Source organism: Pinus tabuliformis, chromosome Q (genome assembly GCF_031772625.1).
Source record: "Pinus tabuliformis cultivar Carrire ecotype Pingquan chromosome Q, CPIR1, whole genome shotgun sequence".
NCBI lineage: Eukaryota > Viridiplantae > Streptophyta > Pinopsida > Pinales > Pinaceae > Pinus > Pinus tabuliformis.
Genome location: NC_142296.1, coordinates 469,608,796 through 469,897,153, shown reverse-complemented (window position 1 = coordinate 469,897,153; position 288,358 = coordinate 469,608,796).

Sequence of the window (288,358 nt, the reverse complement as noted above, 5' to 3'; positions counted from 1 at the left end):
GGTACTCGCACATCAGAGGCTGGCATGGTGTCCACCAGCATTGCTATTGGTACTTCAGAAGCTACTGAGATGCTGCGTGCGAAGGTCTCCCGAGCGATAGTGCTGTAGGATGGAGCATTGACAACAGAAAATGAAGCTGATAGGCCCACTGGCAACGCCCTCAAGGGAGTGGGGTTGAACTTCGCAGCGCTCTCTGGCGAGGCGCTCCACCTACTGCAGATGGAGTGATCGCAGAGCTGAGGGCCCGCGAACAGCGCGCTGTGCAGGTAATCAGTGAATTGCAGATCAATAATGTGAGTTGGCCCTACCATGAGACTCTGCCATCGCCGCCGTGACCGAGGTAACCGAGCGAAACAAACACATAGTTTAGGTCACGGAGGAGGCATGCTAAATGGTCCCAGAGTTGGCCATTCCCGAGGGAGAACCGGTCGAGGTGTGCGTTCGCAAGCTTGCTACAGGGGTGCACGAAGTTTGCACAGAGTTGGCTAAGGTTCAGTTGGAGTTGAGCCTATAGATTGCAGATTTACAGTTGAAGGCCCAACCTTCAACTCCGCCAGAAGTAAAGGAGCAGCGTACAACTGCTGTCACAAAAGCGATAGTAGAAGTAGACAGTGCAGTGGTAGACTGGACACAACTGTTTGAACAGTTGTTCAATGTCCTAATGAGCCTACTGGAGGATCCTAATATACAACAGTTGGTGACAGAGGCACGGGAACTGCAACGATGCTATGTTGAAGTAAAAGGTACAACGCGCATCGTCGATCTCACACAGAGACTGGCGAAGCTGCAGGAGGCCAAAAATTTGAAAGAACATGTATATGCAACACAACACAAAGAGGTGGTGCTGAAGGCGCGCTTGAAGCCCTGGTTGGATGAGGCTTATTTGGTCACGGTCGCTATTGAAGGCAAGCTTGCTAATCTGCAAGCCACTTAGCAGAAGCTTCAGGCTTGATAGTTCAGGACCAACGACAAAGCAGTTGGTTGAAGAAGCGAAGCGGGGGGCCGCACGTGCAATGTCGAGGTTGGCCTCATACAGGTCGAGTTGGGAGGTCTTCGGGCCATGATCTCCATGCCTGAAGAGTGACTCGAGGGCGAGTCACTATGTTTGTGTTGGGGGCCTGTTGGGAACGGGTTCCCCTAAGGACAGTTTTGGGGCTAAAAGCCCATGTTTTGGGACAATTTTGTAATAAAGTTGTAAAGTCTTTGCATTTTGTGGTCGTGGAGTGCGAAGGTGTCAAGAGTCATAAAGGGTTGTCTGCACTTATTTTGTAAAGTGTAAAGTCGGCTGTAAATATCCACCCATGGTCTACGGACCATGGGATTGTATAAAAAGGAGCTAAGTAAGTAAGTTGTAAGTAGTTAAGATAGCAAAGAATGAAGTGAGGAGTTAAGCATTAGAGTCTAAGTGTTCTCGGGTCTTAGCGTAGGTAGAGGCTCTACAGCTAAGTGCGCAGAGGCCTAGGGTGGAAGTTTGCAGTTGAGTGCGCGGACCTATGCAGCCGAGTGTGCAGGGCAAATAGAGTCTGTATTAACTTAAAGATATCAATAAAGAGAAGTATTCCGCAATTACTGTGTATTTAGTTTTTGTTAATGCATCTGCTTATATTGCATTTTGGGTTTAATTTACAATGTTTATGTGATGCACGAATATATGTGATTGCATTGGTTAATTGAATGAAAGTAATGATATCAGTTTATGCAGCGCTAACTGTGATTCATTAGTAAGATAAGTAAAACACTTAAGATAACTTGGGAACCTATACAATACACTGTCATAGCTGCGCGGAAGTACCTGGATCATGGTTTAGTGCTGCGCAAAGGTCAATCGTACACCTTCGCGAAGGTACTGAATGGCGGAATAAAGGGTAGACTGACAGGGCCCTAAGGCTTAACAACCTACCTGAAAGTAGGCACTGAGGGTATAAAACTGACATCACGACCATCTCAGGGTGCGGACACTTGGTTCCAACATCCCCCCTTACTGCTTCGGGTGAGACTTTGGTCCGCGCTCCGCGGGCTGATGCCGAAAGGACCGGTAGTGTAGGGATTTGTTTGGCTAACTAACGCTGAATCTGGGCCAAGCCCCACAAAGCCAACAAATGGTTCAAAAAAATCAGACATACCCTCATTTTTTATGATTTATGGAAATACATTTGTGAAGGAGACGATGCCAATGGTGAAAAAGATAACCATTCGGGAGAACAAGGGTAGTAAAGTGTATGCCTTGATTGCCACTTTTATAAATAAAGTGGTGAGTCATCATATAGTTTCAATTATAATTTTTATGGTGCATTAAAAAAGTTGAGAGATCTATATTACTTACACTCAAAATTGGAGGTTGTTCAATAGATGGTCAAACTCTTCAAACCTTGATTTAAGAGATGACCCCCTAACCCTAGTTGCTGAAATTAGAGCCATCATGAATGATGTGGATGCCACTAGAGTTGAGATGGACATTCCTCTCATAAACATCATCACAGACCTCTACCCTAGATACTTTCACTATCTTGAATCCTTGCAAATTATTGCACATATCAAGGCAATTAATTTTGAAACCTTGGTGGAGAATTTTGGAAAATGATAAAAATATTTAGGGAAGAGGAAGGCAAAAAATCAATCCTATAAAGAAGTAATGTGGCTTGCAAATAAAGGGAAGAATTAGTCACATGATTCTCCCAAAAGAAGTGGCAACATAAAAGGATGTGGAAGAAATAATTTTAGAGGTAGGGTAAACACCATCAAGGAGAAAGACCAAAGACCTAATCTTCACTACATTAATTTGGAGAAAGATGTATATGATGCAACAACATGTAGAATCCCCAGGGAGATAATCAAAGACAATAAAAAATAGAAATAAGACGAAAGTAAAATGATAGATCTAGTTAAAGGTAAAGCACATGAATATACTCATTGTATTGTTGCTCATTGCAATGTTTGAGTAATTGAAGATATGTTTCACACTTCATTTGCTTCTCGGAGAGATGCATGATTTCTTGATATAGGTGCAACTTGCTAGATGACCTTTCCATTTTTGTTTGTTTGAAGATTTCAATAATGTAGATGGCACAATGTATTTTGCAGAGAAATCAAGTCTCAAGCTTTCAAGACTTGGCACCATTAGGCTTAAACTACCTGGATTTCCTGATTTTATTCTACATGATGTACTCTAACTTCTAGAGATGCAAAGAAATATGCCATCCCTTGTTCACATTGGCTAATAAAACCACTTTATTCATATGTTTGATGACAAATTAGAAATAAGGAAAGCATATGATAACATGTTTTTCATCAATGGACTAGAGGATGAAATATTGTTGAAGTTGGAAGGAACATATTCTCATGCACATAAATCTACATACTTCTATCAACACAATGAAGGTACATTTCCATCCAGTCTTCTATGGCATGAAAGATTTGGACATATTAATTATGGCAATATTTTTTTACTGAAAAATAATGGTGTTTATTTTTTTCCTACTATTCCCAAGAAATTGAAGCAATGTGATACTTTTATCCTAGTAAAACATAAAAAGCATCCATTCCATGATTCTTCTATAGCACTTAGAAAACTTGCACCGATTCAATATGATTTATGTGGCCCTATACCTATTACTTCTGCAAATGGAAACAAATATATGATGACTTTTATTGATGGTTGCAAGAAGATGTGTTGGGTGTATTTGTTGAAAAATAAATCACAAGCTTTTGAAACTTTCAAAGATTTTCATCTATTGATTTAAAATGATGCACAATCACATATAGTCTCTCTTCATATTGGTAGTGGAAAACAATACATTCCTAACAAATTTGGAAACTATATTTTCCAACATGGGATTCAATATCAAATTATTATTCCATACAATCCTCAACAAAATGGTGTAGCTAAAATAATGAGCATGACTATATTGAATATGGTTTACTCAATAATGTTTTTAAGAAATGTAAACTTAATGCTTTGGGTTGGTGCAATTCTGTATGAAGTATATGTGAAAATATGTATACCTCATGCTCTCGAAAACAAGGCTCCTTATGAAATGTGGTATGGCCACATTCCTTCGGTTGGGAACCATAGGGTCCTTGGTTTGGTTCAAGCAGTCGCAAGTGAGTCTTCTTAGGGTATTCAGATACCACCAAGGCATATCATCTTTACGATGAGGTAAACGAGAAGTGTTATCATGTCTAGAGATGTGATTTTTGTTGAATCTTCCAAGATTGACAACATTGTTGAGTGACATTTTGATTGTTTATATAGATTCAAACACGCAGAAACATATCATGGATTCGATAATGATATTCCACATCTTAAAGGGGCATACCTATCTTGGATCAATCTATGGAATCTCCTTTTGAAGCACTAACTCCCCCTTGTGAATTCGTAACCACTTTTTTTGATTAGGAAGACCTCGAGTCATATCATTGAGAGGATTGAAAGGATACATATTGATGTAGCCCCATCTCAATGAATGGATAAATCTTGAACACCTCAGAAACGTCCCCCAAAATGGCTAACCAAACAAGATGAAGGTGATTTAGATGATTTTGATTCAATTAATGTGATGATATGGATGTTTCATGTGATTGTTACCTGAACTTATTTACTAACTTTGAACCAATTTCCTTTAGATAAGTTGCTTCTAATGATGAATGGAAAGAAGTAATGCAAAGGAAGTATGATGTTGATTTTCCATGGAACATGAAAATCTGGCTTTGGTCTTGGAATCTTTGACAAAAAAGTACTCAATTGCCTCAACCATCCTACTTTTCACAGTGGAAAAATACACATTAGTGAATCAATTAGCAGGCATGACAATTTTAAAAAAATTTCAACCCTTCCTCGTTATATTAATAAGCTATAATACAACAATCTAGGGCTCCCGTACCAAGGATCATGGCCCTCATTCAATCACTAATACAAAAATACATATTAGGGTTTGGTGTCAAGAACTATGTTAACTAATTGATGAGCCCTGGTAATGTACCAAGAATGTTGCAACTCCCAAGGGCTTCTCAACTCAAATTATCAACCTGGGGTTCGTACAAACTTAGAGGTGACAGTGCTATATGCACAATAGGTTAGGTTCTACTCATGTCACCCTCAATCATGAAATTAGATCAAGGTGTTCAGAGACCACTCCTCCAACTAATTACAGTGAAAACTTCTCATGAAATCATAAATGAACATGATTCTAACTAAAAAAGTGAAAATGCCATTCATTTAAATGTAAATGCTAATTGACATTGCATGAAAGGTAAGGGCTCGTCTATTTGTAGAAGTAAATCACGCTACTCTACCAGAACATTTAATCAGATCAATAACCTATTTGTATGCATCATTTATCTACTCACACTTGCTTGAAAATAAGGAATCCAATTTTTAACATGCCTATGAATAAAAATACTAATTCTAACTCTGTTTTGCTATCTGATGGTTGTAGTGAGGAAAGGAGGAGGTTGGAGTGGTCTTAGTGTCTCCATTAATAATAAAATCACAAAGTTGGGGGCCATTATTCAACTTAGCCATGCTAGGATCAACGTAAGGAGTGAAACTGGTTGAAGAGAACAAAGGAGACTATATAGAGAATCCAGGTTTGTAAAAACCGTGACACCAACAAAAGACTGAAAAAACTCCCTAGTGTATGGAAAAGAAAGTTACCTCTCCTGCGATTTCTAGAAGAAGATGAGGCTATCACAGAAGAAACATCAGTGCACCTAACATGGCAGTTAGAACATCAACATGCAAGTGAAAGAAAAGTATGGAAATTATATTTTGATGGATCTAATTCAAAAGAGGGAAATGGGGCAGGAGTGTTGTTGGTATATCCTGAAGGTCGCCTGATACCCCTCTCATTCAAAATGGATTTGGAAGAAACCAACAATGTGGCAGAGTATGAATCGCTGCTCCTTGGGCTACAGATTGCAAAAAATTTGAATATTGAATGTATAACAGTTTATGGAGACTCTGAGCTGGTTGTAAAGAAAATTAGGAATCAATGTGAGGCCAAACACCCTAGGCTAAGGATGTACTGTAATGAAGTATGGGACTTTATTGATAATTTCTTCCTCACTTTTAACTTCCAGTTTCTGCCCAGGGAAGAAAACAAGATGTCAGACTCTCTTTCACTACCCCATGGGGAACATTTATGTATGCTCGCATGCCCTTTGGGCTGATAAATGCAGGGGTCACACTTCAGAGAGCCATGGACATAACTTTCGTGGGAGAGCGGGACAAATTCGTGGTGGTCTACTTGGATGACATTACAATATATTGCAACACTGAGGAGGAACACATCCTCCACCTAGAACTCACCTTTGAGAAGTGCAGGAGATATGGTCTCTCCTTGAATCCTAAGAAATCCCAATTCGACCTATGTGAGGGGAAGCTACTAGGACACGTAGTATCACATGAGGTTGTGAAGATTGATCCCATATGGGTTGAAGCCATCAACCACATTCCTCTACCCAGGAATAAGAAAGAAGTCCAAGCCTTCTTGGGGAGCACAAATTTTTTGAGGCGATTTATACCCAATTATGCAAAGATAATCAAAGGTATTACAAAAATGCTCAAGAAGGGAAATGAAGTCAAGTGGAGCCTTGTCCCCCGTGATTCTTTTAGTAGGATCAAAGAAGCTTTGGCTGAAGCCCCAGTGTTAGCCAGTCCTGACTATTCAATGCCTTTTTGCATATTTTCTTTCGCCTCTCCACATACCATTGCTATAGTACTGTTATAGAAAAATAAAGTGGGCTATGAGAAGCCCATCTCCTTCTTTAACCAAGTACTAAGGGATGCTGAACTAAGATATAATATATTGGAGAAACAAGCTTATGCACTGGTTAAGGCTCTGAAGGCATTTCGTGCGTATGTGTTGTAGTAAAAAATCACAGCATTTGTCCCAAAAACAACAGTCATGGACATCTTGGTGCAAGGAGACATCGAGGGAAAGAGGGGTAGGTGGATAGCGAAAATACAGGAATACGAGCTGGAAATAAAGCCCACCAATCTCATTAATGGCTAGGGGCTGGCCAAGGTTATATTTGAATCCAACTGCCAAGCACTAGGGATAAACTTGACCACAGAGGGAGACAAACCAGAGGATCCCCAAAGCAGTATTTAAACATCTGAGCAGAGAATCTATGCCAAATACAAGGGATCACCATGGTGCAAGAATATTGTCCATTACCTCTTATTCTTGAGGTTCCGTTGGGGCTGGATGCCTCCAAATATTGAAGCCTGAGGTTGCAAGCCCAAAAATATATCATATACAATGGCCTACTCTACTGGAAGGACCCTGTGGGGGTACTATTGCTATGTTTGGTGGAAGGAGAGACCCATAAGGTGATTGGAGAGTTTCATGAAGGAGTCTATGGAGGGCATTACAACTGGAAAACCACAGCACACAAAATCCTTAAGGCTGGATTTTACTGGCCTACGATGTTCCAGGATGTCCATAACAAAGTCAAGAGGTGCCAGAAATGCCAAGTGTTTGCTGAAAGACATAAGTTTTCTCCTCCCCCCCGATTCCTATGCATGTGGAGGAGCCTTTTAGATAGTGGGGGACTAGACTTCATAGGAGAGATCAACCCACCATCCAGTGGCCAACACAAATGGATATTGACAGCCAATGACTACTTGACCAAGTGGGTAGAGGCAATCCCAACTAGAAATGTTATAGATTTAGTGGTGATAAAGTTCATGGACGAGAACATACTGTCCCGCTTTGGTTGCCCTTTCAAAATCATCACTGATAACGCCCAAGTATCTAAATATTCCAAATTCATTAGTGTCTGCCACAAATATAATATCACTATTGGGCACTCGACTACATACTACCCTCAAGGCAATGGTTTGGTTGAGTCCTCAAACAAAGCTGTGGTGAGGGTGCTAAAGAAGACTATCTCTGAAAAACAAAGGAACTGGGATTCCCAACTGAAATTTCTCTATGGGCCAACCGAGTAATGCCTGAACGATCCACTGGGAAATCAATTTTTGAGTTAGTGTATGGAAAAGTTGCTCTCTTCCCAATTCAACTAGCAATGCTATTAGCGAGGTTGTTACAAGAAGCTGAAGAGGAGCCAATTACCCTGATAAGGAGGATTTATGAGTTGGTTGAGCTTTAGGAGAACAAAGAATAGGTGGAGGCCAAACTGTCCAATTATAAAAAAAAAATGAAATCTATGTTTGATAAGAAGGCCAAGGATAGACCTCTTCAGCTAGGAGTTTTAGTTTTCAGGTGGGATTTCTGATGGGAGGAAGGAAAACATGGCAAATTTGATCCATTATGGTTTGGCCCCTTCAGGATTGTAGAAGAGAGAGGGAACAACACATTACTTCTTGAAAACATGGATGGTGAACTATTGGAACTACCAGTGAATGGTCAGTTCCCCAAGTTCTATTTTCAAAATTAAGAATTAATTGTCTTACACTCATTGTAAATATCTGTGTGTTTATTGCAATTATCATTTGAATTTTATTTTATTGTAAAAAATTATGCTTTTGTGAAATTTATCTTTTGATTGAGAATTAACTCCATGTCCAAAGGAGTAGTTCGCAGTGTGTAGGTTATAAGCACCTTGTTGGCAAGGCACTGTCCCCAGATGGAGCCAATGTTGTCATTTACTGCTCACTCACTTCTTTGCAAATGATCAGTGGTCCAGGATGTATGAGAACAGGGGGGTTGAAGCCATTTCCTGAATCAAAGAAGTTATTAGAGTTTGAAGATATCCTCTCCATTGCTTAGTGCTTGGAAAAATATTTCTGGTGGTATATAGAAGTCCAAAAAGGGGTTCCTGGATCAAAAGTTAGAGCCTATAGAAGATTGCCCCTAATAAATCTAGTTGATTGAGGAAAATGGCTAAGTGTTGAAGAAAAATTGCAATTGGGACTTGGAACAGTTCATTGCAATCACACATTGGTATTAGTGGGATTGAAGTCCTGAAGACTGCGCCGGGGGTGGGCGGGGGGGGGGGGGGATTGCGATACGATGAAATATCGTTGGGGCACTGAGAAATTCCTTAACAAAGAAAATGGTTAACAAAACAGGAGCGGGCTGCCCCCTTCTCTCTTCTCCACATGGCAGCATCTTGCATCTCGTATCCCACATCGTTGTAGTCCCAAACACCGATACTGAATATCACATCCCGCAATCCAACAACCCATCGGTTATGACACTCCAAAACTTTGCGGGGGCCAATCTTGCGATGTAGTATTAAAGTTCTGGGCTCAAGTACAACTTTTATCGGCTATCGGCAGCATCCCAGGGCACAAACAAATTGTTATCGACGGTTCTCAGTGTTGAATCATGATATCACAGTGCCGTAGTTCCATGATAGTGGCTATTAGAAGATCAACACGATTCACAGTTCAAAAGACTCGCAAACTGTTGACCATGCGATAAAGTGGTGTGTTGCTGGAAGCCGAGAAAACCAAATACAAAGGAAATGGCTGACAAAACAAGGGCCGTGCCTCTCCTTTCTCTCTCCTCCATGTGGTGGGTTCACACATCCTGTGACCCTGCATCCTGCAAGATAGTCATGTCGGAGGAGTTCCAAACTTGATAGATCGTGTGCGGGGGCCAATATTGTGATTTAGTGCAAAAGTCTCGGGAAAGGCTGAAATTCACTAACAGAGAAATGCTTGCAAAACCAAGACCCAACTGGCCTCTTTCTCTCTCCTCCAGGGGGCTATGTGGATGCTTCTGAGTGGTCCTTTGAGCTGATAGGGAAGCTAACGTGAACAGTAATGTGGCAAGTATGGAAGATGACATGGAAAAGGACACGTTTCGCTTGTTTTGGGTGTTTTTAGGGGTCCTATGGGCCCATTTCTAGGTGCCACATGTCACCACTCATAGGATTACATGTGGCAGTAATGATGTCACCCCACACATTGACAATCAAAACAGTTAAGGGGAAAGGCTAAAGCTGATGGAGCCAAATGACTGTGATATATGGGAAAACCCTGGACGCAATAAAGTATTACGTTGTGATTTAGTGCGAAAATCTCAGGAAAGGCTAAAAGTCGCTAACAAAGACATGCTTGCAAAACCAAGATCCGACTGACCTCTTTCTCTCTCCTCCAGGGGGGCTACGCAAGTGCTTCTGAGTGGTCCTCTGAGCTAACAGGGAAGCTGACGTCAACAATGATGTGGCAAGTACAGAAGATGACGTGGAAAAGGACACGTTTCGCTCGTTTTGGGTGTTTTTAGGGGTCATATGGGCCCATTTCTAGGTGCCACATGTCACCACTCACAGGGTTACATGTGGAAGTAATGACGTAACCTCGCACATCGACAATCGCAACAGTTAAGTGGAAAGGCCAAAGCTGATGGAGCCAACGACTGTGATATGCGGGAAACAATGAAACATAATTGATTACAGGGATGGGGCGCTGGGGATTTCGCATTAATGTCCCACTTGTTTCGCAATTTTGTGATGTGCCTTCCTCTGTGAGGCCATTATTATTGTTCTTAATGTTTTTTGGATACAGAACCTGCTTTGGCCAAGAGAGCAACCTAACTTGACAGCTGAAAACTCGACCCAGGATTTTATGTATGAAACCATGATTGAAAGCACCCCTTTTTCTCATAAATAGGGGGTCACGACACTAAAAAATGGTTTCGAAATCTGAAAAGAAAGTCTGTGATTTTTGTAAATTGTATCACTGAGTAACATAGATCTTGCAGAATATTATAGGATTGGTGGTGATTCCTACTCCAAATGTTTACAATGTGTTATTTCCCTGTTTCACCCACCTTGTATGTTTTCCTCTTTTGAATTCATGCAATAATATACACCTTGATATTTTGGACTTGTCTACAAATTCATCTGCGTTAAAGTGTTAAATGCATATGCCTGTGTGAAGGGTTGAAATCATATTTTCAAGCTGTATTGCATGAAGCATATCTCTCCACTTCTTTTCTGTCCATTACATCTTCCTCTAACTCAATAGTTATAGTAAATCTCATGGTTTTGGGCTCCATGTTTTATATATAAAATTCTTGGTGCTTTGAGATCTATATCCTGAGTTGTCCTTTTGCTTTGAATTCTATCATTTATATTATAAAACTGATTAAAACTGTAAATCTTTGAAGTGCTCGGCCTCCACTATTTCTGTTATATTTCTGGGAACTATGTGTGTGTAGAAAAGCTGAAAAATATGGCTTGTATTTGTAGGTTTTAACCCCGTATAGAAATTACCTGCATACGAATTTTAAAACACAAAAAATAAATAATGCGATAGCAGAACACATAAAACACATATACACATATATTTTCCCCTGGATGCCAAAACCGAGACTACCAGCTTGATTTTTCATTATGTTCCTTTCAATGTTATAATACATATTTATACATTCCGAAGCATCCAATACCATGGACCAAAAACCATCGCGTCCAATACCATGGACCGAAAACCATCGCGTCTAAAAAAACATGTGCGAAAATCATGCACAAAACCATAGGTGGGTCCGCCCAACTTAACATAGGTTCCAAAACCAAAATTTTCCGGGGCGCTGCCCCAGACCCCATAAAGTGGGGTTATGAGTGGCCCTCAAACCCCCTGTTAACTACGTGGAAAGAATATAACACAACCCAACATTCTCCCACTTGTTGTTTTCTTTCCACAGGGGGCCACAAGAGAGCTTAGTCATTTTTCTAGCCCTGAAATGCCCATTGTCTCTCTACACCAAGAGAACTTCTCAGAGCTCACAAATTTTGTCAATGCATCTGCAAAATTCTTCAAAGTGTCCACCTTTACCAGCAAGACCTTTTTGTCTTCTATCATATCCCTCCCAAAGTGATAGTGAACATCAAGGTGCTTTGTTTTTGAATGATATGTGGGGCTCTTTGCCAAGAAAATTGCACTTTGACTGTCATAGTCTATCCTTATAGCTTCCTATACTAACCCCATACTTGAACACAATCTCTACAACCAAACTGCTTCCTTGTTTGCATGAGTGGCTGCCATGTATTCTGCCTCTGTAGTTGATAGTGCCACTACAGATTGTTTCTTACTCATCCAATTGACTGCACCTCCAAATAGGTTAAACACATACCCACTTGTAGATCTTCTCTGATCTAGATCTCCAGCCCAGTCTGCATCAACAAAGCCATGAATATCCAACAATCTGTCCAATCTTGGTCTTCCTTGGTAGCACAAACCATAATCACTAGTGCTATGCAAATACCTGAAAACCTGCTTCACTTCTGTCCAGAGCTCCTTCCCTGGTTTTAACATAAACCTGCTTAATACTCCCACTGCATGTGCAATTTCTGGTCTAGTACAGACCATTGCATACATTAGGCTACCGACTGCACTTGCATATGGAACACAGGACATGTCCTCTTCCTCTTCTTGTTTCTTGGGACACTGTTCAACAGATAACCTCACACCTACAGGAATAGGAACCTTCACCAGTTTACTATCCTGCATATTAAACCTTTGCAATATTGTTTCGACATACTTCCTCTGGTTTAACCAGAGCTTCCTCTTTGCCCAATCTCTTTTAATTTCCATGCCCAAGATATAGTTTGCAGCACCAAGATCTTTCATGTCGAATTTGGAGGACAATTGGGTCTTCAAATCCTGGATAACTTCTTTGTCATTTCCAACCAACATATCATCCACATACAAGACCAGATAAATAACACGGTCATCAATTAATTTAAAATACACACAGTGATCTGCTTTGCTTCTGGTGAAGCCAAGTCCCCATATAAATGTATCAAATTTCTGATACCACATCCTTGGTCACTGTTTTAATCCATATAGAGACTTATTTAACTTACATACCAGTTCTTTCTTACCCTTCACCGCAAAGTCTTTAGGTTGCTTCATGTAGATCTCCTCTTTCAGATCCCTGTGAAGAAAAGTTGTCTTCACATCCATCTGTTCTACCTCAAAATCAAAAGCAGTAGCAACAGATAAAAATAATCCAATAGAAGTTACCTTGGCAACAGGAGAAAAAATATCACCAAAATCAATTCCTGGCACCTGGGAATAACCTTTTGCTACCAACCAAGCTTTGTATGTCTCCACTTTTATTTCTGCATTTGTCTTCTTTTTGAACACCCATTTGCTGCCAATGGGTTTCCTTCTAGCCGGCAACTCCACCAGATCCCAAGCCTCATTTTTGTGCAAAAATGCCATTTCATCAACCATGGCCTTTTTCTAGAGTTTTCCATCCTCTGAATCCACTGCTTCTTTCACAGTTCTGGAATCATCATCAGTAACAAACAAAGAAAAATTTGAACAGAAAGTAGATGGACTATACCTTTCTTGCTGCCTTCTTTCTCGAACTGATCTTCTCACAGCTGGAGTTTGTGGCTCTTCATCTTCTGATTCCTCCTCTGCTGTAGAGTCTGATTCTTCCTCCTTTAGCTCAAACTCTATCTTCTCAGGTTCCTTTGGTTGGACTTCATGTTTAATAACATCTCTCACCTCTCTAAACACCACATCTCGGCTATACATAACCTTCCTTATTACTGGGTTCCAAAGCTTGTAACCCTTTAAACCATCCTTATACCCAATAAAGATGCACTTTTCAGATTTACTATCCAACTTTGTTCTTTTCTCCTTTGGAACATGTACATATGCATCACATCCAAATACCCTCAGATGTGAAAGAGAGGGTTTCTTACCAGTCCATACTTCTTGTGGAGTCTTATCCTCCAACGCTGATGAAGGTGACCTGTTGACGAGGTAACATGCAGTATCCACCGCCTCTGCCCAGAATTTCTGCCCTAACCCGACACTACTAAGCATGCTTCTTGCCCTTTCCATCAACGTCTCGTTCATTCTTTCTGCAACTCCATTTTGCTGAGGTGTATATGGAGTAGTCTTCTGCCATGCTATACCACACTTCTTGCAGAATTCTTCAAATTCCTTACTGCAAAACTCTCCACCATTATCTGTCCTCAGCACCTTTATCTTCTTTTCTATATGGTTTTCCACTAGAGCCTTAAATTCTTTAAACCTATCAAAGACTTCAGATTTCTTCTTAAGGAAATATATCTATGTATTCCTTGAGAAGTCATCTACATAGTACACAGACTTACCCAGTGATGTAACCTTCACAGGTCCAAACACATCACTATGCACAAGCTCTAATATATGTTTAGCCCTCTTACCACCAAAGGGGAAACTCACCCGATTTTGCTTCCTGTATATACAATTTTCATAGAAATCAAAATCCAGAGAGCTATTACTCAAACTTTCTACCATACCTTTACCATGAAGTATTCGAAGGCCTTTCTCTCCATTGTGTCAAAGCCTTTGATGCCACAACATGATCTTTCCTCCAAAGACCACTAGATTTTTTGCTCCACTTTCAGGAACCACGGAACTGTTGCACCCATCAACAACAGTGCTACCTTGCAGCTTGTACAGAGTTCTAATCCAAACTCCCGCATCAATACCAGTGCTCCTCGAACCATCTTGCAGGTATCGTTCTCAAACACTGTTGTTACACCTGCATCATCTAGCTTACTAACAGAAATTAGATTTCTGGCTAATGTAGGAATATGCAGAACACTCGGAAGTGTTCTAACCTTCCACCTTGCAGCTTCAACTTTACTTTTCCATGACCAATGATTCTAGCCTTCCTGTCATCCCCCAAGAAGACATCACCACCATCATATTTCTCATACTCACAAAACCACTCTCTATGGGGAGTGAAGTGAAAGGATGCACCTGAGTCAATCAACCATGCCTCATGATCTACATGTGTACTTGAAGAAGCCAAGTACATATCCCCACCTTCATCTGAGGTGGTTTTCGCCTCTGCAGAAGGAGCCTTATCAGATCCCTTTCCTTTGTCAGGAGCTTTAGATTTACAATCCCTTTTGAAGTGGCCTTCCTTTCCGCATTTCCAGCACACCACCTTTACAGGTTTTCCTGGAGATTTAGATCTCCCACTCGATGTCTTATTTTTGTTTCTGTTCTGGGACCGTCCTCATACAGATAAGGCATCACCATTTTGGCTCTCCATATTTTTCCGTCTCATCTTCTTCGTCAGCAAGGTTGAGACTATTTCATCAAACTGCAAGGCAGTTGCATTGCTACCTATTGCAATAACCAGACTATCCCACAAATTTGGTAGAGAACACAACAAACTAATGCACTTATCTTTATCTGAAATTTTAATATCAACAGATGCTAACTGACTTACCACAGTATTAAATGCGTTCAGATTCTCTGTCTCTGAGTCTCCATTTTTCATCCTCAGGTTATACAGATTTTTCCGCAGGAACAGTTTATTCACCAGAGACTTAGATTGGTACAAAGTCCCTAACTTTTCCCACAAAGCCTTTGCCGTAGCTTCCCCTGATACATTCAACAATACTGAATCTGAGACACACAATCGTATTATGCTCTTTTCCTTCCGATCCAACTTCTTCCATTCTTCATCGGACACTCCCATTGGTTTAGTACGCGGATCTACTACGATCCACTGATCTTTATCCACCAACAGATCCTCCATCTTGAGTTTCCACAACTCAAAACTTTGACCATTAAATTTCTCGATCTCTATCTTTCCACTGCTCGCCATCTTCTTTCACCACCAGAATCAATCTCGTAGATCTCCCATTGAACAAGGTTTACCACAAGCCCGAGCAAAACCCCTCAGCAACAAAGGCATCCCCTTGAAGCCAAAACTGCTCTGATACCAAATGTAGGTTTTAACCCCGTACATAAATTACCTGCATATGAATTTTAAAACACAAAAAATAAATAATGCTAGAGCAGAACACATAAAACACATATACGCAGATATTTTCCCCTGGATCCCAAAACCGGGTCTACCAGCTTGATTTTTCATTATGTTCCTTTCAATGTTATAATACATATTTATACATGCCAAAGCATCCAATACCATGGACCGAAAACAATCGCGTCCAAAAAAACATGTGCGAAAATCATGCACAAAACCATAGGTGGGTCCGCCCAACCTAACATAGGGTCCAAAACCAAAATTTTCCAGGGCGCTGCCCCGGACTCCATAAAGTGGGGTTACGGGTGCCCCTCAAACCCCCTGTTAACTACGTGAAAAGAATATAACACAACCCAATAGTATTTTTGGATGAAAGGAGCAACTCTCTTATATATATGTGTCAGGCCAGGCAGTAACTCTCCAAAGGCAGAAAAACTGACTGGTGTATTATTCCATAGGTAACCCATTGTTATATACAATAGGGAGTGATTGTTCAGTTCATCTCCAGATGACTGTTCACCTTCCCAATTTATTTATTTACATAAAATTCCCAATCATGAAGATTAGGTGTCAACATTCCCCCCCTTAATCTGAAGGGATGTTGGTGAGTCCAAGCATCATTCTGAATCGTTCAAGCTTTTCCTTTCCAAGTGCTTTGGTGAAGATGTCTGCAATTTGCTCATTTGTGGAACAATGATGGAGATGGATTGTTTTGGCCTCAACATGATGTCGAATCAGATGATATTTAGTATTGATATGCTTTGTTCGATCATGGAACTTTGGGTTCTTGGCCAGTTTTATTGCAGAGGTGTTATCAATCATGAGTGGAGTTGATTGTACTTGTTTTACCTGCAAATCTTCAAGAATTTTCCTGAGCCACACAATTTCTTTCGTTGCTTCAGCTGCTGCCACGTATTCTGCTTCTGTTGTGGAATCTGCTGGAACTGATTGTTTGCATGATCTCTAGGAGATTGCTCCTGATCCAAGACTCATAGCATATCCTGAGGTAGATACCCCAGTTTCTTTGTCTCCATCGAAGTCTGAATCCAATCAAGCTGAAGTCGTCCACCTGTGTATACTTGATTCCAAGGTCTTGAGTTCCCTTCAAATACCTTAGAACTCTTTTTGCAGCAGACCAATGTCCCTCACAAGGGTTTTGCATGAACCTGGAGAGGATTCCAACAGTAAATGAAATGTCTGGTCTGGTAGTAGTGAGGTAGATGAGACTTCCTACAAGCTGTCTTACTTTATTGCATCCTCAAATTCCTTTCCTTCAATAGATGTGAGCTTTAAGTTTTGTTCCATTGGAGTAGAAAGAGGATTGCACTCTGTCATGCCAGATCTGTTTAAAAAATCTCCAATGTATTTCTTTTGAGAAAGAAATATGGATTTTGGATGTTGGGTTACTTCAATGCCAAGATAGTAATGAACATAGCCCAAATCAGTCATTTCAAAACTTTTCCCCAATTCCTTCTTTATGGATGCAAGGTAGCTTTCATTGTTCCCTGTCATTAAAAAATCATCTACATATACCACAAGATACACAACTGTTTTGCCAACTTTCTTGACAAATAAAGTTGCATCATCAAGATCAAAATGATTGAAGTTGAGTTTCAGAAGATGCTCAGTTAGTTTTTCATACCAGGCTCGCGGTGCTTGTTTGAGGCCATACAAGGATTTCACAAGTTTTCATACTTTATGTTCATGTCCTTTCACAACAAATCCTTCAGGCTGGGACATAAAAACATTCTCTTTTAGATCTCCATTCAAGAAGGCAGTTTTTACATCCATTTGATGGACTTTCCAACCGTTCTGAGCTGCTAGCGCAAAGAGTGTCCGGATGGTGGCCCATTTTGCTGTGGGGGCAAAAGTTTCCTCATAATCGACCCCTTCCTTTTGTGCAAAACCTTTTGCCACAAGCCTAGCTTTGTGCTTGTCAAGTGAGCCATCAGCTTTGTACTTGTTCTTGTAGACCCACTTGCAACCAATTGGTTTGGTTCCAAATGGAGGATCAACCAGCTTCCAAGTGCCATTCTTTATGAGAGCATCATACTCCTTTTGCATCGCTTCTTTCCATTCATCATGAGAAGCAGCTTCTTTGAAGGAAGTTGGTTCAAAATCTGTAGACAAGTTCAATTCACAATCATAAGTAACATCCATATCAACAGGTGAATTAGAGTCATCTACATCACCTCCATTTTGTCGGTTTGAATTTCTGGTTCCTGTTTTTCCAATTTCATCAGGATGAACACTTTCAAGTGTCTTTGTCAGCCACTTTGGGGGACCTTTCTGAAATGGTCCAGGCTGCTCTGTTGATTGAGTTGGGACTGAATCAAGATTGAGTCTCCCAATTCTATCAATTACATCACTTAAAGCATCATCCGTTGTTGGAGTTTCATGCAGGGGAGATTGTTCTTCAGAAGAAGATTCCACATGTTGATCTAGTATAGGAATCCCCCCTTCAAGATGTGGAATCTGATTATCAAATTCGTGAAATGATTTCGTTTTTGCGAATCTATCCAAGTGATCAAGTTGCCGCTCAACAACATTGTCAGATTTGGATGATTCAAGAAAAATTACATCTCTAGATACAACAAACTTTTTATTTACTTCATCATAGAGACGGTATGCTTTGGAGGTGTTTGAATACCCTAGGAAGATACACTTACGACTTCTAGCACCAAGTTTGTTTCTATGTACCTTTGGTATCAAAGCATAACAGGTGGAACCAAAGATCCTGAGATGTTTTACTGAAGGAACATGTCCATACCACAATTCATAAGGAGTCTTGTTTCTTATAGCATTAGATGGACATCTATTCTTTATATATGCAGCACATAGAACAACATCAGCCCAAAACATTATCTTTACATTTTTGAAGAAAAGCATGGATCGTACCATATTCAAGATTGTTCTATTCATTCTTTCAGCAACACCATTTTGTTGGGGATTATAAGGCACAATTGTTTGATGTTTGATCCCATGTTGGCGAAGATAGTTTTCAAATTCATTTGATGTGTATTCTTTTCCATTATCAGTGGGAATAGACCCAATATGAGATTGTGAATCATTTTCAATCCATTTATGAAAATTCTTGAATGTTTGAAAAACATCAGATTTGTTCTTCAATAAATAAACCCAACACATTCTGGTGTAATCATCAATAAATGTCATGATATATTTATTTCCATTTGCAGAAGGAACAGGCATTGGACCACATAAATCTAAATGAATGAGTTCAAGCTTCCTATGTGCTCTTGAATGTGAATCATGAAATCACTGTTTGCTATGCTTTCCTAGAATGCAAGCATCACATTGCTTATGTTTCCTAGGAATTGTAGGCAAACCAGCAACACCATTTTTCTTCAATAAGCGGAGACTGTCATAGTTTAAATGTCCAAATCTAGCATGCCATAATAAACTTGATGGAAGTGTACCTTCTTCATGATGAGAAATATATGAGAAATGTTGTGCATGAGTAGAGGTTCCTTGCAGTTTGAGAAGTCTTTCTTCTTCTATTACCCTCATGACAAGTGAGTGGTCAGATGCTTTTCTTACCTCAAGCTTGCCATCAAACATATGAATGGAGTGACCTTGCTGGCGGATGTGAACCAAGGACAACAAGTTTCTCTTGAGCTGTGGGAGATATAGAACATGATCCAGAAGAAAGTCTGGAAGGCCAAGCAGTTTAAGCCTGATTGTGCCAAGCCTTGATGGCTTGATTTTTGACTGATCTGCAAAATATACTGCTCCATCAACATTGTTAGTGAAATCTTCAAAAAATCTTTTCTATGAGTCATATGACAGGTTGCTCCTGAATCAAGCAACCAATCATTTTTCGAAGAAGCAAGTGAAGCATTAAACAAATCTTCATTTACTCCAATGTTACATTGTGCCTCAATATAGTGAGTGGATTCAGGTGCTTTACCTTTGTCTGTATCATTAGTTTTACCTTTCTGTTGGTTTCTTTTCTGCTCAATTTTGTCCCATGGTAGCTTGCATGTAGAAGCATCATGTGATCCATTTCGTTTGCAGCGAATGCAATGCAGATCTGCCTTTTCTCCTTGAGAATGTCTGCCCCCCTTGCCTCTGAAATATCTTCCTCTTCCTCTTCGTCCACCTCTTCCTCTTGTAGAGTCTTGAGCAGGATGCTTTTCTTTATGAGCAAGGCACACAGTCTCTTCAGAAGATTTAGGGACTGTCTTCTTTCCAAAGGCTTTCTCTCTTTCAGCAAACTTTTTCACAAGAGAGTCAAAGGTTATATCTTTAAGATTTCCATTTGCTTGTAAAGACTCAAGATAATTGGAGTAAGTAGGATAGAGTGCCTTGAGAAAAGCAATAAGAGGGATATCCAGCTCAACCTTAGTGGATTTGATATCATGCATTATGGATTTTACTTCAGATGCAAGAGCAAGAGGATCATTATTTTTCAGTTCAAGAGTGAAGAGTTTAATCATGAGCTGAACAACTTCAAGCCAGGCAGTAACTCTCCAAAGGCAGAATGTGAGTCATAGAGTTCTTTCAGCTTTTGTAAAGCTTCAAAGGCAGTTGAATATGATGAAATATGGCGACTTACTTCTTCATTTACAGATACTGCGATTAATGCATAGGCTTTGCTGTTCTTGTTTTCCCAAATGACGAGCTCTTTGTCTGATGTAGGCTGCACTGGGTCATTGTCTCCTTCTCCGACACACACTCCCTTCCACAACTCATTGAAGATGAGGGTGTGTTTTATCATCCGGGACCATTCAGGGTAGTTCTCCTTGCCAGTGAGAACTATTCCTACCATAGAGATGATTGAATGCATTCTGTAAAAAAAAAACTTCTGCTGATAGAAAAAAAATACTTCTGCTGATATACAGTGAAATTGTACTCAAAAGGGCAAAAAAATTTCAAATACTTTTATGTACTGTTTCTTCAAATCCCTCCAAGGATCCTCATATAATATATCCACCATATTCCATATGTACAGGCTATTTTAATGCCGTCATGATCCATTCATGAGACAACCTCCCTTTCTGCTTACAATATAATATGATGTGTTTAAATCCTTAACAGTACCACATTTGTAATATACAAAACCCAATCATAAACAAAAGCTAAAAAAGGGCACCACGGGATCATATCAAAGCCTCAATGCTACTTACATCAGATAAATTCATGATCCACCAAGAAGGTCAATGTTATTAGCTATATTATAAACAGCCAGACGTTTCCAACTAGAACCAAAGAGCTGTTCACCACCTATGGAAAATGTCAATGCCCATGATAGAATCACCGTTGAGAAGTAAGCTGGTTCAATTCATAAAAATTATACACAGAAAAACAAATTCTGGAGTTTCGTTCCACTGTCAGCACGAATGAGTTTCTCTTCATGGCGGCTATTCTATTCTATTCTAGACGTTTATGCTGCTACTTACATTTTCTTCAAATTTTTCCATGGCGACGGGTGGCAGACACACAGGAGCTTATACAAACACCGTTGTATACACTATAAATCCAATGGCTGAACCGACTTATTCAAACAGCGTTCAAGGCAAACAACGTTCAAGGCATATACTATGTCAGGCTTATTCAAACAGCGTCCAAGGCAAACAGCGTTCAAGGCATATACATCATTCCAAATCTCCCTTCACTGTTTTCACTTCAAGGCATACATACGCCCATCACAATGCGTACTGGTCAAACACCTTCACGTAGAATGCAACACGGTGGACGTTCAACGTAGCTCTCAATTGATAGCTGGAGGCAGAGCAGCGCTCAGCTCAGGATAGAGTAATCATGTGAATACAATGCAATGGAGGCAGAGCATTTCAGGACAGAGGCAGTGGCAGAGATAAGGGAGTTACAACTATTTTTAGAACTGGCTCCGATACCATGTCAGGGCAGGCAGTAACTCTCCAAAGACAGAAAAACTGATTGGTGTATTATTCCATAGGTAACCCATTTTTATATACAATAGGGAGTGATTGTTCAGTTCATCTCCTGATGACTGTTCACCTTCCCAATTTATTTATTTACATAAAATTCCCAATCATGAAGATTAGGTGTCAACAATATGTCTAAAATACATGTGATGTCTCCTCCTATTTGAGAATCATTTGAGGAACACCGATTTAGATGTACCCAGGCACTAGTCTTGTAAGCAATCCAAGGTTGTCTCTGGGAGCTTTCTTTGCCTCCTGCTACACTTGTGTTGCAGGTGCAAGATTTAGCGACAACACCCTCCTAAGGGGGAGGTGTGCAATTCCAAAAGAATATTTTGCTTGAGTTGGGAATTCTTACAAATATATAAGTGATCTTTGTAACATAATGAATCATTTTTCAAACTAAATGTATCAAATGTATTGGGATTTTGCTGCAACTTTTGAATGAGTGTCCACACCTCTTTGTGACTCTTGCATTTATCCCTTGCTTTGATTATCCAATCAGGTTGAATAATAGAAATGGCACAAAGTAACGATTCCACATGCTCATCCTTTCTTGAGAGTGCATCTGCAACAACATTTTGTTTCCCTTTTTGGTAGATGATTTCAAAGTCATAACCCAACATATTTTTGACCCATTTTTTCTACTCTTCTAAAGATAATATTTGTTCCAAAAAGTATTTAATACTATCATGATTTGTTTTTATCTTAAGTGTATTCCCATTAGATAAGGTCGCGATTTATTTAGTGCATGTAGTATTACCAGTGTTTCCTTCTCATAAATAGGTTTGTGTAAATACTTTCCTTTGATTGGATGACTTTCGAAAGCAATAGGTCTTCCTTCTTGTATTAAAACAACACCAATTCCATTTCCTGAGGCATGACATTCCACAATAAAGGTTTTTGTGAAGTCTGGTTTAGCTAAGACCTGTGCTTGGCACATTGCTTCTTTAATATATTCAACGGCCTCGGTTTCTTAGGGAGTCCAAGAAAATGCATATTTCTTCATTTATTTTGCTATAAGTGCTTCTATTCTCCCCTAATTCTTAACAAACTTGCGATAATACCCTGTCAACCCTAGAAATCGTTGAAGATGCTTTATGGTTGTGGGGATTTTCCATTCCTTAATGGGTTTAGTTTTGTTAGGGTCTACCTTAACACCTCATGAGATACAATCTGACCCAAATATTAAACCTCATGTACTCCAAAGAAATATTTGGAGGTTTTTGCATATAATTGTTTCTCCTCCAATAGTTTGAGCACTATGTCAACATGTCGAACATGATCCTTCCAAGACTTGTTTTATATTGGTATATCATCAAAATTTTGGGTGTGGAGCTTGATTATCTCATTTATTTATAGGTATCACTGCATTGGACCCTATTCATAATGGAGCGACAATGTCGCTAGGGGGAGCGACGACAATTTTTATGAGGCCCCTTGTAGCGGGGGTTTGAGGGCAGTGCCCTTGAAGCAAAAAAAAGTTGTAAAATTTTCTTTTAAAATATTGTAATTTCGTAGTCAATCTGAGTCGTTCATTAGGCGGATGATCTGACAGTAGAAGTTATGTTTAATTTAGGGTTTTTTTTTTTCTTGGAAGGAAACCCCTCACTATATATGAGGGAATTGTATTGCGGCTACGTAGGTGTGTATTCTGAGCGAGAAAGAGAGATGAGATTGTGTGAGAGGGAAGAGGAAATCAAAATGGATTTGTTGTAGTTTGTATCTCTTCATTTTGCTGGATAATATAAAGGAATGACTGGCCATTTCTCTGTGGACGTAGCCCAAATTGGGTGAATCACGTATATATGTGTCTCTCTTCTTTTATGTGTTTTCTGTGTTTATGTTTCTACAATATTTTGTGTGTTCCATTGCTTTCTAATATACAATTTTCTAACACAAAAAATACTAACACAAATTTTCTAAGGGTGGGTTTGAAAATGGAATTCATTGAACCTTGAAATGTGGAAGGTGCATTAGTAAGTCCAAAAGGCATGACCAAAAATTCATAATGACCCTCATGAGTTTTCAATGCTGTTTTCAAAATGTCTTCAGTGTTCATTTTAATTTGATGATATCCTGAATGAAGATCCAACTCGGAGAAGTAAATTTCTCCATGCAATTCACCCAACAATTCATCAATGACAGGAATGGGAAATTTATCTTTAATAGTGAACTTGTTGAGCTCTCTATAATCTAGAAACATACGCCATGATCCATCCTTATTATGCATCAATACTACTGGAGCAGATAAAAAACTTTTACTAGGTTGAATTATATCGACCTCTAGCATTTCTGCAACCATACGTTCAAGTTCACTCTTTTGGGCATAGGGATATCTATAAGGTTTGGTTTTTGGAGAAACACTTCTTAGAATCAAATGAATAGTATGATCATGATCACAAATAGGTGGGAGGCCTTTAGGAGTCTCAAATACTTTGGAATGATTTTCTAAGTCTTTTTGGAGATCTGGAGAAATATATGATTTCGATGTTTGAACCTCTAGTGAGCATAATTGTGCAATTATGCCTTGCTATTCTTTCTTCAAAAGATCTGTCATGCCATTAGAGTTGATTATCTTTCTTGTTTTCCCTATGATACCCCTTAATTCAACTTCCTTTCCTTCCCCAAAAAAATTCAAGAAAAGCTCTTGAAAATTAAAAGCTACTGACCCCAAAGATTGTAACCATTAGACTCCTAGTACAACATTAGCACCACCCATTGGAATGTAAAGCATTGGACTATTCAATACATATTCCCCCATTGTTAGCTTGATATTATGATACTTTCTGGAGAAATTTATAGTTCTTCGATTTGCAACCATCACTTAACAGTTTGGTGCTGGATATAGAAAGCAATTATATTCCTTGGATATCTTACAATGAATAAAATTATGGGTACTAGCCGAATTAATCAACACTATTACCTTTTTATTCTTAATATATCCTTCTATCTTGAGAGTTTAAGGAGTGGTAATTCCTGCCAATGCTTTACAAGATATAGTCATATTCATTTCTTCTTTATCTAGGGTCAGTTCCTGGTGTATATCGTCCTCTTTTGATGTTTCTTGTTCCTTTTCTTCCTCTTCTTCACAATCTATGTAGAATAATTTGTTCTTAGCACACTTATGACCTTTAGTGTATTTTCTATCACAACTGTAACAAATCCCTTTTTCTATTTTTTCCTCCAATTGTTGTGGTTTCAACCTTTTAGGTTATGGAAGTCTAGGAAAAACAACACTTCCATTTTTATAGTTGTGCATGGTAAACTTCCTTGTTGCCATAATTTTGCTTTCAACTTTTCTTGCCACCCTGAATGCCTTCTCCAATGAATCAGGTTCCCAAAGGCGAACCTCATGTTGTATGTTATCCTTTATAGTCCCTATGAGGACATCAATCCTATGCTCCTCTAGAATATCAGTTACCCTGATATTCAATTTTTGAAAGTCCTCAATGTGCTTCTCCAATGAACCCTTTTGTTTGAGATTTATCAATTGGCTAATTTAAAGAAGTTTTGGGTGTGGAGCCTGATTATCTTCTTTATTTAGAGGTATCGCCACATTGGACCCCAGTTCGTTGCCGCCCATAAAATGTGCATTGCAAGGGGGTTCCAGGGGGGATGCGATCTTTGGGAGTCCCCCCTGGTGGGGGATCGGGGGTAGTGCCCCTGAAGCTAAAAATAGATGTAAAATTGCCTTGTAAAATGTTGTAATTTCGTAGTCAATCTGGGCTGTTCATTATGCAGAGATCTGACGGTAGAAGTTATGTTTAATTTAGGGTTTTTTTCCCTAAAAGGTAACCCCTCGTTATATATGAGGGAATTGTATTACGTCTATGTAGATATTTATTCTGAGTGAGAAAGAGAGAGGAGACTGCGTGAGAGCGAAGAGGGAATTACAACAGATGTGCTGTAGGTTGTATCTCTTCAGTTTGCTGGATAATATAAAAAGAAGGACTGGCTGTTTCTCCGTGGACGTAGCCCAAATTAGGTGAACCATGTATATCTATGTCTCTCTTGTTTTATGTGTTTTCTGTGTTTATGTTTATGCAATATACTTTATGTTTTTCATTGCTTTGTAATATATGATTCTCTAACTGGTATTAGAGCTGAAGGTCTATTTCGCTAATAAACTCTCAGGAGAGAAGGGTTCTCGGTTCGAGTGGGAGCAATGGTGGAAAATGGTAGGCTTAGGGTCGAAAAATTTAACGCCCAAAATTACCAGTTGTGGAAGATGTAGATGGGGGATTATATTTATCAGAAAGATCTGTACCTACCATTGAGCAGAAAGACAAAGAAGCTGACGAGTATGACAAACACAGAATGGGATATTCTCGACAGAAAGACACTTGAAACAATAAGGCTGTGCCTAGTGACATCGGTAGCCTTTAATATTTCAAAGGAAATGACAATAGAGGGTTTAATGGCAGCATTGGCCAAACTATATGAAAAATCCTTAGCCTCAAATAAGGTATTTCTTATGAAGCGTTTATTTAATATGAATATGTCAGAAGGTGGATCTGTTGCTGATCATTTAAATGAATTTAATACAGTTACCAGTCAGTTAAGTTCTGTAGAGGTAACTTTTGATGATGAAGTTAGGGCTTTGTTATTTCTGTGCTCATTTCCAGAAAGTTGGAATGGTTAGTTATGGCCATTAGTAACTCTATCTCTGGATTTAGTACTTTAAAGTTTGATGATGTTGTCGGTGCAATCCTTAGCGAGGAAATGTGACGGAAAAGCTCCGGTGAGACATCAGGGAATTCTTTGACTACAAAGACTAGGGGAAGAAAAATGGAAAGAGGAAAGAGCCCAGGATATCACAATAAGTCAAGGAAAGACAAATCCAAGTCCAGATCGGGTATAGTGTGCTAGAAATGCAGGAAGAAAGGACACCTGAAGAAAGACTACAAGTTTCAAAAGGGAAAAGAAGGAGACGCGCAACAAGAAAACAATCATGAAGTGAATGTGACAGGTGATGTGTTGCAATATGCTTTGATTCTTTCATTAGAAAATATTATTGATGTCTGGGTGGCAGATTCAGGGGCCTCATTCCATGCCACCCCTGATAAGAAACATTTTCATGATTATGTTCAAGGAATTTTGGACAGGTTCGATTGGGTGATGATAAACCTTGTAAAATCATTGTAATGGGTACAATTTTAATAAAACAATAGAATGGAAATCAATGGTTGTTGAAAGAGGTAAGGCATATTCAAGATCTAAAGAAAAATTTGATTTCAATAGGGTAGTTGGGAGGTGAAGGCTGTGTAACTACTTTTACAGATAAAACTTAGAAGGTCAGTAAAGGAGCCATGGTAATAGCAAAAGGAGAAAAAGTTGGTACATTGTATTTATGCAATGGTATTTCTAATTTTGTTAATGCTTTAACCTCTATAGGAGAATATATGGCATTGTGGCATCATAGGCTCGGGCACATGAGTGAGAAAGAGATGCATATTCTTCACTCAAGAAATTTGTTGGTAGGTTTGAAGCATGTTGATTTAAAATTTTGTGAGAATTGTGTTTATGGAAAATAGAAGAGAGTCAGATTCCTCAGAGTTGGGAAACAAAAGAAGAGCGAAAAATTAGAGCTTGTGCATACAGATGTATGGGGACCTTTTCAGGTATCATCTCTTGGTGGCTCTCATTATTACGTTACTTTATTGATGATGCAACCAAAAAACCTGTATTTATTGTATTCGAAATAAATATGATGTATTTGATACTTTCAAGAAATGGAAAGCTTTGGTTGAAAATGAGACAGGAAAAAGGTTGAAGTGTCTCAGATCAGACAATGGAGGTGAATATTGCAGCAAAGAGTTTGATAGGTATTGTTTAGAGAATGGAATTTGCAGAGAGAAGACAGTTCCAGGAACACCACAAGAAAATGGTGTGTCAAAAAAGATGAACAGGACAATCATGGAGCGTGCAAGGTGCATGAGATTGCATGCAAGATTGCCTTTACAATTTTGTGTAGATGTTGTAGATATTGCTATTTATCTAATAAACAAAGGGCCTTCAAGTTCTTTGGATGGTAGTATTTCAGAGGAGGAATGGATAGGTAAAAAGGTAAACTACTCATTTTTAAAGACTTTTGGTTATGAAGCCTTTTTCCACATTAATAAAGAAAATAGAACAAAGTTTGAGGCAAAATCAAAGAAATGTATCTTTATTGGATATGGTGTTAATGATTTTGGTTATCGCTTTTATGATTATGAAAAACACAAAATCATTAGGAGCAGAGATGTCATATTCAATGAAAAGGTTTTGTATATGGATCAGATGTAAGAAAAGAAACAAGAAAAAGAAAACATAGAATACACGGTGCTTGATGAGATCACAAAAAAAGTGAAAGTGCCTGAAAATCATAATGATTAACAACTAGAACAACAACAACAACCACAACAGCAACAAGCACCTGAAACACCTGAAAGTGGTGTTAAAAGATCTACCAGGATAAGTAGACCCCCTGAATGATACTCTCCTTCATTATATTATGTATTATTGACTGATTCTAGTGAACCAGAATGTTATGAAGAAGCAGTGCAGGTAGAAACCAGGAAGAAGTGGGAGCAAGCCATGAAAGAAGAGATGGATTCTTTAGCACATAACTAGACTTGGGACTTAGTTAGGTTGCATGCAGGTAAAACAAAATTGCAGAATAGGTTGAAGGAAGAAGATGGAGGTAGAAAAATGTATAAAGCTAGACTTGTGGTGAAGGGGTTTGCATAAAAAAATGGTATAGACTTTGATGGGACGTTTTCTCTTGTTGTTAAAATGACTTCAATTAGAAATATTTTAAGTCTAGTAGCAGCTGAAGATTTGCATTTTGAGCAGTTAGATGTAAAGACAACATTTCTTCGTGGGGATTTGGAGGAAGAGATGTATATGCAACAGTCACAAGGATATGAGGTAAAAGGGAAGGAGAAACTAATGTGCAGGTTAAAAAACTTGTATGGCTTAAAACAGGCTCCAAGGCAGTGGTATCTAAAATTTGACAGGTTTATGTCTGAACAAGGTTATACTAGATGTCACTCTGATCATTGTGTTTATATCAAAAGGGAAAATGATGGCAGCTATATTATATTGTTATTGTATGTAGATGACATGCTTGTTGTAGGTTCTAACATGTAGGAAATAAATGTGCTCAAAAGAAAATTGACAAACTCATTTGCAATGAAGGATTTGGGTGCTGCAAGACAAATCCTTGGGATGAGAATAACTAGAGACATGAAGAATCGCAAATTAACATTGTCTGAGAGTGAGTACATACAAAAGGTGTTGAAAAGGTTTAATATGCAGAATGCAAAACCAGTTAGTATACCTTTGGTTAGCCATTTCAAACTAAGTAAGGAAATGTGTCCCAACACTCAGGAAGAAATGGATTATATGTCTAAAGTTCCATATGCATCAGTGGTTGGAAGCTTAATGTATGCAATGGTCTACACTAGGCCTGATATTGCACATGCAGTGGGAGTTGTAAGCAGGTACATCACCAATCTAAGAAAAGAACATTGGATGACATTGAAGTGGATTCTTAGGTATTTGAGAGGTACAACAAATCAATCATTATGCTTTGGTGGTTAAAACATTGCTTTACAAGAATATGTTGATGCAGATATGGCAGGGGATAGAGATAACAGGAGGAGCACCACATGGTATGTGTTTACTCTAGGTGGAACAACTGTTAATTGGGTCTCAAAACTACAAAGTGTTGTTGCACTCTCAACAATGGAAGCAAAGTATGTTGCTGCTACAGAGGCTAGTAAAGAAATGATTTGGTTACAAAGGTTTTTGGATGAATTAGGTAAGAAGCAGGAGTTGGGCAGGTTATATAGTGACAACCAGAGTGCCATACATCTTGCAAAGAATTCTGCATTTCATTCCAAGACTAAACATATACAGCTCAAGTACCATTTCATATGGTCAGCATTGGAAGATGGACGATTGAAGCTGGAAAAGATACACAGTAGCCAGAATCTTCCAGATATGTTAACAAAAGTTGTAACCAGGGAGAAACTGAGAGTCTGCTCAATTTCAATTGGTCTTCAAGTATGATAAAGAAGATGAGAAACAACCAGGTCCAAAGTGGAGTCATTGTCCAGCAAATGAAGTAGCGATGGAGTTGCTATAACCAGTCTCCAAGTGGGAGATTGTTGGGTGTGGAGCCTGATTATCTTCTTTATTTAGAGGTATCACCACATTGGACCCCAGTTCGTAATGTGGCAGAAATGCCACCCGTAAAACGTACGCTACAAAGGGGGTCCAGGGGGGGCGGCTGCGATCTTTGGGAGCCCCCCCTCCCCCTGGCGGGGGATCGAGGGTGCTGAAGCTAAAAATAGATGTAAAATTGCCTTGTAAAATGTTGTAATTTCGTATTCAATTTGGGCCATTCATTAGGTGGAGATCTGACGATAGAATTTATGTTTAATTTAGAGTTTTTTTTCCTAGAAGGAAACCCCTCGCTATATATGAGGAAATTGTATTCCGTCTATGTAGATCTGTATTCTGAGTGAGAAAGAGAGAGGAGATTGTGTGAGAGTGAATAGGGATTACAACGGATCTATTGTAGGTTGTATTTCTTCAGTTTGTAGGATAATATAAAAGGAAGGACTAGATGTTTCTACGTGGATGTAGCCCAAATTGGGTGAACCACGTATATCTGTCTCTCTTGTTTTATGTGTTTTTTGTGTTTATGTTTCTGCAATATAATTTATGTGTTTCATTTCTTTGTAATATATAATTCTCTAACAAGAAAGTGTTGCTCTTTGTATCCTCATAATGTGCTATCATTTCAAACCATCTGTCCATGTTACTTTTTATTTTCTCTTCTAAACCATCCATCTTAGCTTCTAGTTCATTTTTTATTACTCTTTGCGAGAGCGAAATTTGTTGCAATTGGTCTCATAATTTTGATATATCAAGTTACGTTTCTTCCTCTTCTTCATACGTCATAGTATAAATTTCTGGATTCTTATTATGTGTGTCTATTTTTTGTTTTGAGGCAATTTGGAATTAAACAATAATATATATGCTTCACTATGCCCTTTGAATCACTTCAAAATGATTTTTCAAACAAAAATTATGCAAAATTTCAAAACATACACACCATTTTCTTGCCTTTTAGGACCTCGATATTGAAACTGTTGTATCTCTGTAATTTCATATCATCAAGGTTTGAAATTCCGTTCTGTGGTAGCTGTCCGAGTCTTCTTTCTAGCCTTACAATTCATACCAAGATTGCATTATTTAAGAAATACTTATTCCCGATCTCCCACGATGACCTTATTATAGACTAGTTCAGTAGAGAGAAATTGTATTGAATGCCATGTGTCACTGTTTTTGACCTTTGGCCTTGAAAATGATCAAGGAAACACTAAAACCCGTGCACTTTTAGTATCTTTTTACAAAATTCAAATCTAATGTTTGGAGAGAAAGTTATGATGAATTTTCCTACGTTGCCTGTTTGATATTGAATTATGGATCTTGTAAGAACCCTAATTTCTTCGTACCATATGCCAGAAAACATAGCGAATCAATATTTGTAATTTTTACAAAAATTTCATCAAGATTTCTACTCCATGTGGTCAAAATTTCATCTTTTGAATCTATTAGGCCCCTATACTACTAGTGTAACCCTTTATTGTTATTATTACAACCCACTTATTATATTGATGTACCCATGTAGTGCCCATATTATTACTATTGTGCCACATAGAAGCCCACTATTGTTATTATTGTGCCCTTACATTATTATTGTTATGTCGGCTCTGATTATGTTGTGACCCCTTAGACTCCTATATATAGAAAGGAGGTCTTTTCATTTGTATCATATAAGAATTGTTCATTTATGTAATGTAAAGGAGGTTGCCCCCTCGAAGAGGCTAAATTCTAAGGCGTTGATCTATCTTTTCTATCTTTTCTTGAGCTGGTTTCATAACATTTGGTATCAAAGCTTTGGATTCTAGGGTTTCGCGGCTCCAAACAGGTCATCATGGCATTTTCGCTATAACTTTTTCTGCGATGTTTCAGAAGCTAAAAAAAACCCATTTGAGAAGAAATCGCGCTGAATTTTGGGTCTAAATTTCAGAGATTTTCGCGCTATATTTGCGGAGATATGATCTGAGGAAGTTGGTCTTTTTGCAAACCCCTGAATTACATTCCAAATAGGTGACCTAGGGAAAATCGTCATAACTTTTTCTCTGAGCATCGGATTGAAATTTCGCAAGAAGGTACAGAAAGAGGACGGACTATAGTTTCTCGTATATCTTTTTCAGATCCAAAGGTCAAAACAGTGATCGTGGCATGTCGTACAAGTTTGCTCTACTGAACTAGTCTATAATCAGGTCATCTTGGGAGATTGTGCATAAGTCTTCCTTGGAGAATCCAACTTGGATCAGACTGGTGGCATTGGAAAGAGGACACAGAGGGCTACTATAGGTCGCAATTTCAAAACTGGATGATCTGAAATTGCAATGATACATCAGATTCAATATCAAGATTCTACAAAGTGAAAAAAGGTGTGTAGTTTTTTTTTAAATTTTTGCATAAGCTTGGTTTGAAAAATTAGTTTGAATTGGTAATTGATGACCCCAAGAAAGAAAATGCAAACACCTAGTAAGCAACTTGAAAGCTCTAGCATGACTTGTGAAGAAGAGGAAGAAATGCAACATGATATATCAAAATTACGAGACCAAGTGCAACAAGTGTCACTTGCACAAAAAACAATAGAATCTAAGATGGATGGTTTAAGGAAAGATGTAGAAGCTAAGATGGATGGTTTAAAGAAAGGTGTAGAAGCTAAGATGGATGGCATGGAAGCTAAGATGAATGGCATGGACGCTAAAATTGATGGCATGGATGATAAGATGGAATAATTGAAGATAAATATGAATAAGTTGCTACAAGAAATGGTCACTAATGGTGAAAGGGTATTAAAGGAAACTCATGATGAGAACAAAAGAAATGTTAATCATGATTCCATAGACTCTAATGTTGGATCGAAGACCCACCGTATTCCAAAAATCGATATGAGGAAGTTTGATGGCAAGGATCCCACAACATGGATATTACAGATGGAGCAATTTTTTGATTTCAATAATGTGCAAAACACACAAAAGGTACGTATTTCAACTTTATATTTGGAACCAAATCAGTTTGTATGGTATCAATGGCTTTTCTCTCGTAAACAAATTATCACTTGGGCAATTTTTACGAAAGAATTGACAGCACATTATGAGGATACAAAAAGCAACACTTTTTTTAGCCAATTGATAAGTCTCAAACAAAAGGGTTCAATAATGGAGCACATTGAGGAGTTTCAAAAATTGAACATAAGGGTAAAAAATATTCCGGAGGAGCATAATATTGATGTGTTCATAGGGACTTCAAAGGATAATATCCAACATGATGTTCTCCTTTGGGAACCTGATTCATTAGAGAAGGCATTTAGGTTAGCAAGAAAAATGGAAAGCAAAATTATGGCAACCAGGAAGCATACCACTCACAACTATAAAGATGGAAGTGTTGTTGCCCCTAGTCTTCCACAACCTATAAGGTTGACACCACAATAATTGGAAGAAAAAAGAGCAAAAGGGCTTTGTTACAGTTGTGATAGCAAATACACTGAAGGTCATAAGTGTGCTGAGAAGAAATTATTCTACATAGATTGTGAAGAGGAAGAAGAAAAGGAGCAAGAAAGGTCAAAAGAAGAGGATATACTCCAAGAACAAAGCCTAGATAAAGAAGAAATGAATCCGACCATATCTTGTAATGCATTGGCGGGAATTACCACTCCTCAAACCATCAAGATAGAAGGACAAATCAAGAAGAAAAAGGTAATAGTGGTTATTGATTCAGGAAGTACCCACAATTTTATTCATTGTAAGGTAGCAAAAGAATTGAATTGCTTCTTATATCCAGCACCAGAGTGTCAAGTGATGGTTGCAAATGGAGGAACAATAAATTGCCCTGGAAAGTGCCATAATATCAAGCTATCCATGGGAGAATATGTATTGACTAGCCCAATGTTTTCCATTCCAATGGGAGGTGCTGATGTTGTACTAGGAGTCCAATGGCTACAATCCTTGGGTACAATAGCTTTTAATTTTCAAGAACTTTTCATGAAATTTTCTGTGGAAGGAAAGGAAGTTGAATTAAGGGGTATTGCAGGGAAACTGGGAAAGATAATCAGCTCTAACGGTATGACAAAGCTTCTAAAAAAGGAACAAAGAGGTGTAATTGGACAATTATGTTCGCTAGATGTTTCCACATTGGAATCATCTATTTCTCCAGATCTCCAAAAAGTCTTGGACAATCATTCCAAGGTCTTTGAGACTCCCAAAGGTCTTCCACCTATTCGTGATCATGATCATGCTATTCATCTGATTCCAGGAAGTGTTCCTCCAAACATTAGGCCGTACAGATATCCCTATGCCCAAAAGAGTGAAATTGAACGTATGGTTACAGAAATGCTAGAGGCTGGAATAATTCAATCGAGTCAAAGTCCTTTCTCTGCTCCAGTAGTATTGGTGCACAAGAAGGATGGATCATGGCGCATGTGTCCGGATTATAGGGAGCTCAACAAGCTCACTATTAAAGATAAGTTTCCCATTCCTGTCATTGATGAATTACTGGATGAATTGCATGGATCAATTTACTTCACCAAGTTGAATCTTCATTCAGGATATCATCAAATCAGAATGAAGACTGAAGACATTCCGAAAACAACATTTAGAACTCATGAGGGTCATTATGAATTTTTGGTCATGCCTTTTGGCCTTACCAATGCACCTTCAACATTTCAAGGTTTGATGAATTCCATTTTCAAACCATTTCTTAGAAAATTTGTGTTAGTATTTTTTGATGATATACTAATCTACAATAAGTCTTGGAAGGATCATGTTGAACATGTTGACAGGGTGCTACAACTATTGGAGGAGAAACAATTATATGCAAAAAGATCCAAATGTTTCTTTGGAGTACAAGAGGTGGAATATTTGGGTCATATTGTATCTCATGAAGGAGTTAAGGTAGACCCTAGCAAAATTAAAGCCATTAAGGAATGGAAAATCCCCACATCCATAAAGAATCTGCGAGGATTTCTTGGGTTGACAGGGTATTATCACAAGTTTGTTAAGAATTATGGGAGAATAGCAGCACCTCTAACAACATTATTGAAGAAAGATGCATTTTCATGGACTCCAGAAGCAACAAAGGCCTTCAAGCATCTTAAAGGGCAATGTGCCAAGCACCGGTCTTAGCTACACCTGACTTCACAAAAACCTTTATTGTGGAATGTGATGCTTCAGGAAATGGAATTGGTGCTGTTTTAATGCAAGATGAAAGACCCATTGCTTTCGAAAGTCTTCGAATCAAGGGAAAGTTTTTACACAAAGCTATTTATGAGAAGGAAATGTTGGCAATACTCCATGCACTTAAGAAATGGCGATTCTACCTAATGGGAAGACACTTCAAGGTAACAACGGATCATGATAGCCTTAAATACTTTTTAGAACAAAGATTATACTCTGAAGAGCAACAAAAGTGGGTCACAAAGATGTTGGGTTATGACTTTGAAATCATCTACAAAAAAGGGATATAGCGAACATTCCAAGATGGCCTGTTTGAAGCAATAAAACCCTATAATCCAAAGTTCTCATACCAAATTTTATGCAACTAGCTCACAAAACAAAAGAAAAGATAGATCAACGACTTAAAAATTATCTTATTCAAGGGGGAAGCCTCCATTATATTAAATAAATGAACATTTATTGGATGATACAAATGATAATACCTCCTTGGTATATATAGGAATCTAAGGGGTCACAATATAATGAGAGCCTAGATACCAATAATAATATAAGGGCAAAACAATAACAATTAGGGGCTAGACTAACAATAACAAAAGGGAGGATACACTAGTATTATAGAGACTTGATAAGTATCCTATATAACTTACTACCCAAAGTCATAATAATAGTGTGAGCCTATACTCATACACAACATTACACTTCCATAAGTATGGTTGGCCTAATAATACATCACAAACTTCAAGGGGAGAAACATCACACAATACCTCATTCATGGAGTGCTTGATGTCAGTAGGCCCAACCACTTTATGACCTTAGTTGAGATGAGGTTCTTCTGGCTCCAACTGTCAATAATGAACTCCAACGAAGAACCCTTCATCCACATCTATAAGTGGAAGAAATGACCCCCCTCCTGTAACTCTTCGAGTTCAATATTCTGGAACTTGTTGGTGGAAACAGTGACGTCGGGTTCGACATCAATAATCTACTTGTGTCCTTCCCCTTGTTGGGTTCTGACTCAGAGTCAAAACATGCATCTGACTCTGAATCTTTCATCTTGTCCACTAGTGACTCCTTGGCACAACACTCATTTGTGGTGTGAGTGGTACTCTTGTGGAACTCACACTATTTTCCTGTGTCCTTCTTCATCTTCTTGGTGCTATGCTTTTATTGTGGCTTTAATGGGTTTTCATAGGTCACTCCACCTTGGCTCTGTCCTTTGTTTTATGGTTTGGGAGTGCCTTTTCCCTGCTTTGGATTTGCATATCCAAAGTCTCACTTCTTTTGTTTAAATATTTGTTCAATCTTGACAATATATCGATATGCAAAACCAAGCAAGGAGATGTCCAAGAATTCCATATTTTCCTTGATGTATTTTTGCAATGTCGTGATACCTGAGTACCAGATGCTGCTAAGAATCCTTAACACCCAAATTTGTGCGAAGAGTATGAAATATGTTTGTGAACTCTGACACGTCTTGGTCCCTTTCCTACTGCTGTGTGGTCCATTTTATGTACTTATCTCTATAGCTTATGATAGGGTAATTTTGTTCCTTGATGATGTCTTAGAAAAAATTCCAAGTGGGTGTGGCTAAAAATAATGAGGGTTCCTTCTCGTCCCTTTTCTCATAGTAGGTTTTCCACCAATCATTGACATGGAGGGTGACTTTGAGGAGTGAAACAGTAATCTTTTCCTTATTGGAAAAATTATGGACTAAAAAATATCCTTCCAACAAATTTAACCATTTATCTATGACATTTGTATTTATTTGGCCTTCAAATACAGGAATTTCAAAGTTAACTTGTACCTTAAATGGGGCGGCACCACCGAAGTGATTGCTGGATGAAGATGCTTTTCTCACTAATACCCGCTGAAGGATTTGGGAAAATTTATCCAACATCTCCTTCCTTTGTCACTCGAGGGCCTCTTCAAGCAACATTTTGAAAGGCTCTCTTGCTCCCTCGTTTTTCTTTTCTTCCACCATGGGAGGTCGTCGAGACAGGTCTTGTAAGGGTTCAACTAGTTCAAATCTTAACTCCTTATACCCCGATCTCATTGGAGACATGCGCAAAAAATTAGAGAAAGAGCATGTTAGATCTAAGACTTTTGTGATCCATAATGTAGAAATATGTCTTTCAGATTATTCACATTATTAGGATTTGGTCGACGTTTTGAACCAACTAATGTGGTTCATCCTCAAGACAAGGTATGATACCGCTGATCGGAATTTATGCAAGAATGAAATGAAACACAAATTTAAATAGAAAAATAGAGCTACAACAAAAACTGAACTTCCATGATTTAATAACAAATATTGAAATTTTTTTACATGAAGAATGGAAAAAAACTAGCCTAGGCGATGGTACCTTATCTCTGAGAAGAGATGTTACAACTACATGCCTTCTAAACTACATTACAATGACGCTTGGAGGCGCTTTTATTATTGAGAAACAATGAAAAACCCTAAACATCCAAAAACCTAATCCTATGAGATGAAGCGCCAAAAGTCTATGGGGCGTATGATATATGTTTGGTGCACAAGATACCTTGTTAGAAAGATCTATTCGAGGACAAAAAAATTTCCCACTAGGTCCTTGCCTTATGGGTTATGCCCATGACCTATGGGCTTGGCACATTTAAAAAAAACATTGTTTAGGGCCTCAAAATAATGTTGGAAGTTCAACATCTTAAAAAATTCAAAAAATAGAAAGTTGTGCTAGAATTAAGGAAACTAAAAAGAAACAATGTTGGGAGTCCAAGTGGAATAGGTTGCTGGCCACCAATAGCCACCTGGATCAAAGACATCCCCACATGTTTCTCCCACACACAAAGCTATGTTATGTACTTCATTATACTATTAAAGATAGAGAATGCAAATACTAATGAGGAACCAAATGTGGAAACAGGTGAATTGACTCCATGCAAGCTTCTAGAATGCTTAATAGTATTAAGGGAATTTATCTCAAGGTTTTCAACAATATTTTGAATGGGGTTTGGGCTCAAAGCATATGCGAATACCTCATAAACTTCCTTTTGTTGTAAACATTATTTTGTCACATCATAAAACGAAAAATTACTAAAAGTCATTAGGAATTAGAAAGTCATGAGAAAGTCCAAGAGTCATGAGGGTAGGTGAAAGGTCATCTCATTTCCTTAAATATACCCTCATGACTGATTTGAAATAGAATTTTAACACTTAAGCTAGGTTAGGAATTAGATAGTTGTTTGGTGTTTAAGGATCTAGAAGCACTTCGCTCTTGGTAAGTAGTAAGGTGAGCTATGGTGAGGCTAGGGTTTGGTCTTGGGGATGAAATGAACAAATTCCATCCCACTATTAGGTTTTGATGGGATTTTGGCACATGCATTTGAATTAACAGTGTGGTCAATGAGATTTTCTGCAATGTTGGCACCAATTCCTATGCATTCCTTTACTGGTTGTACTAGCTAACTAATACTCCAATCAAGTCTATATGCATGATTTCATGTTGGCTTTATGCCAATGAACTCATTCATGAATATGGATTATATGTTTGTTTTTAGTCTTCTTTCCTGATTCCATGTATGTTTGGAACTAATTGTGAACTAATTTACAACTACTCTCTACTATCTTCTTGCTTGTATATTTTAAGATTTATGTTAGCTAACTAGAATCTCTTAAAGGCATATTGTTCTCATCGTTTCACTGCAAGGTTCTTATACATCATTTTACTGGCTTTTCAATTGAGAGCCAATTTCATCCCTATTATTTAGGCATCTCACACTTGGTCTCACACTCATTTCTTTGTATTTATAGCCAGGGGAAAAACATTCATTGTGGCAGCCGGGGCCACAAACTCGATGAGGCTCCTATCCCAAATGATGTGAGGTCTTATTGAGACTTCACACTGGGGATCCCCCCTAAGTGTTAGAGGGATAATTTTACTCGTCAACAGGTAGTAAAACGTTATTATTTTATACCATTACTATTAATAATAATATTTTTTATTTGTTGAATTGAGGCTTCTATTATTAGGATTGATTTGTAATACATTTTTTGGATATATTACATTGAGATATTTCATGTAGAGTTTTTGAACCCTCAGGTGTGGTTTATCTTTAGGACAAAAATATCATGATGAAATATTTCGATATGATGGATCAAGAAAAAGTATCGTAAAATAATATTATAGTTATTGTTAATATTAGTGCCATTACTTATATGTTATTAACAACATTAATAATAATAATATTTTACTATTTTTATATTCATAATATTGATGCTAATATTATTACTCCAATAATATTAATTTATTAATGTTATTAATAACTTAATTATATTATAATAACATTATTACATGTAATAATATTATTATACCTGTCGTAGGCATGGTATAATAAGGCATTATTAGTTTATCTTTGACCAAAAATTTATGATGCTTACCAATAGTTTAACATTAGGAACTTATTTTTGTTAATTTTTATTATTATTTAAATTTATTTATTTGTAAGGTGGTTGGTTGAGGTCTTATTATGGGTTGTTTAGTAACTTCCATCTCTATTATTTATTAATTTTTGTTTTTTGTTTTATTTCATTTTTATTTAACTTTTTTATTTTTCACTTTTTATTTTTTCCATTATTTCTATTTTCATGTATTATAAAATTTTCACAATATTTTCAATTTAAAATGACTTATTATCATATTAAAAACACATTTTAATAAATTTATTATAAACTATTATATCTATTAATAAAAATAAAACACACACATAGATATAAATGTTAATATAAACAATATTAGTCAATCATATTTCTTAATGTTAGATTTTAGACTTTTGTGATCCATATTGATAATAATATTGTCTTCCGGATTAATCACATCATTGAGATTTGGTCGATGTTTCGAACCAACTAATGTGGTTCATCCTCGGGACAAAGGCAAAAAAATCAATTAAATAGCAGAGAAGCATTCATGCCCAGAATTAGCCGTTATGAAATAGCCCTTGTAAAGTAGCCATTATGAGTTAGCCATTGGGAAAGGTTGTTAAGAAATTTGTTAATGGAATATAGGCTTTTTTTTTTTAATATTAAGACATATTAACATGTGAAAAGATTATAATATAATATAATAATACATTAAAGGTATCATATTTATTTATTAAATATTTTATGGTTATAACCTAAATAGAAAAAGTATTAATGATTTACTAATTAAATATTTAATAAATTTTATTTACGAAGAGAGAATACTTAATTCCACATAGAATAAGGATGAAAATAAAAATAAAAATAAAGAAAATAGTCTAGAGGAAAGGGCAGGGATCCAACTTCTTCTCAGTTTCCAACCATCATCTTTGTTGAGATTGATCACATGTTTCTCAATCTCAATGGCTTCTCTTAGCTTCCTGTGATGGAAATGATTAACCCTGGCGATGACATGGGTATCCTCAATGCAAACGTGGTGTTTAGATTTCACTACATGTTCGACTAAAGCTGAGGAATGAGAGCGAAAATGTCTAATGTATGTTGCATGTTCTTGGATTCTTTGGTTGATGGATCTACCATTTTCACCAATGTAAGGAATCCCACATGAGCACAGAATTGTGTAAACCCCTTAAATGTCTTTAGGGTTAACCGAGCCTTTAATAGATCTAAGAGAGTTTCTAATGGTGGTAAGTGGCTTGAAAATCATTGCAACTTTATTCTTTTTAAGAATATGAGAAATCTTATATGTGGTCCCTTGGATGAAGGGAAGCAACACATTGGAATTACGATCATCATGAGCTGGCTTGACTCAAGATTCTTTACAGGTTCTTTGAAAGGCTCTGAGGCCTTGCTCCTTGCTATAGCCATTATTTTCAAAAACTCTCAAAAGATGAGACTTATCTTCCTCAAGGTGATTCTCATCAGAAATCATAATAGCCTGGGTGGAAAGCGTGCTATGAATCCCCATCTATTGGGCTGGAAAATGATGAGAAGTTGCATGAAGATACTATAGATACGATTTCTCATATTCTTAAAAAGAATAAAGTTGTTGCGATTTTCAAGCCCCTTACCACCATTAGAAACTCCCTTAGATTTGTTAAAGACCTAGTTATCCCTAAAGACATGAAAGGCGCTCACTCAATTCCATGCTCATGTCAGATTCCTTACATTGGTGAAATTGGTAGATCCATCAACCAAAGAATCCAAGAACATGCAATAGACATTAGGCACTGTTTTTCTTGTTCCTCAGCTTTAGCCGAACATGCGGTGAAATCTAAACACCACGTTTGCATTGAGGATACCCATGCTCAACTGCTAGTTTATAACGGCTAGTTTACAACGTCTATTTCATAACGGCTAATCCTCAGCATGACTGTTTCCCTTCTATTTAAACAATTGCGAAAATTGATTTTTTCACCTTTGTCCTTAGGATGAACCACATTAGCTGGTTTGAAATGTCGACCAAATAACACTGATGTGATTAATCCGAAAGACATGCTTACTTCATTATGGATTATTTAAACAATTGCGAAGACTGATTTTTTCGCCTTTGTTCTCGGGATGAATCACATTCACTGATTCGAAATGTCAACCAAATAACACTAATGTGATTAATCCGAAAAACATGCTTACTTCATTATGGATCACGAAAATCTAAGATCTAACATTTTATTAGTTGTTTTATATTTGTGATAAAATCTTTATCTTTGTTATTTTTTTGTTTAATTAAATTATATTTAAATTAAACATCATATACTGACTACTATGTAACCCTTGTTAATATGAGATTATTAATCCTGTTTTATAATTTAGCATATTAATAACATTAGCCTAACACTATTCATATCATTATAATTATAATTTAAACCGCCTAGGAAGCTGAATGTTAACGTTTGAACATTTCACCAAACAAACCAATCACATTTGAATTTTTTTATTTTTATTTTTTTGTTTATCCCACTCCCGTAGTTAACCACGTACACGTGGGATGTTTCATATCCCTGGGCACATTTTAAGGCTGGTTAATAAGTTAATTTTAAAATTTATTTTTCATCATCATGAACCAAGTGCTATAGTAAATTTATAATTATATCAGTAAATATGAAACAATAAATATGGATTTAGAGATATGAAGAAATTATTATTTAAAACTTTATTCATTGATTTTACAAACAGTAGCTAATTTTCACTGACAATACGGGCAATTTAAAATTGCTTTGAATTTACAACTCACCATAGTTACAATTGACCTATTAAAACATGTGGAGTTGGAAAAAAAACCAACACTAACTGATAACAACCACAGGTGTATTGATTGATAAATGAGAATTACTTTTGAAATCAATATAATATTAGTACACGAGTGTAGAGAAAGGATAGACAAACATAAATTAAAATTAAATTCAGTGGTGGCCCTTTCATGCCAATATATTTAAATGAACTTTATATATTCTCCTTTTTAATGCAAATATCGATAACTTGCATCTATCCTAATGACTACCTAACGACATCATCTTGACTACCTAACGACATCATCTTTCTTTTTTGATTTTTGATTATTAAATAATAATGGATGTAATATATGAAATATATATTTTTTTTAATATTTAAAAATATTTTTTTAATTTTTTTATAATAATTTTATTTAAAATATGGTAGAGATTTTTAAAAATCATAAGTTTAAATTGTTTAATTTGAAAAGTTTGAGTGTAAGAGAGGTTTTTAGAGTGGTGAATTATACATTTAAAACATGTATTTTAAACTATAATGAATCATAATCTTGCTTAGAATTGTATTTTAAACCGTATTCAAAATTGTATTGATAGATTCACACAAAAAGATAATTTTGTTAATTACTTTGACTAAGTTATATATTAATTGTTCTTATTATTGTATTTTAAACCATAACGAATCATAATCTTACTCAAAATTGTATTGATAGATTCACACAAAAATATAATTTTGTTAATTAGTTTGACTAATCTATATATTAACTGTTCTTATTTTTGAGTTGAGGTGGTTGTATATTTGTATAGTAGCGTTTTATGTTTTAGAGTTTTTAGTTGGAACTCTGTAAAATAATTTTTGGCCAAGTTGTTATTTTTTGTTATTTAAAACGTATTTTTAAATACAAACATGAATTCAACATCATAAAAAATTAACTTGTGATTCTAATAGGTTCCTACCATATTTATAACAAATTTAAGAGGAAAATATGCGCAAAAGAACTCCAAAACCTACAAAAATTAGACCACAACTAATCTTATATACAAACAAAAAAAATATTATTTAAAGCAATATAATCTTTCATTATTATTATTTCTAATAGGTTCCTACCATATTTATAACAAATTTAAGAGGAAAATATGCGCAAAAGAACTCCAAAACCTACAAAAATTAGAGCACAACTAATCTTATATACAAACAAAAAAATATTATTTTAAGCAATATAATCTTTCATTATTATTATTGTTTAATTGGGATTCTTTAAAGCAGTTGGGTGAGATGATTATTATCCTCCTTACTTAAAAAATATGTGAAAAACATTATAAAATAAAAAATTAACGACTTTTCTTTTACCTTTATACTCCTTCACATTAGAAAAAAACATATTTCTTTATTTAAAATAAAAACTCAAAAATAATAAATTCAACCTTTATTTTAAATTTCTGAATAAAAAATATATTAATTATATTACATAAAATAACAATAAAAATAACTAACCTCTAATATATATATATATATATATATATATATATAAAATTTATATTACTAGTTTCCTATAATATATTAGTTTCTTATACTTCTTAATTTTATAAAGTTAATAGTATACATAATTCAATAATATCTGTCTATTTGATTAAAAATGAGAAATTCAACCCAACAATAGAATCATAGAAAACCATTAAAAATACCAATAGTGTAAATACCACTACATTTTATTATAAATGAGAACATCAACCCTATTTTTTTTAAAATAGGAATCATAGAAAACCATTAAAAACACAATAGTGTAAAGGGTAATGATATTTTTTTTTACGAGGAATGAAGATGTTTATTTGAAACATACAATTAAGAATAAAATACAATTAAAATAACAAAACTCAATATAAAACAATTAAAATATAACATAGTTATAATAAGAAAATATAAATTAAAAACAACTATAACAATAACATAATTAATACAAAATTAAAAGAAAATATAATCACAATAATAAAATATAATTAAAAAACAAACTATAATTCAATAAAATTTTAGATATTTAATTAATATATTAATAACATTTTAAACATTCAAACTAATTGAAACATACAATTAAAACAAATTGAAAAACTAGTTTCAAATTAAGTAAAACATATAATTAAAATAAAATAAACAATAAAATAGACAACAAAAAACATAATAAAACACTTAGTATGTAATATAATAAGAGAATATAAATTAACAAATGACTTTAATACAATAATAGTTTAAATATAAAATAAAACAATTAAAATAGAACAACCAATAACACCATTAATATGCAAATTAATTGAAACATATAATTAAAAAACACATGTTTCAAATTAATTAAAATATGCAATTAAAATAAAATATAACTAAAAACAACAAAATACAAAATAAATAATTAAAATAAAATATAAAATTAAAAATAATAATAATTTTATAAATCAATAAAATTTCAAGATTGAAACAACATTAAAAAAGCCACATTTATAATTACAATCGAAACATACAATTAGAATAAAAACATAATTAAGATAATAGTTAAACAATTAAAATAAAATATAATTAAAACAACTAAAACTCTAACATCCGTGGGCAATGCATCTCATATATCTATTTATTGAAATAATAAAAACATTCTTCTACTTATCTTTCATATCATGAAGATGAACCAACGTCGCTGGTTCGAAACGTCGATCAAAAAAACCTAATGTGATGAATCCAGAAGAAGATCTGCACAATTTTGACAATCGCAGTCGCAGAAACCTAAAAAATAACATAACAATAATCATAACATATAATTTTCTAAAAATCCTCATCAACAACAATGTTAAATATATTATAATACAAGTATTTTAATAACTATTTACATTTACTATTTATTTAATTTATATAATTATATTAATTAATAACATCTCCCTCTAGTAAACTAATGTTTTACCCAACCGCATCACATCACAGACCTCCGGTTCAAAAGGGTTTTCACAATGCTCCCGATATGGTTATATACATACCTTCTCCCAAGGCACTGCGGAGATGCTTTACGTTCGAAACCTTTGGAACCACTAACTGAGTCCGACACTATGCTCCAAGCTCGCTATCCACTAGCTCATGATTCACCTCTGCATTCCATACTCTCTACTATAAACAATATTACTGATCACGCTTACAACTGGTAATCCCTCAATCTCGCCATGCACTCTCACGCTCACGCCCTGTACGTTAGTTTTGGTGTTATTAATGCGTATATAGGAAAGGCGGAGAAAAAGAGTTATGTGGCTGTGAGTCGATGAAGAACCATGGCTGGATCGCAGTAATTACTCAACTTCAACATCAATATGGATGAATGCAGTTAGCGGTTCAATCTCTTAAATCTTTGCGTATGCTGACGTCGTTTCGTAAGAGACCAATAAACCAACCAATGATAGTAGAGTTTAATTTTGAATGACGCTTTACACCCTCACGAATTCCCATCATGGTCATAACCCATAATAACATGACAGATTATCACTACTATTTCCAAATCTAATCTCCTTTTACAAATCTCCACCTCTCCCATCCTCCTCCCCACCTCCATTTCTATACTCCCCTCCACCCTATTCTTACAAATCACAACCGCCTACTTTACCATCACCCACTTCATACTACAATTGACCTCCTCCACCATCCCATCACCTTCACCACCATAATGTTACAATTCACCTCCATACTATTATAAATTTCCAATATCTTTCATCTCCATATCCCCATCACCTCCTCTTCCCTAAATTTCAATCTACTTCACTACTCTAGTGTATATTTCATTATTTTGGTTTTTCTCCACCATCATACTATTACACATAACTAACACTCTTCACCATGTAATTAATTTACATTATCTTAAATCACCCCATCATTTTCACCACCATATTTTATAAAATATGTGTAATGTTAATACTAAAAATAAATAAATAAATAAAGTTCATCATACCATTACACATAACTAACCCTCTTCACCATGTAATTAATTTACATTATCTTAAATCACCCCATCACTTTCACCAGCATATTTTATAAAATATATGTAATGTTAATACTAAAAATAAATAAATAAAGTTTATATATGCTTTATATGGATTGAAATAAAGAAAAAACCATCATACCATTACACATAACTAACACTTTTCACCATATAATTAATTAACATTATCTTAAATCACTCCATCACTTTCACCACCATACTTTATAAAATATATCTAATTTTAATATTAAAAGTAAATATATGCTTTATATAGATTGAAATAAAGAAAGAAATGTGTACTTAAATAAAAAGAAGGATAACAATAAGAAAATGTGAACGACAAAAGAGGTTTCTTCTTAGTAATTGAAAATCTTCACGAAAAGCTAGAAATTTAAGAACCAGAGTAGCATGGTATAATAGATTGGAATCACAAATCCAAAGCCATCTATGTTTCTTGCAAGAGCCCTTCACGACACTTATCATAATTAAAAATATATACGAAAAGATGAAATAACAAAGTAAACAACCATCAAAATTAAACCTTGAGTTTAACTCATCCATCTATATATAAAGGAAAAGATGAAATAACAAAGTAAACAACCATCCAGATTAAATCTTGAGTTTAACTCTTCCATCTATCTAAGACGACGATGAAGAATATTTAATGAAATCTTGCCTATTTATCCCATAATTGTTATTGAAAAAATTTATATTGTAGAATTTTAATTCTAAATAAATTATTAGAATAAATGAGAAATTTCAACTTTATAGACATTTAGTCACAATTAGAAATATTTAAAATGGTAAAAAAAAATAAATCACATTAAAAATAAAAAAAATCAAATTAAGAATTTAATTTCATCTTTAAAAACAAATATTCAAAATTTATTAATTTTTTCTTATAAATCTATATTTTAGAACCCAAATTACAAGATAAAAATACTTCGCAATATAACAAGTAACCACCTCCTCTCTTTTCTTTTTCTAACCACCATAATATTAACAAGAACCTCATTAATAATATTAACGTGTTCGTATACGTGTTCGTATACGCAGATAGATAGGTACATATTTGACAAATTAACAATGCTTTTCGTAATATATATGTTTTACGTAAAGAGATCTTAAAATATTTGATAAATATATAAACGAAGGTATTCATAAGTGATTAATTAATAATGAAAATTAATATATAATTTTATTAATTTTAATTATTCCTTTATAATGACAATGACATTTAGTTTGGGTTAATGACATAAAAATAAATCTATATTAATATTATTTCTAATATAATATAATATATTATTATTATTATTATTATTTAATAAAAATAAAATTATTATTTTTTAATCAAAATAGAATTATTAATATAAAACAACAATATAATAAAATGTAGCTGCTCATAGTTTATTTAGAATTTTAAAAGATAGTTTAGGGAGTACATAATTATTATAATAAATATTTCAAAATGTACTATATGAAATTTTTTCCGAATGTCTTTATAAGAAGAAAATTCTGGAGATTCAAATAACTTTAATAAAAATTGTGATAAACTTGGTTGTTATTTGCTTCCTCTTGATCCATCTCAAAGTGGGGAATTATGTTGCTTTAGGCCCATTAACTCCTTATTGATGGATTATTTCTATATTTGATATTTTGTTTATGTTAGATTTTTAGTTAACTAATTATTGGAAGATGAATATAAAGTATTTTTATGAAGATTCAAAACCAAGTTGTATTCTTAATATGATGATTCAAAACCAAGTTTTTTTTTTTTAAAACTACCTTCACTCATATTTATTTTTGCTTTTGCTAAAAAAACATGTTCATAATGTTCATGTATTATGATATATGGTGTTCAATTTCATTTATTATTTAAGAATTGAAAGCAAGATTCTTTTTTTTTTGATGTGCATGCCTTCCTTATTGTTAGATAAGCTTGACCCTATGATGGAGTTGAGGTTGTGTCAATAGTTATAGTTAATAGTTGTGGTTTTGGGCACCTTGTATTGGTGGCTCATGGTATTGAGCCCATGGTATTACATGTAGTTGAAGCTGTCAAAAGACTTGTGTATTCTCCATTGCATTGAGCCATGGTTGAGTGGTGAAAGCTCATGTTGTTGGCTAGCTTGGCTATGATTTAGCCAAGGAAAATAATAGATCTATTGTTGGCTGGTTTTTCCCCAATCGAGGTTTTCCAAATAAATCTTGGTGTACATGGTTTGAATTTTTGTTACTTTTTTCCATACTTATTTCTCTTGAAACCTCACAAGTGGTATCAGAGCTCTGGTTGAGAGGGGCCTGGGAAAACCCATCACATGTAGAGAGGGGATATGTAAATGATCTCATGAAAGTGTTGGCTGTTCATTCTCATGGAATCCTTCCTATCAAAGGAGTGTCCCAAGAATGAACTTTGTTGCACAAAATAGCAGTGATGGTTGAAGCAATGCCTCATTGCATAAACCAACACAGCCAGTTGAGCAATGGTTCGATGAAAAGTAAGGAAATGAAGCTTGTTGTTGTAGGTTCCCAATGTGCACCGTGTCTCGAAGTTTTAAAGTAGGAACTAGTGTTGCATGATCTTGACATATATTCATGTCTTCCATGTGCACTGTGCAGATGAATGGATCTTAAAGTACTATGCATGTCCCATGTGCAGGAGGAGTGCCACTTGAAAGAGCGAGGGAAAGAAGGATGTCTGATATTTGTAAAAGAGTGACATGACTATAAACAAGTGAAGAGCCTAACACATGTCATATGCATTCAAGATAAACTAGAAAGCTATGAAACTAAAGCCTCCACAACAAAATGAAAACCGCCTGATCGACACACACTCCTAATAAAAATCCAACAATGTTTACTCAAGCTTTCAATTCAAGCAACTTCTCGCCTCCATGCCACGAGGAGAAAAAATAAAATGAAGAAATAAATGCAGAGGTATTTCCCATGGAGGAGGAGGAAAAAGCGCCAACAAAGCATCACAGAGTTAAAAGAAACCACGATGGAGAAAAGAAAGAGAGAAATTTTAGAGGAATAACACAGAGACATTAAGAGAAAATTCTTATAAATATTTTGATATTTATTTTAATAAAATAAAGAACACTATGAGGGTTCTGTAGTTGGGAACAACAAAACTGGTGACATCCTCAAATAAATCCATTTTCACTATAGGTATATTTGCACGGCTAATGGGGTTGAATGGGTTAGAGTAATAACAATTAGACTTTTTGGAGAGGTAGTATGTATCATTTGCATTATAAGTAGTCACTGAATGGCCGCGATATGAGGCGCTGGAATTTGTGTTGAAAATGAAGCTACGAGGTTGGGTAAAAAGATTAGAATGTGGAGCAATGGAAACGAAAGGACAATAGCAATATATATATATATACCCCAGTAAATTACTGGTAAAGTCTGAATGTCCACTTAGGTGATATGGGGGCACATGTGAGGGTATAATAAATATTTTGAGTTAGGACAACATGTGAAATTCTCAAATACCCTGACGATGACTAAAAGTGAGTTGCGGATAGCTCACTTGGGTGGTTTGGCTAGATTTGGCCAAGGAAAACCCAAAGTCATGTTTAAATGGGGGATTGTTAGATAAACTTGACCCTATGATGTAGTTGAGGTTGAGTGAACAATTATGGTTAATAGTTGTGGATTTGGGCACCCCGTATTGGTGGGTCGTGGTATTGAGCTCATGGTATTACATGTAGTTGAAGGCATTAAAAGGCTTGTGTAGTCTCCATTGTATTGAGCCATGGTTGAGTGGTGAGAGCTCAAGTTGTTGGCCAACTTGGATGTACTTTTGCCAAGGACAATAATAGATCTATAATTGGCTGGTTTTTCCCCAATTGGGGTTTTCGAGATAAATCATGGTGTATATGGTTTGAATGTTTGTTGCTTGTTTGTATATTTATTTCTCTTGAACCCTAACACTCATATCGTCACATGATTCTTTGAAACTCCAAGATATTTGTAATGTCCATGTTGTGGACATGAGTAATCAAAATAGTTGGAGGATGGTTATACGAGGGAGGATTTTATGAACCAAATGAAAATAGGAGTGTGTCTCTTGAACATAGGTTACTAAAAATTCAATTTATAAATAGAGCTAATCTTTAGAACCAAAACAAAACTTCTTTACACTAAATAATAATGAACTTGTGTCTATCGGGTTTTGGATTGATGATTAAAAGGTGCACTATTAAAGCACTCTATACCAAAAGATCACTAGTTCAAATCATCTATGGGGTGTTCATGTGAAAAATAAAATACCAAATATGCTCAAAAACATTTGAATTTAAAACTTGCCACAAAAATCTCCTTAAAACCTTACTAGCAATTGTACAATCAAGAATGTTATCACCAAGTGAAATCACTCTCTAAGAACTAAAATTTCCCAAATAGAGAGAAGAGATCTAGCGTAGTGAAAGATAGTAATAAAACTTCAACAAGTTTATGAGGAACATAGGTAATAGATGGGTAAAACCAGAGACATTTGTATATTCTGACCACCCCCTATTCCGAGTCTTCCTAAATCCTTTCTTCATGCAAATTTAAACGCATAATTTCATATGTATTGAGGCCACTAGGGTGCTCAATTCAATTCATTTCTCTCACCATAACCGCATAACAAAATTGCACTATTACTGCATTCCATTCAGAGCTTGGAGCATGGATTGGGGTGCTCAATTCAATTCTTTGCTCTCATGATCGCTGCATAAAAGAAATGCACTATTATCACATTCCCTTTAAAGCTTGGAGCATGGATAAATGATTTCATGTCATTAGAATTGTAATGCATCCTTTGAGTTCCCAAATCTAGGCAAGGAAAATGATATTCTTACTGCGTGATGTAATAATTAATGTTCATGAATCATAATTAATTATCAGGAATCTAACGGGGACACATTAGGGAATAAAATATACATTGCTACCCTATTTTTATGATAACTCCAAGCTCTAAATCCATTACTATCCCTAATAAATAGTTGAATTGAACTGAGAGGGATTTTGATACGGACAAAAGAAATTTCAATGAAAAAAAGTTTCTCACTAGCTATGACGATTGGCAACTTATTGTCTAAAGGGATTACTTTGTAAATCCTTTATTTGATATTTACCAAAGCTAGGATGATTGCCAACTTATTGTCTAAAGGGATTGCTTTGTAAATCCTTTATTTGATATTTACCAGAGATTCCTCACTTTCATTGGAGATCCAATTCTTTCTTCCTTCTCTATGTGGTTGCCTTGCAAGAAGGTTTATACCTACGTCTAGTTGTTTGTGGATTATCTCATGCCCCAGACATATGAAGTTACATTATTTCAATTAGGATCTAAGAGAATCCTTGTCACACTTATCACTCTTCTATATAATGAAACTTAAATTATAATAATAAGATTATCATAAAATTTTATCAAGGTAACTAATAAATAAATTAGCATTAAATTATTTATAAAATTATATTACTAGTATAGATCTATCTTAATTAGAGATCTAGCAAGGGTCAAGAGAGATCAAATTTATTGAGGTGCAAACTTTTTTTAAAGTGGAAAAATTAAATAAAAAGTTTACACACTACAAATTTGATCCATCTAAAAGTTGACTATATATATATATATATATATATATATATATATATATATATATATATATATATATATATATTGTATTTTTGAATTTATAAAATGGATTCAATGTCTTCAATACTTATTTGAGAACTTGGATTGTGTAAACTACACAACTTAAACTTTCAATTAGAACACATCTTTTCTGTATTTAAAACAAAACTAATAAAACAAAATATACCAAAAACGAAGCCTTAATATAAAATAGCGAGATTACTTAAAATGTTATAACCAATTTTTTTTTCCTATAGAGTATATAAAGTTTTCTTTAATCATAAATAATATATCATATATATTTTTTGAATGCTATATATTAATTTAATACTAAAAATTAAATGAATTACATATTTATCCCTAGTTAATTTTTTTTAATTATAGTTACTCTTTTGGCATTGAAATATTTTATTATGATCAACATTAAGATATTTTTTCATTTACATTCTCTTTGTATACATATGCATGAATTTGAGATTAGAATAAATTAATCGACATACATATTTAAAAACTTTAATGAATTCATGTACTGAAATATTTTTAAAAAGCTTATTGAAATCATGTACTAGCAATTGCACATGTTGCAAAGGAAACGTCGTAAGGCAATAGCATAGGGATATTACTACCAAATAAACAAACCCAACCAAACTTAAAACTAAGCTATGTTGCAACCAAACATTTAGAAACATCACATGCATTCAATTCCTCTTGGCTACCTAAGAGTTTTAAGAACCGTTTATAGCTTTCAACCTACATAACTCCAGTGAGTACTTAAATAATTAAAAACAATTTATACAAGAAAGATAAAGATACAATTTCCTAGCTATATTTACCCTGTATATTGCTCTTCGACTTTGCTGACTTGAAATTCAGGCATATCCAAATAAAAATAAAAATTTCAAAAGGGTCATCTTCCAAAATTGAAAAATTCTCTAGAAATGGAGAAAATTTCATTTATAAAATAAAACCAATTTCATTCGCTAATAGGATTGTCCAAATTATATTTTATAGGCAAGGACAAACAACTTACATTACATTGATTACCAAATCCAAAATCGAAAACCAGAGATCATGCAACCTCTGGAGTATACTACAATACTCAAGATAAACATGAGAGAGAACAATAATCTTCTCCACTACAACCTCATCACATAAAAATTGAAACACTAAAGAATTCAGCCAAGGAAGAAAACGTTCCTTGTTGTTTTCTTTCAATAATCACATGACCATTTTCGGCTTGGTGATGAGTCTCATCCACTATCACGTTTCTAATGATGCGAGCACCAAATGAAAATTTATTCTCAAATAACCATAGTAAATTATTAATCCTCAAATATAATCCTTGGGTTTCCTTATATCCATACAAAATCCGAGCAATATCATGACATAAAGTTGCTTCTCACTCGCTATTTTTGGGAAGACCTCTTTTTCAATTGAAGTGGGTCTTAGCTCAATCATATTCAAAACACTGTCATTCAGAAGGTAAATCCATACATTGATCTTATTTCCAAGAAAGATATTAGGCTTCTCCACAAATATATCAACTCGCCCAGTTTCCTCATCATCTTGGGACAAAAAAGATAATTTATCATTGTTCATAGACATAATAAATACATCGTAAATACAAGTTTCATTAGATTTTTAAAGACAATTAACATGACTATACAAAAATACAACTACAATACAAGTTATATGGATTAGATATGAATCTCAAGATTTGCTTCAAACACCTTTAGAAAGCTCAACATCACATCACTTGTATTCAACAATTGTATAAAAATAATTATATCAAATATTTCCCTTGGAAAACCCAATCCAACTAATTAAAGATGACAAAACATAAATTTGTAATAAAGTACCAAAAACGCACAAGTATTTATTACACGAGAATTATTCCGTTGCAATGCTATATTATGAAAAATTCTAAAAGAAGAAAACCAACATAATGCAAATTAGTAGAGAAAACAATGTTGTGCAAGCCCATCTTTGCACCTCTATGCACACTCATCTCTGCACCTCAAGCTCGTAATTTATTTCCAAAACAACTTCATCAACTCCAATCGCTTTAAGAGCTTCGATTTGCACAGAAAGCATTCTTCAATTGCTTTTTCTTATAAATTTTAATATGATCCAGGCAATCAAAATTCAAGGATAAAAACCCAGTAACTCCATACCTAATGCATAGTGATAGGCTTATGAGGCCCACTCCTCTTTTAGAGGGCTCATTCACTTAGTCATTTTTGATAAGATTGGCCTTCATTTCAATCCCTTCACATTAAATAAAAGTTGGAACATTAAGTAAGCACATATCTTCCACTCAAGCAAGAAACTTGATCACCCAAACATTCTTCCTAATTGATCTTTATGTAAGCGCATATCTTCCATTCAAACAAGAAACTTGATCACCCAAACATTCTTCCCCTATTTTCCATTCAAGCAAGAAACTTGATCACCGAAACATTCTTCCTAATTGATCTTTATGTTAGCACATATCTTCCATTCAAACAAGAAAATTTTGATCACCCAAACATTCTTCCCCAGTTTCAAAATAAGAACTTTCATTCTGAATGGGATGAACTGTTTCAATTAGGTTTTCTGTACTATTTTTGTAATTCAATAAGCTTACTATAACATGAAATATTTTATTATTTTCACTAAACAATTATTTATAATTTTACAAGTAGGAATTTAGTTAGTAAATTTAATTAAGATCTCATCGACAACTTACGAACCTTATGATTGGGTGCGAGAGATTTTATTTTTATTTTTATTTATTTTTCTTGTTATTCATTTCCTTATTAAATGTACACTATTTTCTTTGTATTGAATTTCCCTCATTTTGTTCTTAATCCTTGAAACAATTGATTACATATTAGCTTTTCTTCAAACAATTGATTTATACTTTAGCTTTTCTTCAAATAATTGATTATACATTACCACCTCCAATGGCTCAACTTTTCTTGACTTTTGTCCTTATTGTCAATTATATGAAGGACTCGATAGACATACCTCTCTTGTAAGACTTGTTTCTTTGCCCAATTTGATGCCCCATATTGGTATCTTTGGCTCAACCTATCTCGAGGCCCATCATGATGGTGTCACCTATCCCTATGCTACTTATGACGTTTTCTTGGCAACATGTGGTGCAATTTCTAGTTAATTCTCCCTCTCACACACATATATGAAAAACATTGATACATAGAAAATGTGTTTCCTCCTAGAGGTCACAGGTTAGAGAGGGTAGAGTATGTATGCCTATAGGTAGAGTGCCCCTTGTCCCACAAACAAGGGGGTCTCATACACCAATTAATTTGGTGGGTCCCTTGTCCCACAAACAAGGGGGTAAGGGGGTCTCATACACCAATTAATTTGGTGGGTCCCTTGTCCCACAAACAAGGGGGTAAGGGGGTCTCATACACCAATTAATTTGGTGTCTCACTTGCCTTAACCTTAAAATAAGATAATAATAATAATTATTAGTTTTTAACAAAATTTATATGTTATTTTCACACCAATTAATTTGGTTTCTCACTTGCCTTAACCTTAAAATAAGATAATAATAATAATTATTAGTTGTTAACAAAATTTGTATGTTAGTTTCATATTGCAAAATTAAAACAGTTACCAATCTTTTTTATATTGATTTTTCAAAATATTTAATATTTTATTTAAGATAAAAATAAAAATGTTTATTTGCAATAATTATTAGTTTTTAACAAAATTTATATGTTATTTTCATATTGCAAAACTAAAACACTTATAATTTTTTTTTTATATTGATTTTTCAAAATATTTAATATTTTATTTAAGATAAAAATAAAAATGTTTATTTGCAAACATGGCAACCTATATATTAAAAAGGAATTCCACCTAACATCTAAAAAATGACATGTAAAAATATTTTATTTAAAATAGACATTGAAATATTTTATTTAGGAATAATATAAAATATTTTCTTATTATCAATATTATTTTTTGACAAAAATTATATGTTATTTTCATATTGCAAAATTAAAACAGTTACAAATCTTTATATTAATTTCTTTAAAAATTTAATATTTCATTTAAGATAAAGGTTAAAATGTTTATTTATAACTTAAATTAAAATGAATTATAATTATTAATATTTTAATAAATATTATATATTAAATCATATATTATATATAAAATATCATATAAATCTTTAATTGTTATAGCATATTAAAAAATAAAAAATTTATTAATTGATTTTCTTATTACATTTTCCAATCAAATTACTTTAAAATATTTATTTAATTAAATTATCACATTATTAATATTTATATAATTATATAATTGGAAAAAACACTTTTTAATTTCAAAATAAAAATTATACATAATAATTTTTAGTCAATACTATCTCACATTTATTTATAAATGTATTTATCTAATTATAAATCATCTCAAATTTACTTAAAATATTCCATACTTTATAATGTATAATTAATTTGTTCAGAACATTTATAAAGTATACTAGAGATAAATTATAATAGAGATAAATTCAAAATAAATTCAAATTTATAAAGTATACTCCGTTATATAAATTTCTAATTCAAAAATCCCTACTAACAAAAATTCAACAAAAATCATTGATATAACTACACTTTATGATGTACACTACATATAAAGATAATTTCCCGTCCTAACCTAATTATGCACGAATATATGGCAACCGTGGCAACCTATATATTGAGAAAGAATTCCACCAACATTTTTGGTCATTTATGCATCATTTATTCCACAGTGTCTTTTAAAACGTGGCCCTGGGCCAAGATATGGAAGAGACATCAGAGGCCCTGGGCCAAGATATGGAAGAGACATCAGAGACATCAGGGCACTTAGTATTTTGCTCATTTCACAGATCTAGTTTATTTGCTTCCATGGTTTCTAAGACCAATTAAAGTGGATTAGCATTTTGCGTTTTGTATATATATATATAAGATTATTGCTAAACTAGTTTGAGTTCTTGAAAATTTTTCCCTCATTTTAGAGACCCTAGTTTATTTGCTTCTATGGTTTCTGAGACCAATTATATATAATTTGTAAATGGAATATATATTTAAGGTTATTGCTAAACCAATGTTTGGGTTCTTGAAATTTTTTCCTCATTTCAGATCTCTAGTTTATATGGTTTGTGTGACCAATTAAAGTGGATTGGTTTTTTGAGTTTTGCAAATATTTTGTTTTGTTTTTATTATATATATATATAATTTGTATATAAAATTTATATCTAAAGTTATTGCTAAACCAATGTTTTTCCTTCATTTCACAGATACTTGGTTTGCACAATATATATATATTTTCTTTCTAAATATATATATATATATATAGTTTGTATATAAAATTTATATCTAAAGTTATTGCTAAACCAACGTTTGGGCTCTTGAACTTTTTTCCTTAATTTCACAGATCCCTAGTTTATTTGCTTCCATGGTTTCTCAGACCAATCAAAGTGGACTGGCGTTTGGCGTTTTGCAAATATTTTGTTTTTTTTGTTTTTGTTTTTTTTTTTTTTTTCTATATATATATATATATTAATTTGTATATAGAATTTATATCTAAAGTTATTGCTAAACCAACGTTTGGGCTCTTGAATTTTTTTCCTTCATTTCACAGATCCCTAGTTTATTTGCTTCCATGGTTTCTGAGACCAAGTAAAGTGGATTGGAAGTTCTTTGGTGTTTTGCGTTTTGCAAATATTTTTTTTGTTTTGTTTTGTTTTGTTGTTGTTTTTTTTTTTTTCTAAATTTGTATGTTTTGTTTTTTTGTTTGTTTGTTTTTTTTTTTTTCCTTTCTAAATTTGTATCTTTTGTTTTGTTGTTATATATATATATATATATTTTAATTTGTATATAGAATTTATATCTAAAGTTATTGCTAAACCAACGTTTGGGCTCTTGAATTTTTTTCCTTCATTTCACAGATCCCTAGTTTATTTGCTTCCATGGTTTCTGAGACCAATTAAAGTGGATTGGAAGTTCTTTGGCGTTTTGCGTTTTGCAAATATTTTGTTTTTATTTTGTTTTTGTTTTTGTTTTTGTTTTTTTTTTTTGTTTTTTCTTTCTAAATTTGTATATTTTGTTTTTGTTTTTTTTCTTTTTCTTTCTAAATTTGTATATTTTGTTTTGTTTGGTCTTAGTGCACGTTAACCACCACCACCACCACCATCATCATCATATCTAAAGTTATTGCTAAGCCAACGTTTTGGCTCTTGAACTTTTTTTCTTCACTTCATAGATCCCTAGTTTATTTTCTTCTATGGTTTCTGAGACCAATTAAATTAAAGGGATTTGCATTTTGCAAATATTTTGTTTTGTTTTGTTTTCTTAAGATTTGTATATGGAATTTATATCTAGGGTTATTGTTAAACACTTTGTTTTTGTTTTTATTTGTTTTGTTTTGTTTTGTTTTTTTTTAAATTTATATATGGAATATATATCAAAAGTTATTGCTAAACCAGCGTTTCAGCTCTTGAAATTTTTTCCTTCATTTCACAGATCCCTAGTTTGTTTGATTCCATGGTTTCTGAGACCAATTAAAGTGGATTGGGGTTTTGCAAATATTTTGTTTTTTTGTTTTGTTTTGTTTTTTTTTAAATTTGTATATAGAATTTATATCTAAGATATTGCTAAACCAACGTTTGGGCTCTTGAAATTTAAAGCTACTGTGAGAATATATACCACATAGACATGTTTTTCTTGAATGGATGACCAGCAAGCTGCTGCAGACTTTATCAATATTAATTTTTGACAAAAGTTATATGTTATTTTCATATTACAAATCTTTATATATATATATATATATATATATATATATATTTAAATATTTAATATTTTATTTAAAATAAAGATTAAAATGTTTATTTATAACTTAAATTAAAATAATTTTTAGTTATTAAAGTCCACAATAGATCACCTCGTTACGCTTAGGATCATTGCGGAGGAATGTCGTAATGATAAATCCAATTTATTATGTTGCTTTGTGGACTTTAGAAAAGGCTTTCGATACGGTTCCTAGATACAACCTTTGGAATAGATTAGAAGAGCTGAAGGTTCCTCTCGAGTTGAGAGCTGCCGCTATAAGGTTATACGAGAATGTAGTTTCCAAGCTAAAGAGCAATGAGGGGTGGTCGAAAGATATTAAGTGTAACATCGGAGTTAAACAAGGTTTCCCCCTCTCCCCTACCCTATTTGGCATTTACATCGATAAGCTCGAAGGCTATTTAGAGGAAGCAAGATGTGATGACACGATCTTAGTTGGGATAGTCGTCATCCTTCTTCACTATGCTGACGATATTGTTCTTTTGGCAAGGTGCCCATCTAATCTTGATAAACAAGTTAGGCTTCTTAAGGATTTTGCTCTACCATGGGTTTGACTGTTAACACTGACAAAACAAAAGTTATGATTATCAAATCCAAGAAGGACACTTTTGCTAATTTTATGTATGACAATAATAACTTGGAGGAAGTGTATTATTACAAGTACCTAGGAATTGATATTCATCACAAGCTCAATTGGAACCATAGCATTGAGAAAGGGATTAATGGGGGGTGGAAAGCTTATTTTGGTCTTGAAAATAATTGTAAAACAACAAACCTTGTAATGTGGGATAAAAAGAAGTTCCTCTTTGAAACTTTAGTCACTCTTGTTATCCTATATGGTTGTGAGGTTTGGGGTTGTAGCATCTCCAGAGAATCATGGAGAAAGATTGAGCAAATCTAGAAGCGTTTTATAACTTATAACCTGAAAATTAAAAGTAATACACCCTATCCTATTATCCTTATAGAAGCAGGTATTTCCCCTATTGAGAGCCTAGCTATGATTAGGTTTCTTCTGTACAAGCACAAACTCAGTAACATAGACGATCATAGACTTCCTAAGCTAGCTTTAAATTCCAGCCAAAACCACCTAAGGCTCAATCGGGGGTGGCATAAAGACACGAGGGCCTGGTTAAACTATTGGGAGATCAACGAGAATGATGCATTTCAAAACATAAATGACATTAAAAATATTGTTACTTCTAAGTTCAAAGAAAAAATGTGGTGTGAGAAAGATTTAGCGGCTAAAAGAAAATTAAGTTATTATAAGAAGTTCATCAACCCCACCCTAGAAGATCAAAAGTATCTCTCTATTTTAACTAGCTCAAAGAAGAAAATTAATATAGCAAAGATTATAACGAATTCTCATGAGCTCCATAGTGAAACAAGTCATTGGGTAGTTCCTAAATCGCCATGGATGGAAAGGATCTGCCATATATGTGAGAATAGGAACATCGAGGATGAAAACCACTTCCTCTTAGAGTGCCCCGAGTACAACCACATTAGATCTCAGTTTCACAATCTTTGTTACAATACTGACCTTCCTAGCCTTTTACAATGTCAAAATTATAGTGAGTTCGGGAGGCTTCTCTCTAAGCTTTTTGAGCATAGGAATAAAATCTTAAATCAAAATAAATAATTTGTTTCTTTAGGTCCGATAGACCAATGTTTGGTCTTAGCGGACGTTAACCATCATCATCATCATCATCATCATCATCATAATTAAATATTTAATATTTTATTTAAAATAAATATTCAAATGTTTATTTATAACTTAAATTAAAATATTTTTTAGTTATTAATATTTTAATAAATATTATATATTAAATCATATATTATAGATAAAAATATCATGTAAATCTTTAGTTTTTATAACATATTAATAAACTAAAAATTTATTAATTTATTTTCGACTTAGTTACCGCAGAATCCACAGTAAGAACCATTTTCTGCCAACGTTTCAAATCCCAACCGGGATCCATCATCAGGACAACTTGAATGCTTGATAGAAGAAGAGCTTATTTGAGGGCGGCTCTTCTTGCTATCTTCGCTCTAGTTTTTTCGAGTAAAATGATTTCACTCCAGGTATCCCCTCCGTATAGGGAAATGATTCTGGATTTAAGACCTCTGTGGTTTATTACTTTCGACTTAGTTACCGGAGAATCCACAGTAAGAACCATTTTCTACCAACGTTTCAAATCCCAACCGGGATCCATCATTAGGACAACTTGAATGCTTGATAGAAGAAGAGCTTATTTGAGGGCGGCTCTTCTTGCTATCTTCGCTCTAGTTTTTTCGAGTAAAATGATTTCACTCCAGGTATCCCCTCCGTATAGGGAAATGATTTTGGATTTAAGACCTCCGTGGTTTATTACTTTCGACTTAGTTACCGGAGAATCCACAGTAAGAACCATTTTCTGCCAACGTTTCAAATCCCAACGGGGCTCCATCATTAGGACAACTTGAATGCTTGATAGAAGAAGAGCTTATTTGAGGGCGGCTCTTCTTGCTATCTTCGCTCTAGTTTTTTCGAGTAAAATGATTTCACTCCAGGTATCCCCTCCGTATAGGGAAATGATTCTGGATTTAAGACCTCTATGGTTTATTACTTTCGACTTAGTTACCGGAGAATCCACAGTAAGAACCATTTTCTGCCAACGTTTCAAATCCCAATCGGGATCCATCATCAGGACAACTTGAATGCTTGATAGAAGAAGAGCTTATTTGAGGGCGGCTCTTCTTGCTATCTTCGCTCTAGTTTTTTCAAGTAAAATGATTTCACTCCAGGTATCCCCTCCGTATAGGGAAATGATTATGGATTTAAGACCTCTGTGGTTTATTACTTTCGACTTAGTTACCGGAGAATCCACAGTAAGAACCATTTTCTGCCAATGTTTCAAATCCCAACCGGGATCCATCATCAGGACAACTTGAATGCTTGATAGAAGAAGAGCTTATTTGAGGGCGGCTCTTCTTGCTATCTTCGCTCTAGTTTTTTCGAGTGAAATGATTTCACTCCAGGTATCCCCTCCGTATAGGGAAATGATTCTAGATTTAAGACCTCTGTGGTTTATTACTTTCGACTTAGTTACCGGAGAATCCACAGTAAGAACCATTTTCTGCCAATGTTTCAAATCCCAACCGGGATCCATCATCAGGACAACTTGAATGCTTGATAGAAGAAGAGCTTATTTGAGGGCGGCTCTTCTTGCTATCTTCACTCTAGTTTTTTTGAGTAAAATGATTTCACTCCAGGTATCCCCTCCGTATAGGGAAATGATTATGGATTTAAGACCTCTGTGGTTTATTACTTTCGACTTAGTTACTGGAGAATCCACAGTAAGAACCATTTTCTGCCAACGTTTCAAATCCCAACCAGGATCCATCATCAGGACAACTTGAATGCTTGATAGAAGAAGAGCTTATTTGAGGGCGGCTCTTCTTGCTATCTTCGCTCTAGTTTTTTCGAGTAAAATGATTTCACTCCAGGTATCCCCTCCGTATAGGGAAATGATTCTGGATTTAAGACCTCTGTGGTTTATTACTTTCGACTTAGTTACCGGAGAATCCACAGTAAGAACCATTTTCTACCAACGTTTCAAATCCCAACCGGGATCCATCATTAGGACAACTTGAATGCTTGATAGAAGAAGAACTTATTTGAGGGCGGCTCTTCTTGCTATCTTCGCTCTAGTTTTTTCGAGTAAAATGATTTCACTCCAGGTATCCCCTCCGTATAGGGAAATGATTTTGGATTTAAGACCTCCGTGGTTTATTACTTTCGACTTAGTTACCGGAGAATCCACAGTAAGAACCATTTTCTGCCAACGTTTCAAATCCCAACGGGGCTCCATCATTAGGACAACTTGAATGCTTGATAGAAGAAGAGCTTATTTGAGGGCGGCTCTTCTTGCTATCTTCGCTCTAGTTTTTTCGAGTAAAATGATTTCACTCCAGGTATCCCCTCCGTATAGGGAAATGATTCTGGATTTAAGACCTCTATGGTTTATTACTTTCGACTTAGTTACCGGAGAATCCACAGTAATAACCATTTTCTGCCAACGTTTCAAATCCCAATCGGGATCCATCATCAGGACAACTTGAATGCTTGATAGAAGAAGAGCTTATTTGAGGGCGGCTCTTCTTGCTATTTTCGCTCTAGTTTTTTCAAGTAAAATGATTTCACTCCAGGTATCCCCTCCGTATAGGGAAATGATTATGGATTTAAGACCTCTGTGGTTTATTACTTTCGACTTAGTTACCGGAGAATCCACAGTAAGAACCATTTTCTGCCAATGTTTCAAATCCCAACCGGGATCCATCATCAGGACAACTTGAATGCTTGATAGAAGAAGAGCTTATTTGAGGGCGGCTCTTCTTGCTATCTTCGCTCTAGTTTTTTCGAGTGAAATGATTTCACTCCAGGTATCCCCTCCGTATAGGGAAATGATTCTAGATTTAAGACCTCTGTGGTTTATTACTTTCGACTTAGTTACCGGAGAATCCACAGTAAGAACCATTTTCTGCCAATGTTTCAAATCCCAACCGGGATCCATCATCAGGACAACTTGAATGCTTGATAGAAGAAGAGCTTATTTGAGGGCGGCTCTTCTTGCTATCTTCACTCTAGTTTTTTTGAGTAAAATGATTTCACTCCAGGTATCCCCTCCGTATAGGGAAATGATTATGGATTTAAGACCTCTGTGGTTTATTACTTTCGACTTAGTTACTGGAGAATCCACAGTAAGAACCATTTTCTGCCAACGTTTCAAATCCCAACCAGGATCCATCATCAGGACAACTTGAATGCTTGATAGAAGAAGAGCTTATTTGAGGGCGGCTCTTCTTGCTATCTTCGCTCTAGTTTTTTCGAGTAAAATGATTTCACTCCAGGTATCCCCTCCGTATAGGGAAATGATTCTGGATTTAAGACCTCTGTGGTTTATTACTTTCGACTTAGTTACCGGAGAATCCACAGTAAGAACCATTTTCTACCAACGTTTCAAATCCCAACCGGGATCCATCATTAGGACAACTTGAATGCTTGATAGAAGAAGAGCTTATTTGAGGGCGGCTCTTCTTGCTATCTTCGCTCTAGTTTTTTCGAGTAAAATGATTTCACTCCAGGTATCCCCTCCGTATAGGGAAATGATTTTGGATTTAAGACCTCCGTGGTTTATTACTTTCGACTTAGTTACCGGAGAATCCACAGTAAGAACCATTTTCTGCCAACGTTTCAAATCCCAACGGGGCTCCATCATTAGGACAACTTGAATGCTTGATAGAAGAAGAGCTTATTTGAGGGCGGCTCTTCTTGCTATCTTCGCTCTAGTTTTTTCGAGTAAAATGATTTCACTCCAGGTATCCCCTCCGTATAGGGAAATGATTCTGGATTTAAGACCTCTATGGTTTATTACTTTCGACTTAGTTACCGGAGAATCCACAGTAAGAACCATTTTCTGCCAACGTTTCAAATCCCAATCGGGATCCATCATCAGGACAACTTGAATGCTTGATAGAAGAAGAGCTTATTTGAGGGCGGCTCTTCTTGCTATCTTCGCTCTAGTTTTTTCAAGTAAAATGATTTCACTCCAGGTATCCCCTCCGTATAGGGAAATGATTATGGATTTAAGACCTCTGTGGTTTATTACTTTCGACTTAGTTACCGGAGAATCCACAGTAAGAACCATTTTCTGCCAATGTTTCAAATCCCAACCGGGATCCATCATCAGGACAACTTGAATGCTTGATAGAAGAAGAGCTTATTTGAGGGCGGCTCTTCTTGCTATCTTCGCTCTAGTTTTTTCGAGTAAAATGATTTCACTCCAGGCATCCCCTCCGTCTAGGGAAATGATTCTGGATTTAAGACCTCTGTGGTTTATTACTTTCGACTTAGTTACCGGAGAATCCACAGTAAGAACCATTTTCTGCCAACGTTTCAAATACCAACCGTATTTTAAAATATTTTTCCTTATTAAATTATCACATTATTAATATTTATATAATTGGAAAAAACACTTTTTAATCTTAAAATAAAAATTAAATATATAATTTTTAGTCTATACTATCTCACTTTTATTTATAAATATTTTTATCTAATTACAAATCGTCTCAAATTTACTTTAAAACTAATAATAAAAAAAATATTCATATATATTTTTTTAAAGATGCACATTTATTAATTACACCCCTATGAAATTCAACAAATTTCTAATTCAAAAATCTCTACTAATAAATTCAATAAAAATCATTGATATAACTCCATGTTCTGGGGCACACTACATATAAATATAATTTTCCGTCCTAACCGAATTATGCATGAATATATGGCAATCGTGGCAACCGATATATTGAGAAGGAATTCCACCAACATTTATGCATCATATATTCCACACTGTACTTTAAACCGTGGCCCTTGGCCAAGATATGGAAGAGACATTAAGGCACTCAGTCCTTTCCTTCATATCACAGATCCCTAGTTTATTTGCTTCCATGGTTTTGAGACCAATTAAAGTGGATTGGCGTTTTGCAATTATTTTGCTTTTTTTTTTTTCTTAAATTTGTATATGGAATTTATATCTGAGGCTATTGCTAAACAAACGTTTGGGCTCTTGAAGTTTAACACTACCGTGAGAATATATACTCCAACACGGATAGAAATCTAATAGTAGCTGGGTACAGGTTAATCAAATCCACATATACATGTTTTTCTTGAATGGATGACCAGCAAGTTGTGCTGCAAACGTGGGAAGTGAAGATTGGCTTTTTGAATGAATTCTCAATCTCAATAAAATTCAATATATATCCCAAGAGAGCTTGAAAGGGCATTATTTGAAGCAAACCAAGTTTTGTTTAGACATAGACAAAAAAAATTCAAAGTGGGTTTTGGCTATCGAAATGATTATTATTCAATAAATATTGCAGTACCTCTACCTGTGTTTTCAGGGCAATGATATAATCTGCCGATTTTGTCAGAAAGTAACAAGTGTCCATCGATTTTTATCCAAGGATGAGTCTTTGCAAGTGCTTCATGCACATCTCTACTAGATTGCTAGCAACCACAGAGGCCGAAACTCTTCATATGGCTGCTATGCAAAAGTCGCTGTAGGTATATCCAACGGAAACTTCATATGGCTGCTATGCCTCTTGAGCGGATCGAAGGCTGGAGAAGTCGCTGTAGGTATACTCTAGACTGCTCATGATCTCTGATCCCAGCAGACAATCCTAGATTCTTCCAAAACAATACAATAAATCCTGAAACCAATTCAGATTAAATTGGAATCTAATGATGGCCTGAATCACTTTTATAAATCTGTAACACGGATTCAAGAAACAATTAAATGTTAAATCAGATTCAAGAAAGTGTGATTAAAATGATAGTTATTGAATTAAATGTATAGCGTATGATGTAGAACCATTTCGTAACTGATTTATACGGGTCAAATTAATCCATTTCGTAACTGATTTATACGAGTCGAATTAATCCAATGGTTTGAGTTATTTCAATCCATCCAATCGTTTGAGTTATTTCAATCCTCTAACACTCAAATGAATGGTATATGAAGTTACACGTGGTATGAGAGGGGAGTTTTTTTCAGAGAGAACGCCTTAGGACGTAACTAGAATAGTTTTTATACAACTTTTTCGTGCTCCCATATATATATAATATATATATATATATATACAATTTCTCTATAAATTTGATATAAGATTATGATATTTCATATTGACATGTAAATATTTGATATATGGTTGAGAGTGAGAGTAAAACATGTATCTTCATTTTTCTTATTACTTTTTTAATTTCGTTGTAGCCAATTTTTATTTATTTAAATATTTTCTTAAAGGACACTGTCAACTCAAGGTTGAGGACGGACATACCTACACATCTCCCTCATATTGGGCTAGAGAATGAGCCTCAGCGTAATAATACTATAATTTTTATATAATTACTACATGAAATATAAAAAGTAATAAATATTATTAAATAGTAACAATAATGGAATATTATAAATGTAAATACTAATTTAGATCTATTTTAATCTTAGATCTATCAAGTATTGATGAGATCAAATCTGTATAGGTGCAAACCTTTCTTCAAATAAACTTTATTATGATTTTTTTAGGATTAAAAATGAATTAGAGTTGAAATTAAACTTTATATTTTACACATTTTGGAAGAGTTATTGAATAAAATTTCAATATATTTTCTTTTAATACAATTCATTCAATTTAATTATTTTAGAAACATATTGTGAATGACTATTTTATTAACTAATAATTTAATTTTGTTTTTTCAATTAATATTAATATTATAATTAAGTGTGTATTTTTTGTATCATATGGAGTCAATTTCAACCTCTACCACTATAATCTCTAGATGAACCCAAAGATCGTGGTACCACTTTAATACGGGGTTAATGGTGAGCACTGCAATGTACATAACCACTGCCCCCCACACGCTCGAGGTGACGGGTGTGGTGACCCCTTGCATGATGGCAATCAATGCATATGGGAAAGGTGGCAGCAGGAGGAAGGGACATGTTGGGTTTTGTATTTTATCTTGAGAGAAGGCTGGTGATTATCAGAGCGACTGTGGGCAAGGACATTGGTGCGGCAGGCTAGTTCTGTGGCGCTACGAGCAGTAGCACTTCCATCGACTGCACGCGAAGGATTACGGGTATGTTATCAGTTATCTCTCCACTCTCATAATGTTGACCTGCTTCGGGTTTCATTTGAGGGAGAGGGAAGGAATTATGGGGGAGGACTGTAAAATTAAGGGGCGCTCGGGGCGTAGGCTGGTGGCGTATGTCTGCTTCTGCTTTTGTCTTTGGCACCCGATAGGCACCCTCTCCATCTTGCTCTGCTTTGAGATTCTCCTTTCCTGTATGGGAATTTTGATGGCTCTAGGCAGAGGGATTAGTGTTGAAGCATGTAGGTGTATCGTTGGAAAAGCTAGGGGGTTGGGCCTTGGCATTAGCGTTGACCATTTCACTTGCAATTTTTGAGGTAACCTATGCATTATGTCCATCCGCAGTCGAAGGGGGGTTTGTATAAACCCGAGAATGAGGGAGAAGGATGAGAACTACTGTGTCGGGAAATCTGATAGGGAATTGGAATTAGCTATGGAAGGTGGGCCGACGATGGAGGCGTCAAGGGGCTCAAGGATGGGTGGATGCCCAAGTTGGGTCCTCCTTTCATGAACTAGGCAGATAACAAAGAGTATGCTAGCCAAGGTAGGGCGATATCCTATAGGCAGCTGCACCTCTTAACCTGGGACTGGGGAGACAAATCATGTTGGACTGCTGCCAAGAGGGGGTGTCTATGGCGAAGTGCAACCTCTGGTGTAGGTCTTGGGTCGGTCCTCTCTGGGGAACCCGCTTGTGACCTTGAAGGGCAGGGCATTGCAATTGATAGGGGGGTATGATGCTGACGGGTTAGAGCAATGTAATCCTACCACTTGTGTGCATGTGCCTTGCTATAATACGTTGAAATGTAACCGAACTATAGTTTGTCACATTGTACAGGATTGGGCCAGAGAGATAATAACACATCTTGCAAAAACCCAAGGCCGCAACAAGAAGCCTTACATGACCAGGAAAGACACGAAATCAGGACCTTCAGATGACCGAAGAGGTAGGAAGTTTGTCGAAAGGTTAATTAGTGAAGTGGTAACCAGCTACCGAGAGGGAACCAATGAAGAAATATGCAAGTTGTTAGAAGGCTGAGAAGAAGAAGAAGTGAAGCAGGAGAGTGAGAAGATATGAAACTAGAGGATTGGAGAGTCCTCATCCTGTATATTGGAAATATAAGAGGAAGAATCACCCAATTCAAGCAAACCCTCTACCTTTACTGGTTGATGAAAAGCCTGTTGGGAAAGGCGATGTAACAGATCTCGGTTGGCATGAATATTAGTATTCAAGGCATGTCAAATTACAAGAAGGAATTCCAAAAGGTGTAGTTTCAATTACACAAACATGACGTTGGACTTGGCCGAATTGAGAGGCACTTGCCTTGTATCTTGGTCTAGACAGAGTTGCCGGGTACGAACGCTAAGGATCCAGCATTGGTGAAATCAACATCTGCTAAACAACATGACTAGTAGGCCTACCTTTTGATGTTTTTGTTTATATATACATATAACTTTTATATTTATTTATGCAATTATATATGTATGTAGATCTCTAGAATGTGGAAGTCGACAAGAATTTGAGACTTATATAGATTGGATAGAGAGACTTAAGATTTTTTGCTACTGGATGACATACATTGCAGATAGGCGGCCAATAGACTTGGTTTCCCATTGGGCAAGTTGAGGCCACCTTGCCAATTCTATGTGGTCTAAATTTGCTCTATAATTAATGAAAAAGGAGGATCTACCAAGCTTAACAAAAAATTATATCTAATTATTATTATTAATTATCAATTAAATTAAGATTCGATAATAATATATTGTGCATAGTTTTTCTTATTAAATATTAATGAATATTAAACTAAATCAGTTGCTCAAATTCCATTTTAAACTGTAGACATAAATAATTGCGTTAGATTGTCCACCTAAGTTAAATTCCCAAGTGTAATGTTGTTATCATAATTAATATATTGTTGTAATGGTTTCAAGAATTATTGTGAATTGATTTTTTGAGTAAAATTTGTATCATAAAAAATTTAGGGTTTAGTTTAGGTTTTATCCCAAAAATGCAGTGAAGTCTTATGACAATAAAAAAAGTAAATAAAGAATATATATATATATATATATATATGAAAATGTTTAAAGAAATAGTCTAGATCTATTTTAAACTTTCTTAACATGTAATTTTTAATCATTTAATATAAACAAATTGATACATAACATGAAAATAAATGATACAAATTTACGTTTTAAAAATTTAATCTATATTAATACTTGATAAATCCTAATTTAAGATAAATTTATATTGATATAAAAATAAAATTTATTTAATATAAAATAAAATTTATCGTATATTAATTTTCATATATATATATAATTATCAATGCAATATAATAATAATAATAAAAATAAGAGGTCAGGGTTTCTGAGCAACTGTTACAGACACAGAGCTGGAAGCGAATAGATTGAGGCTAGCGGTTTTACTCAGAAGGGGACAAGAACTGACACTCCAGATGGACAACGAGGGGTCCATTGGGACCCCTACCTTTAAACAAATAGTCATGCAGAAGCAGAAGTAGACAGCGCAGGAAGGAGTCAGAATTTCAGGATATGACAGGCTCAAGCAGAACAGCGGGAAAAATAAGGAGAAAAAACAAGGAGAGGTCAGAGAGCCCAACAACAACCCAAAAGTCAAAGGAAAAGGAAATGAGGGTTTGGAGAACAGTGGAAAAAATGACACTACAGGACAAAAACTTATAGTTAATAATGAAAAACAGTCAAAGGAAAAGGGGGAACAAAAGGTAGGCTCCCAGGGGAAAGAAGAAACGGAAGGTGAAACCAGCTCGAACCCCAGCAGCAACCCAACAACAAGCGGAACCTGCAAACCTAAAAAAGCAGATACCCTTAGAGTTGTCATAACAGATCCGGAGATTCAAGCATATCGAGAGCACATGGCAGAACATGCAGTCATTTGCAAGTTTATGGGCTTGTGGCCAACTGAAAGAGCATTATGTCAATGGATACGACAGCAATGGAAACCCAAGGGCGATGTGAAACTACACTTAGGAGCAAAAGGCTTCTTCACTGTAGTTTTCACCAACCTAGAAGACAAGGACAGAATTTTTGATGGAGGCCCGTACTTCTTAGCTTCAGCCGGTCTCTACATGTGACCATGGAAACCAAATTTTGTTCCAGAAAAAGAAACCTTCACTCAGGTACCAGTATGGATCCGCCTGTTTTCTCTTCCCATAGACTATTGGGGTCTATCAGCTCTGAAACAAATTGGGGATCAACTGGGCACTTTTATCAAAGCCTCAGAAGCGACCATACAAAGAAAATACACCTCGTGTGCAAGAATCTGCGTGGAAATGGATGTATCAGGTGCTCTACATGAGGGTTTATGGCTAGAGTACAGGGATGAGGATTACTTCCAAGCAATAGACTATGAACAGATTCCTTTTCGCTGTCGAAGATGTCATGAGCATGGACATCTAATGAGGGAATGCCCTCTGAATAAACAAGAAGAAGTTACTAAAACAGAGCAAGCAAACAGAGGCAGAGATAACTTTGTAAAACCAAAGATAAGACAAAGAGCCAACCGAAGAAGAACAAACAGAATAGAAACAGAACGAGGTCACCACAGTAACACTTTTGAAATCTTAGAGTTAGATACAGACTCAAAGGATTTGAATAAAGTTCTAACTTCAAATGAAGGGCTAACAGGAAAAGCCGGGCAAACTATAAAAGAAGCAGAAGAAGCCATTATTAGCACAAAAGTCCAAATGAAGGGACAAATAGAAGAGCCAGAGGAGGATACAGACATGCTTACCAGCGATGGAGGAAGCGATGACTTAGAGTTGGAGGAGGTTCTAGCACAGGAAGGGATGAACCTACCAGTCATGGCCGAGAACTGGAAAGCACGAGGCATAGAAAATGTACTGGAAGAAGAGATCAGGAAGGTCAATGATCTATTTATAGCAAGGCAGAAAGCGGAGTTAGAAAGGCAAAGTAGAAAGCTAGGTATAGCAAAAGGAGCTGGGAACCACCCAAAGAGTCTTCTCTGCAACTCAACAAGCTCAAAGCAAAGGAAGAAGAGAGGACGAAGAACAAGTGGTGAAGCTCTGCAGGAGCTAGGGATAATAATGATAAACTTAGGGAAGATGAAGGCTCTAAATGCCTTCCCATCCTACCAATAATTCTTCTAGTTAATCATGAAAATCATTTCATGGAATGCAAGAGGGCTAAACAGCCAAGCAAAGCAGAGAATTCTGAAAAGAAAATTTCAGAAAGAAAAACCGGACATCATATTCATTCAGGAAACTAAATGCAGCAATACTAGCATGGCTAACATCAGTAAGAAGCTCGACAATCACATAGATTAAATGGAAGTAGAGAGTCAGGGACGAGAAGGAGGTTTAGTCACTATGTGGGACTCGAGGATGATTCAAGTCCTCTCAGCAGAAGCAACCAAAGCATTCATAGCCGTGGAAGCCCAACCCACAGGTAACTCTGAATCCTTCTTATGCACAAATGTTTATGGACCGCAGAAGATAGAGGGTAAAATAACCTTTTTGAGTTCTCTGTTAAGTTTGATTTCTAGGCATCCATATTCCAAATGCATTATGGGGGGTGACTTTAACATGATAACTACCCTTCTGGAGAAGAAAGGGGGAATAAGAAAACTCAGTAAGGATGCAGAATTATTTACAAATTTCATTGACAATGCTAAACTGGTGGATATCCCACCAAAGAGTGGCACTTTTACATGGAATAACAGATGAGGTGGCAACAGGCTGATTGCCTCTCGTCTGGATAGATTCCTCATCTCTGAGAGCATCATTATGGATGGTATTCTAGTTGATTCAGACATCCTTCCAAGTGGAGGATCTGACCACTGGCCAATATCTTTAATAGCAGCTATCCACGACACTCCAAGGAATAAACCTTTCAGATTCGAAAAATTTTGGTTGGAACACCCCAACTTCCTCAACCTAGTGGAGAAATGGTGGTCTGAACCTATGATTGGAAGGGGATCCAAAATGTTTATTCTTCAGAAGAAATTAAAGTACACTAAAGCCAAAATAAAAGAATGGAATATTACGGAGTTTGGAGATATTTTTAAGGAGAAAACCTTAATAGAAGATAAACTGGAACAAATACACAAAGCTTGGGCTTCAGGGCACAATAGCGAGGAGTCTGTAGAGCAGGAAAAAGCTCTGACTCATCAGTGGCATACACACTGTCAGCAGGAAGAAACTCTTTGGAAGCAGAAATCTAGAATAAGGTGGCTAAAAGAGGGTGAGCAGAACACCAAATTTTTTCACAGATCTACTCTAGATTACAGGAGTGCGAATAAAATACTAGAACTCAAGGATGAGAATGGGGAAACTTTAAAAAATCACCAAGACATAGCGGCTTTACTCACTAGGCATTTCAGCATTATTGCCCAGGAACCGCAAGCAAACAGAGAGGATGCCATAAAGGAGCTCATTACGGCCATTCCCAAAACTATTACCAACGATCAGAACTCAGCCCTCAGTAGAGAAATCACCCTAGAGGAAGTGGAAGAAGCAGTCAGAAGCATGCCAAGTGATAAGGCCCCTGGACCGGATGGTTTCACCATTAATTTTTACAAAGCTTGCTGGAACCTAGTGAAACATGAAGTTTGGGAAGTTGTAGAGGACTCTAGGCAATCTGGATCCATCCTCAAATCTCTTAATTCCACCTTCATAGCGCTTATCCCAAAGATGGAAGAAGCAAACACTCCTGAGAAGTTTAGACCAATTGCTCTGTGTAATGTCATTTATAAAATCATATCGAAAGTTATAGCTAATAGACTGAAGCCAATTCTTCCTGGCCTCATATCAGAAGAGCAATCGGGGTATGTCGAAGGGAGACAGATCTTAGATAATATTCTTCTAGCTCAAGAAATGATCCACACTCTTCAAACTAGAAAATTAACAGGGATGTTAATGCAGCTTGATCTATCGAAAGCCTATGATAAAGTTAGTTGGCAATATCTAGAAGCCATTCTAAAAGCCTTCGGTTTTTGCAAGCAATGGATCAATTGGATTCTAGCCCTCATTAAATCCTCTAGGTTCTCGATCCTTGTCAATGGATCCCCCTCTGTACCCTTTTCACCCACTCGTGGAATCAGACAAGGAGACCCTCTCTCCCCCTTCTTGTTTGTAATCCTCATGGAAGGACTCAGCAGACTCATAGCCAAAGCGAAAAGAGAAGGGAAGATCAAGGGACTTCAGCCTCTCCAATCCATTCCAGCTACCACACACCAACAATTTGTGGATGATACTATGTTACATGGAACCCCCACGGTGAAAGAGGCTCTGGCGTTTAAGAAAATCCTTGATCTATTCAGCAAGGCGTCGGGAATGGAAATTAATTTTTCCAAGTCCACGATTTTTTTCTTTCACACCCATCCAGCTATTCAGAAGCATCTCTCTAATTTACTTGGTTTCAGAAAAGGATGTCTACCATCAAGATATTTAGGAGCACCTCTAACACTCAAACCCTGGCAAAAAGTGCACTGGGAGAAAATCTTGGCTAACCTGGAGAAAAGGTGTAAGCACTGGACGCACAGGGCACTTAATTTTGCTGGGAGATTAGTCCTCACCAAGGCAGTTCTGCAGGCTATCCCGCAGTACTTACTCTCCATGCTGCCGTCCCCCAAGGGCATCCTTCAACAAATTAGAACAATCCAAAGATCCTTTTTATGGAACGGGAATGGGGAAAAGAAAAAATGGGCGCTGGTGGCATGGCACAAACTCTGCAAACCGAAAATTTTGGGAGGCCTAAATCTGGTGGATCCTTCAATCATCAACATGACTTGTGGAGCAAAACTCTGGTGGAGATGGATAAAAGAGCCCCATCTTCCCTAGGCAAGACATTGGAAAGAGAAATATACCCCAGAGTGCAACAATCAGGATCTTATCAGACTTCAGGAGGTTCCTGAGGGTTCCCCCATATGGAATCTTGCTAGGAAAAATCGCAACTTGGTGCAGGAAAACAATTTTTGGGAAATTCGAAATGGGCATTCAGCTCTTTTTTGGGAAGATGCTTGGTAGCAACTCCCAAAACTGGAAAAGCCAGAGCTCGCTCTTCTCAAGCAGAAATGCCAACAAGAAGGACGATACAAAGTCCAACATTACTGGAACCAGAATAGCAGGGATCCTAACTAGAGAGAATGGATAAACTTCAACTTCGACAACAACAATGGGGAAAACGACAGCACAAAGCATCTAATTGATCAACTACTCAAAAGGAAGATCAGGAATATGGAAGAAAAGGACCAGCTTCGATGGGGAATGAAAGGCAACGGAAACTTCTCACTCAAGGAAGCCAGGGAACTGATAGAAAATGCAGAGCAGAGGGAGGTAACTCCTTGGAGTCATAAAGTGTGGGACAACCTGTTTTGGCCAAAAATCAAAACTTTCCTCTGGCTTTTAATGAGGAAAAAAACCTTGACGTGGGAAAATCTACGCAATAAAGGTTTTCATGGGCCTTCCAGATGCCCAATGTGCCTGGCAGAGGAAGAAACAATAAACCATTTATTTAATTCCTGTGACTGGGCATGTCATTTATGGAATTGGGCGGAGGGTATTTTGCTAAATTCTAACAGAAATAGGGAGTCCATCCAAGATACCATACAAAATTGGCAAAAAAATTACTCAAAGAATCCCAGAGTCAACAACATTTGGAAAGTTATGCCAGGTTTCTTAACATGGACCATATGGAAGGAGCGTAACAGGAGAATTTTCCAAGATGAATACAGAAACACAGAGCATTCCATAGATACTATTATGATAAATATCAGACAGTTAATTCAAGTGAAAGTCAAAGCGGAAACTAATGAGAAGCCTTCGTCTAGTGACTTACGCATTTTAAAACTCTTCCAGCTGGACATCAACCAGAGCATGCCCACGTCGAGAAGCCAACAGAACCCAAATTCTGAGTCCAACAGTTGGAAATATTCGCCGGTTGGTTGGCTGAAGTTGAATTTTGATGGCACGTCTAGAGGTAACCCTGGGATGGCGGGTATAGGAGGCATCATAAGAAACCATGAAGGAGACATTCTTCATATATACTGCAAAGCTCTGGGAGAAGGGACGAACAATGAAATGGAGTTTGCAGCCTTAGAACAGGGACTACGGATTCTAAAAGACATGCATAATTGTACAACGGTGGTGGAAGGCGACTCAGCCCTGGTAATTTCTGTGGCAAAGAAAATCTATGGCGGAACCAAAGCGAGCAAAGCAACGAAACATTGGAGATTAGCAAAGGTGACGGAAAACATAGCCGAGTTAATTAGCGGTATGAGAGGGTTAGTCTTCCAGGCGGTGAGACGCAAGGCGAATGCGATAGCGGACCACCTAGAAAATCATGGCATCGACAACCAAAATAGGGAATGGGACAGCTGTTGGCAGCATGTGAACTGTCCAGACCTGAAGGAGAAATGCATCCAGCTGGCCAAACAAGACATGGATAATGCCAACCGAGCTTAACCGGAAGGCGCTCGGCTTCCACGCTTTTCTATGATGGGGCACGCTGGAGTGGCTACGGATATTAAAAGTTGGCAGAGGGCAGAAGGACAGGTAATTCCGGTGCGTTTATGGCAACAGAAGGGGAATAAAGGAAACAAATCTAAAATGATGTGCCGCAACGATCACCGCCGCCACCACAGCAAGTTGGCGAACACTTGGCACTTTCTGATTAGAGAGAGAAGAGACAACATTTATGTCAAGGTTTTGATACATCACACGGAAAACACAGCTCTATGCAGTAACAATTATGTTAGTACATCCACGTCGTTTCGGGAGGATCGGATAGTCATGGGCAATATCCTCCAGAACAATTATTTAACAGCGAGTAGAGGCAAAGGCACCATCAGCATTTTTCAGTGCATCGTTCCGGTTCATTTACTTTCGGCTCTCTGTGCCTGTTCTCACGTCGCAAGCGTTAAGCTAAGTATGGAAGGTGACGGCTGCCGCAACATCACTGCAAACATGGAGCTCAAGACAGCGAGGGAAATGTACGAGACCAGAACCGCGTCGAAGAACAAACGCAAATTGTCTGACCTGGAGGCTTCTGTGAAGGAAGAAGAGCGAAAGCGGTCTGAGGAAGATATAGCGCAGGAGGTTGATTGGCTTCAGGATCCTGGTACAGTAACCAAACGGGCCACACAGTTTGTGCGTACTTAGGCAGAAAGCTGGCGAGTAAAAACCCTGCTGGCGCATGCTCTGGATTCTAGGGAAGATAGTAAGAAGCTGCCTCAAAGTGACCAGGTCATCCCTGAGGCCCAGATGAAAAGTTTATATGGCATTTATGAAGCTCTGGATTTCAAAATCACGGCGGTGCATGAGGTAGTAGATTCTCTGTCCAAGAAGATGACGGTGCTTATTAAGCTCCTCAGGCAGACGCTCAGTCCAGAAGCTCGGCAGACTGGCGGACCGCAGCAAGAGAATCAGGCGGAATGTCGCAGCTATCAATCCCTGCAAGCGAGAGCGGACAGCCATGTTCTGGAACAGGCCTTGGACACAGCGAGCAGGTTCGGGAAGCCCCCTCAGTAATTCTGTGTTGATGTTAATTCTCATCCGTCGTGACCGGTTGTTCATATGTCTTGACCGGTTTTTTGGTCTCCCTAAGATCTGGGGTTTTGTCATTTCTATAGTTTCTGCTTATGGAAGGGCTGCGGTCTTCAGCTCAACCTCTCTTATTCTCAGACGAAGTTAGATAGAAGGATTAGCTACCCTGCGTGGTGTGCAGTTAATAGTTTTTGGTTAGTTTGTATGGAAATTATGGCTTCTGGCTTGTTATCTTCAGGCCTCGATCTGCTATGGCAGATTTTTTGTACTATATTTTTACCCTTTTAATATAATCTTCTGACTTACAAAAATATAATAAAAATAAAATATATAATAATAATAAAAAAATAAAATGTATAAACATTATGCGATAATGGATGGCACTTTTTTTATTATGATTAATTATAATTAAATCTAACTAAACATATTTGATAATAATTAAGAATAATGAATGATAATTAAATCATCATTAGTCATATGATTAGTCAAACATATTGAAATATAATTCTTTATAATACATAGTTAAGAATATAACAACCTTGGTTAAACATGATATTAATATTTATATGTATTACGCCAAGTTTTAAACTTACATCATAGTTATATTAGATGGAGATATTCATGAATGATTATATGACACACTGTAATTCATATTTGCTTATTGATGTTGAAATATTACATTGAATAATGATTATGTTGTATTTGGTCCTTCATAAGAAAATAAGTTGTAATATGGTTAATATATTTGCTGTGGTGTTCATAATACTTTTATTATGTCAAATTCATATGCTTCTAAACAATTACATTACATAATTATCTCGATAATCCATGACATAAATGAAATGTTCTTCAAAAGTTATGTGACGTTACAAATTTTATCAATAAGTTATGTTGGATTGTGGTTGTCATGTAATAATTAGGTTAGATTGTGACACTTATTTTATCTAATTTAGGTCATATTTATATTCTTTAAACATTATGTTGCATTACAATATTAATCATGTGTTGTGTTACGTTGTAACATTAATAGGTCAATTTTATTGTTAATGTTGCTAATGTATGCCGAATAATATTTATTAATGGTTTTGTATTATTATCACTTTTCTTATGTGTTATGTTATATTGAGAATTATTCAATGGTTATGTTATATTGAGAATTTTTCAATGGTTATGTGAAATTGATATTTTCATCTTTACTATTTTATGGTGCATGAAAGTGTAAAAAATCAGAATTATAATAGTTCTAAACATGTTAAGTGAATAATACATTATTAATGGAAAGATATCTTGGGAAAATATTTCAAAACAAAAATCTCACTTAAGGCATATTTTAACTATAACGACCATATTCTATATTTATTTATTCATGGTCAAGCACTCTTTGCAAAATCACATTAAGCTTTTTGTCTGTAAAGATGGGTGAAGTGTTCACCTGAAATGTCAGACATCTCAATAAGAACACACAGTTAATCAGAAATCTTCATCATCATCAAGTTATGAACAATGAAAATCTACATTCTAAAAACATTCTATATTATTCAACAACTAATGATTAAAATACAAAACTTTATATGCTCTCTCCAAAAGTGTTATAAAGTGGCTTAAGTTTAGAGAAAATTGGTAACATAATAATGAGGAAAAAACAACTCTCGCTCTTTCTTTCACTCCATTTTAATTATAATGCATTAAAAAAAACCATAAAAAATTATGATTTTCTATTTTCATATAGAGAAAACCACTAAAATGTTATTTTCTATAGTTAATAATGATTAATATATATATATATATATTTTTTTTTTTACAATTGGCAAAATAATTCACCAAAAAAATTGTTAAATTATTCTCTATAACATGGCTGAAATATTTCCTACACAACCGCTATAATTTTCTTTCTATAATTGTTAAATAACCCCCACACCATTATTAAATTATTCCTTGCACAATTGTTAAAACAATTCTTTACACATAGTTAAAATATTTCCTATAAATTTATTGGATTATTTCATACGTGATTAATAAATTTATTCTTTATTCTCTTTATAGCTATAATATTCAGAGCGCAATATTCTCTTCAGACTTGACATAGTCTTAGCACTATATTGCTAAAATACTCTCCACAATTGTTAGGAATATTCTTTGAACAACTACGGAATTTTTCAACGACAGTGTCAAAGTTCTCTGTTGCAATATAGAAATCCTTTGCAGCACTTTAAGGTGCTCTCCAGTGCTACACAAAATTTCCACAACCTCTAACTTTTCCCGCAACACTACCAAAATGTTCCCTGCAATACTGCAATGGCACATAAATTCTTTGTAACACTAGGGTGTATGAAACCCACCCCAGTATTATTCACACAAAACTTTAATTCGCACAATTATCCTAGTCGTAAGATGCTAATATCCTATGATTTTGTTTGTTATTTCTCTTCTTATTTTCATCTATGATAGGATAATAAGTGCATTATTCCATCCTTTTTCTTTCATTAGATAGATTTAGTTGTAGATAATTTATTCTATGATTTTTATCGAAATTTTATATATTAATTTTAATATAACAGATATGAAGTAAATTTATTTATTTAGTCCTATTAATTATCAATTTAATATAATAATGATATATAAATTTATATTTATTTATTAATTTTAATAACCAGTACAATAATAATTTATAAGCTAATATATATTTTTAATTATAAAATTGATTTATTATGAGAATTTAATAACATTTATATTAATATCTAGTATTTTCTGGACTAAATCATATAAAAGTTTTTTCAGTCAATATGTTTGGAATTATTTACTGTGGTTCATCATCAAGACATAGATGGATAGCTGAATTAAAGAATTGATATATAGTAGAGATGCAATGGCTAATCCTAACGGTCAAAATGCTTTATTAATTAATTTATTCAATTATGCGACTTTTTTTTTTCTATGTTATTTTTTTTCTTAACCTCGAGAGTGTGAGAATTGATCTATGTGCTCCTATTACCAAGGTGATTTTAGCCATGGGAACTCGACCAATTGAAGTAACACTTAAGCCTATTTTTCTTTTTCTTTTCTATATTATTCAAACCAAGAACAACATTTTAATTTTTAGTTTATACACACACACACTTAAACTTTTAGAAAAGTGAAATTAACACAAACGGGGAGAAAATGAATTATATAATTGCAAGATGACATATTTATAATTTTTTTGTGTCCTTTTATATATATTTTATGATTATTATGTAAATATAAGATATTTTTGATGTTTGTTTTACAATGTAATAATTATTAAGGGTTATTTAGCATAAAGTGTGGAGTGGTTGATTTTTGATTGGTGATGGCTGATTTTGATTAACAATGGATATATTTAATTGTTATATTTTTTAATGGTTATATCACATTGTGGAATTAATTTTGGTTGACTAATGTTGGCAATCCATGTTTCTCGATGGTTGTATTATATTGTGACATTTACCAAATGTGATGTCATATTGTTACGTTCATTAAGCCTTTCATCAGATTATGATATTCATCAAAGATTATGTTGGATTACTTAAAAAATATTGCACAAAACATATATTTGTATATTATTAAACAACAATTATTGTACACACATAAGTACATAAGATATTGGCATAAATTAGACACGCTATCTTAACCACAATCAAGTAGTTGAGAAAATATCTCAGCCAAACAGTAAACTACGAGCTATTTTAGTTGGACTAAATCTATCAAATCCAACTAATTAAAATTCTCTGAAATAGTACAAAAAATCACATAAACTTTATAAATGATAAGAAATATCAAATATTAACCACAAGAAAAGTAGGAGTTAATATTTACAACACCCTCCCTTACACAAGTATTTGTCTTGATTTCTGATCTCTATCTCATAATAATATTTAGCTGCTCTAAAATCTCATAGCTTGAGATCCATCACAACCATCTTTATTGAGCTTCCACTTCATCCATATTGAGATACAATTTCTTCATACCATTAATTATCTCTTTGTAATAACTGAATTACTAGTCATTCTATGGACATGATTCCATACACTAAAAATACATGACCCACCAATATATTCACTAATTATCTAGGAAAATAGTATATATACATTGAATGTATCTATATTCAATATGACCTCTTTATCTATATTCATCATCATGCAATTTACACAAAATCACAAGCACACAAAGATCACAAATATGAACCCATTGTATAAAACTCTAGATAGAACCTATGGCAGTGTTCTTGTAACACCACATTCACCAATAAGCACAATATCCTTAGCCATGTCACCTTTTTTAAAAGTCACAAATCCATGTTTTATTTTACAAATCAAATTAACAAAGAATAAAAAACAAACACAACAAAGTAGCTAACAAATTCCATGATGACAAAACCAATCATTATTCTATTACACCACAATATCTGTTTTACCATATTCACAATTTTGGCTAGGTCAACATCATTGTGATTCAAGTGGGAAGTATGAAGGGAAATGACATGATCGTTATCCCAGATTAATGGATTGAGTAACAAAACACTGAGTGATAACATAAGAAGAGACATCAAAATGTTTTCCTAGTGTCAAATTTCATCAGTTGTAGCTCGGTTGTAGCAATGTTGTACACACCATTTTGTTCCACGTGTCCTAGTCTACATGATTGAATGGTCGACTCGAGAATCAAAGCATTATAAAATTAAGTAGAGATTAATTGTTTCATATGCATTTCATTTTTCACAAATATCCTCTAATATCAACACATAAATCACTTTTCTTCCTAAAGAAAAGGTATTGATGAGCTCCCACAAGTATTCATAACATTAGATAAATCCTGGACATTAGATCATTACAAGGTGTTCTTGATAACAATTGTACGAACATCCAATAAAAAGACTTGTTTAGTTAGTGTAATCACTTCTCCATACCTTCCACCAAAAAACCTTTATGGGATTCATCATCATCTTACCATGATTGATATCAAAACCAAACAAATTAGGAGATTGATATTTCCCACAGAGTTTTTTCCTTGATTTACATGATTTTGTAGAAATCAATGCATCCACAATGGTTTACACGACTCGCAAATCTATGAAATAAAACACATAGGCACACATATTTATTTTTCACACACCTAATCTAATCTACAACAAATTAATTTCATATATTTTGACCCTCCATTGAGGGATTTACACATAGATCTACCAAATTTGATATAAAATTCAAAAATATTGCACACAAAATGTATTTTTTATTATTATTAAACATCAATAATTGTACACATATAGATACATCAAACGTTTTCATAAGATATTTGCACTATCTTAACTACACAATCAGCTAGTTGAGAAAATATCTCAACCAAACCCTAAACTAGGAGCTATTTTAGTTGGAACAAATCTCTCAAATTCAACTAATTAATGATCCCTAAATAGTACAAACAAAACCCATAAATATTACATATGGTGAGAAATATCAAATATTTATCACAAGACAAGTAGGAGTTAAAATATTTCCAATAGGATTATGACATTGTCAATAAGTATGTTAGATTATGGCGCTCATTTTTTCTAACTTTAAATCAAATTCTTATATTCCATAATAATTATGTTCCATTGTGACATTCATCAAAGTTATGCTACATTTTCTCTGGTTGACTTTGATTAGGCATAATTCACATTGTTTAATGATTATGTCAAATTGCAACATTAATCTTGACTAATTTAGTGTCAAATTTGACATCTCCTTATCCCTTTTACTATTACAAAGCTCATCCACCTCCACCTCCATCCCCATATCCTCCTCCCAATATTACTACTACAACAACTACATAATTCAAAGTGGTTATTATATGTTGATCATAGTGGTTTCACTCAATGTACCTCTGACATAGCACGTGCGTTTGTGGCATACTAAACAATACCCTTAATTTGACTACATATTGGAAAATACCTCTAAAAATTACTTTATTTACCCTCCTACCAATACGAACCCAATACACCTACCAAATTTAAAAACCCTTACTTTCACTAGATATTGTAGGTATCCATATTTTCATTAACATTTTTTATACCCCTTTATATTTATATCTCTAGTATAGTGACATGTGAGTGACATGATGCCTCTATTATGCATGTATTATGATCACACATGAATTCTATAATTATATACAATACATCTTTTTTCTTTTGATATACATTGTAGATGCATATTAGTTCTCCCACATTGCAATTAGTCAACCCATGATCAAGTACATCTCACAATGACTTGTGGCATTTAATGGTCTGAGGCACACAAAGATCAACCATATTTTAGGAAGACTGATTATGTGCATGTATATAGAATGACATATAATTGATCTATATTGTTATAGCTCATTTTCATTCGGTGTCAAATATTACAAATTGTATACGTCAAAAAAGGAAAAATGCAAAGAAATGCCAAAATGTCACTGGGATTGTTTTTATATAATTTTATTTAAAAAAAAGAAACTAATTTTGGTCCAAGGTGGCGTAGGTCCATTACGTGAAGACGTTTTTAAATATTTTGTATATTGGTGGGCCATTTTCCTGCAGTGAATAAGTTAGAGAGAGAATAATTCTCAAGATCGATGGTGTCAGTAGCATCAGGACTCACGCACACAAGGAAATTGACAACACAACATAATCAACCATTGTGCTGGGGGGTACTCCCGTTAACACTCTGGTGGGAAACCATCGTCGAGATAATCCCTGAAATCATTGGAGGGTGATACCACTTACCACCGTGGGTGCCCCCGTAAGCAGTAAGTGGTTTTCACTCTAGTTTCTAGCAATCGAGCTTGACATCCAAGTGAGCGCGACAGTCAACGTATCCACGTCATGTCTATATCACCCAACCATCCTTCCACATCATCCATCCATGTCATTTTCCATGTCGCGTTTCCGTACTATTTTGTCCATATTCAATTAATTCCTTTTCACTCGCATTTCACCAAATACCCCATTTTCATGCCAATTTACTCATTTTCATTAGTTCCCTTGGCAACAATAACCCCCTCTAGTAGCACAAAGTTTCCATCTTGACACTCCAAGTATATCGGGTATTTAAACACATTTCCCACTCTGTAAAATTTCGAAGAAAGGTTCAAAATGTTAAAGAACACTACCCTTTCAGGCTCTACCAATCATATTCCCATCATGGATACTAAACACGACATTTTTTGTTCAACTTTCCTAATGAACTCAACGGAATTTCACCAAAATGTCCTAGCTAACCAAAATAAGTCAAAAGAATACGATATAATGATAAAGTCTAGTATGTTCTTTGTAATTGTCCCTCAAACTTATCAATTTCCAGAATTTATCACTTGGTTAACCTTCTCCTTGTACCCTCAGTGTTGTTTCGTCATGAATTTGCTAGGGGGAAATATTTTCCAAGTTTCTTCATTACTAATCCATCAGGCCCTAACCTTTCCACAGTCTGATCAATATCTTTAATTTTCTGATGAAACGCTTAGGTCTATTGCCAGAACCTGTCAATAGAGGATTCTAGGCAATTGTATGCTTCCATTTTTCTACCAAACATTGTTTTACCTTCAGATTCTGCCCAAATCTCTGTTTCTTTCTTTCTTGAAGCCGTTGGACCCATTTTGCAATTAATCATGAGGATTCTTGGAAGGGATGATGCATCAATGATAATTTTCAAGCCATAGGATTATTTCATTTGATGATGCAATCAAATGTGGTGATAGATATTTCTACATTTTGGGAGAAAAAAGTCAATTCTCAGCTCCTTAACTTTAACATAACTGGATGTTTCATATTTCCCTCTGTCGTAGTATATTTTTTTTTATATGTACATGTTGAGCAATTTATGGACCTAGGATTGAATGTTTCAGATCCCAATAAGAATAAACAAATATTTTTGAATTAGATTGATGTTGTCAGAGCTCAACCAAATAATCAAGGTTTCTCTTATTTCCTTTCTTCCTTCATGTCAATTGTTTACATAGTTGTTAACAATGGTTCCCCTCCTAGAATTTTTCCAAAAACTCAGTCTTTGTTGTAAATGACTAGAGATTTAAAGGTTGGAGATTGATTTCCATTTGAGGATCACACAAATATTAGATTATATAGTAAAAATATTATTCCATATAGACTGTACGTGTTTATGCTTATGAGAATATTTGCATTGAATTCATTAGGCAAAGCCTAAATGTTAATCAAGTGCATTTTCTCCCATCTAAAAAAGGATATTTGTTCAAATTACCCATGATCATTGGGCCTTTCATTGTCAATAACATACATGCATATGAGGAGGTACAAAAACTGTTAGAAAGTATGAATTTCCAGTTGGGAGAGAAGTGGTCTCATTATCCTCATTAAATCGTTTCTAAGAGGAGAATAGAAAATTCTTATGCTCCTTATGTCCATGAACCAAAACCTGAATGGGAGAAATTGGCAAATGGAGGCGTAGTCCAAATTTCAAGAAGTATGGAAGTTGAAACTCCCATTCCTTCTAAAAAAGGGTTAAAAAGAGGATTAGACATTGTTGACTTAGAAGGAGAAAGTTTTCAAGGCAGTAAGAGGCAGAAAGGAAAAATAGAAGCCGAATATTTCGAGGAAAATCCTTCCATTGAAATTAGGTTTCAATTGTAAATATGAGCTAAATGTGCACCCTCATCCCCCATTCTTGAAGGAGAAGAACATGTATATTTAGAAGCTTTGTAATATTCATATGAACAAATTGAGGAAAGGAACCAGAAAAGTAAGACTAATGTTGCTACCCAATGGGAGGCACAGTTTGTATTGGTTACCAACCTAGACTCATTTTAGCTATGGATTTCAAGAGGAGTTAGTTGAAACTCTGATTTACACACTTTGTTACACCGTCAATTACTTATGGAGATAATTTCAGGACAATTAGTTTATCAATGAATACAGAATATATACCTTTGCTTGACAATATAAATCTTCACAGGAAAACGAAGGAGTTGATTTATAACAATCTCAGTAAAACTTCATTAGAAACAAGTAAGATATCGGCCTTGCTGGGGAAAGTAATTGGTCAGATGAAATTAGAAAAGGAGAACTCACGATATTTACACACTCAAAATGAATAATTTAAGAAGTTAATTATCTAGCTTGGGGTGAATCCAGAGGACAAAATAGTTGTCCAAAATTTTTTACAAGGCACAGAATGTGAGATCCAATTATTAAGAAAAAAAACTAAAATTACCTGCCACTGAGCATGTATTGGCTCAAGAAGTAGATCAAATTGAAAGGGGAAAGAACTTATAACCCACGGACTTATTGAAAGAAATAAGGAGGTGAAAACTCTTAAGGAACTCAATGCATGACTACAACAAAAGATAGATTCACATGCTTGCATAATTATAGTGCAACCAGACTCTGAGGACCCTACTAATAAGCTCACTAGGGTGATGGTTGAATTAAATATTTCAAAGGATGAGTCAAGGAAAATATAGAAGAATTTAGATGATAATAAAGAGAAATTGAAGAATAAGGAGAGACAGTTGAACATGGCTAAAGAAAACACATCACAAAACAAAACAAATTATCTAACAACTTGTGATGAAATTAAGGAATTAAAAGAAAAACTAAAAGGTATCATGTCTCTTTTTTAAGAAACAGAAATTATTTGGCATGATATCATCCAATAGATAAAGGTAATCTGGGATCATATGTTGGTCATGGCCGAAGACAAGAAAATGGTAAGGGATGTAGAAATGGTTATTTGGGCCAATAAAAACAAGTTACAACAAATTGCACAATTGGCAAAAAGGATGATTGATTTCTAACTGCTAAGTATTCTTTGGAATTGAGAGAAATGGATATTCAAGACATAACATCCATTATTTTAGAAATAAATAAGATGGTGAAAAAGAATATCTACAGGAAAAATGCAGAAACTACACTGGGAGAGATCAAGGAATCAATGTTGCCCTTTAATTCAAAATTTGACAAGAGAGTCGGAGAAGGATTCCCTTCATGTTAGGATGAAAAAGGAAATATTCTTCCATGGGAGACCTATGAAACTTTATTAGTGGAAGCAAAAAGTAAAATTAATGCTTCCCATGAAAAATAACAATTTTAAAAGGGTCAACAATTGTGAATCACTTGCAGAGATATTTTCAATTATTATGGTTAGTTAAAACTCTCTTCACTGAAAATCCAACCTACAATAGAATAACAAATTTCTATATGGCCTATGACAAATTGTTCAAGTGTACAAATCCGGACTTGGCAGTGTGGAAGAAATGCCTAGATTTAATATCACCAACAAAAAGAGTGAAACTTGGAGCTTCCCCAAGTAACCCTGCACAATGATCCCAAGTGATCCAATGAAGACAAATCATACAATTTATTTTGGAAAAATATATTATATTTTGTAATTTCAAGTAAAAACACTTTAATTTCTAAGTTTAGTTTTTGAGTCCTCATAAGGACTGAGTAGAACCAAATATAGTTTTGAAAGTAGTTTGAAATGAATGCTTCACAGTTAACCATTTTTGTAACTATCATCAATGTAATGTTTCTTTAAAAAGACACAAAGGAACCATTTTTTGGGTTTTGAATTTTGGCTTTAGAGAGAAATACTAGTGTAGTGTATCAACATTTTCTTGGAGATTTAATAATTTTTTTGGATGATTCCAACTGCCTTTTCAAAATGATATGTGTTTCTTTTCTACTGTAAGTCAATTGTTCTTCTTCTGAAATTGTGTAAGAAGTGCTAGTTATTTCCATTAATATAGACTTACTTTGCTTGAAAAAAATCACAGTTCCTATATATTTCTTAATTAAAATAACCTTAAAATGCGCTCCATGGTCTCATATTGTCACCTTCCGAGTATTTCATGTTTCTGCTAATGTTTATTACATGAGATTCTATTACTATAACCTTCTATTTTAAATTTTCCACTTTTTCATTCTGCTATCTTGTTACTGTAAAATCTCTCCAACAACATATAAAAATGAAAACTCTAGCAAATTCTAATAACAAATGGCATTCACATAGAGAATACCCTACTCGAAGTTATACTCAACCTTCAATTATTACCCTCCTTTCTTCAATCCTCTAGCATGGATTATTCATTCTTCAATGTGAAAGCTTACTCTAATGTCGATATGTAGATGATGTGACTATGAAATATCTATCTCATAAACATGGACACTTTTGTGGAATTAACTAAAAATTTGTGTTATTTGTTAAGTTAAGTACAAGGCTTCTTTCCTGACACTCCATTGGAAAATGATTAAGCAGAAATGGTAGTACAACATCAAAAAAATCTACAAATCATCACCATTAGATTGGAAATAATCACAGTATCATTTGTTGAGTGAGAAACCATGAATTGACTCTCAAAATATTGCAAAAAATTGGTACCATCAACAAAAACCCCTTTCATACTTTCACCAAGTAATACCAAAAAAGTGAATACTAATCCAAGCAAGATATATTAACATAGATAAAGTTCCAAATTACTCAAAACAACATGCAAGTCTAAATATCAGATAGATTAAGGTCACAACATATAATTACATAAAATACTTACATGCAAAACTCAAAGCTAGTAAAGTTAGAAATGTGAATAATGCCCATCCCTTTCCAGAATGGAACACGTAAGAGCACCAATTTTTGATCGTCATCCTAAAAGATGCAGATCCACTTCCAGAAAATAACATACCACATAATACTTATCTGAGGTAGTCATTCTGAGAAAATTTGGGGAAACAAAGCTTGAAATAACATTTCATACAAGAGGCTAGTTTTATAACCATGTCCTTAAAGAAAATTCAAGCGGGGCTGAATTTCTATATGTAACAAGTTCCTTCCAGTTTCTTTTAACATGTCTAACCCATTTCATACTTTTGGGTTCAGTTTCTTGTAGTTGGGCTTGTCTTTCTTCTACATCTGAGAAATCTTCGGCACAAACAAATCATCAGGGTTTGGATCAATCAACAAGGAGTCTATTGATAATAAAACATGAAATCAAAAAAATATTTGTGTTAAAGACACAATATTGAAAGGCAGGAACCAAAGGAAACATATGAAAAAATGAACCAACTCTTCTTGCTTCTTATGATTAAATGGACCAACTTCAGAGGAACCACAATAGAAGGTATCCAACACAAGTGTTGAGGTAAGGGATACCCTTTTCTCCAAATTGTATATATGTGTTGAGGTAAGGGGTACATATATTTATATAGCTATGTAATTATATTTTTTTTTTTATGGAGGAAATACCAAATTAATGTTTTAATGAAACAAAACTACAAAAGGATGAGTGGCTAGTGAAAGAAACTTACACCCAAAAGTAGGTAGCAAAAAAAGGTTGAGTTATCTCGAACATTCTCATTTGAAATATTTAGTAGGCCTAAATCCAAAAAGCATAAAATTAACATCAAATTAATACAAACAAATAAACAAAAATACAACCAATAATTGTTTATAAATGATCCAACATATGGAAATACATAAGGAAAGTGAACGCAGAATGTTTTGAAAATTAACCTTGTTCAACTTTTTCACAAAATCTGGATTAAAAATGTAATCACTTTCTTCTAATTTGTGTATATCATTCCTAGAATTATATGATAAGTTTTGAATTGCTATAATAGATTCAAGTTTTAGAAAAGCATGATCTGACAAATAATACTTATACATGCGCTACCCTTTATTCTACTATAACAACATAATTCAATCTCGATGCCTTCTAATCTATCCAGAAGGTCAATGTCATTATGGTAATCAACCAACCTATTACCATCCTTCTTCCTTATTCTTCGAACCCTTCCAATGTACCACGGTCCACAAGAAACACCTTGTTTTGTACTTCGAGGAACACCTTTTCTTGGAGTACATTCAGTGGGGGGAATTGAGTTGCTTTCAAACAACACCCCACAATCTGATCCAATTCCAAAGCCAATTGAAACACCCTTTTGTGGGTCCCTCCCATATCGCCTAAACTAGACCCCATTTTTCACTTTCATCAACCTATCTTTGGATAATGTCGGATTTCCATTCATCTAACCAACTAAACATGCTTTGAACATATCCTTACCATCAAGATCCACCACTGGTGTTATAGTTTTATTTACATTTTCGTCAATGGAATCTAAAATTTCATCCAACTCATGTCTCCACTCACTTTCGATTATTTATAATTCACTTTCATTGTGTGCCAATGAAGAGGAAGATTGGAATATAGAGTTCGAACAACTCGGTGGAGAATCATCAACTACTTCATCCACAATTCAGAATGTTGGATAATTTTGATCCTCTGCTCACGGTTTAACCCACCAAGAAAATTGAGTGTATTTTTCTGGTTGCATTCAAAGGGTTGATAAAATGTCTTGTGCATCCTTCAATCCAATTTTAAGGGCTTCAACAATTTTAGTGTCTATGGATATTGAATCATACTACGAGAATATGCAAATGTTTTGTAGTGTTTCTAATGAGCCTCATCATTGGGTAATTATATGGGCCTTAATTAACCTCCTAGCTTAGTCAAATCAACTCTTCTCACAACTTATTACATGTTTTGGTTATATTTTGTTTAATGGGATGCGTTAAAGTGAGATATTATGCCTAGTGGACTAATATGCATTGAATGCAGGTTTGGAAGGGAAAATCAAGGAATTTTGGCAAGACTAAGGTTTGAAACTCGAATGTGACAAGGGAGAGAGACTGTAGGAGGTAAATCCTCCTCATTCACTCCTCCCACATTCGAATATTCCTCCATTAATCACATCAACTCAGAGTGCAAGTAGCGAAGTCATGAAGATCAAAAGAGGTAGCCGAGCAAGTGATAGACAAAGAGTTAGTTCATCTCGAGTTTGGGAGCCGAGCATCCATAGATTTAAGGAAGTCGATGGAGACTTCAGTTATATAAGTAGAGAGGCCTAGAGCCTCATTAGGATTCAAATTTTTGTTGTTAAAACACTAGTTATTTTCGAGCTCCAGACTTGTGGAAGACATTGATGTAATTTTTTATTTTGATAATTATATTTAGATTTTTCTTGATCCAACACTGAGTTAGCTCAGAGGGTTGAAGCTCTTGGGTGAGGGCACAACCCTAGTAGCAAAGGGTCCTCTTCTTTTATCTGTATGCTTGGCTTAGTTTCATAGATTCATGGTTAAATTGTCTCTAGAAGTATTTCATTGCAAGTACTGTGGATTTGATTAGTTGTTTATTAGTTTGATTTCATTTGTGCTTTACTTCACTAGAAGGTTAGAAGGGATAAAAGGAGCAAAAAAAAGTTTTCCATAGGTGTCTTGGCCTCACCCCTTCCCTCAGGGATCATGATTTGAGGAATAGACCCTTATGCAGCCCCAAAAAGACAGATTTCCATTCCCTCATAAGATTTAGAGTTTATTGTACTTGAACAAGCATTTGATCATTTTTGCAAGTGTAGGATTTAATTACCATCTCTTCCATATTCAGGCTTACTGTAGATCTCATCCATGATTCCATTTTATTCAACAATTTTCCTCATGCGTGAAGTAGACAACTAGTTCATTAAATTCTGCTTTTCTAGCTTGTTAGAATTCTTCTTGTTTACATGATGTTTTGGAAATTATAAATGTTTGAGGCAGAGCAGGTGCTTCATAAATCTAAAGGGATCTCATATCACGAAACCACCTTCCAACTTCATCCATTCATAATTATTCCTTGGTTTCACCAAGATCTTCACCAATCTCATCATTTTACATAAAAATTCCTCCAAGCACGTTGAGCGAATCCAACCATCTCCTAACCTTGGTTTTGAGTTCCGAGTGATCCTAGGCATTTTCTCGCTCCATTCCACCCATCCACCACCTTCCCTAAGCCTTCCATCACCTCCAACAACCATCTTTTTTCTCTCCACTGTATCCTGTAGAAATATAGGGAATCCTGTAGGTTTCTAGTACATGTAGGTTTTTATGTAGTGGCCTGTTTTGAGGCCAAATTGAAGGAAAACTTCTAGGAAGCCACACCAAGTCACCCAAGGGCCTCCAAAACCTTCCAGCCATCTCCTAGACCTCCCAACCATCCACCAGCATCACTAAGCCACCTACCAAATCACCAAAATAGATTAGGGTTTACACTTGATTTTATAGAAAAAGAATAAAAAGAACTAAACAAATTTATTTCAGTCCTTTACTTGCACAATCATGATGTTTGTTGTCTTGAATTTCCATGCTTTAGATAGTGGCATTTCATAAATGTTGGCTTGGAATGCTTGTAACTCATAGCTTCTCAACAGTTAGTTAGAGAATGGTGTGTTTTTAGCATAGGATTTCAGTCATTTTCCTTATTTGTAGTAGACAAGCTTTCTCCTAGAGTAGATTTCTCTTTCTTTCATCAAAAATCAAGCTTCTTCTGAATCCATAGAAGCCTAGCTTGAAAACCCTAGTGGTCTCTCGACAATTGAACAGTGAAAAAAGACAAAACCATCACTTTTACTTGTGTATACAACACCGTCACCTCTAAGTTTGTACGAACCCTGGGTTGATAAAGTAAGTAGGTAGCTCTAGGAGTTGTAGCATTCTTGCTGCAATACTAGTGCTCATCAATTTTTGGGGTCGTTGCTGGGGAGGTGTCTGAGTATTATGTGATTAGTGCTTTCTTTCTTCTATTTCTTGTTTCTAAAATTCTTCTCTTAGTTTCATTTTTTCAAAAGTAATTTAGTTTGCTTCCTTTTTCATTCTACATTCCTTGCTTTCCTGTCCATTCTGCAAGTAAGATTTCAATCAAGTAGTTAATTTTTCATTCAGTCAGTAGTTTTCCTTTAGTCTGAAATTTCAATTGTGCAATTAATTTCAAAGTTTGAAAAAACACAAAACCAAACAAAAACATTTATTTTCATGCCTAGTAGGAATAGGGATAACTTAGGGAAATTTTTGCCAAATAACCCCACTGCTTCAAACAACCAACCTTCCCTCTTCTTTGGTGGTCGTGAATTGGAGGAACCCTTAGGTGAGCAACCAGACATATTTGAAGAACCTACAGGGGAAGACGAAGAAGGAGAACCCATTCCTACTGAACCTATGGCTGAAAACAGAAATGACAAAGGAAATAGAGAAAGAGTTGAGGGTGCTTTCCCCATTAGTGAAATCAATGGGGATACTAAGATGAAAAATATAAGACCTTCTTCCCTTCCTCATTTCCATTGGTTGATGATAGAAGACCCAAACACTTTCTTATTTGATTTTGTTGTCATATGCCGAACCTATGACTATACAAATGATCAGGAGAAGTTGAAACTATTTCCTTCCACTCTCAAGGATGCAGCTTTGCATTGGTTCATGGGTTTACCTGGAGATAGCATTACAACTTGGGCTCAAATGTAGCAAGCCTTCAAAAACAAGTATGGGGACTACTGTAGGTCTAAAGACACTAAAGAGGAAATTTTTAGGATGACCTTAGGCAATGATGAATCCCTAGAGAATTATGAAGAAAGATTCCAGCTTAGCTACAAAAGCGCCAAGTGCACACTTGACCCTGAGTCACTGAAGATGGTCATGCTTAGAGGAGCAAGGGAAGACCTTCGGGATACCCTACACTTTTTAGCAGGAGGGGATATCTACCAGTTACCCTACGAGGACATCAAGATTGTCTTTAGAAACCATTCTAGGGCAGCTAGGAAAAGGGTAGGGTAATCAACCTATGGTTAGTTCATCCTCTTCCAACTCATCCATCAAGGGTGAAATTGGAAATATGCTGGAGGATTTCAAAAGTGAGATGTTGCAAACCCTTTCCCTACAAATGGATACTATGCACATTAAGAGAAAGCAGGAGGAGCAAAGAAAGCCTTGGCCATTTTTTGTCCTAGATGCACCAGGAAGCACCCTAGGAACGAATGTCCATTGAATTCTATTGATATTTTCCCAATCTGTGAAGAAAACCACTCCACAGACAAGTGCCCCTCTTTACCTGGACTCAAAGATGTATATCAAGGAGTTGAAGGGGTCATTGAGTAGCTCTGCTACATAAACCAAAGGAGACCTCATGGGCCTAGGCCATACCAGCAAGGCATGTAAGGGTCATCCCATGCATATTACAATCCCAACCAGACCACATCCATACCTTCTTGGGGACCCCTTGCCCATCCTTCCTGGTCTACACCTCCTTTGCACCTCAGTGTCATTCCCAGCGAGCCAGCAAGTCATTTCAACCATATCCTCTGCCACAACCTTAGTGGAATGCACCGCCCCAGGGGTGGAGGCCCCAATACAACAATGTTCCAGCTTTATTTCCTTCACCACCTTCCCAACCACAAATTTTACACTCTACTCCACTTAAACAACCCCATATGCCTGCCCAACCAAATCCAAACCCGAACCCGATCAATAGACAGACACAACAAGTATATAGTGGAGAGACATCATATCCAGCTTATGTTGTGGAGATTCAGGAAATCAACCTAAGATCTGGGAGAGTACTCCCGAACAACCAACCTCTACCTCCACCTAGGGAGGTTGAGGAAAAAAGAGAGTAAAGCGTGCTTAAAGTAAATCCACCATCCTTTCATGAGAGATTTACCCAACCACCCCAGCCTACCCCAAAAGAGACTAAACTTCTGGGAGAATTGAAAAACCTATGTGTAAAAATTCCACTTCTCCAAGCTATTAAGGATGTACCTATTTACAGCAAGTTGATTAAGAAGAAGTGCTTCACGCATCTAGGGAGGTGAAAAAGAGATGCCCCTACCATTAATGTCATTGGACAACTGCCCGACTTAATGCTGGGGCAGGTAACCTGTCCAAAGTATTTGGACCCTTGGAAGCCCTATAGTAGATGTGCACATCAATGGAACCATTGTCCCACACACTTTGATCGATCTTGGGGCTGCCATTCATGTGATGACCAACTTAGGACACCATGCTCAAGCTCAACCTCCAAGGTTCATTGAGGAAGACCACAACAGTTTTGCAACTTGCAGAATGCTCCATAGTGACTCCTGAGGGGATTGTGGAGGATGTGATGGTCTCCATTGATTCTTGGGAATACCCTGCAGATTTCCTAGTTCTCCAGCCTAAGGCTAAGCTTACTGGTTACCTTGTCATCCTTGGGAGGCCTTGGTTAGCCACTGCCGATGCTTACATTAGCTACAGAATTGGAAATATGACCATCAAGAATGGGCATATGTCCGAGCAATTAGTCCTATTCCCTCCTACTCAACCATCTCTAGAACATGACTTACTATGTGGCTGGAAGAGTAGGAGGAAGATGAAGTTTATTTCGCCCAACTCTATACTTTAGAAACAACCATGGGAGGGGGACAATAGGATGAAGATGATTTGATCGAACACATACTCCAAAGTCTAACTCCCAGTACATTTTCCTTAGAAGAAGTAGTAAAGGAAACCAAAAACAACCATCAAATTGATCTATGCTTAGCCGATTCCAAACCTATCCGTGTCAAAACCATAGAATTCAGTCTTAAGAAAAATTTGAAAATCAATCCATCTCTTTCTGTTCTCCAAGAAGAAAAGTTGTGCAACATGCTAAAGGAACATCTGGATGCCTTTGGTTGTAGTTACCAAGAAATGAAGGGAGTGCACCCCTAGGTGTGTACTCACTATATTTATATCAAGGAAGGTTGCAAGCCAATCTGGCAACCCCAAAGGAGGATGAATCCAACTCTTAAAGATATAGTCAAAGAAGAACTGCAAAAATTCCTAGATGCAGGATTCATTTACCCTATCTCAAATAGCGAGTGGGTCTCTCCTTTGGTGTTGGTTCCAAAGAAAAATGGTAAGTGGAGGATTTGTGTTGATTACAGGTAATTAAACAAAGCCAAAAAGAAGGACCATTTCCCTCTACCTTTCATCGACCAAGTGCTAGATGGCCTGGTAGAGAAAAAGTTATTCTCTTTCCTAGATGGATTCAGCGGGTACAATCAAATCCAGATCAGCCCGGAAGACCAGGATAAAACCACCTTCACTTTTCCTTGGGGTACTTTGGCCTACAGGGTCCTTCCATTTGGCCTATGCAATGCTCCTGCCACTTTTTAGAGAGAAATCCTGAGTATCTTTGCCGCGTTTGTCCATGATGCGGTAGAAATCTATATGGATGATTTCACACCTTATGGAGGTGATTTCGAGGAGGCTCTATCCAAATTAGGTAAGGTTTTGCACAAATGCATTGAAATGAACTTATCTCTTAGTCCTGAGAAATGTGAATTCTTGATGACTGCAAGGACCGTGCTAGGACATTCAATATCTCAGCAAGGACTGCAGGTGGACCCAGACAAAATATCTATCATCCAAAGGGTCCCACCTCCACAAAAGCAAAGAGATGTTAGAAGTTTCTTAGGGTTAGCTAGATACTACCGAAGGTTTATAAAAGACTTCAACAAGTTGGCTTCTCCTTTATTTGGGTTATTGGCGAAAGACTCTAAGTTTGTATGGTCAAAAAGCTGTCAAGAGGCCCTGGACACCCTGAAGGACAAGTTAACCACTGCACTGATTATCCAAGGCCCAAATTGGGCCCTTCCTTTTCATATTCATGCTGATACCTAACAAAAAGCCATAAGAGTAGCCCTAGGCCAGATAGATGAGAAATTTCCTTATGCCATTTAATTTATCAATAAGAATCTGTCAAAGGCAAAACTGAACTACACAGTTACCGAAAATGAGCTCCTCGCTGTTGTGCATTCATTGAAAAAATTTAGGCATCATATTACAGGCTATCAAACATTTGTACACACTAACCATGCTGCAATCAAATATGTAATGAATAAACCTGATGTGAATGCATAGATTATTAGATGGTTACTTTTATTGTAGTAGTTTGATCTAACTATTGTTGATAAGCCTGGCAAGGAAAATGTTGTTGCAGAATTTTTGTCCATATTAACTTCGCCTGTAGATGAAGAGGGAATGGTTGATGATCAGTTACTAGATGATCACTTATTCGCCATTTCAGTTCTCTCTCTATGGTTTTCTGACATAGAAAACTATTTGGTATCTGCACAGTTCCCACCAAATCTGTCCTCCAAAGAGAAAAGAAAGATTGTGAGGAAGAGCACCCCCTTCACCTCGATTGGGGGAAACTTCTTCAAACTTGGCCCAGATCAAATTATAATAAGATGTGTCAGGGAGGAGGAAGTCTTTGACATCCTTTTGACTTGTCATGATGGACCTTGTGGAGGTCACTTTGCAATAAAGAAGACAACACTTAAAGTGTTACAAGTTGGGTATTATTGGCCCACTCTTCATCAGGATGTGAAAAATATATACTAGTCAGTGCGATCGGTGCCAAAGGATGGAAAATCCTACTCCAAGAGATGAAATCCCTCTACAACCTCAAGTGACTTTTGAGCCATTTGACAAGTGGGGCATAGACATCATTGGACCTATTTACCCTCCTTCCAAGCAAAAGCAGTGTATCATTGTGTGCACTGACTATCTGACTAAGTGGGCTGAAACCAAGGCAATTAAGACAACAATAGAGGAGAATGTGGCTGAGTTCTTAAGGGAGAATGCATTTTACAAATTTGGGTACCCTAGAGAACTGGTCACTGATTAAGGTAACCAGTTTACCTCCAACATGATTGAAGACTTCCTCAGTGAGCACAAGATCAAGCATAGGACCTCCACTCCCTATCACCCACAAGGTAATGAGCAAGTGGAGGTAACCAAAAGAATTCTTGAGGAAATCTTGACCAAAGTGGTTAGCAGCAACAAGAAATATTGGGTAGATAGACTAGTTGAGGCCACCTGGGCCTATAATACCACCTAGAAGACCACCACTGGATTCACACCCTATGAGTTGGTCTATGGGAAAAAGGCCCTGCTGTCCATTGAGTTTGAGTATAACACATTGAGGATGGTAGCCCAAATAGATCTAGATCTCAGTAGTGCACAAAAAGAGAGATTGCTCCAGTTGAATGGTTTAGATGAATTCAGAATGCAGGCCCTCCTACACACAGAGGTAACTCAACTTCAGAGGAAGATATGGCATGATAATAACATCAAGGATAAGCAATTTCAAGAAGGTGATTGGGCTTTGTTATATGATTCCAGATATAAATACTTTAAGGGAAAGTTAAGGACAAGATGGTTAGGGCCTTATGTTATAGAGAGATGTCATGATAATGGTTCAGTGCAGATCAAAACCATAGATGTAGAGGCCATTCCTTTACTTGTTAATGGGCACAGATTGAAAGTTTACAAGAGGCCATTGTCAAAGCAAGAGTTCATTGATGGTATCCATAAAACAGTGATGGTGGTGGGGCAAGTTTCAGCTCCTGCCTGGTTAAGTCACTGAAAAAAAAAGAAAAAAAGAAGGATACTCGGGTGAAAACCTCCATGAGGCACCTGAGTCCCATTATTGGATTGAAAAAAGAAGAAAAAAAAAGAAGAAAAAAAAGGAGACTCGGATGAAAACCTCCATGAGGCGCCTGAGTCCCATTATGGGATTGAAAACCTCTTGGGGCGGCCCAATAGTGTCAAAAAAGGAAAAACCAAGAAAAGACAAAAAGGAAATAAAAAGATCTCTGGTTGAAAACCTCTCTGGAGGTGCCCAGGCAAACAACTAGGATGAAAACCTCTTAGAGGAAGAATAGTTGTTTTCAAAAAAATATATATAAAAAAGGGAAAAATCATGAAAAAATTATGTTTGCAGGTCAGCAGGAGGACGATCAGAGAGCAAAGGAGAATAAAAAAGGGACCTATTTCACTCAAATTTTTATTTTTTCACCCATCATCATTCATCACTCCACCATTTCTTTCATTTTTTTTTTCGCTCATTTGATTCAGTTTACAAGGGGACTGTGTTTTCTACAGGATCCCCTGAAAACCTACAAGATGATCCTGTAGGAATTACAGTGGCTCGAGAATCCTACAGGAAGTAACCCTAGGGTGAGAAAATTACCTGCCATGTCAAAAAATAACATCCCTACATCACAAATTCATTACCATACCTCTCTCCACCTTGATCACCCCTGCATTCATAAAAAAAACAAAAAAAAAGAGGAGACTCAGGTGAAAACCTCCATGAGGCGCCTGAGTCCCACTATTGGATTGAAAACCTCTTGGGGCAGCCCAATAGTGTCAAAAAAGGAAAAAACAAGAAAAGAAAAAAAGGAAATAAAAAGATCTCTAGGTGAAAACCTCTCTTGAGGTGCCGAGGGCAGATAGCTAGGATGAAAACCACTTAGAGGTAGACTAGTTGTTTAAAAAAATATATATATATAAAAAAGAGAAAAATCATGAAACATTTCTGTTTGTAGGTTAGCAGGAGGACAATCAGAGAGCAAAGGAGAATCATAAAGGGACCTATTTCACTCACATTTTTATTTTTCCACCCATCATCATTCATCACTCCACCATTTCGTTCAATTTTTTCACTCATTTGCTTCAGTTTACAAGGGGACTATGTTTTCTATAGGATCCCTATAAACCTATAAGATCCCTTGGAAACCTACAAGATGATCCTGTAGGAATTATAGTGGCTCGCAAATCCTACAAGAAGTAACCCTAGGGCGAGAAAATGACCCTCCATGTCAAAAAATAACATCCCTACATCACAACTTCATTACCATACCTCTCTCCGCCTTGATCACCCCCGCATTCATCATTAAAAAAATTAGTTTTCAAAAAAAAAATTCGTTGTCTTCAAGAGAAAACATAGAGGAAAATGAAACAGAGGGCAGAAGGGAACAACACCTGAGTGTATTCCTCATTATTCACACTCCTAAACCTCCTCTCTATCCATGTCATCATCCTTAAAACCCCAACAGAGGAAATGATTAAAAATTCTGAGGGAGAAGCAACTATAGGACATCCTGTAGCAGAATAAAAATCGTGAGTAGCAGCAAGCTTCCAGTATGAAGATCCAAGGGCAGAAGAAGATCCAGAGTAGCAGCAACACCATCATCTTCAACAACAGGTACCTGCATATCAAGGGAATCATTAGAGGGCAATAAAAAAGGAAGGAAAAATAACATGCAACCAACACACAACAAGCACCTCATGTCTTCAACAAATTGCAACAAGCTATTAGCACCATGAGTAAGTATCTTGCTTCACTTTCTCATTTGCATTATGTAGTCAAAAGATGTAAAGGTTGTGATCAAGTTGGTTTATAAGTGAAAAGTGGCTAGTTAACTTGGCCACCTTCATTCAGTCGACAAAGACACAACAGTTGGTCCTCCGACACGTGGTAGTAGTCAAGTCAAAAAAAAGAGAGGAGAAGGGAAAAAACAGTTAACGCTACGAATGCATGAAGTGGGAGTTGATTACGAGGAGAGGGGAATGATGAGGTGGTAGTGGAGAACAATGGTCCAAAAATAGAAAATGTACCTCGGCTGCCAGCACACCACCTCACTCCACTTGACCATAACAGGAAATAATCGTTGATCCCCATGCACTCATGCATTCATCTCCTTAAGGCTCACTCTAGAAAAGTTACTCTCGTACCCAAGAAACCTACAGAAGAGAAAAATTCCATATTTCTCTTGCACAGGACTTCCTACAAGATTACACAGGACTTCCGACAGGATCACACATGAATCCTACAGGATACAGTCAGACAGTCTACAGTATTGGCTGAGAGTAGTTTCAGAAGGGGACAAACAGGGGTTAGCTACAACAAACACCACGAGGAGGTAGGCCCTATATTTAATTCCCTTTTCCCAAGTGAATTGAATAGAAAATTATCCTAGTTTGAGTGAATTTGGCAGCTGCGTACGGGAATTGTCTCCACAATTATTTCAGTCCCATTTACTTATGCATTAAAATTTGTATCAACCATCTTTGCTCCTCAAAATTCACCAGCCAAAATGACATGGGGGTTTAATAGAAGGGAGCCCATTAACATTGTGAGAATCCACCAACACCCACCTGTGTTAGAAATCTTCACGAGGCATAATTGGATGGGGTATTTTAAGAAATTAAGGGGGTATGACAATGAAGTGGGCCGAGAATTTGCTCTCTCCCTCATTCCACTGACCAGAGCCCATGCCACTGACCAGAGCCCATGCCACTATTGCGGTGAGAGGCCTCTCCATAAATCTCACCCCTGAACTCATAAGCATAATTACCACACTTCCCCTAGGAGTGCCTTAGAGAAAGGAAGACAAGGGAGACAACTAGACTGCCAAGAAGAAATTATTTTTAGAGGGAGAAGAGCCCATTGAGGACAAGAATGGAGTAAGGATAACAAGCCTACCATACCCTTGGAATGAGGTAAGATACCACCTTATTAAATACATATCATGTGAAGTCAGGTATAGTGTGGTTTATGGGTATCACTTTAGGCTTCTTGAAGAATTGAGGTTTGGAGAAGAAACACCTCCTCACCATAGGCTCAACATACCACACTTCCTTCTGTAATCATTGATAGATACAAGCATAAAGGTGCAGGATGGAAACCACCAACATTTAGCCCACCATGGGTTAATTAGAATCATCATAGAAGATGCCCTCCACAACCTCAGAATTCCTATCCAATGGGCAATTTTCAGAGACATGCAGACAAATGAGGATATCAAAGCCCTCACATTTGACATTAGCCCTACTATCAGGGAAAAGGATGAAGAAGAGATAGAAACATATGAAGAAGAAGCATAGAGGGATGAAGAGGTGATATATGAGGATGAAGAAGAGGAGAAAGAGAAAGAAGGTGATGAAGAAACAAAGGAGTATGTCAAGGAGGAAATTGATAAAAAAGATGAGGATCTGGAAGGAGAAGAAGAGGGGAAAAACGTAGGTGAAAAGGGCAATGGAAAAGAGGAGGTAGAAGACAAGGAGGAGTCACCTAGGGTGTCTCCAGAACCCACTAAAAGAGAGGTAACAACTTCCCTCACTGAACATAGCACCCCTATCAAACAAAAAGGAAAAAGACAGAGGTAGGCCTCCTTATACTTCAGAACAAGGAAAAGAACAAGTATAAGGCAAGGAAAACCCCAAACTCCAACCAAGGTTACCATTGTTATTGAGTACTCACCTAGACATCAGGAGAAGATGGCTCCTCCTATAAAAACTCAAGGAGAAGGATCCTCAGAATAAACCTCCCCTAAGTCTCCTATCACCTATGTGAGAAGGCCTGTAACTAGGTCTACCTCATCCAAAGGAAAAGGAATCCTACAAGATACACAACATGACCTACAAGAAGCAGAGGCAGTCCTACATGAAACTCTGCTAAACCTACCGGAAACTCAAAAATTGGATGAGGAAAGAAGTAAGCAACCAGAAACAAATAGAGAGGACCCATAGCTATAGGAACCTAGTCCTCAACCTAACCTTGAATCCTACTACAAATTTATTGAGGGGGACAGGGTCATTCCACAAAAATTTGCCATTATATTATTCTTTGAGCTTGAGAAAGAGAGAGCCAAAACTCATAGATGGATGCGGATTGCCAAGTCCAAGGGAGTGGAGGACATTGGTCACATGGAGAAGAAGCTAAAAGATGTGGGCAGAGAACTAAGCAGCTTGAGAGACAGAGAGGTCATCATGGAAAATCAGTTAGAGGAAAAAAATGAATGGTTGAAAGGACAACTGCAAGAAAGAGAGAATCAATTGGCATCCATGACCAGTCTCTCTTTGGAAGCAATCCAGTGCACAATGCCATCTAATTCCTACGCACTATACCTTAAGGAACATGGGTTGCAGTTCCAAATCAATACCCTAGCACAGAGAGGCACTATGCCATTCTAGGATTATAAACAGTTCATTGATCTTAGTGATCAAAGAACATTGGGAGATAGGGCAAAGATGTCTAAGTTTTATTTGCATAACATGGCCTTGATAGACATGAATGTATGGGACCCTAATGAAAAGCTAGGGGATTTACAGTTGATGGATTTGGCATCATGGATGAACCATGAGGAAGAAAGGGTTGCAGAAATGAAGAAGATATTAGCAAGAGAACAAATAGAGCCTCTTATGATCAGAGCTGAGTAGTCCAATCCAATGGCACTCATCAATACACATAATTTAATTGCAAATGATCCTCAACTTGCACCCATGTATCTTGCTGCCCAAGAGAAAGCAATTACACATTTTGAGGACATTTTCAGATTATTAGGGGATGACAACATGCAAGCTTGCCTAAGGAGATGGAATACATTGCCATACAGTTTGAAGATCAGAGAGTACCACTCTCCTCAAAGGATGAGAGAAGGACTGAACATGACACACATGTACAAGTAATCCATCCAAAGGCTCAAAGTCAATTGGATTAGCCAGAGACTCAGTCCTCCACTACTATTGGGGATGTTAGAAGGAAGGAAGGAAGAGGAGGAAAGAAGGCAGTGGGAGGAGGTAGAAAAGAAGGCAGGATTCTATGCACAAGAAGAGGAAACCACAACAGAGGCATGGGATGTCAAGGAGGCCACTAGAGCTATGAAAGACATGGATATTGATTGAGTTGCTCAGAGGATGAGAAACACTTTCAGTAGGGGGGTGATGATGAGCCTCATCATTGGGTAATTATATGGGCCTTAATTCACCTCCTAGCTTAGTCAAATCAACTCTTCTCACAACTTATTACATGTTTTGATTATATTTTGTTTAATGGGATGAGTTAAAGTGAGATATTATGCCTAGTGGACTAATATGCATTGAATGCACGTTTGGAAGAGAAAATCAAGGAATTTTGGCAAGAATAAGGTTTGAAACTCGAATGGGACAAGGGAGAGAGATTGTAGGAGGTAAATCCTCCTCATTTACTCCTCCCCCATTCAAAGATTCCTCCATTAATCACACCAGCTCAGAGTGCAAGCAACCAAGTCATGAGGATCAAGAGGCAACTGAGCAAGTGATAGACAAAGAGTTATTTCATCTCAAGTTTGGGAGCTGAGCCTCCCTAGATTTAAGGAAGTTGTTGGAGAATTCAGTTGTATAAGTAGAGAGGCCTAGAGCCTCATTAGGATTCGAATTTTTGTTGTAAAAACAATAGTTATTTTTGAGCTCCAGACTTGTGGAAGACATTGATGCAATTTTATGTTTTGATAATGAAAATGAGTTTTTTCTTGATCTAACACTGAGTTAAATTAGAGGGCTGAAGCTGTTGGCTTAGGGCCCAACCCTAGCAGCCAAGGCTCCTCTTCTTGTATCCGTATGCTTGGCTTAGTTTCATAGATTCATGGTTAAATTGTCTCTAGAAGTATTTCATTGCAAGTACTGTGGATTTGATTAGTTGTTTATTAGTTTGATTCCATTTGTGCTTTACCTCAGTAGCAGGTTAGAAGGGATAAAAGGAGCACCACAAAGCTATCAGTAGGTGTCTTGGCCTCACCTCTTCCCTCAGGGATCATGATTTGAGGAAAAGACCCTTATGCAACCCCAAAAAGATAGATTTCCATTTCCTCATAAGATTTAGAGTTTACTGTACTTGAACCAGCATTTGATCATTTTTTCAAGTGTAGGATTTAATTACCATATCTTCCATCTTCAGTATTATAGTAGATCTCATCCATGATTCCATTTTATTCAACAATTTTCCTCATGCATGAAGTAGACAACTAGTTCATTAAATTATGCTTTTCTAGCTTGTTAGAATTCTTCTTGTTTACATGACTTTTTGGAAATTATAAATGTTTGATGCAGAGCATGTGCTTCATAAATATAAAGGGATATGATAGCAGGAAACCACCTTCCAACTTAATCCATTCATAATTATACCTTTCTTTCACCAAAATCTTCACCAATCTCATCATTTTACACAGAAATTCCTCCAAGAATGTTGAGCGAATCCAACCATCTCCTAACCTTGGTTTTGAGTTCTGAGTGATCCTATGCATTTTCTCACTCCATTCCACCCATCCACCACCTTCCCTAAGCCTTCCATCACCTCCAGCAACCATCGTTTTGCTCTCGGCTGTATCTTGTAGAAATATAGGGAATCCTGTAGGTTTCTAGTACATCATGTAGGTTTTCCTGTAGTGGCCTGTTTTGAGGCCGAATTGAGGGAAAACTTCTAGGAAGAAACACCAAGTCACCCAAGGGTCTCCCAAACCTGCCAACCATCTCCTAGACCTCCCAACCATCCACCGACATCACTAAGCCACCTGCCACATCACCAAAATAGATTAGGGTTTACACTTGATTTTCTAGAAAAATAATAAAAAGAACAAAATAGATTTATTTCAGTACTTCGCATGCACAGTAGTGATGTTTCATGTCTTGAATTTTCATGCTTTAGATAGTAGCATTTCATACATGTTGGCTTGGCATTCTTGTAAAGCATAGTTTCTCAGCAGTTAGTTAGAGAATGGTGTGTTTTTAGCATAGGATTTCAGTCATTTTCCTTATTTGCAGTAGACAATCTTTCTCCTAGAGTAGATTTCTCTTTCTTTCATTAGCAATCAAGCTTCTTCTGAATCCATAGAATCCTGGCTTGAAAACCCTAGTGGTCTCTCGCCAGCTGAACAGTGACAAAAGGTAGAACCATCACTTTTACTTGTGCATACAACATTGTCACCTCCAAGTTTTTATGGACCCCAGGTTGATAAAGTAAAGCTGGTAGCTACAGGAGTTGCAACATTCTTGCTTTCTTGGTGAAATCTATTCCAAATTATTTCTTGCTTCTTATGAGATTTATTAAAATGAAGCCCCTAGGGATTTGATTCTTCTTTAACAACTCTATTAAGGGTTCCAAAAACATGAAGGAAGTTAGTGAAATCATAGTCCCTATCCACTCCAACCATCCCACCAAATTTTCTAAATAATTTATCACATACATCTGACCCAGTCAGGTGAAAAACACATGGCAAGTTAGAGTATTTATATCAAAAAAATCTCATAAAAAAATTGCAAAATGACAATAAATTTTCACATCTTGATATGCCTCTTTGCTAATGAAATTTATGTTGACATCAATATGAGATTCTTTCTCTACCCAACATAACCATAATGTGAAGAAATGATGAAATCGTGAAGCATTTCACACTCTTTCCCAAAGGCTCAAACTATGATACAAAAAGATGTCAATGTAGTCAGCGACAATCACTAGATAAGTCTCTGTAGCTAGTGTCCTCTCTAAATTTCTACTTTGTGTGATTCTAAACTCTTTCAAACACCTTTGAACATCCCTCAAAGCAATGCATTGTGCGGAACTCCAATTTTGTCGATATTTCCTCTCTATATCTTCATCCTTAAGCTTGTGATAATCCACTTTAAAAGTGTGACAAACCATTATGACATGACCAAAACTTATGTACTCATTTCCTAAAACAAATTCTCGTCGATCGCTAAACAAAGGATTCACTAGCTTTTTTCCATTGTTGATGTAATCTTTGTCATGCAATCCTGTTACATTACAACCCTTGTACAACCCAGTTAGCCTCCAGCCTTCCCAAGGAATTTGATATTGAATACCTCATGTTGAAGAATAATCCTTCAAGATAAGTTATCTTCTTTTGGTATCCCCATCTAATAGGTCCAAAATTATTTTCCACATGTTTCTTCTACATAGATTATACCTTTTCCAATTGTTGATAAAAACAATTTTCATTGAACCTAATGCATGGTAGATGAAGAACCACAACCAAACGAGGAATATTTCCATGTAAAGGGTTTGAAATAATAACACGCGCATAATGGACAGTAACAGTGTTCTTAAAAGAATTCGTTATAATCTCATAGCCTACACCTGCCTCACCAACTCTCACCAAGAAATGTGATTGACTTTGATGTTCTTATTTCGTGCCACAAAAACCCACTAGTGTATCTCTTTTTGCTACCCACCTAACATATTTTTTCACAATTATTTCATCTTCAACAAGGCATACAATAATTGGGCCATCTATACCTTGTTTAGCTTTATAAGAAGCATACAATTTTTTGATTGTCTAAAAAATGTTGTCGTGATCCCATGGGATATATGCCAATGACTTTCTAACTTGTCTTAAAGTCATAGATATTGAAGGACCATCCAGATTCAAGCTAATAAGGCTATGTAATCTAGGGCCTCCCCATAACTTGATCATCTCATAAAGGCATTTTTTAGATGTACTATACCTTCTCCTTACTTTTGCATGCATCAAGTTATGAAAGTTATCCTTGACAAATTCCAAAACCACATATTTACCTTGTAATTTTCCTTTCTTTTGTGCCTCACACACATCCTTACAAAACCTAAAGACATCCTTCCTTTCTTTCGATTCTAACAACTTTTCTTTAGGGATCTCATTCTAATAGAGAGTGTAGCAACCTTTGTCCTCTCCCACAAAAGAGCTCGCATTGTTGATCTATGATTAGCATTTATAACCCTTGCAACATTCTTCAGTTCATTTTGAGTCAAATAGTCCAGTCTTCTACATTTTCTTGTATCTCGTTCACTTATTTTATTGGTGCACCTTGATTCACGATATAATTGGATCTTGAAGTCATCACATTTTGGAATCAACTTACAAAATATGCATGTTAATGATTCAAATGGGATCCCTGTTTCAGAAGTCCTCTGGAAATGAATATGAATGTATGTACCATTAATACGACATTTAATACCCTCATAACATAGCATGATCTTGGTATGCTTATCTATGGCCCATAATTTTCCACCCCTTTGATCATCCATTAGGACCTTTGTTTCCAATCTCTTTGCATTTCTATCAATATTAGGGTACCAAGGGAGATAATTGAGCTATAACAATATGAAAACATAATAAATAACAAATAATTTTGAAGTGAGATAAATAAAATAATATACAAATTCATATTCAAGTTTAGTCTAAACTGTTAATTAACACACCTGAAGTAGAAGTATTTTCACTTGTATAACGCCTATGTAGTACTGATGGTGTTGAAGGGACCAAGAACCTAATCAAACATTTTTGGGACTTATCATTGGTAGGCTTCTTGGGTCTCCTGATCATGCTACTCCACAACCCAATCTCCTCATGTGAAGCATAATTTGTAGTAGTATTATCTTTCTTATTTGATTTCATGTGTTCATATATATAACTGACAATATTACCACTTGTTGACACTAACCAAAACCAGTTATTGCATCGTGTATATTTCACTCTCATTTTTTTCATATCCTTATAGTTTGCAAGTGTTTCGTCCACCACCTTGAACAAATTAGGCTCATGTGTCTTATTGAAATCCTCTAGAATTTTTATTGCTTGATCAATATGAAATCGATCTCCAACCACCGTTGTTTTTTGTAATTTGTTACACGAAGGAATTTCACTACCATTTGGAATTGAAATGCGTTGTTGATGGGCCCCTATTTTCATATAATTGTTTCTGAAGTTTCACATTGTTTGCGCTGCCAAGGATACATCATCTCTTCCATAATCAAGGCCACAAATTTTACAATGGCTATTTATTTTAGATTCTCCCTTTTCTGAATATAATTTTAGAATAATTTTCTCATTGACAAAATCTTCCATTAAACTTTTCACTTTTTTTTCCCAAGATGGCAAAAAACTAGAATCAACAACTATGGCTTATTCCACTAACAAAGACATATTTTCAACTCTTGAGTTTTTATGCATAGGTCCCTCCACAATATCTTCAATGTTTTCAAAGATTGGTGTTCTTTCCACTACATTTGAACCCTCTGTTTCCACATCAAATGTGCCTAGTTTCCTCTTGATTCCTAAAAGTGTTGTATTAACTTTCAATTTTTTCTCTTTCTTTGGATTTAAAGTTAATCCATCCTAGATAAAATAAAAAGAGTATTTGACGATTTCATCATCCACAATTTCAACATGGATTTAAGAAAATGTACAACCTTCTCGACACCTCACAATGCCAACGACAAATTTCTCTTCACTGGTAATAATTTTATAAAACAACTCCATCTGTTTTTGTACATAAATAAATGAAAATGCAAGTAAAATTCCACAAGCATATTGGTTTATTATAAAACAAATAGCAAGGAAGAAAGATATGCACTTTCAAGTCAAAGCTCCAAAAAAGATGAATAATCTTACTATTGGGATGAAACACCTCGATTCAAAATCTACCTCAATTTTGGCCTTATTTACATCATTTTTTTGTCTCCCAAAGCGGTCAAAACCAATCCCTTATATATTTTACTATTCACTAGTATGAAATGCATTTAATTCATTTTACTGTTCATTGGTGTCTAGGGCTTGTGATAGATAAATACATTTTTTAAAAATGTTTTTGGAGCTACCAGTGGATAAGGATGGTGCTTGATCTCTCATATAAATTAGAGAAGAAGTGCTAATTTATAAATCGTTCCTACTTGTGGAGAAAAATTACTACTTGTCTAAATTAAATTCGTTCTCATATTGGAGAAACATTATATATTATGTTCTCATGGTTGTTGTTTAATACAAGTATGCCTATGGACTATTTGTTGAATTTGTCTAGAAAGTTAAAAAACATGAAGCAAAAGGAAATGTCGGTACAAAAAGACACTGAAGAATTGCATAGGTTGTTCATAAGATCTGAACAAAGTGATGGGGGTGATTATATTTATGCTATATATATCAATGGCATTTGATGGTTGCAAATATGAACTCGCTCATATATCATTTGAGCAACAAAAAGAATAGTAACAATTAATTTTATTAGGGTTTTATCATTTTGTGTCTTTCATCTTTATTACCAATATTTTTTTTATTAACTTTATTTTCTAAAAACTTATTTTTCATGTGATGGCCCTAAGGGGCTATTGGAAAACTTAGTTTTCATGTGATGGCTATAAGGGGATGCTCCCACTTGTTCTAAGACTTGAGAGTTCCCTAAAATGGATGAACATGGGTTGAAAAATGATTTTACTAATCAACATTTGCTCAGGTTATTCACAAAGGTAGCCATTGCAACCTAGTTTGGTGGTAAGCTCTAGAAAAAATTGTTTTGAAGGTTTTTCAAAAGGTAATAAAATCCTTTCTAAAGAAGCTCATATGGATTTTTTTTTTTTTTTTTATATTTATATTCTATTGCTTATGATAAAAAGACAAGGCATTCAAACCTTGAGAAAAATTTCAACTAAATCTAGTCAAGTCCATTATTAAGGTAATCCTAAATATATCCTCCTTGGTTTCCCTTAACTTGCAACAGTCCCTATATTTTTGATTGAAAGCAAGCTACCTTTGAGCCTAGGTGGTGATGTTTCCTCCTTCCATGCTCATGAACCAACACAAAGTTGCATCCTTCAGGGTGGAAGGAAATAATTTTAGCTTCTTCTCATCATAAGTGTAATCATAGGTTCTACATACCGTAGCAAAATGAAACATTAATGCAGCATGTTTTTCAATTCTCCCAGGAGTTTAGCCTCTTCTGGGATGTGTTGTTTGGGTTGGACCAACCTTTTAGGATAGGGAGGCATACTAGCTTGAGGGATGCTATATTCCTTCTATTCTTCAATATATTTAGGTGGAGAGGGTGGGTGACCATATAGAAATACCTTCTCAGACCTAAGGTTTATCTCTTGGATCTCCACACCATAATCAAGATATGATGTTTCCCCATTATATATCTCCTGGGCCTTCTCGTTGTTCGGGTTCATACTGGGTTGGGTAGGCATTTGAGGTTGCTTGGGTGGATTATTGTGGGAAAACTGTGGTTGAGTTGGAGGAGGATGCAATAAGGTAGGAGGTTGGGATTCCTAAGGCCTCCATCCTTGTGAAGGGTTGTCCCATTGAGGAGGTTGAGGTTGATATGGTTGGAAGGGTGGATAGATAATATGATGGTGATACTAAGGAGAGTAGGACCAAGGGGAGGGCATAGACCATTATGAGTGAGATGGAGGATACAAAGGCTGAAAGGGTGCATTCTTGTTGGGATTGAAATAAGGAATGTGAAATCCACTCTCTTCCCCTTGATATATAACCTTTAGGCCTAGAAGAGGGAAATTTGTCAGTTGCATGATTTTCATCACAAACGGAGCAGACCTCTATGAAATTTAGTGGGGACTCATTTCTGGAGTGCCTCTTGGGGTATCTAGGGAAAAAGATAGCGAGTGACATTTTTACTTCTTCTTGCTTCTTTTTGATCCGCATAGTATCCATTTGCAAGGAGAAAGTGTGCAAAATCTCACTCTTAAAGTCTTCTAGCATACTCCCTATTTCCTGTTTGATGGTCGAAGTAGAGGGAGAAGAGTCGGTTATACCTTGAATAAACCTACCCCTCTTTCTTGCAGCCCTAGAACGTTTATTGACTATTGTATTGATGTATTGATAGGTCAACTAGTAAATATATCCACTAGACAACATATTAAGGGTCTCCATCAAATCCTCCCTGATCCCTCGAAGAAGTACAAGCTTCAAGGATTCTAGGTCAGGGGTGCAGTTAGCTCTTTTGTAGTTGAATTAAAACCTATATTCATAATCCCCTAAAGATTCCTCTCGCACTAATTTCATCCTAAATACCTAATCCTTGGTTTCCCTTGACATACAATAGTCCCTATATTTTTGATTAAAAACTTACGACATTTGAGCCCAAGTGGTGATGGTTCCTCCTTCTAGGCTCATATAAAAATCATAGAAAACTTAAACATAAATGTATCAGGGTCTTCAGAGGCTAAGCCATGGATGTGTGGGAGAGCACTAGGGCTTATGTATTTCATTCTGGCCTCCCCATTGGTTTATTGGATAGGAAAGAGACTAGTTTTCTTGTTCTTAGCCATGTTTTGGGTAGGTGATATGGGTTCTTCAAATATTTTTGGCTGCTCACCTAAAGGATTCTCTAACTCTTCTGTGATTAGAGAAAGAGGATCATAGTCACCAAAAAAGAGTGATGGTTGATTACTAGAAGGCTAGGGTTTTTTGGTAGGAATTTCCCTTGATTATCTGTACTCCTACGAGGCATGAAATAATGTATGATTTTTGTGTTTTTTCTCTTCTTTTTTTTCAATTTAGGTTTAAGGAAAGAAAAATTAATGCAAAGGAAAATAAAAATAGAAAATAAAGTAGCTATAAGTAGAAACAACACCTACTTGGACACCTCCCTAGAAATGGCACCACAAAGTGATGAGCCTCAGTATTGAAAGGAGAGTGTTGCAACTCCCAAGGATACCCGCTTTAATTATTAACCCAGGGTTTGTACAAACTTAAGAATTAAAAACTCTATATGCACAGTAGGATAGCTCTACTTTATTCACTTTTGAAGCAATGTACCAAAATAACATACACATATACCACTCTATCATCTAAATCAAAATTTGCAAGGAAACAAATTGCATGAAAGGAAAGTTCTTTAACCTACTTTGCAGAAATAGAAATGTTACTCTATTTGTAAACATAGAAATGCTGCTTGCTCAAATGTAAATGCTAAACCTAATTTCAAGAATGTAAAGGTTATACTACTTGTAGAAATGTAAATGTTAAGCTATTTGCGGAATGTAAATGTTGCATTGAAAGGAAACCTAGTATATGGAATGGAAATAACAATGCTTGGAATATAAACCCTAGCTTAAAAATAACGAAAGAAAACTAATATATATTGCATAAATGAAAGAGAATGTAATCGATTAATTCATTCCAAGGAGGTTATATCTATTGACATAGTTCATTAGATACTTCATAAGGTAGCCAAGAAAACCATTACTATGTTATCCAATTCACAAATCTGTCCACTAACCCTAATTGTTGAAATGTGTTGCAGTGGTAAAAATGAAAGTCCTATGTAGCCTTTAGTCTTCCTCAATCATGGTTTCAAAGTCTAGGGGAAATTATTCAAGGTCAGGAGGAAAAACTCAAGCTTCAAGGGAAAATTTGGTCAAGTTTACACATTACTACAGGATTGCCCTGTTTTGCTACAAGATTGAATCCCTGAGCATTCTGATGGTGGAAAAGGTGATATGAAGGTAGAGAAGCATAATGGAGGGTAAATGAAGGTTTTATGAGATGTTTTACAAGCCTAATACCCCTCAATGGCCCATATCGCACAAGAATCTATGCACATGGTGGCCTTCAAGGACCCAAAAATGTGCTCTCGATGAACAATTCTCTGAGGGAGTTGTTGAGGTTGAATAATGTTAACAATGTAATTTGCAGAAAATTGAAAAGACAGAGAAAGGATGAGTTGAATTTTACTAGGAATATAATTTTATTACATTGAAAAGAAAGCTACTAGACCTACATCCACCAGAGGGTATAGTTCATTTTCATGAAGGAAGACTACTAACCGATCACTAGCATGGAAAAAAGAGGGATGCAGGAAGAGTACTAATAACAACTTGCAAAAGAAAACAACTATATATTTTTGGCTTGCCAATACATTATCCTCAACCAAACTTCCCACAACACAGGTGGTATACAAACCTACACAAGAAATTTTCATAAAAATTTGTTGCTAAGAAAGGAAGGAAATAATGTTAGGAAATAAAATGCATAAATAAAATACATTTGAGAGAGACTAGAGCCTCTAGATTGCGCCCTAACCCAAGGGGATTCAAGCCTCTAAGAAAAGATTAGATGGAAGATAATAATAGACTTATAATTAATAGGAAATAGTGTTCAAGTACATGATGAAGAGAAAATGAAGACAAGCTTGAGCTTCTAGCCCTTAGTGGTCTCTATCTACTCCCAAAAATTTTGAATCCTATTGAGCCCTCATGCCTCTATTTATACAAAACAAACTGAGGGAAACCTCCTTGGAAATAGGGTTTCTTCCCTCTAAAATCCCTAAAATGGTGGATCTAGATCCCTGAGATCCTCACAATCCTTAAGTGCATCAAGTGTTAGTGGATCTTTGAACTGCGGGTGAGGAAAAATAGGGATAATGTCAAGTTGTAGGTGAGTAAATGTAGGGGACAAGCCTCCTTCATCTTCTTTAGCTACCTCCTACGTGTATCTGCATAGTAAATGCACTCAAATGCACTCTTTTCCTACACATTAATCATATTAGCCCACGAGATATGACAATCATCCTTTAGTATTCCTAATAAACACATAATAGTAAAAAATATGTCATTAAATGCAAGGAAAGAGGTAAATATGGGTTTAAGGAAGGTGAAAAGGGCCTTATTATTTTCCTAAAAATTGGGACCATCAATCATCTTGACACGCTTACTTAAAGGAACACAAAGGTGTCCTAGGTGGCATAATAATGCATGCTTGAGGTGGAAGTTCAGAACTTGCTTGCCATCCATTAATATTTTGTATGTGGTGGCGAATTCTAGATAATTTTTGTAAACCTATGACCATCCATATTTTTGGTGACCAAAAGAGTTGAGAACAATGGTTAACCCCACAAACGATGGCTAAATGAGTCAATATGAAACATTATTGGTACTTCTCTGCTTGTACTTAATGTTTAGATGAAACTATTGCAAATATGTGGACCATTTTTTATGGCAGTCATTCTGCAACTTCCCTTGTGTTTGTATAAACTAGATAGCCTGGGGATCTATGTGAATGATTGTCTCCTTCCCTAGAATGTAATTTTTCCACTATTGGCAAGCCTACATGATGGAATATATATTTTATCATAATTGGGGTATTTATGAATTTCATCGGAGAGTGTCTCACTGTGATAGGCCACTACATTCCCTTTTTGGGTGAGAACTGCACCAATAACATAGTCAAAGGAATCTATCTCAATTTAAAATTCTTGTTGCAAGTATGGCAATGTGAGCACTATTATGGAGCAAGGGAAATTCTTTAGCTCAATGAGTGCCTTATGTTGGGACTCAAACCAATTTTTTTTTTCTTTCACTCCACCCTTGGTAACTTGACTTAAAAGCCAAGTGATATGAGAGAATCCCAACACAAATCTTCGATAGAAATTGGCAAGGCCTAGAAAGATGCGGAGCTTTGTTAGAATGGTTGGTGTTGGCTAATCTTGAATGACTTGGATCATAACTCGATCCACATGCATTCCTTTCTCATCAATGATATAACCCAGATATTGGAACTAGGTCATGCCAAAGGTGCATTTCTCCAAGTTGGAACATAGTTTGTGTAGTCACAGGGTTTGAAGGACCTATCGAATATGTTGCAAGTGTTCTTCCAAATCTTGTTTAAGATGATTATTTCATACCGATATACAACCATGAATGAGTTGGTGAATGGATGCAAGATGGCATCCATTAACCTCATAAAAGTTGCAGGGGAATTTTGAAATCAAAAGGCATGAAAAACCACTCAAAAAAGCCTGCCTCAGATTTGAAGAAAGTCTTCCATACATTTCTGGGTTCTATTGGAACCTAGTGATAGCCAAACTTCAAATCAATATTTCTGAAGTACTTGCCCCCTTTGCTTTGGTTAAGAAGGTCATCAATTTGTGGGATTGGATACCTGTTCTTGACAATGATTTTATTTAGTTCCCAATAAGCAATGCATAGTCTCCACGTCCCATCATTATTTTATACGAGTGCAATGGGGCTCCTAGAAGGTTTGGAACTTTGTTGGATATGCCCTTTTTGTAGCAACTCTTGGATTTGCTGCTTGATTTTTTCATTTTCTAGAAGAGAGAAGTGGTATATCGGCCCATTGGGTAAAGTTTCTCCAAGATTCATATTGATCGAATGCTTGACCAAATAGTGCAAAGGTACCCATGTGGGTGAGGAGAATATGTCCCTATATTCTTTCACAACCTTATCCACCTACTTATGATGTGTGGAAGAATCGATCCTAGGGGCTATGGATGTGACCACAATCTTCGCCTTACTTTGGGAGTGAATTAGAAAGAAAAAAAATTTCCCGGTCTTGGAGATGGTCTTACTGCATTACTTAGAAAATATCAAAGAAACAACAATAGGAAGAACTACCTATGGTATTGTTATGCAATCAGCTCACAAAACATACAAAAAGATAGATTAACGACTTAAAAAATATCGTCTTTGAGAGGAAAACCTCCTTTACATTAAATAAATGGAAAATTCTTGGATGATACAAATGATGACATCTCCTTGGTATATATAGGAGTCCAAGGGGTCAAAATATAATCAGAGCCTACATAACAATAAGAATATAAGGGCACAACAATAACAATAGTGGGATTCTATGGGGTACAATAATAACAACATGGGGGATACATGGGCACAACATTAACAATATTGTAGGATTTAACCCCATACATAAAATACTTGCGTACGAATTCTAAAACACAGAAAATAAACAATGCGAGAGCATAACACATTAAACACATATACACAAAGATTTTCCCCTAGATCCCAAAACCGGGACTACCAGATTGATTTTTCATTATGTTCCTTCCAATGTTACAATACATATATATACATGCTGAAGCATCTGATACCATGGACCAAAAACCATCACACCCAAAAACCATGTGCCAAAACCATGCACAAAACCATAGGTAGGTCCACCCACCTAATATAGGGTCCCAAAAAATTTTCCCGGGACGCTGCCCCAAACCCTGTAGAGGGAGGCTATCCGCCCCCCTCAAACCCCCTGTGACCCCCCCTCGTTGCACAATCAACGCAAAGAGGCTCCGCCACCCCTCTAACTCCCTGGTTAATTAGGGAATCTAGTCGTGGAAAGAATATAACACAACCCAACATTCTCCCACTTCTTGTTTTCTTTCCACAGGGGGCCATAGGAGAGCTTAGTCATTTATCTAGCCCTGCAATGCCCATTGTTTCTCTACACCAAGAGAACTTCTCAGAGCTCACAGATTTTTTTAATGCATCTACAGTATTCTTCAAAGTATCCACCTTTACCAACAACACCTTTTTGTCTTCTATCATATCCCTCACAAAGTGATACTGAACATTAATGTGCTTTTTCTTTGAATGGTAAGAAGGGTTCTTTGCCAAGAAAATTTCACTTTGGATGTTATAGTCTATCCTTATAGCTCCATGTATTAACCCCATACTTGAACACAATCTCTGAAACCAAACTGCTTCCTTGCTTGCATGAGTGGCTACATGTATTCTGCCTCTGTAGTTGATAGTGCCACTACAGATTGTTTCTTACTCATCCAACTGACTACACCTCCAAATAGGTTAAACACATGCCCACTTGTAGATCTTCTCTAATCCAGATCTCCGACCCAGTCTGCATCAACAAAGCCATGAATATCCAACACTCTATCCAAGCTTGGCCTTCTTTGGTGGCACAAACCATAATCATTAGTGCCATGAAAATACTTGAAAACCCGCTTCACTATTGTCCAATGCTCCTTCCCTGGTTTTGACATAAACTTGCTCAATACTCCCACTACATGTGTAATGTATGGTCTAGTACATACCATCACATACATCAGACTACCGACTACACTTGCATATGGAACATGGGACATGTCCTCTTCCTCTGCTTGTGTCTTGGGACACTGTTCAGAAAATAAATTTACACCTACAGGAATAGGAACCTTCATCGGTTTACTATCCTGCATATTAAACCTCTATAGTATTGTCTCGACATACTTCCTCTGGTTTAACCAGAGTTTCCTCTTTGTTCTATCTCTTTTAATTTCCATGCCCAAAATATAGTTTGCATCACCAATATCTTTCATGTCGAATTTGGAGGAAAATTGGGTATTCAAATCCTGGATAATTTCTTTTTCATTTCCAACCAGCAACATATCATCCACATACAAGACCAGATAAACAACACAGTCACCAATTAATTTAAAATACACATATTGATCTGCTTTGCTTCCAGTGAAGCCAATTCCCTGTATAAATGTATCAAATTTCTGATACCACATTCTTGGCGATTGTTTTAACCCATACAAAGACTTTTTTAACTTGCATACTAGTTCTTTCTTACCCTCCACCATAAAGCCTTCAGGTTGCTTCATGTAGATATCTTCTTCTAGATCCTCATGAAGAAATAATGTCTTCACATCCATCTATGCAACCTCAAAATCAAAAGCAGCAGCAACAGATAAAAGTAATCTAATAGAAGCTACCTTGGCAACAGGAGAAAAAATATCACCAAAATCAATTCCCGACACCTGGGAATAACCTTTTGCTACCAACCAAGCTTTGTATTTCTCCATCTTTCCTTCTGCATTTATCTTCTTCTTGAACACCCATTTGCTGCCAATGGGTTTCTTTTCAGCCGGAAACACCACCAGACCCCAAGCCTCATTTTTGTGAAAAGATGCCATTTCATCAACCATGACCTCTTTCCAGAGTTTTCCATCCTCTGAATCTACTGCTTCCTTCACAGTTTTAGGATCATCATCAGTAATAGATAAAGCAAAATTTGAACAAAAAGTGGAATATACCTTTCTGGTTACCTTCTTTCTCGAATTGATCTTCTCACAACCAGAGTTTGTGGCTCTCCATCTTCTGAATCCTCTTCTGCTGTAGAGTGTGATTCTACCTCCTTTAGCTCAAACTCTATCTTCTCAGGATCCTTTGATGGGACGTCATGTTTAATAACATATTTCACCTCTCTGAACACCACATCTCTGCTGTACACAACCTTCCTTGTTACTAGGTTCCAAAGCTTATAACTCTTTAAACCATCCTTATGCCCAATAAAGATGGACTTTTCAGATTTACTATCCAACTTTGTTCTTTTCTCCTTTGGAACATGTACATATGCATCACATCCAAATACCCTCAGATGTGAAAGAGAGGGTTTCTTACCAGTCCATACCTCTTGTGGAGTCTTATCCTCCAATGCTGATGAAGGTGACATGTTGACTAGGTAACATGTTGTGTCCACCACCTCTGCCCAGAATTCCTATCCAAACTCGGCAACACTGAGCATGCTTCTTGCCCTTTCCATCAATGTCTTGTTCATTCTTTCTACAACTCCATTTTTCTCAAGTGTGTATGGAGTAGGCATTTACCGTGCTATACCACACTTCTTACATAATTCTTAAAATTCCTTATTGAAAATTTCTCCACCATTATCTGTCCTCAGCACCTTTATCTTCTTCTCTGTCTGGTTTTCCACTGGAGCCTTAAATTCTTTAAACCTGTCAAAGACTTCAGATTTATTCTTGAGAAAATATATCCATGTATTCCTTGAGAAGCCATCTATAAATGATACATAGTACACATGCTTACCTAGCGATGGAACCTTCAAAGGCCAAATACACCATTGTGCATAAGCTCTAATATCTATTTCGCCCTCTTACCACCAGAGCGGAAACTCACCTGATTCTACTTCCCATATACACAATTTTCACAGAAATCAAAATCCAGAGAGCTATTAGTCATACCTTCTACCATACCTTTACCATGGAGTATTCGAAGGCCCTTCTCTGTAATATGTCCAAGCCTTTGATGCCATAGCATGGTCTTTTATCCAGAGACCACTAGATTCTATGCTCCGCTTTTAGGAACCACAAAACTGTTGCACTCATCAATAACAGTGCTACCTTGCAGCTTGTACAGAGTTCCAATACGAACTCCCCGCATCAATACCAATGCTCCCCGAACCATCTTGCAGATATATTTATCGAACATTGTTTTTACACCTCCATCATCCAACTTGCTTACAAAAATCAGATTTCTGGCTAATGCAGGAATATGCGGAACACCCGGAAATGTTATAATCCTTCCACCTTGCAACTTCAAATTGACTTTTCCGCGACCAACGATTCTAGCCTTCTTGTGATCCCCCAAGAAGAATCACCACCATCATATTTCTCATACTCGCAGAACCACTCTCTATGGAAAGTGAATTGAAAGGATGCACCTGAGTCAATCAACCATGCCTCATGATCTACACGTTTACTTGAAGAAGCTAGGTACACATCCCCACCTTCATCTGAGGTGGTTTTCACATCTACAAAAGGAGCATAAACATATCCCTTTCCTTTGTAAGGAGATTTAGATTTATAGTCCCTTTTGTAGTTCCATTCCTTTCTGGATTTCTAGCACACCACCTTTACAGGTTTTCCTGGAGATATAGATCTCCCTCTAGATTTAGATCTCCCACTCGATGACTTATTTTTGTTTCTGTTCTGGGACCGTCCTCGTACAAAAAAGGCATCACCATTCTGGCTCTCCATATTTTTCCGTCTCATCTCCTTCGTCAACAAGGATGAGACTATTTCATCAAATTACAAGGAAGTTGCATTGCTACCTATTGCAATAATTAGACTATCCCACGAATCTGGTAGAGAACACAACAAACTGATGCACTTATCTTCATCTGAAATTTAATATCAACAGATAATAACTGACTTACAATAGTATTAAATGCGTTTAGATGCTCTGTCACCGAGTCTTGATCTTTCATCCTAAGGTTATCCAACTCTTTCCGTAGGAATAGTTTATTCCCCAGAGACTTAGATTGGTACAAAGTCCCTAACTGGACCCACAAAGCCTTAGCCGTAGCTTCCCCTGATACATTCCACAATACTAAGTCTGAGACGCACAATTGTATTGTTCTCTTTACCTTCCGATCCAACTTCTTCCATTCTTCATCGGACACTCCCATTGGTTTAGTACTTGGATCTACAACGATCCATTGATCTTTATCCACCAATAGATCCTCCATCTTGAGTTTCCATAACTCAAAACTCTAACCATTAATTTCTCGATCTCTATCTTTCCACTGCTCACCATCTTCTTTCACCACCATAATCGATCTCGTAGATTTCCCACTGAACAGGGTCTACCACAGGCCTGAGTAAAACCCCTTAGCAACAAAGGTGTCCCCTTGAAACCAAAACAACTCTGATACCAAATGTAGGTTTTAACCCCATACAGAAATTACCTGCATATGAATCCTAAAACACATAATAAACAATGTGAGAGCATAACACATAAAACACATATATACAAAGATTTTCCCCTGGATCCCAAAGTCGGGACTACTAGATTTATTTTTCATTATTTTCCTTTCAATGTTACAATACATATAGATACATGCCAAAGCACCCGATACCATGGACCGAAAACCATTGCACCCCAAAACCATGTGCGAAAACCATGCACAAAATCATAGGTAGGTCTGGCCACCTAATATAGGGTCCAAAAATATTTTCCCCGGGGTGCTACCCCAGACCTCGTAGAGGGAGGCTACCCGCCCCCCTCAAACCCCCTAGACAGGAGGGGCTACTTCCCCCCGCTGCGCAATCGGCACAATGAAGGGGGGGCTCCGCCCCGCGCCCCCCCCACTAACAATAAGAATAAGGGGGGTACACTAGTATTGTAGGGATCTAACATGCTCCTCTCCTTCAAAAAGTGTTTTCCTCAATGATTTTGTAGTTTTGGATGCTTCTATATAAAATTTTCATCCTCGCATGTGGAATTTTATGTGGGTAAGTTCTTCCACTTAATGAAATACTCTGAAATTAATCGATTTCGTAGCTGTCAGGTTCTTATGTCTGTGACTTCTTCAGGCTCAAATATGATTTTTATTCTTCGTAAATCTATGGAAACACTGCTTGAACTGGGAGCTTGTCACCAATAACCTTCTTTAAGCATGAAACGTGGAAAAATGGGTGTACTCGAGAAGATGCATGCAACTCCAATCTGTATGACATATTACTAATATTTTGAAACACCTTGTAAGGACCATAGTACTTGGGTGATAAATTATTATCCTTCTTAGCTTTCTTGAGGGGAGTTTGTTTGTATGGTTATAACCGTAAAAATACCTAGTTGCTTACTTCAAAACTTCTTTCACTCTGATGTTGATCTACCTGTTGTTTCATTCAATTCTATGCAAGAGTGAGGTTATCATTTAAGAGTTGGAGAACTTGTTTTTGATGTTCGATGTGATATTCCACTGCTTGAACCTTATAATTTTCTCTTAAATATGAAGTGATGGATAGTAGATGATATCCATAAAGTTCCATAAATAGGGTCATTTTTGTTGCAGTATGGAAGGAAGTGTTATACCACCATTTACCTAGAGGTAACCACTTAAACCATTGTGTTTGTTTATCAGATACAAAGAAATGAAGACATCCTTCCAAATATTTGTTCACTATCCCAGTTTTCCCGCCAGATTAAGGACGGTAAGATGAGCTATGAGATAATTGAGTACCAAGACAAGAAAATAATTCCGTCCAAAAATTTCTAGTGAAAATGGGATCTCTCTCACTTACAATAATATTTGGGTTTCCATGTAGATTTTGAATTGTTTCCATAAATGTAATAACAACTGTACTGGCTATAAAAGGCCAAGATAATGCAAAAAAGTGTGCATTTGCTAAGTCTATTAACTACCACCATAATGACACTCTTTCCTTTAGACTTGGGTAAACCTGTGATAAAGCCCATTGAGACCTCCTCCCAACGTTAACTTCAAATGGCTAAAGGTTGTAACAAACTTGGGGTCTTAATTGTCTCAACTTTATTTTGTTTGCAAACCAAACATTCTTTCACAAAATCCCGAATATCAGATTTAAGGGAATCCCAAAAAACATCCTTCTTGATCCTATGGTAAGTTTTAAAAACCTCGAGTGCCCTCCTAAGGGGGAGGTGTGCAATTCCAAAATAATCTTTTGCTTGAGATGGGAATTCTTACAAATATATAAGTGATCTTTGTACCATAATAAATCATTTTTATAGTTAAATGTATCAAAAGTACTAGGATCTTGCAGCAACTTTTGAATGAGTGTCCACACGTCTTCGTCATTCTTTCATTCAACCTTGCTTCAGTTATCCAATTAGGTTAGATAATAGAAATGGAACAAAACAATGCTTCCACATGCTCATCCTTTCTTGAGAGATCATCTGCAACAACATTTTGCTTCCCTTTTTTGTAGATGATTTCAAATTCAACACAACATCTTTGTGACCCATTTTTGCTACTCTTCTGAAGATAATGTTTGTTCCAAAAAGTATTTAAGACTATCATGAATTTTTTTTACCTTGAAGTGTGTTCCCATTAGGTAAAGCTACCATTGCTTTAGTGCATGTAGTATTTCCAACATTTCCTACTCATATATAGGTTTGTGTAAATACTTTCCTTTGATTGCACGACTTTCAAAAGAAACATGCCTTCATTCTTGCATTAAAAGAACACCAATTCCATTTACCGAGGCATCACATTCTACAATAAAGGTTTTTGTGAAGTCTGGCATAGATAAGACCAATGCTTGAGACATTTCTCCTTTAAGATGTTCAAAGGTCTTAGTTTCTTCTGGAGTCTAAGAAAATGCATCTTTGTCTAGTAATTTTGCTAGAGGTGCTACTATTCTCCCATAATTCTTAACAAACTTGCAATAATTCATTGTCAACCTGAGAAATCCCCAAATATTCTTTATGGTTATGGGGATTTCCATTATTTAATGTGTTTAATTTTGTTAGGGTTTACCTTAACACCTCATGAGATATAATATGACCCAAATATTACAACTCCTATACTCTAAAGAAACATTTGGAGGATTTTGCATATAATTGTTTCTCCTCCAATAGTTTGAGCACCATGTCAACATGTTGAACATGATCCTTCCAAGACTTGTTGTAGATTAGTATATCATAAAAAATACTAACACAGATTTTCTAAGCAAGGGTTTGAAAATGGAATTCATCAAACCTTGAAATGTTGAAGGTGCATTAGTAAGGCCAAAAGGCATGAACAAAAATTCATAATTACCCTCATGAGTTTTGAATGTTGTTTTCAGAATGTCTTTAGTATTCATTCTAATTTGATGATATCCTGAATGATAATCCAACTTGGTGAAGTAAATTTATCCATGTAATTCATCCATAATTCATCAATGACAGGAATGGGAAATTTATCTTTAATAGTCAGCTTGTTGATCTCTCTTTAATTTGTAAACATACTCCATGATCCATCCTTATTGTGCACCAATACTACTAAAGAAGAGAAATAAATTTTACTAGGTTGAATTGTACTGGTCTCTAGCATTTCTACAACCACATGTCTAATTTCACTCTTTTGGGCATAGGGATATATGTAAGATTTTGTGTTTGGAGGAACAATTCCTAGAATCAAATGAATAACATGATCATGATCATGCATAAGTGGGAGGCCTTTGGGAATCTCAAATACCTTGGAATGACTATCCAAGACTTTTTGGAGATCTGGAGAAATATATGATTTCAAATTTTGAACCTCTTGTGAGCATAATTGTGCAATTACGCCCTACTATTTTTTCTTAAAAATCTTTTTCATGCCATTAGAGCTCATTATATTTCCTGGTTTCCCTGTGATACCCCTTATTTCAACTTCCTTTCCTTGTAAAAAAAAATTCAAAATTTTTTCTTGAATATTAAAAGCTATTGTCCCCAAAGATTGTAGCTATTGGACTCCTAGTACAACATTAGCACCACCCATTGGAATTGAAAGCATTGGAATATTCAATACATATTTCCCCATGGTTATCTTGGAGTTATGGAACTTTCTAGAGAAATTTATAGTTCCTCCATTTGCAACCATCACTTGACACTCTGGTGCTGGATATAGGAAGCAATTATATTCCTTGGCTATCTTACAATGAATAAAATTATGACTACTACCCGAATCAATCAACACTATTACGTTTTTATTCTTGATATATCCTTCTATCTTGAGAGTTTGAGGAGTGGTAATTTCTACCAATTCATTACAAGATATGGTCAAATTCATTTCTTCTTTCTCTAGGGTTGGTTCTGGTGTATATCCTCCTCTTTTGATGTTTCTTGTTCCTTTTCTTCCTCTTCTTCACAATCTATGTAGAATATTTCTTCTCAACACACTTATGACCTTTAGTGTATTTTCTATCACAAATGTAACAAAGCCCTTTTGATATTTTTTCCTCCAATTGTTGTGATATAATCCTTGTTGGTTGTGGAAGTCTAGGAGAAACAAAACTTCCATCTTTATAGTTGTGAGTGGTCTGTTGGGTGTGGAGCCTGATTATCTTCTTTATTCAGAGGTATCACTGCATTGGAACCCAGTTCGTAATGTGGCAGAAATACCACTCGTAATATTTGCGCTGCAAGGGGGATCGAGGGGGGGGGGCTGCGATCTTTGAGAGCCCCCACTAGCAGGGGATTGGGGGCAGTGCCCCTGAAGCTAAAAATAGATGTAAAATTTCCTTGTAAAATTTTGTAATTTCGTAGTCAATTTGGGCCGTTCATTAGGTGGAGATCTGATGGTAGAATTTATGTTTAATTTAGGGTGTTTTTCGCTAGAAGGCAACCCATCACTATATATGAGGGAATTGTATTGCATCTATGTAGATCTGTATTCTGAGTGAGAAAGAGAGAGGAGATTGTGTGATAGCAAAGAGGGAATTACAACGGAACTGATGTAGGTTGTATCTCTTCAGTTTTCTGGATAATATAAAAGGAAGGACTAGCTGTTTCCTGTGGACATAGCCCAAATTGGGTGAACCACGTATATCTATTTCTCTCTTGTTTTATGTGTTTTCTGTGATAACAAAGAGGGAATTACAACGGATCTGCTGTAGGTTGTATCTCTTCAATTTGCTGGATAATATAAAAGGAAGGATTGGCTATTTCCCATGGACGTAGCTCAAATTGGGTGAACCATGTATAACTATGTCTCTCTTGTTTTATGTGTTCCATTTCTCTGTAATATATAATTTTCTAACATGGTCGACTTCCTTATTGCCATAATTTTCCTTTTAACCTTGTTTGCCACCCTGAATGCCTTCTCCAACTAATCAGGTTCCGAAAGGAAAACATCATGTTGGATGTTATCCTTTAAAGTCCTTATGAAGACATCGATCGTATGGTCCTATAGAATATCAGTTACCATGATATTCAATTTATGGAAGTCCTCAATGTGCTCCGCCATTGAAACCTTTTGTTTGAGATTTATCAATTGGCTATAGAAGACGTTTCTCTTTGTATCCTCATAATGTGATATCATTTCTTCCATAAAAATTGACCAAGTAACAAGTGGTTTATGAGAACAAAGCCATCAATACCATCGAAACCGATTGGGTTCTAAATATAAAGATGAAATGCGTACATTTTGTGTGTGTTGCACATCATGTAGGTCAAAATATTTCTCCATCTATAGTATGCATGTTACTAGATCCTTACCATCAAAATTCCTAATATCGATAATTGGAATATCGTTGGTCTTCAATCCAAAGTTAGAGTCTCTAAAATAATGATTAACATTCCTTTTTTCCTCATCATGAGTTTCGAGGACTATCTTTTCTCCATTGGGAAGCATTCCTTGTAGCAATTTTGTCAAACCTTCCTTCAAACCTTCCATGTCTTCTTTCAAACCATTATTCAAGCCATACATATTAGCTTCCATGTTCACTTTTAATCCATCCTTCGAACCTTCCATGTTGCATTTTATTTTTTCTTCTAAACCATATATCTTAGCTTCTAGTTCATTTTTGGTTACGCTTTGCCAGAGCGAAATTTGTTGCAATTGGTCTTGTAATTTTGATATATCATGTTGCATTTCTTCCTCCTCTTCATACGTCATAGTCGATCTTTTTGGTTTCTTACTAGGTGTGTCTATTTTTTTGTTGTGAGGCATTTTGGAATTAAACAATAATACATATGCTTCACTATTCCCTTTGTTATCACCAAAAATTGATCATCTAGCCATAATTTACTAGATGGATCGAAGCACAGCATGTAGGGCCAATTTTACCATAGTAAAATTGCTTTCACTATAAGAAATTACTTAAGAAACCACATTTGTTAAGTTATTTCTCGTTAAACCCATGAAGAATAATTAAATAAATCATTATTTATTTAATTATTTTCTAGGAATAATTAATTCAACCATTGTTTAACTTATATTCTTTGTCATATTTGACTGAGTCATGAGAAATAAATAGATAAATCATTATTTATCTTATTTTTCTCTAGGAATAATTAGTTAATCATTATTTAGTTATTATTCCTTGTGAGGTTTGTCTAAATCCTTTAAGAATACTTAAACAAATAATTATTTGTTTATTATTCCTTAACCACATTCCTTGAGATGATAAATATTTATTTATTATTTCTAAATAAAAGTATTTAACCAATTTAAATACTTTTTCCCTCCAACCAAATATAATAAAATATTCCAAATGGTTAATTCTAGAATTCGGCTAATAATATTTTATTATTTCCCATTATTTGAGGATAACCTAATATTTTGCTATAAATTGGAGGGTTTTACGTTCATTCTTCACTTTAGATCATTTTCATTGTTGCACTCATTGTTGCATATCTGATTATTATCATTGTCGCACACCATTTTATTTTTCATTTGAGTTCTTATTGGGCTCAAACATTTTGTTTGCTGGGTTTTACACATTATAGAGGAGAGAGACATTGAGGATAGCCAAGAATCCATCCCATAGAAGGGGATTGGTAACATTATTTGTTCCCTTCACAGGTTTCATCTAATAAAACATATTCTTTATATATCTGGTTTCCATTGGATTATTGGAGTTACTTGCACTTATTTCTTTTTCCATTTTTATGTTTAACTATTTCTATTGCATAGATCAGGGCTTTGGCAGGTTTTGTTTCTATCATTTGTTGCAGATCCACACTATTTAACAACCATTTTTATTGTTTGGGTTGTTTTTCATCCACAATCTAAAGTGGTTTCTTTTCGTACACCTTCGAGAAGGAAAATACATAACAATTGGCAACTCTACTGGGGAATTTCTGATTGTTGCTAACAAATGGTGACTCCACTGGGGAATTAGTTACGCATTTTTCAACCAACAAATGATGACTCCAATGCGTTTTTAATTTTGATTTAGAAACCTGGGTGACCTTCAATTTTTCATCTTATGGTTTTTATTTTTTCAATCTCTTAATGTTGTTTACTAGCATTCTAACCCTAGATCAGCCAAATTTCTAACTTCCGCAAATTTTCTGGTTATTTCCGCAGGTCATAGGAACCACCCGCGATAGAGATGGCAAATTTTTTTGAGACTTGCCGCCTGAGAACTAAGGAGAAGAAATTTCACTTTTCTGCCCCAAACCTAAAATATGGAGGTCGAGAATGCACTTTATAGCCCAAAAAGTGTGATATCCCCTGAATCAGGTCAGTACCTGTGATTTTAGGGTTTCCGAGAACTTTTCTGATCTTTTTTTGGGTTTTGCTGAGAGCAGTCTGCTGGGTTGGTTGACCACTATCTTAACCTGCTTAGGCCTTGATCTACTCTATTTTTCTCATCAAAGCATAATTTAGCCCCTTAGGGCTTCTAGTACGCTTCCACCTTTATAGGAGGAATTTAGCTGAGTAAGAAGTTTGCGTTTTTGCAGAGATTTCAACCATATTTTCCAGATTCATACCTTTCTTTTTCAGATCTTCAAAGATAGGTTTTTTCCATCCAAATTTTCCTCTTGAACCCTGTTTGATCATTTGCCTTAGGGTGCCACTATTTTCTCTAGGTTTCACACCCATCTCCCTATCTTTTGCAGCGATTTTCCTCACTAGTTTTTTTCTGTTGCTACACCACTTTCCAACAACATAGTGTCATTTGATCCCAGTCACATTGCTGCTTAGATCTCTTGGCCTTTTTTGTGTGTTTTCAGTTGATTTCACCACCCAACAACACAATGTTTACAAACCTAGTTTGGGTGGGGTTTTAGATAGTTGATTTGTAGTTCATTTTCAGTTTTTAATTTTAGTTTATTTATAGTATTTCAAAAATATTTTTCTTTTTCTTTTTTCAAACACGATCTAGGCTTAATTAATAAACACACATATTTGAACACACAAGCACACTTTAAGCGAAGGGCACTTGGTTAACACCACCAAGCCAAGAATTAACTTAATTAATTTATCTCCCCAACAGAGATAGACATTTTGATTATCTCCCTTCACCATTTCCATGTCACTTGTGTTGTACAACCATAGTGCCACCAAGGCATTTGTCGCAGAGAATCTTAGGCCTTAATCCCAATTTTCACTTGAGCGTAATACTCCTCCCCACAGGGTTCAAGTTAGTCATCCCTCGAGTCCCCATACCGACTCTTCTTTTGGTTCATCTGATTCCTCATTCGATTCTGAGCCTCCTTCACCACATACTGTCAACATGTCAGGACCCACTACGAGTGTAGGAAACCAACCTGGTGGTCACTCTAGTTCTATCCCGGTAGTCACATCTAGCAGAACCATTACAAGAACAGTTCTGACAACCCCTTTGCTACCTTTCATGGTTGGGTTAAATCTCTCGGATTTTAACTAGTTGATTAACATCCCTATACACCACAATGCTGGTTGGCCAACTATGCTGACTAAGCTTCCCTCATATATTCCCAAGTTTGAGGGCAATTCTGGAGAGAACCCCACCAATCAACTCGGAATCATGTTGAAAGATGTGAATGAGCTGCAAATACAGACAGGTCGGCTGAAAGCAAGTGAGCGGGGTTCAAGTGAGCTTGCAGCAAGCGAGCGAGAGCGTAATGGAAACCAAATGGACTCTCGACCTCTAAGTCATTCCCTTGCCAGAATGAAAATTATGCACAGAGTTAGAGGAAGATAACACCCAGCTTGGAAATATCAAAGGCATGGGTGTGAATTTAGCCGTGTTGCCACTTCAGACCCTCCACACACTTCATCAGGGGGTCTTAGATGAGCTTCAGATCAGAGAGAAGCACACACTATGGATAATTAGCGAATTCAAAATGAACAATGAGAAGATATGACTGAAAATGCTTACGCTCTTAAGGAAAAAGAAGAGCTAGAAATGTGAATCTAGAGCCTCGAAACAACAATTACATAAGTGTGTAATTCAGTACCAGAAATATAGACTAGAGGATGCGACAACTTCAGCAAAGATTCAGAAATTGGCTGCTACAATGCGACAGTCTAAGGATGAGGTAGACTGAGTTACTTTTGAATTTCAGATGAAGATCTTGGAACTGCAATTGAAAGTGCAGCTGACTACTTCGCCAGAGGTCAGGGAGCAACGTGGCACAACCATCAGAGAACACATGTCTACTTTGGATAATGCATTATTGGATTGCAATGGTATTTTTGAAAACAAAATAGAGCTATGGACCACTTTGCAACAGGACTCAAACATGCAACGAATGGGTACAAAGACTAGAGAGGCACAACAGAAAGTTGATGAGACAGGGGGCGACTAGGTGCACTTTGGTGCCAGTCCAACACTTTGCGTTCTTACAAGAAGGGAAGTTATTACAGACACAGGTTGAGGAGCTGCAACACAAAGAAGAATTTTTGAATGCTCGGATTCAACCATGGATAGAGAAAGTGAGCCAGATTACTCTGGCTATCCAAGAGAAGTTGAAGACTTTCCAACAGACACAAAGGACCATGTGCCTCACGGTGGAGAGGCCAACTGTAGAGAAGTTAGTCGAAGAAGTGCAACAGGTCATAGTACAGATCACAATAGACCTTGAAGTATTGAAGCTAGAGTTTAGTGACCTCTGCAATAAAGTGGAGAAGCCAGTTGAGTGACTCGAGGGCGAGTCACCAAATTTGTGTTGGGGACCTAGTGAGGTGGGGTCCTTGGGGTCAATTTTTCTCAGTTAAACCAATTTTTGTAATAGTTTTTGTTAAAGAATGTAAAGTCTTCACGAAATGTGGAAGCAGAATGCGAAGCTAAGTAAGAGTCAAAGGGGCATTACTCCCTTGTATGGATAGGAGATAGGATGGTTTTGAGACTCACCCATGGTCTGCGGGCGATGGTATTGTAATGAAAATGCTATATATAGTTGAGTCATAGCAAGTCTAAGGAGATAATTTTTTGTGAAGAATAATTGTAAGGGCAAGGTGCTAAGGAAGGAAAGGTATGTTTCTTGTACTTAGGCGAAAGGGGAAGGATCATGCAGCTGAGTGCGCAGAGACCTTGGTAAGTTCGCAGCTAAGTGCGCAGGCCCCTACAGCTGGGTGTGCAGGGATAATAAGTCTGTATCTGAATGATTATACTTAATAAAGACTATTTTGAGCTAAATCTATGCATTTGTGCCTTGTTTACTATTTTAGTTAAGTCTGTATACCTCTATGATCTGTTATGACTTATGTGAAATAATGTTTGTCTATTACGTGAAAGTAGTGGATATGTATCTTTTATGCATGTTAATAAAAGTTTAAGACCTTCGCGAAGAGTTGGAAGTTGTTGGAATATATTTACAGTAGTTGATCAATGGGAAGAGTTAGGGCCACACGAAGGTGGATCTAAAACCTAAGAACCATAGGAAACCATCACACAAGCCTCTTGATGTAGAAACCTGGTTATAACATCCCCCAATACTGCTTCGGGTGAGATTGCAGCCTGCGTTGCCAAAAGGAAAAATTTATCCCTTCCTTGCCATAGCATGGTTCACTTTATGTATTTGTCTTCATAGCTCCCAATAGGGTAATATTGTTCCTTGATGGCGTCTTGAAAATAATCCCAAGTGGGTATGACTGAAAATAGTGAGGATTCCCTCTCGTCCTTTTGTTCACAGTAGGTTTCCCACCAGTCCTTGACTTGTTGGGTGGCTTTGAGAAGTGAAAAAGTAATATTGTCTCGATTGTAGGAGTCATGAACTAAAAAATATCCTTCCAACAGATTCAACCATTTATCTATGGCATTGACATCTATCTAGCCCTCAAATATGGGAATACCAAAGTTAACTTATACCTTAAAAGGAGTGGTGCCTCGTCGTTCCTATGTCACTCGAGGGATTCCTCGAGCAATGTTTTGATAGGATCTCCTAGCCCCTCGTCTTTCTTTTCTCCTGCCATGGGAGGCCGTCAGGGTTTGCGAGGCTGGTCTTGCAAAGGTTCAACCAGATCGAGCTCTAACTCCTTATACCCTAACCTTGTTGGGGACATGCAAAGAAAAATAGATAAAGAGCAGACCGCTCTGATACCACTGTGTAGAATTCCCCACTGTAGATCAACAAATTATGCAATAAAGCAAAATACAAGATCTACTTCTAGAACAAACTTGCGGAAGCTTAATCGAATATGAGCAAGATCATATAGAACACATATAACTGAGAATGAGAAAGAAATCACACATGAACACATAATAATACTTTGGGGAAAGCCTTAGCTAAAAACCCCGATCTCTGTATTATCATACAAGTGGAAATATGTTCAGCTTACACAAAGCATTAGCTCACAAGCTATCCTGCTCTCAGTACAATTCAACAATACAACTCACAAACTAAATAGACACAAGATATGCCTTCCCTCAGCCCTCCAAGCCTCCTATTTCCTTGCGCAGTTTTCCTTGGGATCCAATGCTGCCACCTGTGTGAATTGGCCTCATCACACACTCATCAAACCCAAAAGTAACTGCGCAATCTCCAAGGAATGAATTCCTTCTGCATGCAAGAGATATCCTCCATGGAATATTCCTGCAACTGATAGTACACTGTCCCATCATCTGATGTCAACTGTGTCTCTATTTGAACTGACATGCAGGAGTTATTTATGAGAGAATATTCAGTTATCTGAAGTGCAACAGTTACATGTGTGCATGCATTAACTAACTGAACTCACAATCAATTCAACAAACTATTTGAACTAATCTAACTAGACTTAACTCAGTTAACTAAGCTAACTAATTACAACTCAAAGTACAACTCATCCCGATCTCCTTTAATCTAGGGATAACTTCCTTAATCAATGGAGAAATTGTTGCATGTTTTCACATAGACTTCATGTTTGATTTTCTACAACTAATTAACTCAAGATGAATTAATTAATTATTTTACAAAAAACTGCTAAGATCAAATTCGAATTTTAATTCTCAATTTTAGTTTAGGGACTAACTAAAATTGGAATGTATCCCGAAATGCTATTTATAGCAGTGCTAATTTTAGCATTTCTTGTTGCTATTTTCAACACTCCCTCTCAAAAAAAGAGGGATTATCAGTAACCCCAATCCTGTCTCTATGGAACTCGAACTTGCATTTTGACAATGCCTTAGTCAAAATATCTGCATCCTATTCCTTGATCGAAACATTCAACAACAACATGATCCTCTTGATCACACAGTGTCGAAGATGGTGATACCAGATATCAATGTGCTTGCACCTGTCATGAAAAACTGGATTCTCAGAGAGTTTGATACAACTCTGATTATCACAGTAGATCATAGTTGGATCCATCTTCTGACCAAACAATCCCACTAGAATCTTCCGCATCCAAATGGCCTCGCATGCTGCCTAAATGGAATCCATGTATTCAGTCTCTGTTGAGCTAAGTGCAATTGACCTTTGTTTCCTGCTGTACCAGGAAACTCTAGCTGAACCAAGGTTGAAGATTCCTCCAGAAGTGCTCTTCTGGTCTAATGGACTCCCTGCCCAATCTGCATCTGTGAAGCCCTAAAGATTCACTCCCTTTGTCCATCTGTACCACAATCCATACTGAGATGTTCCTCTAAGGTATCTCAGCACATGCTTCGCTGCCTTCCAAAACAGCTTGGTAGGCTGAACCATAGCTTCACTCAGCTGGTTCACTGCAAAGCATAAGTCTGGTCGTGTGTTCACTAGATACATAAGTGAACCCACAAGCTACCAATAAATAGTAGCAACTACTACCTCACCTGAAGTAGCGTCCTCTTTCCTCCAGTTCCCAGCTAGAGGAGTCTACATGGGCTTGCACTTCTCCATGTGAAAGCACCTAAGTATCTCATTGGCATACTTGCCTTGAGACACAAATACTTCCCCATCTTTCTGCCACACTTCCATGCCTAGAAAGTAGTGCATAAGACCCATGTCTTTCATATCGAACTCTCTTGCAAGACTTGATCAACTGATCATCACCTGTCAAAATCAGATCATCCACATAAAGAACAATGATCAATGGCTTACCTTCTACCATGATGTGGTAAAGGTTCACATCTGCTTCACTCTAAGTGAAGCCCAACCCGGTGAAATAGTTGTCGATCCTAGTATACCAAGCACGAGGTGCTTGCTTCAGCCCATACAAAGCCCTCTTGAGTCGGCACACATGCGACTCACGACCGAAGATCTCAAAACCTTCCTGCTGCTCAATGTACACCTCTTCCTCAATCTTCCCATTGAGGAACACTGTCTTCACATCCATTTGATGGATCTTCCAACCCATTTGAGCTGATAGTGCCAACATCGATCTGATAGATGAGTACCTTGCTATAGGAGCAAAGGTCTCATCGTAGTTGATCCCCTCGACCTGTGAGAAACCATGGGCAACAAACCTTGCCTTATGTTTCTCAACACTGCCATCAGCTGCCTGCTTTACCTTGTAAAGCCATCTGGAACTTACCATTGAATTGTCCTGAGGTCTTGGGACAACATTCCACACACTGTTCTGAATGATAGAGTCATACTCCTCTACCATGGCATCAACCCAGACTGGTTGCTGCACTACCTCCTTGAATGAGGAAGGTTCGGACTCTAGACACTCCCCAACCAGGGCCATGTAACCAGTGTACCGCTCAGGTGACCTCCTCTGTCTGCGTTGAGAAGATGGTTATCCCACATTCTCTCGCGCATCCATCATCAACTTGTCAGCTTCCCTTGAGCCTTTTCACCCGTCTCTGGAAGACTCAGCATGAGTGGATGTCTCCACTCCCAGATCCTCTGCATGTGGCTACCCTGCATCAATCTGAGGTTCCTCCTCCTTAGGAACTGAAAGTTTCTCCTCTGCATGCAACTTGAGCTCCCTCTCAAGTGATACCTGCATGGCTTTTTTCTCGTCGAACTTCAGATCTCTATGTACCACTGTCCTCTGACTGGTAGGAAGGTACACTCGATAGTTGTGGGGTGTATCAGTGTACCCCACAAGTATCCCCAACTCAACTGTTGGATCTAGCTTCTTTTGGGCATCTTTGGTCACATGGAAATAAACTGATGATCCAAAGATCCTGAAGTGACTCACATCTGGTCGCTTCACGGAAAAGGTCTCCATAGGTGTCTTCATTCCAAGTATACGGTGTGGGCTTCTGTTCTGCAAGTATACTACTGTATTGCATGCCTTAACCCACAAATGAAATGATAGGCTTTGGTCATGCAACATCGCTCAAGCTGCTCCCACAATCGATCTGTTCTTCCTTTCGACCACCCCATTCTGCTGTGGGTTATGGGGTTCCATCAACTCCCGTTTAATTCCTTCTGCAGCGTAGAAGTCCTTAAACTGTTGGTAGACATACTCTCCACCATTATCGCTACACAAGGCTTTTATTTTCTTTCCAGATTCTTTCTCTGCCAAGGCTTTAAACTCACAAAACCTCAAGAAGGTCTGATCCTTCTTGTGCATAAAGTAGATCCAACTTCTACGAGAAAAATCATCAATAAAAATAACATAATACCTTTGTTTAGAGGTGGAGGCTATAGAGAATGGTCTACAAACATCTGTGTGAACTCGCTCCAGGATTTCTCCAGCTCTACTGTCTCGATCCTGAAAGGAAGATTTCACATACTTACCCAAGGTACAACCTTTACATGTATCCGTTTACTCCAGTTTTCCCTTGGGAAGTGCAGTAGAAATATGCTACATGATCTTCAAGGCCCCATGGTGCAAGTGGCCCAATCTTCTATGCCATAGCTTGCCAACATCTTGGCTTTGCACCACCTCTACTTTGGAACTCAATGTAGCACAGTCATCTACCTCCATCTTGTAGAGATTCTTAACTCGAATCCCAATCCTCTTGGTCTATCCAGTACCAATATGCCTCAGGAATACCTTTCCTTTACTAAAGACTACATCATAGCCTTTATCTTCTAGCATAGCGACAGACACAAGATTATTCTTCAGACCCGGTACATACTTTACATCAGTTAGGGTGAGAGGAGCTCCATGCTCCCTCTGAAACACAACCATACCTTCACCTAAAACACAGTACTTTCCATCTTCACCCATCTCAATCCGCATTTGGAGATCCTTCTCCTCTAGGGTACTGAAAAGATTATTGTCGCCGGACATGTGGAAAGAGGCTCCACTATACAGGTACCAAACACATCCCACCATGGATGAAACCATGCATGCAATGAGAGAGAAATCCAACTTGAACTGTGAGGCCAGTGCCTCATCAACTGATCCCTTCGAGGATCCTTTCTTGGATTTCTTCTCTAGACAATTTGTAGCGTAATGGCTCACCTCATGACAATGAAAGCATCACACTTTTGATTTGTCAAACTTCTTCCCACCATGGGAAGAACTGGATTTGGGATGGGACGCCTTCCCTTTCCCTTTCCTTGCCTTACTCGCTAAGGCTAGATTTTCTTCATCATCTTGTTTTGATGCATATCCATCTCTGGTGCTGCTTCTTATCTCCTCTTGCATCAGATCTGACCAAAGTCGTTCCTAATTTGGTAGTTTCTCTCTTCCATTTACCGAGTCTTGATAGCTATGCCAGCTCTTAGGAAGATCGAGGAGAGCAAGACTCACCATGTCATCATCGTCTGTCGCAATCCCTACACTTCCAAGCTCATCCCTGCAGGTGGTGAGCTTGTTCAGATATGTAGAGATTGTGTCGCCCTTTTCACACTTGATTTTCCGAAGCTTGTCTTTCAACACTAGCTTCCTTTGATCGCTGTTGTTTTGATATAGATCTTTCAATGTTTTCCACATCGAAAAGGGTGTATCCTTCCTATGGAGGCTCGAGACAATGTGGTCTCGAACTCCCTCCAGGAGGATTATCCTCACTCTAGCCACACATTTCTTCCATTCCGCCAATTCTGTAGCATTATCTGCTGCCAGCTTGGGGAATTCTTGATCAATGAAGTCCTTTAGAACGTTGTCCTCTAATACTGCTTCCATGCAATCCTTCCAGGCTATATAATTTGATTTGCTATCAAGAGCATACTCTAGTTTTAAACCCTTGAACGCCATTGGGGAAATTTGAGATGTGATAAGAATTCCAATTCTATAATCAAGAACTTGAAACTTTGAACTTCTCCCTTATTTGTATACTGTTCTTCGCTTTGATCAACTTGGCTCTGATACCATGTAGAATTTCCCATTGTAGATCAACAAATTATTCAATATACTAAAGCAAAATACAAGATCTTCTTCTACAACAAACTTGTGGAAGCTTAATCAAATATGAGCAAGATCAAATAGAACACATATAACTGATAATTAGAAAGCAATCACACATGAACACAGAAGAGTACTGTGGGGAAAGCCTCAGCTAAAAACCCCGATCTCTGTATTATCATACAAGTGGAAATATGTTCAGATTACACAAATCATCAGCTCACAAGCTATCATGCTCTCAGTACAATCCAACAATACAGCTTACAGATTGAATAGACACAAGATATGCCTTCCCTCAGCCCTCCAAGTCTCCTACTTCCTTGCACAGTTTTCCTTGGGGTCCAATGCTACCACCTGTGTGAATTGGCCTCATCACACACTCATCAAACCCAAAAGTAACTGCGCAATCTCCAAGGAATGAAGTCTGTTAGGCCCCTATACTACTAGTGTAACCCCTTATTGTTATTAGTACAACCCCCTTATTATATTGTTGTGCTCATGTAGTCCCCATATTTTTATTATTGTGCCCCATAGAAGCCCACTATTGTTATTATTGTGCCCTTACATTATTATTGTTATGTCGACTTTGATTATATTATGACCCCTTAGACTCCTATATATAGAAAGGAGGTCTTTTCATTTGTATCATCCAAGAATTTTTCATTTGTGTAATGTAAAGGAGGTTTCCCCCTCGAAGAGGCTTATTTCTAAGGCGTTCATCTATCTTTTTGTGAGCTGGTTTCATAACATTTGGTATTAGAGCTTTAGATTCAAGGGTTTTGCTGCTCCAAACAGGTCATCGTGGAATTTTTGCTATAATGTTTTTTTTGTGACATTTCAGAAGCTAAAAAAAAAACCCCGTTTGATAAGAAATCACACTGAACCTTCATTCCGAATTTCAAATTTTTTCTTGCTCCATTTTTGGAGATATGATCTGAGGAAGTTATGGTTTTCTCAAGCTCCAAAATTTCATCTAAAAAAAGTCATCGTGGAATTTTCACTATAACTATTCCGCTACAAAGTTTCAGAGCTAAAACAAAAACCCATTTGAGATGCTTTCACACTGAACCTTGGGCCTGAATTTCATATCTTGACATGCTATATTTGTGGAGATATAATCTGAGGAAGTTAGGGTATTTGCAGATCCCCGAATTACATTCCAAACAGGTGACCTTGGGAAAATCATCATAACTTTTGCTCTGAGCATCAGATTGAAGTTTCGTCAGAAGTTACAGAAAGAGGACGGACTGCAATCTTTTTTGGTATCATTTTCAAAGCCTAAGGTTGAAACAGTGACATGTGGAACTTCTTACAAGTTAGATCTACTGAACTAGTCTATAATCAAGTCACCGTGGGAGATTTGACATAACTATTCCTTAGAGAATCCAATCTTGATCAGACTTGCGGGGTTAGAAAGAGGATACAAAGGGATATTGCAGGTCACACTTTTGGAATTGGAAGATTCGAAATTATAGAGTTACAGTCATTTCAATATCGAGCTCCTAAAATCAAGAAAAGGCAATATGAGGATGTTTGATGGCAAGGATCCGGTAAAATGAATACTACAGATGGAAAAATATTTTGGTCTACATGGTGTACCACTGTTACAAAAGGTACATATTGCATCTAATTATTTAGAACCAAATCGATTTTTATGGTATAAAGGGCTTTGTTCTCGTAAACCACTTTTCACGTGGTCAAGTTTCACGGAGGAAATGATAGCACATTATGATGATACAAAGAGAAACACCTTCTTTAGCTAATTGATAAATCTAAAAAAAAAGGGTTCAATGACAAATCACATTGAGGACTTCCAAAAATTGAATATAAGGGTAAATGATATTCCAGAGAAGAAAATGGTTGATGTCTTCATAGGGACTTTAAAGGATAACATTCAACATGAGGTTCGTCTTTGGGAACCTGATTCATTGGAGAAGGCATTTAGGTTGGCAAGAAAAATTGAAAGCGAAATAATGGAAACAAGGAATCCCACCACTCACAACTATAATTATGGAATTTTTTTTTCTCTTAGCCTTCCATAACCTACAAGGTTTACACCACAACAACTGGAAGAAAAAATAGAAAAAGGGCTTTGTCATAATTGTGATAGCAAATACACTAAAGGTCATAAGTGTGTTGAGAAGAAATTATTTTACATAGATTATGAAGAGGAGGAAGAAAAGGATCAAGAAACATCAAAAGAAGAGGATATACACCAGGAACCCACCCCAGAGAAAGAATAAATGAATCTAACCATATCTTGTAAAGCATTGGAAATAATTACCACTCCTCAAACTCTCAAGATAGAGGGACATATCAAGAAGAAAAAGGTTCAAGAAGTGAAAGATCACATTGAGAAAGAAGAAATGAATCCGACCATATCTTGTAATGCATTGGCCAGAATTACCACTCCTCAAACTATCAATATAGAAGGACATATCAAGAAGAAAAATGTTTAAGAAGTGAAAGATCACATCGAGCATCAAGAAATGAATCTGACCATATCTTGTAATGCATTGGAAGAAATTACCACTCCTCAAACTCTCAAGATAGAAGGACATATCAAGAAGAAAAATATTCAAGCAGTGAAAGATCACATCAATCATCAACAACAAGTTCCCCAACTTTTAAAGGATAATGCCACATTGGCACAGAATCGAATGAAACAATAGGTAGATCAACATCGTAGTGAAAGAGGTTTTGATGTAGGCGATTGGGTATTTTTACAGCTACATCTCAAGCAAGCTATTTATGATAAGGAAATGTTCGCAATATTACATGCACTTAAGAAATGACTACCTTACCTAATGGGAAGACACTTCAAGGTAAAAATGGATCATGATAGCCTTAAATGATTTTTAGAACAAATATTATCTTTAGAAGAAAAAAACAAATGGGTCACAAATATGTTGAGTTATGACTTTGAAATCATCTACAAAAAAGGGAAGAAAAATGTTGTTGCAGATGCACGCTCAAGAAAGGATGAGGATGTAGAAGCATTATTTTGTGCTATTTCTATTATCCAATTAGATTGGATAAACGAAGCAAGGGATGAATGGAAGAAGGATGAAAAAGTGTGGCCACTCATTCAAAAGTTGCAGAAGATCCCAGTTCAAAACATATTACCAGAACTTGACGAGGAAGGAAAAATCATATTGGAACCTAGAGCAGTCACAGAAACAAGAACTCGACAGCTACGAAATTGATCAATTTTAGAGTATCTCTTCAAGTGGAAGAACTTACCCGTTGAAGATTCCACATGGGAGGACAAGAATTATATACAGAAGCATCAAGAACTACTCAAGCATTGAGGACAACACTTTTTGAAGGAGAGGGGCATGTTAGGCCCCTATAATACTAGTGTAACCCCTTATTGTTATTAATACAACCCCCTTATTATATTGTTGTGCCCACGTAGTCCCCATATTGTTATTATTGTGCCCCATAGAAGCCCACTATTGTTATTATTGTGCCCTTACATTATTATTGTTATGTCGGCCCTGATTATATTATGACCCCTTAGACTCCTATATATAGAAAGGAGGTCTTGTCATTTGTATCATCCAAGAATTGTTCATTTGTGTAATGTAAAGGAGGTTGCCCCCTCGAAGAGTTATTGTGCCCTTACATTATTATTGTTATGTCGGACCTGATTATATTATGACCCCTTAGACTCCTATATATAGAAAGGAGGTCTTGTCATTTGTATCATCCAAGAATTGTTCATTTGTGTAATGTAAAGGAGGTTGCCCCCTCGAAGAGGCTTATTTCTAAGACGTTCATCTATCTTTTCTATCTTTTTTTGAGCTGGTTTCATAACAAATTCCTTTTGCCTACAACAGATATCCTCCATGGAATATTCCTACAGCTGATAGTACACTGTCCCATCATTTAATCTCAACTGGGTCTTTGTCTGAACTGACATGCATGAGTTATTTATGAGAGAATATTCAGTTATATGAAGTGCAGCAGTGACATGCATGCATGCATTAACTAACTAAACTCACAATTAGTTCAACAAACTATTTGAACTAATCTAACTGGACTTAACTTAGTTAACTAAGCTAACTAATTACAACTCAAAGTACAACTCATCCTAATCTCCTTTAATCAAGGGATAACTTCCTCAATCAATGGAGAAACTATTGCATGTCTTCACATAGACTTCATGTTTGATTTTCTACAACTAATTAATTCAAGATGAATTAATTAATTATTTAACAAATAGCTGCTATGATCAAATTTGAATTTGAATTCTCAATTTTAGTTTAGGGGCTAACTAAAATTGGAATGTATCCCGAAATGCTATTTATAGCAGTGCTAATTTTAGCACTTCTATTTTTAGCATTTCTTGTTGCTATTTTCAACACACTGATTCAAACTTAAACAGGAGCATAATAAATTACATATATAACCATAAATACAGAGATGAAATAGACATAACACTTCATTTAATTAATATCAGATACTGAAATATGCTTACAAACAAAATGGAAATAAACTAACTCAGACAATGGTAGCATATCTCTGAGAAGTGATGTGGCGGCTACATTCCTTTGAATTGTGTTCAAATGAGGCTCATGGGCCTATTTATTATTGAACAACAAGAGAAAACCCTAAACAACCAAAACGCTAACCCCAAGAGATGTAACGCCAAGAGTTTGTGGGCCATGTTGGGCAACCAACATCCTGGGGTCCTAACTTGGTCATATTATCTCTGTTTGGCGCGTACGATACCTTGTTGGAAATGTCTCTCCAAGTACTACAGGATTTGTGGCTAGCTATGAGCCTACAACATACCTAAAAAAATGTCATTTAGGGGGTCAAAACTTCTTTGGAAGTTTAGGACCTGAAAAATCGCTAAAAATAGTAAATGCTGAAATGAATAAGGAAACAGATGAAATTGACTGGAGGTCTAGGTGGAATAGGTGGGTGGCTATTAATATCCATCTGGATTAATACACCAACAATCTCAATGTATATAGGCAAGTGATTTGAATTCCCTCTCGAGGCAACCCATTGCCTAACCTTCACAAAATTTTCCATAAGGGTCCCCTTGATAAGAAATCTATCAAGTCGTCAAGCAACAAACGCATCCCCCTTTCTTCGATTTCTCCAAGTTCGTTGTAAATGTGACACTAGAATATCTATTATGTTGTTTTCCTCCAACAATTGAACAAAGTAGTTCGAGAGGGAATTGATCTGGGCATGATTTCCCCATGACTTTGCATGTCCAATAGAGAAATTTAGATCACCTCCCAAAATGATATTGTCCACTTGCAAAAATGAGGATCTCATGATATCCTCCCAGAATTCTGCTCACCTGTGACATGGGCCATATATATTCATAATATGAAGTTCCATCCCTAAATCTTTTGAGAAGATATCTGCCATTAATACTCCACCCCTCTACAGACATTTAACAACTTCATGGTCCTTCCATCGACACCTACAACTATGCCATCTGATCTGCCTTGTACATCTAATGTATAGAAGGTCCTACGAGGTCTGAGGGCTTCCAGAAGTGAGTATATATGTGAGCTACTATCAAGCATTTCTTGTAAGAAAACCAAATCAACCTTTTCTAAGTCTAAAAGCCTCCTAAAGGCTAGTTTCTTAACAGGGCTAGCTAGACCCCTACATTTAAATGCGATACACTTCATCGGGACACCAGATCTAGGTTGCCTCTTTCTCTAAGAATACTTTCAAGTGATAATTGCCTACCATCTACTACATTCATGCTTGCCTTATGAATGGAATTAGAAATGAAGGAGTACCTTCCACAAATAGATTTATTCAATTCAGGATGGGACGAATATTCAATTCCACTCCACATGGGAATAGATTGTTTGGCCAATGATATCAGAAAGTAGCTATGGCTGGAGTTGGATTCAGATGAGGTGCCCCCTATATCATTATGAGGGGCTAGGGAGGAACAAAGGATTGTGGGGGAAGGGGTCGGGTGGTAGGTAGGGATAGAGGTCAGATCACAAGTAATAGAACTAAAAACACAACTAGAAGTAATGATCCCAGAGTGATGATATATACAAGATACATCCAAAGCATGCATACTATATGGTCAAGGGAAGGATGGGAGAAAGCAGTACCCAAAGTGGATGCTGCTACAAATGCCCAAGCTCTTGTGGTAATTGGAGACAGAGGGAAAGAAGAGGAAGCATGCTTCACTTTCTCTTGTTGTTTTCCTTCTTTTTTAAGAGCTAATGGCTTTTGAGATGTCTGATTCAACATATTAAAAGTCGTGCCTTGATCATCTTCCCCAATTGCCGAATCTCCACCAAGTTTTTCTTTAGCTAGCAGGGGATAGTCCTTATAGGTATAGCGAATTTCATGACATCTGCGACATCAAAAAGGGAATCCTTCGTAGTCCAATTTTTTCAATCTGATGTTACCCTACCATTGCAACCTTAGGCTTTCGACCAAACCCTCTCGTGTGTCCAGATGAACCAAAATGTGAGCATAGGCCATCTTGACAGATTCTAAGAAGGATTTGTCATAGTCTAAGAACACACCCAGATCATTACCAACACACCTGAAAACATCTTCAGTCTAGAATTGAAGTGGTAATCTAGACATTCTAACCCAAATTGGACCTGCCCCCAATTGTTCTCTCTCCGGATCAAATAATGGGATCGATCATTTTAGCAAAATCGACATCATTTCATTGTGCCAATATTTTGATAGGACCCAAGAAACATGCTCAGGTCTATGGAAACATAGGGCAAACCATCCCCTAGTCATGGTTACCACCGATGGTAATGAATCGAGAATTTTTGCCCAAATTTCAGCGACCCACTTCTTCAGACGTGAGGGTGAGTACTCTCTATCGCGGACCCTTCCAACTAATACATTGTCTGTAGTGTCCATGACTTCGTCCAACCTGATGCCCTCCCCTAACACCAACAATCTTCCTCTTTCTCTAACTTTGGTGCTTTTTGTTTTCTTTTTTCGTTTCTTCTGAGGCCCTCCCTCCAGAACAAGAGGGTCTTGTGATTGTGAATTCAAAGGGGAATTAACCCTGAATTCCGTTTGCAGGCAATCTGGGGAATTGACTAGGGGACCAGCAAAGAAACCTGATGCCTGAGCAGCTGCGAAGATCTGAAGGTCCTGAAAGATGTTCGCGGTGTCTATATTATGGATTTTCCCTCCAACTGTAAGAGAAGGAAGCCTAGAGGGACTTAGATCAGAATGATAAGTTGTCTCTTCCAAGATCTCACTATGATGGGGAACTCATTCGGTGAGTGCCGGAGATGAGCAAGGATTGAAGCATGTCACTAGGAATTGTAGTGAATATGGCAATGGAAATGAAAGATCGACATGCGGCTGAGAAAAGGGATCTACAAGAACCTTAGATCTCTTAAACCAAGCATGTGCAGACTGGAAACAAAAGTACTAACAATGTCTCGAGGAATAGGGTTTTCAAAAACCACCTCCGATGAAACCCTAACCTCCACCACTTGAGAGACCGGTAACCCTTTTGCTTCTTGTGGATCCATCGTTGGAGGTTGAGGTGGCGATCCTGTCCAAATCGGCACTGATCAGGTCGACAAAATAATCAACGAGATCTTCGTCCATCTTAGCATGCACATCTTGTTATGCATCCATCTGAAGCCTCCTAAAAAACCGACAGACAAACCCCACTCCAAAAAATTACCTGTCAATAACCCCAAAAGAAGTGCTAGAGTCAATTGCTCAGACCGAAAATGGCAATAAGCTTCAGCTCACTGATGAGAGTTAACCAAACCCACTCAAAGGGCATAGATTCAAGTCCTCGCGCAAAAAAAAACCATCCTTCCTATCTATAACAATAAATTTATAATTATATTAATAAAGATAAAACAATAAATATGGATTTAGGGATGTAAAGAAATTATTATTTAAAAATTTATGCATTGATTTTACCAACAATAGCTAATCTTAACTAAAAATATGGACAAATTAGAATTGCTTTGAATTTACAACTCACAATAGTTACAATTGACCTATTAAAAAAAGTGGAGTTGGAAAAAAAACTAACATTGATTGATTAAAATAAAATGAATGGCTATAATTTGGTATCACAACATTGAATCGCTCACATAGATGACCGGTTGAGTATATATAGACAACACCACACATGCATCTCACAGTTAACGTTATGACTAGTTGATTTGTAGGCCCTCTTGTTTCTTCTTGTCCACAATATTAATGATAATGGCATATGTTCCAAAAACTCTTGCACAAGTTTGATCAGAGAAAAATAATGGTTTTAACTTGGTATGACATGAGCATGGGATGGTTAAGCGCATCAATGGCCCACTTTACAGATAGAGAGACAATTGCACATGTACATCTTTTCATTATTACAAACTTCCATTAAGATTGTCAAAGTGTAATTTTTTTTAATATTACAAAATTTTAAGTGAAATTTTTCTAAATAAATCACATAGAAAATTTTAAGTTGACTAGTTTCAAACCCATACTAAAATTCATCATCTATATATCTATATCTCGATGATAAACCTCAATAAAAATTCGAATCTACTTAAAGTATGAATTACAAAACCTCCAATCTGAAATTACAGACTTGTATTAAGATAGTCAAAACTATTGGTTTATGTTTGCGTGTACGTATCATATTCATGATTTTTAAGTTATAAAGAGAGTTCAACATAATCCAACATTTAGCACTCCTCGCCTTTTAATTTCGGGAATTTCATTAATTCATTGTTCATTGGAGTTGACCCGGGCTATCCGCACGGTAGTGACGCAGTGATAGCTGGAGGCCGTTTTACATGGCCAGAGCTAATGGGCTTGCCATTGGATATTAAATGTCCGATTACCTACGTTTTCGATAGCTTTTTAACACACACATCATTATTTTTTATTTATCTATCACCCCGCGGTATTATAAAAAGCTATCAGAGACGCATGTTGCCAGGCATTACATTGGCAAGCCTGTTATCTCTTGCCGGCCTCTAACATCACACGTTTGTTTGTGATGTTAAATAATAATAATAAAAAGATGCATAGAAAATGACAGTGGCGATACGCTGAATCATAAGCAATAAGGGCTAACTAGGATTGCAAGTTGACCACAATGTAGGTCACGGTCCTCACTGTATCTATAGTGGCTCGCCATAACAACCACAGGTTTATTGATTGATAAATCAGAATTACTTTTGAAATCAATAAAATATTAGTACACGAGTGTAGAGGAAGGATAGACAAACATAAATTAAAATTAAAATCAGTGTTGGCCCTTTCATGCCAACATATTTAAATGAACTTTACATATTCTCCTTTTTAATGCAAATATCGATAACTTGCATCTATCCTAATGACTACCTAACATATTTTTGAATTAAAATTGTAAACCTATAAACATTAAAATAAAAAATTATAAAGAGTTTAATTATTAAATAATAACGGATCAGGTCGTGATGCTACACATATGAAATAAATTTTTTTTTTATATAATATTTAAACATATCTTTTGGTTTTTTATTTTTTATTAGAGATTTATATATATATATATTTTTTTATATAATATTTAAACATATCTTTTGGTTTTTTATTTTTTATTAGAGATTTTTAAAATTATAAGTTTAAGTTGTTTAATTTGAAAAATTTGAGTGTAAAAGGAGTTATTAAGGTGGTGAATGAAAGTGATACACTTAAAAAAATGTATTTTAAACCATAATAAATCATAATTTTGCTCAAAAATGTATTGATAGATTCACACAAAAAAATAATTTTGTTGATTAGTTTGACTAAGCCATATATTAATTGTTCCTATTTTGGAGTTGAGGTGGTTGCATATTTTTATAGTAGTGTTTTGTGTTTTAGAGTTTTTGGCTCAAACTCTATAAAATAACTTTTAGTCAAATTGTGATTTTTTGTTATTTTAAATGTATTTTTAAATGCAAACATGAATTCAACATCATAAAAAATCAAATTTGTGATTCTAATATTTCCATTCTATTTATAACAAATTTCATATGAAAATATGCCCAAAAGAACTCCAAAACTTATAACAATTAGACCACAACTAATTTTATATACAAACAAAATAAAACAAAATAAATATTATATAAGGGTGTATAATCTTTCATTAATTTAATGTAAACATTCTTTAATTGTGACTTTTAACACAATAGGTGGACCTACCTATCTTCTTGCTAAGTTCTTAGCTCAAAAACTTAAACCTCTTGTTGGTCGCAGTGATTCTTTTGTTAAAGACCTTGCCTCCTTTGTTCAAGAGTGGAAAGATCTTAAGTTGGAACTTGGAGATTTATTGGTTAGTTTTGACATTGTATCCTTATACACCAAAATCCCCATCCAAGAATCCATTGATATCATAAATCACATCACTAACAAAGACACTGCCAAGTTAGTTGGCCTTTGTCTCACCTCGACTTTCTTCAATCTCCAAGGTGAGTTCTATGAGCAAACATGCGGTGTCGCGATGGGTTCCCTTCTTTTCCCTATCGTTGCTAACTTATTTATGGAAGATTTTGAGACCAAGGCCTTAGCCACAACTCAATTTTTCCCTAAAAAGTGGAAGAGGTTTGTTTATGATACTTGTGTCATCTGTCCTCATGGTCATGAGAAGTTGGATCTGTTTCTTAACCACCTTAATTCTCAATCTAACTCCATTAAGTTTACGATGGAAGTTGAGGTGAATGGTTGCCTTCCCTTTCTGGACATTCTCCTTTCGAGGATGGATAATGGTTCTGTTGGTCACCAAGTTTTTCGTAAGAAAAATCACACGGAACAGTATCTCCATGCTAGTTCTCATCATTTCCTGGCTTAGAAATTTGGTGTTCTCAGCACTCTTGCTACCCGAGCTCTAAGAATATCTGATGATAGTCACCTTGAACAAGAGAAATCTCATCTTCTTAAGGTTTTTAAAAATAATGGGTATAGTAGATCTCAAAGCCTCAAGGCCTTTCATAGGGCTTGCAAAGTGCCTAGAGTTAAACCTGCTCGAGTTTATCCTATCTCTAAGGTTCATCTCTCGTTTATCCAAGGAACCATACACAAGATTGCCCATATCCTTAGGAAGATTAATGTATCTTCTTTGTTCAAGCCTCTTAATACCAACATTTTACAGAAGAATGCTACACTTGGAGATGGGGAGGATTCAATTTATTTCCACTGTTATTATTAAGGTGTTCTTGTAATGAGCTAAATCAATTTTGGGGCTATGCATGTGGGCCTTTGCATGGTGATATCTCACCAAATCAATGAGAGGGAACTCTTGTTGGATTTCGTGAGGGATGCTTTAATGCTTTAAGTCTCTTGTATTTCCATGTCCAAAGTTAGTCAGGATGATCTTTATATGATTTATTAAATTGTTTACTATATACAAAATTTATAATATTTGTTATAAAATATATTTATCCTATATATTCAATACTTAATTTTAAATATAAATATTTAATATAAATATAAATTATAATTCTCTTTTATTTCCATGTCAAGAGTTAGTCTCGCCTACTACAAAGTGATGCATAATGAGGGTTTGCATTAGGAATTACAAGACTTGCATGAAAAAATAGAATCAATTTTGGAAATCGTTCATCGTTTACAAAACAATCTGAAAGGAGATAGGTTTGTTTTCAATGTCTCCATCTAGAAGGCAGTGCTTGATTCACTAATTTTTTCCAAAGGATTTCTCCCAGAGTGGTCATATCAAGCTTTGGTCATATATTTCAAAATGTGTAACATCAAAGTTATTTGACACATTAACATGACTATGATGCTTATGTAAACATCCTATATTAATATAAGCTTGTTTGTTCTTTCTAGTTGAAAATAAATAAAAGTATACTAGTATTTTAGGTGTTGTTTAATCAATAATTTGAAAAGTTCTAAACAATTTTATGGGAATGCATAAAGAATTGAGTCTGAGAGACCGACCAAGGACAGTTGACAATTAATGAATCTTTTTAAGCTATGAAATTCTTATAAAACTTTTGGAAGAGAAACTCACATAGTCTCAGACGGTTACAATGTGGAGCTACAATTGACAATGGTGGAAAAATGTTTCCATAGACATATTGAATGGAAGACATATAGGATTTACATATGTGACAGACTAACGAGGTGAAGAGAAAAGAAGTAACATTGCAAAACACCATAATATTTCTTTTGTTTATGCCTAGAGTGGCTCCCATAGCTACATAGGATTAATGCCATCAACTAATTCATTCGCGATTGTGCAAATATCTTCACTCTCCTACAGTAAGGAGTTGTATAGTTGTGGCACAAAAGCTTCATTATAGATTGTAACTAGGCTTAAGAGATTAGCATGTTGCATACTAATTTTAGCAAGTTGTTCTTAGGTGGAATCCAATTAGGTTAGCAGATCTACCAACTTTTTGTGGTGATCATTAATTACTCCTGCACAATCATGGACAAGATCTTTGAGTATTTGACTTGCTTCGCACACCATGTTGCTTAGTGCATCACCTCTTTTCTCGGTCAGAAGAACCCGCAACATCATAAAGGATGAACGCACTATCAATCCATAATAAAATCTGGTGGATTATGCACCCACTTCAAGAAGCACTGAGTATATAATAATGTGGAAATTTGGGCATAAAACCCTTTAGTAAAAGTTAGAAATCATTTCAATTAGGTGCCGAAGAATTCAAGCCATTCTAATACGCCATAATATCATATTATTTGCATTTATATTTCCTGCTACTTACGCTCTAATAACGAATAATTTTGAAGGCTTAAGATTCCAACAATATTCTCACTTAGCTTTGTCAGAATATTTCTAAAATCTCTAATTTAAGTTCAATACTCATGGACTACAACATAACTATAAACTACAACATAACGAGTAAAATTTATTTACATCTACACACCATATCCACCATAATAATAAATAAATAAATAAATAAAAGAAAACATACATTCCCCTGTATATAAATTCTTCCTAAATTACTGGAAGTTCCTCTAAAAAGTAATGTCTCTAGAAACAAAAGTGGAAGTCGAAAGATTATATGGATGTTTCGTATCATGCTAAATTCATCTCATAACAACACTAGTTTGCATTTCAACTATCCCTAGCTCAGCCAACGCTATACTGCAAGGAATGGAGCTTGCCCTTAGTAATTTAATGACATGACCCTTTCCGAACACTGTGTGTACTAACATAAACTTCTGGGGATCGTCCAACAGAAAATATGGGGTGAGTACGCATTTTTCTGAACATTTCCTTCTATTAATCTTGCAAGCACCATATGGAAATGTGGACGGCGTCTCTCCCTTGCGGGCAATGCTATTGATCATCTACAAAACAACTTCATAAGAAAACCGTTTTCCAGGTATTGTATTCCCTCAGGAACAATATATTTAACAATGCTTCCAAGTATGGCTTACCATTCTGCTACTCTGTGCACCCACATTTTTCTCTAACATGATGCAATAAATTTTAGTCAACGAAGTCTGAGGGCTGTATTATTTACCGATGCAAACAGAATGCGTGTTATTTACCGATGCAAACGAAATGTGTGTTCGAGGTGCTATGAGGTAGGAACAAATTTTACGCAATTATCTCTGAGCAGCGTGTCAATAGAAATTGTGTTATATATCTAGGGGGGATAATATGGGGTACAAAGGGAGGTACCCAAGGTAATAATGTAATAATGGGATGGGCCATAGTAATAAATAAGGTGGTTAACCCATATCATGTAAGGGACCACAAGTAGTTAGTAATAATGTAATGGGCCCATGGTATTAGTTCAATGGTATGAGGGAACCATGTTAATGACCCATGGTATTGTATGTATGAGACCTATATAGAGGCTAGAGACTCCACATGGAGAGATGTGAAGGAATATTGTAAGAACATGCATATGGCTGGTGGAGTGTTCTCCTTAAGGAGTGAATGTATGGTGTTGCCCTACCTTAAGGGTTTGATATCAATAAAGAAGCATTTATATATATTTATATCTTGTTATTATTAGGTATATTTATATTTTTGGTATCAGATCTATAACAAGTGGTATCAGAGCACTTTCCTGGGCAAAAAGTGGAGATTTTTTTTTTTTAATGTTTTGCAGGAAATTTTTGGGTCGGCGAGTTTGCAGATCAGATCTGTACATTTTGGGGCAAAATCTAATTGCAAATCTAAATTCTTTGTGATAAAATACTTGATTTCAATTTTTTTTTTAGCCGAATTGGAGTTCGGATGAAGGAGATATTGCTGATCTAAAAATCAGTGGTGTTGTAGACAATTTTTCGGGGCAGTGAGTTTGCGGCGCAGATCTGGATGTCATGGTGCAATATCTATAGAATCCAATTGTAGATCTAGATTTTTTGTGAAAAATTACCCAATTTCAAAAAAAAATCAGTCGAATCGGAGTCCGGATGAGGGAGATATCGCTGATTTAAAATCAGCTATTTTTTGTTTCAGAATTTTTGAGTGACGACAGGAGAGTTGCAACGCAGATCTAAAATTTCAGTGCTTGGATCAAGATTTCTATCACATGGGCAGGTGCAGAATATTTGTTCCATTTCAAAAAGCAGGTCATAATAGGGATTCTGAGCAATATTGACGGAATTGTGGCCATTTCAAAATTTTGCCAAATTTTTTGTGATGGCGGGCCTAGATCAAAGGAATGTGTATAAATTTGAAGGCTCTCATCCAGAAAGATGGCTAGCACAAATGCATAAATATTTTAGATTGAATTACAAGATGGATGATGAGACTCAGCTGAGTGTGGGAAAAATGTACTTGGACAATGAAAGATGGCAATGGTGGCAAGGGCATCAATGTTGCTATGGAAGGCCCTTGACTTGGGACACATTTAAAAAAGTTCTTATGGACCACTTTGACCGTAAATCTAAACTTGTGGATAAGCTCACACAGACAGACAAACAACCTAGCAAAGATTTTACTTTTATAGGAAAGAAGGAAACAAAGAAACCTAAAGGGTTATTTTTTGCTGGTATCTCCTTATTGCAGGTTCATGGATTGATTCAGAAGGAGAAGATCATTGTTTCTATAAATCCTAGTTGCAAGCATAGTTTTATCAATGTTAATTTGGCAAAAAAATTACAAGTTCCAGCAAAACACATTGAACACACACAGGTGGATGATGAGGATGTTCAAGTGTATAAGGATTTGAAGATTTCTATGGATAAGTATGTGTTGCATGGTGATTTTTATACTTTAGAGATGGATGATATGGATGTTGTTTTGGGATATCTTTGGATGGAATCAGTGGGTACTATCAATATTAATGTGCAGAAGAAATTCCTGAAGCTCTGGTATAAAAAAAATAAAAAATTACATTACAAGATATTTCCATCAATAAATAGGTAGAGTCCATGGTGGTTGACGTAGAAGATGTTCCAGGGACTGACATATCAGATGATGAGCAGTTGATGGTCGACAATCAAACACAAACAGAGGCTGAAGCCGAAAAGGTTACAGGTGCTGACACATCTGATGAGGGTTCAGTGGTTGAAGTAATATTAGAAGATAAGACACCACAGCAGGCACCACAACATGCACCAGATAACAGTTAGGCTCCAGTAAGGGGTGAATTAAAGAAAAAAACACCGTGGGTTAAAACTTCAACATATCATCACCCAAATCACCTCGCAAGACAACAACCAACAATATGGCAACCAATTAGCCACAAGGACAACAGCCCCCACATGACAGATAGAGCGGAGCGAAGATCCACCTACTACACATCAACACAGAAGAGCTGCCACAGTCAACTTCCATCTCAAGCAAGCGAGGCACCAGCGAGATCGAGGGTTCACCTTTCTCTTGGATGGCTAGATTCACATGCATGGTACCAATGAACTACTCTTTTGAGTAGATATTATTATTTGTGTTCTTCCCATGTTTCGGGGACAAAAAATGCTAAGGGGGGTGGAATGTCATATATCTAGGGGGGATAATATAGGGTACAAAGGGAGGTACCCAAGGTAATAATGTAATAATGGGATTGGCCATAGTAATAAATAAGGTGGTTAACCCATATCATGTAAGGGACCACAAATAGTTAGTAATAATGTAATGGGCCCATGGTATTAGTTCGATGGTATGAGGGAACCATGGTAATGACCCATGGTATTGTATGTATGAGGCCTATATAGAGGCTAGAGACTCCACATGGAGAGATGTGAAGGAATATTGTATGAACATGCATATGGCTTGTGGAGTGTTCTCCTTCCTTAAGGAGTGAATGTATGGTGTTGCCCTACCTTAAGGATTTGATATCAGTAAAGAAGCATTTCTATATATTTCTATCTTGTTATTCTTGGGTATATTTATATTTTTGATATTAGATCTATAACAAATTGGAAAATAACTTTACATGGATATAAACAATAATAGAGATAATTTCTTAGATTAATTTCTTTCATAACCTATATATATAACCTTAAATATAGCTCATGGATACATTATTAATATCTCTAGAATATCTATTGTCGCAACCCTTGATGATGGACTCACTTGGTAGTCCGAAACGTTGGGTTCATAAAACTCTATAACAGGTCATTCCTCCTCTATTTAAAACTATCCTCACTTGTATGGATTCATTATTTAACAATAATAGACCTATGCGGCCTAAATGAAAGATAGTACATTAGCCTTTGAATTAGTTAGGGAGAAAATTATGTTAGTAAAATCTCAACTTGCTAATTTACTAAAAAAGAAGCAAATAAACAATGGTCAATGATGACTATTTCTTATTCTTATTCTTATTTCCTTCTCCTTTCTTCTCTTGCTATTCCCCTTCTCCTCCCTTATACCCTCCCCTGCCCTTTGACATGCTCCGCTTACGCTTTACCTTTGATGATGATCTATTTCCTTTGAAAATGATCTTTCATTTTGGAAGAAACATGCAGAATAACTCATGATATGCCCATAATTGTTGAAGGCGATGTTTGTGGAAGACCATTCCACTATGCATTGAAGAAATGGTATGATGCCAAATATGGCTCCATAGAAAGATTCCCTATCTTTTTTCTTCTAAATAATAATGCTTAATAATGATTCATTTTGATAAATACATTTATGATAGAGTTTTGAGCAATATTGCAATATTTAATATACTATGTATTAACTTTTTTTTCAAACAACAATTTAATAAAAATACGTAACTATATGCATTTAGATATTTTTTCAATTATAATAAAATTTTGTTTACTGAGAATTTTTCTTTATTATTTAAATATGTTAAAAACCACACATTGTGTTTCAACCAGACCTTTAATAGAATATAGAACTTGTATACATATACATAACCGTCTCATGCAAATAGAGTACCACATATGAAACTTTCAATGATAATTACCACGTTCTTCACAAAGTCTTCACATAATTCACGTGGTTGTAATCAAACCTCTGACTTAAGAATCATACATTAAAACAAATATGAGGCATTTATTGTAAAACCATTCAATGAAGAATGTATATGGATTGGAAACTATTTAAACCATATATCATATATTAATAATTTGTTCATACTTAGAAACAAGTGAGAGGGTCATTCATTCATTTCAAACAAAATGAGACCATCCACATAATGCCAAAAAACATGCCAATGATGCACCAGCCAAACAACCCACCAATAGAAAATTGGATATTGGATGAAGGAAAAATAATTACATAAGTTCATGACTCTTGATCATTCTTGGATGGCCCATACTATTACTTATCCAATTGTTCAAACACAAGGCATAGAAATCGGGGCTTTTCTGAACTCATTAGCCAAGGATTATGTAGACGTCCATCCAATCTCATGAACCCTCACTCCTCTAATACCTAGTAACACTTAGTGTGACATTAAGGAGATGAATACAACACTCTATAACACTTAGTGTGACACTAAGGAGATGAATACAACACTCTAATGATACATATGGCTTATGACCAATGTCCATCCAACTTCTTGAACGGAACCATTAGTCCAATACCTATGACACAAAAATCAGGTCACTTATAAACTCATTGGTCACAGATTATGTGGACATCCATCCAACCTCTTGAATGTATCCATCACTCCAATCCATAGTAAAAATTGCTATGGCTCTAAGAAAATGGGAACAACACCCCAAAAATACATATGGCTTATATAGCTTGCTTATAGTCTCAATTTTCCGAAAAAGGAAAAAAATATATATGTATGGTCCTCTTAAGGCATAGATTATAGTGTACAACCTCTTGGTTGGGAATTTGTAAAGTATGATCCTCTTAGAAAATAAGTAGCAACAAATGGTTATAGTGTATGAATATGAATTGGGATGTTAAGAGTCTCATTAATCTAACTTTTGTTATTTTTGAAAAAATTAAATTAGCAACTTAGTTATTAATTTTTAATGGCTAATGCGAGAAAGCCTTCAATCTTAAACTTTAAAGTAAAAATGATTATCGGTAAGATAGAGTTGTTTACATTCACAAAGGATACTTTGTTAGTGCAGTAATAAAACTACCTTTGATAATTCATCCCTATATGGTTAAATTTCAAGTCAACCCTCTAAAAGTTGAAAAGCTTCATAAGATTAGGGGTCCCATAAAGTCACACAATCATTAAGATCGAAGAGGAACAATTTTTTTCCCTCGCATAAATCCTTGCATCAAGAAGAAATTGCTCTCATTTATTGTGGCAGGCTGTCTTGTAACCAGGAAAGAGGCATTGCTAATTTGTTCTAATTTATTGATGGCAAGTTGTTTTGTAACCATGAAAGAAGTATTAATATAAATAAAGATCTAGTAGTTGTTTATGAAGAAAATCTATTTCTATTCATGTATGACTTTTAAAGTTGGTTGAGAGTCAACTTAATTTTGAAAAAGAAAAAAAAGAGGATAGAGGGTTTATAACTAGCTAAAAGATCTAATATATTTTTAGATATCATAAATATTAATAATTAATCCTTATTCATAATTTTAATCTATATAACATTTTGTTTGAATGATAGTTATTTGATGTATTTTTAATATTAAGATTTAATTTCTACATTTTTTTAAATGTAAAATTGAAATAGGAACTTAAAACAAGTCATAAACTAACTTGAAATGATTTTGTAAAAAAAATGGTTTTTTCAAAAAAATTAGATGTAGTTCCCATCTTTTGATTTCTTTTAGTCCAATACAACTTTCTCCAACTTTCTTTAATTTTTGTACCAACAACTATTATTTCAAAATCATTTTTTAGTCAAAATTTGTGAGTCTAGTATATAAGCAAATTTCCTTAGTGAAAGGGTTTGTCAAATGATTTGGTCAAAGGCACCTATTTCATTTTCATTTAAATTATATTTTGAAGTTTAATTGGACCACTTTTAATCCTCCAAATCAGCCCTTATTCAACACCTATAAATATTGACTACAAACCATATGAGCAAGCTACATGCCAAGCTCCCAACTATTTGTTGAAAAAAGTTTCCAAGAGAGTTCACGTAGATGTAAAGAGTTTCCTTTTTCCAATCCATGTGGAATTAATATTTAAACATAACAATTCATGAGTTTGTACTCATACAAATGGAAGGTGGTAGGAAAACATCAATGATCCTTATTTATTTTTATCCCCAACCCTCCCCTAACATGCTTGCCAAATGACAAAATGTGGGGGTAAGATCCGAAACGAGAAATCACATTGTTTTCACCTAGTTTTCATTGAAGTTGGTTATTAGGTTGACCCCGCTCCCCACACACCAAGAAATTTCTCAAAATAGCTAGGGACCAGCCCAGAAACTGCAAATGCGATGAATTTGCAAGTGCATGAACAATGTGGGTTACTTCTAAAATTGAACCAAGCATCCAAGCTATAGCTAGTGCTAAGCCAAGTATCAATCCAAGTGTCCACAATTTTACCAAGGCAATTTGTAGCCAAGCATAAATGCTAGTATGCATTATGGCATCAACTAAATCTTAAAGAATATAACAACCCTTGAGGGATTGATGTTTAGAAGCTCGAAATTGATGAATAAATTGTTAATTCTCTTGTTGGGCACAATATTTCTAGATTTCTCCCATTAAGAATGCAATGTGAGAGCCAAAAATTCAAGATGGTGACATGATTGGTTATGCCAGGATGGGAACTCGAAAGACTCTTTCCCCTGAGATCCAATATTGGCCTCAACACAACCATAAAATGGGTGTGGATCATATCCCTTGGAATTCGTTTTGGCTCCAACATGAACATTTGCATGCCAAAATGATAAATAATTCCAAGGATATGCTCCAAGAATATATATACTCTTTGTTATTATTAGGGTGTGCTTGTAATGAGCCAAATCAATTTTGGGGCTCTGCATGTGAGCCTTTGCATGGTGATATCTCACAAAATCAACAAGAGGGAACTATTGTTGGCTTTCATGAGGGATGCTTTAATGTGTTAATTGCTACTAATTTAGTTTCACGTGGTTTGTATATTCCTAATGTTGAGTTTGGTTTTAATTATGAGCTATTGACAACCTCTAATATTTTTGTGCATATATGAGTAAAAACATGATGTGTTGGTGGGGTAGGAAATGTTTTCTTTATCCATACCAACTAAAACATTAGGCAAGCTAAGATGATTGAAATCCATATATATTCTTCTTCCCAACTTGTAAAAAAATATTATTTGCAATGGTTGGTTACCTTTGTATTCAGTGACTTTATATGGGACTTTTGTATGGGCTATACATGTCTAATTGACAATCTGACATGCCAATAAAGGATACCTCTAGTTATACCTTAAATCTAGGATCCAAAACATATATCATAAAATGTGGTATAAGAGGCGACGTTGGACCATATTGTAATATTTTTGCTATGATTTATCATGATGTTCTCGGTAATAGACACCTACATCAATAGCCAATGTACGTGTAGAAAAAGGAGTGCAGTGTCAATTCTTCAGATTATGGTCTAGTTCCACTCAATGATCCTTTGTGGTATCATGCTCCTTTGACCTTGAAGGGATTCTAAGTTTGGTTATGGATTTTATTACCTATTTCATTGGATTTCATTTTGGGCATGTTCTTGTCCATTTTAATGGTTATAGAGACAAAATGTTCCAGTGGATAATTCCTTCCATGGGTATTATAACGTTTGGATGCTTTATGGATGAATTGAGAATGCATATAAATAATTCTCTCTATATATTTAGCTATATGTGTGTGACACCAGGTACGTCAAGCCTTCCCTTTGATAAAATGTACTTGTATGTTGTTTTATATGAATATAACTGTGTCGTAATAACAATTATTAGTTCTCAAAGGGAACAACAAATATTAGAGAAATAATAGATGGGAAAGTTTATTTTAAGGGTTGAACTATATAAGTGGAAAAAATAAGTTATCTATTACTAACTATAAAAAATAATCACATGAAATTTGAGAGGTGTTGAGTTCTCATCTCACCTTGTCGAAAAAACTATTTTTACTAAGAAGAAGCTAAATTAAAGACCACAACTCCTAGATTCAACAAGGATAAATACATGAACTAAGGGGGATAGGGAGATAATTTTTGGAAGTAGTAGAGACTTTTTTGGTAAAATCCAGAGGGAATATTTTGTAAATCCAAAGATCATTAAATTTGCAGGGGCCTCATTTCTTGTTTTTAGAGCCTTATTTTCCTCAATTTTCTATTTTCAGATAAATTTATTTAAATATCATCCCTTTTCTTGATTTATCATTTTAATTTGTAGACAAATCTATAGGTTCTAGAGGTATCAATTTGATACCAACTCCAATGTTATATATATCTTTAATATACAACTATGAGTTATTTTTAGGAATGTTTATTGGAACTTATATATTATGTGTAGTTCATTTCCACTATAATCAAACACTCCTTATTTGTCGAATTCATTATTTTATGCCCAAAAGGCAATATTTATTCATTTAAACATGCAGTGGCTTCCTTACTCACTGCTAATTCTAAAATAAAATGTTTTCATCTTTTTCTTCCACCATCCATATGAAAGTTTTGTGCTCTACACTTTAATACTCTAGTTCCCAAAGTACGTTAGGGGAATTTAGAGGTAAAAAATAGGCATCTACACAAAAAATGTATTAACAAAATTAAATTTAAATAACCAATATGATTCAAGATGATGATGTCATCCCCGAGGGTAAGTATTTCAGAGGGAAAATAATAAAATGCTTTATTTAATTGTATTTTTGGCTTATCTCCTTTTATGATTAATCTAATGTCAAGTGTAGACAACCATTGAATGCATAATGAAAGTATAAATCCAATGCGTACCCACTCTACATACTTCTAAGTAGACCCACATCAAAAAAATTGAAAATACATGAAAAACGCGTGTTGACACACCTTTCTCATATATTTTCATTTTTTTTGAAGTGAGTCTACTCAGAAGTATATAGAATGGGTACACATTGGTGAGTTTAATTACACATCCAACTAGTGCCTAGACTTGAAATTTGAGTAAACCTATAAGGACATAAGAAAAAAATACAATCAAAAGTTAGTTGCCTTTCTTTTTCTTTAAAAATTCATAACTCTTATTTTATTATTTTCCTTAGGAGGCCCATTTTATACATCAATATTCCCCTAATTAAGTCCTATTATATGAAGTTTATAGCCTTTAATCTATTCCTAGTCCATTTATGTGCTTGGCTCTATTTCTCATATTCCTTATGATCGAAATCTGGCCATTGAACATAATAAATATGCTACTAATTTGTGACAATGAGAATCCAACCCAAGTGATAGATTATGGTTAAAATTTGGTTTGAAATTTCCTTGGAATAGTTCCTAAATATATTGTAACATATCAAGATACAGAAAAACCTATAAAATGATTTTTTTACAACTAGTGTTATAAACTACAAGGTCCTTTAGTAATAGGTTGGAATCAAAGATTGGGAATTGTGATATCTTGATACAACTACATCAATTGAAAAAATATAAAATCTCACTTTAAAAAGACTAAAGAAAAGATACTTTTCTTTATATTAAGGAGAAGATCAAATGTTTTTATGAAGAATAATGAGAGTTGTGAGATCTCTAATGGGGATTTTAAGAGTGGAGAGAGGTAATCAAGATGGATAATAATGACAATGATAGTGTTATAGAAAATTCCTTAGATATAGTACACTAGGGGTGAATGGGGAGGATTAATCGACATCTTGGTAGCTATTTTGAACTTGTACATCGACAACAAGTTATTGTGGTATGGTCTAATATGCTTTAAAACTTGTTGGAGAACTAAAGGTGTTTGCATGAATTTGATGATAAAAAAAGTGTTAATTGGGTGTAAATTAATGTGCGTGTGTTGTTAGAAACACATGTATTCCTAATCATATAGCCTAGGTGCTCACAAAAATGCTACATAGACCCGCTAGCTTAGATTTCTTAGAAACACAAGTATATTCCTAAGTTGAGTATGTATCTGTGTTCTTCAATGGAAGTACGCACACATTCATAAGTAGTAGCATGCATGCATTTATTCATACATATCATTTCTCTCTATTTTTGGTGTAGGTTTAAACCCCATATAGTTAATTGATGTAAACAAATTCCTAATAAAAATAGAAAAATGCAATGGAACAAACTTACGTTTAACAAGAGACTTTAACCTAGAAAGCCAAATCTAGGAAAACCAATTTTTTTTAGTATATTCTTTATTTAAAATGTCACAATACAATATATATATCTTGAAACATTCATAAACCCCCAATCCATTAAATCTAGATTTGAATACAACCAAAGTTCCTTAACCATCATTACAAAAACATGGGCTAAACAACCATGTGCCACAAAACTGCTAACGGAAAAAATCACGTGTTGAAAGTCGTCATAAATGGATGCAAAAACATACCTAGTATTTTCTTCCCAAGGGATCTATGTTGAGCCCCTAGGTTGGTGGGATATCACCCCCATTTTTTCCAACATGTAGAAATCATGTAGGGAGCTAATCTTGCAAAGAATATAACACATACATAATATTTGGGTCAAAGAGAATGTCTAGATTCATTCACACATGCACCTACTTTGAATAATTTACTTTATCAGATAGCTTGGATTTATAGGAATAGCCATCAAGGGTAGGTAGCTAGAGTTCCTACCCAATGATACATAATTAGTTGTTACATATTTGCAAGTTTTAAACCTTTAAAGTGACCAAAGAGTGGACCAAATATATCCCAAAAAATTTGGTTGAGGGCTCCCTTTCCCAAACCTTAGACAAGGGGCTTAGTTGGCCCCCTTATGACTGCCAAAGTAGAATAAACAACATGTTCATGTTGTTTCCATGGCACTAGGACACATGCCTACTACTCAAAACAACCTAGTGACACCAACATAATTAACCATAGGAAAAGCCAATGAACAACACCTAAAAATCATGCATATAAGGCCACAAAAAACACCTTCAATGCTTATGAAATATTGAGCCATGAACAAAATTGACCCAAGTGAAATGACCTCCGAAGTGTCTCATTTACCTCATAGTGAGTATATTTTCACTATTAGAGTCTTTGGATATGTAGGTATCATTCTTAATAAAATTTTAGATGGAGGGAGGAAGTGAGACAAAATTAGAGTTAGAGAGAGGAAGAGAAAGGGGGGGCGATGGGAGAGAGAGAGAGGAAGGGGAGGAGAGACAGACGTGGAGGGAGGAATGGAGTGAGAGATACGGAGTTAGAGTTAGAAATAAGTAAAGAGATAAATATGAGGGAGAGATAGAGAGAAAAATGGGGAAACAGTGAGAGAGCGAGATTGGGGGAGAGAGGAAAACAGGTTGGGAGAGAGAGAGAGAGAGAGAGAGAGAGAGAGGAGGTAAATAAAAGAGATGGAGGGATAAAAAGAGGAAGAGAGGGATGGAGAGGGAGGAAGGTGGAGAGAAATAAGGGAGTGTGTGGGGTATATCAAGAGGGAGATAGAGAGGGGAGGAAGAGTGGGGGTGAGTGAAAGAGATGGAAATATATATAGGGAGAGGGGGTGTAGGAATTTACAGGGTAAGTTCCTCAGAAAGAATACCAAAAGGACACCGCTCACAACCAGATCTCAAATCAATACACCAGTATTTTTGACGTGGTTAAAACCCTCAAAGTGCAAGGAGGGAAACAGTCCACGGCTTGTCCCAACGTGGGTACTACAGGCAATTTATTAATCAAAGAATGAAAATTTACATAAGCTTCTCTCATGCACGGATTGCCCGAACAATGACCCTCCATGTGCTTTAAATAGAACTCATGGACCAATCGGGTGTCAAGCCACGGATCAAGTGTCGGTAATACCGAGGTGAGAGTGAACCGTCGGATCACTACATATCGTGACCGTCGGATTGTAAGTTACAAAATGTACAACGGTAAAGAAACACACTTTACCTAACTCTATACTAGACCAAGTTGAACTTAACTATATCCTATGTGTCGGAATATCCTAACATCCCCCCTTAAGAACAACTTGGGATAGGATTGAAGGATTTACAAATATGACACAATAGGAGAAGGAAGGAGGCACTAGAGCCTATCCCCCCTTAGTGACAACTTCCTGAACTCCAAGCATATATCGAAGTTTAGTGAACTTCGCCTCTGTGAGAGCCTTTGTGAAGATGTCTGCAACCTGATCATCTGTTGGACAATATTGCACTTCAAGAACATGGTCATGAATGAGCTTTCTGATGAAGTGCATGTGTAGTTCAATGTGTTTGCTGCGCTGATGCTGGACTGGATCTTTGCATAGCTGAATGGCACTTTGATTATCACACCAAAGTGTGGTTGGATGCTGCTGCTCAAAGCCAAACTCTGATAGGATCTGACGAAGCCACAAGGCTTCCTTACTAGCTTCCACGGCACCACGATACTCTGCTTCTGCTGACGAAAGAGAAATGGCAGCCTGTTTCTTACAAGCCCATGTAATAGGTCCTGAACCAAGAGTGAAGACATAACCGGCAGTAGACTTCCGATCATCAGGGTCACCAGCCCAATCAGAATCAGTGAAACCAACTAACAGAGGAGCTGCTTTGGTACTGTAATGAATCCCAAATTGTACTGTACCTCGAACATAACGAAGTATTCTTTTAGCTGCTTTCCAATGACTTTCACGGGGGTTTTGCATAAAACGAGCAACATGGCCAACAGCAAAGGAAAGATCAGGACGAGTATGGGTTAAATACAAGAGTTTTCCGACAAGTTGACGGTATAAGGTAGCATCAACTTCAGGAGAAGTACAAGAGACTGAAAGTTTGACTCCAGACTGAAAGGGAGAAGGGGCTGGCTTACAGTCTTCCATGTGAAAATGACGAAGAATATCATAAGCATACTTGGACTGGGAAAGGAAAATACCCTCTTGGGATTGCAAGACTTGAAGACCGAGAAAATAGTGTAAGTGTCCTAAGTCTGTCATTTCAAATTTCTTTTTAAGGCTGGACTTCACATGGTTGATAAGGTTGGGATCACTACCAGTAAGAATAAGATCATCAACATAAAGAATAAGGATGATAAGAGAGTTGCCCACTTTCTTGGTGTAGACAGTATTGTCAGAATGACACCTAGAAAATCCAGATTCTAAAAGAAAGCTATCCATTTTGGCATACCAAGCCCGAGGAGCTTGCTTGAGACCATAAAGGGATTTCTTGAGTCGACAAACAAGGCTAGAGTCTGTTTGTATGAAGCCAATGGGTTGTTCCATATAGATTTCTTCCTTCAAGTCCCCATGCAAGAAGGCAGATTTAACATCCATCTTGTTATCACTTAGAACCATAGTTCATGTATGTAATGTTGTCCACAAGGTTCATATAAAGGTTTTCAGTTTTGTGAATAGGTTTATATGTGTGTGTCACTTTGAAATGTGAATTTCAAAAGGTATTGATGTAAGTTCGTGTAAGAAAAAAATCGTTAGATACCCTCCATCATTGTCAGTTAAGACATGTCATGTCATTAGTACTTTGCGTAGTTTCGCAGCGCATGTTTGTTTGGTCAATTTAGCTGCGCAATGATGTTTCCGTCTTTTCGCAGCGTACTGTTTATCAGCCATTTCGTAACGCGTTTTGTTAAATTTGAACTGTCCGCGCTACGAAATTGGGGTTTCAGTGTTTGTGTAGCGCTTGTTCTTGGAATGTCAAATCCGGGAGGGGTGAGTCATAGGTCCGTTCATGTTTGTCAGTTGATGTCATCTCCCGGTCATGATAAATCATCATTCCGCCATAAGGTCCAGAGTCATGCATATGAATGTCAGCTTAAGGGATTTTACGAGGTATGGTTATGTCATAATGTGTTTTCATAATGTGTAAACATGTTTGCTGTATGAGAAGCCCAAGTTCTCATTTAAAGGGATCATTGCAAGCGAGCCTGCACTCCAAAGTCGAGATTGTTTTCGCGCTGTAGCTGCCATTAGTTCCCTGTGTGAAAATATTCGAAGCAAGATGGAAAAGAGGGAACATCGTTCCGGTAGGTGCTTGAGGACAGAGCCGGAGGGGCTTGATGTTACACTCAGGGATGAAGGTGTCGCAAGAGCCTTTCGAAATGCTGGTTGCTGGAGGTTCTGCGAGAAGTTGAAAGGAGGACATGCAAAGGTAACGAAGGCTTTCGCATTGAATTTTACTGGACTGAATTCAAAGGTGTCAATGTTAGAGTTTCCTGTGTCTCCTGAAACTATTTCCACTGTCACTGAAATTCCGAGGGGAGGTCAAGAATGGTTCAAAAACTTTAAATTCAACATGAGTCCCTGTAAAGAATTTTTGAAAGAACCTTATGTAAATGAGGACCTCACCAAAGCGGTGCCAAGGAGTTACATAAAGGAACATTATGCTATGCTCCTCACATGCATCCAGAAATACCTAACATGCGAGGGAAGGTACAATAAAGTTTACTCCTACCACTTCAAACTTTTGTTGCATTTCACAGGTAAGGCTTCAATAGATATACCTTTCTATTTGTTCAGAAGTATTAGTAAAATGTGTGATAAAATCCAGTTAAAGAAAGATGGTTGTGAAACATCCTTGTTTCATCATGGTTTAGTAAAGTTGCTGGTGTTGGATGGTTTACAAAATATTGGCAGAGATTGGGATTCATTTGTGTTTATGGCCGGCTTTCCAAGCAAAACAGGCCTCACTCCATTGCCTGTGAGGGAAAGGGAAGAAAGGAGTGAAGAACCCACTCTGGCTGAGCTCAGAAAAGAGGTGACAGACCAAAAGAAGCCTAAAACCAAATTAAGGAAATCAGAGAAGTCTGTGGTAGCAAAAGAGACACCTAAATCATCAGCAAAGGAAACTCCTAAGCCATCATCTAAGGAGACACCTCAGTCATCAAAGCAGAAGATCCAGAAAAAGAAGGATGAAGCTAAACCAAGTGAAGTTGAAAAGATTTCAAGGGTGAAAACCAGAGGTCAACTAAACAAGGAACAGGGTAAGTCAATTACTATGGAAGAAAGCCCTATTTCAAAAGGCAGTTTAAATGACTTACTTGAAGCCATTGAACTTGAGCAAGATCAGCCAATACAGATTGAACCAATAGAGTTTGAGCAAGATCACCCAGTGCAGCCAATGCATATTGACCTCACTCAATCTTCACCCGAAAGTACAAAAAAACCAAGAGCTTCAAAAAGATTGAAATTTGAAGAGCCTAGTAAAGAATATGCTTTCAAGCCACGTAGACCAGTCACAAGAAGACAAATGAAAGACGTGGAGAAAGCGCAGAAAGAGAAGGCACCTTTAGAAGTGCCTAGTACAGATGTACTTGAGGTTTTGACCAGAACAGTTCAAGCAGCCAAAAGTAAAAATAAGGGTAATAGGGTTATCATCAGTCAAGGTGGAAATGTCATTGCTATCAAGCAATAAGCAGGAACAACACAAGAAGAAATACCTCAGATTAAAAATGTTTCTAAGGAAAGGGCAGTAAGATATGCAAATTATAAAAAGGCTGTAATAAAGGGTAGAACAAGTCTAATGAGCCAAACTGACTCAGTGTCTGATGCATATTTGTGGACGGTGCCAGCTCTGAAGCAGGCAAAAATCATGAAACAAATGAACACAAGCTTAAGAGCAGAAAACAAGGCTTTAAAGGAAGAAGTTAGCAGTTTAAAGAGTAAGCTAGGCAAACTAACTGATTAATCCAAGGGGAAATTTTCTTTTCAAGTTTTGATAAATTTTGGCTGTCATCATTTTGAAACTTTTTGGAGCCCTTACACCTGTACAAAATAGCTGAAGAAATCACGGAGTTAAGTCATCAATGCTTTAAGATTCATATGCTTTGTTTTGATTACCTACAGCAGTTTCGTAGCGCGCTACGAAATTGCTGTAGATGACTGTTTATGTGAAAAAATGAAATTGATGCTGAGGCCAGCAAATCTTAAAAGGGATGACTCGAGGCAAGCATGGAGATTATACAAAGCTATTCAGATATCCAAAAGGTGACAAGTGTGAGTATTTAAGGAAAAAGTGAAATTTTTGTCTTTTGTTAAGTCTTCCTAAAGTTACTTTATAGCCGAATTATTAGGGTTCTGGTAGGGTTACCGAAATTTTGAGTGGTACACCTGTTCAGTTCACAAAGTGTCCAGATCATAAGGCATATTGAATTATGCGTGGCTATTAGAAGAATTAAATGGCTTGGAGCATAGTCTTTTAATGCATGAAGACTAATGGGAGGCAGAGACCGTGTAAATAGGGCACAGATCCTTATCAGTTGATGAGCCATCCACATATCAAGTATCCGAAGCTGCTCATTCAGTGAATGTTCCTCCAGCATGTCTTGGCTATTACTGAAGTGATACAGGTGTCAAATTTCAAGAAAGCATCAATGCACACGAGGAGATAGACTTAGAGTTTCAATGGGAATGGGACTCTATGTTTTCACAGCGCAATACCTTTGTAATTAATTAGTTTGTTTAGATATGGATAAGGCAATTAATGATAGGATTTCGAGCTCCCTTCATGCTTGTTGAAGAGTCTCAAGTAGTTGTACTTTTGGTTTTCCTATATATAGAAATGACTCTGATGTAAAAAAGGTTGGATATTTTATACAAAAACAGAGTTTATTTGGGCCAATGTAAAGACTTATTACAGTAATAGTAAAACAGTGGTTGTTTCTTCTCAAGATTCTCAATGGATTATTTTGTTCAAATGTGATGGTGGTGTATTCTCTCAATGTTATTTTACAGCCTTGTTATAGCATAATCACTCAGAATTCATTTTTAATGCTCTGACTTCCTGTATGTTTAGCAAGCTGTGGTTTATGTGAAATATGTTTGAACATCTGATGCAAAGAGCCTTGACTTCCATGAAATGACTGTACTTTTGTTTATTAAATGTGTGAGACTCCATAGCCCAATGAAGACCAAATTTGATGTGTGTCCAACCAGCTTTATTTTCATAAGTGTGTGAAGAGTTAGCCATCTGTTGTTGTGATTGATTTCTATCAAAAGTCTGTGAGAGAGCCCTCTCTGACTAGGAAGGCTAATTCCTAGTCTAAAGTCTGGTTGAAAGAGTTACATAAAATCTTACTTGGTTGCAGCCCTTAGTACTGATTTTGTGATAACACATCTGATGGACTTCCCATTTTAAAGAGGCAGCAAGGGAAAGAACAAGGCAGATAGAGTTCATTTTGGCAACAGGGGAGAAGGTTTCAGTGTAGTAAATGCCTTCAACCTGTGAAAAGCCCTTAGCAACAAGACGAGCTTTATGTTTATCAATTTTCCCATCTGGTCCATACTTGGTTCTGTAAACCCATTTACATCTTACAAGTTTGCGTCCCTTTGGTAGAGGAACAAGATCCCATGTATCATTTGTCAATAATGAATGATATTCTTCATTCATAGCTGCTTCCCAATGTGGATGGCCTGAAGCTTCTGCAAAAGTGTCAGGATCATGATTTACTGGAGCTTGAGCCAGTAAAGAAGAGGCTCTTTCAAACTGAGAACGTGTACGTCGTTGATCTGTAGGATCACCGGCAAGATCACCTGCTGCATCCCGAGTAGCACGGACCCATCTTGGAAGTTGAGGATCCTGAGAAGGTGGGGGAGGATTATCATCCTCACTTTCATCGTCTGAAGAAGAAATGTTTTCAAAAGTAGAAGAGATAGGAAGAGGTGGCACATCCGCCGGACTAGGCTCGCAGGCCGATTTATTTTCATCAAATTTTACATCTCTTCTAATGATAACATTTTTGGACTTAAATGGAATAAGTCTATAACCTTTTACATCTTCAGAATATCCAACAAAAGTACATTTCTCACTCTTAGGTTCTAAAGCTTTATGCTTTTCATCTGGAATATGGGCCCATGCTTCACTTCCAAACACACGAAAGTGACTTACATCTGGTTTAATGGAACTCCAAGCTTCTTCTGGAGTGATATTCTCTAGAACCTTAGTAGGAGTGCGATTGATTATATAATTTGCACAATTAATTGCTTCGGCCCAAAAACTAAGACTGAGTCCTTTAGATTGCAGCATACAATTAGCCATTTCCTTTAAGGTGCGATTTTTCCTTTCAGCTACACCATTTTGTTGTGGAGTGTATGGAACAGTATGTTGCATTTGAATTCCATTTTCGGTGCAAAAGTTGATGAATGTGTTTTTAACATATTCTCCACCATTATCAGTTCTTAGCTTAAGAATTTGATGTCCAGATTGTTTTTCAACAAAGGCTTTGAAGGCCAAAAAAGTGTTAAATACTTCGCTCTTGAGTTTTAAGAAGTATACCCAAGTGCGTCTGGAGAAATCATCAATGAAAGTTAAGAAGTACTTGCAGCCAGAGAATGAAGCAACAGGAAGAGGACCACATAAATCACTGTGCACAAGCTGTAAAGGGGCTGAGGCGTGCCAAGAGGCACATTTGTCAAAACTGTCCCGATGATGTTTTCCGAGTACACATCCGGAACAAACACCATCCCTGCAAGATACCATAGGAAGACCTGTCGCCATATTTTCTTTACATAGATGCTGAAGGGAGCGATAGTTTAGGTGACCAAATCGCTCATGCCAAAGTTTGCTCACTTCATCATTATGAGCAACAAATACTGAGGGAAGATTGGATGACCCAAAGTTGTGAAACTTATACAACCTTTTGGAATCATCAGCAAGACCAGTAGCTAGAATCTGTTTAGGATCTTTTAGATCCTTGATTACAACATCATGAGGTGAAAATTCAACAATTTTACCTTCACCTGAATGAGTTATCTGATAGACAGATAGAAGGTTGCAGGATAAGGTTGGAACACATAATACATCATTAAATTGACCATTGTCTAGATGAACAGTTCCAGTCCCTACAACATTAAGAGATCTATCATCACCAATATATATATTTTTGGTGTTACAATCATTTAAAGAAGAAAACATGGCTTGGTTTTTGGCCATGTGACAAGAGGCTCCAGAATCAATGAGCCACTCATGAGAATGAGAAGAAGAAGAAGATACATTTAATGCATAACCAGACTGAGATGATTGACAATGACATGCAGAAAGTGCCATTCCGGAAGTTGAAGTTGAAGTAGGCTCCACATGGATGTTATGTTTCTTCATTGCGGCTTCCAAGGCTTCCATCTTCTTAAGCATTTAGATTCTAAGTGGCCATCTCGATTACAAAAGTTACAATGTCTATCAGTCTTCTTCCATTTGTTTTTATTGGTCTTATCATTTTGCTGAAATGATCTTTCATTTTGAGGCTGAGATGGTTTAGGACCATTCTTTTGAGGATATGACTTCTTAGGATTCTTTGAATTTGGTTGCTGCTGGGCGGCTAATGCTTTTGTGGAAGAGTTTCCAAGATTAAGAAGACCAAGGTGTAAGAGTTTTTCTTGTTCTCTTATTAAGGAATCACAAAAGGAGTCAAAGGAAGGGGCCTTGTAGTCTTGTCCTTGACAAATGAAAGCTTCCCTTGTAGAATGGAAAGTGGAAACAAATACAGAGTAGGCTGGTCCCAACTTAGTAAGGATGGAATAAATAAGGTTACCATCTTCTTTCTTAACTTTAACACCTTCCAAGAGATATCTAAGGGTCTTGAATTTGGACAAGAAATCTTCAATGCAAGAAAAATTATTAGGATCCAAAGTAAGCAACTCATTTTCAAGTTGATGGGCTCTAATTTCATTTTTAATCCCAAAAACTTTAGCAAGTTTTCCTAATGCTTCATGAGGAGTCTCAAGTTCTGCAATGTGGAATCTAAGATCAGGAGAAATAGACATCCCTATCAAACCACGTGCTTGATCTTGTTTATTTTCCCATTTTGCTGCCTTGTCTTCATCTTTTGGTTTCTTCTCTTGGTCTGTGGCTATTCTGAAGAGACCTTTACTTCTAAGTAAATCTTCCATGTAGGCTACCCATTGGAAGTAGTTAGTGCTGTCAAGAATGACTTGGCATGGACTTTCCATTTTAAAAAAAAACTGAAGCTGAAGATGCTGAAAGTAAGTGTTCCAATGGATAGATCTCGAAAAAATAGGCGGTTTTAAAAAAAACGGCTCTGAAAACGGCTTCCGGATGAAGAAGTTATGGCTTTTTGAAAAAAAATTGTTGACGTTGCCGGCAAAGTGCGCGAATGTGCGGGAATGAAAAAAAATCCGCCCCCACAAAATGGAGACTTGAACCCAAGACCTCTACTCTCTTAAAATAGCTTTGAACCAATTGATCTATACAAAAAATTTGAGAGAGAGAGAGAGAGAGAGAGAGAGAGAGAGAGGGGGGCCTTGGTTTGCGTGCTTGCCTTGAGAAAGCTCTTTTTCCCTACAAAACAAAAAACAAAAAACCCAACACGAATATGCAAAGAAAAACGAACCTTGCGGCTCGAAGTTAGCTTTAGCAAAAAAACTAGAAATTTAAAAAAAAATCTCAAAGTTAGCTTTAGCCGAAAAACTAAATATTTTTCTCAATGTTTCTGATTTTCCGAGATCACACTAAGGTGCAGGGAAAAGAGCATACGCATGAGAAAAATCCTTCCTTTCTGTTTCTGATTTGCCCAGATCGCATAGAGTCGCAGGGCAAAGAGCATACGCAGAAATGAAAGGTATAGATCCGGTTAAAAAAAGGCTAAATAAACTGAGACCGAAATAAGCAGAGAGAAAATAACAGTAAACTGCAAAAAACACTGTATACCTCCCGATCTGAAAAATGACGCAGCTAGGGCTACCGGAAACCTTTTCGCGTGAAACGAAAGGGGTTCCTCACTGGAACAGATGCTCCGAACGCAACAGAGCAGTCCTCTCGGCCCGAAAGTAGTCAGAAACAACAGATCTAGGAAACGACAGCCGCATGCAGTTCTACCGGCTTCAGATTTGGATCACCAACGGACGCGGCCCTCAAATAGCTCTGATACCATGTAGGAATTTACAGGGTAAGTTCCTCAGAAAGAATACCAAAAGGACACCGCTCACAACCAGATCTCAAATCAATACACCAGTATTTTTGACGTGGTTAAAACCCTCAAAGTGCAAGGAGGGAAACAGTCCACGGCCTGTCCCAACGTGGGTACTACAGGCAATTTATTAATCAAAGAATGAAAATTTACATAAGCTTCTCTCATGCACGGATTGCCCGAACAATGACCCTCCATGCGCTTTAAATAGAACTCATGGACCAATCGGGTGTCAAGCCACGGATCAAGTGTCGGTAATACCGAGGTGAGAGTGAACCGTCGGATCACTACATATCGTGACCGTCGGATTGTAAGTTACAAAATGTACAATGGTAAAGAAACACACTTTACCTAACTCTAACCTAACTCTATACTAGACCAAGTTGAACTTAACTATATCCTATGTGTCGGAATATCCTAACAGGGGGGAATATAGATGGAGATACGGGTAGAGTGGGAGAGTGGGGGGTTAGTTGGGTGGGAGGGAGAGATATAGGGAGACAAGAAGAGACAGATTGATAGAGGGGAAGAGAGATTTAGAAAGAGTGTGAAGGTAAGAGTAAGATAGAATGGGGTAAAGAAAGAGAAAGATAGGAAGGGAATTAAATGAAATGATATATAGTGGGGGAGAGTAGGGAAAAGAGAATGAGAGATGTGAAAAAAGGATGGGTGACAAATATATATATATATATATAGAAAGAATTGTTGTGACTCAATTTCACCCTCTTAATTTTTCCTTTAAAGTTATATAAATATTCCTCATCTTAATACTTTTCTCTTTATCAACAAAGTTATTTACATCTCTTGAACTTCATAAATAAAAAATTTCAATCCCTCCCTTGACATCTCTTGCAATCATTCCAACATTATTAATAATGTATATTATTTTCCCTTGAATTAATAGTTGGGGTTTCATGTTAACCAATCACTATAAAATCTTTTATAGTGCATATCGATTTTTTATTCTTAAGTCTACAATTTATTATCTAATTGTCCTTCCCACACACGTCCTTCATTGTGAAATATTGTATGCTCCTAAATCATAAAGCCAAATTTTCCTTTATAGTTTTTTATCTATATTATACTTATCCATAAAACATATATATTAGCACAACTATATATATATATATATATATATATATATATATATATATATATATAAAACATAATGGACATATAAGAGTAAATATTAAAATCCTTCCAAAATTGATTAAAAGTAACCCATGCATATTTTAATTTAATTTTATCTCCTCAGAATATTACACATTAAAAAATATATCTTATAAAGTTCAAAAAATATCTTTTACAAAACTTTACTAATAGAAACATGAAATTTAAGGTCATTCATGTGAATTCCTAGGTCACATTGAGTTCACATAAAAGGTTAAATAATGAGCACTACAGGGCTAATGCTTTTTTTGATATGAACTCACCAAGTGACTAGAATCTTAGTTGTTGATGGGAAGCCTGTTACTAATGTAGGCATGATGTCATCATGCCCACAAAGTGCCCATTGGGTGGTGCCACGTCTCACCCAAAACTTCCTATCTAACATACCATGTGTCCACATCATGGAGGTGCCACGTGTTAGGGTTATTCCATGTCAACCATCTCCTATCTAATATACCACATGTCCACATCATGGAGGTGCCACGTGTCAGAGTTATTCCATGTCAACCATCTCTACTTATACCACACATTACATGTCAACCATCTCCTATCTAACATACCACGTGTCCACATCATGGAGGTGCCACATGTCAGAGTTATTCCACGTCAACCATCTCTACTTCTAGCATATCTTACATGTCAACCATCTCTTCTTTTTCCATGTCAACGAACTCAGAGTTCATCAACCATCTCTACTTTTACCACATTAACCAATTCTATCACATTAGCAATCTCTACCACATGAACCCTATTTGCTTTCACCGTGTCAAAAATGTATTGCCATGTGTCTTGATTCTACTACAACCATCTTTCCTTATGCCATGTCAACCAAGTAATACATCAGAATTGCCACATCACATAGGTATACACATCACACAAGATTTACATTGGACCCATCACATCACATAAGTAGACACATCACCTAGGATCTTTGTTGGACCCATGATACCATAGGGGTATTGGATACATCGCATGACTACGTTGGTCCCATATAAAATGCCCCATCACATAATTGTTTATTCAATGTGGGATGGGTTTGGGCCCTTCTCAGTTACCGTGTGGAACTATGACAACCTTAAAAACAACTTATTATTAAGCATCATGCAACTTTCTCCATCTTCTGTCATTGATCACGTGGCCTAGGAATTGACGCTTAAACCACCATCAAAGATGTGCATTGGTTAACAAATTTGGTGTGTCTGCTTTTATTCCATTAAAAATATGCTTAACTTCAAATTAATGTTTCTCCTTATCCAATGGGAGTTTTACCATATGTAATATATCACAGAAAGGTCTTATAGGGCACTCTCCAAATAAATTATTTGCAATTTTCTTTAATTAAGGTAATTCTTAAAAATTCTTAGTAAATTTGAAGACATAATTTCCAGGATGTCATGTTCAAGTTGATGTTTCTTCTTATTCTGGAAAATTTTGAACAATTGTAGTATGCCATTCGAAAGCTCTTGACGAGGACTATCCAACCAGACTATCTACATACTTATTTCATCATCATAACTTAAAAAAATCATTCTCATTCCTTTCACCTATCTTTTGAAATAAATGACACTAGTTCCCATCAATGACAACACTATGCCTAACAATTTAACCATTGATTGAATGTCAGTGCAACATATTATTTGTAATGGAATCCTACCCCTATCACATGCACCACTTTATATTTCCATCCATACCCTCATCATAGACCACCAATACCATATCCAATACTACTTGCATACCTCCTTTTTCTCCCCTTAGACCCATAAACCATTCAAGTCTCAAAACAAGAAAAAATAAGGGAAAATTTCACTTATAGGATTTCCCATAGGAAATCCTATAGCTATACAAAAGATCTATAACAAGGACCAATTTTCACCCAAGTCAATTTCTTAATTAATAAAAAATGTCATCATGGTCAAGGGGGAACTCAATAATAGAAAATTCATGACCCTGGACCTTTTATATGATCATTTGTAACTCTATAACATCCTTTGTAATTATGAAATATCATAATAAAAAAATGTTTCATTATAAATACTTCTACTATCCACTCTAGTAACCTAATTATAGTTGGTGATACATAGGTGTGACATACTTGATGTGAATACTCTTCTCTAATTTGAATGTAAACATCCATGTGTTTGTTTGCAATGTCAATTAAGAAAAAAGTAATAACAAAAGTAAATAAATCAAAAGTTTTACTCTCCCATTCGATACTACCTAAACGAATCCCAACGGACACATGTGTTAGTAGAAATGGATATGATAAGATGACATGCTGTTCTGATTAGTGAAGCATCTCCACTTCACCCAATGATAGTAGCAAAAGGAAAAGTGAATTGTGGAGGTATAGGTTATGATAGGACACTTAATGACAATGTGTTATTGCACTGACATAAAAATCATGATGTGCTATGTGCCAAATCCAAAATAAAAGTCACCATGTTTTGAGAGAATTGTCAAGAAAACAATTATCCTTCATGCAAATAGATTCCCTTAACTAGATCTCATCTTATAAATAAATAGTCAACAATTTTCTTCCCTCATCTATAGGAAATTCTCAATATGGGATCAACATCAAAGCCAACAACAACACATGATGGATTGCATGAAAATGATAAGGAAGTAGATTGGTATCCTTATTTAGGCTCTGAATTTGAAATTATTATATCTCTACTTTAATGAATTTGTAAAACATTAATGAGATCCTGCATAAAAGTTTTAGTACCTATCCTCCATCTAGTTTTTGAATTAAAATTGATTCCATCTATAATTAGGAAAAGGAACATTTGAGAAACTCTTTACCCTATCTTATCTACAAGAATCCTTTACAACATCATCTTTCCTATAATATAAATCCCTCTAAAAATTTCTAAAGAATGAGAACATGGTTTAATAAAATGAAACCTAGACAATCCTCTAGGGTCTGGCAAAACCCAATGGTAGTTGAGATTTTTCAAAGAAGCCACTATATATACTACTTTACTATATTGAGATAATTGGATGATGAGGTTGCTAAATATTTTTCTATGAATTTCCAAAATATTAAAGAAAAATATGTTGTTGTTGTAAGAGGCCTAGAAATATCTGAAAATGAATAGATCATTAGTAACATGTCTCAATTCCCAATAGGAATACCTTGGAATATATAAATAAGGAAAGAGGCCACTCTTTCTAAGAAAAAAATCTTCCTTGAACATGAGGAATATTTTTAGGATAAAGACAAAGTAAAAAGGGAAATTTCACCTTCAACATGAAATGAAGTTTCCTTCTAGAATCTAAAGTATATTCCCTATGAAGATAGACTAAGGATGGTTTATGTTTATCAATTTTGGATTCTCTACTAGATTATACACTAAATCACCTATGGCATGTATACATTCTTAGCATACCATACCTTTTACTACAATTATTGAATCAAAATAACACCAAGGTGAAGTGAGGTAAACATGAAGCATTATCCCATCATGACATTATCCAGCTGATAGTTTTGAACACCTTAAAAAAATTCAGAACACAATGTCCCATGCTCTAATTTCAGGGAAATTGATAAATAGGCCTTCCTAGAAACCGAGGAGGCCATGAGCGGATAGGAAATTATAAGGAAAGGAAAAGTAAAAATTAAAACCCCAAGGTCTTCTTATCCAAGTCAAAGAAAAATGTGAAGCTAGAACCCTCAGAAAAGGAGATGGTTGTCAGTTTATTTAAGTTGGGAAATTACTAAAGCCAAAAGGGAAGACACCAACTCTATAGTTACGCACCCAAAATCTATAGAAGGAAAATGACCAAATATCATAAAGCCTCTATGTAGAAAATCCTGTAGATTCAGAAGCTCATGGAATGTAATAAAGCACATGACAAGAATCTGCTTCTACTTTCAACCTGCAGAAGTCAATAGATCGATGAAAACAATATGAACAAGAAGAAGACAAATCAATGGAACATAACACAAGATGTATCTAGGGAAAACCACTGCTGAAAACCCTGCTATTTGTATTTCATATATCAGAAATATGAGTGAAGATACAAAGATTGTTCTCACTAGAAAAATTTCGCACAAGTATGCTCAACTCATTGAGCTCACAAGCTAGCTCTTGGAAAACACTTAGCCAATTTTGCAGCTCTCCAATCTCTTGATCTCTTGCGTAACTCCTAGGATGAATGGCCTATATTTAAAGGGAATTCATGCTTCCAAAAATGTACAATCCAAACATAGGATCAATCTCTGATGCCTGCATGATATTTACACTCTAGTAAATAATACCACTAATAGTACATTGTCCCTACACTCTAGTCTCAACTACGTCTTTCTCTGAACTGACATGCATGAGTTTCTCATGAGGGAATCTTTAGTTAACTCAAGTAGCACTAGTGCACCAACTGACTATTAGTCCTCTATTAGTTCCACAAATAGTTTGGAACTAATTTAAATGAACTTAACTCAGTAAACCGAGTGATCCAATTTCCAACTCGATTTAAACTCATACCGCACCCCTAAAACTTAGAGATAACATTTACATGACTACATAAAAGACTTCCAACTCGAAATTCATAGGCTAATTAAGTTAATTAAACTCAATTAACTATTTACAAGTTTCTATGAGAATAAAATTTGATTTTAATTATCAATTTAATTCAATGACAAATTAAATAGGAATTTCTTGTTTCCATTTCTCAAATCTCCCTCTCAACAAGAAAGGGTTTATCAGCTACCCCGATCTTATCTCTCTGAAATTCGAATTTACATATTGATAATGCCTTTGTTAAAATGTCAACATCTTGCTCCTCCGTGGGAATGTACTATAACAACATAATCCACCTCAATACATAATCTCAGAGATGATGATATTAGATATCAATATGCTTGGACCGATCATGAAAAACAGGATTTTCAAAGAGTTTGATACAACTCTGATTATGTATATCATAGTTGGATCCATCTTCTGACCAAACAAACAAACTAGGATCTTTCTCATCCAGATGGCCTCACATGCTACCTAACTCGCAGCCATGTACTTTGCCTCCGCTAAACTGAGTGCAACTGATCTTTGTTTCCTGCTATACCAAGAAACTGTCACTGACCGAATACTAAATATCCCTCCTAATGTGCTCTTGTTGTCGAATGGACTCCTTGCCCAATTTGCATCGGTGAAGCCTTGAAGCTTCACTCCCTCTGTCCATCTGTACCATAATCCATACTGAGAAGTGCCCTTGAGGTATCCTAACACATGCTTTGTCGCCTTCCAATACAACTTGGTAGGCCTAACCATCGCTTGACTGAGATGGTTAAATGAATAGCACATATCCAGTTGTGTGTTCACCAAGTACATGAGTGAACCCACAAGCTTCCTGTAAACAGTAGCTTCCACTACTTCCCCTGAAGTAGCATCCTCCTTCCTCCAATTACCTACTAGAGCAGTCTCCACGGGTTTGCTGATGTCCATGTAGAATCTCTTGAGTATCTCATTGGCATACTTTCCCTGTGACACAAAAAACTCCCCATATCCTTGCCATACCTACATGTCAAGAAAGTAATGCATGAGCCCCATGTCCTTCATCTCAAACTCTCTTACAAGGTCCTCCTCACAAGACTTGATCAGTTGATCATCACCTGTCAATATGAGATCATCAACATAAAGTACAATGATCAACAGTTTACCTTCCACCACTATGTGGTACAAGTTTTCATCCGCTTCACTCTTTTTGAAGCCCAACTTGATGAAGTAGCTATCTATCCTAGTGTACCAAGCACAGGTTCTTGCTTTAGCCCATACAATGCTCTCTTGTGCCGAAACACATGCCACTCATGGTCAAAGGTCTCAAAACCCTCAAGATTCTCTATGCACACCTCTTCCTCAATCATGCCATGAAGGAAGGTTGTCTTCACCTCCATCTGATGTATCTTCCAACCAATCTGATAGTGCCAATATAAATATGATTGACGAGTACATTGCAACAGGAGCAAAGGTCTCATCATAGTAAATCCGCTTTACCCGTGAAAATACATGGGCCACAAATCTAGCCTTATGCTTCTCCACACTACCATCTGCAGCTTGCTTTACCTTGTAAAGACAACGAGAGCTCACCACTAACTTGTCCTTCAGTCTCGGGTCCACATCCAAAACACTGTTACAAAGTATGGAGTCATACTCCTCCACAGGGCATCAACCCAAACCAGTTGTTGCACTACTTCCTTAAAGGAAGATGGATCTATCACAACACATTCGTTGATAAGAGTCATGTATCTAGTGTACCTCTCAGGTGACCTCCTTTGCTTACACTGAGAAGAGGCTACTCCCACATTCTCCCATGCAACATCAAATAATTTGGAAGCCTCTTTGGTGCGCGTTCTTCCATATCTGGAGGACTCTGCCTAAGTGGATGTCTCCACTCCTAGATCCTCTACATGTGGTTAATCCACATCAATCTGATTCTCCTCAAACTTAGGAGCTAAAAGCTCCTCATTTGCATGTAGCTCAAGCTCCCTCTCAAGGAAAACTCACATGACCTTCTCCTCATCAAATCTGACATCCCTGCCAACCACAATCATCTTGTTGGTTGGAAAGTACACTCGATAGTTGTGAGGTGTATCCATGTACCCCACAAATATCCCCAGCTCTATTTTTGGCTCAATCTTCTTCTGTGCATCTTCAGTCACATGGAAATATAACGATGACCCAAAAATCTTGAAGTGACCAACATCTAACCTCTTACCGGAATAAGCCTCCTCTAGTGTCTTCATCTCAAGTATCCGATGTGGGATACAATTCTGAACATAAAACGTTGTGTTGCATGACTCAAAACACAAGTTAAGTGGTAGGCCATGATCATGCAACATTGCCTTCACTGCCCCTACTATGCTTCTGTTCTTCCTATCGGCCACCCCATTCTGTTGAGGGTTATGGGGTTCCGTCAACTCCCGTTTAATCCCTTCCATTGCACATAAGTTCTTAAACTCCTTTAAGACATACTCACCACCATTATCACTATGTACAAATTTAATCTTCTTGCCTGACTCTTTCTCCACCAATGCTTTAAACTCACAAAACTTTGTGAAATTTGAACCTTTTTCTGCATGAAAAATATCCAACATTTACAAGAATATTCATTAACAAATATAACATAATACCTTTGTTTGTCCATGGATGTTTTCAAGAATGGTCCACAAACATCTAAATGGACTCGCTCTAAAATAGCCTCTACTTGACTGTCTTTGTTGTGAAAGTAAGACTTGGTGTATTTTCCAAAGTACACCCCTTTCATGTATCAACTTTCTCAAGCGTACCTTTGAGAAGACCGATAGAGATATGTTGCAATATCTTCAAATCCCCATGATGCAAGTGGCCCAATCACATGTGCCAGAACTCGCCAACATGTCGGCTCTGCACCCTTTCTGTTTTTTTGTTCAAAGAATCACACTCCTCTACCTCCATCTTATAAATATTCTTCACCCCAATCCCTATCTTATTTACTTTACCTGTGGCTATGTGTTGAAGGAACACCTTTCATTTCGAGAAGATCACATAATAGCCTCAATCCTCAAGCATGAAAATAGATACCAATTTCTTCTTCAGCCCGGGCACATACATAACATTATTTAAGGTGAGTGGAGCCTCATTCTCCCTCTAAAAAGTAATCGTGCCCAATCCAGTAACACTATACTTCCCGTCGTCACCCATCTCGATATGGATCTAGAGATGTTTCTCCTCCAAGTCACTGAATAACTCTTTGTCGCCATTCATATGGAATGAAGCTCCATTGTCTAAGTACCATACACTTCCCATCATTGATGACACCATGCATACAATGAGGGAAAATTCCAATTCGAATTGAGAGGCCAAAGCCTCACCCACCACTCCCAATAAACGAAAGCCAATAGATCAATGAAAACAATATGAACAACAAGAAGACAAATCAATGGCACATAACACAAGATGTATCTGGGGAAATCCACTGCTCAAAACCCCGCTATATGTATTTCATATATCATAAATATGAGTGAAGACACAAATCTTTTTCTCACTAGAAAAATTCCACACATGTATGCTCAACTCTCTCAGCTCACAAGCTAGCTCTTGGCCAACACTTAGTCAATTCTGCATCTCTCCAAGCTCTTGATCTCTTTTGTAATTCCTAGGATGAATAACCCATATTTAAAGGGAATTTGTGCTTCCAAAACTGTGAAATCCAAACATAGGATCAATCTTTGATCCATGCATGATATTTACACTCCAGTAAATAATAACACTAATAGTACACTATCCCTCCACTCGAGTCTCTACTGGGTCTTTCTCTGAACTGACATGCATGAGTTTCTCATGAGGGAATCTTCAATTAACTGGAGTAGCACCAGTGGGTGCAGTAGTGCATCAACTGACTATTAGTCTTCTATTAGTTCCACAAATAGTTTGGAACTAATTTAACTGAACTTAACTCAGTAAACTGAGTGATCTAATTTCCAACTCAATTTAAACTCATACTAGACCCCTAAAACTTAGACAAAGCATATACATGATTACAGAAAATACTTCCAACTTGAAGTTCCTAAGCTAATTAAGTTAATTAAACTTAATTACTATTTAAAAGTTTCTATGAGAATAGAATTCGATTTAAATTTTCAGTTTAATTCAAGAAAAAATTAAACTGAAATTTCTTGTCGCCATTTCTCGACACTCTAAAGGAATATATCCATCATCTACCATAGGGGTTAACATTGAAGACTCACCTAGTCTTATAGAAGGATCCAAAACAAAAGAGGAATTACTTAAGAGAGATATGATTCTTTAGGAAGACCAAGAACTAATGGTGGTAGAAAGAATACAAAGTACAACTAAAATCATACCAACCTTTCTCTTACCCTACACCATGTTGGTGCTTAAAAATGACAAATTTGAAGCTCATAAGTGTGCAAAAGTAGTAATAGATCAAGGAATGGGGGATATGATAAAATTATAAGAATAATTAAAACAATTGAGGGAAGGCACGATGATATTAAAATTGTAACAAGATGATGACAAGTAGGATCTCATAAAGGACAACTAGTATCTCGGGTAAGATTTAGAGGAAACTAAAAGAGAGGTAGCCACTAGAGATGATAGAATTGGGGTACTAGAATATTATCTAGGAACAACGAATCACCTAGGAATGGAGATGATAGAGTACATATAATCTACAAAAAGGTATTCCCTGTGTTGTAACCCTACAGATAACCTCTGGCTGAGAAGAGGTCAATCCCTAGGACATTTGTATAAAGGATAATAAATATTGTTTGTTGTCCCATTATGATTATTTAGAGATAATTTGTATAGGTAATGCAGAGGAAACTTCTTGGGATAAATATATCTTTCAAGATGGCCTCACTGAATATGAAAATGACTTAAAAGTTGTAGTAGGGTGATAGAAATAAATAGTGGAAGGTTCAAAACAAAAGGTTGCAACTGCAGAATCTTTTATTATAAACCTTAGTAGAACACATGAAAGACTTAGAAAATGAATGTATGGAAAAATGGAGTGCAATTTTAAGGTTATTTAATTAAAATTTACAGGTACTGTGAGCAAAGTAAATATGTATTATAGAAAATAACCAACAACTTCATTACACTTTTCCAAAAGAAGAAGAAACAATTAATGACTTACAATAGCAAGTAACACATATCATATCCAAAAGACAACTTGGAATCATCCAGGAAGATTTATTTAATATCCAAGAAAATATAAACGCATTACACAATATTTTTCTCTTTGAAGTGAAAATTTGAAACCCCAAAAATGGTTCCTCGATGTATTCTTGTAGGGACATTACGAAGATGACAGTTATAAAATTTGTTAACTACCATGAACTTCTTAAACTACTTTTGGAAACTACTCTAAGCCCTATTTGGTCCTTATGAGGACTCAAACTTTAAAACTTAAAATAATTTGATTTAAGATTACAAAATAAAATGTCCTTATAAAACATCTCATTAAATGAAACATGTGGTTGATTTTCACTCGATGACTTGTGATCCCTATGCAGGCTCACTTGTAGAAGGTCCAAGTTTAGTTGCTTTAGTTTGTGACATCATTGCTATGTATATCTTCCATATTGACAAATCTGAGCTTGGGAATTTGATAAACTTGACATGAGCTATATTGAAATTTGTAACTCGACTTTAGGTTTCTTTCGTTGTGAAGAGGGTTTTGACCAACCATAATAATTGGAAATCCATTTACAAATAATTTACAATGGTGGAGCCTTTAAGTATTGTCGTTTTCTCATGAGAGGAATCAATCTTGCTCTTTTCCTCAACTAACAATGTTTCATATGTCTCCCATGGGAGAAAATTACCCTGTTGATCCCAACATGAGGGAAATCCTGCTCTGATCCTTTTGTCAAAATATGTATTAAATTTTAAAACAAATTCCTTGATTTCGTCCAATTTTGCCTCTATGTTTTTTCTATAAAGTTTCTTTTGTACCATTTTATTTATTTCCAAAACAAGAGTTTTTCTTCCTTCAACCTCCATAGTTCTCAATTCCTGAGTTGATTTAGAATTAAGGAAATCAATCATTCTTTTTTCTAGTTGGGCACTTCACTATGATTTCTCTTTATTAGAGACAATAATCACTTCTAAATCCCTTACAATGGTTTTCTCCTCTGCCATAATCAATATATAATCCCATATTACCTTCACCTGTTAGATAATATCATTCCAAATAATCTCTCTTGCTTGTATGAGAGACATATTACCTTTCAATTTCTCCTTAAGCTCTTTGATTTCATCACATGTTGTCTGATAAATTTTCTGATGTTTTGATGTACTTTTCTTTGCGATATTCCACTATGTCTTCATGATGTTCAAATGGTCCTTTGTATCATCCAGACTCTTATGTATCTTCTTCATTTCATCTTCTAAAATCTTCACTTCGGTCATGACCCTGGTAAGCTTATCAACAAGATCTTCGGAATCTAATTGCACCACAATTGTGCACACATGAGTATCTATTCTTTGCTGTAAACTTGCATTCAGTTCTTTCAAAGTGGCCATCTCCTTTTTCCTTTCAAGAAACTACTAGGTTATAATTTCCTTTGCTTTCTCAACTTGAGCTACCTCTAGGGTCATAACATGTTCAACTGTAGGCAATTTCAATTTCTTCCTTAACGCTTGAACTCTGATTATGCTCCTTGCAAAAGATATTGGACAACTAATTTGTCCTCAAGGTTTACTCCAAGCTTGACAATGAATTTCTTGAGTTCCTAATTCTGAGTATGCAAAGATCAAGAATTGGATTTTTCTAATGTAAGTTGATTTATTATCTTTCCAAATAAAGTTTCTGCTTTGCTTGCTACTAGTGATGTCTTGTTAAGATCACAGTAAATAAGTTCTCCAATTTTCCTGTGAAAATTTATTTTATTAGGTAAAGGAATATCTTTTGCATCTACAATTAAGTTCACAGTCTTAAATCCTGCTGCAGAAGAAATTGTCAAAGCAGAAGGATGAGACAAAGGGAAATTTAGTTGATTTCTCTCCAAATCCAAGGCTGGTAATAATCTGGTTTGATATTATGACATTGATTGAGCCTCTAGTTGGGAAGCAACATTTTCCATGATATTTTTATTTCTCTCCTCAATTTGTTCATAGGACTCCTTCAAGACAGTACTGGAAGTCTTCCTAGATTCTTCACTGATAGGAGAGGAAGGTGTGCAATGTGTTTCTCCCAATTGTAAATGGAAGCCAACTCCATAATAAGACATTTCCATGAAAGGGTTCTATCCATGCATTTTTTTATTTCTTAGAACTCTGTATATTTTCAATATCAAGATCAATTAAATCTTCAATTCCTCTTTTCAATCCTTTCTCTATAGGGTGAAAAGCTTCAATCTCCATCCCTTTTTGTGATTGATGTTGAAAACCATTAGCATGTTTCTCAATTTCAGGTCTGGAATGATGTACAAGAATTCTCCACCAACCTCTTTGAAATAATTTGATGAGGGTCATAAGCCCATTTATCCCCTTTCTGAAATTGCATCTCCTGAAGCGTGTTTTCTACTTCCTCCACAACTTGTCTATTATTAACAATAAAAGGCCCAACAATCCTGGGAAACTTGAACAAGTATCCCTTTTTAGCAGGCACAAAATGGACTTGGTCTACATTCAAAATTTTCCTAATGAATTCTAATGCAAAGAGCCTCATAGGTACAAAATATGGTAACCTATAAGGGGCAACCTCTGCTCCATACAACCTTATTTCAGTATAATCTTCAAAGGAAAACCAATCCCCCACTTTGACATCTTTACTCAACTACAAGAATGACTGGGCTTTTGGCAAGATGCAAGGTGGAACATAGTTGTTTATAATAGAATAGACCACTGACATGAAAGAGGTAATAAAGTATGGAAAACCTTCATAATTAGGATTACTTCTTACAATTCCAGTCCAATTTATCACTGATTGCTTTTTCTTATGAGGGTATGTTATGTTTAAGCCTAAATGCATAAATTTCTCCACATGGACATATAGGAATAGGTAAACTAACAGAGATGGGAATCAGAAAGACCTGTGATACGAAAGTTTAACAGTGGAGAATTGACTAAGCCTTGATCTCAAAAATCTGGTATATTAAGAATTAGATCAGGTTTCATGACCAAACTGAATATTCCTATGACTATCCAGTCAATAATAGAGGTATTTTGTTTTCCCAAAACCTTGACAATTATTTGTAAAATTGGTTTAAAATCTTTAGCAAAATTATCTAGAGGAAAAAAATTGGATCTAGAGATAAAGTGTGTCCAGATGGCATAATATGAAAGGACAACTTGGCATAATCCTCTCCAGACAAATTTTGGAAACTAGCTACCAGGGTTTCTTCAGAAAATGAAGTATAATGCTCATAGTGTGGAAAATCTAGGGCCTACTGAATTAACAAGGCAGAGGCTTGGATGATGTTCCCCCTACTGATTCCATCACAAATCATTTTTCAGGATAAAGTGAAGAAGTCAACTGGGTAATGAATTATGGGAAAGAATGTGTTTGAGGAACAATTGCAGAGAAAAATCCAAATTTTACAACTCTAGAATACACTGGTGACTCTAATTGACCAACATGAATGTTTTGACATAGCTCCATAAGGTTAAATGTGCAGATGGGTTAAAAAGTTCCCCTTCTATGTCCATGAGTGGAATGTGGGTTGCATAAACTACCATAGAGGTTTTCTTCGATAGTTTGGAACAATTGTTCAAGTGTGTAAGGTGGATAAATACTTGGAAAATCTTAGCTGACGTTTGACTTTAAATTGGCAAGCTAGCAAGTGCAGACGTACTTTTGTACGTTCCAAAATAAACAACAGATGAAATTGTGAGCGTAAAAATGGGTTTTATGGGTAAACGAGGGAAAAAAATTAAATGGAGAAGTGACAAATGTACAACATGATGTTGCATTGATGACGTGGAGATGTGGGATGAGGTGTCAGATGAGGTGGAGGAGTGATATGGAAAATGGTAGCATATAATAATCCTGCTTTCCTCTTATGGAAGCACGCTCACTTGTGTAGATTTCAATGAATTCTGCGTACCACTCACGGGGCACCCATGGTGGTAAGTGGTCCCATCGCCAAGTGATTTCGCAAGCCTTCCCAACCATTGATCGGGAAATGGTGTTAATTCTGAAAAACCTTCTATGGGGTCACTCATCCCTATAAACATTGCACTATTCGTGGTGTGGTGTTCCTCCTACAGGGAAGGATCGATGCCACAAACAACATTGCACTCTAAAGCTGTGCGACATTTAATTTCTTTTCTTCACTAGGATCCACCGCTCCGTTTAAGGCCAATTTTATTCTTGCACCATTCTTGGTCCCACATTATCCTCCTAAGAGAAATCACCACAAATATGTTTTAAATGTTTTTCTTGTTTTTGATTTTGATATATATATATATATATATATATATATATATATATATATATATATATATATATATATAGATATAATTAAGCATAGTGAGAAACAAGTTACAACATTTGGCTCCACCTGGGGATAGTGTTTTGGAACAAAACACTAAGAACCGTAGATTAGTTCCTTCACCTCAGGCATGGAGTCATATTATAGCTTAAAAAAATTACAATGAGAAGATCATTGGATACTTACAATGATCATACTGATATTTACAATGGAAGAATTAAAAAGTGCTTAATGTTGGAAGTAATGTTTAAAGTACTGCCCATTTACAGGCAACTGTAGTAGTTATCCATCTAGATTTTCCAGAATGAAAGTATTTTTTGTTCTGGCTTCTGCTACCTTGAAAGGACCAAACCATAGAGGATCAAACTTACCATGTTTTCCCTTATCCTCCCTTCTTACATCCCATCTTAGGACAAGGTCTTCAGGCTAAAAATTATTTCCTTAGCCTTTCTATCAAAAATGAATTTCATCTATTTTTGATAGCTGATTGACGTGTCATTTTTTTCTCTATTTTCATTCAATTCTACTAGTTGATTTAACATCAAGGTCAATTCATTTGGTTCCTCCTCAGCATCTTGAATGAAAGAAACTACTGGTTTGGCTAGTTGTCTAGGGAAGGGAGTTGTTTCTCCATATTCCATTTCGAAAGTTAAATTAATAGTAGATCTTTTGGTAGTCACTATGTTTTCCCATAAGGAAAACTTTAGCTGAGAGTCCCAATATTTATTTATTTATTTTTTATTTTTTTTTGCAATTGTTTTCTTGAGTATCCATACTAGAGCTTTGTTTGAAGATTCTGCCAACCCATTTCCTTAAGGATAATAGGTGGTAGAATGAGAAAAAATAGCATTATAATTCTGGCAGAAATTAATTAATTTTGCATATTTAAATACCTGAGCATTGTTCGTGACCAATTTCTTAGGGAAGTCAAATCTTGTAAAGATGTTTTCTTCCAGGGAATTGATCACCACCGAATCAATTTCCTTTCTGGTTGGAATAGATTCCACTGATTTGATAAAATAATTAGTGGTTGTTAAAATCCACTTATGTTGTGCACTATAAGGTGGATTAATCTCCCCTATGAAGTCCAACCCCCACTTCCTGAATGGTTCTTCAACAAATACAGGAATTAATGGCAGTGGTGCCAACTTTTTCTTTTTAGAAAAAAGTTGACATTTTTCACAACATCTAACCAGCCTATAAACATTAGAAAATAAAGTTTTCCAATAGAAACCATCTTTCAATATTTTGTTTGTTATCACCTTCCAACTGTAATGACCTCCACAAGCACATCCATGATATTCATTGAATATTTCAATTGTTTCCCCTTCTGTCAGACAAAGCAACAAAACACCAACATGATCTTTCCAATATAACTAACCATTTACTATCACATACTTTTGTGTCTTCAATCTCAAAGCCTTATATTTTTCTCTATCTAAGGTTGTTGGACAACTAAGAAATAGTAAATAATGAACAATATTCTTATACCAATCAGAGCATATATATTTGTATGCAATTCTATTATCTTGTTCATATTTCTTACCTTCTTCACCAATTGACTTTGATTGAGGAACCCCATTGCCTCGTAATTCACCTTTGTTAAAATCCTAGCTAATCCCTGCCCCTTTATTAATTTTGTTGGCTTGATGTTCATTTCAAACTCTTGAATTTTAGCTATCCATTTTCCCCTTCTTCCTTCATTGTCACCCTCTGGAAGCACATCCCTAACAATCGAGTTTGGTACATATGCAGTAATCTGGAATTGCAAAATGTACGTTATGAAAGCTTTCAAGGCTTTAACCAGAGCGTAAGCTTTTTTTTCCAAAACATTAAACTTTAATTCAACAACTCTCAATACCATATTTAAAAATGATATTGGTTGCTCCTTATTGTCTTGATTCCTTTGCAAGAGAACAACTGCAATAGTAGAAGGTGAGGCAAAAGAAATTTTTTGAAGGGTTTCTGGTAATCAGGACTTACCAAAACTGGAGCTTCTCCAAAATCCTTTTTAATTCTTGTAAAAGACTCCCTGGATGCTAGATTCCATTTAACCTCTGCATCCTTCTTTAACATATCAATAATCTCTTTAACAATTTCTGCATAATTGGGAATGAATCTCTTGAGAAAAATTATTCTTCCCAAGAAAACCTAAATTTCCTTTTTATTTATAGGCAGAGGTATATTACTGATTGCTTCCACTTACTTTGGGTCAATTCTGACTCCCTCCTTTGACACAATATGCCCCAACAATTTCCCTTCTCTTAGAGAAAAATGAGACTTCTTTGGGTTTAGTGATAGTCCATATTTTCTACACTTCTCAAAAGTCTGTTGAAGGTGTTTCAAGTGTTCATCATTAGATTTGGAAAACATTGTAATATCATCTAAATATATGACCATGAATTTGTTCTTTTCTCCCACAAAGGCTATATCCATATCCCTCTGAAAGGTAGCACCAACATTCATCAACCCGAATGGCATTTTTGCATACATAAAAGTTCCCCATGAAGTTGTGAAATTTGTTTTCTTCTGATCATATGGATGCATTGTTATTTGATTGTACCTTGAAAATCCATCAATCATGGACAACCTTGAAGATCCTATCACTTTCTGTAAAATATGATCCATTTTTGGAAGAGGGTAATTGTCCTTTAGTGATGCTTTGTTCAGATTTCAGAAGTCAATACACAATATGATCTCTCCATTCTTTTTTCTTACAAGCACTAAATTAGCCACCCAGTCTGAATATCTTAAAGGAACAATTATCTTTGCCTGCAATAATTTCTTCACTTCCTTCTCTATTGAGGGCAAAAGAAAAGGATTGATCTGTCTTAACTTTTTTTTATATGGTTTGACCCTTGGTTTCAAAGGGACCTTATGCTGAATGATATCATTATCATAATTTTTAGGGTCTTCATAAGACCATACAAAAACATCAATTTTTTTTTTGAACATATCTACATACCTGTGCTTATAATATTTCGAAATACCCTTTGCTAGCTTCACAAGTTTGGGCTTTTGTTGAGTTCCAAGATTATAGTCTTCAACATCATCCTCCCAGCTCTGCTTGCTAACATTTACTGGAACATCATTTGCATCAAACAATTTCTCCAAAGGTACCAAACCTTTGGGAATCACATTACCTTTCAATTGAATAATATTTTGGCCAACCATGGAATCTTTCCAAGGTAACTCATCATCAACTCCTTCCTCTGCAACATTTTCATCTTCCTCTTCTTGATCAATCTCTGAGTTAGAAAACTATCCTACCACTTCCAAAAATATTTTGATTTGTTCCTTATCTTCAAATACTTTCCAATATTTGACATTATATGGTATATAAGGTTTATTTCAAACTTCAACTTCATACCTCAACTTTGGATTCTGTGGAGGTCTAAAAGTGTTGGCTGCCACTGCAAGTGAATCAACCAATTTGTTTCCTTCCCTTGTCAGAAAATGGATGCTAAAAGATGAAAATAAGTTGTCCATCAGATCCTAATCTTCATTGCGATAATATCTAAGCCTCGGGTGCTTTGTCTAACACTAGCCTCTTATTTGTTTTACCACTAATTCTGAATCTTCAAAAACTAAGATACATTCAATGTTCATATTCTTGGCAACTTGTAGACAAAGAATTAGAGCTTCATACTCTGTTATATTATTTGTAGAGTCAAACTCCAATTTGTAAGAAAGGGGAATCATTTCACCTTTTGGGGAAAGCAGAAGAACCCCTGCACCATTCCCTTCCTTTGAGTATGCTCCATCAAAATACAACTTCCAAATTCCATTTTCTACTTCTTCTTTATTCTGAACTGCTGTAGGAACCTGCACCTGTGTATCCTCAGCAATTTCTTCATGTACTTGCAACATAAAACAAGAAAAATCATCTTTCTCCTGACTATAAATAGGAGAATTGTTGGAACCCTCCTTCGTGATTGTTTTGACAAATATCGACTCCCTGTACAGTCTTCTTTCTTCTCCACCAAAGAATGGAATGATTTCATAAGTGAAATCCAACTTTAATACTCCTCCCAGCTTAGCTCCCCAAGATCTAGAAAGAAACATTCCAAATCGAGTTGGGATGTCTACAACTACTATGTCCATCACAATACTTCTAGTTGGAATATGAGCTAGAGAAACCACAAGGTATTTAATGAGCCCAACACACTTGACTCTCTTAGAGTCAAAATAATATATATCCTTGTATGGTTTTGTAATTTGAAGGTTTAGCTGCTTCATCACCGAGAGGGGCATTAAATTGTGAGAAGCCCCTTAGTCCAACATACAATTATGAAGAATGAAAGTATGCTTTAGAAGAGAAATATAAAAATTTGGAGTAGAAGAATCCTTCTCCTCTACATGTGGGCCAAACATAACCACTGGCCTCTCCTCCTGCAGATTTACTGTGTCTGTTGCATCATTTGTTTGAGACAAATTAATAAAATATGAAATCTGCTTCTTGTATGTAAGCTGCTTCACCAACTCAGTGAATGGGATGGGTATTTTAACCTTCTCCAATTCTTTTTCAATACTGAAAGAATGAAAATCCTTTGGTTCTTTAACTTTCTCTTCTTCTGTTGGGTTCTCCTTTTAAATGTTTTTCTCATTCACCACAAGCTATTGAACCTGTTTCTCCTAATTCACTTTAATCTACTGACTCTTAGAAGTTTCTCCTTGTTGAACTTGAATTGTTCTAAGAGGTTTCTTTCCCTTTTCATTGGCATTTTGAATAGGTTGTTGGGATAGTAGTTTTTGCTACTCTTCGACTTGATCTTGGGTCCTTGAGGTATTTCTAGATCTAAGATCATATTTCTTGTATAATTTTGCCTACATCAAATCTATAAATTTTCTACAATATTCATCAATCTCTTCCTCTTCAAATGCAATTTGTGACTCAAGACCCAAATCATCATCATATACCTCCTCACCCTCTTCCTCTAATAGAGTAGAGTACTAATTTTCCTGAAATTTAAGAGCTTCCTCCATTCCTTCTTCATAATTTGCAACGGTGATCTCCTAAATTGAGGATTGAAGTATCTATTCTATCCATGTTGAATTTTCTTGGGAAGGTTTTTACTCCATCTTCACTAATTTATTAGGAAAATTTCTTATTACCTTTGTCATCTCATCCAACTTCTATTCATGTGATTCTTTTTTCTAATTAGAGGGTCATGCTTCTTCCTTTCCCTTCTTTTTATATATTGGTTTAAATTTTTGTTTTATTTTCCATGTTGCAGACATATTTGCTTTAATTTCTAATGCATTAGTCTAAATCTGGTCTAAGGTGGGAGATCATATTTCCCTTAGTGTGAAACCAATGTCTGACTCAAACGCTCCTGCAAAAACTACCTTTGCACCAAAAGGAGGGGGTTTTATCTCTAATGGCATACTGGGTCAAGTTTACTAAATATTTTAATAAATCCATCCACTTCTTCATTTGGTTTCCTCTTAATTGCATTGAATTCCATCAAGAAATACCCATGATCTTTCTTCTCTCCCCATATCTATATAAAATAATTTTCCAATTCCTCCCAGGTATTGATTGAATTAGATGGGAGGGTCTTGAACCATTTTCTTTCTTCTCCATCCAATGATTGTACAAATAACCTCATTACTACATCCAAATACTCCACATTAATGTTTTCTACAAAAGCAAAAAAAATTGCTATATGTTTTTCAATTGTGACCTCATCTTCTCCTGTGAATCTTGGAAATAACTTTAAATAATCCTGAGGCATGGCATTCATAGGCTGGGGAAGATTTAAAGGAGCATATCGATTTAAAAGGAACCTTGGAATCACCATATTTTGATTTTGAAGAGGTGGAGGAGGATTTCTTGCTTGAAACACAAAAGAGGGGGGAGGAATAACAGATATGGGAACTGGCTGAGAAATTGAAGGAACAACTTGGTATGAGGCTAAAAAATCAATAGTTTTAATTTCTTCAACTTCTGAAATTACTGGAAAATAAAAAGAAACAGGTTCAAAAGATCTTTCTTCAAGATTAGGCTCAGGAAACAAGGACTGAGGAGGAATGGAACCCCTTTCAAAAAAGTCCAGATTTCTTGTGACTTCCTTAGGGTGAGAACCTTTTTTTATCTTGAGATAAATAAGTGGAATCAAGAGCAAAAAAATTGCGACTTGGGGTTTTTGGAGATTTCTTTTCTCTACAAACCCTTCGGGAAACCAATTTTTCAGGGTTAGATAAAGTTGGGTTGTTTTGCTGTGAAGCATTTGACCTTGTGTGGGGGCTTCTCGGAGCTAGGACTACTAATTTTATTCTCACTTCATGAGGAGACTTAGCCAACACACTTTCTTTTCTCACCAAACAAAGAAATGGTTTTCAAAATACTAAGGAAAAATAAGTCTATACTCCCATTCCTTGGCAACGATGCCAAAAGATGTTGTAACACTAGAGATAACCTCTAGCTGAGAAGAGGTCAGTGCCTATGACATCTGTACAAAAGATAATAAATATTGTTTTCTGTCCCATTATGATTATTCAGAGATAAGTTGCACAGGTAATGTAAAGGAAAATTCTTGGGATAAAGATATCTTTCAAGATGGCCTCATTGACTATGAAAATGACTTAAAAGTTGTAGTAGGGTGATAGAAAGAAATAGTGGAAGGTTTAGAACAGAAGGCTACAACTGTATAATATTTTATTATAAACCTTAGAAGAACACATGAAAGACTTAGAAAATGAATGTATGGAAAAATGGAGCATAGTTTTAAGGTTATTTGATTAAAATTTATAGGTACTGTGAGCAAAGTAAATATGTATTATAGAAAATAACCAATAGCTTCATTACACTTTTCCAAAAGAAGAAGAAACAATTAATGACTTACAATAGCAAGAAACACATATCATATCCAAAAGACAGCTTGGAATCATCCAGGAAGCTTTATTTAATCTCCAAGAAAAGATAAACACATTACAAAAGAATTTTTCTCTCTGAAGTCAAAATTCAGAACCCCAAAAATGGTTCCTCAATGTCTTTTTGTAGGAACATTACAAAGATGATGGATAAAAGTTGTTAACTACCATGAACTTATCAAAGTGCCTTTGGAAACTACTCTAAGCCCTATTTGGTGCTTATGAGGACTCAAACTTTAAAAATTAAAATACTTTGGTTTAAGATTACAAAATACAATGTCCTTTTAAAAAATATCATTAAATGAAACATGTGGTTGATTTTCACCCGATGACCTGTGATCCCTGTGCATTCTCTCTTGTAGAAGGTCCAGGTTTAGCTACTTTAGTTGGTGACATCAACGCTCTACAGTTTTTCCATATTGACAAATCAAAGTTTTGGAATTTGATAAACGTGACATGAGTCATCCTAAAATTTCTAATTCGACTGTAGGTTGGTTTCTATGTGTAGAGGGTTTTGACCAATCATAATAACTGGAAATCCCTTTGCAAATAATTTACAATGGTGAAGCCTTTAAGTATTGTTGTTTTCTCATGAGAGGAATAAGCCTTTCTCTTTGCCTCAACTAATAGTGTGTCATATCTCTCCCATGGGATAATATTACCCTGTTGATCCCAACATGAGGGAAATATTTCTCTGATCCTTTCATCAAAGTATGTATTAAATTTTAAAACAGATTCATTGATTTCCCCCAATTTTGTCTCTGTCCTTTTTCTATAAATGTTAGTTTATATGATTTTGTTTATTTCCTGAAAAAAAATTATTCTGTCTTCAACCCCCATAATTCTCAATTTTTGATTTGATTTAGAATTAAGGAAATCAATCATTCTTTTTTCTAGTTGGGAACTTCACTGGGATTTCTCTTTATTAGAGACAATAATCACTTCTAGATCCCTTACAATGGTTTTCACCTCTTTCTTGTATGCAAGACATATTACCTTTTAATTTCTTCTTGAGCTCTTTGATTTCATCACATGCTGTCTGATAAGTTTTTTTATGTTGTGATGCACTTTCCTTTGCCATATTAAACTATGTACCTTGATATTTAATTGTTCCTTTGTATCATCTAGACTCTTTTGTATCTTCTTCATTTCATCTTTTGAAATCATCAGTTCGGTCATGGCCCTAGTAAGCTTATTAGTAGGATCTTCAGAATGTGGCTGCACCAAAATTGTGCACACATGAGTATCTATTCTTTGTTGTAAGCTTGCATTCAATTCTTTCAAAGTGGTCATATTCCTATTTCTTTCAAGCAGCTCCTGGGTTATAATTTCCTTTTCTTTCTCAACTTGAGCTATCTCTCGGGCCATAACATGTTTAGTTGCAGTAAATTTCAATTTCTTCCTTAATGCTTGAATATCTGATTCTTCTCCCTGTAAATTTTGAATAGTATATTTGTCCTCATGGTTTACTCCAATAATTACAATCAATTCCTTCAGTTCCTTATTCTTAGTATGCAAAGCTCAAGAATTGGCTTTTTCCAACTTCAATTGATTTATTAGCTTTCCTAATAAAGATTTTACTTTGCTTGCTACCAGTGATTTTTTTCTCAAATCACTGTAAACAATTTCTCCAGTTTGCCTTTGCAAATTGATTTTATCAGGAAAAAGAATATCTTTTGCATCTACAGTTAATTTCACAGACTTAAATCCTACTATAGAAGAAACTGTCAAAGCAGAAGGATGAGCCAAAGAATTTTAGCTAATTTCTCACTAAATCCATGGCTGATAATAATTCGGTTTGAGATTCTGACACTGATTGAGCCTTCATTTGGGAAGGAACATTTTCCATGATCTTTTTATTTCTCTCCGCAATTTGTTCATAGGACTCCTTCAAGACAATACTTGAATTCTTCCTAGCTTCCTCAGGGATAGGATAGGAAGGTGTGCAACTTATTTCTCCCAACTGTAAATGGAAACCAACTCCACAAGAAGTCCTTTCCACCAAAGGCTCAAATCCATGCATTTTTAATTTCTTAGAACTTTGAATATTTTCAGTATCAAGATCAATGACATCTTTAATTCCTCTTTTCAATCATTTCTCTGTAGGGTGAGGAGTTTCAATCTCCATCCCTTTCTGTGATTGATGTTGACCACCATTAGCAAGTTTCTCAATTTCAGGTCTGGACTCATGTACATATGGTGCATAATAATTCTCCACCCTCCTCTTTGAAATAATATGATGAGGGTCATAAGCCCATTTATCCCCTTGCTAAAATTGCATCTCCTGAAGCATATTCTCTACTTCCTCCACAACTTGTCTATTATTAACAATAAAATGCCCAACAGTCCTGGGAAACTTGAACATGTATCCCTTTTTAGCTGGCACAAAATGGACTTGGTCTACATTCAAACTTTTCTTAATGAATTCTAATGCAAAGAGCCTCATAGGTACAAAATATGGTAACCTATAAGGGGCAACCTCTACTCCATACAACCTAATTTCAGATAATCTTCAAATGCAAACCAATCCCCCACTTTGACATCTCTACTCAACTATAAGAATGACTGGGATTTTGGCAAGATGAAAGGTGGAACCTAATTGCTTATGATAGAATACACCACTAACATGAAAGAGGCAATAAAGTATGGAAAACCTTCATAATTAGGATTACTTCTTACAATTCCAGTCCAATTTATCACTGATTGCTTTTTCTTATGAGGGTCTATTATGTTTAAGCCTAAATGCATGAATTTCTCCACATGGACATATAGGAATAGGTAAACTAACAGAGATGGGAATATAAAACAACCTGTGAGATTAAAGTTTAACAATTGAGAATTGATTGAGCCCTCCCAAAAATTTGGTATATCAAGAATCACATCAGGTTGCATGACCAAAATGAACATTCCTATGAGTGTCCGGTCAATAATAAAGGCATTTTCTTTTCGCAAAGCTCTAGTAATTACTTGTAAAACTAGTTTAACATCTTCAACAAAACTATCTAGAGGAAATAAAGTTGTCTCTAGAGATAAAGTGTGCCTAGATGGCATAATATGGAAAGACAACTTGACATGATCCTCTTTAGACAAATTTTGGAAACTAGCTACCAGGTTTAGAAAATGAAGTATAATGCTCAAACTTTGGAAAATCCTGGGCCTACTAAACTAACAAGGTAGAGACTTGGAAGATGTTTTCCCCTGAATTCATCATGAATAATTTTTTAGGATAAAGTGAAGTAAACCAGGTAATGAATTATGGGAAAGAATGTATTTTAGGAACAACTATAGAGAGCAATCCAGATTTTACAACTCTAGAATACATCGATGACTCCAATTGAAAAATGAGGATGTTTTGACATAGCTCCATAAGGTTCAATGTGAAGACAGGATCAAAATGTCCCTTTCTGTGTCCATGAGTGGAATGTGGGTTGAAGAACCCACCATAGAGGTTTTCTTTGACATTTTGGAACAATTGAGCAAGTGTGTACGGTGGAAAAATACCTGGAAACTATTTGTTGATGTTGGAATTTAAATTGGTGAGCTGGTAGGTGTAGGTGTACTTTGGTACGTTCTAGAATAAACAACAGATGAATGATTGTGAATGTAAAAATTGGTTTTATGGGTAAATGGAGAAGTGACAAATGTACAACATGATGTCGCATTGATGACATGGAAGTATTGACATGGTGGTGATGACATGGAGATGTGGGATGAGGTGTTAGATGAGGTGAAGTGATATGGAAAATGGTATCATATAATAATCCCACTTGCTTTCCATAGATTTTACCACTCACGGGGGCACCCATGATGGTAAGTGGTACCATTGCTAGGTGACGCCACAAACCTTCCCAACCGTTGATTCGGAAATGGTGGTAATTCTACCAAATCTTCTATGGGGGAACTCATCCCCATAACCATTGTGCTCTTCCTAGTGCCGAGTTCCTCCTATGGGGAAGGCTCAATGCCACGAACAACATCACACTCTAAAGTTGCACGACATTTAAGTTATTTTCTCCGCTGGGGCCTGCCGCTTCATATAAGGCCAATTTTAATCCTGCATCATTCTTGGTCCCACATTATCCTTGTAAGAGAAATCACCACAAACATGTTTTAAATATTTTTCCCCTTTTTTGTTATATATATATATATATCTATATATATACATATACATATTGAACATAGTGAAAAATGAGCTACAACACCCTATTCCTCAAAGAGAAATGGTGTAAACCAAATTTCTAGTCTAGAACAACAAGGTGAATTCAATATTCAACCACCTCATGCATTGATACAAGAATATAAAAATATAGGATGCAAGGCTATGTGAGTTCTACTTCCACAGATCTATCCTTTCTCATTCACATACTTCGGATTTGGATCCTTGTATGGGATATGTATATTTAATGTCCTTAGCATCATGGCTCAACCATGAAGAATTGAAAACTAAAGAAATGAAAAAGCATAAGGAGGAGGAATTGTCCAACACCCTTTGGGCAAGAGCAAAGACCCCCAAGCAAGATATTATGTTGGTAACACATTATATTTTATTCCTCAATCATGTAGTGGCTCAAATATGGAAAATTATATAAGAAGAGGCTATATCACATCTTGAGGATACACTCGGGATATTGTGGGATGAAGCCAACCTATATTTCCAAAGAAGATGATAGAATTTTCCACATAGCCTTTAGATTGGACAGCCTTACTTTCTTACCAATATACAATTTTTCGTAGCTTGGAAACCACTAATAAAATAAATATATATGAACATTGATTACCAAATGGTTTGGATTAAGGTTTAACCCACTACTCTTGAATAGACCAAGATAAAACTTTGACTAAGCAAGAGAAGAGAAAGAATGAAAGGAAATAGAGGAATCAATAGGATTTTATCACGAAGGAGATTTCATCATATACATGGGGTAGGAGTGTAAGTGTTGGCTTGTTTGGGCTTGACCCAGGTTTAGCGTTAATTAGATAAACAAATCCATACACTATTGGCCCTTTCCGCATCAGCCCGCGGAGCGCAGACCGAAGTCTCACCCGAAGTAGTATAGGGGGATGCTGGAACCAAGTTTCCGCACCTTGAGATGGTCATGATGTTGTTTTATTCCTTCTATTCATGCTTTTGCGTAGGTCACTTATTTCTAGGGCTTGCCAGAATAGCCTTATACTGCAGCCTTCAGTACCTTCGCGAAAAGGTACGAATGGCCTTTGCGCAGCCCTAACCTGTGGTTTAGATACTTTTGCGCTACTAGTGTAGCGTACTGTGTAGATTCCCAAACTAGTCTAAGTGTCTTACTTATATTATTAGATAATCATAGTTAGCACCGCATAAATAGATATTCTTATTTGTGTTCAGTTATCCAACATAATTATACACATTCGCACATCACATAAGCATTATAAAGGAAATTCATACATAATATGACAAGATGCATTAATTGGAACAAAGACACAGAATTTGCAGAATACTTCTCGTTATTGATATCTTTAAGTGATTACAGACTCTATCCACCCCGCACACATAGCTACAGGGGTCCACGCACTCAACTGCGGACTTCCACCCTAGGCCTCTGTGCACTCAGCTACAGAGCCTCTACCTACGCTACGACCCAAAACTTAGACTTCTTACTTCAGTGTTATTACTCTATTACCTGATCTACCATTGTCTCCTCTTTTTTAAACTACCTAGAGATTAGCTCTTTTTATAAAATCCCATGGTCTGTGGACCATGGGTAGATCTCTTACAGCCAACTTTACTTTAAAAAACTAAGGGTGGACTACCCTTGTTGACACATAACACCTTCGTGCTCCACGACCACGAAATGTGGATTCTTTACAATTATATTACAAAAATTGACTTAAACATGGGATTTTAGCCCCAAAACTACCCTTGGGGGATCCCACTCCCAACAGGCCCCCAACACAAACATCGTGACTTGCCCTCAAGTCACTCGGTAGGCGCGGAGATATTTGTGCAAAGCCTATCCAACTCGACCCGAATGACGGTAACTTCAGTCATGCACTGAGCTGCTGCCTGCTTCGCATCCTCAAATGTCTTCTCGGTTACTGCTCCTGCACTGTCAGCCTGAAGCTTTTGTTGTGTCACTTGGAGAGTCGCAAGCTTTCCTTCAATGTTTCCTGTGACTACGTAAGCGTCCTCCAGCCAGGGCTTTAGTTGCGCCTTCAACACTGCTTCCTTGTGCAACGTAGCATCCACGTGTTCCTTCAGTTTCTTGGCTTCCTGCATCTTGGCTAACCTTTGTGTCAGCACAACGGTTCGCTCTGTGCCCTTAACTTCATCATAGCATTGTTGGAGTTCACACGCTTCCATCTCTAGCCTCTAGATGTTTGGGTCCTCTTGCAAGCTAGTTAGGACCTCAAATGATTTCTTGAACAACTGTGTGCAGTCTGCTACTGTACTCTCCACCGCTGCGACTGCTTCTGTGATAGCACCCGTCCGCTGTCCCTTTACCTCTGGCGGTGTTGAAGGGTGGGCCCTCAATTGGAGCTTTGTAATCTGTAGGTTCAGCCCCAACTGAACTCGTGCCATATCCATCCAAGTGTCGCGCACCCCTATGGCCAATTTGCAGATGTGGACCTTGACTGGCTCCTCCTTCGCAATGACCAACTCTGGGACCATTCTGCATGCCTCCTCCATGACCTGCATGATCTTCTTGCTCTAGTTGGTTGCCTCTTCCTCAACGGTGATGGTAGCATTTCTCTGTAGGGCCATCTGCTCATTGTTTATCCTTTGTTCACTAATCACCTGGAGGGCGTGGTGCTCATAGGCCCTCAGCTTTGCAATTACTCTATCTTGCAAGAGGTGGAGTGCTTCATGTGGAAGCACTGCCAGGTTCAGCTCAACTCCCTTCAAGGCGCTGATAGTGGGCTTGTCAGCCTCATTTTCTGTTGTCAGTGCTCCATCAGGTAGCACTAATGCACTGGGATCTATCGTGCATAACATATCGGCAGCCTCTGATGTGCTGCTAGTCAAGATGGTAGACACCATACCAGATTGTGATGCGCGGGTCTGCAAATCTTGAAACCCAGTCTAGATAGCCCCTAGTATGATCTATTGTTACTTTTCAAATTGCTGCAGGGCCTCCATGGTGACATCTTGGACTATGTCACTGATGTCATATAAGTCACCCTCCATCAATGTGATAGGGTCTAGCGAGGTCTTGGTCGCTTTGGATTTCTTTCTGGACCCTCCCTTCTCCAGCTCCTCGGGCGCTTAATGCGAGTGTATGTCTCCTGAGGGTTTGCGCTGTGTTGCTTTGTGTCCTCCTATTCGATCTCAGACGAAGGCGACCACGCGCCTTTGTCAGAGCCCTGCTCTATGCCACCTGTCTATTTTCCTGCCCCTTTTCCTATTTGTTCTGCCTGGGGCTTCTCAGCAGCCTCGTTTTTCCTCTTTTCGACCAGATGTGCCATATTTAGCTTGGCCTCCTCCTTCTTATTCTGTGTAGTAGACTTGCTTCCACCCATCGCCAATTCCATGGAGGTGTGCCACTCTTCCAGCCATTTATCAAGCACCGCATCGATGGAATCATCTGTGGTAAGGTATGAGAAGTCGTACCACTTCTGTGCAGGGTTCTTTCGTGCCTTAATAGATACGCGATGGAAATTAGCTTTGAACTTGACATACCTCTACAGGTTAGCGTATAGAGTGGGTGACAATCGTAGCTTGTGATTGATGGCCATCTTGATAGTCATTTCCATCAAGATCAAAAGATCTCTCTATCTCGAACTCGCTCTACGTCCTTGGTCACCCATAACAAAGCATACTTCATTGCTTCAGGAAGGTTTGGTGCAACTGAAGGGAACTAGCTCTCCTCTGGTAGCTCCCACACTACCAGTACAATTGACAGTAAGAGCCATGGGTAGTGGAAGGTCTTGCTTTGCTCTTGCACTTCGTGGCAGTTCGCTAGGAACTCTAGGCGAAGGTAGTCTAATGAGTTAAACTGGACTCCTTTTGCACACTGTTGTGCGAGCATGACGATAGGCACCGGCATCTCGTCGGCGCGACACTTCCACATCACCTTACCTACAAGGATCTGCGTCACTACCTTCACAACGGGGTCACAGATGCTGGAGATAGCGTACTCGCGCTACTTCTTTACCAGCTTGAATTTCTCCTTCATTGATTTTGCAAGTGCCTGCTCACCACCCTTGCCGCCAAAGATCATAGCTGGATTTTTGTTTGTATACAGAAGGCGTGTTATTCAATGGATTAACATATTTGTGATGGGTATCGACTCCTCCAGCCACAGACACCCATCATGCACTAAGCACAAAAACTGCTTGATAACCAAAACTATCACCGGGGTGCGGTTATAGTGCGACACCCAGAGCAGGTTCAACAATCCTACCTTCTCTACCCCCTTGAGCCACCTCCATGGCTCCAATGCGGTCATTCCCATATTTGTGTCTATGATGCGGCGCATCAGCTGCTCAGTTGCCAGGTGCGGGAACTTCTCATGGTCCGCCAAGTCCCAGTCTTCAAGCTTCAGTATTGGCACTCGGGCCAAGCAAAGACCATCGAAATTAATTTCATCTGGTATCGAGTCTTGAAAGAATTCACAATTCATGTGCACCTGAGAGGGCAACAAATCAATTCTCAAAATGCCAAGTGTTTTTCGCTAGAAAACCACTTGTAATTTATAGGGCATTTCGAATTCAAATCTGACCATTCCCCCCAAAATTGGTTCGTTAATGCTAGATTGGTGGCAGATATTCAAGGATCTGCGCCATAAATTTCATCTTAAATTTTGGTCATCCACTCCATTTGGCTACATTTCTAACGTCAAATCATGAACAATGACTTTAACGATCACTTTTCGGCCGACTTGCGTGATTTCGCCTTGGGTAGCGCCGCTCCCTTCACACTGCCACGAACCCTATGACACTTCCTTGCTTCACCCATCCTCCAATCGCGTAGCTCCCCAAATTGGGTAGTGTAGTTCATAGTCTTATGCCTCCTTTTAGCTACTTAAGTGCTAAGACTGTGCTACCTTCATTTAGTCACGTGGCCGAACCATCGGTGTATGGCTTCAAACGACTGCCATTCACGTTTCCTAGGAAGGGTTCGCCATTCAATTTGACCAACTGTGCTGCGCCTCCCTTGGTAATCTCGTTAATAACATAAGGCCCTAACCAGTGCATCTTGAATTTCACTGGAAATTGATCAAACTTATTATCATATAGGAAAACCAGGTCATTTACCTTAAATGTGCACAACTTGATGTGTCGATCATGCCATGCATTTTCGCACTGTTTTTGGACCTACTAGTGGAATCCAATAAAAAATCTTTCTTCCTCCAGTTCATCCAGTTGTGCGAGCCTCTCCTCCAAGGCTCCATGATCCGTCATACCTGTGAGCACTGCTATGCGCAGACTAGGCACGATGTATTCCATAGGCATTACTGCTTCAACACCATAGACAAGCCGGAAAGGGGTTTGTCTAGTCAACTTCTTGCATGTCGTTCGATAAGGCCATAGTACTATAGGTACACATAGGTCCCAATCACTTCACTGAGCATTGCAATCCTTGGTCAGTGCATTTTTGAGAACTTTGTTGAATGCTTCCACTGTCCCATTAGCCTGTGGGTGATAAGGCGTACTCTTCTGGTGGTATACCTAAAATTCCTCCATTAGTGTGCTGATCATCTCATTCAAGAAGTGCGTATTGTGATCACTCATCAAGATCTTTGGACAGCCAAATCACGTCAGTACATGCTCAAAGAGAAACTTTGTAGTGGTCGCACCTATGCAATACTTCACAGGTTGTGCCTCTACCCAGCGAGTCAAATACTCTTCCGCGGTGATAATATACCTTGCTCCCATCTTTCCTTATGGCTGAATAGGTCCCACAAAATCTATTTCCCACTTCTCAAAGGGTTGCAACATCATTTGTGGATTCAAATGTATCTCATCCCTCCACGATGGCCTACCAGTCCTTTGACACACATCACACGCCTTGCAATATCCTTTTGAATCTTGATGAAGGGTTGGCCACCACAACCTGGTGTGTAGAATCTTCTGTGTAGTTTCTCTCCCTGCATAATGGCCTCTCGCAGTGCCCCCATGAGCATCCACGAGGATGTTTCTTCTTTTGAACTCAGGTACATACCGTCGCAATATCTCATCAGTCCCCATCTTGTACAGATGCCTATCAATGATAGAGAAATCTGTCTCGTGCACCACTAATTCCTTCTTTTGCTGGACAATGTATCCTTCTGGTGAAGTTCCTATTGTTAGGAAGTGTATTATATCCTCAAAATGACCATTCACGACACGCACTACAAATAGTTGCGCGTCATGCAATCCTTCTTCCAAGTTAGTAGGTTCTTCCCCTGTTTCGATGCGTGACAGATGGTCTTGTCCCGCATTCAAGCGTCTAGGCTTCACAACCAATTCAAAGTCATACTCCTGGAATAGTAAGAGCCACTTGCATATTCTCCCCCCCAAAACAGGATTATTGACCAGGTACTTCAGCGTGAAGTGATTCGTATACATCTTGAAATGGCCTCCCAGCAAGTAGTGGCTATACTTCTGGAGCGCATACACCATAGCTAGCCCTTCACGCTCAGTGGTGGAATAATTATTTTCTGCTTTGGATAATCGTTGACTTGTGAATGCGATAGGATGGTCCACACCTTCTCCGCCAGCCTGTGTTAGTACTACTCCCAGCGCTATACAAGACGTGTCGACATGCACATGAAACTCTCTCTTCCAGTCTAGGAAGACTAGAATCGGCACGGTGACCATCTTTTCTTTCAATATATCTAAGCTCTTCTGGCAGTCATCATCCCAACAGAATGTGACATCGTTCTTTATCAATTTCTCCATAGGCGCGATGATTTGAGCATAGCCTTTGATAAACTTTCTATAATATCCCATATGTCCTAGGGTAGCGCGCAACTGCTTCACACTCCTTGGTGCTTCCAAGTTTAGTACCACCACAATGTTCGCGGGGTCTACCATCAATCCCTGTCTACAAACCACATGCCCCAACAGGTTCCCAAAAGGAACACAAAATAGAAACTTCTTGAGATTGAGCACGATCTAGTATCTCCGATAGGTATCCAGCATCAGACGCAAGCTTGCTACATGGCATTTAACCAACCCAAATACAGTCCAGTCATCAAAATATACCTCCAGGAACTTATGAATAAATTCCTTGAACACAACAACAACTACGTGTGAGAAGATTGCAGGTGCATTCTTCAATCCAAACGACATTACAATGTACTAAAAGCAACCCCACTCAGTCGCGAAGGTTGTCTTTCTCCTATCCTCTGGCGCGATTTTGATTTGGTGGTACCCAGAGAACCCATCAGTGAAGGAATATGCTTCCTGGCCACCTACATTGTCCAACACTTCATTAGTGAACGGAGTCAAGAAAGGATCATGTACACAAGCATCATTCAGCTTCCTAAGATCCACGCATATCCTTATTTCATCCTTCTGCTTCTTTTCCTGTACCACCATTGGACTTACCCAGTTAGATTCTTCCACAGGCTCAATGATGCCTGCCGCAAGCATCTTGTCTAGCTCTAAGTGGACCTTTTCCTTATATTTTGGATTGAGATGGTAAGGTCTTTGCTTAACCAGCTTCGCGTCGGGTTTCAATGTAATCTTCATCATACCTAGGTCCCTGATTATCCCTTTCAGGTCTGTAAACTTGGTAGGGAATAAATCCTGGTATTCGCGGAGCAATTCAGCGACCTTATCCACCATCGCGTTGTCCCAGTAATCTCCAATCTTCGCGAATTTGGGTTCTGCCTCAGTACCAATGTTTACTTGTTTCGTTTTCAACGATGCGGTTATATCAGGGTTCTCAATCTGCGGTCCTTGAACCGCACAGTGACCCTCTGTTTCTGGAATGTTAATCTTCTGCAAATCCTCGTCCTCTTCTTCAGCAGTTACATTATAACATTCTAGCACGCGACTCAGCTGATGAGCCCATTCAGGTTGAATCGGGTCTAAAGGATCCTGCAGTATCCTAAAGATCATTGCTTTCACCTCTTGTAATGCTTCATCAATACTATCAAATCCATCCTCAAAACTGAATGTCATCATGAATCCTTCGTGCAGGATATCCCATTCGCCTATCCCATGGAAGATCTCTGTTTCTACATACCAATTCATTGGGACCACGTCCAGGGTATGACAAAACAAGTGTACCCACTCAAGTTGGGGCTTTTCTCCATAAGCCTGGGTCCATTTGGCTAAATGCACACGTGGATCATCCTGTCCATCATACTTGTCTGTCAGTCGCATCTTAGGCTTCCCAAATCGTGTTCTCATCATCCTCTAACATTCGCGCCAATCATCAAAGCTTCCTTTACGTGTACCCCACCATCTTGTAAGCGTAGCGCGCAGTGCCCAGTCCAATGCTTGGAAGCGCTGCTTTTCTAGTACCTCCCTTTTAAATGCATCCAAATAGATATCTACCTCATTCATACCATCATAAGTAGGTAGATTTCTTACCTCTAATGACACACAATGGAGCGATTGGGTCATCATATTGCAATTCAATGTAGTTGCTTCATGTAACCGATTCTGCCAGCATTCTATTTCTTCATCAGAGTCTAAAGTGCAGGAACTCTCACAATCCCATGTAATTCGTCCATGCATGGTGGGATTCACCTAATCTTAGTCTCACACTGTTATCTTATAGATACAGTCCAGGTCGTCATCACTCTCATAATCACAAATTGGTTTAGTATAGCGCAATCCTTTAGTAGGATCAAGGGGTACTATTACATGCAATGATTTCTTCTCAAAGATCATTTTTCACTTCTTGTAACCCAGTCAATTCCCAGGAGCGAAGGATAGGGATTGTTGTCATCCACTATCTCTATTACCTCAAAATCATCCAGCGTGCTCGCTCCCTCAATATCCACGATCACCCCCTGTAGTCACCCCATGGGGATGATCTTTTGTTGATTTGCCATCCTTAGTTGAATTGGAGACCATTGTAGCATAGGTCTCCCCATTCGTTCCCAAGTCTACTTCGGCAGGACGTTCACATCTGACCCCAGGTCCAAAATAACCTGATCCATTTCATACTCCCCTATCTGCGCAGTTAGTCTCATCTTCTGTCCCGTCCTTGTTTTATGCTTGCCAATCTTTCGTACTACGCACGACTCACCCGGTGTGGTTCCAACGCATCTATTGATGAGCTCTTGTAACCCTTTTACAACCTTATTATCGCGCAATAAGTTCATACAGTTCTCAAGGAAATTTGTGAGCATAGAGGGGTCCATCTCCTGCTCAGGCGTATCCTTCCTTCCTGAGGTGGAGGCCTCAATGAAGCTCTTCTTAGCTTCCATGAAGGTTTTACGTGCACACTCCAAATCGAACTTAGCCTCCTTCACCAGATCTTTGCGAACCCATGTACTGTCTTCTGGCTGTTCCCCTTGTCATCTGCTGTTGCAATTCCACTTCTGAGCATTGTATTTATGTTTGGATCTTCCTCGCATGGCTCATACCTCATCATATGCAGGTTTTGAGTCAATGGAGGTGGTAACACCCATTTTTCATGTATTCTAGCTATTAGCATAGGAAAATCTTTTGTTTCATGATCAAACAGCGTGCAATACTTGGATGACAGACGCATTGGATTAGTGAAATCGTGGGCATAGTGTCATGGTCGTCTGCAATTGTAACAAATCAATTGTCCTTGACCTCTTCCAGGTCCTCCTCCACCTCGGCCTCATCCGCGCCCCTGAAATCTTGTCCGCGCCATCCCTACGCTCTGGTCAAGGGGTCGAGTTTTGGCCTGAACCCTATAGGCAGTAGTTCTATCCATCATCAATTCATAGCTCTTGCAAGTACGCTTATCATGTCCTACCGACCTACAAAATTTGCAGAACAGCTGTTGCGATGCTTGTACATACTTCTGTAGCAAGTGACAGTTATCTATGGCATGTTTTCCAGCTACCTGATAGATAGCACACCATAATGTAGGTGTCGCGCTAGGTCCTTCTTGAGCTTATGAACTTAAAGGCATCGGTCCTCCTCCTGCAATTTAGTTTTCAAAGAATGGGAAATGGTCTTTGTCATGATCCTGACTCTTGGATTTCAAGCACCATACCTCCTCACACACCTCTGGTCGAACCGTCCTGTCCTGCTTTAGACTTTGCATCTCAAGGCACAGATTCTTCAGTTGTGCATCGACCTGCTAAACTCCTATATTTTTATCTTGCATTGGATTTTCATTTAGTCTCATGGCAAGCTCCAAGGCCTCTGCTTGAGTTGTTATCTTCTGCTGTGACAACGCACTCCTTAAGTGTGGTAGTAACGAAGCTACAAACCATTCACGATGTTGTCCATCTGTCAAATTCATGTTGGCTTCACGGATTATACACTTCAACCTCTGATCTAGTTCCTAAGGCATCTCACCTAGTTTCATCATGATTTATTTGAATCTCGCGATCAACTGTGCCTCAAATTTAGGCCTACTAAGTTCTCTATTTAGTGTTGCCTGGATGTCTGCCACTCCAACATTCAGTTTATCATTAGAGTACTTAATATACCAGGTTATCGCGCGATCTTGAAGAGCACTAACCAGTGTTGCCTTCTTTATGCGATCATTTGTAACACCTTGAGCTTCCCATACATCCCTCACAACGAACCAGAATTGGTTCGGACCTTCATTTCCCAAGCCTTTGAACAAAGGCAGCTTCACTGTATTTGCCATACTGAACTGCGGTGGAGATGGAGGTGGTACGAGTGAAGTTGGAGGTGATGGTGGTGAAGTTGGAGGTGGTGTGGGTGGAGGTGGTATTCGCGGGAATCCTTGTCTTATTAACTAAATATCACTTCATGGAGAAACCTTCACTATCCCTCCTTCGTCACCTCGTGGAGGTGAAATCAAGGGACTATACTTTGGACCTTTTTTTCTGTTGTTCCTATAAGTTTTTCCGCTTCGCGTAGTCTCGAACATCAAGGTAGCTACATAACCTGTTTTTCGCACAATAGCATTTTAATCCAGGTATTCAAATATTTTACGTACTTACCTCGCGGACATTTGGAAAAGCACAGCTCCGCTTCACTGTAGCTGACTGAGGTGTCGACCACGAATTCAATTACAAATCCTCCTATGATGCAATCAAGCCAATGATTGACAGCATGGACGATCTTATCCTCAAATGCTTCCAATCTCTACACTAGTTTTGGGGTCCAAACAATAGGATTGTCAAGTTTCCACCTTCCTTGGCTATCTGTTAGCTTCGCGATCCACTCGTATAGCTCAATTGGAAAGGAACATAAAAAGATCTCGTGGATCTCTGTATATAGGTACCTGTTCAGCCACTGTTCCTTTGTCAGTCGTGGACTTCTAGTTTCCTGCGCCGCGAATTCGTGGATCTTTTTATCCAAATAGTCTCTGATCTCTTTCTTAGTTGGATTACAGTGATACGACATCACACATCTCTTATGCAGATTCCGGTCCTAGCAATGAAACCATTTTTTGGCTTGTTGGGGCATAACCCAAGTTCAACGTTAATTAACCAAACAAATCCCTACACTACTGGCAGCCCTAACCTGTGGTTTAGGTACTTTCGTGTTATTAGTGCAACGTACCGTGCAGATTCCCAAACTAGTCTAAGTGTCTTACTTATCTTATTAGATAATCACAGTTAGCACCGTGTAAACAGATATTCTTATTTGAGTTTAGTTATCCAACATAATTATACACATTCGTGCATCACATAAGCATTATAAAAGAAATTCATACATAATATGACAAGATGCATTAATTGGAACAAAGACACATTATTTTCAAAATACTTCTCTTTATTGATATCTTTAAGTGATTACAGACTCTATCTACCCTGCGCACATAGCTGCAGGGGTCTATGCATTCAGCGATGGACTTCCACCTTAGGCCTCTGTACACTCAGCTGTAGAGCCTCTACCTATGCTACGACTCGAAACTTAGACTTCTTACTTCAGATCTATTATTCTAATACTTGATCTGCCATTGTTTCCTCTTTTTTAAACTACTTAGAGCATAGCTCTTTTATACAATCCCATGGTCCACAGACCATGGGTAGTTCTCTTACAACTGGCTTTACTTTACAAAACTAAGGGCGGACTACCCTTTTTGATACATAACACCTTCGCACTTAGCAACCACAAGATGTGGAGTCTTTATAATTATATTACAAAAATTGACTTAAACATGGGCTTTTGGGGATCCCGCTCCCAACAATAAGTAATATCACGGCTAGGACCAACAACAACAAGAATAATATGATTAAAGAAATATAGTTGCACAAGGTGTGCAACAATCTATGTTGTGGGGTGTGATGGACCCTTGTAATGAGCATTTTGTAGGCCCATATATCGTACTACTTGGCCTAATCACATGTAAGATTTTGACCTTACTTGATGTACATTTTTTTATTATATATTTTACATGTTTAATTATGAATTGAGTTAGTTGGTTTAATTGCATGGTGATGTTGATGATTTTATTTTTTTGGTACAAATAATTCATTAAATATGACAAGGTTTTTTGTCAATGATCCTCTATAGTTTCTTTGAGTACCTTGGTGAGGGTCCACCTAAAGGACTCCAAGAAACCTTATATAATATTTTTTATTTCCATTTCTATCTTTACAATTTTTTCATTCATTCATAATTTGTTGTCTTATAAATTTCTAGAAACATAGTTATTTACTTATAGTAGATTAACTTCATGACACAGTCACTTTACTGAGTAGAAATTTGATTTGCAAGGATTATTTTTAGGTTAATAAAGTAGTGTGCATGGGTGTAAAGGAATTTCATTCCTTCCATAGCTTTCTTTAATCCTCTATGTAGGATTCATGTAGCATATTTTCCTGTATGTTTACATCTATTCTTATAGAATAGTAAAGAATTATATTTATTATCATATTTATTACGCAAAAATGCATATCTTGTTCCCAAAGAAAATTTAAATGGAATTAATCAATGATGTTCAACAATGTTCAACCAAGGAGAAATAGGATTTAGATAGACTTCCTTCGATTCTAGTTAATGTTCTATGTGTCTCCTTTGTGATTTGAAATTTGATTTTTCCAAGTTGATTAGGTGGAAGTACTCTTGTTCCGCCTGCAATAGTTTATTTTACTTAAGTTGATTAAGTTTAAATAAGTAGAATACGGTTTGTTTCAATCACTATTTCGATCACCCCACAATTTAGGATAGATAAATATCTGAGTTTTGAGGGTGGGGGAGAGTGGATGGAGTAGATAAGGAAAATGAAGTTAGATGGAGGGGACGTGGAGAGAAATATGGGTCGGGGAGAGTCGATGGAGTAGATAAGGAAAGTGAAGTTAGAGGGAGGGGACATGGAGAGAAATATATATACAAACACACACACACACAAAGAGAGAGAGAGAGAGAGAGAGAGAGAGAGAGAGAGAGAGAGAGAGAGAGAGAGTTGGGGGATTTTAATTGAGGGGTTGAGGATGGGAGTTATCATGTGCAATCAAGCAGGGGCCCAAGAGAGAGAGAGAGAGAGAGAGAGAGAGAGAGGTAGTGTTGGGGGTTTTAAGTGAGGGGTTGAGCATGGGAGTTCTCATGTGCAATTAGGTAGGGGCCAGAGAGAGAGAGAGAGAGTTGGGGGGTTTTAAGTGAGGGGTTGAGGATGGGAGTTATCATGTGCAATCAGGTAGGGGCCAGAGAGAGAGGTATTGTTGGGGGGTTTTAAGTGAGGGGTTGAGGATGGGAGTTATCATGTGCAATCTGGTAGGGGCCCGAGAGAGAGAGAGAGAGAGAGAGAGAGAGAGAGAGAGAGAGAGAGAGAGAGGAGTAGTGTTGGGGGGTTTTAAGTGAGGGGTTGAGGATGGGAGTTATCATGTGCAATCAGGTAGGGGCCAGAGAGAGAGAGAGAGAGAGAATAGTGGTAGTGTAGGTGGTTTGAGAGAGAGATAGAGAGAGAGAAACAAGTGGTAATGTAGGGGGGCTTTAAGGGAGTGGTTGAAGATGGTAGTGATCATGTGCAATTAGGTAGAGGCTTGAGGGAGGGAGGGAGAGAGAAAGAAAGAGAGGGAGATATGCGAGATAGAGTTAGGTGGAGAGAAAGAGAGGGAGAAAGAGAGAAAAATAGGAAGTGAGTGTGAGGAATATGGAGAGTGGGTTGGGGGGAGTGATTTGGGTAAATAAATATAGATATGGAGGGAGCGAAAGAGAGAGGTAAATAGAGAGAGTTGGGGGGGTGTGTGAGGGAAAGAGAGGAAAAGAGGGGGAGGGAGAGAGTTGTATATTATGGAGAGGTAGAGGTAGATGGGATTAACATGTGAATAGTGAGCAATAAATATATATAGATAGAGAGAGATAAAGAGGAGGGGGAGAGAGAAGAGTGGAGAGAGGGTATTAGGGAGGGAGAGAGAGATAGAGATACAATGAGGAGAAGAGATGATTTGATGTGGGAGAGACATGGAGAGATAGAGAACAATAAATATATAAGTGGAAAATGAGATGGAGAGGTGGATAAATTGAGATTGTAGATAAATAGAAAGGGAGAGAGGAATGGGGAGAGAGGTTGAGGGAGGGGGAATAAGGGAGAGAGAAAGGGAAATAGGGAGACATGCATGAAGGCATAGAAATGGGTGGAGAGATGAAGCAAGCAAGATGGATAGTGGGAGAGAGGATGATCTGAAAATGGAATGTACTTGTTTAAGGGTGCAAGGTATCCATTTTCCCTAATTTCAAATGTGAGTTATACACTCCAAGTCACCTCTAAAAAGGTGAAAACTTCTTATTTATTATACAGAGATAGACTGTAGGGGCATTCAACAGACATGTCACCTCTAAAGAGAGGATGAGTTCCAGAGGCTACCTGGCCCTCTACAGGCTCTGCCTAAAGAAATAACAAAGTAAACACTTAGAAGTATTTGACATACACATACTTGAAGTTTGATGTCTTGCGGAATAAGACAAATAACTTTCTGCAGCTGAATAGGTGATTATGTGTGTATGCAAGTTATGTATATTTGCTGTTTAACACTTTATATCAGTTTTGTTTAGCATATCATCTTCAGCAAATAAAGACATCAAAATGATAAAGCAGTTCACCCCTTCTGGGCTACATCTGCTGGACTAAGCCTCTCAAACTAGGCTTGTCCTCTTATATTAAAAATGATACAAAATCTAATACAAGAATATGAGTGTCTCGAAAGACAGATCTGACTGTAAATACAAAATCAGAAGATAGGAATTAGCTAAACATGCTCTTTCCCAAGCACTAAACAGTGAAATTGTACCTCATACAGTACTTTCCCCAATTGGCCCTAGTGGCCCTTTAGACTTGCATGGAGAATTTCGAGGTGAAGATGACCTCAATTAGTTCTGAAACCTCTGCCATTAGACTTAGAAGGTTGAAAATAGCAGACATAGTCTTTTGAATCACCAAAAATGGATGAACATAGCCCCCAAACAGCTCAAGCACTGAAATGGCCCTAATGGCCCTAAAAGCTTCCCTGAAGCTAAACAGTGAGAATAATGCCTCAACAGGAAAAATGAGCTGTAGAAATAGATTCAGAATGTTGAAAACCTTCAGGAATGACCTTCGTTCCACATTCAATGGCTGCACAATTCCCAATGCAGCTCCCAAACTAATTTGGCCCTAGTGGCTCCTGGAACTTCCATGAAGCAAAATCACTTGCAAATGACCTTAGATGGCTGTGAAACCTATGCCAATGGCTTCAGAAGGTCGAAGAGACCCAAAATCAAAAAAAAAATTCGTCCAAAAAGGACTTTCCTAGCCAAAGTTATGGCTCATTAAAGTTTCTCCAGTCTTTTCTAGAAAAACTCCAGCTAACTGTAGTGGAAGTTCAGTTAGCTTCGCCAATTATGGCGGGACCGCCCAAATTTGGCGGTCTGCCAAAATTCCCGCCATCATAACTGGCAGTTACCATTTGTGATTAATGGGCATGTGACCGCGTTTATAGCTTGGCGATTAAGCTGCATAGGATTGCGTGCCATGACTGGTGGTGAACTGACCGTTTCCTCTGGGTTATCGGCGTTGTGTGACCACGTATCACACATAACCATTATGTGCTGGTGGTTAAAATTAGGCCCGTGGTTATGGGGCAAGGGTCACATGAAATGGGGGCCTAGCTCTTAGGAGTTGGTCCCCTTCGAGCCCTACCAACCTTACTACAAAGTTCTTTACCCATTTGATCCGCAATGCAAACAAGATCCACTCCCGTGGTGCGTTGGTAAGGTGCGGCATTTGAAGACATGAGGTCTTAGGTTCAAACCACGGATTCGACCCAATATTTTGGAAATGCGCCCACATGATGCTGATGTCACCTTGGGCCACGTGGTGTCCTCCAGGCCTGCCATGTGGTAGCTTGCCATTTGCTGCCAAAACGGAATATTCTATTTTAATTTTTTTTGAAAAAAATTCAAAATCTCAATGTTATTGGGCAATTCTTCTTTTTGGCATAACTTTCTCATACAGCAACCGTTTTCCGAACCGTTTATGGCGCCAGAATTATGAAGACGAGATCTATCTGGTCATTCAGGTTCAAACCAGTTCTGAGCACTTTCATTTCTGACCATTTTACGACACTTGGTCCTGAGCTCCTGATCACACCTCCCAAATGAGAAGGATTTTGGTCCCCAAAAGCTTACTGAATATCTGAACTGAACTGTACAGCACTTGAGAGAACACAAATATCCTCTTCCATTCAGCCAAATAAGCATATTGATGCCAAAATGTCCTGCCTTATCAACTGTCACGATGCCCATCCATGGCACCTCTGCTCTAGAAGAAGAGCTGCCTCCCGAATGAGAAGGCTTTTACAAAGATGAAACACTTCATAATTTCTCTTCTTTACAATCTTGGAGATCAAATTAACTTTTTCCAAGTCAATATTACATTACATGCATGGTTAAAAAAAAAGTAATCAACCCTTCAAGTTAATCACACATACATGTTTAAAATACAAGGAAATCATCATGATCCCTGTGCTCATGCATATCATTCTCATGCATGCAGTTTATCCGTCAACTTCCTCTTAAGTACAATCATAAGTACAATATCCTCAATCACATGTACATGTACTTTCAAAGCTGAAATGAATATAACTTTTGCTGTGATAGAGTGAGTCTCATACTCAACTTTTCCATCCTGCAACTTGCATTCCCTTAACAAAGAAATGCATTCAATCAAAAGACATGCAACTTTAATTGGATAAGAATTCTAACCATTTCTTACCAATCCATTTCAAAGGCGCTTCCTTTAACTGCACATCAATATCAACATGTGTATCATCCTGACACATATCAATGATGGAAACTTCCTTCCCATTCTTGCCATACTCTTTCTCCAATTTCTTCAACTTTCGTGGAAGCATTGTTGGATTCAGAGTCCAACACCTTTCAGCAGTATGTCCTTGCTTATGGCAATAAGTGCAACACATGTTCATCTTCTTGACAGCATGATTTTCATTGTTCAATGGAACTTTGGCTTCTTGCCTCCTTTCCTTCAAAAGTTCCCTGTATGTTGCCATTCTTTTCCAACATCTAGAAACACTATGGTTAACCAAACCACAAAAAGAACATGCAATTCTTTTCCAATGCTTATGTGGAAATTTACCATGCTTTACATGATCAAAGGAAATATGATTGAAATCAGATTTATACCTTTCTCTTTCAGCTTCATTACCTTCATGAGGAGGTGAATCAAATGAAGAAGAAGCTCCCTTTGGAACACTATCAATTCCTTCAATGGTTTTAGAGCTCTCACCACTTTCTTGTTCAAGTGCATGCTTATGCACACCTTCTTCCTGCAAAGCATGTTTCAAACTATTGCATTCCTCAAGGATACAACCTTTACAACCTTGAGATAGAGAACCTGAAATGAAACTCCTTCTAGGAACTGTTTCAATTGCCTTCATGGCTAGTTTGGAACTTTCTCCATAAGATTGTCCATAGCCAAGACCCAAATTCTTAGGCCTTACCTCAACCATTATTGGATCAACTATACCCTGTGCATGTTTGCCCAATCCTTTTCCTTCATATCCCATTTTGGACATAAACTTGGACCCTATGCCTCTGGTATGTTTCTCAAAAGAACCAACATAAACATTCTTATAAGAATTTGAAGACAAACTAGAATTATTTACCTCTTCTTCAAGCTGATACTTGGCTAAGGCTTCTTTGGAAACAAGGAGTTGTGTCTCCAACTCATGCATCCTTTCCAGATTCATGTTTGCAATATGAAGTTGGCTTTCCATTTCCTGCAATTGGTCAGAAAGCAACTGCTTCTCTTCCCTCATGGAATTCAACTGCTCTTGAAGTCTAGAGCTCTTTCTTTCATCCTCATACATTTCTCTCACCATATTCATCATGATGAAAAATTCTTGCTTCAAGCCTTCATCAAAGAATCTTGTGAAGGAGGATGATTTTGAGAACTCACTTATGGAAGTTGTCATTATAAAAATGAACAAAAGAGCTTCAGCAAACTCAAACAACAAGTAGTTTGCAGAATAATAAAGCAGTCAATCTTCAACACTGCTTAAGACACCTTTCAAGCTACACAATCAAGCTAGTGATGTCAGTCAAGCAAACCTAGTGCTCTGATACCATCTGATCTAAAAATGGAATGTACTTGTTTAAGGGTGCAAGGTATCCATTTTCCCTAATTTCAAATGTGAGTTATACACTCCAAGTGACCTCTAAAAAGGTGAAAACTTCTTATTTCTTATACAGAGATAGACTGTAGGGGCATTCACCGGACATGTCACCTCTAAAGAGAGGATGAGTTCCAGAGGCTACCTGGCCCTCTACAGGCTCTGCCTAAAGAAATAACAAAGTAAACACTTAGAAGTCTTTGACATACACATACTTGAAGTTTGATGTCTTGCGGAATAAGACAAATAACTTTCTGTAGCTGAATAGGTGATTATGTGTGTATGCAAGTTATGTATATTTGTTGTTTAACACTTTATATCAGTTTTGTTTAGCATATCATCTTCAGCAAATAAAGACATCAAAATGATAAAGCAGTTCACCCCTTCTGGGCTGCATCTGCTGGACCAAGCCTCTCAAACTAGGCTTGTCCTCTTGTATTAAAAATGTTACAAAGGCTAATACAAGAATATGAGTGTCTCGAAAGACAGATCTGACTGTAAATACAGAATCAGAAGATAGGAATTAGCTAAACATGCTCTTTCCCAAGCACTAAATTGTACCTCATACAGTACTTTCCCCAATTGGCCCTAGTGGCCCTTTAGACTTGCATGGAGAATTTCGAGGTGAAGATGACCTCAATTGGTTTTGTAACCTCTTCCATTAGACTCAGAAGGTCGAAAATAGCAGACATGGGCTTTTGAATCACCAAAAATGGATGAAAATAGCCCCCAAACATCTCAAGCACTGAAATGGCCCTGATGGCCCTGAAAACTTCCCTGCAGCTAAACAGTGAGAAGAATGCCTCAACAGGAAAAACGAGCTGTAGAAATAGATTCAGAATGCTGAAAACCTTCAGGAATGACCTTCGTTCCACATTCAATGGCTGCACAATTCCCAATGCCGCTCCCAAACTAATTTGGCCCTAGTGGCTCCTGGAACTTCCACGAAGAAAAATCACCTGAAAACGACCTCAGATGGCTGTGAAACCTATGCCAATGGCTTCATAAGGTCGAAGAGACCCAAAATAAATAAATAAATTCGTCTAAAAAGGACTTTCCTAGCCAAAGTTATGGCTCATTAAAGTTTCTCCAGTCTGTCCTAGAAAAACTCTAGCTAACTGTAGTGGAAGTTTAGTTAGCTCCGCCAATTATGGCGAGACCGCCCAAATTTGGCGGTCCACCAAAATTCCCGCCATCATAACTGGCAGTTACCGTTTGTGATTAATGGGCATGTGACCGCGTTTATAGCTTGGCAGTTAAGATGCATAGGATTGTGTGCCACGATTGGTGGTGAACTGACCGTTTCCTCCGGGTTATCGGCGTTGTGTGACCACGTATCACACATAACCATTATGTGTTGGCGGTTAAAATTAGGCCCACGGTTATGGGGCGAGGGTCACATGAAATGGGGGCCTGGCCCTTAGGAGCTGGCCCCCTTCGGGTTCTACCAACCTTACTACAAAGTTCTTTACCCATTTGATCCGCAATGGAAACAAGATCCACTCCTGTGGCGCGTTGGTAAGGCGCGGCATTTGAAGACATGAGGTCTTAGGTTCAAACCACGGATCCGACCTAATATTTTGGAAATGCGCCCACATGATGCTGATGTCACCCTGGGCCACGTGGCACCCTCCGGGCCTGCCACGTGGCAGCTTGCCATTTGTTTCCAAAACTGAATATTCCAAAGAATATTCTATTTTAAATTTTTTTGAAAAAAATTCAAAATCTCAATGTTATTAGGCAATTCTTCTTTTTGGCATAACTTTCTCATACAACAACCGTTTTCTGAACCGTTCATGGTGCCGAAATCTTGAAGACGAGATCTATCTGGTCGTTCAGGTTCAAACCAGTTCTGAGCACTTTCATTTTTGACCATTTTATGACACTTGGTCCTGAGCTCCTGATCAGAGGAGTAGAGGAAGGGGAGGAGAGAGGGGTAAAAGAGAGGGAATAGGGGGAAATTGAGAGAGAGAGAGAGGGGGAGAGTGATGGAGGAATCAAGGGAGGGAGAGAGGGTTAGATGAATTTAGGTCAAGAGAGTGAGAAAGATAGAGAGAAATATGGATGGGTATAGGTAAAGAGAGTGAGAAGAGCAAGAGTGGAGGAGAGAGAGGGGAAGTATGAAGATGAAATGAAGAGGGTGAAGAAGGAGAGGGAAAGAAAGAGTGGGATAGAGGGTAAGTGAGGACACATGTGGGAAAGAGAAAGACAAATATGGAGGGAGGGATGGAGGGAGGGAGAGAGTCAAAAAGGGGCAGAAAGATAGAGAGAGAGAGAGAGGGAGAGAGAGGGGGAGAGAGGGTGGAAGGCTTGAGGCTTGTGTTTCCTCCCCCAATAATGTTTTAGGAAATTAGGCTCATATCTAGAGCTAAAAACCTTCAAATTGTACACATATACCAAGTAGGAGGGAGAATATACTCTCAAGATATTACATGTGGCAGCTAAAGACAATGTTCTTGTAGTTGAATGCTTAAAAGCTTATTTAGGTCTTAATGCTCAAGCTTCCTATCTTAACCATGTCTAATGCCCCATAACATGTACTTGGTGCTCAAAATATTCCATTGGTTTCCATATAGAAAATCAAAGGACAAATGTCCTAAAGAGGTCATCTATTGTGGTTTGAGGACTTGTTGATAACTCTTGACTTCTATAAGCTACTTTGTATGCCTAATTGGAATGTTCTGTCACTTGAGCTTGCTATAAGTCCTAAGAATGATACCTACTTCAAAAACCCTAATGGTGCCATTATTCCTACTAAGAGGTAAACAATACACTTGGGAGATTATCTGTGTGGGTTTAAGGTGTTGTTGATGGTTCAAGATTTCATGTAGGTTTAACAAGTTTTTCATTGGGCTAGCTAATGTTTGGTGATACCAATACAACTAGGTGGTTTTGAGTGGTAAGTATCGATACTAAGGTCTTTGAAATGATATGCATGGACTATTCATTGCAACAAGGGGATCTCGTAGGCACCCCTTATGTAGGGTTTATGGGTGGGAACCTCTAACCAAAATTTGTAGGATGTTTCTTCAAAATTTAAAACTTATAAGGAATGTGTGTATTTTCCTACATTGCATGCATGCTCCTAATAAGAAATGCTTGTTATTAGGAACGTGTGTGTTCCTAATAAAATGTTGATGTTTTTAGGAACATGTGCACATTATTATGAATGCACACATATCCTACAATGTGCGTGAATTGTTTCCATTCCCTTTTTTTTTGTGGGTGAAAAATCTAACATATATGTTTGTTGATTTGGTTGCCTCAAATTAATGTTCAAAATGACAAACCTAGTGGCTTGGGATGCAAATACATTAAAACTTTTATTTTTCTGAATGTCTCTCATTAACTCTATTCTTTGTGTTATTTTTGTATAGTCTATAGAAATTTGTCATTGATGAAACTATAAACACATATAGAGTTAACAATGTAGATTCCAAATATATAATTTTTTAGAAAAATTAATTTTTTTTACTATTATTTAATATTTACGTCTTAATGTATACTAGATTCATAAAATATAAACCTCTTTTGTTCAGTTATAACTTTTAGTCACCTTAACAATTATTAAAATAAGCTATGTTCCATACTAGTACAAACAAATATACAATCTAAAAAATTTAAAATAGTGTTTGATAATGCTACTACCCTTCTACCCTACACTAATGCAAGACCTTATAATTTGAAAAATATAATGATTTCCATAAATTAAAAAGTAAATAAGATTAACATTATAAATTTTGAAAAAATAATCCTCCCTTAGAATAATTTGTTTTGTATAATTTTGCAATTTTTTTTAAGGAAAGAATTAATATGCATTATATTTGCATGGAAAATAACATATAGATGTTAAAAAGACTCAAATATCACATAGACGTACACAATTTCTATAAATAATTTTTTATTTATATACTATATTCAATAAATCCTTATCATCCTTCCAAGTTAACATATTGTTATTTTTTCTATGTTTACATTACCAATAATTCTTCATGAAAGTCCATCATTGAATTACACCTACCCTAATTCACCTACCCCTAAAGAATGAATAAATTCTATACTACACTTACATCATAGAAAAAAAAATTAATCTAACAAATAATTGCTAATTAACTTCTTCTCGAACTTAGTTGAATTTCTTTGATTTGAAACTATTTATGAAAATTTCTTTAGTTCTCTCTTCATGAGTCTTAGTCCAATTCAACCAGAGAACCTCTCTTAAATCTAGTTCCATGGTTGAATCTATGGGTCCACATTATTTTTGTTTATGTGTTACAAAATATTCTAAATCGAAATTCCAATAGTGGAAGGTAGCACAATCTTCCAATTTAATATTGTTTTGCAATTAAAATCAATCAAAAATTAACATGGGTTTGTTTAATTAGATTTAAAAAATGGTAAAGTTCTCAATCACTTCGATGCTTTGGTTATAATGGACATATATTTCTCTCCTCCCACAAAAGTATTGCATATCAACACACACTCCATCTTTCGCATTCTTTAAAAACCTACTCATTCAATGTTATCTAAACCGAACATCTACCCCTCCTCTTTTTCACTACCGAAACACCCATCCTAATTAATTCGATTTTCAATTTTAGGAGTACATTGATTCATAATTCTAAATAATTTTTCAATATCAGGTGATGGACACTTTCTTATGAGGGTTTTCCTATTTTTTATAGTTGGGTCAACGAAGGGAACTATTAATGTTAAATGAATAATATTTATAGGTTTAGCACGGTGATAGGGTCGCATTTCAGGGTTATAATTTTGAAAAACATATTCTCATTTTCTTCATTCAGATTGAGTCATCAGTCTCACTTCAACATTTAAAATATTAATGTGATAAATTTGTATTGTTTCTCAAGAAGGAAAAAATGACAATTTTTTATTAAGATAAAAAAATGTTACATAAACATTTCACTTCAATATTTAAAATATTAATATGATATATTTGTATGGTTTTTCAGAAGAAGAAAACGATAATTTCCTATTAAGATAAAACGATGTTACATAAACATGCATGCTACATATGTATCCATATATATATTCTAAATACATATAAATTTATAAGGAAAATTTAAACATTGCAAAATATGATATATTTGTATTGTTGGTTGTGGAGGTTGGCTTTCGCACCCCAGTCACGTTCGATTCCTGCGGGAGCTGCGGTTGGTGCAGCAGCATGTGTTTCGATGATGTCGTATTTTGCTCGCTTCGGCGATAACTATTGTCTGATGAAATCTACTCGCTTCGGCGATAACTATTGTATGATGAAATCTACTCGCTTCGGCGATATATGATGTATTATGATTCTTCAGCGGGAATTCTCTCCCCATTGAAAAAAGAAAAAAAAAATTGTACCAACATTATACACTTAGAAATCTTAATTTTTTTTTATTACAAATTATTTAAATTCTAAATTCCGACTTCAGAAATTTTAGTATTTAAAATTAATTTACCGTGCTGTTTAAAATGGAATTTGTTTTGACTGTATAAACACTTTCTTTTATCAAGCCTGCTTTAACTCATTCAAAATGGGACAACATTAGCAAGCACGTGCTACTCACATATCACTCTTTCATCCGATGGAAAATTGTGACCGTTCATGACATGTTTTTCGGAAGTTGGCAATATCTTTCATATCTCAAATCGTGATATTTTATTTTAAAGGTGTTATTTTTTTTTGGTAATTTAGTTGTTAAGTTGCAGTAAGGATATTTATTTATTGTTATCCATTAATATATAGGAAACCTTGACATTTTTGCGGTGGCAAAATCTTTCCTATGTGAAATCGTGACATTTTATTGTAAAGGCTTTAAATTTGTTTTATAATTTAGATATTAAGTTGTAGTGAGATTATTTTTTATTGGAATTTTTAAGTTTAACTTGTTAGAAATTCTTCTTGTATCATCTGATTTATTTTTTCCTATTTATTCAATTACTTAACAAGTTATTTACTATGTAGATATTGAAAATAAATACATGTACATTATCAACACATATAGATCATCAATTGAAAGTAAACAAGCACACAAGTGACACCATTGTTTTTGGACTAATGTGCTCAGAAAAATCCAATGCGGGAAAACCGGTGCAGTTATTTAGAGGGTTTTATTATTATGCAGTTTCAGAATACAACCTGGGTGCCAGAAATGGTTCACCCAATAGAGAATGCCCTTAGCGGTAGTACCTCTCAGTCAGAGATAGGTATTTTGGCTAAAACACCGGATGAACAATCCCCCAGCAACAATGCAGCTTCTGCTGCAGCATGTCACTCTGATAGGGACTGCATCACTCTATCTGGCTCTCCAGCTCTTAGTCTATCCCACGAAATTCTCCCAGCATTGCCTCTAGGCCTAGCGTCAGCCTCTTTGGCCCAGCGTTAGCATCTCTGGGCTTTGCGTCAGCTTCTAGAGCCTCTGTGTCAGCCCCTAGACCCTCTGCGTCTCACACGATGACCCTCTCTGGCTTTGCGCAACTCCTAGCTGCCTTTGCGTAGCCTCTAGTTGGCTTTGCATCAACCTCTCACAGCTCTGCGTTGATCCTCCTTGTACTAACTCTACCTCTCTGCTATGTATTCACTTCCCCTTAGCTGCAACTTATATCACTTATTCGATTTCCTCAGCAAACCTTGCCCCAGAAAATCGAATTCTTGATCTCTCTTGGTGTGTTCTCCAATTGACCCTCAAGCCTCCTCTTATACTTTTCTTATTAGTCCATCAACGACTGAGATTAAATCTCTAATTAATGGCTAAGATTAGATTTGGCTTGATCCATGACTTTTGGACCCTTCTAACCCAGTTTTATATTAATACGCATTAATATTTTATTTTTCCTAAGTTTAGGCTTAGGAACTCCATTAAAGATATTAATTATTTTAATATTTCCCAAACGAGTTAGATTATGCCCAAACCATTTCTAGGACTTGGAGATCTCATGTGCTTTAGTCTCTCCACCAGTTTTCGTGGCTAGAGAACATTCGATGCTACCCGAAATCAACACTCCCTCTTAGCGAGGATTGTGCTCTAATAATACTCCTCACTGAGTATCACCCTGATCATCCAGCATCGGTCCTTGTGTTGATGCTAGGCCTCCCCACCCAACATCCTCTGCACTGCATCCCCTCTCATCATGTTGCATCATGCTTCCCATAGCACTGCCACTGCTAACCGTTGCATTGCAACTTAGTTACTGAGAAGTAAGTAACTGATCCTTCCAACTCGATCATCTATGTCAGGCTAGAAACACTCCCGATGTTGAAGCTCCCTCTGTCGCTGACAAGTGCTCCCTCTACTGACCTTTGCACTGCTGCAAAAACTCCATGCATTTCGCATTGTTGCCTCACGCTATCCCCGGACTCCTGCACTATAGCATCCTCTATCATTCCATCCACATCCGTCTCTATTGACATCCGTGAGTCTTGCTACTTCTCTTTGGGGCTCCCGTAACAAGGTATAATCCAAGAGGTTGAGTACCTCAATAATCCTTCCCCTCATCGTCTGTAGTCCGTCTGACTACAGCTCGATGTATCCCCACTTCCTCTCAAGTGGTGCATGAGAACTCATGCCATAGTCGTCATCTGTCTCCACTTCTTTCTCCGCCCTTGTTGGCGCTGCCTTGGTCTTAGAAAAATCTCCCTTACTCTTCTTCCTCGGACACTAGTTTGCATAGTGACCCAGTTCCCCACAATGGAAGCATTTGACATTGGAGAGGTCTTTCTTCTTTCTCTTCTCCTGCTTTCCTGCAGATGCAAGATTCACATCTTCTTCTTCCTCCTTCTTGATTCTGACCCCTTTTTCACTACTCCCCGCCCTAGTCAACTGTTTGATCTCTTCTTCATGAAGAGCCACCCACAGTTTCTCCTAATCTAGAAGGCTCAACCTGCCCATTATGTTATGGAAAAATACCTCCCAATCCTCTGAGACTGCATTCAATGCGGTCCTCACCATCACTTCCTGATCTGGCATGGTCGCTATGGAAATTAGCATATATCATAGATCTCCTTCAATCCACCGAGAAAGACATCTATTTACTCTCCCTTTTGCATTTGGTATGACTGCAACTGATTTTCAAGTAACATATTCCTTTACACGTAAGTATGTGGGTACAATTTCTTCAGGGCCTCCCACATCTCATTTGCCATGTCCTTCTTGGCAATATGTGGCACCACATGATCCTTGACCCCATCAAGGATGATGCACTTTTCCCTGGCCATTGCCTCCTCGTACTTCTCATTTTTAGCTGGGTCAACTAGGATCGCTATCTTTTTCAAGGTGAAGTGCTTGATGTGGTACCTGTCTAGAATGGACAAGATCCTGGCCTTCCAGACTACGAAGTTGTAAGCTTCGTCCAGTCTATCCTGATCTGTCAGCCCATTCACTGCCATCTTGCTGCTCTTCTTCCAACTCCTCTGAGTCTCTTTACTTCCCTCCTGGAAGTCCTCGATTCGACTCCCTCTGACTCTCGATTTCCTTTCTGGAAATCCCTCCTCCTTGGTCTTGCCCTGTTATGTACTGTTCTAACCATAGTACCCCACCATCTTCACTCCACAAGTTATCTGCAGCCTCCTATACCCCACCAACTTAAAGGATTGAGCCTTGAGGCTCTGCACAATCTCGGCATCGGAAAAATCTACACCTCCTAGCCGCAACATCGAACCTTCCTGACTGAGAAAGATTATCGGGCACTGTGTAAGTCAGGTCTACTCATATCTGCCTTTGCATTAATCCTCCTCCTAGCTTGAACTGATGACGTAGGCTCTCTGCATCACCCCTTCCTTGCTACTTTCTGCTAGGAACAACTTCTCTCACTTGGGACAGCTGTTTCTATTGCTACTACTCTACTCGGTGGATGCCTTTAGTTATCTTGTGATCTGCAACTTGGCTCTGATACCATGTTAGAATTTCTAAGTTTAATCTGTTAGAAATTCTTCCTGTACTATCTGATTTATTTCCTCCTACTTGTTCAATTACTTAACAAGTTATTTACCATGTAAATACTGAAAACATATACATGTACAGTATCAACACATACAAATCATCAACTGAAAGTAAACAAGCACACAAGTGACACCATTGTTTTTGGACTAATGTCCCCGGGAAAACCCAATGTAGGAAAACCGGTGCAGCTATTCAGATGGTTTTATTATTATGCAGTTTCAGAATACAACTTGGGTGCCAGAAATGGCTCACCCAACAGAGAATGCCCTCGACAGTAGTACCTCTCAGTCAGAGACAGATATTTTGGCTAAAACACCAAATGAATGATCTCACAACAACAATGTAGCTTTTGCTGCTTTGCATCACTGTGATAGGGATTGCATCACCCTATTCGACTCTCCAGCTCTCAGTCTGTCCCACGAAATTCTCCCAACGCTGCCTCTAGGCTCCGCGTCAGCCTCTTTAGCCCAACATTAGCCTCTTTAGGCTTTGCATCAGCTTCTAGAGCCTCTACGTAAGCCCCTAGACCCTATATGTCCCACACGAAGGCCTTCTCTGGCTCTGTGCAACTCCTGGTTTCCTATGCATGGCCACTGGTTGCCTCTGCGTAGCCTCTAGCTGGCTCTGTATCAACCTCTCACGGCTTCACGCTGATCCTCCTGGTACTAACTCTGCCTCTCTGCTATGTATTCACTGCCCCTCAGCTGCAACTCAGATCACTCACTTGATTTCCTTAGAAATATTTGCCCTAGAAAATCAAATTCTTGAGCTTCCTTGGTGTGTTCTCCAACTAACCCTCAAGCCTCCTCTTATACTTTTCTCGTTGGTCCATCAACGACCAAGATTAAATCTCTAATCAACATCTAAGATTAGATTTGGCTTGATCCATGACTTTGGGACACTTGTAACCCAATTTTATATTAATACCCATTAATATTTTATTTTTCCTAAGTTTAGACTGAGGAATTCCATTAAAAATATTAATTATTTTAATATCTCCCAAACTGGTTAGATTCTACCCAAACCATTTCCGAGTCTTGGAGATCTCATGTGCTTTAGCCTCTCCACCAATTTTTGTGGCTAGAGCACATCTGATGCTACCCTAAATCAACAGTTATATGTAAATATGAATTGATTTATTAATGTTATTTTGGTATGTTATATTATGTAAAGTAATTTGGTGATGTTTTTATTATTAACTTTGGTTTTTGGAGTTTTTGTATTTGGAATCTATTTGTAAGTAGTCACACTCTTATTGTTGTAGAAGAGTAGAGTTTTATTTTTATTTAATATTTTTATGTTTTTTGGATTTTAATTTGTAAATAAAAAATAGGATTTGATTTGAAAATTAAAAATATGATTTAAAATTTATTGAATAAATTCTATTTTTTGTTTATAGGTGTTATCTATGGAGGCATCAATTTTGGTTGAATGGCCAAAAATGAATTAGGTCAATTTTTAACTTTTTAAGTTTTTCCAAAAACTTTGAGAGTAAGAGTGTTTGAGTCGTGATTTTGATGGTGAAAATAGAATCGACAACATAAAAATTTTTAGAGCACCCAAAATCTTGAAATTTGATAGCTATAACTCTTGATTTCCCAAAATTTATACAATATTTTTATCAAAATCATGCTGGAATTTCCAATTTTTTGCGAAAAAAACTACACCTCTTTAAACTATTATTTTTTTATACTTTTCTATAATCAACACACTAAAATTATAATTTTTCATTATTTAAATTTAAATTTTAAAATTTTAAATAAATTTAATATCTTAAAAAAAATCTATTTCCCTTTATTTAAATTATACACTCTTAATATTTTATATTTACCATTCAAATATTTAAAAAATAAAAATAAAAAAACAAAAATAATTGAAAAGTTAAAATGTTTTACTCGCGTTGATACACACCAATAAAATTACTTTCAATAAAATGATATATTACTCATCTCCAACATTAATTAATTCTCTTAATTTAAAGTTTTCTCTGATATGATTGGGTGTTTGTATAAACCGTTGAGTTGTCCAATTAAAAGTGTTGATATTGCCCTAAGAGAAAATGACATCCATGTTTGTCAATTGAGTAGAGAACAATGTTGTTTAATTACTTTCTTTTGTTGGAGACCGCACACTATAAGGACATCCACATCAAGGATGATTATTGAAATTGGTTGGTATATTAATTCCCTAAATATCTGAATGGAGTTGTGAACACCGTCATGTTAATTACATCAAGTTATAAGAATTTTAAATACTAATATAATAACATTAATAAATATGGATGATATAGGCCGATAAATGTTGAAATACAATGCATAATTATATTAGTAAATGTAGTTAGAAAATGTTAATAAATATTAAAAATATAAATCTAAATATATAAAAATAAAAATAAAAATAAAAATAAGATCAAAATCAATATTAAAAAAAAATATATTATAATATAAAAATTATTGTTATTATAATTAATAAAAGATATTAATTTATATTAAAGCAATTAATCATATTATATATTGTTAAATTATTAAATATTAAATATGATTAATTGTTATTATAATCATTTTAAAATAATTATAGTTCTTATTAATTAATTATTATTATGGTTATTATTATTTTTTTTTTCTAGTTAAGACTAACCTACGTACCCACGGGGGATTCGAACCGGTGACCTATCGCAAGGAGTGCCTTAACAACGCACCCATTCACCGTCAATCCAAAGTCCCGCGGGCTTTATGGTTATTATTATTAATTAATATTACATAGTAAATATTATTATTTAAATCTAATATCATTATTAATTAATAAATATTAATAATAATTCATTCATTCATTTAATTTACTATTAATAATAATCCATTAATAATATTTATTAATAATAGGTAAATAATGAAATAATAATAATAATAAATATATTATTATTAGTTAATAATAATTAATGCATTTTATTTAATTAATTAAATAATTAATTAAGTAATTAATTAATTAATTAATCATAATAAATTAATTAGTTAATTAACAATTATATATATATATATATATATATATCCTTATAATTTATATTAATTATTGTTAATAATAATAACAATAACAACAAACTCAAGGGAATAATATTAAACCAAAGGGATAAATATTATAAACTGAAAGTAAATAAACTTTTAGATAAATATTACAAACCCTTAAATAAACATGGTTGACCATAGTTGACCATGATTATAGATCCAAGGGATTTATATTAAACCCTAGGATTTATATTATAAACCTTATGAATAATATTTAACCCTGGGAATATGAACACTTAGATTAGTAAATCCAGGGGATTGATATTATAAACCCAAGGCATATTATAAATCCTAAGATAAATATTATAAACCCTAAAATAAACATGGTTGACCATGGTTGATGATGGTATATTTTCATATTGAGATAATATTTGTCACAATGCAATGTTAGACCATTGTTGATTTTTCATATTGAGACAATCTTTGTCACAATGTGACATTGGACCATGGTTGACCATGATTATAAACAGAAGGTATTTTTATTAAACCCTAGGATTACTATTATAAACCTTATGAATAATATATACTATAGTAATATGAACCCTTAGATTAATAAAACCAATGGATTGATATTATAAATTGAAGAGATTCATTCTAAAAAAATCTTTGTCACAATGTGATGTTGGACCATGGTTGACAATGTGATTAATTCTACAACCCTAAGTTATTATAAACCCAAGGGAATAATATTAAAACCAAGGGATTAATAATGTAAACCCAAGGTATATAAACCTTATGATAAATATTATAGACCCTAAAATAAACATGGTTGATTGTGGTTGACCATGGTTCATTTTCATATTGAGAAAATATTTGTCGCAATGCGATGTTGGACCATGGTTGGCCATGATTGAGCATGATTATTTTTCAAATCAAAATAATCTTTGTTGCAATGCGATGTTAGACCATGGTTGATTTTCATACTCAGAAAATATTAGTCACAATGTGACATTGGACCATGGTTGATCGTGATTATAAACCCAAACGATTTATATTGAACCAACGATTCATATTATAAACCCTATCAATAATATGACACCCTAGGAATATGAACCCTTATATTAATAAACCCAACAAATTGATATCATAAACCCAAGGAAATAATAAACCCAAGGGATTAATACTAAAAACCTAGGGAATATAAACCTAAAGGAATAAACCCAAGGGATTAATTCTACAACCCTAAGGTATTATAAACCCAAGGGAATAATATTAAACCCAAGGGATTAATAATGTAAACCCAAGGTATATAAACCTTATGATAAATATTATAGACCCTAAAATAAACATGGTCAATCGTGGTTGACCATGGTTCATTTTCATATTGAGAAAATCTTTGTCGCAATGCGATGTTGGACCATGGTTGGCCATGGTTGAGCATGATTATTTTTCAAATCAAAATGATCTTTGTCGCAATGTGACATTGGACCATGGTTGATTTTCATACTAAGAAAATATTAGTCACAATGTGACGTTGGACCATGGTTGATCGTGATTATAAACCCAAACGATTTATATTAAACCCAACAATTCATATTATAAACCCTATCAATAATATGACACCCTAGGAATATGAACCCTTATATTAATAACCCAACAAAGTGATATCATAAACCCAAGGAAATAATAAACCCAAGGGATTAATAATAAAACCCTAGGGAATATAAACCCAAGGGAATAATATTAAACCAAAGGGATTAATATTATAAATTCTAGGTATACAAACCCTAAGATAAATAGTATAAACTATAAATTCAACATGGTTGACCATCGTTTACCATGGTTGATTTTCATATTGAGACAATCTTTGTCACAATGTGACATTGGACCATGGTTGACCGCGGTTGACCATGACTGATTTTCATATTGAGACAATCTTTGACACATTATGACATTAGACGATGGTTGACCATGGTCAACCATGATTATAAACCTAAGGGATTTATATTAAACCCTACGATTAATATTATAAACCTTATGAATAATATTATACCCTAGATATATGAACCCTTAGATTAATAAATCTAAGGGATTGATATTATAAACCAAAGGGATTGGTTCTAAATCCCCAAGGTATTATAAACCCAGGGTAATAATATTAAACCCAAGGGATTAATATTATAAACCCAAGATATATAAACCCTAAGATAAATATTATAAACCCTAAAATAGACATGGTTGGCCATGGTTCATTTTCATATGGAGACAATCATTGTCACAATGCAACATTAGACCATGGTTGACCATGGTTGAGCATGATTAATTTTCATATCGAGACAATCTTTATCGCAATGTGATGTTCGACCATGGTTGATTTCCTATTCTTAAACCCTACGAATAATATCATACCCTAGGAATTTTAACCCTTAGATTATTAAACCCAATGGATTGATATTATAAACTCAAGGGAATAATAAACCCAATGGATTAATACTAAAACCCCAAGGGATCATAAACCCAAAGGAATAATATTAAACACGAGGGTTTAGTATTATAAAGCTATGGTATATAAACCCTAAGATAAATATTATAAACTGTAAAATAAACATGGTTGACCATGGTTTATTTTAATATTGAGGCAATCCTTGTCACAATGCGACATTGGACCATGGTTGATGAACCCTAGGAATATCAACCCTTAGGGTTCATATTCCTAGGGTTTAATACTATTCCCTTTTGTTTATAATATCAATCCTTTGATGAATTTGTTGCAAGAGGCAGTTGGAATCCTTCAAATTACCTATCCTACAAAGACCTTTGATAAGTGCATTGTATGTTTTAATCTAAGGTACAAAGCGTCCTTGTGAAGTGAGATCATTCACAAGATCAAGAGCCTCCGACACTCTACTTTCCTTGTAGTATCCATTAATAAGTATATCATAGGTACAAACGTCAGGAATGCAGCTTGTTTGATGGATAGATTGTATAATTTTGGGTGCTTCTAGTAGCTTACCCCTATAAAAAAAGTTTCAACAACATAATTCCAACAATGAATGTCACTTGCAAATACTTGTAATATGTTAATGACTTCTGGCATCATTTGACGTTGTGCACAAGTCTTGTTCAACTTGTTAAGGACTATAGGTACTAAATAGCCTGAATATGTAGAAATTAATGCCCTAAAAATGCCTAAAATTGAGGTTTGATCCTTGCAAAAATAACAAAATGATCCATTACATATTGTGCATCACTGTACAACTTTTCCCTTATCAATATATGAATCAAAGTTAAGTGAACTTGTATAGTTTGCTAAATATGTTGTTTTTCTAACCAGCTGAAGAATTGCAATGCCAATCCAGCATTATCTTGGATTTCAAGCAATACTTGAATTACAACACATGGAATCAATTCAGATGATAATTCCTCTAGCATATCCCAACGATGTCCCATCAACAAATTATAGATAGTAGCAAGATTACTAGAATTAACTTATTGAGTCAACAAATCCTCTCGAGCTCAACACTGAAATTACACTAATAGTAGTCAACAGATAGTAGTCAACAAATTTCAGTGTTTAGCTTTCGTGAGATTGCCTCACCTAAAATATATCTTGTTCTGGTAGCATGATCAAGAAAATAATTAGTCCTGTGATCAAAATATTTTGTCCTTATGGCATGAAACCCTTGCCATCTCCCTAAACTATTTTGAATTTCAAGCCTTCTTAGTAGGGGTACTGTTGCAAGTGCTAGGGATTTAAAGCTCATATAGGGTTTAAAACTCATTATTTTAACAACTCTATATAGCCAAGATCGCCTCAGTTCATTATTGAGTTCAATGGAGTACGAGGCCTTTCCTACCAGGGCCACATTTTCACTTGGGTTTTCCCAACCCATATGTCATGTCGAAAAAAGGATAAGGCTAGGAGCCGTATTAGGGGCCCTGGCAGAACTAATGCCCTCAGACCTCATTAATAAAAATGCAAGCATCTGAGAAATATTATTCCCATCAGTTTTTCCCTTGGTATAGTAACATGGTTCCAATTAGCTTTGGCTGGCTTGTTGTTCGTGGCTTGGTTTTATATATAGCTTTCTTCTCACTTGGCATGGGACCTGTTCAATGGAAAATCAATTTTGAAATTTATCCTTCAAAATATAGAAGTGTGTGTGGAGGCATTGCTGCAACAGTTTGCTGGATATTTAATCTGATTGTTTAAGATATTTTCCTATCTTTGATTGATGTGTTAGGCACATCCAAAACATTTATAGTATTCACAGCTATTGTTGGGGTTGTATCCCTTTTTTTCCTTTCTTTTGTTCATCATATGAAAGGCCTGATCTTCAAGGAGGTTGATAAATTATGGAAAGGGAGATCATATAATGGTATTATAGGAGAAGAAGGTTCTTTTAACTAACCCCTTTTTTATGATCATCACACATTTTGAAGTAGAAAATTAGATGTTCAAATCTCGTGTGAAAGAGGGCATTCAAATCAGTTGTTGCAAATATGTGGATGACATTTTTGAGGTATTATAGGAGAATTTACAAATTAAATGGCATATCACTAATCATATCGACAAGTTTTGCATGGTGGCATATCGACATGTTTTGCATGGTGGCGGTGCCGTAATTTGCACTATTTCTTGATAACATATTGTTATTTTTTTTTTAAATTCGATTGGATATGTTGGATAACGAATGCTTCTACTTGTATCATTCATCAAAATCCCCTTTGAAAATATTTTTCATTGATACCACTCCCCAAATATAGGAATTTTAATTTAGCACTACATTTGCATATGCAAAGGATATATATTTTATGCTTTCCTTGATTTAGGATATACATTATTTTGCTCTATTGAAGTTATATCATTTGTAGATTAGGTTAGGCACAAACCAATGGGATTTTTTGGGTTACTCTCCTAACACTTGTTGTGGTCCAAACACTTTAGGTATCAGTATTTGCATATTTGTTTTTGGGGATGATGGTTTTCCATTGGAAATACAAATATAGACTAAAGAAATGCATCAACAAGTTGAGTTTGGAGTTGTTTCACATTGGAGGTACAAGGAGGGTGAAGAAACACACTCTTCCTTCATTGTTCAGATGGTCGAGTGGGCATGATGGGTGCTAATGTGGAATAGTGATATTATGGACACTAAACTATGGTTATCTCCCTAGGATGCAGACATGAGACCACCTTGCCCTTTCCCTTCCCATAAAGATGGTTGCCCATATATGGATAAATTTTGCAGCCCACCATGTGGCACAAATGATATTCTCCTTCTTATTATGTAAGATGATAAAATGAGTATGGTATTCTTAAAAACACCATATTATGATGTAGTTTCTTTGCAATCTTCTTGTTTTGAAATTCATTTGCTAATCTTTTATGCAATTGTTTATGTATATTATTTGAAATTTCTACCATCATATCAATTTCATGAATAAAGGATTGGTTGTTGTTGTTAAATAGATGGTTGTGGAATAACTGCCTCAAAATTCTATTGTGAAGGATTTGCTAGATAAAATAACTTATGGCAGTTCACTTTTTACATCTAATGGTTTTCTAATACAAGAGGAGTTGAGGCCAAGAGTGAATCACAAAATCGTTAGTGATCCTTGTTAGAAGCTGAAAATGGGTTGCAGTACCACATATATTTTTGATTGAATAGAGGAAAAAAATAAGGCGAATGTTTTGGTAAGTCAGATGAATGCCAAGATGAAACAAGCCATATGCTAGGAAATAACTCACAATTTATAGATATGACATCACTTATGTAGCCACAGGACAATTGGTTTTGGAGTGAATTTGAAATAATGGTGACCAAAATATTTACCTTGTTTAATGTTATTTAACAACAAGGTTCAATGTCATTACACCAATATTCTTGTTATGAGCTCAACACGTCACTTATGGAAATTGAAACTAGGTGGGAAGGATAACAATCATTCCTCACAACCACCAGAGATAAACCCAATTGACAACTTTCTTTGTGGAGCTTATAATTAATATCATGATGACCACATTTTTTTTGTAGCAAATTCATTCTACTCTTTGAATAATTTAAAGCACATTATTTTAACAAGGCTAGGAGATAGGTATGGATAACTAGGAAAGGAAGGTTTGGGATTGTCTAGGCTATTTTGATTCTCATATTTCTATTTCACTTCTTTAGAGAAAATTATATATTCAAATACGAACTCAATTCAAATCAAATTAAAATAGAGAAGCCTAATTATGAAGATGTTTCTCTCTCCACAACCTTGCAATGATGTTATTTTTTTTAATTATACTTGAATTTCACTGATAATAACGTGGATTTATATATTGTTTTTAACACCAAATTGATATCATGCTAGACATACAAATATCCCTTAAGATATGACCTAAATATGGTTCAAAGAATCTCAACTTTAGCCCATGCATGTGGCAGAGTAATTTATGAGGTGTGAATTTTTATGAGAGGCACTATTTTTTTGTTTGTTTTGGTTATAAAAAAGGTTTTCTCATGTTGAGAAATGGAAAAGAATAATGTGTGACATTTATCTTACAGAAATTGATGTTGAATGAAAGGATATAGAGTTTAACCAAGCTACATTTTACTTTGGTAAAGGCAAAAGAACATCTTAACAAGATGCCTATGAACACACCATATATAGAGTTTGAACACAAGTAATATATGGGTTTTTCTTTTGTAGATATGTTATTTTCTCTACCCACGATATCATAGAAAGAAAGATATTCATATTGTAGGAATTGCTTGAGGACAGCATTAAGGTCAATTTTTTTGATGTCCTACTTGATTGATATCTTCTTATGATAGGAATACTTTAAATATGAATTAATATGTTTCTAAAACAAATCAGATTCCAATTTTATGATATAAAATATTAAAAAAATGTCAATGTCTTCATTTGATTGTTACTTGACTCTGATGTGGGAAGGTTACAGGAAATGGGATTGGAAAAAGAATGGGGAGACAATGCAGAGCGTGTCTTGGATATGATTCACTTATTGTTGGATATCCTTCACGCACCTGAGGCTTTGACTTTGGAAATGTTTCTAGTAGGGATTCCTATTGTTTTTAATGTTGTGATTATTTCACCTCATGGTTATTTTGAGCAAGAAAATGTTTTAGGAATGCTATACAAGACACCAGTAGACAGGTAAACAAATTTCTTATAATTGTAATGTTCATTCCATGATATTCTCTCTTTATTGTTTGATTTTATTTTGAATGTTTCTTTTGATTTTGTTTTGTCATTTAACTATGAAATTGAAAATAGTTGGTATCATGTCCATTTAAAAAACATCTAAAGCTTGAAGATGAGTTTAGTATTACACGATATTAATTGAAATCCTTTTAGTTGTTTTGTGTTAAAATATTTTCCTGATTATTAAAAAAGTTTACTTTCATGTTGTTATTTGAGCACAAGTTGTCTATATACTTGACCAAATTCACGTGCTAGAGAATGAAATGTTGTTGCAAATAAAACAACTAGGGTTAAAAATCACATTGATTATTTATTTTAACAAGTTATCTACAACTTGAACTTTTTAACATGTAACTTAGTTGGCATGATTGTGCCTAAGCTTCCTTTGAAGGTTGAATATAACTAAGTTACTAAGGTGTTCCTTTATATGGTGTTGTTTTATTTGCTTTGTTTATATAGGTCATATGGCCACATAATGGCCACTATCTTGAACTAAAGAAAACTTGTTTGAGTTTCTTTCTTTTATGGGGGAAAATGAAATTGACATTGTTGATGTTGAGGTATATGTCGTATAAATATTTTATAGTCTACTCTAGTTTATGTTCAATTATTCATCATCTTTCATGTCTTATACTCTGAATTGTATCTTCTTTCATTTTCGGGGGAGGAACTCAATATTGATGGTAAGAAGCAGGAATTGAAGAAAGAGGAGAACAATAACCCTGGAGCGACAAATGCAAAATGAGAGAGAAGAGAATTGGTCTAGTAATACCTTTAGAGCCAATATCTTGTATAAGAAACACACATAGAGATTGATGGTCAAATATTTAGAGTTGGTGAATTCACTTGCAATGCCTTAACAACACAGTGATAATGTTTTGAAATGATGAAACAATATTTCATGTGTAAATTGTACTCCAACTAATATTAAGTTGGAAACTCATATTGTAATACTTGACATTTTATATAATAAAATATGTGGTTGAAATTATTTTTATTCGCACTTAATATTATTTAGTCTTGTAATTAACATATGTAAGTTTGTGTTATCATACTAGATAATCATGCACATTCTATGAAAATATTTTTTTAATTAATTTAGTCACAAAATAATACTAATTAATTTACGTCGATTAATAATGAACACATAAAAACAATCTAAAACTACTAAATTATTAGTGTATATTGATTTATCGTGCACACAAATAAAATGAATATATGACTAAATTAGTCATTTATAATGATTACGAATGATTAAATGAAAAATATAAAAATTACTAAATGAGACGTTTATATAATGAATATGAAACTATTAAAAAAAGATAAATGACTATCGCAGATGATAAATTTGTGATTACAAATGATGACTAATTTTTGCATATATACGACTATTAGTAGCTAATTTACAATATCTTATAACACGACTAAAATTTAGTCATATTTCTTTGGTCATTAATTCATTTCAAATGATGACTAAAATTTTCATATATATGACCATTCGTAGCTAATTTACAGTATCTTATAACATGACCAACATGTTATTCATATTTCTTTGGTAACTAATTGGTTTTGTCAGGTAATCATATAGTAATATATTTTGTTGTATATTTGGTCATTAATTGTGGAAATTAATTACTAAATCAATGACTAAATTAATGACCAAATTAATGATTAAATATACTACTAGATGATAAAATTGAGACAACCAATTAATGACTAAGCTAAAAATGACTAAAAGTTGGTCGTGTTATAAGATACTGTAAATTAACTACTATTGGTCACCAACTGAAAAATGGTCATTTATATGCAAATTTTAGTTTTTTTAGTAACTAGTTAGCCATTTTGTACTCGTGATTGTTATTGGAATATGCATCTCCTCTTTGAGGTTGAAAGTTGATCATTCATCCACATAACCAATTGTGGAGGCTATGGATTTACACTGGGATAGACTCGAAAATTCTACGAACCATCTTGCGTTATCATTGACTGTGCAGAACAAGGTTACTTTCTTTTCTACTCCTACTTTTTCATATTTTGTTAGTAGTTTCTCATAACTGGGGAAGGAATGTATTTTTTTAGGCATCTATATGTGGTGCACAATGATGGGAACCCTTCTTCTCTCGTGAAACTGTTTCCAAGTATTTCCCATATATCCTGATTGACAAGATTGATCCTCCTCCTATCGTATCATCTCTTGAAGATGACTCCTTAGAACCTAACACCCATGAACCCATCTACTTCCTAAGGACCCAAACCTCCTCTTACTCTACCTCTGGTCTCAATAAAGGTTTAGTTTTCAATCCATCATATGAGAGTGAAAACAATAATCATGGTCAAAAGTTGAACCTTTCCAAAGCACAAAACAAAGCAGTCCTCGAATAAGCTTCTGGAAAAAAATACACAATTCATGGGGTTTTTAGATAATTGCAGACCCCAACATAAGCTTCCCCATGATCTTTCTCTCTTTTAATATTCGAGGTCTGACCTACCCATCTAAAAAAATGGCCCTTCATATAATCATTGCTTCAAATCATGTATCGGTGCTCCTTCTGTAAGAAACTTTATGGAATGGGGAAACTATTCAGGGTAACTTACTAAAACATTTTTCGGGTTGGTAATTCATCTGTTTGGATGTAATTGGTAAATCAAGTGGTCTTTCAATTAGGTAGAATCTGTTATATACCTACGGGGGATAATATGGGGTACCAAGGGAGGTACCCAAGGTAATAATGTAATAATGGGATGGGCCATAGTAATAAATAAGGTGGTTAACCCATATCATGTAAGGGACCACAAGTAGTTAGTAATAATGTAATGGGCCCAAGGTATTAGTTGATGGTATGAGGGAACCATGGTAATGACCCATGGTATTGTATGTATGAGGCCTATATAAAGGCTAGAGAATCCATGCGAAGGAGAGTGAAGGAATATTGTATGAACATGCATATGGCTTGTGGAGTGTTCTCCTTCCTTAAGGAGTGAATGTATGGTGTTGCGCTACCTTAAGGGTTTGATCAATAAAGTGAAGCATTTCTATCTATTTCTATCTTATTGTTCCTGGGTATATTTGCATTATCTTATATTATTGGATCAGATCTATAACAAGTGGTATCAGAGGTATATGAAAATATAAATAAACCCAAGAATATCAAGATTGAAATAGATAGAAATGCTTCTTTATTATCAAACCTTAAGGTAGGGCAACACCATACATTCACTCCTTAAGGAAGGAGAACACTTCACAAGCCATATGCATGTTCATACAATATTCCTTCACTCTCCTTCAAATGGAGTCGCTAGCCTTTATATAGTCCTCATACATAGAATACCATGCGTCATTACCATGGTTCCCTCATACCATCAACTAATACCATGGGCCCATTACATTATTACTAACTACTTGTGGTCCCTTACATGATATGGGTTAACCACCTTATTTATTACTATGGCCCATCCCATTATTACATTATTACCTTAGGTACCTCCCTTGGTACCCCATATTATCCCCCCTAGGTATATAACATTCCACCCCCCTTAGCATGTTTTGTCCCCGAAACATGGGAAGAACACAAATAATAAGATCTACTCAAAAGAGTAGTCCACTGGTACCATGCACGTGTATCTAGCCATCCAAGAGAAAGGTGAACCCTCGGTCTCGCTGGTGCCTCGCTCGCTTGAGATGGAAGTTGACTGTGGTAGCTTTTCTGTGTTGATGTGTAGTAGGTGGATCTTCGCTCCTCTCTATCTGTCCTGCGGGGGTTGTTGTCCGTGTGGCTAATTGGTTGCCATCTTGATGGTTGTCTTGCAGGGTGATGTGGGTGATGACATGTTGAAGTTTTAACCCACGATGGCTTTTTCTTTAATTCACCCTGCTGTGGTGCCTATTGTGGTGTCTTCTTTTCCAATATGACTTCAACCATTGAGCCCTCATCTGATGTACCTGTAACCTTTTCTGCTTCAGCCTCTGTTTGTGTTTGATTGTCTATCATCACCGGCTCATCATCTAATATGTCAGACCCTGGAACATCTTCTGCTTCAATGTTCGTGGACTCTCCCTGTTTATTGATGGAAATATCCTGTAATGTAATTTTCTTCTTTTTATACCAGAGCTTTTGGAATTTCTTCTGCACATTAATATTGATAGTACCCGCAGATTCCATCCAAGGATATCCCAAAACAACATCCATATTATCCATCTCTGAAGTATAAAAATCACCATGCAACACATACTTATCCATAGAAAGCTTCAAATCCTTATAAATTTGAACAGCCTCATCATCAACCTGTGTATTTTCAATTTGTTTTGCTGGAACTTGCAATTTGTTTGCCAAATTAACATTGATGAAATTATGCTTGCAACTAGGATTTATAGAAACAATGATCTTCTCTTTCTGAATCAATCCATGAACCTGCAATAAGGATATACCAGTAGGAAATAACCCCATATGTTTCTCCTTATCTTGTTTTCTAGTATGAGACCATCGGTCTAAAAGGAATTTTTCAAATTCTTCATTAGGCAGGTTGTAACACTTCTTTTGGTTAAGTAATCCCCACCATGTGGCTGCATCATCTCTAAATAGTTGCACTACAGGCCATTTCCAATTGTTTTTCCATAACCTCTTGTATTCTTTTATGTATTCTTCAATAGTAGGACCATTATCTTTTCCTGTAAAATATAGAACCGCCATGAAGAAGGTTTTGAAAAAAGTCACTTAGCGAAAATTTGAAATGGCCACAATTCCGTCAATATTGCTCAGAATCCCTATTATGACCTATTTTCGGAAATGGAACAATCATTTTGCATCTTCCCATGTGGTATAAATCCTGATCTATGCACTGGAATTTCAGATCTGCGCTGCTACTCTCCCGCCGTCACCACAATTTCTGCAAAAAAGAGCTGATTTTAAATCAGCGATATCTCCCTCATCTGGACTCCGATTCGACTGATTGTTTTTTTGAAATTGGGTATTTTTTCATAGAGCATCCAGATCTGCAATTAGGTTTTGTAGATCTTGCACTAGGATGTCCAGATCTGCGCCGCAAACTCGCTGCCCTGAAAATTTGTCTGCAACCCCACTGATTTTTAAATTAGTGATATCTCCTTCATCCAGACTCCAATTCGACCAATTTTTTTTTTTGAAATCGGGTATTTTTTCACATAGAATCCTGATCTGCAATTAGATTTTGCAAATCTTGCACCAAAACATACAGATCTGATCTAAAACTCGCCACCACCAAAATCTTGTAAAAAATAAAAAATAAAAATTCCACTTTTTTGCCCAAGAAAGTGCTCTGATACCACTTGTTATAGATCTAACCCAAAAAATATATGAGAATAGAAATAAACCCAAGAATAATAAGATCCAAATATAGAAATGCTTCACTTTATTGATATCCAAACCCTTAAGGTAGGGCAACACCATGCATTCACTCCTTAAGGAAGGAGAACACTCCACAAGCCATATGCCTGTTCATACAATAATTCCTTGACTCAATTTCTTGACGTGGAGTCTCTAGCCTCTATATAAGCCTAATAAATACAATACCATGGGTCATTACCATGGTTCCCTTATACCATCAAACTAATACCATGGGCCCATTACATTATTACTAACTACTTGTGGTCCCTTACATGATATGGGTTAACCACCTTATTTATTACTATGGCCCATCCCATTATTACATTATTACCTTGGGTACCTCCCTTGGTACCCCATATTATCCCCCCTAGGTATATAACAGAATCATTGATTTATAAAGGATTTTAGTTCCTGGGGCATGCCTTCATTTTTTGGGCTCTAATTTCACTCTATCGAATTGGGCAAAGATTTTTTTGTCATCAATGTATATGGTCCCAAACTGGGAAAAGATCCTATTCCGGGAATCTCTTGCAAAAACATCTTTCTTCTCAGCAAGCAACTTAATTTTGGTGGAAGATTTAATTTTTTCGATTTGTCTAGTAGAAAGTTAGGGGCTAAGGTCACAAGCTGATCCAAATACATATTTTGTATATACATATTTGAGGGATCATCAACTCATCAATGTAGATCTTCTAAAACTAAAGCCTACTTGGAGGAATAATAGAATAGGACTAGAAGGGATTGCCAATAGGTTGGATATTTTTATCCTGGTGGAGTAGCTCATGGATGACATTCCACTTATTCAACAATGGATTGGGGAGGGCAGTGTCTCTGAGCACTCTCTTATATTTTTGGAGCTAAAATATCATGGTAAGAAACCACCTAACCCTTTCAAGTTAAATGTTGTATGGCTCATGGATGAATCCTTTTTAGAAATAGTCCAAAATACCTAGAGGCCTTTTTTTCTAGCTGGATATTCAATGATTGCTCAATTTTCCCATAAATTAAAGTCTGTCAAACAAGCTACTATTTCTTGGTCAGTTGTTAAGAGTCTTTAGGACACTCATGAGCTTTGAGCTACTGAGGAAGATCTCAAAGCTATCATTGAAGAGGCTTCCAAAGGTTTTGAATCAGAGGCCTCAAAGGCACAATTAATTGGATTCAAAGGTAAGAAGAGAAAAATCCTAGATGACCAAGAAGCAACTTGGTGTCTAAAGATTCAAGATGTGTGGCTCGAGGAAGGGGATGAGAACACTAATTTCTTTAAAAATTACACAAAAGGGTGGAAAATGAGCAACACTATCGAGAAACTAAAAGATTAAGATGGTAATAGTGTCTCTTATTTTGATGATTTGGTTACTCTTGGATGCAGACATTTTATTGGACTCTTCATGGCCCCTCCAAGAGTCCCTATTTCCAAGGTAGTTCACACCACATTTCTCTTCCCTCGCTATTTCTCTTGATGCAAACAACAAGCATCTAATGGAAGTGGTTACAAAGGAGGAACTAATGGGGGTTCTATCTAGTTTCCAAAAATACAACTTGGGTCTAGGTGTGGATGGATGGTCGGTAGAATTTTTCTTGTGCCTCTTTAATATTATTGGTGAATATCTTATTTGATTGATCGAGGATTCACACACCACATAAAGTATTCATGCAATTTTCAACACAAGTTTCATTTCTTTTATTCCTAAGGTGGATACCTCAGCCTCTTACGACGATTTGAGACCTACGTCCCTATGCAACTGTATCTACAAGGTCATAGAAAAGGTCATTTCTTAAAGATTAAATCCCATTCTATCAAATGCCATCTCAAAGGAACAATTTTCCTTCCTTAAAGGAAAATAGATACATAAGGCTATTGTTGTTTCTCATGAAGGTTTGCACAACCTAAATCAATGCAGGTTAAGGGAGGCCATTATGAAAATTTCTGTTTCAAAATATTTCGATAAGGAAATTTGGATATACATTAGGCTACTTCTCACTCATCTAGGGTTTAAAATTGCTTTCATTAATTGGATCATGAGATGTATCACTATAGTCTCCTTTTTGGTTCTCATAAACATATTTTCCTCTCCCTTCTTCTTGAGAGAGCGTGATCTTTGTTAGGGATGTTTGTTTTCCACTCTTCTATTTCTACTGACAGCCTAGGGTCTTATCAGATCTCTTAATGACCTCAAAATAAGGGGCTTATTAGTTGGCATTAGGGTGGCTCCCAATTACTGCACCACCCATTTGTTTTTCATTGATGACATACTCATTTCCTACAATGGCTTAAGAAGATATGCACTTGGAATTAAAGATGGCTCTCCCTTTTTAGTGAAGCTATAGGTATGAATTTTAACCAATGTAAATTCACTTTAACACCATATAATCTAAGTGTTGATGAGATAAATTTTATTCAGGAACTTTTCCACTTTGAACTAACCAATTTGGATGAAGTTATTAAGTATTTTAGGTTTCACCTCAAACTTAACTCATACAAGAAATAATATTGGACTTGGTTTCTTGCCAAGTTGGAAAAGAGATTGAGTACTTGGAGCTTACAGTGGTTATCAAGAGAAGGAAGACTTGTCCTTATCAAATCTGTCCTTGAAGCCATCTCTGTCTATTGGATGTCCCTTTTGTGGATTCCAAAAAGAGCTTTGAAAAGTGTAAGGAAACTCTATGATATGTTTCTACGGGCAGGGACTTTAGACCACTCTAATTTTCCATGGGTAAAATGGGAAATATTTGCATTACCAAAGGTTTGGGGAGGCTAGGGTAAAAAACCACCTCTATTCGCCAACGAACTAGTCGCAAAAACGTTCGAGATTAATATCTACACAATGTATCTAGGTAATAGTTGTATACAGGAAATAAATTTACCCTCTATCACTGGAATATTGGATATGGTCTTGAAATAAACTTCATCAAAATTGTTCTATTATGTGGAAATTTGTCATCTCTTCTTTTCCCATTATCAAATGTAGCTTGGTTTGGAAGATAGGAAATGGTGTGTGCCTCAGGATAGGAGTAGATCCATGGTATGGATGTAATGATGAATATCAACTACCAGGGGATCTACTTAATTGTCTATAGGAAAGGGGCTTCTACACCTTGGCACAGGTTGCAAGGGTGGATGGAAATCCCCTAGTGCCTCAAACTTAGATTTATGCACAACTTCTTGAGCTTCCATGGATACAATGTCTTAGTTGGAACAAATATATCTCAGCTTTAGGCGAAGGCCGCATTACGCTATCTCGAGAGGAGGATGAATTGGTTTGAAAACATTCTGCATATGGCTTATATACTCCCAAGTTGTGTTATTCCTTCCTCATTGTGAACCACTTACCATAGGTACAAAGGGGATGGTGGAAATATCTTTGGACGCTATAATGTCCTATAAAATCAAGACTCTTCATGTGGTCTGTGCTCGAGAACAAGGTCCCAACCTAGGATTTTCTTTAGAAAAGGAAATAGGAAGGATTGGGTTGGTGTTGTCTATGTAGGAACTAAGTGGAATATGTTAAAAATATATTCATTTCCTATTCACATACCTTGACTGTTTGGGATATTCTTTCTCCAACATTTGGTTTGGAGTGCCTTTGGTTGGGGGGATGCCATTTTAGATATTTGGGAATAATGGTGCAACAACTGAGTAGTGAAGGATTACAAGGTTCTCCCACTTCTTGGATGTTGGGGTATATGGCTGACCCAGAACAAATCTATTCAACAATAAGATTATTCGTCCTGAGATCACTACTACACATTCCTTGGCCATACTCGACCTTCTACTCAAACCAAAGCCTGCACAGTCTCATAGCATTATTTCTTAGGTTCCCATAGACAAATCAAAGTCATGCGCATTTTTCGATGGTGCTTCTCAAGGTAATTCCCACCTATGTGGTAGTGGGGTGTTGTTATATCTAAATGAGACACATTTCTTACACTTAAAAATGGGGTTCAGAGCTTGTACAAATAATTTTGATGAGATGTTGGCATTAAAAATTCTCCTTATCTATGCACATGAGAAAGTTATACTTAATCTACAAGTTTTTGGGGATTCTCTTCTAGTGATCAACTGGATCAAAGGTACCCATCAATGTCTCAAGCTACATATCCTTCCTCTAGTGGTTAAAACTTCTACTCTCAAAAAATTGTTTAATTCTTTTACTATCTCATATATTTACAGAGAAAACAATGCCTTTGCAGATGCATTATCTAAGGGAGTATCAAAGGAGTTTGGGTTGTGGCTAATTATTGAGGAGCAAAGAAAAATGATCAGTTTTAAAGTTTTTCATAGGACTTTGATGGACAGAGTACCGCTGAAATAATTTGGTATTAGTAACATATATACACGTACAAAGTTATTTCTGGATTTTATTGAATATATGTTTTTCTATATATTCAACACAGAATATTTCTATGCATCATAACAACTTTTGTATATGATCAATCACCAAAGATCAATTTATTTTGCAAAGGTCGTTTTGCCTTCTATATGTAAAGATCCACTCCCAAGAGATCACAAAACCAAATAAATCACAAAACCGAATACATGCAAGACAAGTACCAACAAAATGTAATTTTATTTTAATATGAAATAAAATTACACTTTTCTATCTTTCTGTGGGAAAAAGCACCCCCTTACCATTTTTTGATTTTTCATAAAAATATAAAAAATAATCGACTACGTAAACACAAACGGTTTCCATAATTGAATCATAGAGAATTTAACAATGACTTCCTGCCTTATTGGCACCACTTTGTGTGTCAAGTGTCGCCATGTCTTTATCATCTAACTTTTTATACCTGCCTATAGGCAGGTAATAATGTAATCATTCTATAGTCAAAATGATTTGACTTTTAATTAGTTTTGAAAATTTTAAAAAGATTTTGTAAAGTTTATTAAAGTTTTGAAAAAAATAACTATTAAACTAAATATTTTGAAAATTATAAATAATTTTTGAAATTTGAATTTTTATTTTCTTATTGACTCATATAGATGATATGGCTAATTTTGTGGGGTTATAAACAGAATTTGTCAGAAATATAATTTATTTTAAAAGTAAAAAACAATCTATATGGCACCAAGTGTCATAATAGTGCACACATAAATTCTCAATATTTATGAATGACTAATTTTACGGGGTTATAAATATAATTTGTGAAACAAAATTAATTAAAAAAAAAAAAAAATAAAAAAATAAAAATCTATATGGCACCAAGTGTCATAATAGTACACACATCAAATCTCCATATTTATGAAAAACAATACACACATCAAACCTCAATATTTATGAAAAACAATACACACATCAAATCTCAATGTCTATAAAAATTTCATTATTTATGGAAGGAAATTAAAAAAAAAAATTATATGCTATCACATGTCATAATAGTACGCACATCAAATCTCATTGTTTATGAAAAGCAATACACATCAAATCTCAATATTTATGAAAATTTCATTTCTAGGTAAGTGCATCAAAGTCATGTTTGCCTCTTAATTAATTTGTAACTTTTGAAAATAACTTACAAAATTTACTCAAGTTTTTGAAAAATTTAACAATCACATTTTTATTTTATGATTTTTTGTGGTTTAATATATATATATATATATATATATGTATGTATATATATATATGTATATATATATATGTATATATATATATGTATATATATATATGTATATATATATATATATGTATATATATATATATATATATATATATATATATATATATATATATATATATATATATATATATATACCTTTTAAATGTGAAATCACTTTATATATAGATTCACCTTTATATATAATATTGGCATATATAAACTCTTAATATAAGAAAAACATCTAAAACTATTATATCATTACTTGAATAAAGAATTCCTAAATTATAATGGGAAATTTTTAACAAAATCTTTTTTAAAAATTACTACTAGCACTCTGATATTATTGCAACAACTACAAAAAAATCGAACAAACACATTTATGATATTCTATCACTTCCTATATCAATATAGAAATATTTTTGAAAATGCAATCTAAGTTCTCTCTTTAAACCCTTGTTGCATTTGAGGCCCTTTCTACATTAATACAAATTCTTTAAATTGATGATCATCCCTCTGACTTGAATTATAAACATTGGAATTGATTTTTACTTTCATAAATTCACTTTTAATCAGAACTAGTATTATAGTCTCAATTTTACATTTATTGCCTATCTAATCTATTAATAATTTAAAGTCTCTCAATACTTATAATATGTTTTTATTGTTTTTCCATAAAAATAAAAAAATATAAAATGCCTAAAACTTAACTATTCCTTTACTAACAAAATATTTATAAATAATATAATGTATTGATAAGGAAAAACAATGTCCCCTCCATTATAATATTTACAGCTATTTGATATGCCCCTAAGTCAACATGTATTTTTTATAATTAATTATTTATTCCTTTAATATTATATAATGTTTTCTTTCAAACATTTTTCCCTATTATTAATAGCTAGCTTGATTTTATGATATTAAATATTTTTCTTTCAAATACCTTTACCTACCTTTAATAGCTAGCTTGATTTTATGGGAAACTTGTGTAGGAGTCATATAAGGCCTTGAAATATCAAGTTGTCAAATAATGCAAGATAAATACTTATAAGCATTTGTAGATACATTAGTTATTTAAGAATATAAAGAATAAACAAATCCCAATTGATGTCATTAGTTGTGGAAATTTTTGTTAGAAATGATTTTAATGCAAAATAGAAATTTCAACTATAAAAATCTCCCTAAAAAACTTTAACAATTCTATTTGTTTTAATAATTTTAAAATTTGTTTTAATATTCTCAAGTAGAAATTTAAATTCAAAAGTTAAAGAAGATCTAAACTATTATAATGCCACTTAAAAAAATGGAACCTTGCAAACCACAAGTTTTAATAATTAACAATAACTTTTGCTATAAATTACTTTTTGCACAAGAAGTAAGTACTAAGCAACAACACTACATATTACACTTGCTTGTTATGCCTTAGTTATTACACTTTTGATATCATTTCTTAAAGGTTTTTCTATCTCAGAAAAATACGAATAGTTGTTGTCTCGAGCATAAAAATAGTTGTTGTTTCGCAATAAACTAAAGCATAACAAGAAAATGTAATATGTAGTGTTGTTTCTTAGTACTTCTTGTGCAAAATCACCCTAATACGCTTCCATAAATATGGCTTTACTTTTTTCTATCAAAATATAAAGAAAATCAACAACATAGAAAAAAACAATTTTCTTAATTAAATGAATAAAAAAGTAGACTGTGACTAGCTTCTTATTGCGCCACTTTATGTGTCAGTTGTCACCATAGCTTCATTGTCCCACTTTTTCATTCTGGTTCTATTTTTTATCAGACCATTATTACTTTGGTTGGAGAGAGAAATAGTGTGAAACAAATCATAGAGAATCTATAACTACTCAAAACACATTTGTTGGAATGAATGTTAATAGAAAATTTTTTCGAGAAACATTTATATAACAATTAAATTTAATTGAAAAAGGATGAAATATATGATTAAATTTGGTAAAACATTCAAATAGAAAATAATTGTAGTGGTATAAAGTAAATCATGAAATAAAATGAAAAAACTAAAATTTGTAGCATTAATTTTATGAAATTTAGTGAAATAAAACAAAATATTTATAACTTTTAAATATTTTAAGATTATTCAATAAAATTATAAATTTATTCGAAAACTTTACAATAAGATTATCTAGGTATTTATTTAAGGTCGAAGCTCCAAGATCAACACCACTCTCTTTACTTTGGATACAAATATCATCATAGGTTGGACATATGTCTTTCCAAGCGTCTTGTCGCCCCAAGAAGCTTCATCTCTCCCTATAAACTAAATCAGGTATATCCATGAGTCCAAGCATGCTTAAAAAATGTTCAACCTTCTTATGGAGAGATCATGCACAATCACAACCATAATAATAAACTTTCAATAGCTATATATATATATATATATATATATATATATATATATATATAGCACAAACCTTTGGGGTCTTTTGATATTCTGATGTTGCTTAAATAATCATCATATTATCCAAATACATCTGGTTAAGAGCTTCCTTCTTTAATTTTCCAGCAACACCAAACTCAGTCTCAATAGTTTTCGATGTAGCCAAGATTTTGTTTACAACTTCAATAGTCGTGAACAACCTATATGTAGTGCTTTAGCTATTCTTTGATCTCAATCATCCTTTTGATCTTTATATCAAGTTATCAACTCGAGGAGATTAACTTATCAACCAAGCTCCCTCTCAAGTAGGGAAATATACACTTTTCCTTTATCCCATTTTCTTCTTAACTAGGGAATAAGTCCATCAACATTTTTTTATTCTTTCAACCACACATAATATTTCTTTTGCATCATCATTATATCAAATAACTTCAATCTTTCAAAGCTTTGTTATTAGGAACATCATCCTTTCTATGGTAATAAGATTATCTATTCTTTTTCAATTTCATGAGTTCCCTCTATCCCTCATGCTCATTATTATTATCAAGTCATATTTAATTATGAACATCTTCAACATCTTAAAGATTATGTACCTGCAAATATTTAATAGCAAGTACAACCAAGTAAAAATATACAAAAGCATGAAGTCAACTATATCAAAATCATGTCATTACAATGGAAGCATCAAAATAATCAAATACATAAATCTAGTTAGGTTCATAGTCAACAAGGGTTACATATTTTATATTCTTGACTTTAACAACTTGCTAGGGTTTTTTATCATAAGCCCTAGATTTCATCATCGAGACTTAAAGCCTTAGATGTCAACAACTAAATCAAGTTAGCAATCCAGTCATAGCCTTTTACATTTTAAATATTATGCCCTAGAATTGTATGTCAAGCTTTACTAGGGTTTTGTCACAAACCTTAGATTTCTTCAATGAAATGATAACAACAATCAATTTAGCATTTCATATCAATCTCTGCTAGGGTTTCAAAACATCAAAACTTTAATCTTAGCTTATACAAAAACTTGACCAAGCTAGGGTTTCATTCCTAAGAATTTATATTGACTTATTGCAAGGGTTTTCTCATAAACCCTAACCCACCAAACCCTAAAAATATAGGGTTTCATCATATAACCTAGATATCATTGACAAACCCTTAAAGGTTAGGGTTTCTTAATAACATTACCAAAGTCCTAAACATCAAGAGAGTAGGATATCATTATGTGTTCTAGAATTTATTAACGAACCCTAAGTAGACTAGGGTTTCTTTATAATTGTCAACATACCCTAAGCATAAAAAAGGCTAGGGTTTTACAGTGAACCCTAAAGATTAGGGTTTCACCAAAATAAAAAAATGGTGAGATATAATATAACAAGGGTAGATTCAATCTAATTATTAATCACCATAACAAGAATTTTTATGATTCAAGACCTTAGTCATAAGAGAGTTAGTAATATGAAGAGAATTTTTAAATGATCATGCTCTTTTAATGAAAAGGATTAACTACAATTTTTGTCCTATTGAACATACTTAAATTTGCTCCTTTTATAAACCTTATAGGGTTCATTATTCAAGGGCTCCCTCTGAATTATGATAACGTCTTCATTGTTCATTTCCTTATGAGTCAACTTGTGCCCAAATATCCCACATGATTTATCAAGCTACCACTCCTGCAATATTGATTGACAAGCACAACCAAAATATACAAGTATAATAACATAATGACCATATATGGATTCCATTACTTTTAATGAGTTTCAAGGGATTTTGAGTACTAACCCTAACTAGCTCTATGGGAAATATAATCATCACTCAAATCTATTTTCATAAATAATTGTCATACCCTAGATAACCTGAGTTAGGAACAAGAGTATTGGGGTAAGGGTTTCTATATATATTCAATGTTCATCTCAAAGAGAAACTTGTAGACCTCAGAACATAAAACTTTTCATACTAGATAATGAACATATAATACATACCTTAGACTTCTTTTGATTGAAGGATTGGTGTTCCATAGGACTTGATGCTTTTCTTGGAGACTGAAAAAATATTAGTAGATGACTAAAACATAAAAATAACAATACTTGATTTTAATGAAATCTTCAAGGCTTCTTCCACATGTTGGAGTAAGACAATTAGATGGCTTCCTTCCTTGAGATGAGTTCTTCCTTTCTTCAATGATTTATTATGCATTGTTATAGTAGACTGATCTTACAACATATATTTCTAATCAAATTCTCTACCAATTATGTGTCATGGTCTCCATGTATATATATATGTATATATATACACACACACACAGAGGTCTCTTCAGTCCTAAGATATTTTGTTTACGAGATTATGGAGTTATTACCAAAGGTCTCTTTTATTACTGATTGTAGAACTTGTGGAGACTGAAGTATTTGGTAATTTTTTCTAATGAGATTATGAATGTCTCTATGTTACCAAGTTAGGTAAATTCCTTACAGGGTTCAAGAGCTATCTCCAAACTTCAAAACATATAATTTGGTTACTCTTACTTCTTGGATTGGCCTATGAACTTTTGGATCTGCCCGAAGGTTCATATTCTTTTGAATTGATTTCAGACCTTAACATCTGAGCATAGTACTTCGCTCTTTCCTTAAAAATAATTCTCCTTTAATGGATTGTTTACTTAGCCTTTCATATTTATGAAGCGGAGCTTTAATTCTCCTCAAAATCCCTTGTTCTTCCTTTCTTAGGCCTGTGACCTAGTCACTATGGCAAGGGCTAATAGAATGTGCCCATAATTCATTTTTCCTTTCTCTTAGGAGCTCGGTCTTAGATATCTAGTGTTTCTCCTTTGTTCTAAAGCATGTGTGATCTTCTTACTTCCCTTATTCCATCAAATGAAGCTCTGATACCATGTTGAGAAATCTAGGGCAACATTTAGATTAGGATTCTTCAAATGATTTCTCTTAACTTGACAAGTTCTTGTGATGTATTTTAATTCTTATTCATTATATTATTATTCTTTCCATCATCAACACAAATGCCAAAACAAGTGAAGATCACAAACACAAGAAAAAGGACACAAAATTTAGGAGCTCAGCCAGGGACAAACCTTTATGAAGGGGAAAACCTAGTCAAACTCTTCCACTATAGATGTAAATAAAATTGAGACAACCAAGACCCTTTTTGACCAAAACATAAATTTCTTCCATCCACCAAGTTAGCTTCCACGTACAAGATTCTTTCCTTTTAGTCAACGTAAGTCTTCTCCTTTAATAAATTTGGCTTGCACTACACTTTTGTAGCTAGGTTTGTACCTTCAGCCCTCTAATAAGTGGTAGAATCTTAGCTCCCTAGGATTTCCTTGTGATGATAAAACCATTCCTTTCATGGGATAATAAACAACTTCTTCTTGGACACTTTCACACATGCTATTTTAGATAGAATTCATAAAATCAAATCTCCTACAAAATTGGTCAAGTAGCATGGCTATATATATAGTGGTTTTGTCTACATTATAAGGCCGACTTGATAGAGTGATTGAGGCTGACTTGTTAAGAGAGGAAGCCAACTTGGTGGAGGACAGATAAGACTCATAAAATATTTTTTATTTCTTGACTTTGAGGAGCCCAAGAAGGGTCTCTTACAAATAATTACTTTGACTTTGACTCAACAAAAATCCTAGAATCCTGCAATGGAGGCTTGAACTATAGACTATTGACCCAAGCATGAAACTCTTGCTTTAATAAGTCAATTTATTTTATAATAAAAAATAATTTTTCTTTTCTTAAACAAATACAATTATGAAGACCAACACTAGTTACATTCTTCAACAACTACAATGACCCTTAACTTCTTTTTATTGGGCTCATATGATGTCCTAATGAGAATGGACTGGCTAACAAGCCATAAAACTAAGGTGGAATTAAATAAAGTCATTGGAACGTTGCAGTGACTCATCTGATTGGGAAAATCGATTTTCGTTGTGCTAAAATTCCTTTTCAAAATATATTAAATATGCTTGAGGATTTATGAAATTATTTGTAAGTTTAAACATGTGTTTTTGAGTGATTTTATGTAATTTTTATGTGCAAACTAACATAAACAAATGAATGAACAATAGCATATAACAGACATAAACATCACCATAAAAAATATCACAGTAGCACATAATGAAGGAGTTCACCCCTCCTGGGCTACATCTCCTTGGTCCAATTTCCAATGGCTTGGCCCTATCTATTCTGCTCAAAAGTGTGAATACATCACTTTACAATGCTTAGAAAGCTGTAAAACCTATTCCAATGGCTCCATAATGCCCAAAAACACCTGTGTAGCCTCTTTTTTCTCTTGATTTGGTAAAAAAACTAAAGAAGTTATGGCCTTTCCCAACCTTCTACTAATCACACTACAAAACCCCCAAAATCCGACACCATCCTACAATTTTTCCCCAAAATTGACTAACGGGGTGACAATTTCACTGAAAATCATGTGAATTTGTTGGATGCGTTAAATGTACTCTAACGCCTTATTTCCAAAAAATGTGGCCACGTAGGGAGCATGTCCCCAGGGCTACGGCCAGTGACCCACCCCTGTCGGCTAGGCCCCCACTCCCATCCGGTTGGTGGTCATTTGACAGTTTCACAACCAAGGGCCGACCCCCGTGGGCTGGGCCCTCCCCAGAATTGGCACGCATGTCAATTTAAATAAATGTGAAGTTCTTACATAGTTAAGAACTATGTGTATGGCATATTTGCGGAGGACTTGGATTACTTTTGTGTTGTTGTGGATTCAAATCCCACTACTGCTTCCCTGACTTCGATCCAAATTTTTAGTGGCCCCAGGCTGCCATGTGGCAGCCTCTTGCTGGGCCATGTGTCAGCCCGTGGTTGGCCACCAATCCAACCAATCAAAAATGTCGAAACCGAACCAATAAAAAATTGACACTTGTCAGCCTACCATTAACCAAAGGAGCCCATTGACCAATCAAACTGCCACATACACTTGCACAGTGAGCACCACGTCAGCAATACAGAGTGCTGACTAGCCTGTCCAATTTTTGCAAAAATTCATCGGTCTGGGAAAGTGAAAAAAACATGATTCTGGGAACATACGACGTCCGTTTCATGCAAAATGAGTTGCACTAGATTCAGGATGACGAGAACTACATGGCCATCTAGGTTCCAAACTGATCCAACAACTTTGAATTTTGAGCTTCTTTTTGAACACCTGATCATTCCTCCCCACTGGAAGCCTTTTGGACCCCAGAATATCACTTACAGTTGTCTAGCAGGTGAGGGTACAGTTCCCTCACCTTTCCGCTCTCGATTCATTTGGCTTTTGAAGGATTTGTTCCCTTAAGCCCCACTTGAAGGTAATCCACATTCCCTAGTTTTGAAGCCCTTGTTCTTGTGTCAAGAATGGTGTATTATTGTACTTCATCAAGGTATTCAGGAGAGAAATTCTCAATGGAAGGAATTTGGACATTTTCTCCTTGGTCTTCAATAAAAGCAGGCTCATACAACCTTAAGTTCTCAACATTAACAACAACATAAATTTGCATATATGAAGGCAAGTCCAATCTAAAGGTATTGTTAGAAAACTTTTCCAAAATTATAAATGGACCATATCTAATTGGTTTCCATTTCTTACCTTATCCTTGGAGCCTCTCTTTGCTAATGTGAAGCCAAAATTCATCACTGACTTGGAACTTGTGATCTACATGATGCTTGTTGTGCCTTGCTTTGTACTTGTGTTGGTGTTTTTCAAGTTGTTCTTGAACTCTTTGGTGTACCAATTGGATTTGTTCAATTAACCTTCTTTCTTTATCCATGTCACTATGACCATCAATAGAAAAATCTTTTCCAAAAATGAAATCCAAAGGAGACTTAGGAAAGCATCCGAAACATGCTTCAAAGGGTTATGTTTGAGTTGAAGAGTGCTTGGCCCAGTTGTAAGCATGTTGAATGTAGTGAAAATGTTTATCCAACAACTTAGGAGGCTTGCTGCAATACCCACGAAGAAGATGTATCATTGTCTTGTTCACCACCTTTGTTTGACCATCTTTTTTCGGATGAATGTTGTACTCTTTTTTAATTTGGTGTCCATGAATCCCCATAAGCTTGACCAAAAATTTCCAACAAAGAGAGAATCTTGATCACTAACAATGGATGTGGGAAATCCAAAATGTACCCATACATTCTGAAAGAATAATTGAGAAATTTGTGTTGGAAAATACTCAGAGTGGGGGGTGGGTGAATCAGTACTCCTTAGCAATTAGCACTTTTAAGTCTTTTCAGAGCATTAGTTAATCTTCAATTATTATTAACGTTTATGCAGTAATAATAGTAAATAAGAGAATCAGGTAGAAGGATTTTTTTTGGGAGCATGGAGGGGAGGGGACGCATAGCAAGGGTTTCTGAGACTTTCAGTGCTTGATCCTAATGGAGGGTCATAGAGGAGGGAGCTCCACTACCTCCTACAAGGATGCCGTAGCCAGTAGAGGCAAGTCACCACTGGGTAATGTCAGAGGATCTGTGGAGGAAGAAAAAAGAAATAATGAAAAGGAGACAGATGGGGCCAAGACCAAGGAAAATAGCAGCACAAAGGACAAGGAGGAAGAAGACAAAAGCCAGGAAACAAGGGAAAAAAACAAAAGGGACCTTGCAGACCCAAAACGGAGATCACTCCTAGAGTAGTGTTAAATGATCCTGCACTGCAGGCGCATAGGGAACACATGGGGACTTATGCTATAATCTGTAAATTCATGGGACTATGGCCCACTGAAAAGGCTTTACAGACATGGATCAAGTATCACTGGAAACCCAAAGGAAGCATCGATCTCCATCTTGGGTCAAAGGGATTTTTCACCGTGGTGTTCACAAATATCGAAGACAAAGACAAAATATTCGAAGGAGGACCCTACTTTTATGTAGTAGCTAGCCTCTATATGTGGCCTTGGATGATGGACTTTGTTCCAGAGTGGGAGACTTTCACTTCGATACCTATCTAGGTAAAGCTCTATTCTCTACCTCTTGATTACTGGTAAACTGAATCGCTTGCTGCCATAGGCAACAAACTAGGTCATTTTGTCAAAGCTTCAAAAGCCACAGGAAGGGGCAAATATACTTCATATGCAAGGATTTGTGTGGAAATGTATCTTTCAGGAGCTCTTCCAGATGAAGTTATCCTGGACGTTTTTGATGACGAATGGGTGCAAGCTGTGGACTATAAGCATATCATGTTCAGATGCCATAAATGCCACGAACATGGACACTTGTTCAGAGATTGCCCTCTTAGTAAAGCAAACAACAAGAGCAAACCTAATACAATGAAGGACACAAAAAGCTTTCAGAAAGTGGCAAGTAGAGGAAAAGGAGGTAAAAAAGGACCAAAGAAACAATGTAATGAGGGGCAAAAGGTCAGTCAGAATAAGTTTCAAGCACTGGAAGAGAATGAAGAAATGACAAATGAAGACCAATCTATGGAGGAAGGCCCTAATGAAAAGGAGAAGGAAGAAGACTACAACCCAACACAAGATATTGGTAATAAGAAAGAGACTATGATGAGTGAAATAGAACTAGAGATGGATCAGGAAATGACCCAGAGTGAAACAGATCTGGAGGACCATGAACTTCAGGAAATTCTAGATAAGGAACACCTAGATCTGGAAGGGTTCTTGATGTAGGGAACCATGGGAGGGATAGATTCATTACCTCAAGAAGAATGCAATAGAATACAACAGTTGTTTTTATGGAAAACTCAGGAAAGGGGGTTTGATAAAGGAAAAACCATTGACAAGCAGGAGTACAGAGGTGTGAAAACAATGAAATCAACTCCAGGATTAGCTACTAGAAATGCAGGAAAGAAGAGGGGTAGGAAAAAGCAGAAGGAGCTCTTGATGGAGTGTGGAAAGCTAATGATAGATTCGGGTAAGATGAAAGACCTAACCAGTTACTCCTTTACAAATCTTTAATTATGAAGTTCACATCTTGGAATATCAGAGGTCTAGGTAGTAAAAGAAAACAAAGAATGCTTAGTTATAGAATGAAACAAGAAATGCCGGATATGATCTTCATCCAGGAAACGAAATGTTCCATTCAGAAATTAAAACTAATCCATAGCAAATGGCTCAATAGATTTGAGTTTCTAGAAGTTAAAGCAGAGAACACAGCGGGGGGCATTCTCACTCTTTGGAACCCCCAAAAAGTTAGCATAATAGATGCAGAGGCATCTAGAAATTATTTATCAGTGGTTATTCAACCAGTGGGGGTTTCGGATACCTTCATGGTCACAAATTTTTACGGTCCTCAAATAATGGATCATAAACTCAGATTTCTAGAATCCCTTATGGATCTCAGGAACAGACAGGTTGTAATTCCTTAGATCATTGGAGGGGATTTTAACATGATCAAATCTCTTTCGGAAAAAAAAGAGGTACCAGAGTGCTAAAAAAAGACTCCTTAGCGTTCCAATCATTCACAGATAATATGAAACTGGTTGATTCAGAAATGAGCAATGGCCTTTTTACTTGGAACAACAAAAGAGGAGGTGAGGCACAGGTAGCCTCTAAGTTAGACAGGTTTATGATATCAGAGGAGCTTATGCTTATAGATAAAGAAATAACAGCAAGAGTTCTTCCCTTTGGAGGCTCAGATCACTGGCCGATTCAATTGGAAATCAAGGGTATTGATTCTCCCAGGAATAGACCCTTCAGATTTGAGAATATCTGGCTCTCCCACCTGGATTTCATCAGTAACATTGAAAAATGGTGGTCTGAAGACATGCAATTCCAGGGATAAAAAATGTACCTCCTTCATAAAAGACTAAAGCACATTAAGTTTAGGCTCAAAGAATGGAACAAGAAGGATTTCGGTAACATTTTTGTGGACAAAAAATCAGTGGAAATCAAAATTCAGAAACTCAACCAGGCACTGATCAAAGATGGCTTTGACAAAGTCAAAAGTGATCAAGCTAATAAACACCATCAAGAATGGGAGAATTTATGCAAACAAGAGGAAATATTTTGGAGGCAAAAGTCTAGAGTTAAATGGCTCAAAGAAGGAGAGCATAATAAAAGGTTTTTCCATAGATCCACTATGGCTAATAGAGCATACAACAAAATCTCTACAATAAAGGATGAGGATGGGGAGCTTCAGATCACTCATAAGGATATTGAAGTTGTGTTTGTTCAGCATTTCTGAGGCATCACTCAGGAAAACAATCCAGACAGGGAACAATCCATCAAGGAAATTTCAAGGCATATCCCTAAGCTGGTGTCTAGAGAGGACAATTTTAACCTAAATAGACCAGTAACTAAAGAGGAGGTCAGCGAGGTGCTCAAGACATGTAGAAGGGAAAAGCACCAGGCCCAGATGGTTTCAATGTAGATTTTTTTAAAGCTTGTTGGAATATAGTCAAACAGGACATGTTGAATGTGGTGGAGGATTCCAGGAGAAGCAAAACTATCATGAAAGCTCTCAACACCTCCTTCATTTCCCTGATCCCAGAATAGGACTCATCTCAAACTGAAGATAAGTACAGACCCATAGCTTTATGTAATGTGGTATACAAGATAATATCCAAGGTAGTGGCTAACAGACTCAAACCTCTCCTTCCTTCTTTAGTGTCAGAGGAACAATAAGGTTATGTGGAGGGCAAACAAATTTTAAATAACATTATTCAATCCCATGAGGTGGCTCACATGCTAACCAGCAAAAGGCAGGCGGGGATGGTCATGCAATTGGATATTGCCAAAGCATATGACAAGGTGAATTGGATTTACATTAAGAAGGTTCTTATTGCTTTTGGGTTTGATCACAATTGGGTCAGATGGGTTATGGCTCTGGTGACTTCTTCCAGCTTTTCAATTTTGGTGAATGGCTCTCCCTCAGAGATCTTCATTCCTTCTAGAGGCCTCAGGCAGGGAGACCTGCTCTCTCCCTTTCTCTTCATCCTCATGATGGAAGGACTTGGTCGATCCATTAAGCATGCCAAGGCCACGGGCAAAATCAAGGGCCTTCAATTAACTGAGAATGGTCAGGCTCTGACTCACCAACAATTTGTAGATGATACCATGTTGCAAGGAATCCCCACAGTCAAAGAAGCTTAAGCTTAGAATCAAATCCTTAATGAATTTGCCATGGCTACAAGTATGGAAGTCAATCTCTCTAAATCAAAAATCTTCTTCTTAAACACTAACATTGCTATTCAGAGAAATATCTCAAGAATTCTTGGCTTCCAAAGGGATTCCCTCCCCTCAAAGTATTTGGGAGTTCCTCTCATGGCCAGACCAATGCACAAGAGTATCTGGGAACTGGTGCTTAATAAGATGTAGGAAAAAGTCAAAAAATGGACCATCAAAGCCTTGAACCTGGCTGGCAGGTTGGTACTGACAAAGGTTGTTCTGCAATCAATCCTGGTATTCATGTTATCAACCCTCCCAGCTCCCAAAGGTGTCTTAGAGCAATTTAGGAATATTCAAAGAGATTTCCTTTGGGGTAAGGAGGAAACAAGGAAGAAATGGGCCCTAGTTTCTTGGGATAAAATCTGTAAACCCAAGAGCCACGGGGGTCTAGGCTTAGATGATCAGGAGATTCTTAGTAAAGTTCTAGGAGCCAAGCTTTGGTGGCAATGGGTACAAGAGCCAAAAGCCCATTGGGAAAGGATCTGGAAAGAAAAATATGCCAGCTCCTAGCACACTAGTGATCTCATAAGAATGTCTAGAAACATAAAGGGCTCTTACATCTGGAATAAAGCCTGGGAAAATAGAAGCCTAGTACAAAAAAATAGTTTCTAGGAAATCAGAGCAGGAGATCTAACACTCTTTTGGGAGGACAAATGGAAACGAGAACCAACGTTGTTAAAAGAGGATTTCTTAAGCCTCAAGTAGGAAACAAATTCCCAAGGGTTAAACAAAGAAAAGGATTTATGGGATCTTTCTCATAACTCGGGAAAGTGGAGAAGCTGGAGAAACATTGACTGTAGAGATGACAACCCCATAAAAATAAAAGAAGAGGCACTTAAGAGCTTGCTAAAACAAAGGATGATCTTGGTAACAGAGGGGCAAGATCAATTGAGATGGGGCAACAACAATAAAGGCACCTTTAATCTTAAGGAAGCAAAAGGTATTCTCCTTGAGCTAGATTCCAGTGTTCTGGACAAGACCTGGCAGCACCTCTGGAGACACCAAGGTTGGATGAAGATCAAGCTTTTCATGTGGTTGGTTCATCATAAGAAAATCTTGACTTGGGACAACATTAGGAAGAGGGGTGTTATGGGGCCTTCTAGATGCCAGCTATGTGAAGAGTAGGAGGAGACAATGGAGCACATTCTCAACAGCTGCTCTTACACCACCTGGCTGTGGGATTCTTTCACTACCATTTTCCAACAGACAGATAGGGACAGAGGAAGTATCATAAATACCCTAAACAAGTGGAGAAGAAACTTTACAGAGAATGAGTTCCTTAATTTGGCCTGGGCCTTCACGCCAAGCTTCATTATCTGGAATGTTTGGAAAGAAAGGAATAAAAGAATTTTCAAGAATGAAAAGTCTATCCCTCATCGACTATTTGATCTGATCTTGAAACAACTCAAGGAGACAGTTAGCACCACAGTTCGCAATCTCCCCAAGAATCCCCCCTCAGAGACTGAGTTGAGAATTCTCAGGCAACTGGGAATGCAAGGGATTATTCCCCAAGGAATAAACAGGAAGGAAATAGCTATGGATACAGAGAAGGATTTCTGGCAACCTCCACCGAAAGGCTATCTGAAATACAACATTGATGGTGCTTCAAAAGGAAACCCAGGAACAACTGGTTTTGGAGGAGTATTAAGAGATGAAGAGGGTAGTATTATCTTTATCTTCCACTGCCATTTAGGAAGAGCCACCAACAATATGGCTGAATTAATGGCTCTGGAGCAATGTCTAGAGTTTCTGATTCAGAACCATGGCTCAAATGTCATTATAGAAGCGGACTCAGAGATAACCATTAACTCTGTGAAAAGAATCAGTTGTGGTACTAGGCCGGAGAAAGTCTCAAATCACTGGAGACTAATCCAGGTTTACCAAAGAATTCAAGTTCACCTCCAGGGACTTCGAACTGTTAGTTTCAACCATGTTCGATGAAATGCCAATAAGCTAGCGGACATACTGGCCAACCAAGGTGTGAACAATGCAGAATGCGGGATGGCGAGAAAGTGGCAGGAGATGCCTCAGAGCCATTTAAAAGCTCTCTGTGATGAACAAGCTACAGAGGATAAAGAATTTTCTCGATATCGGGCCAGGGTGACCAGCACAAATTGATTTTTCCCAGCAAGAGCAACCACAGCCTTTCAATATGTACTGGGAAGGAGGGCATGCAAAGTTTGGCCCCAATTCTCCCCGGAGTAAGATGATCGGTGTCCTCAGTTTTTCAGACGGCAATATGATGGGTCAAATTTCAAACAAGCACAGTTTCGGGTTCAGGTTCTGAAGAAAGTATGGGTGGGACGGGTGGTTGATTTTTACCGGTAGCTAGAATTTACCCCCATTCCACTTTCGGGCTAGAAAACCTCGCCCGAGTTGGTTTTCTGGTGATCGCACGACTCTTGAGCGGTTAACGGTTTTGCAGTTTTGGAAGCGATTCCATAGGGCTTCCAACACGTGGCAGGGTGGAGGATTTGGAAACCGCCCTCCATCGCACACTATAGTTCGGTCGTTTAAGGTTGAGCGATATGGCTCCTGGCCATTGGATCCAGCCACCCGGATCGACGGTTAGGATTGACCGTGTTGTTTTGTGGGGCCTGGTGGGTTATCTCCACTCGTCCTGTAGGCGCGTCTTTTCCCTCTTCCATTGTTTGAGTGTATTGCATGGTCGGGGGTGACTAATGTTGTTGGTATGTTGAGGGGGAAGTGAAAATTCCGGAGCTACCCTAGTGGGTGGGGGATCTTTTAGCCTTTCAGAGTGTGTTTCTCATGGGTTTGGTGATTTCTGGTGTAGGGTGGGGGAGTTTGGTCATTGGCAGGGAAACCCTTTTTCCTGAGTCCATGTAAATGGACGGTATTTTTGTACATTATGTAACTTTTCTTTTGGATTAATGAAATAGAAGGATTGGCCCTTACTTCAACAAAAAAAAATAGTAAATAAAAGAACCTAGGAGGCACAAATATTATAGGTGTAAAACCCCCTCCGGGTCAAAAACCATCAAAATATTTTCTAATAAATCCTTTAATCTTCATCCCCAACTAAAATGAAAGCAACAACTTCCTAGAATTCTAGAAAATAATTCTTCTCCAACTCCCACTAGATGGACGCTCCAATGCCCGAGATTCTTTAGTAGTCAACTGAACGGATGCCCCAACACCCAATGAGCTATAAGTCACCCTAGCACTGTGCTACCACCCTAATTTTTCACAGGCTTGAACCTGTTGGTGAGTTCATCCACTAGACTAGCACCAACCTACCGCCCTATAGAAGAATAAAAGAAGAATGGACTCCTGTACTAGGGAAAATGGTCCACTTTACAATGATATAGAATGATGTAGAAGAAGAAGACACATTAGACCATAACCCCAACTATGACACAACCACCTAATGATGATCCTAGACCTCCCAACACTGCCTCTTCAACCCTTGGTAGATAGACACTTGTACAACTTTTACAATGATGCTTTTACAATGACTCTGTACAATTATACTTTTACAATGATTGTATGCAGTGCTTCCCACTTGAAGACTTCATATGGTGAACTTCTTGCTATTGTTCTGCACCTTTATTGTTGCTCTTTTCATGCTACCCTTTCTCACTCTTTAGAACATTAGATTATGCATTGAGTCTTCTCTTGATGAATATATAATCCCTACAAAATATCTTCAAGGAAATACCCATGACATGATAATAGCCAAACTTACCGCATCCTGCAGAGCATATGTCAGTACTAAACAAAAACAACAAATTAGAATACAAAGAACCTAATGAAATTAAGAAATGAACATGCATATACAGAAGATACTTACCTATAGCTTACCTCTGTTGCATCATTTTGCTGCACCTTGCTCTTTGCTACCCTAGAAAGTCTAGTCCTTTGCACCCCTTGACAACACTTGATCTAGTTTTTCTTGCCTTCTAGGAGCACACTATTTAATCTAATGTATCTCTAATCCAAAAATGGATCCTGGATAAACCTCTAAGTCTAAAAGACTTCATATAAGAGGTCAAAGGTGCCAAATGGCACAAATCCTTTGTAAATTAGAGGAAAATAAAAACCATAGGCTACTCTCAGAAATAGTCCCATTGCATAGATCTATTCATTCTGAATCTGATGTAATTTGAACGGACCAAAACGGACTCCGAATGAAGGAGTTATTGTAAAATGAAGATTTCCCAATGCCCTTAGAAAAGGAGGCAATTTCATAAAATTTTGAACTATATTGAAAATTTTGATTTTAGTATAGGCTCATGAGCCAATCCACAGCTGACACATGGTAGGGCGAGATTGGGTCACGTGGCCCTATTTGAATGGAACGATGGAAATATCACATCGCAATTATTTCAAAGGGAAGGACCTCGGGCCATCAATGATTATGATAAGAGATTGTCGTGTTATCACATTGCACAGATCCATGGGAGAAGGACTAGTGCCCCAAGGCCTCAAGATGTGTGATGGGCCAATTGTGATGAGCACATTACAACCGTCGGATTGGCAAAGGGAAGTAACGGTCAAGATCTGATCATTGATCAACGATCGAGGAAGCATAAGGGAAGACCCCCGAGCCGTAACACCACGATATGCCAATCGCCGATGTCGGCGGATCGCAATAGGAGATAGACAACAACATGGGGCTATATGTTATAGATATATGCAATCTGATAGCTGGACCCGACGGTTATATAAACCGGGTTTTATATATTTTAAAGTCCGCTGAAAGGAGTTTTTAATGCATTTTCGTATATCTCACTTATTAAGCTAAATAAAAAGGGGAAGTGCGATGTGATGTAAACCGGACCCGAAAGGGTTTTAGAATGGAAATATATATAATTACAAATCCACCCAAAGCCATTTTTTATGTTAATTTCACCGTTTTTAATGTATTTCCAAAATACAAAGGGACGGGCCATTTCGGCATGCGATGGCGACTTGCAAGCAGACCCGATAGGAGAATAAGGTGGATTTAAGGACTTTTGAAGTCTGATACATTGAGTTTTGGTGGATTTTCTCCGTTTAAAATACATTTTCCTGTGTAAAACAGAAGGCAACTGCGTTTGGGATTCTGAAGGATTTCAAGAGGCTCGAGGCACTCTTACGTTACAGAAATGGTGGCCACCTCCCCTTTTGGCGTTAAGCAATGATTGTATAACGCCTGGAAGAGGAATCTGAAATGAACAGGCAGCACAACTTTGGCTTTGAAGCCATAGATAGAGAGCTCAAAAAAATGATAATGATTCCAAAGAACCTGGGGAACAAAGAGCCCGAGAGAAAAAGAGCCAAGGGACAGAGAGCTGAGAGCCAAAGAGCCTTAATCCCAAGAGGGACAGAGAGCCACAATCCCACAGAGAAGCGGGAGGAGGAGTGAAAGAGGCCAAGAGACCCACAGAGAGCCCAAGAGCTAGAGAGTCAGGGCCAGTCTGAATTCGAGCATGTTGTTAGCTTCAACAATTGAGGACATGCAGAATTTTGATGGAGTCAATGTTTGAAGAAGCTCAAGACAACCAGGAGCACTAATTGAAGGAATCAATTCCAAGGGAGTTTGGATCTGTTTGCAGCAACAACCAGGGGTAAGATGGTACTTTGAGCCCATTGGTTCATTTGTAAACCATATGGAGTTGAGTCACGGACTTGTAAAGGAATTTAAGCCATAATCCCAAGGAGCCAAGTCAAATTGACAAGAGCTCACAGAGATGTATCCCATAAGAGTTTTGGGTGAACTCCTCATTAAATTTTTTTCTTCTGTATATTGTTTTACTGCTTCATTATTCACTGTTATATGCATTTATGTATATGTTCAAGCACATTTAAATATCAGCGTACACAATAGATTTTAAGGCACATAACAGCCAACAATAAAAACAAGCATATGCCTATATTTTCAAGAATTTCTTAATTCCACATTGGTTAATCATTAAAGACTTGGGAATATTCAAGCTTTTGAAATTAGAGAGGTTCTTGTAAGTAAGACAAGAAGCCTAAGTGCCCCATTTTCAGATCAAGTGGTATCAGAGCTTAAGATTGATTAAGAAAATCTTCAAGGAAGGATTATATCAGAATGCTTGATTGACAAAGCAAAGACTACTTATCTAAAAGGTGTTTGAACAACAAAAGGCTGATTGTATGCTTGTTTGCAGACTGACTATTTTCTGAGTTTGCAGAGGTAAAGGGGAAGCTATTGATAGCTCAGTCCAGGAAGGACAAGAAGGAGAAGGGCTGAAGGCATTCTTATATCCCAAAGGACCTCAAGGAAATCTTTGGAGCACAAGAGGTTTGTTGCAAGAGGTTTCTTGAATAAGCCCTTTATTTATCTTATTGATGTTTTTTCTTGTTCATTGGCATAATGACAACTTCTACAAGTGTTTCCTCAAATTCTGCTCTCTTCACAAGACTCTTTGATGAAGACATGAAGCAAGAATTTTCCACCATGATGGGTATGGTGAGAGAAATGTATGAGGATGGAAGGAAGAGCAACATGCTTAGAAAGCAGTTGAATTCCATGAAGGAAGAGAAGAAATTTCTTGCTGAAAAATTGCAGGAAATGGAGAGGCAACTTCATATTGCAAATATGAACATGAAAAGGATGCATGAGTTGGAGTCACAACTCTTTGTTTCCCAGGAAGCCTTAGTCAAGTATCAGCTTGAAGAAGAGGTAAGCCATTCCAGTTTGTCTTCAAATTCTTCTGAGAATGCTTGTATTGGTTCTTTTGAAAAACATACTAGAGGCATAGGTTCCAAGCTAATGTCCAAGATGGGCTATGAAGGAAAGGGCCTGGGAAAGCATGCACAAGGTATTATTGAACCAATAATGATTAGGGAGAGGCCAAAGTATTTGGGTCTTGGCTATGGACAATATTATGGAGAGAGTTCCAAAGTTTCCATGAAGGCCATTGAACCATTCCAAGAAGGAGTTTCATTGCAGGTCCTCTATCTCAAGAGTGTGAAGATTGTGTTCAGGAGGAATGCAATGGCCTGAAACATCATTTGTAGGGTGTAGGTGTTCAGAAGCACACCCTTGAACTAGAGAGTTGTGGAAACTATAACAGCCTTGAAGATATTGATGGGATTCCAAAGGGAGCCACTTCTTCATTTGCTTCACCTCCTTATGAAGGAAATAAAGGTGAAAGATGCATGTATAAATATGGTTTTGAACATTTTCCTTTTTATTGTGCAAAGCATGATAAATTTCCACATAGATATGGGAAAAGAATTGCATGTTCCTTTTATGGTTTGGATAACCATCATGTTTCTAGATGTTGGAAGAGAATGGCCACATACAAGAAACTTTTGAAGGAAAGAAAGCAAGCAGCCAAAGGTCCATTGGACAAGGCAGATCATGTTGTCAAGAGGATGCACATGCAATGCACTTACTGCCATAAGCAAGGGCATCTTACGGAAAGGTTCTGGACTCTGAATCTAGCAATTCTTCCACAAAAGCCGAAGGAGAAGGTGGAAAGAGAGAATGGCAGAAATGGAAAGGAATATTCCATGAATGATGTGTCTCAGGATGATCCACATGTCGATGCTGATGTGCATACAAAAGAAGGACATTTGAAATGGATTGGTAAGAAATGGTTAGAGTTCTTATCCAATTAAGATTACATGTCTATTGATGCATCTATTTGCATTTCTTTGTTAATGGAATGAAAGTTGTAGGATTTTACCAAGAAGGTGAATGGAGAAGTTGAGTGGGAAGCTCACTTTATTTCTACAACACTATATTTTATTTTAGCTTCGAAAGTACAAGGTGCTTAAGCGAAAGTTGAAGGATGAAATGCATGCATGAGATGATGTGCATGAACGGAGGGATGTTGATGTTTTCCTTATTTTCAGAACATGTGTGTGTGATTGATGTGAAGGGCTGATTGCTTTCTTGTAAACATGCATGTAATGTCGATTTGGGAAAAGTTAACTTGGTCTCTAAATGGAGATAATGATGAAGTGTTTCATCTTTTGAAAAAGAGTCCTAATGGTCTTTTTCTACATGCTTGACTTGAAGGGTCATTCGCTTTAAAGGAATGTTTTGTGGGCTTGTTATATAGTCCATCATTTGTATGTAGATGTAAGACATGGAGGTGTTCACAAGATGTTAAAATCTGTTTCTTTTGTTGAAGTAGGATTCTAGTCCATCCAATTGTTGTCTGTATGCCTATTGTTGTTAACAGTGTCGTTGGCAGCTTGTCAAACAGGTACAAATGAAAGTTTTGTGGAGCAGATGTACTTCACATTTGTTGAGCCACCTTGGATCAATGATCAAGGCAAAGAAGCTAAAAACTGCCTTCTATGACCATTTTAGTAGAAGTTCTACAGGAAGGCAAGGAGGAAGATAGTTCTTCTCAAGAAGACCAGCCCATCCAAGAAGGGAAGTGGTCAGAAACTTTGGTTCAGAGGCACTATGCAAAGGCAAGTGTAGGGAGGCTGAAAGAAGAGGGTGAGTCACTCCAATTTACTGTTCAGATCAGTATATCAATCTTTTGGAGGCCAAAAGTCCTTTTAGTGGGAAGGTGTGATCCAGAAATGGATCTTGGATAAACCTCTAAGTCTAAAAGACTTCATATAAGAGGTAAAAGGTGCCAAATGGCACAAATCCTTTGTAAATAAGAGGAAAATCAAATTGCAGGCTACTCTCAGAAATAGTCCCATTGCATAGATCTGTTCATTCTGAATTCGACGCAATTTGTACAGACCAAAACAGATTCCGGATGAAGGAGTTATTGTAAAATGAAAATTTCCCAATATCCTTAGAAAACGAGGAAATTTCATTAAATTTTGAACTATATTGAAAATTTTGATTTTAGTATAGGCTCACGGGCCAATCCATAGTTGACACGTGGCAAGCTGGGATTAGGCCATGTGGCCCTGTTTGAATGGAACAATGGAAATATCGCATCGTAATTATTTCAAAGGGAAGGACCTTGGGCCATCTGTGATTGCCTCTTTATCGCATTGCACAGATCCATGGGAGAAGGACCAATGCCCTGAGGCCTTAAGATGTGTGATGGGCTGATTGCGATGAGCACATTATAGCTATCAGATCAGCAAAGGGAAGTAATGGTCAGGATTTGATCACTGATCGGCGATCGAGGAAGCATAAGGGAATACCCCCAGGCCGTAACACCGAGATATGCCGATCATCGATGTTGGCAGATCGCAATCGGAGATACGCAACAGTGTGGGGCTATATGTTATAGATATATGCAATCCGATAGCCAACCCCGACAGTGATATAAATCGGGTCTTATATATTTTTATGTTCACTGAAAGGAATTTTTAATTCATTTTCGTATATCTCGCTTATTAAGTGAAACACAAAGGGGAAGCGCGATGCGATGTAAACTGGACCCGAAAGGGTTTCAGAATGGAAATATATATAATTACAAATCTGCCCGAAGCCATTTTTTTACGTTAATTTCACCATTTTTAATGTATTTCCAAAATACAAAGGGACAGGCCATTTCGCCATGTGATGGCGACTTGCAAGTGGACTTGATAGGAGAATAGGGTGGATTTAAGGACTTTTGAAGTCCGATATATTGAGTTTTGGTGGATATTCTCTGTTTAAAATACATTTTCCTATGTAAAACAAAAGGCGACTGCTTTTAGATTTTGAAGGATTTCAAGAGGCCCGAGGCACTCTTATGTTACCCAAATGGTGGCCACCTCCCCTTTTGGCATTAAGCAATGTTTATATAACTCCTGGAAGAGGAATCTGAAACGAACAAGCAACGCAGTTTTGGCTTTGAAGCCACAGACGGAGAGCTCAAAAAAACAATAATGATTCCAAAGAACCCAGGGAACAAAGAGCCCGGGAGCAAAAGAGCCGAGCGATAGAGAGATGAGAACCGAAGAGCCTTAATCCCAAGAGGGACAGAGAGCCACAATCCCACAAAGAAGCAGGAGGAGGATCGAACGAGGCCAAGAGACCCACAGAGAACCCAAGAGCCAGAGAGTCAGGGCCAGTCTGAATTTGAGCGTGCTGTTAGCTTCAACAGTTGAGGAAATGCAGAATTATGATGGAGTCAGTGTTTGAAGAAGCTCAAGACAGCTAGGAGCACTGATTGAAGGAATCAAGTCCAAGGGAGTTTGGATCTGTTTGCAGCAACAACCAGGGGTAAGATGGCATTCTGAGCCCATTGGTTCATTTGTAAACCATATGGAGTTGAGTCATGGACTTGTAAAAGAATTTAAGCCATAATCCTAAAGAGCCAAGTCAAATTGATAAGAGCTCATGGAGACATAGCCCACAAGAGTTTCGGGTGAACTCCTCATTAAATTGTTGTCTTCTGTATATTGTTTTACTGCTACATTATTCACTGTTATATGAATTTATGTATATGTTCAAGCAAATTTAAATGTCAGCGTACACAACAAATTTTAAAGCACATAATAGCCAACAACAAAAACAATCATATGCCTATATTTTCAAGAATTTCTTAATTCCACATTGGTTAATCATTAAAGACTTGGGAATATTCAAGCTTTGGAAATGGGAGAGGTTCTTGTAAGTGAGACAAGAAGCCTAAGTGCCCCATTTTTAGATCAATCTCTTTGATTTAAGATGAACAATATGTGATCTTCGTTCCTATAGTATCACTCTAAGTCTTCTTTCCAATGCCATAGATCTGAGCCGATTTGGACTCTTCAAGACAAAGTTATGCCCAGTCTCTCACAATGACCTAATTATGGACTAGTTCAGTACAACGAACTTGTACGTTGTGCCATGTGTCACTGTTTCCTCCTTCGACTCTGAAATTGATACACAGAAAACTACAGTCCATGCACTATGCACCACTTATTATAGAATTCCAATTCTCTTCTCTGAGAGAGAGTTATGACGATATTCCCAAGGTTACTTCTTTGAGATGAAATTCGGGAGCCTGCAAAAACCCTAACTTCCACAGATCATATCTCCAAAAATGTAGCCAACCAAGATCTGAAATTTGGTCACGACATTCATTATGATTGCAAATCAAATGGGTTTTCATTTCAGAATCTAAGACTTCGCAGAAATGAAGTTATAGCGAACATTCCACGATCACTACATTTGGAGGATATATGAGATTTCTTTTTACAGAGTTGAGAGGGGCTTCTATAGAGAATGTTGAAGAGATTTTATGAGCTTAAAAAATTATTAATTAATGACTATTCAATGAACAAAACCAATTATGAGTTCCATTCCACAACCCCATAGGGTTTTAGCCCACTAGATGTGGTTACTAACTTCAAACATGAATATCTCCCAAACCATGAAGAATTACGTGGCGTGCCATATATCAACGGAAAAATCTCGATGATTAGAATCTATCTAGAAGATCCTTGACTCAAAATAGAGTAAGTTGTCAAGTCAAAATTCACCTTCAAGATCAGGGTAGCCCCTGGTGCTACTTAGGTTGACATTAATGACAACCTTAGATCACGTTTAGATCAACAGTTTGTTCAGCTGTAATTTTCTTTTTACATGGCATAAAAATACACATTTTGTTGAACCTATCTACAACTACATAAAAATAATCATGACCTTTTTTTGAAAATGGAAGACCTCCTTCAAAATCCATAGAAACACTCTCCCATGGCCGTGAAGGAACTAGAAGTTGTGTGTACAATCCTAAATTCCTATTGCTAGGATTACTGATTGCACATAATGAACATCCTTTAATAAAACATGTCACACGTTCAAGCATACGAGACCAATAACAATACCTCTATAGACATGCCACCGTCTTACTTACACCAAAATGACCAACAATACAAGAAGTATGTGCCTCTCTTATGATGTTTACTCTTTCTCCATGTGGAATACAAATCTTGCCAAGATGATACAACAAGTTATCATGAAAATGATAATCTAATTCCTCTACTTGGTTACCTTGACTTAAGATTGCATAAACATCCTAAAAGTCATTGTCTAATGCATACTTCTCAATATAACTTTCATGCAAAATGGAATTATTCTTGAGTAAATTAGTTGCAATGATAATAGGCCTAGAAATCATATCAACATCTTTATTGTAGATACCTTTCTTATGCCTTATTACCAAGTGGAATTGTTGAAGCAAACCCATCCATCGAAAGTGCCTTGCTTGCTGCAACTTAGATTGAGATTGCAAGTATTGCAATGGCTGATGATGAGTGTGAATGATTGTTTCTGTTAGGTCCCTATAATACTAGTGATTACCCCATTACTATTGTATTTGTATCCCTTATTAATATTTTTGTGCCCCTATTATCCCCATATTTTTATTATTGTGCCCCATAGAATCCCTCTATTGTTATTTTTGTGGCTTTATATTATTATTGTTAGGTCGGCTAGGTTATATTGTGACTCCTTAGACTCCTATATATAGAAAGGAGGTTTTGTCATTTGTATCAGTCAAGAATTGTTCATTTGTGTAATGTAAAGGAGGTTGCTCCCTTAAAGAGGCTGAATTCTAAGGTGTTGAACTATCTTTTCTATCTTTTTGTGAGCTGGTTTCATAACATTTGGTATCAGAGCTTTGGATTCTAGGGTTTCGCTGCTCCAAATAGGTCATTTGTTATAACTTTTTTCTGTGACATTTCAAAAGCTAAAAAAAACCCATTTGAGATGAAATCACACTGAACCTCGGGTCTGAATTTCAGAGATTTTCACACTATATTTGCGGAGATATGATCTGAGGAAGTTTGTCTTTGTGCAGAATCCTAAATTACATTCCAAACAGGTGACCTGGGGAAAATCATCATAACTTTCTCTCTGAGCATCGGATTGAAATTTCGTAAAAAGGTCACTGTGGGAGATTTGGCATAGCTCTTCCCTAGAGAATCCAATTTGGATCAGACTGGTGGCATTGGAAAGAGGATGTAGAGGGCTACCTTAGGTCACAATTTATGAACTAGATGATCCTAAATTACAGAGATACATCCGATTCAATATCAAGCTCCTACAAATTGAAAAAAGGGTGTGTAGTTTTTTTTTAATTTTTTCATAAAGTTGGTTTGAAAAAATAGTTTGAAGGAAATCAAAGGGCATAGTAAAGCATTAGTATCAGTAATTGATGCCCCGAGGAAAGAAAATGCAAACACCTAGTAGGCAACCTGAAAGCTCTAGCATTACTCATGAAGAAGAGGAAGAAATGCAACATGATATATCAAAATTACGAGACCAAGTGCAAAAAGTGTCACTTGCACAAAAAGCAACAGAATTTAAGATGGATGGTTTAAAGAAAGATGTAGAAGCTAGGATGGATGGTTTAAAGAAAGGCGTAGAAGCTAAGATGGATTGTTTAAAGACAAGCATGGAAGATTTGAAGATAGGCATGGAAGATTTGAAGACAGATTTAACAAAGTTTCTACAAGAAATTCTTACTAATGGTGAAAGGGTGGTAAAGGAAACTCATGATGAGAACAAAAGAAATGTTAATCATGATTTTATAGACTCTAATGTTGGATCAAAGACCCACCATATTCCAAAAATCGATATAAGGAAGTTTTATGGCAAGGATCCCACAACATGGATATTACAGATGGAGCAATTTTTCAATCTCAATAATGTGAAAAACACACAAAAGGTACATATTGCAACTTTATATTTGGAACCAAATCAATTTGTATGGTATCAATGGATTTTCTCTCATAAACAAATTATCACTCGGGAAATTTTTACGAAAGAATTGACAGCACATTATGAGGATACAAAAATAAACACTTTTTTTAGCCAATTGATAAGTCCCAAACAAAAGGGTTCAATAATGGAGTACATTGAGGAGTTCCAAAAATTGAACATAAGGGTAAAAAATATTCTAGAGGAGCATAGGATTGATGTGTTCATAGGGAATTTAAAGGATAATATCCAACATGATGTTCGCCTTTGGGAACCTGATTAATTAGAGAAGGCATTCAGGTTAGCAAGAAAAATGGAAAGCAAAATTATGGCAACCAGGAAGCATACCACTCACAACTATAAAGATGGAAGTGTTGTTGCCCCTAGTCTTCCACAACCTTTAAGGTTGACACCACAACAATTGGAAGAAAAAAGAGCAAAAGGGTTTTGTTACAGTTGTGATAGCAAATACACTAAAGGTCATAAGTGTGTTGAGAAGAAATTATTCTACATAGATTGTGAAGAGGAAGAAGAAAAGGAGCAAGAAAGGTCAAAAGAAGAGGATATACTCCAGGAACAAAGCCTAGATAAAGAAGAAATGAATCTGACCATATCTTGTAATGCATTGGCTGAAATTACCACTCCTCAAACCATCAAGATAGAAGGACAAATCAAGAACAAAAAGGTAATAGTGTTGATTGATTAAGGAAGTACCCACAATTTTATTCATTGTAAGGTAGCAAAATAATTGAATTGCTTCCTATATCCAGCACCAGAGTTTCAACTGATGGTTGCAAATGGAGGAACAATAAATTGCTCTGGAAAGTGCCATAATGTCAAGCTACCCATGGGAGAATATGTATTGACTAGCCCAATGCTTTCCATTCCAATGGGAGGTGTTGATGTTGTACTAGGAGTCCAATGGCTACAATCCTTGGGTACAATATCTTTTAATTTTCAAGAACTTTTCATGAAATTTTATGCGGAAGGAAAGGAAGTTGAATTAAGGGGTATTGTAGGGAAACTGGGAAAGATAATCAGCTCTAACGGTATGACAAAGCTTCTAAAAAAGGAACAAAGAGGTGTAATTGCACAATTATGTTCGCTAGACGTTTCCACTTCGGAATCATATATTTCTCCAGATCTCCAAAAAGTCTTGGAAAATTATTCCAAGGTATTTGAGACTCCCAAAGGTCTCCCACCTATTCGTGATCATGATCATGCTATTCATCTGATTCCAGCAAGTGTTCCTCCAAACATCAGGCTGTATAGATATCCCTATGCCCAAAAGAGTGAAATTGAACGTATCATTGCAGAAATGCTAGAGGCTGGTATAATTCAACCTAGTCAAAGTTCTTTCTCTGCTCCAGTAGTATTGGTGCGCAAGAAGGATGGATCATGGTGCATGTGCTCGGATGATAGGGAGCTCAACAAGCTCACTATTAAAGACAAGTTTCTCATTCCTCTCATTGATGAATTACTGGATGAATTGCATGGATAAATTTACTTCACCAAGTTGGATCTTCGTTCAGGATATCATCAAATCAGAATTAAGACTGAAGACATTTCGAAAACAACATTTAGAACTCATGAGGGTCATTATGAATTTTTGGTCATGCCTTTTGACCTTACCAATGCACCTTCTACATTTCAAGGTTTGATGAATTTTATTTTCAAACCCTTCCTTATAAAATTTGTGTTAGTATTTTTTGATGATATACTAATCTACATCAAGTCTTGGAAGGATCTGTTGAACATGTTGACAGGGTGCTACAACTATTGGACGAGAAACGGTTATATGCAAAAGGATCCAAATGTTTCTTTGGAGTACAAGAGGTGGAATATCTAGGTCATATTGTATGTCATGAAAGAGTTAAGGTAGACCTTAGAAAAATTAAAGCCATTAAGGAATGGAAAATCCCCACATCCATAAAGCATCTGCGAGGATTTCTTAGGTTGATAGGGTATTATCACAAGTTTGTTAAGAATTATGGGAGAATATCAGCACCTCTAACAACATTATTGAAGAAAGACGCATTTTCATGGACTCTAGAAGCAACAAAGGCCTTCGAACATCTTAAAGGAAATGTGCCAAGCACTGGTCTTAGCTACACTGGACTTCAAAAAAACCTTTATTGTGGAATGTGATGCTTCAAGAAATGGAATTGGTGTTGTTTTAATGCAAGATGAAAGACCCATTGCTTTTGAAAGTCGTCCAATCAAGGGAAAGTTTTTACACAAAGCTATTTATGAGAAGGAAATGTTGGCAATACTACATGCACTTAAGAAATGGTGACCCTACCTAATGGGAAGACACTTCGAGGTAAAAACGAATCATGATAGCCTTAAATACTTTTTATAAAAAAGATTATCCTTTGAAGAGAAACAAAAGTGGGTCACAAAGATGTTGGGTTATGACTTCGAAATAATCTACAAAAAAGGGGAGAAAAATGTGGTGGCAGATGCACTCTCAAGAAAGGATGAGGATGTGGAAGCATTTTTGTGTGCCATTTCTATTATCCAACCAGATTGGATAAACAAAGCAAGGGAGGAATGGAAGAATGATGAAGAAGTGTGGGCACTTATTCGAAAGTTACAACAATATTCCAGTACATCTGATACATTTAGCTAGCAAAATGATTCGTTATGGTACAAAGATCGCTTATACCTCCGTAAGAATTCCCAACTAAAACAAAAGATTCTTATGGAATTGCACACTTCTCCATTAGGAGCGCACTCAGGATTTTTAAAAAGTTACCACAGGGTTAACAAGGAATTTTTTTGGGATGGCCTTAAATCGGATATTCAAAAGTTTATGGCGGAATGTTTGGTTTACCAACAAAATAAATTTGAAACAATTAAGACCCCGGGTCTATTACAACCTTTATCCATTCCAATTCCAAGCCCACATTGGGAGGAGGTTTCATTGGATTTTATCGTAGGTTTACCCAAGTCTGAGGGAAAGAGTGTCATCATGGTGGTAGTTGACAGACTTACCAAGTATGCACACTTTTGTGCATTATCACATCCATTGAAAGCCAGTACAATTTCTACTACATTTATGGAAACAATTCAAAAGATACATGGAAATCCAAATATTATTGTAAGTGACAAAGATCCCATCTTCACTGGAAATTTTTGGACAAAATTATTTTCTTGTCTTGGTACTCAGTTAGCTCATAGCTCATCTTATCATCCTCAGTCTGATGGACAAACTGAGATAGTAAACAAATGTTTGGAAGGATATCTTCATTGCTTTGTCTCTAATAAATAGACACAATGGGTCAAATGGTTGCCTCTAACTGAATGGTGGTATAACACATCCTTCCATACAACAACAAAAATGACCCCATTTATGGCACTTTATGGATATCAGCCACCATCCATCACATCATATTTAAGAGAAAATTCTAAGTTTCAAGCAGTGGAACATCACATCGAACATCAACAACAAGTCCTCCAACTCTTGAAGGATAACCTCATGTTGGCACAGAATAGAATGAAACAACAGGAAAATCAACATCGCAGTGAAAGAAGTTTTGATGTAGGTGATTATGTATTCCTACGGCTACAACCATATAAAAAAATGTCCCTGAAGCAAGCTAAGAAGGATAATAAATTATCACCAAAGTATTATGGTCCGTACAAGGTGTTGCAAAAGATTGGTACTATGGCATACAAATTGGAGCTTCCTGCAGCTTCTCGAGTGCACCCAGTTTTCCATGTTTCATGTTTAAAGAAGCTTATAGGCGACAAGCTCCCAGTTCAAACAATATTGCCAAAACTTGACAAGGAAGGAAAAATTATATTGGAACCGGAAGTAGTCATAGAGACAAGAACTTGATAGCTACAAAATCGATCAATTTCAGAGTATCTCATCAAGTGGAAGAACTTATCCGCTGAAGATTCCACATGGGAGGATGAGAATTTTATACAGAAGCATCCAGAACTACTCAAGAGTTGAGGACAACACTTTTTTGAAGGAGGGGCATGTTAGGTCCCTATAATACTAGTGATTACCCCATTACTATTGTAATTGTATCCCTTATTAATATTTTTGTGCCCCTATTGTCCCCATATTGTTATTACTGTGCCCCATAGAATCCCTCTATTGTTATTTTTGTGGCTTTATATTATTATTGTTAGGTCGGCTAGGTTATATTGTGACTCCTTAGACTCCTATATATAGAAAGGAGGTTTTGTCATTTGTATCATCCAAGAATTGTTCATTTGTATAATTTAAAGGAGGTTTCCCCCTCAAAGAGGCTGAATTCTAAGGCGTTCAACTATCTTTTCTATCTTTTTGTGAGCTAGTTTCATAATAGTTTCCTTACCCATCAAGTATAGTTTCCACCTTTTCACACTTTACACCAATGCATACAATTCCTTGTCATATGTAGGATAATTAATCACTACACCATTGAAAGTTTCCAAATGAAAACATATAGGCTTACCAAGTTGCATGAGGACTACACCCATGGTGTAGTCACTAGCATTAGTTTGGATCTCAAATGATTTTCTCAAGTCTGGAAGTGCAAGTTTTGGAGATGAACTGATCTTTTCCTTCAATGCATTAGAGGCCTTTTATTGTTTTCCTCCCCATTGAAAAACATTTTTCACACTTGTCAATGCATGCAAATGACCTGCTATAGAAGAAAAGTTAGCATTGAATTTCCTCCAATATTGGGTTGCTCCCAAAAAACTTCTTACCTTAGTAATTGTCTTGGGCCTTGGCCAATTCAAAATGACATCAACCTTGGAGTGATTTATTTCCAACTCACCTCCTCCAACAATATGACCCAAGTAAACTAAACAAGTTTTTCCAAACTGACACTTTGACATCTTTAGATACAATTGTTCTTTCTTTAAGACATCAAGTTATTTTCTCACATGCATGACATGTTCGTCATGAGATTTACTGAAAATTAAGATGTCATCTAAGTAGACTATAAAAAAATCATCAAGAAATGGCCTCAACACATCATTTGTCACACGCATGAAGGTAGTAGGAGCATTACATAAACCAAAATTCATAACTAGACATTCAAACAAACCTTGTTTTTTTTAATGTTGTCTTCCAAATGTCTCCTTCAATAACTATAATTTGATGGTAGCCCCTGCTTAAGTCCAACTCACTAAAATAATTTGCGTCTTTCAATTGATCAAGTAAATAATTTATTTTAGGTAGTGGGTAATGATTTATCGTAATCTTGTTCAATGCACAAAAGTCCACACACATGTGCCATGTTCCATCCTTCTTTAGCACCATGTTGTGGTCACCAACAACCCCCCTCTTTGTTTAATATTAGTAATAACATCAAGCAAAGGGGGACCCTTAACTAAAAAATCCAAAAAATATTTTTGTTTAAAAAAAAACCTTTTGTATTAACTCCCTAAGAGCTATATCGCGTCGCAAAGGAAAAAGGAGCGCTTTCCCAAAGCGCATAAACACACTGAGGAGGAGCGACGCGAGAACTCATCGCATCGCGTGCATTAAAAGGCGCTCAAAAGGGGAAAACCTAAAGAACCGCCGACGGCCGATATGCGACGTCGCACGTCGCAATGTCGCATAAGCAGCACAAAGTGACAAAGCAAGAAACCTTGCGACCTTGCGATATTGCGATATGCGATCTGCGACCATGCAAAGATGTGACCTGCGATCTATGGTGTGCGACAAATGAGACCATAAATTGTTGCGATACCACTTATTTACATCGCAATCTTCGATGCTGCGACGCAAATCGCAGAAGCCATTCGTCACAGGCATTCCTCGGCATGATCTGTGAGCCTAAAATTGGGCGCGCACCTTATGGGAAATTAATGATTGTATGCCTGTGTATCCAAAGATGATTATGTTGCGTTTTTCGAAGAGTCAAGTCATAATGGATGACATGATTATGCATTCATTAGAACTTAATTGCTTTCATGTCAATCTTTTCTTCTGTCTCTTTTCATTTACGTGAACTATAAGTCAGCAACTGATATAAATCTATATGCAGGAAACATCCAAGGAAAAGCGCCAGAACTAGAAGAACAGAGAGGAGATGACTTCGCAGATGGATACCGCATACAACAGGACCGCGGATCCCAGAGTATCACTCAACAAATGCTGATGGAAATAGGCTATCTACGACTCAGAGTCAAAGGCGCACAAAAGCAAAGCGTTTATGAAAGATCCTGAGTCTTAAATTGGGTAAAGCAAAAAGAAAAATGCTTAAGGGGAAAGACGTCTCAGAAAAGCCTGGAACAAAGAATGGAAACAAGTTTCAATTGAGAAAATCATTCAGGCAACAAAATCCCCAGCTCATTGAGTCATTCGCACGGCTGGAAACCGAAATAGAAACAACACAATCAGTTTGAAAGAAATCTGATTTGTGCTAAGTATACACGCCGTGAAGACACTCCTCCAGAAGAACACTTTCAAAAATATCTTCTAGTTTGTCAGAAAGAGGTGCCAGCTCTTGTTATTTCTAATTTTCAAGCTTGAACAAAAGGAAACGACAAGCAGCCGACTCTTTCACGGCGAACAACGCATCGCTTACAGCACTAAGGAGCAGATACAGAAATGGTTAGAAATTAGATTCAGTTTTTAGAAATAAATTTGTTTTAGTAAAAGGGCGGTCAGTTGAAGCCGTTCCCTAAATTTGTGTAATTAAAATTAGCCGGTTAGTAGTATTTAACCCTTCTCGTTGCATTGGAGAAGGGTCCGGAAATTTTTCAAAAAACTTGTCCTCAGAACATGCACTTTTGCACCCTCGGAGGGGGTTTTTGATGAATGGACGGATCAAGATTTATTTATGTTTGCATTTTAATACCTGCTACTGATGTTGCACTTCTGTACTCTTAGTAGGCATTAGAAGTAAGTAGAAATAGATCATTATTGCTTCAGGTCTGTGAGTATAAAGTCAGTCATAAATGGTACTTTTATCTCTTGACGAGTTTCTGCTTGCATTCTTAGAGTAATATACAACTGATGTTGTTTTATATGTTAACGTATGAATGAGTGGACTACCATTTGGCACTTTTGTACGGTGGAGTCATTGATTTATGCTTAATACATGAATCACTGATTATGCGATATGCTGTTCACAACCGTTTTGCTTAACTTTTTATGCAGAATGGTTCATCTTAATTGATTTATATTCTCATAATAGCTGAATAATCTTCATTACCAGTTATTGTGTGAAATCTTTCTAGATCGCATAATGGAAAAAAGTTCTATCCCGGGTTAGCGTAGATTAAATGTGTTGTTCTTGATAGATTAAAGTAGTATAAAATTCAGTATCAGAGTTTAGAACTAGATTAGCTTAGAAATAATTCCATATTTTCATTATCAAATTCTACACACACACACACATCACCAAACTCTACACACACACACCCCCTTAGAACGGGAAGCTGGTCCCGTTATCCCCAGTCAGACCTGCTACACCAAATGGGCACGGAGCCGCCAACCAGGTTCCCGACCGGGTGGGTATCCCCCTTGTTGTTGACCCGATTTCAGGGCCCTCAACATATTTGGTGCTAGAAGGAGGGCACGAACTATGAATGGCACCTAAAGAAACATCTAAATACCATTATGAGAGTAATACACCCTCATCAACTCCCTCGACTTCTCCAACACGGTTAAAACCGGAATTTGAAGTCGCTCGAGTATCTACCGCTGCTACATATTCGAATATATCAGACCAATCTATCATTGAACCCCCTGAAATTCGAACTTTGATTCGTAAACTCCAGGGATTCTCTATTTTTAACTAGAAGTCTGATAAATCTAAAAGCAGCGTGACTTCGCAGTACAACCCTGCTCATCCCCTTACCAGATCAAAGAGTGAAAAATTTGGCATACAACCAAGTGAACTCCCTCTCCTCACCAGGAAAAGAGCAAGGAAAACACCACCAGAGTCTGACAGTCAGACTCCTTCATCCACTTCGTCCATATCAACTCCCTCACCGCGAAGTCAACCACCCACTCTTCCATTCCAACTCACTCACCCATCTTCTACAAACCTTCCTCTTCAAACATCAACGATCTTAATATCTTCATCTTCTCAGCATCAGGGATCGTCTTCTGCACTTCCATTAACTAGCAGCTCAACGATGGCCCAGTCTCCATGGAACAATCCTGGGGCGGTTTTAATGCCTCCACCCCTGAGCCCTTTACCGGCCCATCCTGAGAAATGGCTGCCTAAATTCAATCCGGAAGCAGGAATGCTAGCCGAGGAACATATCAATAATTTCATGCTTTCTGTTAATCTCAACGGAGTCACTAATGAAGACGCTATTGTTCGGATTTTCCCTTATACAATGCAGGGAACAGTCGGGTCATGGTACTTTTCGTTACCTTTCGGATCCATCACAAGCTGGGACATTTTTCAAAGTCAGTTCCTCACCAATTTTGGTGATGACAGATCCACGGCGACATTGATCAATGACCTATCTAATCTTAAGGCTGAGGCTAGAGAACCCATTAAAGATTTTAACTTACGGTTCAATAAGATCCTCAACAAAATCCCCGCTGCTTCACAACCCAGCGAGGAAGTAAGATGTGAATGGTACATCACGGCTTTACCTCCAAACTTGGCTATCTTTGTAGATAGGGCAAACAAGACCACCTTAGTCGACAACTTGACAGAAGCGTTAGCAGTGGAAAAACGCGTGGTAGCCCTAGAAAAGAGATCCGCTATAGAAGAATGCAAATCTAAGAAGATCTCTTTCAAAGAAGACACCAAGAAGAAGCAAACGAAAGATCCTTTCAATTTGGAAGGATTACAAAAAGTGTTGAAAGCCATGTCAAACGAGATGATTGATATTAAGAAACAAGTAGCAGAGACTTCTTCGCAAAAGCCCTTTAGGACTTTTAAAAGAAATCCTCCTATGGAGGTAAGACCACCTAGTGTTGTCTCAAACGTTGAATCTAAAGAAGACGAAGAAGAAGAGAATACCACTGAAGGGCAGACTGACGAGGAATAGGTCGTAGAACTATAAGGAATGTGGGACTTCATCCTCCCACAAGAAGAGGATCAGGAAGCATTTCTTGTTAGCACGAGAAGCAGAAATCAACTTGATCCTCCCCTAACTACCCCAAAACAAAAGGGCGCAAGCCTTGCAACAAAAGAAAAGGTCGCAACCAAAAAGACAACTGCTAAAGTGACCCAAATTAGCCCAGTCCAATCTGATCAAACGCCTCCATCAAGAACACTAATAGTGTCGGATGAAATGGAGTATAACATCATTGATGACATGAAGAAGACTAGGGCTAATATCACTCTGTATGAATTGAGTAAATTGAAACACCAGCAGAAAATAATGATGAAAGAATTACACGCTGTGCCTACTACATCTTTACCTACAGCTGTAGCTTCCCACAATCTGGGAAGGCCTCCAACCAACACGATCAATAAAATTGATCCAAATGACATCGCCTTGATTGGAGGAAGATCAAGATCTCATACTCCTCCTTTTCTTCTCACATATGAAATCTTCAACAAAAACGTGCACAATTGCTTGGTCGATTCTGGTGCTTCAACGAATATTTTACCCAGATCAATATGTGCCAAATTGAATGTGCAACCTCAAAAATCCGCGGTACGTATAGTTCAGCTTGATCGATCCCAAGTCGAAGTGATTGGTGAACTTAATCAGGTGACCATAAGATTGTCGTCTAACCCAAAAGTGTGTCAGGTTATCGACATTCTAGTAGCTGATATCCCTGAGTTCTATGGTTTGATTCTTAGCAGGGATTGGTCGGAAAAGCTCCACGGATATTTTTCAATTGATTGGTCGCACATGTGGTTACCATACAATGGTAAACCAAATCAGATAAAGGTTGAACGAGAATTGCACCAAAAATACATAGTGACAGAACTGGAAGGAGAAAATGAGGCCATAACGTCCAATAGCAGCATTGTAGGTAATTACGCAATAGATTCTTTCCTAGGTAATTTCAATGCTCATATTTCACCATACTTAGAGAATTCAGTTTTATCCCAAGTTGAAAATTTCTCCCAAACTGATGACTCAAAATGTTTTAGTTTTTTAGATAATTCTGTAAATACATCTTTATTTTGGAAGTTATATTTTGACGGATCTAAATCAAATGAGGGAGCAGGAGCAGGATGCGTTCTGATTAACCCAGATGGGAACAAGATTATGCTCACATGCAGACTTGAGTTCGATTGCACGAACAACACAGCGGAGTACGAAGCCTTGGTTCAAGGCCTATACAAAGCAATCAGATTAAACGTTAAGTATCTTCAAGTCTTTGGAGATTCGGAGATCGTCGTAAAACAGGTACGTAACACCATACATTACCTGTCAAGTCATTTAAAGCATTATCAATCATTAGTTCAAGATCTCACTGCACATTTCGTAGCATTCAACATCTCGTCAATTCCAAGAATTCAAAACGCGAGCGCAGACCTGTTAGCTAACGTAGCCTCTAGACTTATCCCTTCTGAAGATTTTAGTCCTGATAGGTTTTCAATAGAATTAATCTTTAGACCATCCATCCCTGACAATATCACCAATTGGAGAGTGTTCAATGACGATCCTAACATCGTGAATTTCCTTACTTCTGAAGGATCCTACTCAAATCAGATAATCGACGAAGACCATCATGATCATCAAATACAACAAAATGGCTCCGACAATGCTATACCGAAATCGGTGGTCAAGTTAGAAGATTTATATGATTTGAAAAGTCGGTTTAAAAGGTCCGCCAATGCTAAACTTTGCAGTTCTACCCTGAACTATGAATCAGTAAACCTAGGGACCGATCAGAAGCCACAAAACGTTAACCTAGGTCACGGCCTAGCCGCTGAAGAGAAATCAACATATATCCGTCTTCTGAGACAATACAAAAAAGTTTTTGCCTGGAATTACGATGAGCTAAAAACATACAACACTTCTATCATTCAACATGTTATCCCTATGATTGACAATGAAAAACCTGTCCAGCAGAAGCTTAGAAAAATACACCCTAACCTAGAAAATCAGATAAAAACTGAGCTTAATAAGTTGTTGAGACCCAGAATAATCTTCCCCGTCAGGCATTCTAAATGGGTATCCAATATGGTGCCCGTTAGGAAGAAAAACGGAGACATTAGAATCTGCATCGATTTCCGAAATCTCAACAAAGTCTGTCAGAAAGATAACTTTCCCCTCCCACCTATGGAGCAAATATTACAGGCAGTAGCAGGCTCAGAATTAATGTCATTCCTGGATGGATTTTCAGGATACAATCAAGTACTGGTGCATCCCGATGATCAGTTAAAGACTACGTTCCGAACCAAATGGGGCACTTATGCATATCGGAAGATGCCATTTGGGCTGATCAATGCCGGAGCTACCTTTCAGAGAGCCATGGACATCGCGTTTAAAGGGTTAAGTCAATAAATCAGTGGTGATTTACTTGGATGATATAACAGTGTACTCCAAAAAACGAAACAACAATCTCAAAGATTTGAAGCAAATCTTTCAAAGATGCTTGAGGTATGGGATTTCGCTCAACCCAAAGAAATCTTTCTTTGCGTTAAGCGAAGGGAAATTGCTCGGATTCATAGTGTCGAAATCTGGTATTCATATAGAACCGGACAGAATCAAGGAAATTTTTGAAATATCCATAACCCATAACAAGAAAGCCATGCAATCCTTACTTGGACAGATCAATTTTGTCAAAAGATTTGTCCCGGATTTTTCACGAATTATTTCTCCCTTACAAAATATGATAAAAAAGAATTCAAATTTCAAATGGGGTCTAGATGAGCACGAAGCGTTCAACTTAATCAAACAAGCTATCATCAATGCTCCATCTTTGGCCACTCCAAATTTTTCGGAATCTTTTATCTTGTACACTTTTGCCTTAGAGAAATCCTATGCCGCGATTTTGACCCAGGCAAATCAAGAGAAAGCGGAGGCTCCAATCGCATTCTTTAGCTCAAACTTACAAGGTGCTGAAATTAATTACTCAGACGTAGAGAAACAAGCATATGCTATTTTCAAAGCGATCAAATATTTCAGACCTTTCTTGCTTAAAGCCCACACTAAAGTCGTAGTACCGTTTCCGGCGGTAAGAAACCTTTTAGTGCAGAAAGACGTGGGCGAAAAGAGAGCTAATTGGATTACCGCTTTACAAGAATATGATCTTGAGATAAAACCAGCAAACATCGTAAGAGGTCAAGGCTTCTGCAAGATGTTAGCCGGAGCATCGCAAATCCCGGAGAACCCATCTGAAGAGGTACAAGCGTACGAGGTAAGCCTAAATGATGCAGAATCATTATATGCTGACACCATTTATTTTCTTAAGAACGGGTATGCTCCATCACGTTTGGATCATACCAAGAAAAGAGCTCTGAGATTAAAAGCTAAACAATACCAGCTCGTAAATGATGTCTTGTTTAAAAGGAATTACAATTCTGTGCTTCTTAGGTGTCTTGAGAAAACTGAAGCCGAAAAGGTTTTGCAGGAACTCCACGATGGACCAGCGGGCGGACACTATGCCGGAGATGCGACTGCACATAAAATCTTGCGTGCAGGATATTATTGGCCCACGCTGTTCAAAGACTCATACAATCACGTAAGGAAATGCCAAGTCTGCCAGACTGCTGCAGGAAAACAAAGAAAACCGTCCATGCCGCTACAACTAGTCATCATCGACCAACCATTCAGTCAATGGGGCTTGGACATAATAGGTGAGATCGTTCCTCACTCTTCTAAGCAGCATAAGTATATCCTTAGGGCAACTGATTATTTTACCAAATGGGTAGAAGCAGTTCCTCTCAAGACAGTTCATTCTGAAAATATTATTGAATTCATAGATCAATTTATCATCACTAGGTTTGGATTGCCAACAGCATTAATGTTTGATAACGCTTCATATTTTTCTGGAAATACTATGACTGAGTTTGCACTTAAAAGAGGGTTCAAACTAAAATATTCTGCCAACTACTATCCGCAAGGTAATGGATTGGCTGAATCAACAAACAAGAACCTAATCAGAATTATCAAAAGAACAGTCGACCAAAACCAAAGGAATTGGCACAAAGCGCTGGTAAATGCTTTATGGGCTGATAGAATCACGAAGAAAGCTTCAATCGGCACTTCTCCCTTTAATTTAGTTTATGGGAGAGAAGTGGTTCTTCCGACTCACCTAGTCATTCCCTCTTTGTCTTTAGTGCAATACATCGATGAAGTATCTACTTCCTCTTTACAATTAAGACAAATGGAAATAATCAAACTAGAAGAACAAAGAGAACAAGCTAGGAAAACCCATGCTCATCACCAAGCGCTAATAAAATCTTCTTTTGACTCAAGCATCATAACCAGAAAAAACTTTCAGATGGGTGATTTAGTGTTGAAATGGGATAAGGCTCATGAAGAAAAGGGCAAACATACGAAATTTCAGAAGCTGTGGCTTGGCCCTTTTCAGATTGTAGAAGTCGTAGGCTTGTCTACATTCGTGTTGCAGGATCTGGCAGGAAGGAGAGATTCTTTACCTGTCAATGGACTGATTCTTAAATTATACTTTCCATAGAAGAGAAATCTTCTATTTTTTGTAGGATGGATTTAGTTTTTAGTTTTTATTTTATTCTGTTTTTCTCTTTTTATGAATAAAACCCGTTGTAAATGATCATTTAAAAAGGATTCATGAAAGAGCACACCAATTCTCTATCAGATTTTGGTTTCACTTGTACAAATAACAATTTTTTTTGAAAATCTGAATTTTATTATTGACAAATAGAGTTAACTTCACTTTGATTACGATACTCGTTTCAACCTCTAAAAAACTTTGACAAAAGCAACCTCTGGTAAAAGAATTGTTTTGTATCAGAACCATGAAAAGTATCATCAATAATAAAATAAACATTCTCTGCAAAGCTGTTGTTTTCAAAAACTCTATTATTGTCGTCCAGAGCTTTCTTAAGGAAAAACAATGACTTCCTCCCTGCTAAAAGGAAATTACAGCATCCAGAGAAACAATCCAAACAAAACACTATATCTCAAAGAATAAGAGGTCTCATCACGAGCCGGCTTATCATGATCACAGATATTATAACTTGCTGACTTTGCCAATAATTTCTATCAAAACAGGGCAACGACTTAAGATTGTTGCAATTAAAAGACAAGAGGTCTCATCACGAGCCGGCTTGTTCAGCAAAAGTGTAAATCAGGTGAATGACTGTGTCATAATTTGGCCACCAAACCAAGACATTGTTCTTTAGAGAATTAAAAAAGGAAAAGAGTGTCAAAAAGGATTTTTCTCTGGAATGTTGCGAGTAACCTCAAGCAGGAAAAAGGATCATTGTTGGATAACATGGTAACCCTGTCGAGGCTATGGACGCTTGCGGGCAGCGGAGGCTCTACCTACGACAAATTAGCATACTTTTAAGCCAGTACGCAGAGAAGACCTTATTTTATCTTTTATCAAGACCAAGTAATGTTTGATGCGAATACAAGAAAAAACCTGAGGAAGCAAAAAATTGGGATATAAAAAGGGTTGAGACAAAATATCGTCGACAAGGTGAGAGGCAATCTACTCTATCTGTCCATAACAAAATTTAGATATATAAAAAAAATTTGCTGTTTCGGAAGTGAACGGTCAATAGAAATGCAGAGATAACTGGTTCTTCACAGTGAATCGCCATTGTTGTGGTCACCAACAACCCCCCTCTTTGTTTAATATTAGTAATAACATCAAGCAAAGGGGGACCCTTAACTAAAAAATCCAAAAAATATTTTTATTTAAAAAAACCTTTTGTATTAACTCCCTAAGAGCTATATCGCGTCGCAAAGGAGAAAGGAGCGCTTTCCCAAAGCGCATAAACACACTGAGGAGGAGCGACGCGAGAACTCATCGCATCGCGTGCATTAAAAGGTGCTCAAAAGGGGAAAACCTAAAGAACCACCGACGGCCGATATGTGACGTCGCACGTCGCAATGTCACATAAGCAGCACAAAGTGACAAAGCAAGAAACCTTGCGACCTTGCGATATTGCGATATGCGATCTGTGACCATGCAAAGCTGCGACCTGCGATCTATGGTGTGCGACAAATGAGACCATCAATTGTTGCGATACCACTTATTTACATCGCAATCTTCGATGCTGCGATGCAAATCGCAGAAGCCATTCGTCGCAGGCATTCCTCGGCATGATCTATGAGCCTAAAATTGGGCGCGCACCTTACGGGAAATTAATGATTGTATGCCTGTGTATCCAATGATGATTATGTTGCATTTTTCGAAGAGTCAAGTCATAATGCGTGACATGATTATGCATTCATTAGAACTTAATTGCTTTCATGTCAATCTTTTCTTCTGTCTCTTTTCATTTACGTGAACTATAAGTCAGCAACTGATATAAATCTATATGCAGGAAACATCCAAGGAAAAGCACCAGAACTAGAAGAACAGAGAGGAGATGACTTCGCAGATGGATACCGCATACAGCAGGACCGCGGATCCCAGAGTATCACTCAACAAATGCTGATGGAAATAGGCTATCTACGACTCAGAGTCAAAGGTGCACAAAAGCAAAGCGTTTATGAAAGATCCTGAGTCCTAAATTGGGTAAAGCAAAAAGAAAAACGCTTAAGGGGAAAGACGTCTCAGAAAAGCCTGGAACAAAGAATGGAAACAAGTTTCAATTGAGAAAATCGTTCAGGCAACAAAATCCCCAGCTCATTGAGTCATTTGCACGGCCGGAAACCGAAATAGCAACAGCACAATCAGTTTGAAAGAAATCTGGGTTGTGCTAAGTATACACACCGTGAAGACACTCCTCCAGAAGAACACTTTCAAAAATATCTTCTAGTTTGTCAGAAAGAGGTGCCAGCTCTTGTTATTTCTAATTTTCAAGCTTGAACAAAAGGAAACGACAAGCAGCCGACTCTTTCACGGCGAACAGCGCATCGCTTACAGCACTAAGGAGCAGATACAGAAATGGTTAGAAATTAGATTCAGTTTTTAGAAATAAATTTGTTTTAGTAAAAGGGCGGTCATTTGAAGCCGTTCCCTAAATTTGTGTAATTAAAATTAGTCGGTTAGTAGTATTTAACCCTTCTCATTGCATTGGAGAAGGGTCCGGAAATTTGTCAAAAAACTTGTCCTCAGAACATGCACTTTTGCACCCTCGGAGGGGGTTTTTGATGAATGGACGGATCAAGATTTATTTATGTTTGCATTTTAATACCTGCTACAGATGTTGCACTTCTGTACTCTTAGTAGGCATTAGAAGTAAGTAGAAATAGATCATTATTGCTTCAGGTCTGTGAGTATAAAGTCAGTCACAAATGGTACTTTTATCTCTTGACGAGTTTCTGCTTGCATTCTTAGAATAATATACAACTGATGTTGTTTTATATGTTAACGTATGAATGAGTGGACTACCATTTGGCACTTTTGTACGGTGGAGTCATTGATTTATGCTTAATACATGAATAATTGATTATGCGATATGCTGTTCACAACCGTTTTGCTTAACTTTTTATGCAGGATGGTTCTTCTTAATTGATTTATATTCTCATAATAGCTGAATAATCTTCATTACCAGTTATTGTGTGAAATCTTTCTAGATCGCATAATGGAAAAAGTTCTATCCCGGGTTAGCGTAGATTAGATGTGTTGTTCTTGATAGATTAAAGTAGTATAAAATTCAGTCTCAGAGTTTAGAACTAGATTAGCTTAGAAATAATTCCATATTTTCATTATCAAATTCTA